The sequence below is a fragment of the Tasmannia lanceolata genome, unplaced genomic scaffold (genome assembly GCF_043159265.1).
Source record: "Tasmannia lanceolata isolate RefF3 unplaced genomic scaffold, GAP_Taslan_0.1 ptg000019l, whole genome shotgun sequence".
Lineage (NCBI taxonomy): Eukaryota > Viridiplantae > Streptophyta > Magnoliopsida > Canellales > Winteraceae > Tasmannia > Tasmannia lanceolata.
Window position 1 is genome coordinate 1971598 of NW_027518696.1, and position 287091 is coordinate 2258688.

The 287091-nt window shown below is 38.1% G+C and overlaps 21 protein-coding genes and 2 pseudogenes across 32 annotated transcripts; 7 read left to right on the top strand and 16 right to left on the bottom strand.

Annotated features, from left to right (window-relative positions):
- Positions 1 to 605: 605 nt before the first annotated feature.
- LOC143852208 (pleiotropic drug resistance protein 3-like) lies at positions 606 to 15213 on the top strand. Of its 3 annotated transcripts, none has more exons than XM_077361587.1 (24): positions 606 to 1023; positions 1619 to 1742; positions 2249 to 2334; positions 3157 to 3241; positions 4413 to 4572; positions 4685 to 4761; positions 5193 to 5246; positions 5432 to 5522; positions 5754 to 6055; positions 6146 to 6427; positions 6539 to 6852; positions 6960 to 7120; positions 7212 to 7318; positions 7434 to 7587; positions 7675 to 7815; positions 10130 to 10203; positions 10307 to 10639; positions 10728 to 10967; positions 11499 to 11582; positions 12169 to 12302; positions 12501 to 12728; positions 13623 to 13794; positions 13916 to 14170; positions 14680 to 15213. In XM_077361587.1, exons 1-24 carry the CDS (start codon positions 638 to 640, stop codon positions 14944 to 14946), a joined length of 4311 nt encoding a protein of 1436 aa, XP_077217702.1. In that variant the 5' UTR covers positions 606 to 637; the 3' UTR covers positions 14947 to 15213. The 3 variants fall into 3 exon arrangements, with proteins under 3 accessions (XP_077217702.1, XP_077217701.1, XP_077217703.1); XM_077361586.1 differs by having other exon boundaries at positions 607 to 1023; positions 10728 to 11018; XM_077361588.1 differs by lacking the exons at positions 606 to 1023; positions 1619 to 1742 and having other exon boundaries at positions 3102 to 3241; positions 10728 to 11018.
- Positions 15214 to 16535: 1322 nt separating this feature from the next.
- On the bottom strand, positions 16536 to 31138 carry LOC143852849 (guanosine deaminase-like). 2 transcript variants are annotated; one of them, XM_077362473.1, is made up of 5 exons: positions 30937 to 31138; positions 27514 to 27573; positions 26941 to 27131; positions 17087 to 17191; positions 16536 to 16944 (listed from the first exon to the last, which is right to left on the bottom strand). In XM_077362473.1, the coding sequence occupies exons 1-5, from the start codon at positions 30950 to 30952 to the stop codon at positions 16756 to 16758; spliced, it is 561 nt and encodes a 186-aa protein (XP_077218588.1). In that variant the 5' UTR covers positions 30953 to 31138; the 3' UTR covers positions 16536 to 16755. The 2 variants fall into 2 exon arrangements, with proteins under 2 accessions (XP_077218588.1, XP_077218587.1); XM_077362472.1 differs by lacking the exon at positions 30937 to 31138 and adding an exon at positions 30228 to 30304.
- Positions 31139 to 36199: 5061 nt separating this feature from the next.
- LOC143853356 (uncharacterized) lies at positions 36200 to 49385 on the top strand. 3 transcript variants are annotated; one of them, XM_077363104.1, is made up of 5 exons: positions 36200 to 36501; positions 43930 to 43980; positions 44067 to 44200; positions 44287 to 44385; positions 49037 to 49385. In XM_077363104.1, exons 1-4 carry the CDS (start codon positions 36226 to 36228, stop codon positions 44372 to 44374), a joined length of 549 nt encoding a protein of 182 aa, XP_077219219.1. In that variant the 5' UTR covers positions 36200 to 36225; the 3' UTR covers positions 44375 to 44385; positions 49037 to 49385. The 3 variants fall into 3 exon arrangements, with proteins under 3 accessions (XP_077219219.1, XP_077219218.1, XP_077219220.1); XM_077363103.1 differs by lacking the exon at positions 49037 to 49385 and adding an exon at positions 47641 to 48115 and having other exon boundaries at positions 44287 to 44386; XM_077363105.1 differs by lacking the exons at positions 43930 to 43980; positions 49037 to 49385 and adding an exon at positions 47641 to 48115 and having other exon boundaries at positions 44287 to 44386.
- A 515-nt stretch (positions 49386 to 49900) lies between these two features.
- DHNAT1 (Thioesterase superfamily protein) lies at positions 49901 to 59102 on the bottom strand. 2 transcript variants are annotated; one of them, XM_077362053.1, is made up of 3 exons: positions 58838 to 59102; positions 58555 to 58746; positions 49901 to 50285 (listed from the first exon to the last, which is right to left on the bottom strand). In XM_077362053.1, exons 1-3 carry the CDS (start codon positions 58958 to 58960, stop codon positions 50274 to 50276), a joined length of 327 nt encoding a protein of 108 aa, XP_077218168.1. In that variant the 5' UTR covers positions 58961 to 59102; the 3' UTR covers positions 49901 to 50273. The 2 variants fall into 2 exon arrangements, with proteins under 2 accessions (XP_077218168.1, XP_077218167.1); XM_077362052.1 differs by lacking the exon at positions 49901 to 50285 and adding an exon at positions 50312 to 50658 and having other exon boundaries at positions 58838 to 59098.
- Positions 59103 to 74783: 15681 nt separating this feature from the next.
- On the top strand, positions 74784 to 75781 carry LOC143853182 (SsrA-binding protein). The gene is made up of 4 exons (XM_077362918.1): positions 74784 to 75094; positions 75175 to 75194; positions 75308 to 75312; positions 75358 to 75781. Exons 1-4 carry the CDS (start codon positions 75007 to 75009, stop codon positions 75500 to 75502), a joined length of 258 nt encoding a protein of 85 aa, XP_077219033.1. The 5' UTR covers positions 74784 to 75006; the 3' UTR covers positions 75503 to 75781.
- A 9758-nt stretch (positions 75782 to 85539) lies between these two features.
- LOC143853183 (agamous-like MADS-box protein AGL80 pseudogene) lies at positions 85540 to 86205 on the bottom strand (annotated as a pseudogene).
- Positions 86206 to 97457: 11252 nt separating this feature from the next.
- LOC143853184 (agamous-like MADS-box protein AGL80) lies at positions 97458 to 98123 on the bottom strand. The gene has a single exon (XM_077362919.1). It carries the CDS (start codon positions 98121 to 98123, stop codon positions 97458 to 97460), a length of 666 nt encoding a protein of 221 aa, XP_077219034.1.
- Positions 98124 to 109499: 11376 nt separating this feature from the next.
- On the bottom strand, positions 109500 to 110165 carry LOC143853185 (agamous-like MADS-box protein AGL80). Its single transcript, XM_077362920.1, has one exon. The coding sequence runs from the start codon at positions 110163 to 110165 to the stop codon at positions 109500 to 109502; it is 666 nt and encodes a 221-aa protein (XP_077219035.1).
- Positions 110166 to 121768: 11603 nt separating this feature from the next.
- LOC143853187 (agamous-like MADS-box protein AGL80 pseudogene) lies at positions 121769 to 122434 on the bottom strand (annotated as a pseudogene).
- An 11191-nt stretch (positions 122435 to 133625) lies between these two features.
- LOC143853188 (agamous-like MADS-box protein AGL80) lies at positions 133626 to 134896 on the bottom strand. The gene is made up of 2 exons (XM_077362921.1): positions 134806 to 134896; positions 133626 to 134356 (listed from the first exon to the last, which is right to left on the bottom strand). The coding sequence occupies exons 1-2, from the start codon at positions 134894 to 134896 to the stop codon at positions 133626 to 133628; spliced, it is 822 nt and encodes a 273-aa protein (XP_077219036.1).
- Positions 134897 to 145375: 10479 nt separating this feature from the next.
- On the bottom strand, positions 145376 to 146301 carry LOC143852534 (agamous-like MADS-box protein AGL80). The gene has a single exon (XM_077361946.1). The coding sequence runs from the start codon at positions 146246 to 146248 to the stop codon at positions 145583 to 145585; it is 666 nt and encodes a 221-aa protein (XP_077218061.1). The 5' UTR covers positions 146249 to 146301; the 3' UTR covers positions 145376 to 145582.
- Positions 146302 to 157007: 10706 nt separating this feature from the next.
- On the bottom strand, positions 157008 to 157364 carry LOC143853189 (uncharacterized). The gene has a single exon (XM_077362922.1). It carries the CDS (start codon positions 157362 to 157364, stop codon positions 157008 to 157010), a length of 357 nt encoding a protein of 118 aa, XP_077219037.1.
- On the bottom strand, positions 157361 to 157705 carry LOC143853191 (agamous-like MADS-box protein AGL80). Its single transcript, XM_077362924.1, has one exon. It carries the CDS (start codon positions 157703 to 157705, stop codon positions 157361 to 157363), a length of 345 nt encoding a protein of 114 aa, XP_077219039.1.
- A 6186-nt stretch (positions 157706 to 163891) lies between these two features.
- On the top strand, positions 163892 to 165815 carry LOC143853131 (chitinase 10-like). The gene is made up of 3 exons (XM_077362861.1): positions 163892 to 164214; positions 164920 to 165076; positions 165262 to 165815. The coding sequence occupies exons 1-3, from the start codon at positions 163902 to 163904 to the stop codon at positions 165626 to 165628; spliced, it is 837 nt and encodes a 278-aa protein (XP_077218976.1). The 5' UTR covers positions 163892 to 163901; the 3' UTR covers positions 165629 to 165815.
- Positions 165816 to 171537: 5722 nt separating this feature from the next.
- Positions 171538 to 183660, bottom strand: LOC143853193 (uncharacterized). Its single transcript, XM_077362928.1, has 2 exons — positions 183031 to 183660; positions 171538 to 172227 (listed from the first exon to the last, which is right to left on the bottom strand). Exons 1-2 carry the CDS (start codon positions 183658 to 183660, stop codon positions 171538 to 171540), a joined length of 1320 nt encoding a protein of 439 aa, XP_077219043.1.
- A 6216-nt stretch (positions 183661 to 189876) lies between these two features.
- Positions 189877 to 191687, top strand: LOC143853140 (chitinase 10-like). The gene is made up of 3 exons (XM_077362874.1): positions 189877 to 190199; positions 190910 to 191066; positions 191252 to 191687. Exons 1-3 carry the CDS (start codon positions 189887 to 189889, stop codon positions 191616 to 191618), a joined length of 837 nt encoding a protein of 278 aa, XP_077218989.1. The 5' UTR covers positions 189877 to 189886; the 3' UTR covers positions 191619 to 191687.
- Positions 191688 to 208298: 16611 nt separating this feature from the next.
- BSH (transcription regulatory protein SNF5, putative (BSH)) lies at positions 208299 to 223722 on the bottom strand. 2 transcript variants are annotated; one of them, XM_077362309.1, is made up of 11 exons: positions 223538 to 223722; positions 223289 to 223377; positions 221990 to 222084; positions 219688 to 219759; positions 219538 to 219585; positions 219305 to 219388; positions 215514 to 215552; positions 214386 to 214468; positions 214135 to 214197; positions 208932 to 209027; positions 208299 to 208696 (listed from the first exon to the last, which is right to left on the bottom strand). In XM_077362309.1, exons 1-11 carry the CDS (start codon positions 223705 to 223707, stop codon positions 208636 to 208638), a joined length of 900 nt encoding a protein of 299 aa, XP_077218424.1. In that variant the 5' UTR covers positions 223708 to 223722; the 3' UTR covers positions 208299 to 208635. The 2 variants fall into 2 exon arrangements, with proteins under 2 accessions (XP_077218424.1, XP_077218425.1); XM_077362310.1 differs by lacking the exon at positions 208299 to 208696 and having other exon boundaries at positions 208717 to 209027.
- Positions 223723 to 227524: 3802 nt separating this feature from the next.
- On the bottom strand, positions 227525 to 229341 carry IAA31 (indole-3-acetic acid inducible 31). Of its 2 annotated transcripts, none has more exons than XM_077362534.1 (4): positions 229119 to 229341; positions 228308 to 228471; positions 227977 to 228070; positions 227525 to 227883 (listed from the first exon to the last, which is right to left on the bottom strand). In XM_077362534.1, the coding sequence occupies exons 1-4, from the start codon at positions 229256 to 229258 to the stop codon at positions 227829 to 227831; spliced, it is 453 nt and encodes a 150-aa protein (XP_077218649.1). In that variant the 5' UTR covers positions 229259 to 229341; the 3' UTR covers positions 227525 to 227828. The 2 variants fall into 2 exon arrangements, with proteins under 2 accessions (XP_077218649.1, XP_077218648.1); XM_077362533.1 differs by having other exon boundaries at positions 228308 to 228513; positions 229119 to 229334.
- Positions 229342 to 241178: 11837 nt separating this feature from the next.
- Positions 241179 to 251256, top strand: ASY3 (asynaptic protein). 2 transcript variants are annotated; one of them, XM_077362450.1, is made up of 12 exons: positions 241179 to 241414; positions 241626 to 241756; positions 242024 to 242109; positions 242387 to 243964; positions 244066 to 244213; positions 247929 to 248036; positions 248139 to 248202; positions 248719 to 248868; positions 248952 to 249010; positions 250010 to 250144; positions 250341 to 250432; positions 250869 to 251256. In XM_077362450.1, exons 3-12 carry the CDS (start codon positions 242077 to 242079, stop codon positions 250923 to 250925), a joined length of 2424 nt encoding a protein of 807 aa, XP_077218565.1. In that variant the 5' UTR covers positions 241179 to 241414; positions 241626 to 241756; positions 242024 to 242076; the 3' UTR covers positions 250926 to 251256. The 2 variants fall into 2 exon arrangements, with proteins under 2 accessions (XP_077218565.1, XP_077218564.1); XM_077362449.1 differs by lacking the exon at positions 241626 to 241756.
- A 5308-nt stretch (positions 251257 to 256564) lies between these two features.
- LOC143853323 (transcription factor PHYTOCHROME INTERACTING FACTOR-LIKE 15-like) lies at positions 256565 to 261098 on the top strand. Of its 2 annotated transcripts, XM_077363049.1 has the most exons (9): positions 256565 to 256614; positions 257542 to 257612; positions 257721 to 258921; positions 259017 to 259115; positions 259206 to 259271; positions 259499 to 259564; positions 259660 to 260178; positions 260381 to 260504; positions 260638 to 261098. In XM_077363049.1, exons 2-9 carry the CDS (start codon positions 257581 to 257583, stop codon positions 260646 to 260648), a joined length of 2118 nt encoding a protein of 705 aa, XP_077219164.1. In that variant the 5' UTR covers positions 256565 to 256614; positions 257542 to 257580; the 3' UTR covers positions 260649 to 261098. The 2 variants fall into 2 exon arrangements, with proteins under 2 accessions (XP_077219164.1, XP_077219163.1); XM_077363048.1 differs by lacking the exon at positions 256565 to 256614 and having other exon boundaries at positions 256688 to 257612.
- Positions 261099 to 261454: 356 nt separating this feature from the next.
- LOC143853196 (putative pentatricopeptide repeat-containing protein At3g23330) lies at positions 261455 to 262147 on the bottom strand. The gene is made up of 2 exons (XM_077362938.1): positions 261860 to 262147; positions 261455 to 261778 (listed from the first exon to the last, which is right to left on the bottom strand). Exons 1-2 carry the CDS (start codon positions 262145 to 262147, stop codon positions 261455 to 261457), a joined length of 612 nt encoding a protein of 203 aa, XP_077219053.1.
- Positions 262148 to 268310: 6163 nt separating this feature from the next.
- On the bottom strand, positions 268311 to 272361 carry LOC143852780 (SNF7 family protein). 2 transcript variants are annotated; one of them, XM_077362380.1, is made up of 9 exons: positions 271958 to 272361; positions 271156 to 271215; positions 270699 to 270869; positions 270381 to 270563; positions 270103 to 270233; positions 269843 to 270011; positions 269552 to 269681; positions 268932 to 269156; positions 268311 to 268555 (listed from the first exon to the last, which is right to left on the bottom strand). In XM_077362380.1, the coding sequence occupies exons 1-8, from the start codon at positions 272144 to 272146 to the stop codon at positions 268954 to 268956; spliced, it is 1236 nt and encodes a 411-aa protein (XP_077218495.1). In that variant the 5' UTR covers positions 272147 to 272361; the 3' UTR covers positions 268311 to 268555; positions 268932 to 268953. The 2 variants fall into 2 exon arrangements, with proteins under 2 accessions (XP_077218495.1, XP_077218494.1); XM_077362379.1 differs by lacking the exon at positions 268311 to 268555 and having other exon boundaries at positions 268588 to 269156.
- A 9542-nt stretch (positions 272362 to 281903) lies between these two features.
- Positions 281904 to 283607, bottom strand: LOC143853197 (zinc finger BED domain-containing protein RICESLEEPER 1-like). The gene has a single exon (XM_077362939.1). The coding sequence runs from the start codon at positions 283605 to 283607 to the stop codon at positions 281904 to 281906; it is 1704 nt and encodes a 567-aa protein (XP_077219054.1).
- Positions 283608 to 287091: the final 3484 nt, after the last annotated feature.

Below are 287091 nucleotides of genomic sequence, written 5' to 3' on the forward strand. Positions count from 1 at the left end.
AGTGATTAATTTTAAAGATTGTACAAAAAAACAAATCTTCACACCAAAAATCTCTAATTTTATGTCATAAGTATAATTTTAGAAGGAAAGTATATTTTCACATCAAAAACATGATACCCTCAATAAAAACAATTATATCAATATATTAGAAAATAATTTGCTATGTTATTCAAGAGATATTTAGCAAAGTCACCGTAAGTTTCGAGTTTCGGGTTTTTTTCCTCTAAACATGACCTTACCTAAGACCCATGATTTCTAAACCCGACCCATGTTATTTTCAGTGCAACCTTAATTTTCAGCACAATATCCCGTAATAGAAGTGCTCTCTCTCTCTCTCTCTCTCCCTCCCACTAAGCAAGTGAATGCACGCACTTTAATGTACTTTAAAATAACTTCAAGTCTACATTGACTTTTGGCTAATATTCATTTTTTTCTCATCTTTCAATAGAATTTTTTATTTCATTATCCATTTAATTTCACTAGAAGCAAGTTCCATCATCATGGAATAAGAGAATCCTTTGTTTTCCAATGACGCAAGGTCTTACCGCATCAATGAAGAAGACCTGAGAACAATTATAAGTTCTCTACATCTCTCTTTAGCTTTCTCACTACTTTGAATCTCTCCAAGCTCTCAACCATGGCTCAGTTGGTAGGTAAAGACGACATTGAGTCGCTAAGGATCGAGTTATCGGAGATTGGGAGAAGCAGGAGGTCATCATTACAACGCCAGAATTCGAGTTTTCGGAGCAGTTCTACTGTGAATTCTATGAGAGAAAATGATGACGACGAAATAGAATTACAATGGGCAGCAATTGAGAGATTGCCCACTTTTGAACGGCTTAGATCATCGTTGTTTGATCATTGTGAAGATGGAGGTGAGGTCCACAATTCCAAGGGGAAGAAAATGATTGATGTTACGAAGCTTGGAGCGATAGAGAGACACATGTTCGTTGAGAAGCTTCTGAAGCACATTGAGAATGATAATCGCCTGTTGTTGCAGAAACTAAGAGAAAGAATAGACAGGTAAGCTATGCTTATGTAATATGTTATATGGGATTTGCTAGTGTTCATCCCAGAAGGCATTTCGCGGATGGTCTGTTGCATGTGAGAGCAGGCCCACTTTTTAGCATATTTTGTCTTATTCATTTAACTCATCTGAGGTGGCTATTCTCTCCCACAAAAGTAAGCCATGAAACGACTTCTGATATTGGCACTACCATGTTTTAATAATTGCATAAACTCAGCTTGTTGTTTCTTTTTTAATTGCCTTTTTAGCACTTTTTGAAAACTGTAATAACCTTTGTCAGTTGTTTAAATAATAAAAGACAAAGATGAGTTAGTGCAATTATCAAAACATGGTAGTGCAATTTCAGTAGCCTATATATATTGTATGTTTAAAGTTTAAACAGTACGAAATGAAAATAAAAAAGATGAATTAGGTTGAATTTTCCCTGATAATTCTGGGTTGTGCATATATCAGTTTTCTGAATTCTGGTGTACATATATTATATGCTTACACAATACAAACTGAAAGAATAAAGAAGAATAAAGGTCTGTTTTTCCTGATAAATGTGTTTACATCTGACATGTTATAGTGGTATATCATTATCTGTTGTAGAGTGGATGTGAAATTGCCTACTGTGGAGGTGAGATACAAGAATCTGTGTGTGAAAGCACAATGTGAAATAGTTCATGGGAAGCCCCTGCCTAGTCTTTGGAACACCACTAAAAGCATATTCTCTGTAAGTGGGTCTGATGCATATTTTTAGTTTCATGTATTTTATGTAATCAATTGGGTTCTTTCATTAATCACATCCATTAACTTTTGGGTTTCTTAAATTAAAGGGTTTATATATTATATCTTAAGTGGATGACATCTCAATGGCTATTACAAAGTTGGTGAAAACAAAATAGTTTTACTTCATTCAGAATAAGGTTCTTAAATTAAACCTAGAAAGTCACAAATAGTTTTTAGTAATTTCTAGGAACCAATAAACAAGGGCGATGATATTTTCACGCCGCCTCCCCCCCCCCCTTTTTTAACGTGATCTGACGTCAAAAAGCGTTAAAGTTGCCCATTGTTCACATTATAAGGGGGCGAATGCGTACTGCAGAGGGGGTGAAAATATCATCTCCCATAAACAATTCCAATATGAAAAGTCAAAGGAGCAATGGACCTTCCAAATGTTACTTGGGGTTTCTTACATAAGGTTCTTAATTTTTTATTAGCAATGGAAATTTATTACAGAATTTTGGAAAATTGCCCTGTTCAAAGTCTCAAGAAGCCAAGATAAGCATCATCAATGATGTCAGTGGAATCATCAAGCCTTCAAGGTAGGGATATGTAGTTCTACAATATCAGGAAATTGAATATCTAATGTTATCAATTTTCTAATGACTTATTTTAATATATCCTAATATTCATAGCCAATCAAGTCTTTTTTATCTTCCTTTCAATCGTTGACAAAGAAATTGGTATTCTAATATTTATTACTTTAAAAATTGTACATGCTATCTTCTATTTTTAAGTTCTGTTCTTTCAAGTACTGTATTTCTTTAAGGACTTTACTAAATAAAGAATATTTTCTTCAATACATATTCTACACCCTAGAATATGTATTATCTAATTTATACATTTCATATGCAGTGCGTGTACAAATTAGCAAACGCATATGAAATTTACAAATGCTATCTAATCTTTCAAATGCTATCTAAACTTAAAGTTAACCAGGTAATGCATATGTGCATATTTTTAGATAGCATTTCAAGATTAGATAGCAAATGCTATCTTCTGTTTTTAAGTCCTCAAAGTAAACCATCTTTCAAATGTTATCTAATCTTTTCTTTCATCTACCAAATAAAGAATATTTTCTAATTTGTACATTTCATATGCAGTGCATGTACATATTTTGCTTGTAACTGAAAACTTACAAAAGAGTTGATTTAATCAATGAATAAATCTCTGGTTGATGGTTGAAATACATTTTTTTCTTAATAAAGTTCTTGGAATTATCTCAATTTCTATTTCTGAATTTGAAAATACGGGATCGTTTTCAATTTGTTTGAGTTTTATAAGGGAAGCAATGGAAAATGAATTTCAGGGTGATGGCTTGTCAGCATTGAGGTTGACAAATAGAGGCTTCTTTATGGGTGCAGGATGACTCTATTGCTTGGCCCTCCAGGGTGTGGAAAAACCACCTTGTTATTGGCACTTGCAGGAAAACTGAACCAATCTCTCGAGGTTTGTTCTTCAGATTCTTTTATCAATATCCTAAGGAAATTCATTTATGAAGAATATTTTAAATATACAGATACAGAGATAAATTTATGTATATAGTAGTGGTAAATATAGATAGAATCATCATGATATAATTTAATGGTTTTTCAAAGCAAGGCTGCTGCAAGCTGCAGAGAAATTTTTTTAGGAGAATAGACCGGATGTTATATTATAACCACTGTTTAAAACTCTTAGTTAGAGAAGATCTCGTCCGATGTAAAATTCAGTCAAATCAGGCGAGCCAATGGCTGACATAACAAATTTTTATTGACTTGGGGGAGTCAAAGGAGTTTTTGATTGACTCAGAAGGGCCAAAACCGATTTGACTCGGGTAGTTTTTGTGCGGACATTAGAATTAAATCAGTAAACAAAGAGGCTGAGACACTGAGGCTGTTTTATATGCACAGGAGTTTTTGATTGACTCAGAAGGGCCAAAACCGATTTGACTCGGGTAGTTTTTGTGCAGACATTAGAATTAAATCAGTAAACAAAGAGGATGAGACACTGAGGCTGTTTTATATACACAGGAGTCCTGGATTCATTTTCAACTAACAAAAAAGGATCTGAACTACAAATTAAAACGCCATGATAGATACATAAAACAAAATTGATCACTCCTGAAATGACATTAAATACTTTAAATGCAGTTTAGATGAATTTCAAGTAAATATTTGATACATACTTAGTATGGTGTATGTGAATTAGTTATAAAGTAGTTATTGCAGGATTTTGCATTTTAAATTTGTGGATGTTAGTTACTTGTTATGTGCCATGTAAGTGGGTGTTGGTTACTCGTTATCGGTTATGTAAGTGGGTTAATGGGGTAGTGATGTGGCACTCGTTCATGCTTGTATTTAAGAAGTGTATTGTAATGAAAATGAAGGGAGAAGAGAATTTTTACAGCAAAGGAAACTTTGTTTTGAGGAGAGTCATGGTTCCTCTCGAATTGAACCTCTAGGAGGTCCGGTTGCCTCGAATCAACCTCTTCCCCCATCATTTCTCTCTTTTTCTTGTTTATTTGTGTTACGGCCAATTAGGCACGTAACAATATTATGGTTTCCTTTAGCAACTGTTTGCCTGCTTGAGTTATATACATTTAATTCCTGATCAAATGTTTGTAATTTGTAAATTTCAGGTTACAGGAGAAATCTCCTACAATGGATATGGACTTGAAGATTTTGTTCCTCAGAAAACATCAGCTTATATAAGCCAATATGACCTTCACATTCCAGAGATTACTGTAAGGGAAACACTTGATTTTTCAGCGTGTTTCCAGGGTGTTGGAAGCAGGGCAGGTAAGCTTCTCTTGTTCCACTAAAAATTGTTTCTTTATATTTTTCGTAATCAGAAGAAGTTCTACTACACTTACATGTGTTATGTTAGCTAATTTGTTATCTGTATGTGAAGAAATTATGATGGAAGTCAGTAGAAGGGAAAAGGAGGCTGGAATTGTCCCTGAACCAGACATAGACACTTACATGAAGGTAATATAACATCTCAAGCTATTCACTTCCTTTCATGTTACTCAAGGTCGGGTTTCCACTAATATGAGTGCGTGGACTTGTTGATTTTGAACAACAATAGGCATTTTATAGAAATATATGCATGGTATGGATGAAAAACTATGCATAACTTGGCATTTATCCCAGCAATTAAATAAAGTTCCTAAATACTTGGACTTAAAGTTGAATGTAATTTCTAAGGACAAGATAATTCACACTTAATAGGAGTAGGAAGAAGGGTTGTGACTGACCAAGTATCCAGGAAATGTCCAGTATGATGCAATGCAAGTTGAAAAACAGTACCCTTGCAAGATAACTTCGCTTTTTTATCATGCTTTCTCCGTTCATTTATGGTAGGGATGCTTTGTTGTATTCCCACATTGAAAATCTGACAGATGGAATTTTTTAACCAGGCAATTTCTGTTGAGGGATTGGAAAGAACCCTTCAAACAGACTACATTTTGAAGGTAATTCTCTTTAACATAGCTAAACTTCAAGCCACCAGTAAAATAGATAAGCTGAAATATATTCTTCTTCTGCATCTAAAGAATTGAGTAGAGACATATTTATGTTCTTTCGTAACAAGAGTCCCTTAATGTTTTTTTCTTTTCTTTATGTTTATGAATCTTCTATCATGTCCTCGGCTGATCAGATCCTTGGATTGGACATTTGTGCTGACATAATGATTGGTGATGCCATGAGAAGGGGCATTTCTGGTGGTGAGAAGAAAAGACTCACTACAGGTAATCTAAAACGCCCAAGCATTGGCATTCTAAATTGGTCTGATGTTTTACTGGAGACTGTTTCTACTTCATTCTAGGGGTGTTTATAAGAATTTTCTCTTAGTTTTCTTAGATTTCTGACAATTTTAATTAATGGGCTCAACTTGAATTGATCCCAACTTTCTGTGCATTATTTTCAATGGATTTTATTGCCTCGAAGTGATTCTTTCATTGAATGATTTTATTTGGTAGGGGAGATGATTGTCGGGCCCACAAAAGCTCTTTTTATGGATGAAATATCAACTGGTTTAGACAGTTCCACTACCTTTCAGATTGTTACCTGTCTTCAACAGTTGGTGCACATAACAGACGTAACTGCATTGATTTCACTTCTTCAGCCTGCACCTGAGACGTACGATCTTTTTGATGACATCATATTGATGGCAGAAGGAAAGATAATATACAATGGTCCACGCAGTCATGTTCTCAATTTTTTTGAAGATTGTGGATTTAGGTGCCCAGAGAGAAAAGGGGCAGCTGACTTCCTCCAAGAAGTAATAATAGCTATGATAATACTTATCACTTTTATTTCTTATTTTGTACTTTGGACTGGTTCTAATTAAACAGTTTCGATTGTTGTTCAGGTTATCTCCAGGAAAGATCAGGCACAATACTGGTATAATACAGAAAAACCTTACAGTTATGTTTCTGTTGATCAATTCTGTAAGAAATTCAAGTCATCTCAGATTGGTCAGAAGTTAGATGAGGAGCTTTCAGAGCCATATGATCAGTCCCAGTGCCATAAAAAGGCATTGTCCTTCAGTGTTTATTCACTGCCTAAATGGGAACTATTTAAGGCTTGCATGACTAGAGAATTACTACTCATGAAGAGGAATTCATTTGTTTACATATTCAAAACAACTCAGGTAGGAATGAATTCCGAAACTATTTCATTAATTGAAACTATTATTATTGTTTTGTTCAGACATCTAAACACTTTATGTTCATCTATGTGCATGCCTTCATTCTTTCTGCAGATTTTCTTCATCGCATTAGTCACAATGACTGTTTTTCTGCGTACAAGGATGCATGTTGATGTGGTTCATGCCAATTACTATATGGGTTCTCTCTTTTACTCAATTATAATACTTATGGTCGATGGATTCCCAGAATTGTCCATGACAATTTCTAGACTTTCAGTTTTCTATAGGCAGAGAGATTTTTACTTCTATCCTGCTTGGACATACGCTATTCCATCCTCTCTTCTAAAGATTCCAATTTCATTGGTAGCGTCTTTCATTTGGACAAGCCTTACGTACTATGTTATCGGATACAGCCCAGAGGTGACAAGGTGAGAATAATCTCAAAAGCCCAAATGGTTAAGTTTTCCTTACATAATATCCTGTAGCCACTTATAGTCTCACCAATTATCTAAGTTATGTATGTTATTTTTCTCAGGTTTTTCCGCCAGTTCCTTCTACTTTTCGTTGTTCACCAAATGTCGATATCGATGTTCCGTTTTATTGCTTCAGTTTTTCAGACTGCGGTGGCTTCTTTAACAGCTGGCACCTTTACTTTACTACTCTCCCTAGTGTTCGGTGGTTTCATTATACCGCGAAGTAAGGCTGTCCATACCTGCTCTTTCGTTCAGTCTTAAAGTGAACTATTCAAAATTTCTTATAGATGTACTTAAGGATGTCATTATTGCAGCCTCTATGCCAGCTTGGTTAGAGTGGGCATTCTGGATTTCACCATTCTCATATTCTGAGATAGGAGTTTCTCTAAATGAATTCCTTGCCCCAAGGTGGCAGCAAAAGGTGAGTTGTGGATTACCCAACTTGTTGGATTCTGTGATTGGATTTTTTTTATTTTTTATTTTTTGGAGCAATTGATTGTATTGCCTAGTAATTTTCAGTTCAATTTCATTTACAGATCTCATCAGTAAACACAACAATAGGAAAGCAAACACTATCAAGCCGTGGGCTGAACTTCAATGGATACTTTTATTGGATATCACTGTTTGCCTTGTTAGGATTCACAGTTCTATTCAATATTGGATACACAGCTGCCTTGACTTTCTTAAAGCGTAATTTCATCCTTTTCAGTTCTTTAGGCTTATTTTAATGAACGGTTTTGTCGTAAGTATATATTTAATTTACCCATATTTTTTCAGCTCCCCAGATGTCCCGTGCCATTATTTCTCGTGAAAAGCTCTCTCAGCTTCAAGGAAGAGAAGACCCTTGCCATGATGAACATTTACAGAAGAAGCCCACTGCTGCTCCACTCAAAACAACCGCAGAACCCCGACAAGCAGGTGAGACTATTTTCCTTACTATCTGTGTTCTGACTTCTGACACAAATAATCAACAAGGTTGGAGGGAAGATAACTATCTTTAAGAGAGAGAAAATTGTTTACTGATGCCAAAAGCTAACTTGCCAGGAGGCTTCAAATTCTTCGATAAACTTGCATTTGAGTGGGTTGAGCCTCTAGCTCAATTGGTTAAGGCTTTGGTTTTCAACATTGAGATCGGAGATTCAATCCCAGCTTATCTATTGAAAAAAATAAAAAATAAAAAAACTTGCATTTGAGGATGATAAATGGGTGCTTTAGATAGCCTAAATCACAAATCCTAGATCAGCTCACAAAACCAAATGTAAAACATAGAAAAACTAAAAGCCTTCTACAATTACAAAGCAAACACAAAAGCTACCAAAAGACACTTAATTTCCCAAGGCTTTCTTTGAATCTTTCAAGGCTTGCTCCAAGTCCAACTAAAGCCTTGATTAGATTTTCAACATAATCACTTAGATTCTCAAGGAATAGTTTAGAATTCCAACAGCCACAATTTACACTAGACCATTACCATGCTGAGTTTCTTCATTTTTTTTTAAGATAACACACTTCAAAGACTTCTGTAAAAACGACTGCTAGTTGATCTTGAGTCTTTCAATACTTTGGCATCAATTACTCCTTGATCAAAGTCATGGATGAAATTGCACCTGATTGAACATGCTTGCTCTTGTTGTGAACAACTGGATTCTTTGTGAGTGCAATAGCTGAAATTTAGTCACTATAATTTTGTGCTTGCAATTTGAGGATTTTTGAGTTCTTCTAAAATCCATCTCAGCCAGTTACCGAGGACAATGAAATATACTCTCAACTGTAGAGAGACCTAGAACTATTTATATCTTTGAAGTCCATTACATAGTGCCCAAACCAATACAGAAAATATAACGGAAGTGCTTTTCCATATTCAATATTTTGTTCCCATCCACCATCACAATAGCCAACCAATCTTGAATTTCAATGCTTCCATAAAACATATGCCATGATCAATGGTTCCACTTACACATCTCAAAATTCTTTTATCGGCTCCCCAATAATTTCTTTTTGGTGATTCCACGAGTTGATCATATACCGCAAACATAAGATCCGATCTTGTGGCTGTCAAGTACATGACATGAGACTACCAACAAGAAGGGTCTCGAAAAAGTACTTGGTTAACTTTAAAAAGGCTGATTTGACATCTATTTGATACACTTTCCATCTTCTTTGGACTGCCAATGCTAAGACCATAAAAAGTCTCAAGGTGAGCAACTGGTGCATTTGCTTCTTGATAATTGATGCCATGTCTTTGCTTATAGCCTTCCACAACTAAACGACTTTTATACTGTTTTTCTAATGGTAAAGAATTAAATTAATAAAGAAACTCTCTCTCTCTCTCTCTCTCTCTCTCTCTCTCTCTCTCTCTCTCTCTCTCTCTCTCTCTCTCTCTCTCTCTCTCTCTCTCTCTCTCTCTCTCTCTCTCTCTCTCTCTCTCTCTCTGGGGGGTCTTGTGTTACTTGTGATATTGTTTCAAATCATGGAGTTGTTTTTTAGTGGGAGTCATTTGATTTTCCGACTCTTCATATCCTGTCTCAACAATATCCCATAGATCTTGAAATTCATATGCACTTTCATTTAAATACTCCTGTAGTAGCAAATTTTTCTTTTGAACTAAGTTGAGGTTGCAACATTTTGTTGGATGCCATGATTATCCTTCAGTAAACATCTGATACCACTTTGATGAAAATAATGCAACTAGTTTGAAGGAAAGAGGACTAACTTCAAGAGAAGAAAATTGTTCTCTTGGTGCCAAACACATCAAAAAATAAAAGCCAACTTGTTCTACTACACAGTATGTTTCAAATTTCATTGTTAAACTTGCATTTGAGGATGATACACAGGTGCTTTATATAGCCAACATCACAACCATGAGATTAGCACACCTAATTGCACTTAAATTTTCTGAGCAACAATCTGCACAAAACCAAATGTAAAAGATTGAGAAACTAAAGGACTTTTACAGTTACAAAGCAAAAGTAGAAGCTACTAAAAGACACGTTTCCAAGGCTTGTGTTGAGTCTTCCAAGGGTTGCTTTGAATCATCCAAGGCATGCTCCAAGTCCAATACACCCACTTACAATTCCAAGGCACGATTAGAATTCCAACAAACTCATTTAGATTCTCAAGGACTTTCTTAGAATTCTAAATGTTCTCGTTAGTAGAAAAAATTATAGAAATTACAAAAAATAGATTTGAAATTCTCATGTGCTTTCTTTTTAAGGTTGACATGGTTGGTTTCCAGGGAGAATGGTTTTACCCTTTCAGCCACTAACAATAGCATTTGAGGGCGTGCAGTATTACGTCGATGCTCCTCTGGTAATCATGTTAAAGTACTCATTCGCATTGAATTCTCAAAAAATCAGTCACCAAGTATCAATCAGATCAATAAATTATCTTTGTTTCATTGTATCTCATCCAGGAAATGAGAGAGCAAGGTTTCATGCAGAAAAAACTCCAACTTCTTCACGATATTACAGGTGCATTCAAGCCCCGTGTTCTTACTGCATTAATGGGTGTGAGTGGAGCAGGGAAAACAACTCTCATGGATGTTCTTTCTGGAAGGAAAACTGGTGGTACCATTGAAGGACACATAACAATTGGAGGATATCCTAAAGTCCAAGAAACATTTGCTAGGATATCAGGTTATTGTGAGCAGACCGACATACATTCTCCACAAATTACTGTAGAAGAATCAGTTATATACTCAGCTTGGTTGCGGTTGCCACCTCAGATTGATTCAAATACTAAATCTGTAAGTAATCCTTCGCACGGTAGTAGAATAACTAAGATTATATTTTACATAAGCTCATGATAAATTTGGTGGATCTTGTGTTTCACAGGAGTTTGTAAATGAAGTCCTCGAAACGATTGAGCTTGACAGAATTAAGGATTCTTTAGTAGGCATTCCTGGTGTCAATGGTCTATCAACTGAGCAACGTAAACGGCTAACAATTGCAGTGGAGCTTGTTTCTAACCCCTCTATTATATTCATGGATGAACCCACATCAGGTTTGGATGCAAGAGCGGCTGCAATTGTCATGCGTGCAGTGAAGAATGTTGTTGATACGGGAAGAACAGTGGTTTGCACTATCCACCAGCCCAGTATAGATATATTTGAGTCATTTGATGAGGTAATATGGCAACCGATGGATTATATGCACGATAAAATATGAGGGTACAGTTATTTTTTCATAAAATAATGAGAATTAAGGGGTTCCGAAATATCTGTATTCCCCAAAAGTTCTATAAATGGTTAAGAATGCCCTAAAGAAAATTCATTGGTGAGGTATTTGAGCAATAATGGAATTTATGATATTCACAGTTAGCAAATTTTTGAATAGGATCTTCTGATAATCTAATTAGTGTGGCTTAGTCTACAAGGAGAGCATCAGCAGGATTTTCTATTAGCAATGCTTGCTGTCGATTAAAAACTAGTGGATAATTTGTATTGCTTTACGTAATATAGTGATATCTGTTCAGATCAGAAAATTAAACATTTGATGTTGCTTTCTAGAAACCATGGTATTTGCTTACATTTCATATTATATCATGCTCGGGATGAGGCACAACGCATGTTTCATTTTCTAATGAAAATTTTACTCTTCTTGCAGCTGATTCTAATGAAAAGGGGAGGACAAATAATCTATTCCGGGCCATTAGGCCAGCATTCAAGAAGTGTTATTGAATATTTTGAGGTAAGATAGCGACTGATGCACTATAACCTTTGGCTATTGTTTTTCCCACTTGAATAAGAACCAGTCATTGAAAATGCTTTCTTGTTAGGATTTCTCTTCATTTTGCTGTTTAGATATGATAGGAGGTGATTTGGATTGGGTTAAGGGATTGGTGATTGTTTCTTATAATCTCATGCGCTTGTTTCTTATTGTGGAAGATGATTTCTCTCCTTTGGATGTAGACAATCTTGTCGAACCACGAAAACACTCATGTTACCTTGTGACATGCTTATTTCCATTGTGTATGCGCTTCCCTTATGCCCTCTCTTATATGGATTAACAATAGTAGTAAACATGCTCTTATAAATCACCTACAAAAATATGAAATTCCCTTGGAAACTGCATATTCTGTATCTCCTTTCTCCATCTCTAACATGTATATGTGTGTGCGCGTGTGTGTGTGTAGATATAGATATATAATAAACCAACATCAACCAGGTTGTGATGTTTAATAATTAAAGTGAGACAATGCTCAATGTATATAGAATAATATTTTGCAAACAACTCATGGTATACCTTCAATTTTCTTCCATCATTTTTTTGGCAGGGCATTTCTGGGGTATCAAAGATCAAAAACAATTATAATCCAGCAACATGGATGTTAGAAGTTACCTCTACATCTGCAGAAACAGAACTTGGTGTTGATTTTGCGAATCTTTACAAGGAGTCCTCTCTGTATAAGTGAGTGATAATTCAACAGTAGCCTATATTCAAATTCTAAGTGATTTTATTAACTTGTGGCCAAACATAGATCAGCTAATCAATTTATGCTACAATAAGATGAAAAATAATGAATACCAGGATGGCTGGGTACTTCAGGCCAGATACTGATAGTTTAACTTTATTTGTGAATTCATTATAGTGTTATTGTGATTGTAGGGACAACAAAGAGATGGTTACCCAGTTGAGTACACCACCTCCAGGTTCAGAGGACTTGCATTTCCCAACTCGCTTTCCACAGAATGGTTGGGAGCAGTTCAAAGCATGCCTTTGGAAACAACACTTGTCATACTGGAGAAGTCCTGAGTACATCTTGGTGCGCTATATGTTTATGATCACCTCATCATTGATCTTTGGAGCGCTGTTTTGGAAGCGTGGGAAGAAAATGTTGGTCATTTAACTCTGCTGGGTTCATATATGCACTACATGCATCTAAGAGCAAATCAAATCTTACAAGATAGGACCAAAATATGAGTGAAAGCAGCAAAATGTTTTATTTAATTTGTTTCTGAAAATAAATACTTAGGTGGGTTTTCTTAATCAGGATATTACACCAAAGACTCAATAAAACCTTTTCATATAATAAGCCAAACAAATAAATATAATATACATATACACATATACTTGTTTTATTCGTCTGCTACAATGTGTAAAGAAAAAGAAACAATATTAAAAACACCATCTGGATTAATTGTTGTTTCAAAAATTTAGGCTCGGATGAGAACTCGGCCAAGGTAAAAGAGAGTCGACTAATAAAACATGAACCTCAATTGGTTACTACTGGTCAGCTTAATGCGGTCATTTTTTCCTTAACTCGGCGAGGCAAAGGAGTTTTGGATGATTTGGTAGGGAAAATTTTGGACGAGGATGAGAACTCAGCTAAGTTAAAGAGAATTGACTAAGGAAGTTATTAAACTATGGAATTAATAATGGAACAGCATTCTGACTTCGATTTTGAGAAACCAAATTAAACTTGTTCATAAAATATATACGATTTTTTTACAACTACAAATTTGATACAGAACTTACACTTACCGCTATTTTACAACCTCTGATCACTATTAATAAACTCATTTATCAAGTGTAAGCGTGGATACTAGTGAGAATCTGAAGTCTAATACAAAAAAAAAAAAAAAAAACACAAAAAAAAGGCATGGTTTGATGACTTTTATCATGATTTAGAATGTACCGATTCAATATGAGACTATTTTATTTTCATTTCTTCATGCAAGAGACTACTTGCCAAAAACATGAACCTCACCATTTTTTCCTGATCTATAGAAATGACCAGCAAGACTTGTTCACAATACTTGGATCGATGTATGCTTCCGTGGTCTTCTTCGGCATAAATTGCTGCTCATCAGTTTTACCATTTATTGCAACCGAGCGCACCGTTTTTTACCGGGAAAATTTTGCTGGCATGTATTCTTCATGGGCCTATTCGTTTGCACAGGTCCAAACATCTTTATAGACTTCGTATTAGCCTTTACAATCGTTCAATATTACTATATAAGTATTGTTTAATTTTAACTTGTACAGATCTGATTGGTTTCTGTGTTTCTGCAATGTTGTAGGTGGCCATTGAACTTCCTTACGTATTCCTCCATACACTTCTTTTTCTGATAATCACATACCCATCAATTGGTTATTACTGGTCAGCTTATAAGATCTTCTGGTACTTCTATGCCATGTTTTGTACACTGCTCTACTACAATTACCTCGGCATGCTACTTGTGTCATTGACCCCAAATGTTCAGGTAGCTTCTATATTGTCATCAGCCTTCTACACAATGCTGACTCTATTCGCAGGCTTCATTGTACCTGAACCAGTAAGTCAGCCATTCACCAAGGTTTTAAATGTCGGTTTCAGTGTTTGTTTTGGCCACCACCGAAACCGAAATATTTCAGTTCCAGTGGAAATTTCGGCCGAAAACATGTAAATTTTTGACAAGAATTTCTGATTTTTAAAAAATTTCACCAAAATTTTTTTTTGGCCATTTTGGTGGAAATTTCGATGGAAATCTTTAATATTTCGGTAGAAATTTTGTAAAAAAGGGTGAAAAATGAATCATGTAAAAATGTGATTCAATGTAATTTGGTTTCAGTCCAAAACAAAACCGAAATATTTTGGTCGAAATTTAAAACTATGCCATTCACCTCCTTTGTCAATTAGTTAGAAAATTTTATTTAGAAACTGTCACAACCTTCACTTCAAATATGACAAAATTTCTACTTCACTTTTTATATGTTCTATACCCGCATGATCTAAGTAGCTTCCATGTCATTGGGTGAATGGCGAAGTCATAAAACTAAACCAATTTATTGTGCTTGCTTGCAGCAAATTCCAAAGTGGTGGGTTTGGTTCTACTGGATGTGCCCCACATCATGGACTCTAAATGGTTTATTTACTTCACAGTATGGAGATATAAAAAAGGAGATAATGGTATTTGGAGAAACCAAAACAGTTGCGTCCTTCCTACATGATTACTTTGGGTACCACCATGATCGTTTAGGTGTTGTGGCCATTGTCCTTACTGCTTTCCCTCTTCTCTTTGCTTCTCTTTTCGCTTATTGTATAGGGAAAATGAATTTCCAAAGGAGGTAGAGAAATACATTAATGTTAATGTTCTTGATGCATAGCAACACCTGTATAATGAGCTAGCTGGGATTTTCATTAAAGAATTACAATCTTTGATGGGTTGTGGGATTGCTAGGGACAAAGCAATGCTTTCAGGTTTGGAGTAAATACAAACACTTGTAGTAATCAGTAACCACTAATCACTATTTATGTTGTTATGAAAAAACCTCTTGAATAGCGATCTGTAGAGAATTAAATGCTGCTAAACTCTTTGGCTTTTACTCTTTTGATAGATGTCTCATTTCTTAATAGTGGGTTTATTTCTGAGGTAGGAAATGCATGTTCGTTTATGTGAGAATGAAAGAAGTACATTTTCTCTTCTTTATCGTACGTTTTTGAAAAATAATGGACAATAAGGCCTTTCATCATATAAAAACCCTTGGGTTTTCTGAGTTTTTATATGATTTAACATCAGGACAAAGCTCACAAGTTCATTTTATGGGTCTGGCTTTGTGTATTAGAGGTCATAAACATATGTGACTTGATAGTTCTAGTACACATGTGCCACAGAGAGAGAGAGAGAGAGAGAGAGAGAGAGAGAGAGAGAGAGAGAGCTGAAAATAGGGGAAAGAAAATGTGTACTCAAAATAGAGTTATTTTGGAGCCACTTCTTATCATCTTCTCACTCATGCCCTCTCAATTCTCGTCCTCTCTCATTCTCCCTACACCTCTCACGCCACTTACACTTGGTAAGCTAATATTCCTGAGAAAAAAAATTCATGCTTGTCAAACACGGCCTAATTGTAATTAATTTTTTTTTCTCTCTAAAGTCACCCATGTATAAAGGAGAGAAATTATATGGTGTAAGGGGTATAAAATCTACCGTATTGTTGTAAGCCCTTGCACCATATAAAATCTCGTATAAAGGAAGCTCTGTCGACTTTTTGTCAGGTTTATAATGTTAATCTTCATTTTCTCTTAAAGTAACCCTGTCGAAATTTTCATATCATTTTATTTAAAGAGATTTAATGGGATCCTTGTAATTCATGTAGCTGATCACCCGTAACCCAAACTTGTCCTTCATGCTACCATCATTAAGAAATTCACTTTGAAGACAACTGACTAAATCCATCAGATTTGCAATATTAGGCCACAAAGTTACGCCTAAAACAGATGAGCACAGATTTCATGCAGAAGTAGACCCACAAAAAGAACTTTGAATTTCTTTGTTTATTAAGATCTCCTTGTTACATGAGTTCAAAGTTTTTTTTTTTCCCCCCATTTCAAGGGACAAAATGACTTTAGAACCTTGCTGAAAGCTATTCAAACTCCTCGTTCAGTGTTTCAGTTTTCTTTTTATCAAGGTTTTCTAACTCCTAATCAAATAAGGGAAGGCAAAGAATATGAAACAAGAAAAGAGAGAGACTTGTGATGATCTACAAGATCAATGGTCTTGATTGCGCATACATGTATGACCCAAAACTTGGCTTTACAGTCAAAAAGCGACTTTCTGCATAGTCGATTTTCGGATGGGTTTCGCACTTAAAAGATTAACCTTAGGTTCCTTCTGAAACCTTCTCATTGAAGGTAAAATTCCAACGAGTAACAAATCAATCGCAACAAAAGTCAGAGCTATTGATAAGCATGATATCCACCTTCCCACTAGAAACTAATGCATGGGTTTTCACTTTACAAAGAAATGCAAAGGTTAGAATAAAAACAACACGAGAGAAGGAAACAATGTATTGAAAATAAAGGAATATGGTAATAGGTACCATAAATGGGAGTCCTTCAAGTCAATCCAAGGAAATATCAATACATCTATCCATGGAGAGATCAATACATTTGAAACTTCTCCTTGGTCTTCTCAAAGACTTGTTCAGCAATGATGGCACCATTACCATCAGCTCTTTTTATCTCCAAATGGGCCTTTTGGTAGAACCCAGTACCCCTTAATGCATCAGCAATAAAATCATCAAACCCAATAGCTATTGCAGCCTCTGCCTTGGCTCCGTATACCAACCTCTGCAACATAAGAGTAGAATATGCAACACCCAGTTACAAAATCACCCCAAAATGATTGGAAAAAAATGTAAATAGTGATGACAAGATTTCTTTTTCTTTGATCAGATGTGAGAAGAGAAAATGAGAAGGGATAGAGTGTTACCTTAATTCGAGAAAGATGAATGGCGCCAAAACACATCGGACAGGGTTCACAGGATGCATATATTTCGCAATCAGAAAGCTCGATTTGATTGAGTTTTTTACATGCCTAAACAAGGAGATGTATTAGGTGATGTTCAAAATCCATAAGGATGACAAGTACTATCATAAAAAGATAAAGGCACTTGTACAAGTACTGTTATTAAAACATAAAGGCATTTTTACAAATGAACTGATGTATTAGGTCATGTTCAAAATCCATAAGGATGACCAGTACTATCATTAAAAGATATAGGCACTTGTACAAGTATTGTTATTAAAACATAAAGGCATTTTTACAAATGAACTGATGTGTTAGATATGAACAACATTCACAGGTAATGTGAAAACATTTCAACAAATACTCTGATCAACAAACTTGCCAGAAGAAACTAAAACATATCACACGTGCCACATAACTTGCCACAACAAACTAACAGATTTTAAACATGTCACAGAACTTGCCACAAGAAACTAACAAATTTCAAACACATCACACATGCCATAAGAAATTAGCATACTTCAAATATGTCACATTCCGCACAAGATGTAGGGTATCTTTGGTTACCGACCGATCAGGGTAAGACCTCATCAATGATGAGGTAGCATAGATTTTTGGAGACACCTAAGATCACCATATGCCTGTGTACTAAGAAAGGAAATTAAGGATCAGCCACTCAATTGTAGGGTGTGGCAGAGCATCACTCATGTAGAATAGTAGATATGATATCTACACTTAACATTGTTTTGTATATATTCCTATACATTACCATTAAAAAAAAGATCCCTAGACATTTATGATAACCATTCTAGCAATAACTCTGCTTTCGCCTACCATTCACTGAAATATAAGGATAAGAAACAGTGGCTGCTATTTTGGTGCACATTGCCAAGTGGCCCAAGTCTGTATGATTCGATTGCGCGCTCTATTTGATTTTGAAAATAGCCAGGAAAAAAACCAAGTAATACATGTGCCCAGGAAATATCATTTTGCACTTCCGCCTAAGGTTCGAAATATTAGTCTCAGTCAGTGTATCCTTCAGAGGCCAAAATGATAAGTATTGTCTGTATCAAGATATGCTAATCTGAGTGATGAGGATTCTCGTGGTCCCAAAAAAGATAGATATGCAAACTTTCGACCATGCTCTTGCTTTTACTTTTATTTTTAATGACTTTTGACATGTTTTCTTCCACCAAAAACCATGATTTGATTATTTTAAAAAGATCTATTAGATATGTTCTTTGAATGCAAGAGTATCAGCCGCACGTCTGCTTGCTTCTCTCAAACTTTGTTTTTTGTTACTACTTGAATTAAAAGTGTCGAAGCAATTATTTAACTAAAGAAGTATCAAATAAACAATCAAGATATCTAAAACACTAACATAACTGAAGTACTAACATGTCTCATAGTTAAAAAAAGTCATAAAATTAGTAAATAAACAAGAACAACCCTACGTGCATAGATCTACATCAAATATTCTAAAATATCGAATATAAAAGAGATTTATTACTAAAAAGTTTTTTTTTTTTTTAAATAAAGAATGACAAAATGCAAAAATAAAAGTACCAAGATTCGATAAAGAAAAACATAAATAAAGACCGATATATGAATGGATTATGCTAATAACATGTGCAACTATAGGTATATACATGGATTATGCTCATAACATGTAGGTCTTTAGCGTATGTTAAATAACATGAAAAAAAATACAAAATAAAAATAAAATAAAGAAAAAACCAAAAGCATGCATAGCTTGATAGATCTAGCCTATAGATGTATAAAACAATTCAAATTATACATGATACATAAAAATCTATCATTAAAAGATGAAATATAACAAAAAATTGAAAAATAAAAGAAGAGAGAAAACTAAAAATCCAAATAAATAACACCCAAACAGAGAAAACAATTCATTGCATGTTTTGAGGTATAAAAACTAATAAATAGTGAGGAAAGTTCTTAGGGCCGGGATGGTATTGGGGGAGTCCTTAGGGATGAGGAAAGAGGGGTAAGAAGGGCTTTTGCAGGTCCAATTGGAGTTGCCGATTCTAGTGAGGCGGTGGTTCGCGCGATTCATCAAGGAATTAAATTATTAGTAAGGGAAGATCTTAACCGAGTGGTGGTGGAAAGCGATTCCCTTAATGTGATTCATCGGTTATCCGGCTCTCATATTTTCCATTGGCGCTTTGCAAACTTCTTTAACAAAATAAAGGACATTGTGGGCAACTCTAGCCAACGGAGAAGCGGAGAAGTTACCTAGGAGAGGAGTTCTATTGGAGTCTACGGAGCAATATGATTTTCTTCCTCCTTGAGTTTTGTTTTGTGCTTTCTCTGTTTGTTTGTATATAGCCTTTTGCTTTTCTCCTTGTATTTCTTGACCATCTCGGTCCTTTTAATGAAATTTTTTACCATTAAAAAAAAAACTAATAAATGAAGGAAAGAGGGAAGAAATAGGGATTATACCTTGAATGAAAAAATCTCAAAATTTTGTGAATCCTACTTTGGTTTGGAGGTTCACTCTTCATTTTATTTTTTTTGAATGGCACAGTTCACTCTTTAAATTTTATTTTTTTTTAGATTATGTTGATTTAGGTCTATAGAAACTTAAATCAAGAAAACCCATTTAAAAAATTTATTTTAAAAAAAATTGAAATTCAGGGTATTCACACGATACAGACCCCATATCGGACCCAAATTACTTGTATGGGCCTCGCATCAGGCATATCAAGGGATCCATATTGTATCGGACCCTGTCGATGCAGATACATATCCGTTGATACACATCCGTATCAGTCAATATTTTGAACCATACTAACACCATAGCCCTGTTTCTTGCCAACAGACTGACATGGTTAATAGAGCAATTGGGATTCTTCGATATTGAGGTTTAGTTATTACTGACAGCAACAAAATAAGCATTTATCCATCACGGAGAGATAAGTAATTAGCTGTAAATCTTTTGTGAATTATTTTATAGACTATTTATATTTAAATATCTTAAGTTTGTTTGCAATAGAATTTTACAAGATAAGTGGATTTGAATGTACTAGTCATAAGGGATTTTACTTCACTCATTCGCTGTGGTCATGCAGTGGAACAGATGCGTAGTTCCCTCGGTAGAGAGAGCATGCAACCCTAAAAGTCATACACCTAAAATTGTATGAAACAAAACTGGTATTTATGATTGAAAAGAGGCAAACTTGAAAATAAATGCATTTGATAGTATTTAATGGAAAAACTGCAATTGTGAAATCATACTAACAGAAATACTACACAGAATATGGTTTTATAAGAATTCAGTTCAGAGAAAAGCATATTAATAGACACTATGAGGCATAGAACTGTAACTATGAAATTATTTTACTCAATATCCGGGAAAGTATGGAGGTTTTGCAAGGTATGGGATTTTAGTCGATCACCAGTGTGCCTACCACTAATCAGGATGAGAACATCTTCTAATATACATTTTGAGGGAAGACCTTAGTTTACACTTCTTACCTACTCTAAATTATTTGCCACTATGAACACCAAAAGCTTGCCACTCCTCTACATGATTTGTCACTTCTCTCCATGATTTTACCTAAGAGTCTCTAGTAGAGGAACTGAGGGATGTAATGCTGATCCATTACCCTTTACCTAGTACAATGTGCAACGCCCTCACTCAGAGCTGGTTTGTAATTAACTGAGCATTTGGTCTAATGATGCCGAGATAAATCTTGGTCGGTCTCTTGGTTAACAGTTTGTTGAACCAAACTTCCATACCTCAGCCTTACAAGAATAAGAAACAATGTCCAAAAAAAGACAACAGGGCAGTAAGGACAAAGGCCCTTGTGCAACAAACCTCTCAACACATCAATTAGCTCAAGAAGCAACTATGGCATATACTTGCTCATGAACTTCACATAATTAAGAGAATCTGAAAGATTAAATTATTTGGACAAAAAATGGGAGACCAAAAGGGGAAAAAGTTCTGCCTAGTCCCTAGATCACATTCAAACTATCCCCATGAATCCAAAATAGAGTTGTTAATATGTGAACAGAAACCATTTTCCAAAAAAAAAAATCTGTCAACAGAAACCCTCCCAAAGTGATGCTAAGGTCAATAAAGAGTTTGTGTCCAGCTCAATAGATCATATTTGAAGATTCTTCTTCGATGAATGAGAGTCGATGTTTGAGCTACAAGCAGCTTGAAGACCCTTGTCACTTAGATCTTCAATTGTACCCTTCTAAGACGTAAGATGTGAACGGGGTGCATAAAGAGTGAATAGTATAAAAAAGTAGGTAACTCTTTTTTTTTTTGGCAGTAGATAACTCATTTTTTATTTTTCAAAAAAAAAAGTATAAAATTTCTTCCCTATAATCCCTTCAAGCAATGGCGTCGAAGTATGGGATGAGTCACAATGGAGTTAATCCGTTCTAGGCAGTGACTACTGCTCCATTTTATTTTGGAAGAAACTTTGGGCTCCAATATGAGCTGACGGGATCTAATTTTCTTTTGTTTTTTCATAGAGCTATACTCATCAGGAAGATGTAGTTCGCAAGAGAATAAGTGTTCCAGCAAAACGAACTGAAATGTCTAGCATATCGGCTGCAAGAAGATTGAAAAACTTAGATCTTTCCAAATTAAGAGGTTACATAGCATCTAGTAGTGGTGCAAGGACGTTGGGGAATAAATATAAAAGTTGTCAAGAAGGGGCTTAGAATGGTTGGCATTTGTTTTAAATGGTACTTCGAATGGTTAACATAAGCTTAAATTTTACCAATCTCTAACATAAGGTGAAATTTTATTCTTTTATTTTGTAAAGGATACAATAACTATTTAAGGAGAGTTCTCAAACCGGGAAAGTATCTTTTTGAGAAAACTTTTATGCGAGTTAAGGTTTCGGGGTTTAGGTGTATGGAGGTTTGCATACGTGAGGGCTGTCGGTGCACACTTATTTTTGAGCGATGGTTATATTAATGAACAGACTGATGACTGAGGTGGTCAAGAGGCAAAGCACAATCCAACCAAAGTCAACCAAAATGCAACACTAAAATATACAACTCAAAAGCCCCCCAAAACACTCCCCTGAAGGCCCCTCGAGTGGCCGAAAATCAAACATCTAGACTAGAGTCTCTCTCTACTGACCCCTCCCTCTGCTAGCGAATCTGCCTCTGAGTTTGCCGAACGGAACACATGTCTGATTTATGTGTTCGTACCTTCCAGCGTGTCCTTAATCTCCTCAATGACATCTGAAACATCAATAAGGAAACGAAGCCCCCTCCCTCACCCACTTGACCACGTTGAGGGAGTCTCCCTCTATAATCCTCTTCAATAGTTTGATTCTTGTCCAATGGGCCCGAGAAGGCCCAAATCACACCACTACGCATTTCTAAGCAGCCACCAACCCCAACAGGATCCGGGTTACCTAACCTCGAGCCAACAAAGTTCTTTTTGCCACTTGGGAGGTAGGGATTTGGTGTATGGAGTTATCCAATGCAAGGTTTTGGGCTTGAAGAATTATGTAAGAGAGAAATAGGGTTTTGGAAAGAGTTTCTTTGAATTTAATATTTTTTAGAGTGACTCACAAATGAAGTAGAAGATGGACCGGAAGTCAGGTTCTCGTGTTGCCAAAAGGCATTTGAGGTTGAGTGTGATGAGTTGTATATGGGCATTAGAGAAATCCTGAGTCAGGAGGGATGCCTAATTACTTTAGCTTGAAGTTGAATGACGTGTGCGCTTGATATTCAACATTATGGAAGAAGATTCAACACCTAAATTATGGGAGAAGCAGATGAAGGATAAATACCAAGGACATCACACTGATGAAATACATAGGGCATCACATCTCAAGGGCTGATCAAGGTATCACACCAAGATCGAAGAGGACATCACATCCATAGTAGCACGAGGGAAAGAAGTTTTTCTTATTCATTCATATCATCATAACATCTCGATGGCCCTGGGGCCTTTATAGTATAGATATAACTTCACCCTTGTGATTTTAGATACTTCTTGTTTACGACTTGGACTTAACACTTGTGGGTCCTCTTGACTAAAACCCCAAACTCTAGAGAGTTGCCCCTTCAAAACCTGTCAAAAAGCGGATTCCCCTCTCAACCTATGAAAGTAAGGCCTCCCTACATAATTCACTTAAGTGGGGCCCTCTCTTTGTTACAAAATTCACTTAAGTGGTTTAAGAAAAAAAAAGACTGGAAGACCTCCCTAACAACTAAAATGACACATTTATAAATCTGACTAAAATAAAAGACACTTTAGTATTAACTATGGGCCCCATCATCCTGTTTAACTCATTTTTTATCTTCATGAAGGGTGGTTCCCATCACATATATAGAACATTTGTGAATAGATAAGGAAGTGCTCCTGGAAATACGTATAAAATGATATATAAACCTTCTTTTTTTTTTTTTGAAATGGCAAGATGATCTCATTAAAGAAGAAAGCGGACCGAGATGGACCACCCCGAAATTACAGATGATAGAATAATAAAACAAAAACAAGAAAACACTCAAGGAGGAAGGAAATCGAACCCCGTAATTACAGAGGACAAAATGCTAGATAAACCTATAAGGAACACTCCAAAAGCATACATGAAGCACTTCTAATCCTTATAGAAAATTCCTCCAAAAATAAGAAAAAAGACACTGATGCATGCACTAATATGCACAATTTATGTAGGCTGTTTATTTATTTTATTTTCGAACAGGTTTTTGTTAATTTTTTATTTAATTACCATATATTCTTTTATTTCCTTTCAAATAGATATCTCCAGGAGTTTTTTTGTGCAAATTTGTGTGCTAGTGCAATGTTTCTCATACTTTTCCTATGTATTTCAGAAACATATCCGATATTTTGCAAATTATTGGAATGTTTCTCATGTGTTTCCCATATGTTTCTCATACGCGTCCCACACGTTTCCCATACATTTCACACACATTTTTTAAAACATTTCCCCAAATTTCTTTCTACGTTTTTGCTTTTGTTTCCGGAACGCATTTCCAAACCTCCTAGGCATTTCCAGAACTATGATTCGATTGGCATAATCATAGGCATGAATTATTAGTTTCAATAATAATTCCAAAGGTTTCTCAATAATAATTGATTCAAATATCCAGAAATCTATTCAATTACCTCTCTATTATGAGCGGAAGCTACTAAAACTCTAAATAAGTCTATCACATTGAAATACATACATGGTAAATGTAAAGCCATAAAGGTAGGTGAAGTTGGATCTGTTCATGATGAGGTTTGATTCGTTTTTTGTCCTTTTCTTCATACTGTTGGTGATTTTACAAAGTATGAGCTCCGGATCTAGAATATGGAACTGCTGTTCTCTGTTGAGAATGTTCACTAATTCTACTTCATCCCTTGGTCCTATGAAAGCAACTGAAATTCTGATTTACTCTAACAACTGATACATTTACACCCTAATATAGAATATAAATGAGGAATGCATCCTTCACCAGCCTATCGTATAAACAAACAAGAAACAATAACCAGCATGTCAACACATTTCTTTTGCTTTTACAAATAATAAACCCAAGAAAAATCTCTAATAAATAGTCGACTTGGTGAGGAAGTAAATATATATTATACCCCCAAATATTTGATTCTAGACACCTAAGAGGGCATATAAAGCCCACATACAACCTTATCCCTGGTCTATGAAGGAGAAGTCGCAACACTGATGAAGAACACTTGCACAAGTTTGCTGATCACGAACAATATGGAAGTTTTCTCCATTCCTCCTCCAAAGAAGGTAGGCTCAAAGACTAATCGTAGGATGTTTTACACCCACATTGCAAACGATTAGCCTTACATAATGTCTCCATCCTTTCTTGTTTCCTCCCGCGTGGTCCAAGCTCTGCACTGGTATTTAGCCTAGACAAAAAGGACAACCATTACTGCATGTTAAGGGTGCAACTCGGGTCGGGTTCAACCCGAATTTGGGTTGGGTCGGGTTAAGCTTTTTCGCAAATCGGGTCGGGTTGGGTTGGGAAAAATCAACCCGAATTGGAAATCGGGTTGGGTCGGGTTGGGGTGTCGGACAACCCGACCCGACCCGAAACCAGAATTTGGGTTCCATCTGAAAAAGTTATGTATGTGTTTTTCTGAGAAATTATATGATGGGTGGCCGTGAAAACACGTGAAGTCTGGAAAGTATGGTACGACCCACTCCATATGATGATCCAAACCGTCCATCTGTTAGGCCAGAGCTTAAATAGGTTGTGCCCCAAAAATCATTTCCATAGGATGATCCTAGCCCTCCGATCTGGATATGTACTGCCCCAAAAATCATTTATGGAATCTTCTACAGATCGGAGGGTTAGGATCATCCTATGGAAATGATTTTTGGGGCACAACCTATTTAAGTTCTGACCTAATAGATGGACGGTTTAGATCATCATATGGAGTGGGCCGTACCATACTTTCCACACTTCACGTGTTTTCACAGCCACCCATCATATAAATTCTCATGTTTTTCTTTGTCAACATTGAAGTAGTCTCCACAGTGCACAATGGACAGTTTGGATAATCCTATGGTGCGGGCCATACCGTACTTTAATAAAGTGAGGAGTGTGATCATCAAAATATAGTAATGTGGATAGCATTTCCCTTTTCAAATCGGGTCAACCCGACCCGACCCGAATTGGAAATCGGGTTGGGTCGGGTCGGGTCGGGTTGAGGAAATTGCAAATCGGGTTGGATCGGGTTGAACCCAGCCGGGTTGGAAATCGGGTTGGGTTGGGTTGGAAAAAAGGGTTCCTCGGGTTGGCCTCAACCCGACCCGAGTTGCACCCCTACTGCATGTACACTTGTTGGACAACACATTTGAAGTCTGTCAAAGATATCCAGAGGAAGCCACTTGTTTATGGGTACAAATATCTTGAAAAGGCGAAGTCCCCGTTAGATGTTTCTTAAAAAAATGAAGTCCCTGTTTTTTCTGGTAGGTGGGTCCCTGTTAGATGTTTGTCTATAAAGGACTAACATAAAGGTGTCATTTTTGTATGTCTTTTCTCTCAATCTGCCACCCAAGCCATCTTATTCACCACTAGGTTGGTCATCACTGTTATTTAAATTGGTCTGACTGAGTATACTGGAGACAAGAAAACGACTTTATGCTCAACAAATTGGATTATACTGCTTGGTTTTTCTGAGATCAAGTTAAGCTGCGATATATGCTTCATTCTAGGGCAATATTCAGCTTCAAGCTATTGTGGTGTTTCTGGTGCAACTTCAAAAGATGTAAATTCGTTGGGACTAGGATAGAACTTGTGGATCTTGAAAGTTCTTGAAGATATTTACCCATAAAAACATGTTTCATTTGGATGTTGAAGCTTAACATATCGTAGTGAAAAAAAGAGTCGTATCATCCTGCTAGAGAATAATAAATAATTATTATTCCTGATAGAGAATAATAATAAATAATTATACCATTCAAAAAATAATAATTATGAGGTTCAAATAAAGGAAGTATTACCGGAAATCCCAAAGCATGAGTGAAGATAGATGGTCAGATAATATGGAGTTACTCAATTCTAGGCTAAATAATAGGAATCAATAGAAACTAGATAGAGAAAGATCCAACAATAGATGATGATTAAAACTTAAACTGCATGCACATCAGACCTAAAGGCTGAAATGAGCAAAGGGATAAAAAGGACTTCAATTAATTAGAAGTTAATTGATTTTCGGTGGCTTGCTAGCCAAAGCTTCCACAGCCCATTCCAAATACCAAATTGTATACCAATAAACAAAGAAAGTGCTTAGAATTTTAAAACAACAGACACATGAAAAGCTGTTTTCCGGGTCTGACCTCTCGTATTGCTGTCACTTCGGCATGAGCAGTCGGATCTGTGTTCTTCAAAACCAAGTTATGACAGCTCACAACTACTTCATCATTACGAACAACGACAGCACCAAAAGGGCCACCATCTCCACAATCAACCCCGTTGTATGCTTCTTCGACAGCCTTCGATAAGAATTTGTGATCTCTATCTTGAACAGCTGTTTCATCCATGACCAAACAATCCAAGAAAATTCATATAAATATCAACAACCATAGGTTTTATTTTCAAATAATTTTAAATAGCATTAGAATTATCAAAGAGGGATCCAATAATATACAAAACAAAGAAATTGACCAAATAAATCAGAATGCCCGTTCCCCTTTTAAACATAAATGAACATTTATTTTTTTTCAATAATTTTAAATGGTATTAGAACTATTAAAGTGGAATCCAATAATCCACAAAACAAAGAAATTGACCAAATAAACCATAATGCCCATGCGTCAATTAAACCATAACTGAACATTTCTTTTTTCAATAAAAGATACCAAACCAAGAATAAATAAGGTAAAGCGAGCTGAAAATGTGGCACATATTACCTTGTTGATGGCCAGAAAATGCAGAAGCTACAGATATGGTTCCATCCTTGGATTCCAACACTGAAAAATGAACAATTCAAAGGGAAAAAAGAAAGAAACATAAAAATCAATCAAACATAATTCAACAAAATAAAACACAGATTTTTAGCATTGCCATTAACATATAAATCTCACTGCCGTCCTACACAAAAACTGGAAAGGGGCAAAAAACAAAAAGCGGCGAGAAAGGGTGATGAAGATCAAACAAATAAAAAGAAAAATAAATCGACCGGTCCAAGAATTCTGATTCCCAACTTTACAAGCAATCATATAGCTTCCATTCACTCATTGCAATTCACATATATTCATTAAAAATATAGCATGTCAGCTTCGGATGAAGGCGGTACAAAATAAATAAACCAAAACATAGGCCACATAAGCAAACAAATATTAAAATTCCATCTCTTAACACCACATTAAAAAAACACGAGTCAAGCATAACCCTGCGTAAATGACCAATCTAAGAATCCACACTTCTAATTTCACATGAAATAGGAACAAGTCTCTTGTTGCAATTGCAATACAATATTTGAATCTTGAACCACATGAGAGCTTCCAATTTCTCTATCCAAATCAATCATATTGTGTGCTTCCTAGTTTAAACTGTGCATGTGGGCCAACCATGACCGATCTAGACCTAGTTTAAACAGTCCATTTGTGATAGGCCTCATATTACATTGATTTTCCTAAATGGGAGAATTACCAGTGTCGGACACCTCGGATTCCAATACTTCATGATTCTCTGAGACCCTTCTAGATATCTTTTATCTTCTTTTTTCTGAATACTATACCACAACTTTACAATTACCACATGTTTTGAGCTTTACCCATCAAAATAGCACGTTTCTTAAATGGAAATACAACATTATATCTACTTAACCAGTTAAACCTTCCAATATATTACTTGTTACAATATGTAAAACTAATAAAATTTGAGAATTGACTAAAATACTTTGGGAAATCCACGGCTCATTCTTTTTTAGGTTTGCATAATCCGACACTTGATACCCATACCCGTGTCGAATTCCGACACTCGATACCCCTGTCAGATTCCGACACTTGTACCCGTATTGATGAAACATTGGGCGTACAGCTTGAAGAACATTGTTTTTGAATGGCCCACGAAGAACATTATGATCAGATGATCTGATCCTAATTGTCTGATCAGATGATCTGTTGAGAAAAGGGTAAGAAATACAATCATGGACCAGTCAAGGTTTAATGGCCAAAAAGTCATTGAGCACAGGATTTGGATGGTTGGTGTTTGGACCACGGGCAATCTAACTAAAACATATGTTTTCATGTCTGATATGTGCATGTTAATATGATGTATGTGGGCAAGGTTAGAATGTAGTTGTTATGTAGTTATGCCTTTGTGTGTTTTAGGATAGTTGGAGTTAGTTGTTGATGATGTGTCTTGTAAGTGGGCAAATGGGTTGACGATGTGTTTTTTTTTTTAAAGGTAACTTTTAATAAAAGTAAAACGAAGTACAGAGAGCGGGAACAAGATGTTCCCGAAAATAAAAAGAAAGAGAAATCATAGGACAATACCCCCTAGGTGGTATGTCAGATTCGGGCAGATAAACAAATCGAATACCCGATAAATGAACCCCCTCTTTAGCTAGAATATCCGCCTCAGAATTTGCAGTCCTTCTACGATGTTGTAAGGGAGGTTGGATATCCCGCACTAGGTCCCGAATCTCGTCAATAATTGCATGTATTCACCATGGACCATCCCCTTTGTTCCTAGCCCAACCCACAACATTTGAGGATGTGTTACTGCCTTTGTTCTTGTATTTAAATAATTGGATTTCAATGGAAATGAAAAAGAAGATAATTTTACAGCAATGGAGACTTTGTTTTCAAGAGAGTCATGGTTCCTCTCGAATTGAACCATTAGGAGGTCGAGTTGCCTCGAATCAACCTCTCTCCTCTCGTTTTCTATCTTTTTCCTGTTTATTTGTATTACGGCCAATTAGGTGCGTAATAGTGTCCAAAGTGACTGACATACATACCGAAATCAACATGTTTCCATTTCCGCGGTAACCGACATGCATACCGAAACCGACATTTAAAACCTTGGTGGAGGATAGAGACGGGAAACATGAGAATATGATATATGGCGGGGATGCATTGAGTTCAAGAGTGCCTCTTGTTGCTAATGCTATCCCATACATATAAGTGGGAAAAATGAACATATAAAAAATAAGACAAAACAAATAAGGGAACACCTATATTACAAAAAAAGAGAGAAAAAAGGGCCATATGAGAATTCCCATTCCCGTTCTACAAACTACAAAATATAAGGTCCATAGAGCAATCGAACACATACACATAAAAGATGAAGAAGAGGGAAACACTTACACTCCCTGAAAAGGGAAAAAAAGAAGAAAATATCTGATCCATGTGAGAATTGTCACTCCTATTTCTTCAAACTATAAAAGTTGATAATTGGGATCTTACACATACTTGTAATGAAAAAGGAGAATGAAGATGAAAAATCCAGTAAGTCAAAATACTTAATAAAAAAAAAGATAAGAACATGACTGATCCAAGTATTCCGGCCCCTCAATTCACAAATTGTAAAAAACAATCATATAATATTAATCAACAAATGCATGCAAATGAGAAGAAATGAAGATGAGAGAGGGAGAGAGAGACACTTGTGATCATACTCCATAAATATAAAGTCACACCCATCCTGCCGTTTCCAGGACGAACTTCCACAAGCTATAAAAATAAAGCTTCTAGCAACAATTCTACAAACACCCATGAAAGAGAAGAAAAGAGAAGAAGATAATAACACCAATGAAATCCTAAAAACAAGCAGAACACTCCATGAAAAATATATTTAGACTAGACATTTATATATGAAGAAAAGACTAATTTACCATTCACAAAAAAATAAAAATAAAAAAATAAAAATAAATGAAGAACAGACTCCTTCGAGATCGCCAAGTTCATATTCCAGAAACTGATGAAGGAGGGGGAAATAATAAAAAAAGAAAAAAATAATAATGGCAGCATAATTCTGCAAAATCCACAAACTATAACAATATAAAACTTAGTTTCAATCTAACCCATACCGATAGGAAATAGAGGAGGAAAAAAAGATCTCAAAATAAAGCAAGGGCAAAACGACCAATCTGAATCCCCACTGCAAGATCTATACCATCCTAGTCATACCCATGCAAGAAAATGAAATCCCAAAAACTCAAATCAAGTAAAACATTCACCAAAAATAAATAAATAAATCAACCCATCTGAGAATTCCCACTTCAATTTCTTACAACACAAGCTCTTTAATCTAAAAAATACAAGAATCTAAGATAATGCAATCCAAAACCCAAAAAAGAAGAAGAAGGAAAAGTTCAATCGTCTTACCCTTAGCCTCTTCCATCCTGTAAAAGGAGTAGGTAAGTTTGTTCTTATTGAAATGGGTACGTTCGAATTGGGGATAGAAGGGAGGAATATAAAGATGAGAACTCAAAATGGTCCACAGAATAAAATCTTGTGAAGACAAAAAGAGGAAAGAAAAAAAAGTGAAGGGTCTAAGTTGGTTTGCTCTTCCGAAAGGTAATTCAGTGACGGGATTCTATATAAAGGGGGGAACAGCGCTTTCCCTAGAAAGGTGAGAGTTTTAGGACCTTGGATTTTGTAGGACCCACAGCAACACCAAAACTCATTCGAAAGATAGTAATCCATCGTGGTGCACCTAGACAACATTCTAGACTCTTCAAAAATCAATAATAATTTTAAGGGTGCAACTCGGATCGGGTCGACTTGGGTCGGGTTGTGGCCAACCCAACCCCAATCCGAGAAACCATTTACTCAACCCGACCTGACTGGAGAAACCATTTACCCAATCCAACCAGAGAAACCATTTACTCAACCTGACCAGACTCGAGTTTTTAAGCTTAGTAAACAAAAAAATGCTTCAAAATGTCGGGTTTAACTCGGATTGGGTTGCCAAAGCCCTCAACCCGAACTCATCCCTGTTAGAATATGTGAGATCTCACAGATAATTCTAGAAATCCTTCCTACTAAGATTAGCTTAAATTAGCAGAAATCCTACCTACTAAGATTAGCCTAATTGCTAATTTAAGCTAGCTACCTAATCTGGCTAGGTTACCCCATTCAACCCACTTGCCTGATCTAGCACCATGGTGATCCAACGGTGTGAATTCAACTAATCTGAATTCAACATAATCTCATAGTTAGATTATGTTGAATTCACACCGTTGGAGCACCATGGTGCTAGATTAGGCAATTGGGCTGAATGGGGTAACCCAGCTAGATTAGGTAGCCAGCTTAAATTAGCAATTAGGTTAATCTTAGTAGGTAGGATTTCTGCTAATTTAAGCTAATCTTAGTAGGTAGGATTTCTAGAATTATCTCTTGCTTTGGTTATGTTTATTTCTTTCCATGTTTATCTTGTATGTGCTCTATATAAGCACACATTGAGATTCATTGTAATTCATTTAGGAATAATAGAAATTCTCTAAAATTCTTCAATCCCATGAAAAAACTCAACCCAAACCTAAACCTTATCTGACTCTTTTCGGGTTGAACCCGACCCGAGTTGCACCCCTATAAAATCTACCACATGCTTGGAAAATACTAAAAATGTCTGCAGCGAAATTTTTCATAGTTTGGCAACTGAGGAAATTTTTTCCTGAAAAAATAATTTCAGAAGTTTTGCAGTTCCTTCTTCTAAAAAGTTTTTAGACTATGTTTAGATGGTCTTGTTAAAAAATGTCATGTAACTTTGTTCCCAGCATCCAACAACCACTTACCTAAATATAAAATTTTATCTTACTAACAAGATCACTGCTTGGACCTAGGGAAAATTTTTCTTGGAAAATATAATTTTTACATTAAAAATAACCCTTTAAAATAGAGATTCCAAGTAAGCTAATGAAAATTTCCCTATTTTCTAGAAAAACAATTTGGGCGATAATACTAGCAAAAGAGGGATGAGCCGTTACACTTTAGAGAAAGAAGTTAATGATTGGGGATGTTAAGAATTCTCGAAGTGAAGGAGACAAGTGATTTTATTAGGAAAACACTTATAAAATGGGATCCGTTGAGAAAGATAAAGACAATGGTGAAAATGACCTTTGATTTGATCATTTCCACTTGATTTTATGCATTTTGTAGGGATGAGAGAGAGAGAGAATTAGATTTTATAATTGTATATAGGGATTCGCTAGGGATTTTATTTGATGTGTATTAAGAGAGATTAGAGAGATAAATTTCTTTAGGATTTAACGAGCACATTTCCACCTGCAAACGGTCTAGAAACCAAGAATGATGCTGATTTTTAATCAGTATGCGGCTAATAATAAGTTTTGGACTTAGAATCATCTCAAAATCCAAAACGAACGGGTACAATGTAACTTTTAGGCCTTGTTTGTTTAAGATTATGACAACCAATTGTGAGTGCCAAACTGATTATTATACTCAAATTTAAGGCCCTGTTTGTTTTAGATTATGACAACCGATTGTGGTGTCCCCATCTGATTATTGGACTGAGAATTGCACTAAATTTGAGTCCAATAATCGGTTGGAAACTTCACAATCGGTTGTCATAATCTAAAACAAATAGGATCTAAACATAATTTTGGGACCATTAATCGGGTCGGCACTCAGAGTCGGTTGTCATAATCTTAAACGAACAGGGCCTTAAAAAGCTGAGCTGAAACAGCCCATCTGACCCCGCCAGTTATTATTACCAATAAAAATTCAAATTAAGATTTTACTACTTATTAAATCAATGCTTTAAAAACTGGACTGGTGATCAAACCAGAAAAAGTTTTGGTTGACCTCGTTTACTAAATATAATTTAAAATAAGGCAATGATATTTCCACCCCCCTCTCCCAGCATTTCCAGCCCCCTCTTGGCTCTTGTTAGTGTTTCCCAAAAATCTGTTTTTCAGGAAAAGACAGACAAAAGGGGCGAGCTTGCAAAAAAAAAGAAAAAGAAAATAGATAAGCATTTAGATAAATTCACTAGATTTTGATTCTATTGACAAAAACAGAGTACTGGGTTCCCCTTCATATGCTCAGTCTTATGAGATGGGTGGAGTTTGGCCACTTAGTCGTATTCAAAAGGAGGATCAATACCCACAAAAATCCAGACTATTGGGTTCCATTTCATTGCTTGGTAAGGAATCCATGAATAAGTCTATGAGTAAAAAAAATATTCAAATTCTATTGGTAGGTGAAAGTTGAAAAATACCAACCAAACAGGAATTAAATTCTCACCTAACAACAGGGATAGAGGGATCATACATAATCATCCACATGGTGGGTTCCAGCTTGGGCACTTAGCTAAGAGCTGACTGATTGAAATGATCTAGCAGAAATAAAAGATTCAAACCCTATCTTAGGCAACATTTGACAAAACCCAAAAGGATTAAGACACTCACCTAAATATCAATAAAAAGAGGAAGATGTATAGTCTTCCACGTGGTGGGTCCCACATTGGGTCCTTTGACTATTTATTTGAGAACATATGAATCAGAATACCATCCCTACAGCTGGTATCAATTTACGCCTAATATTCCCATGTTAGTGTCAAATTTTCTTTCCCATTCCATTTTCTTAAAGATATTACCATCCCCAAAAAGTTCTCAGCACCCAATTAAATAGCTGTAAAACAAGATGATTCGCCCTCTTATTAAAACATGGTCGTGGTGATATCAGTCACCTTGTTCATATTTGGTGACCAAAAAGTCCATTGATTGGTAGGTGCTATATTTACTATATGTGAGTATATGTGATTTGCTAGGCATTTTCACATAAAGCCACTTCGCAGTTCCCTTTTGCAGGAGAGAACAGCAACACATTATCACTTTTTAGCAGATTTTGTCTTTTTCATTTAATTCACGGCAGCTGTTCTCTCTTGCAAAAGTGAGCCGTGAAATGGTTTTCTTCAAAATTGCCTAGCAAATCTCCTTTCCATGATATGAACGTGAATCTTTTTATCTTTTTTTTAAAATGTTGGTATCTATTATGATGCAACTCCCATGATCAAAGCGGTCAATGGAACTAGTTAATCCGTCCACGAATGAATAACGCTTTCCTTTTCTTTTTTGGAAATCGTTATCTGCACAATTCCTTGTATAGGTCTCCTTCCCTTGTCTTTATCTCTTACCACTCTCGCAATCGGTCTCCTCTAGAATCTTGAATTGGCTTGCTTGTTGGACGCAACTTCTACTATAAAAAAGCAATCCGATACATATGTTTGGTCTGCCGTTTGCTTTTCCATTCCTAGAATCAGTCTGTCTCTTCTGTCATCGGTCTGAGGTCTCGCAAACGATCATATCTCCTGTCTCAATCGGTCTGTCCCGTACTCAATCTGTATGAAAGACTTCTCTTCTCTGCCAGCTAATCTATCTTCGTTGGCTCTCTATGTTAGGGTTTAATGGAACTAGGCATACAAAGCAAAATACGGAGTTACAAGGAATCTTTCGTCGATGATTTTTCTTTTTTTTTGAAAAACTATTTTTTTGTGGAAATATTTTTTTTTTCTTGGGTTTTTTTACACCTCATGCATAGCGTTGGGCCCACCAGTTTTTTCGAACTCTTCCTATAAGAAAAGAGATTACTCCAAGCATCATTCCCTTTCTTCCTCTTATCTTCTTCTTCCTCTTCTCTTCCTCCCATGGACTCCATTAAAGTTGGCAAGAGCTAAATTTCTAAAAAGTTTTATCGGCCGATAATCCATGAAATAGCATTCTTTGTAGCTTATTTGCTTAATAAAAGGGCTCTTTAAGTATATCTTTTTGTTTGTATATATGCACACACGATTCAACACTAATTGGATACAAATGATGTGAATCATTCTCCTTGATCTTCATCTTATCATTTTTGTTTCACCTCAGGCTCTCTTTGTTTTGGATTTTGAGAAGTGATTGCGAGTTCAAAACTGATTATTCAATTTAAATTAACGGTTTATTTTAACTCCAATAATAATTTATGGACTCACAATCGGATATCAAAATACCAAACAAACAGGTCCTTAAGAGTGACATCAGTGGACCTTACCATAATTAGCCACAAAGGCACATTTTGAGAAATTTAGGAGTTTTCACTAATTCTTGGATGATTTACAATAATCTTTAGGTGTGCTTATATAGAGCACTTACATGATAAACATGGAATGAAATTAAGATAATTATAGAAGGAAATAATCCTAATCAAATCTACTTTCCTAATCTCTCTTGCTTGCCTCATCTGATATTGGCACTACCATCTTTTGATAAGTGCACAAACTCAGCTTGTCTTTTCTCTTTAAATTTGCTTGTGAGAGCTTTTGGGAACTGTAATAACTTTTGACAGCAGTTTAAATAATAAAAGACAAGCCGATCTTGTGCAATTATCAACACAATGTAATGCCAGTATCAGTAGCTCGAATAATTGATTTTTGTCATTTTTGGTTCATTATCGAATGGCTACGATTATTTGATTACAGATCCTTCTAAATGCCAAGCATTATTTATTTGTGGTGGCCCACCTCCCAATGGCCCCCACTATCAAACAATAACTAACCAATTATTTGGACCTACGTGGCACTCTAAGTATTAAATACTCTTAATCCCTTGTTTAACCCCCTCTCTCTCTCTCTCTCTCTCTCTTTCACACACACACACACACACACACACACACATGTTTCAGTCGATTCTCCTTCCTTTAAAACCCCCAGTTCTAATTCCGGGGATCTCTCGTCGGATTCCGGCGTTCCATCGCCGGAAAACCGAACCGTCCATCGCTTTGGCTCTCAGAATCTGCAATCAGAAGCAGGTTCCCGAATCTCATGGCTCGAATTCCATCCTTCTTGGACAATCTTTGGTGCCTTCTCCAACTACGCATTTGGCTAAAAGTCTAGGGTTTCGTCCCAGCCCAGAGCTAGGGCTTGTTTCCCTCCTTTTCGTTATCTCTGCGGTAATTTAAAAAAAAATCTATCTTCCAAACCCTAGATCTTTGTATTTCTTTTATATCACCTTAATATTAGATTCTCCAAACCCTAGGTCGGTGCATTACTTCTTTCATATATTCATGAATTCTAAGACTTTGTTGTTTTTGATATTTTAGGGTTTTTGTGTTTTTCTTTTTTAATACGAGAAGCCCATGATAAGCCTATCCTGGGTCCCACCTGCTTGACATTCTTGTGATCTGGACCATTTATTTTGTGGGTCACCTCCTGAAGATCATATGACCAGAAAATTTGAACTCATAGGATGATCCCAGCTTCCAATCAATGATTTAAAAGTGGGCAATTAAAAAGAAGAACATTCCACATTCACGTTATATGATTGAATGTTTAGCATTTAGAAATATTCAGAAAAAAAGAAAAAAAAAACTGGAAATGTTAATAGAAGTGTGATTTTTCATTTGAGAGTTGCTAGGAAGACATGCCGGTGTCAGGATGTTCTTGACATCCCTTCTTATTGTGTCATGTGTTTAATTATACATAATGTTCAATTTTTCATGACAAGAAAGCCCTTATATTTTTCCTGAAATGTTAACTACCTCTATCTTTTTACATGTGACAACATTATGATGGATGTTGTTGAACTACCTCGACACAATCATCTCTTTGTATTGTTTTCATTTCTATTTTATGTCATCTAAAAGTCAAGGGCTCTCAGATGGAGAATCTGGTTCATGGTGACAACATGTCAAGCTTCTCATAGTATTACTGCTTTAATCATTTAATTTTATGTTTACGTCCATGTTATGCATTTATTTATTCTAATGTTAACCTACATGCTATGGCTTTTTCCTGGACAACAACAAAATAAAAGCTCGATGATCGGTATGCTTGATTGCCAGAATAACCATTAACATTGTATGCATGCATGCATCATGCTTTTATTTATGTATATGCATTCATGTTACATGCATATATGAGGTCACTTTAAAAAAAAAAAATGCATATATGAGGGTTGGCATCATCTGTACCATTTTTTCCCGTTGGACCCACCTGTAGAAATCCCATATCCACTTTAATATGATTCACCTGGCAGTGGCGGCTTTATCGGAGAATTTCCCATCTAAGTAGCAGCTTTGCAAAGAAATAACTCAGCAGTCGCATTGGTAGCGATGAACTCAGCTTTCCAAAGAACATGGGTCCACACTGGAATGCACTGAAATGCCCACTGAATTCTAGACGGATGAAAAAATGGACTATATAGAGATTAGAGAATCCTTTTTGTTGGAAGGGAACAGAATCTCCAAAAGGAAGGAAAGAGAGCATGGAGGGCGGATTTGTTCTAGTTGGCCGACTTGGTATATATTGCAAACTACAGAGGTTCAGTCGGCACCGTGCCGAATATGCCGAATGTCTCTATCATTTTCTTCTCTTCCACTTTGGCCAATAGGAACAAGGTTTTAAATTTCAGATTCGGTTTTGGTCGCCATAGAAAAAGAAATGTTTTCGGTTGCAAAATTTTAATGGGAATCCTATCAAAACACGGAAACATATGGAAACATATGCAAATGATAGAATTTTATGATGAAACTTTAGGAAATGCTATAATAAGTACAAATACACATTTAGAAACCGTCACATAAGCAAGACAACCATCCACAATGGTTTAATAACATTAAACACCTAGTGACATGCCTAGTGACATCCGATGACGGTTGGAGTTGCCTTGCTGGACTTGGTCCTGCTGATTGGTTCATGGCATAGGTCTATGTCTTGAGCTGCCGGGTCTTATGACTTGGCGGATTGGTGCGTGGCATCATCAGGCCTCGCACATGATGAACTTTGCACTAGGCTTCACTGCTCGATGTTCGATGGACTCATGATGCAGGCTGATCACGAGAGCGGGTTCAAAGTTGGGCACGACAAGTCCAAGTTTAGTAGCTTGATGAAAGGCTTGATGGTCGTGATTCGTGAACAAGGTTTTAAGAGGTTCTTGACAAGATCGAGTTTAGTAGCCCGTTGAACAACTTGGGGATTGTGAGCACAAGTGAAGCATCAAGAGGTTTTGAATGTATAGGGTCTTCAGGGCCTTGCACTGGAGAAGGTTGGCCCCTAGCATATGTGTATGCTAAAGCGCTGCTCGGATTTGTCTGCACGAAAAAGAAAAGGGCCGTGATAGTTGTTATTAGAGCAGAATGGTCCACTTGCATTGCGCTACAGACGGTGCACGAGGCTATAACTATACTCCCTCAGCACTGCGACACGTCTTGTGGGTAGGCCAATCTCTAGGTCTTCCATAACTTCGTGCCGGGGTAGGTAGTTTCGGCTACCCTCGCGAGGTGCAAGTCTTGCGGATCAATCCATAGGGCATACTTGCTTCTTGGATGACCAAGCCTTCGAGTTTGGTGGATCGGAATGTGGCTCAATGTCTCATTCATTGGTGGGCTTCAACTATCCAAATGGTCCCTCGATGCGGTGGTATGAGCGCCTGAGTCTTTGGGCTTGGTAGAGCATAGCGTGGCTGTATCTGGCCTCCCTTCTATGTGATTGGAGTTGCCTTGCAGGACTTCCGTCCTGCAGATTGGTTCATGGCATAGGTCCATGCCTTGAGCTGCCGGGTCGTCAGACTTGGCAGATTAGTGTGTGGCATCATCATGCCTCTCATAGGATGGACTTTGCACTATTCTTCATGTCCCAGTGTTCGATGGACTCGTGATGTGGCTCAGCTATCCAAGCCTTCTTGGATGACCAAGCCTTCGAGTTTGGCGGATCGGAATGTGGCTCAATGACTCATTCCTTGGTGGGCTTCAGCTATCCAAATGGTCCCTCGATGTGGTGGTATGAGCGCCTAAGTCTTTGGGCTTAGCAGAGCATAGCATGGCTAGACCTGGCCTCACTTCTAGATGGTTGGAGTTGCCTTGCGGGACTTCGGTCTTGCGGATTGGTTCATGGCATAGGTCCGTGCCTTGAGCTGCCGGGTCGTCAGACTTGGCGGATTAGTGCATGGCATCATCATGCCTCGCATAGGATGGACTTTGCACTAGGCTTCATGGCCCGGTGTTCGATGGACTCGTGATGCAGGCTGATCATGAGAGTGGGTTCAAAGTTTGGCGGATCGGAATGTGGCTCAGCTATCCAAGCCTTTGAGTTTGGCTGATCGGAATGTGGCTCAATGCCTCATTCCTTGGTGAGCTTCAGCTAACCAAATGGTCCCTCAATGCGGTGGTATGAGCGCCTAAGTCTTTGGGCTTGGCAGAGCATAGCATGGCTGGACCTAGCCTCACTTCTAAATGGTTTGAGTTGCCTTGTGGGACTTTGGTCTTGCCGATGGGTTCATGCATAGGTCCGTGCCTTGAGCTGTCGGGTCGTCAAACTTGACGGATTAGAGCGTGGCATCATCATGCCTCGCATAGGATGGACTTTGCACTAGGCTTCATGGCCCGATTTTCGATGGACTCGTGATGCAAGCTGATCATGAGAGTGAGTTCAAAGTTGAGCATGACAAGCCCAACTTTAGTAGCTTGATGAAAGGCTTGGCGGTTGTGAACAAAGTATCAAGAGGTGCTTGACAAGAACACGCTTAATAGCCTGTTGAACAACTTGGAGATTGTGAGCACAAGTGGAGCATCAGGAGGGGTTGAGTGTGTAGGGCCTTCAAGGCCTTGCACTGGAGCTGGCCCTAGCATATGCGTATGTTGGGGTGCCGCAAGGGTTTATCTGGACAAAAAAGAAAAGGCTCGTGACAACATGTTTGATAATTCAGTTCATACCACATTTCACATGTAATTCATATAAATATCTATACATAATACATACACTACATTCCACATGCAATTCATATAAGTATAATCATGTAATGCGTATTGACAGAGGATACCACTGATATACTTAAGATTTTGGTTTCCGTATGCGTTTCTATTTCAGTATGCATATCTGGGGGGTGGAAACAGAAATATTTCGGTCGTTTTGTTTCTGTTTCGGTGGAAATTTAAAATCATGAATACGCGTTAAACTTGTACTATCAGCTTTACTGGGGAACCATTACAAAAAGCAGCTTTATTGGGGAATTTTCCATGTAAGTAGGAGTTTTCCAAAGAAATAACTTAGTAGCCACATTAGCAGTGACGGGCTAACCCATGGTTACTCACAATCTTTTTTTTTTCTTTGCTTCACCCAATCATAACCACCATCATTGGTTACTCAATAGTCTGGTAACCATTGTTTATTCAACAGTCTTCCGCCAGCGTCTCTTCGTTGGACATCACCCATTTCTCCCCTATCGGGTATGCTTTTAGTGAAAAGCATTCCATGTTTTTTGGGATAAGGAAACCTGCTCAAGGAGTACCTTTTAAAGAAACAATCAAAGTTGAAACCCACAAGTTTGCTAGTTGGATTAGAGTTACAGAAGAAGGGAGGGATTGATGGCTTTGTGTTCACTGAGGGATCTGATAAAGGATGAGAGAAGTACTCCTCTCAATGAAGGTAAGTTGGCGTTGAAGGGAATGTCCAGACAAGCAATAAGTGCTTGGTTATTAGCCTATCAGTTCTGTCAGGCATGCCGTCACTTCCATTCAAACCGACAGATACTGGATTCAAAATGATACAAAGATTTGATGCGTATTCCCCAACCTTAGCATTAATCATTCATAAAAAAAAAAAAAAAAAAACCAAAGATTGGATGAGTCCCATGTACATATTGCACCACTGGTATTCTTATTGCACCAATAGTCGATAAGTTTTGAACCCTGGGAGGTGCTTGGATGCTCCATACCTTGGCTAGTTTGGTGTGCTTATGACTCAAAATGAAAGATCATTCAAAAAAAAAGAGAGACTCAAAATGAATATATGGATTCTCTTATTTAAAATCCGTTGTAGGATTTTGTGGATGGTTTATTCTTGATTACTTTGCCATTGCTTGCTGGTTCTCATTCTTGCTTGTTTGAAGATTTCTTTGCAGCATTTACAAGATTTTCTTACAGTTCTTTCTTTCAACTTTCAAGTTGTATGGGCTTGTAGCTCAACGGTTGAAGTTTTGTTTCTCAACCTTGAGGTCTCAGGTTCGATCCCAGCTTACCGATCAGGGGAAAAAAATCCAAGTTGTATGGGGCCAAAATCACAATTAAGGGAGATTTTCTTTGTTTTCCTTTTTTGTATTTTATTATTTTTTTGATATGGTTAGGATAAAAGATGTGTCAAAGTAGCACCAAAGCATCGAGGATTCCAGGAAGCCTTTTTTTGTTGTATTATCTATTAATGCCACGCTTTAATTCTAGAGTTTTGTCATGAGCCAGCATTTTGAATCTTACCTGTATTTTTGATAAGGGTTCGCTGATATGTCTATTCTTCGGCTGTTTATTTTTGGTTTAATTTTTGTTCATTGACGTTGAGAAGAAAAAACAATACAGATATTGTATGAAGATGGATGCCTAGATTTTTCTGTTTTAATCTGTCCCGACCTGACATGAGTATTTGTGGACTTTAAGGCAGCCCATATTTTCAGAATCTCTGACATGAGTATTTGTGAATTTTAAGGCAGCCCATGTTTTCAGAATCTCTTCATCCTCTCTAGTAGAAATCAACAGCCCACATTCCATAGTTGATAATCTAATTCTAATTGTATACATTTCAAATGTCTAAGTTCCCCGTTCCCTCTTTCCTAATCAAAAGTTTTTGTGTGTTTCTGTTATGAAAATTTTCCATTGATGATTACCATATCCCATAGTGTTCGAAATTGCCTGAACACGTGCATGTGTATTAGACTATTACCGCCTACTTGCTCTTGCATGTATGCTTTTTTTTTTTGAATGGTAGCAATTTCATTGAAGAAAAAGGAAGACCGAGTTTGTCACCCCAAAGAGTATAAACCCAAAGAGTACAACAGGAAAAGAGAAAATGTACAAAAGATGCAAAGGGGGATAAAAGCTATCAGGGAGGAAGAGAATCAAACAACTCTAACCCCTCCCTTCCAACCCCTTCCTGGGCCAATCTGTTGGCTACACTGTTAGCTGATCTTCTGACGTGATTATAGACGATTGATGAATCTCCTATCCGGTCCTGGATTTCATAAAAAAAAGAGCACAAATCGCCACGGTGGAACGACTGCCCCTCTCAGCCAACGGATCACATTCATTGAATCTCCCTCTAAAATCGTCCTATTCATTAAGGCTTGGTCTAAACATTTTATTCCTTGGTATGCTGCTCTTACCTCCATCTCGCTTGCGTCCGTTGTTCCTATTGACCCCGAGAAGGCCCAAATGACGACTCCACTTGAGTCTCTCAAGACTCCACCAATACCCGAGGGACCGGGATTACCCACACTTGGACCATCAAAGTTGATCTTGACCATTCCATCTGATGGAGCCTCCCATTCTTGGACTATCAATGATTGCCTTTCCATGCTAGAACAAACCTCCTTCCAACCCTCCCATAGTTCATAGGCCGAGACAAATTGGAAGGGGGGCAATTACCGAAGCAATACCTTTGACATATAAGAAATAGGGAGTTTTTGCAACCCCCCAAAGATTCTTGCATTCCTCTCCTTCCGTAGGACCCATAGGGTTGCTAGTAAACATAATTCCCAAAACACATTTCTTCTTCCCTGGCACCCCCGCCCAACCTTCCACAAGCTCGGATAATTTGAATGGGAAAACCCACGATACACCAAACCTAGATAAAATGCAACCCCATACTGCTCTAGCTACGTTACAATGCATAAACATATGGTCTATGGTTTCTCTTGCTTCCATGCACAACAAGCAATGGTCTACCAGCCACATCCCCCTAACTCGTCTGAATCCTACCTCTGCATGCCGCCCAGCTGAACATGCACACTCTTGGTGGAGCCTGGATCTTCCACACTTTTACTTCAATGGAGGATATAGATGAAGGCACAAGATGGCTGTAGAAGGATTTGACTGAAAATACCCCACTAGAGTCTCAGATCCATATCCTTTTGTCTACCCCTGTCTGCTTGATGTAGCATGCTTCTAATATCTCCAGGAGCCTTTCCAAGGATTCCAATTCCCTGTCAAAAAATTTCTTCTAAAGCTCGGTTTCCAAAACACACTGTTCCCACTTCTTTTGAAACAGTCCTTCACAAAAACATCCATATGCGCCGCTACTTGAAACAATCCTGGAAACATTTCCTTCAAGGGAATAGCAGAACGCCAAGCCTCTTGCCAAAATATGACCCGATTACCCGAATATACTCTGAATCTCGTGCCCAAGTTGAACCGATAAGATATTTCAAACTCTTGCATGTATGCTATTCCATTTTTTCTTGTAGCTGCTCTATGTGTGTCACCATTTTGTTTACTAGTCTCTCTTTTCACTTAAAAATTTCAGAAAGCAATGTTATAAAACCATTTGCTGAATAACTTCATTGAATGTAGTTGGGTTCCCTAATATTGTCAAACTTTCTAACTCGGATTAGTATGCAGGCTGTTGGGGCATTTTTCTCATTGGCCATTATTTCCCTTCCAGCAATGAATGTAAGGAAATAAATGACTTTTCATTTCTTCTCTTCATTTTTTCTCATGAGAAGGAATCCATTGCCTTGGTTTTGATGCTGTTGCAGGCTTTAAGAAGATTAGCAGTTTCTATGGATAAATTGTCTAAAGTAGTTTCAGAAGAAGTGCCCGGAACCTTGTCTTCTTTAAAACTCTCTGGTCTGGAGATTAATGATTTGACTGACCAACTTAGCAATCTCAGGTAAAACATGCAGATATAGTGGTTGATTCTCTGTGCTCTGAAGTACTAGGAATTACATTGAGGGCATCTTTTTGTGGATTTTGAAGGCAAAGAACATCTGGAATCCAGTACGGGATAAAAGAAAGGGGTAAGCCAAGATCTAGTGGCGGAAGAGGTGACCCTATTATGAACTAATTCCCCATCAAGGTAAACGGTGAAACTGTCATTCTGTAAATGGTTAAGTGATGTGAAATTTTTAATCAGAAAGTTGTTGCCACTTAGATATGTTCAGCAGAGTTCTTAGGAACTATCCATGTACAATTTTAATTACCTGTAGATAATGTCATTTTCTTGGCATCGTTACCATGCTTATCTGACCCTACCACATTTTTGGAGACTGTCATTTGTTTCTTTTGAACTTCTTATTGATTATTTTAGTTCCTCTTTTTTCGAAGTTTCTTGATTAGAGAAAAAAAGAAAAAGAAATGAACACTTTCATTGCATAATATTGATATTCTAATCGCTCTCCAATCTCTACTTGACTTCTCTTAAATTAAGTTATATTAGGTTTTGATTCCATAACATGACTTTACAAGCATAAAACAGCGAGCTATGATATGATGGTGTGAAAAGGAGTAGTAACATAGGCTTTCATTTGGAGACTTAATAGACGTCAATCTGGCTTTCCATTCCACTTATTTGGATGTTTATGTTTGCACTAGATATGTTTGGTTTGGTTTGCATATGGAGATTATGATAGCCTTTTCTTTTCTTCATGTGGCATGAATGCATAATAATTGTTATATTTATGCGTCGAATTTATTCCATGTATATTCCTTTTTTTTTTAATGGCTTTCCATTTATATTCTTATGGCCACTACGATTACAATATGGGCCAGAAAGGCCCTTGTTTGAGGTCAGCCGTGCATGGGGTGGGGTGTGTGTGCTTAACACTTCTTCAGCCACCTCCAAGTAGGGGATTGGGAATAGCGCCTTTGCAGAACAAAATAGTGATATTTTTGTTAGGGATTTGCTAGCGTCCATCGCAGAAGGCATTTCGCGGATGGTCCGTTGCATCTGACACAGCCACAGAGGCTCACTTTTCAGAAGACTTTGTCTTCATTTACAAGGCGGTTGCTGTCAGATGCAACAGAGCATCCATGAAATGCCTTCTGCGATGGACACTAGCAAATCCCTTTTTGTTATGTTAAAATAACATAGTTTCCATGTTTGGGCGGAATTGTTAAATTAGGATTAGGGTTGGGTTGTTATATGATATATTGATTATAGACCATATCTTGTAGTTTTGTAATGTTCACATATTTGGTTATAAATCATGTCTCGCAGTTTTGTAATCTTTCCATATTGGTTGTAGATTGTATCTCGTAGTTTGGTAATCTCGCATATACTGGAGGATCTTGAGATTGCCTTTGCATGTGAATGTAGTCACAGAATGTGACGAACCATGTAAATCTCTTGCTTTCTTGATTGGTGTTTTTCATCTAATTTCTCCATTTATCTGCAATTCCATTGATACCCTAGATTGACGTTTCACAACAAATTGATATCAAATGGTTGGTTGGGTTTTGTGGGGGCTATCGTTGGTTGGGTTTTGTGGGGGCTATAAAAGTTTTGAAAGCGAGGTTTGAGGTGAATAAATTCGACGAGAAAAATAACTTTGACTTATGACAAGTCAAGGTTTGAGATCTGCAGATCGAGCAGGGTCTACACAAGACGTTGAAGAACCTTAGTGATATGTTGGTCTATGATTGGAAAGGTACGATTTAAGGGCTTTGAGTGTGATCTGCTTATGTCTAGTGATGTGCCGTATAATGTCATAAACTGTGTTGCCAGCGAACAAAGTTACAGGTGGGAGCAATTGTGTCATCGACTGATGGATCCTAATTCTGATTTGACACAATTGTGGCATATGTATACAAGCCATACGAGTGATTGCGCTTTGACAAAGATGAGCAAACATGGTTTGCTCTATTGAGATAAGGCTAGGAAGTTGGACTTCTATGAGCATTGCATGTTTGAGAAGCAATGCAGGGTGAAGTTCAGTATGACTGGGCATGACATGAAGGGTATGCTTGAGTTACCGGAAAGTTCCTAATTAGATGGGAAGCTCGCTTCTGAGGCTAAGTTCTCGCTTACCAAATATAAGGGAGCAAACATGGTTTGCTCTATTGAGATAAGGCTAGGAAGCTAGACTTCTATGAGCATTGTATGTTTGAGAAGCAATGCAGGGTGAAGTTCAGTATGACTGGCCATGACATGAATGGTATGCTTGAGTTATCTGAAAATTCCTAATTAGATGGGAAGCTCGCTTCGGAGGTTAAGTTCTCGCTTACTAAATATAGGGGAAGTGCGCTTCCCATATGCTTCCTATAGGGGTGCAACTCGGGTCGGGTTGGGTCGGGTTGAAGCCAACCCGAACCCAACCCAAAACTCTAAATTGTCAACCCGGCCTGGCCCGCCCCGATCCGATCCAACCCGACCCGACCTGACTCTCTACCCGATGAAGGCTAAGCCGACCCAACCCGAAAAATTAATATTTCAACTTGAACCCGACCCGATTTTCCAATTCGGGTCGGGTTGTGTCGGTTGACTCTGTTATGGTGAGTTTTTTTAAAGGGTTTGGTTATGGTGATATCTTTCCCCATTAGGTTTTTATGTTCTAAAAAAACAAAACAGAAAATGGCATTTTTTTTAAAATGTCGGGTTTTGACGCGGATCGGGTCAACCCGAACCCGCCCCGATTCGGGTTTTCCTCAATCTGAACCCGAACCCGAACCCGACCCAACTCAAACACAACCAGACCCGTGATTTTTTTGGGTTGAACCCGGCCCGAGTTGCACCCTTAGCTTGCTACGTGTTTCCTCTTAACTAAGAGTACGCTTCCTATTTGAGTGATTATTTTTTTCCTAAAAGTATATTTTCTCCTTTTGATAATGACGAAAGAGAATATTTAAAATGAGTGCATTTAAAACTTGAAAACTTGCTACAAATGAAAATGTTGTGGATTATTTTCCAAAAAACTTAATATTAAATATACATGGAGAAAACATGTGAAACTGTAAAGTCATAAAACTTGCAATTTTAATTAGTCGTGAAGTCTTCCTTTTGGTTATGATTCTTATCTATATTAATCCTTCCTCCCTAACCTACCACAATCCTATTGTTTCTATTTACTTCTTGCTCGCTTCCAATGACGCTTCTTACATGCTTCATGTTGATTTTCAATGATACTTTCGACACATTTTCTCTTTATTTTATTTAGATCTTAACGCTTCCCACATTTTCTAATTTCTGAACTCCTCGCTTCACTCTTTATATCTCTTCTCGCACTCACTTCACACTCGGGCAACTATGTGCTTCACTACATTCATTTGGATCTATGAGGTGTCCCTCTAGAGTTGTTTTGATAGTGGGATCTTGATATTTTGTGTTGTTTGTAGACGACTTCTCAAGGTCTGAATATATACCTTGCAAAGACAAAGGACAAGGGCTTCGTCACATTCAAGCAGTGGAAAGCTATGGTTGAGAGGCATACTAGGGAGAAACTGAAGCGATTGAGGTCTGAGAATGATATTGAATTTCGTGAAAAGAAATCTGAGAAGTTTTGCAAAGATGAAGGCATTGTTCGACACCTCTAATACCAACCCTCCGCAAGAGAACAATGTTGAAGAATAGGTAAATCAAACTCTCCTTGAAAACGCACGTTGTATGTTTTCAAATATTGGCTTGTCAAAGGATTTTTGGGGAGAAGCAGAGACCACAATCTGTTTCTTGGGAATAGATCTCTTAAAACTATCAGATGCAAGACTCTTGGGGAAGCATGTATGGTAATATTTGTTTATTATACCTTGCTTATGTTCATATTAAAGATGCTAAATTAGATCCTATACTGAATAAGGGGGTGATGTGGTACAATTTTTGGTGTCTTGTCACTCAAGTTTATGATTAGAGGAGATGCAACTTTTCATGAGCTTGCTATACTGCATCCAGAATGGTGAAGAGGAAGATAGTAGTATAGATGATCTAGTGGAGGTACCATTAAAAAAAAAAAAAAAAGATCTAGTGGAGGTGGAGTCTGACACTCCTAGTATGGAGTGAAAGAAGAGTCTTCTAAGTCTTTTTATGATACTGAAGCTGTCTCAATTGAAGAGAAAGTTGAGCATGTGCAACAGCATCAACTACCTGAACACAGTAAACTCATTGGAACAATTAAGATATCTTTTCAGATATGGGTTTGAAGATATGGTAGTCCCCTTCCCTTTTAAAGAAGCAACGAAATGTAAAAACAGTGGTTAGTTGGTGACCACCGTGAGTGAGGAAATGGACTCTCTTTAGAGAAATCAGAGCTGGGAACTTGTTAATTAACAGAAGTATGCAATAGGTTGCAAATGGGTTTAGAAGAAAGAACTGCTAGACCTGGTAAAGATAGTTTTGAGGTTCTATTGGTTGCTAAAACTTGCGTACAGAAGGTGTGTTAAGAACGTGAAGGTGTGTTAAGAACGTATTCTCTCACTGGTAAAATGCACTCCCACTGGTGTGTTAATAGCCATGATTAAGTTGTTTGACCTTGAATTAGAACAACATGATGTCATAATTTTAAATTTCGGCCTCGACCCACTCTGAAAGAACATGGAATCGGTGTCGGTCACGATTTTGGTGAAATTTTGAAATTTCGGTCAAATTTCATTTTTAAAACTTTTTTTACAAAATTCGGTTAAATTTCGTTTTTTAACTTTTTTTTTTTTTTTTCCAAAATTTCCGAAAAACCGAATTTTTTTAACATAATTTTGCCGAAACCAAAAAATTTCACCGAAACTGACATTTCAATCCTTGCATGATGTCAAGGCAAGCTTCTTACACGGTGACTCAGAGGAGAAGATGATCTACATACATCAATTAGAGGGGATTCAAGATTCGAGACAAGGAGGATCATGTCTACAAGAAAAAGATCTCATGTTACGACTTAAAACAGTCTCCTAGGCAATTTGATGCGTTTATGATATGACGTACCTATACTAGAAGTGAGTATGATTAGTGTGTTTATTCTAGAAAACTTGATGATGATACTTTTGTCTACTTTACTTTTTATGTTGCCAAGTGAGCCACCATTGGGATTCCTTCAGCTTTTTGAGGTCTGGGGGTGATGGTTGCCAACGAAATTTAATTTTCTTTGGACCTTATGAAATTTCTTTCATTTTCTTAGAATTGTCTTATCTGAGAGAGTATCCACTGAATTCTCTTCTACACGATGCCCAACCAATAACCTTTACATATTCAAAGCCACTGATTTGAGTGGGTTGTACCTATTGTGAATGGTACCCTTATTTCTGCGGGTGCAACTTGGGTCAGGTCACGTTGAGCTTTTGCTAAAAAATTGAATTGGAATCAACCCAAATCTAACCTGATTTTATGGTAAAAGCTCAACATGAATTCCCAAAATCCGACTTGAGTTTGGGCCGTGGCTCATTTCTCTGCTCCATAGTCCTGACCAAGGGGGTCATTTTCAATATGATTCAGCCTATGCCTACCAAAATGCTTGTAAATGCCACTTTTCCAATGCCGCTTTTGTTGTTCTTGGCTGCGTTCATGAGACTCCAAACCATTAATATATCTGAGAACAAACACTTGCAATACTTTTTCAATTTACTAGAATATGATCAGTTGATTCTTCCCCCTCTTGGCATATTACACCGAATAGAATTTTCTTTCTTTATGTATTCATTTTTCAATTTCCTGCCATACAAACTCCCTTGTGAAACCATTCAAAAAGAAGAAGAAAAAAAAAAAAAAAAACACTCCCGTCTGAATGCTAGCACATTGGTTGGGACGGGGGCATACTGTATCTTTCTCCATGGGACAGGCTCTTTCTTGGGGAACAAGAGCTCCAATGAAGCTTTCCTTTTGGATCACTGGGACTCTTAAATCATCCTTTCCATTCTTCGGTTATGTATGGAAAGATAGAAAGAAAATGACCCAAATTTTGTGTTCACCAGTTAGCCGCTCCCACTTGGCCACCTAGCGTTTACCGTGGACACGATAACTGGTACACCAGAGGTGCATCCTTCTAGAGCCTTTACTCTTTTATCTGTGAAGCATAATATTCTTCAAGGATACAAAATAACTTTATCAAGCTATTAAATTTAGATTCTTTGAAGTTCCCATAATTCGAGCTGTTTCCTTGTAAGAAGAAAAGAGGAGTACATCATTATCAACACCCCATTTGCATGTTGTGTACATACAAAAAAGGGTGCCTTATCATACAAATATGCATGTAGTTAATCTCTATGTCTAAAACATGTAATGTATCATAGCTTAGATAGCTTCTTGAGATTGTCTCCGGCATGCTTTGCGCTTTCCGGCACTGGTAAGTTTGAGAGGAGAGTAACCGTAGCTGAGGATATCAACACTTCCTTCCCTGAACTTAAAGGATCCACTTTCCACAATTTCACCTCCCATAGCTTTTCACATCAAGGCAGATCCTCACATGTTAGTAATATTACATCTCTCATTTTATTCATAGATACATACATATATGGAGTTTTTATACGGTGGTGTTTGCATCCAAGAGCGTAATGGGAGCGCCACCCTTGATATTTGATCAATGATGCATTACGCACTACACATGGATATCATATAATTTCCCACACAGATATAGCAAAATGGGATTTCATTTGTAAAATATAGATGAAACCCTGTTTTTTAATATAATTACCAATGAAGTGGCGGAAACCTTGCCAAAGGTGAAGTTTTCAAGGAATCTTTGGCGCTTTATGATTCTCTCACACCTTAATTTGTTTTGCTCTTGTATCTGTTTTTCGCTTTGTTTTTGTCTCATCTTGTACTGACCATCTCGGTCTTGTTTTTTTTTTTTTTTTAATATAATTGGCTACCGTCATAAAAAAAAGAAAGAAAGAAGATGAAAACCTATGTTGTGACACGTGCACAAGAAGACAAGGAAATGAGCTTGAAATCCCAGGAAATGACAGTGCGGAAGTGACTAACTTCAATTCAAATATGTATGAAGTATTAACATTCTTTTTGAGCTCAGTGTCAACAAACAAAAAAGAAGAGGGAACATAATGTAATTCTTTTATTACCCATTCGAAAGAAAGGCTAAAATTGGTTGAAGCTCTGTGTTGTGGCACATGTGCAAGAAGACCGGGAAATGAGCTCGAATCCCCATGGACAGCTAATAACAGTGTTGAAATGACTAGATCGTCGGTCAATTCCACTCTCTGTATATCTTACGTACGAAATCCCATTTTGAAAGTGTTTTCCTTGTCCCTTCTATGGAGAAATAGCCTTTCATGAATTTTATGAGTAGGCTTTGAGGTAAAGTCAGGGCAAAGTTGTACATTGATTATGTTGCGGTTTAACTTGTATAGTGGTTCTTGTTTTCTTGCACAAAATCCAGGCAGCCGCTGGAATTTTGGTTGGCTTTGGGATGCCATTCCTCATTTGGTTGTCAATTTTGTGCTGAACTTTCTAGAGACTCCTAGGATGTCTCCTAGGTAATTATTGCATGTCTCATAAGTTGAAATTCTTATCCTCTAGTTGTAGCTTTCAACCCAAATTACAAAGAAAGTGAAATTTTGCTTAAAAAAATTGGGAATGGTGCTCTCTCTCTCTCTCTCTCTCTCTCTCTGTGTGTGTAATGACACCCATATTCCGTGAGTCTATGCCAAGCTTCCAAACAGATAAGAAGCCAAGAATCCTACTCGTTTTTGCCCTACTAAACTGGAAGAAGCAGATTAATGAGAATATTCGGAAATGAATCGGAGTCCCTCCAAAGAATCCCATTTTTAAGCTCAGAAAACAGAGGAAAGAGGGTAAAGGTCGGTTCGGGTCAGGGTTAGTTTTCTACTGTCATCATGTAAAAAAGCGGATGAAGTCCTTTTAAGAATGGTTTCTGAAGGGAGACTGGAGGACAAGTCCAACTAAAACTAGAAATACACTTCAAAAAACTTTCCAGATGAGGAAAACAGTGAAATAGAGACCCAGATGAAATTAAGAACTCCTAAACAACTCCAAAATAAAGAAATAAAAAACCACATGAAAAGAATCCAAAGAATCCATCCAACACCGGAATTTTTTTTTTTAAAAAGCCACTTGAAAGAATACCTCTCTCACTCGACCCAACAACCAACGAGACAAAAACACCAAAACATTCAAGAAACCCAAAGTATAAAAAAACCCCTTCTCAATTGACCCATTAACCAAACTGAGAACAAATAGAAAAAAAAATAACAGATGCCCAATAACCCCACATGGCCACATGGGATTCTCTACCACAAAGGAGAACAGAGAAGTGGCTTTCACAAAATAAGTATAAATAGTTTAAATGCGAAAGAGAAATAAATAGGAATTGTTTGGCTAATTTTGCAAAAGTCAATTCCAAATGAAAGAGACCCAAAATGAATTAAATGAGTAGGACAAAATTCGCTAACTTGGTTTGGTGGGTGTTTCAATTTCGTTCCTAATAGAATAAGGAAATTTGGTCAAAAGGGTCCAAAAAAATAGCGGAAATAGTGAAACGGTACCCCTACATTTCAAATTTGTGAAATGGGTCCATTTTACTTTTCCTGACATGTTTTTTTTACCTAAATACATCTCAGGCGGTTTTGTTTATTTTAAAAAATATTCGGTTCTTATCTGTTGGGCCTGGAGGGGTTACCAGGTCAAGGAAAATGGGGGTATCACATATGAAAATGGGGTGACCAAGAGATGAAATGGGGTTATCACGCCTGGAAAATTTTCGGTTCATGTCTGTTGGGCGTGGAAGGGGTTACCAGGTCAAGGCAAATGGGGGTATCACATATGAAAATGAGGTTCTCACATATGAAATTGGGGTTATCACACTTAGAAAAATTTCGGTTCTTATCTGTTGGGCCTGGAAGGGGTTACCAGGTCAAGAAAAATGGGATGACCAAGAAATGAAATGGGGTTATCACAGCTGAAATTTTTTTGGTTCATGTCTGTTGGGCCTGGAAGGGGTTATCAGGTCAAGGAAAATGGGAGTATCACATATGAAAATGGGGTGACCAAGAGATGAAATGGGAGTATCACATGAAAATTTAGAAATTACCAGGGATGGAGGGGACCTCTATTATTACTTGACCATATCAGGCCGAGTTATGCCAAACTGTGGGATCCACTGTAATAACTCAGCAATTGATCCGTTATTGTTTCAAAAATAGGGTGACTTCTACTCCAAAAAAATTATAAGTGTATCAAAAAAAATTCGTAAGAGTATACGAGTACATAAAAAAATCATATACAACTTCTCCTCAAAAAACCCCACACCCTTACGCAAAGAAGGGAGCTTGACAAGGTACACCCAACCTGGTGAGTATTGGTGCAGCTAATAGCAGTTTCGTCGAGGTTCGGTCTGACGACGGGAGGTTCTTTGCAACTTCTTCTATGGTGACCAAGTTGTCAGCATCGGGTGCACTTGTAATGTAATCTACCTTTCAACTCGCGATCCGTTCTTCTCGTACGCGGCCTTCCAGGCGGTCGCTTCGCAAGCGGTGGCAATATTGCCATCAACGGTTCGGGAATTTTATGCCATTGTGTCTGATCTAGTGTTGCGTGCACAACCTTAGCGTATGTATCCCGATATCTCTTTGCATCAAAACATTCGTCGCAGTAATCGTACGGATCGAATTCTGTGATGTTAATGGCTGCGATTACATGTCCGCATGGAAGTCCATATGTTTGGAAGGTACGACAACTACACGTTCGAGTTATCAAATCAACGGAATCTGTAGTTTCAAGGGACTTTACTTCAAATTCATGAGTCTCTACTCAATAAGCTGTATATTGGCAGCTCTCCCTTAGTGATGCCTCCATACGTTCTTCTGCGTAAGGAGTCAACTTTGTGTGCCAACTACAACCTAATTTCTGACGCTTCTGAATGAACTGGGTAGTTTGATGTCGAGTGTGTTTTACCAATGATGCAATATGTAATTTTCTGGCATCCTTCAAGACAGCGTTGAAACACTCCAAGCTATTCGTAGTCTATACATCATACCTATCCCCCTTGAAATAAGAACTAGCCCAGTTTTCTTTCAGAATGTTACTTATCCACTTATGTGGGCGTTCATTCTTTGCCTTAATCTTCTCTATTGTTTCTTTGAAAACAGTCTCCCTCAATGTCCTTGCGGCTCTCCAGAACAATCTCTCAAGTAGAAGATCTTTGAAGTCGGACTGGAAGTTGGCAGCGAGGTGACGCATGCAATAACTATGATAACAATTGAAAAATACTGTAGGTACTGTCTGCAACAACCCCTTCTACCGATCGGAGCATATAGTGAATACATTCATCTGCTCTGGCAATATGTGCCTTTTCAACAACTTCAGAAACCACTTCCAACTATCTTCATTCTCCGTCTTCACCACCCCAAATGCTATTGGATATAAACCGTTGTTACCATAGACACCAATTGCAATAAATAAGATTCCTAGATATTTCCCTCTCAGATGTGTTCCGTCCGGTAACACACCGATTGCTATCAACAAAAATACCTTATGCTGCGTTGATCTCCAACATTTTGTAACTCATTTATACCTCTGGTAACATGGTTAGCATGCAAACCACTTGCCAATGTTTCATTTAAATTAAATCGAAACCTGTATAGTTCGAAAATATATAATCAGCCTCAATCCATGTGATTAATTCATAATTTGAACTATGGAAGTCTTGAAAGATTACCAAAGAACAAAAGTATCTTATGCTGCGTTCTCCTGGACCACCTCCTATACTGGTATGAAGGATCTATTCACTTACAAATTCACTTTCGTAGTCTTTTTGCAAGTCCACTTCAAAACATGGGCAAAGTTTGACATTTTCCGGTTCGCGTGCACGTTCGTGGAGCGAAATCCAAGTAGATGGAATGTTAGGATTAATAGAGGTTCTACTAATACAGACGTTGTTTGGAGGAAGCATTGACGAATTCAATGAATTAATACCATTCTCCCTTATAGTTTTCGTTATGTATATCATCACAGAATTGAACATGTCTTTGTCAAATATCCCCAACATTGTTTGAAGGACATCATTATCATCAATGTCGATTAAAATGATTATATATGGATCAACAACGTATCGACATTTGATCGATAGTAAAACATTCATTTCTGTTATACCAATTCTTCTTTGGATTGCACTTTGAAATTCATCAAAATTAATTCGGCGGGAAACCGATAACAATGTCTTCCTTCTCCCCACATAGTCCCAAGAAACTCATCGTTCAAATGTCCATCATAGTGTAAAAGAAGAGAAACCATTGATTCAGGCATTTTTCTATAATTTTACACAGGGGTTCTAAACTCTCTAACATAAACTTCAAGACTCTAAAATGAGCTATAAAGTTGTAGCTTAATGGAGCTTATCTATGGTGTTTTCAATTGGACAGATTGGAATAAAATAGGGTCATGGACTAAAAGGTGGTCTCCAGTACCTAAATGGGGGTTTTATATGGGATTATCAGAGCAAAAAAATAAGGGATTATTTTTTGGATAATCCCTTCGACAACCCTAACACGACAGTTATGAAATACCTAGCAAGGGTTCAACTCAATGGTAGGGCCATCAAACATTAATAGCACTTATCAACCCTTATAAACCCTTAGACAACCTTAATCAGGACAGTTATGAAATACATAGCAATGGTTCAACTCAATGGTAGGGCCATCAAACATTAATAACACTTATGAACCCTTATAAACGCTTATAAACCCTTAATACACCCTCATACACCATCATAAAAAGACAGAGTTATCAAACACATTAAATGCGATATTAGGGGTTACAAGCACAAACCCTAAGAGGACAAAAATAAAACTCACATTTTTCTCCTTTTTTTGTTCCAGGCGTTAAAGGGGATTGAGAAAGGCAAATGGTTGGTAGAAAAAGAAGGGAACACTTTTTTATCCATTTTTTATGGCTTAACGTGTATTTTGAGGGTGGAAGGGTATTTCGGTCAAAAACCTTGTCAGTAAAAGCAAAATGGAACCCTTTGACAAGTTTGAAATTTAAGGGGTCCATCTCACTATTTCAGATATTTTGAGGTACCGTTTGACCAAATTTCCATAGAATAATATAGATATTCTATGGGTTTCTTTCCAATTACTATTGATAATGGCGCACTAGTCACTTTGTTTTACACTTTTTAATTATCTTCTAACAGCTGTTAGAATACTCATGAAGTCATGATGCTATCAACATCTAATCAGAAAAGTAAAACAAAGTGAGTAGTGCCATTATCAAAATAAGGCAGCGCACATGTGGCTAATGTTCAGGGGCATCAAATATAGCGAACCATTTATCAGACGGCTAGGTCTTAACCAGCAACGGCCGAGATTGTTTTTGACCATGAGGGCATCTGCATTGCACAAAAATACGGGTCACTAATTTTGGACCCGAACCCGGCCCGTACGGGCCCAGTTGACCCGCGGGTCACGTGGGTTTTTTTTTTTTTTTTTTAACGATTTTTTTTTTGCTTTAGTATAAAATTGACCGATTGGAATGTTAGATGTTTCAGATCAATTGAATGTTGGATGACGTCAGCCTACGTGGTGGAAAAAGGAGATGTCTTTTTTCAGTGGGTATTTTAGTCATTTAGTGTTTTCCATCTTATCATTATCAAGAAAGACAGGTGTTGAATTGGAACGGATTCCAATCTATATATAATAAAGAGAAAGTGAGGTTTACTGTTCACTGCTGATGTGCAGCCCTCCCCTTCCTCCCTCATGTCTACATGGAGCAAAGATTCCAATGTGGCATTTCTTTTTATATTTTTCCATTTCAAAATCGACCAACTAAATCTCCCAAAATTACGGAATGACAATTACCTCTCGATATAAATATCTCCCAAAATTACACCACGTCAATTGACATTTGGGCATTGACGTTCTATGATTCAGTTCTCTTTTTTGTTTTGTCATTTTATCTTTGTTTGCTAGGAATGGTTTGGGTTGTGACTTTTATCAATGTTATTACAGGGAAAACAATCGCAATTTTTTTTATATATATAGTAGAGCAGAACTTTTGTTGGGTTTCACAATTTGATTCTGAATTTTGGGTATGCGATTTTACTTTAGGTCTTTTGGGTGGGGTATGTTCGACCCCTGTTACCTACCACAGAGGACGGTATTGTTAAAACACTCCTGGAGAAACATGAATCTGAGTGCTTCCAAGCAAGAACTTGAAAATATCCCTCCATCTACCTCCCTCTTATCACAATATGTCACGACGCAATGGCACTGCAGATTTTTAGCATGGATATAATTTTCCTTTCAAAGAGTTCTTTTCTACCATTTTTTCTCTATTGGATTTGCATTCTTGCCAAATTTTAATTGTATTTCCTTCCAAGAGTTCTTTAATAGGTAAGAGTTCTTTACTTCTCCCCTTCTTCCATTAGGATTATATTATCAAACAACATGGGCTCATATTTCATTAACCTATGATTGTCTTTATATTTTAGGTCAGAGTATTAGCAAGTATTTCCTTCACGGGGTTCGGCCTCTAGCTCAATTGTATAGGGTCACAATTTTGGGCCTAGCTTACTAACAAAAAAGAAGTATTTCCTTCACCATTAGTATTTCTTTGATATCGACACCTTTTGATGAAAACAATCATTTATAGGGAGCTTGAATTTGTTTTTATTATTTGCTCCATTTTCTTTACTGTTCTAGATACTTTTTCTTTGTAGTTGATGATCGCTTGCAACATTTTTCCCTATGTGTTTCAATTTTTTTTATTAACCACCCATTTATAGTGGTTTTGTAATGCAGATGTTAGACAATTTTTAAGCCACCAATTTGACCATGTTTGTTTTCGTTCTAAGTTAACTTTCTTCCCATGTTTTTTTCTTCTTTCTAAATCATTTCTTAAGTGCGATAAAGAAAGACGTGTAGAAGTAGCATTATTTACTTTTAACACAACTCATCATGGGAAAAGTTAAAACATTTAAAAATATTCATTTCCTGTAAAAAGTTAAAACATTAAAAAATATTCGATCTACTTTTTCACGGGCACCCGCGGGTCCACCCGGCCCGGCCCAGTTTTGACGGGCCGGGTGGACCAGCGGGTCACTTTCAAACTTCCTCATTTTGATAGACACACCCACATCTTAAACAACATGGGTCTGCAACCGTGTCATATTTCCCGTCAGTTTGTGGAACCTTATTAAAAAGGCCCTTCAAATGCAAGTAGTAGTTTGTACACCTAAATTAACCCCTAGACTTTTAATGAAATAAAGGAGTGTATCTATCAAAATGAGGGGATAAGAAAATAATTAATTTCCTTTCTAATATACATAAATAAATTAATGAAAACGAAGGTGATGATGTTACCTGAATAGTTTTTCCGACTTTGACAGGTGAAGCTTCAGCCAAGACATGGTCTCCGAGTCGGGCTGAGTTGAGATGGTTTATGCTGAGTTGAACACCAGCAACCCGCTTGAACCCGGAAGCCATGTGGGCTCCGATGCTGGCTAGAGCCTCGGCGACAAGGGCCGACACACCCCCATGTAATACCTTGAAGGGCTGCAACAATATCAGAAATTAGACCTGCTTTGCAAAACATAAATTCCCTCTCTTTCTCTCTTGATAGGTTTGGGAAAACGAGTCAACTTACCTGACAACATATCTGGGTGACCTTGGCTCGGGCCGTGACCTTCTCAGGCGAGAGCTCGCCGATCTCGAACCCCAGAGCATGGAGGGGTGCGTCCACAGACTCCGTCCTCGACCAAGAATCCATTGAAATCTCTCTCTCTCTCTCTCTCTCTCTCTCTTTGCCTTTGGAAATTACACCTAACAAGAAGAAAATCGTTTATATGTTTGGTTAATGGGAGGAGACGACGAGTCACTTTTTTTGTGTTGAAATTGAAGAGTAAGCCTTGGTTTATGCCATAGACAAAATTTAGGATTGAACTGACTAAACTACCCTTGATATATCCAATGAGTTGGGTTCATGGGACCAGTCATTCATTGGACTTCTTTGGAGAACTTTGATTTTCTTATCGATCCGATGAGTTTAGCTAAGGGTGTCAATTTTGGCTCGGGCTTGGAAGCTCGCTCGAGCTCGGCTCGAATCCTTAACGAGCTTAGCCGAGCCGGCTCGTTAAGCTTAACGAGCCGAGCCCGAGTTAGGCCAGGCTCGGCTCAGCTCGGCTCGTTAAGGCTCGTTAAGAATTTAATATATTTAAATATATATATTATATATTAATATATACATTAAAAGGGTTGTGCATGGAGTGAAAGAGGGGGCAAAATATGTCACTTCATTTTTGGAACCCCATTTGTTAATAGGACCACCTCCCATAGTGTAAAAAAAGTAGTCAAAATACACTAGTAGGGCTGTCCAGGGAAGATGAGGGGTGTGAACATAATATAACCTGAGCTCGGCTCGGCTCGCGAGCCTGGTTCGAGCCCGAGCCTGAGCTGAGCCTCACTTGTGAGCTTAACGAGCCGAGCCTGGCCAAGCTCGGCTCGGCAGGCTCGGCTCGGCTCGGCTCGTTTACACCCCTAAGTTTAGCTGTGTTTCTTTCTTTGTATTTGTCTTTTCACGTTTGTACTATTGACCTCCTTGGTTTTCGACTTTCCCCCTCTTATTAAAATGGTTTACACCATTAAAAAAAATTCTTACTCAAGTCCATGTAAACATGTGATACCAAGTCTATCCACCGATAAAATAAATCTGGGCTTCCTGTCCCAATGGTGAATAGGCCCCAATCGGGTTGTGTAATACTTTTGTTATGATGGGAAAAATTGCTAATAACTAGGGGTGCAACTCGGGTCCGACGGGTCGGGTTTTCCAAAACCTACCCTACCCAAGAATTATCTTGGGTCGGGTCGGGTCGGGTCTAATTTTTTTGCAAGAAAACCAGAGAGATTCCTAAACACGACTCTACCCAAGATGGTTTCTCGGATTGGGTCGGTCGGGTCGGGTCGGGTTTTCATTTTTTAGCATAAGATAGTGACTAATTTTAAAGATTGTAGAAAAAGAAAGATAAATCTTCACACCAAAAATTTCTAAATTTATGTCATCAAGTGTATAACTTTAAGAAGGACACAATATTTTCACATAACAAACATGATCCCTCAATCTAAACAATTGTATCAATATATTGGAAAATAATCTTCTATATTATTCAAGCGATATTTAACAAAGTCAAAGTGCACCCTTATGAGTCGGGTCGAGTTTCGGGTTTTTTTTCTTTAAACCAAGCCCTACCCAAGATTGAGTTGGGTTTTCCAATTTACACCCAACCCTACCCAAGACTCATGATTTCTAAACCCGACCCATGTTATTTTCGGATCGGGTCGGGTAAAATCCGACCCAAGTTGCAACCCTACTAATAACTAGAGAAGGGGTATTTCGGTAATTTTCCCCTGTACATTGCTGGAAGGGGGAAACAGAAGAAACAAGTTTGTTTGGAAACATGTGGAGGAGGCGGTTCTTTTCCAAATGACTAAAATACCCTCATTTGGAAGATGTCACCATTTCTATATGTAATACTTCTATTAATTGAGATTGTCTAGGCAATCCGGCAAAAAACCATTTCACGGCAATTTAATTATCTTCAGGGCACCTTTGGCTACCATGATTTTTTTTTTCATGATAAATTGATGTCTCCCAATGGAGATGACGAAGAAGTGGCTAAAAATCAGGAAACAAAAAAACAGGAAACTGGTTTCTCCAATTAATAGAAGTGGCTAAAAATTAGGAAACAAAAAACTCTACCTAAAAATAGTGGAACTACTTTTTCCTCAGGGGTATTTGGGTCATGTTAACTGGAGTATGATTAGAAAAGAAGGTTTCATCATGGGTTTGTTTGACAGTTAGCCAAAAGAAATAAGGGCTTCTAAGTAATTTCAGTATCCATAGTGGTAGGCAGCGTCCTATTAAATCACAATTTCATCTCATGGTCCTCACATGTGGGATCCAAGAAAAGATGGCACACCAAACCTGAAAAAGTAAAAATTGCGACCTCCTTTAAAACTCTCTCTCTCTCACACCCACACACACACAAACATGTGTTTATAGCCTGTTAGAGAGGAAAAGTTCTCGTGAGAATTGCAAGAAGCGAGTACTCTGCATATCGGTTGTCTGCAACTCGGGTCGGGCGGGTCGGGTTTTGGAGAACCCAACCCTACCCGAGAAATATCTCGGGTCGGGTCGGGTTGGGTTTTTTTTCGGAAAACCCACGATTCCCAAACCCGGCCCTACCCATGATAAATCTCGGGTCGGTTCGAGTTGGGTCGGGTTTTTTCACGTTGACGCAAATTTTTAAGGAAAATTCTTGGTTGGCAAGACAACTCAACTCATAGAAGCAGAAATTACACTCACATTACACTTGAATCAAACAATGATGTAATTACACTCACATCACACTTGAATCAAACAATGCTGTAATCAAACAATGTTGTAATTACAATCAAACAATGCTGAATCAAACACTTGAATCAACTCAACTCATAGAAGCAGAAATTACACTCACATACAGCTGGGTGCGTGGGTTTTCACTTTTAACTTTTGGATAATTACATTTACACCCCCTCTAGTTTCTGACACATCCACTTCCACCCCTATAGTTTAAAACGTGACAAATACACCCCTGTAGTTTCAATTTGTTTAAGGTTTGCCTCCTCAGCTGAAGGTTCGTTCATAGATTGAAGGGTTAGGATGATCCGACGGAGCTGATTTTTTGGGCATACCATATCTATGTCAGGACCCATCAAATGAACGCTTTGGATCATCCAAATAATGTGGGCCCCTACTCGAATCCAAACACTACCAAAAAATCATCCAAATAATGTGGGCCCACATTGTTTGGATGATCCAAAGCGTTCATTTGATGGGTCCTGACATAGATAGGGTGTGCCCAAAAAATCAGCTCCATCGGATCATCCTAACCCTTCAATCTATGGACGAACCTTCAGCTGAGGGGCCCTACCTTAAACAAATTGAAACTACAAGGGTGTATTTGTCACGTTTTAAACTATAGGGGTGGAAGTGGATGTGTCAGAAACTAGAGGGGGTGTAAATGTAATTATCCCTTTAACTTTTAACTAACAATAGAAAAAAATGTACATACTATAACTTATGTAACTCGGGTTCGGGTCGGGTCGGGCCCCTTCAAACCCGGCTCGACCCGAGATTCATGCGGGGTTTTTGAATGCTGAACCCGGCTCGACCCGAAACCCATGAAACTTGAACCCGACCCAGGCTATTTTCGGGTCGGGTCGATGCGGGTCGGGTAAAACCCGGCTCGAGTTGCAGCCCTACACACACACAAACATGTGTTTATAGCCTGTTAGAGAGGAAAAGTTCTCGTGAGAATTGCAAGAAGCGAGTACTCTGCATATCGGTTGTACTTTGTATCCCATAGCACAGTCATAAATTTAATTTAATGTTGGTATTCTCTCCAAACTCCAAAGAAGCACTTTTTTTTTGGTAGGTCATTGATTCATTTATGCGGCTAGAAAGTTGCCATCGTAGTTACATTGTATTCCACAAACCCATACACACCCAAGTTGCTTTAGCGGTCCGTCCAAACTTGTTCTTGGTCTGCCCTTAAAGAGGTGGGTCCCAGCTCAAGATTGGGGCGTGTGGGGTGCCTGGTAGGTTTTGGATAGTTCCATTATTTTAATATATAAGTTTAAGCATGATTGAGAATGATATTCCCCCCTCCGAGGGATAAAATCCCCTTTTTAACGTTTCTCGTTAAGTTTTAAAAGCAAAGAAAAACGTTACAGGGGAGAATTTATCTTCAAGCAGTGAACCATTCTCGCAGAAACTGTTGAGAGTTGGGGGTGGGGGGATATCATTTCCCTTATATAAGAATAGTCTGTGTTTGATTCTTCGGGGATCGATTAATTGGATGTGGCCCACCTTGGATCGATGGCCTTGATCTTTCCAAGGGCAAACAAGGATAAGTATCATCATAACATTCCCCCCTTGGCTTACAAAGATATTAAGCGGTATACTTAATGTGGCCAATACTATTCAAGTTAAATTATAACATTCTATTTAGTCAATAGATCAATTGTTCGATTGATGTGGCAAAGTCTTTAGCTATGGAAACTACTAACAAATGTGGGGTACTTATGTATTCTAATGACGCAAGCTGACTCTGAACTCTTTCCCTCACAAAGGTATTTCAAAACAATATGGTTCGACCAATCTAGCGATTGTTGTTCTTGAAAAAGAAGGCACAGTGGAGTCTCAATGACTTATTTATAGAATCAAAAGTAAGCCTGATGGTGATGGAGCATTGGGCTAGCCACGATGCCGTGGCCTAATTAGAATTCAAGATAAGACTAAGTAAGTTTTTGGAACAAAGAGGGATTCCATGACATTTCCAAAGCTTGGGAGTAATTAAAGATGCTCCAATTTTTTTGGGCGGGGTAGTGTCACCCTGGTCATGTGTTGAGCTATGTATTGATCGCTGATTGTGCCGATTGCTTGATCAGGTGGTTGGTGGGGTCCATCCTTGTGCACTATAGTATTTATTTATAATGGAGGCCCAATATGAACGATCCATATGGCTGGATTACCGATTTCAGATTAAGATTGGCCCAATTGATCTTCAAATATGCACACTTGTCAATTTTTTTGTTTTTGGACTGGTGAGAATTTGTTAAATAGAATGGACTCACATGACCAAAGGGGTCATAGAAATCGAGAGCGGGGGGTAAATATCAAGAAAAACAAAGACAAAACTCTTCACGGTGGAAGATAATAAATTTTTTTTTTCTAAATGGGCTCTATCTGCTCCTGTTTGAGCAAGACGATCCGCGTCACCATTTGCCAACCTCCTGACATGAAGATAACAAACTTCATGACCCTCAGCCGGTCTAAGATCTCATCCAAGAACTTGGAGAATCTCTATGGGCGGGGGGATTGACCATCCAACCATCTGATGACATTTAGTCGTTTAGGTTATCCATATCTCTATTTGATAAAAATCTCATAGTGTGGAGAACGGCCCTCACTTCCGCTTCATTAGAATCTGCAGTTCCCATCGGACCTGAAATTTTCAATGTGTCAAATTTTCAATGATTTGAGAGCGCTGATTATTTTAAATGTTCGACTGAGGTGCCTCGGAGCCCAGATGGCTTGATCATGAATGACTCTTAAGTGAGTCAACAATGTGAATAAATCTTGGGGAGTGATTAATGGACCACATATATCTTAAATCGACTCCTCATGTGTCTTTGTCTCTCCTCTGGGTTAGAGAGAGAAAGAGGAGAGAGAGAGACACATCGGTCGATTTAAGATATTTGGGAGTCGATTTATCACTGCCCTCTTTGGTACGGTATATCACTCCAATTTGATGTAATTTTGCAGTAATTATGTTGCCTTGTTGGCCCTTCTAAAGATGGATATGTGGGCCCAAAACCCACAATTTTTCATACTGACATGCCGTTTGTTGTCCTTGGAGATGAATAGCAAGCAGTGCTTTATTTTATCCTTACACTTGCTATCCTCCTTTCATGTTGACTCGGGTGTCAATGGATCCACTTCAGATCGAATCCACCAATGTTTTGGCTACAATCTATTTGGACTCCTTTTATTGGTGGGATCCGGATTCTATGTTCGGAGTCTACTGTCCATTTTGAATCGGACTGTCCTTAGGGTGAGGAAAGGGAATATGTGAAGACACTTGGGAGAAGAGAATCGTCATTCAAGCAAAATAAATGAAACGAAAATGAAATGTTGTTTAGGGCCCATTTGGATGCCGAGAAGATTCTGATTTGGATTTCTCACATTTACAGCCCTTTTTGAGTTGTGATTGGATCCGGATCAAATTCTTGAATTTCCAAAGCAGCTATTTACAGTGAAAAAAATCAGATTTTCAAATATGTTATGGAAATAAGTAATTGGAAATCCACAGATCTGGTAGTTTGCTTCACCCTCTTTGCTCCTCAGCCTCTCCCCTCCAGTAGGAAGTAACTCCCCCCCCCCGCCCAGCTGGCGGATCTATTCATTTTGTATTCAAAACTCAATTTCAAATCCAAATACAAAATTATGAGGTATCCAAACAGGCCCTCACTGTTTTTGAGAAGGGTTTTTAAGTATTACAAAAATAACCCTCATGAATAGATATCAATGAATGAAAATATACAGAGTATTTCATGTACATTCGCGCCCTCCATTCGGACTAGAACACTCAATGATACCTCAGGATAAGGATCCGAAGGACACAGTTTGGATCCAGCTATTGTGCCCAAATACTCATCCATAGGATCCACCGGAGCATCTTGATCCATTGACACCCCTTATTTTGACCTTTTTTTAATGAAAAATTATTAGAACAAATTTGGTGAACAAGGACAAGACAATTTCAGGATAAAAATATGTGAGTAGGATAGCCAATCCCAAGAACAGTTTATCCAAGGATTTCTACGCCCGAAGAGAACAGTCCCAGTAAGGGCTTACGTGTCAAATGACAAGGACTACCAAACTCTCCTAGTCTACATGCACCTTACCGCACTCCACTTTTTTAAGGTGTGAGATTCTCCTCTTAAGAAAAGAAAATTAAATTAATTTTCTTAACACGTGATTACACCCTTTAAACGTCATTGTTTACTGATTGGCAAAGGCATAAGAGCAAAATATCTTTGCACGATTCGAAGTTTGAACAACTAAAGGGAGACAGCTTGCATGCACTGCTGGAGAGTAAGGGGCAAAGGCTTTTGAAAACCCTAACCCTAAGCCTAACCCTAACCCTAACCCTAACCTGTAAGTACATCCACCCATTCAAAGAGAATCCAAAAGCTCTCGTGTATCTCTTCTTTGTTTTTCACCTTTTCATTTGATAATCTTTTAAATTAAGTGCCTTCATTTCTTTGTTAATGAAGATTTATCATGGGTGATGATTTTAAAATTGATTTAAATATTGCCGATAATCCTCAAAAATTAAACCCTAAACCAAAGTATTTTTTAGTATTAATTGTTGAAAAGTATCATGGAAGCTTCTAGTGGTGCTTCAATGAAGCTTCCTTACAAGAGAAGGAATAATACCCACACGAATTAGCAAGGGAATCCCTCCAATAGTGCTTTAAAATGATGGGAATGGTTATTATATACAGACAAGAAGGTGACATGACAGTAGAGTTGGTAAAAGCAGTATTTGGGTCAATTTTCAAAAGGGAAGGCCACAAATCATGGGGTTTTTTGTTACTTTCACTGTGGTATCATTCTTTCTAGACCACCCAAATTGATCTAAATGGTCTAGAATCTGTCTAGGTTCCTCACTTTGTGAAATGCACAAGAGGACTTCTCTTGCTATATAAACCAAAGATCACCCCTTCCCTTGACACATAGAGAGCACCAGATACATAGTCTTTAACGTGGGAGTGCAAAACTAAACTAGAGAGAGACTTACATATACATATAGAGAGAGTCATGTCAGGGATTAGTAGGCGTGGTAGAGAGAGGAACTCAACTTCCTCTATGGGTGAGAAGTCTTTCTTTTCATTGTTCAATATCTTCAAGGCCCGTAAGAGGTCACACCGCAAGGAAGAGGTGGGACAAACTGAGACGGGCAACCGAAGGATTCGTCCTAGTGACGATGACCAGGGCCCCTACTCCGGTGACCAGGATATAGACAAGAAAGCCTCTGATTTTATAACCAAATTCTACGAAACCCGTGTTATGGACCCGGAACGTGTAGTGGTACCATAGTTGTTTAATCTGCCCATTTCGAATTTCCTATCAGCCTTCTGCAACTCCAGTCGATTTTCTATCATTTGCTTCCTTTAGTTGTAATTCTCCATTTGCTTACTGGCTTGTGAATTGTATTAGCATGTTGAAAAATAATAAAATTTGATTGTAATGAATCCTTTTATCGTCTTTTTTTAATTGGTTTGACCCTTCTATGCAATTGCTATGATAGAGCTACACAACAAGATTCCGTCTAGCATATTTGTGCGAGCGGGCATTATTCGTTTTAGTTACATTCCTAGTGAAATTGAAAGAGATATTAGCTTAAATCCGTTTCCTTAGTTCGCAAAATCAGTTCATGTCTTGTGGAGGGTTGTAGCCACTTAATTCATTTTGGTGTTAATTGATCGTTAAAAAGGCTAAGTACACTCTAGTGTAGTTATTTAGATTGCTGAGAAATCACCAATTTCTTCCTATAAAAAGGTCTGTCTTTATGGGATGATACCTAATTAAGGACAGCAGTAATAGTTATTCTTGTGACAATTGCGATGACGATTGTGATAATGGTGAAATTAATTAGAACTAATTGAGGAATATTAGGATGGGCATAATTACAAAGGTCTAATGTGGTGATGATACAATGAGGCAAATGTTCGACAAACTTACCAAATGATTAGTAAGAGGTCAGGAAAAATTCGGATACAAGGATAGTGTTTTCCTATCTACAACACGAATATTTAATATAACAAAAAGCATGGAAGGATGGCTTAGTGCATGCATTTGTTAGATTAATATGTTGTTTACTTTTCACTGCAATGTCTGTTCAATTATGAAGCAATTTTTTTAAAAAATTATGAGAAATTAACGAATTGTTCCTCAAAATCGAACTCAAGCAAGAAAACTTGGTTCGATTGAGATACTTTTCATTTAATTCCAAAATTGCGAGAATTTTTTTTAAATATTCAGGTTCTAGCCCATGATTGAGATTAAGGGAATTGATATTTAAACATATCTTCATACAGCCCATTGGGAATATCATACTGCCAATGGAAAAAGTTTAAAATAGAGATGTGTATATATCAAAACAGGGGTTATGATGTCAGTTCCCCTAAAAGGAAACATTCACTAGAAAATGGAATCACAAAAGTGTACACAGTTTAACGGATGAATTAACATAGAAATGCAATTAACAACTTGTTTATGAGGATTGGGCCTAGTGACCAAAAGATAAAGCTACAATAACTCAATGCTAAATGAATCTTGCTTAGCCTAAATCTGGTGGAATAAAAACCAGTGGTAGATATTTTCCAGAGCCTTCTCAAAGAACCGGCATCTACTTCACTAATAAGCGGTTTTGGCCTTGGAATCTGATAACTTCTTTTCTCTTTTCTAGTACCCTATACTTTTAGTTCCAAGTGAATCATATTGAAAGTGTCCATATTCTTTTCATAAAATAATTGTTTAGTTCCTAATAGTTTTTTACATTGGAAAGTTTCATATATAGTGGTTTAATTCTTAATTGTTATGATTAACATATGTAAAATTTGAACCAGACGTGCCCTTATAACCACAATGTGCTCGAGGAGCCAAAATCTGGACGAGTCCCCATCGGTTGGTCTACAATATAATTAAAGAAGAGAAAAGAAAAGAAAAAGCAATCTACTCCTTTTAGACCTTAGTATGTGGACTGGAACCAGATGCTTATGGTTTCCAACTCATGTAAGGCCCTAAGAAAGCATATAACTTGAGTAAAATATCTTATGGGAAAAAAAGATCCAAGAAAATAATGTTCTAGGGTCTAGCGCACATGGGTAGATACATTCCAAATGAGCATAAAAATTACCAAAGTCTGAAAACGATTTCTGTAGAAAATAAGTTGGAGTATGTTCTTTCTTATTATTTCTCATTGATTCCATTGTTGCCATCTTTTGTACTGAGTTGTTCATATCTTGTTTGGTGACGTAAAATAGTTAAAGTCACCTTTTTACCATAAGTAAAGCTAAAATCTTTTTGAAGGGGCACATGAACATGATCATTGTGCAACTTGAACCCATTGCCATGTGTTCGACGATCGGTCGGTATCAACTATCACAAGCTTAGACAACGTTTGCGTTACTCAAGCTGTCATTCTCGTGTCTACTTCGTCCACACCTACTTACGCATGAACTTTCATCTAAGCGGAACGCTCTCCTACCACACTCCCATACCAATGCATTTTTACATCCCACAACTTTAGCAGATCATTTAGCCCCATTCATCTTAGGCACAAGAGCGCTAGATCAGTGATGGTGTTTCCTTTGTATTTTTCTATCATTTAGCCCCATTCTACTCTTCTAACGATGGGAAAGTCACTTTTTTTTCTTTGTTCTTGCAAGTGTTGGTGTTTCCTTTGTATTTTTCTATCATTTCTTTGTTTTTCCTCCTGCCTAGCGTCATGGGAAAGCAGTTGGAATTATGATCAGGATGTGACCTCGTCTCATTGCCTCTGCAAAAGTACATATGTTGCTAGAAGATGTTAAGGCTTGGAGGTCGTGAGCATAAGAAAAAAAATCAAGAGGTGTTCAGCGTGCGGGCCTTCAAAGCCTTTCATTGGAGACGGCTGACCTTAGCATATATGTTGGGGCACCGCATGGATTTGTCTGCGTGACAAAGTAAAGGCCCATGACACTCGACTTGTTCAGCAGGGTGCTTTTAATAAACATTCACCTGTTCAAAAAAAAAAACATGGAAAACTCACTTTTTCTAACCCTCCCTCTCTCTTACTAACCTCAATGTGTTTAGTTGCAATGAAAAGCATACTTTCTATAGAAAATAAAACAGAACATTACCCAAATTTCAATTTTCAGGAATTTTCAACATGTTTGGTTGCATCACTTGAATCTTCTTGTAAAACATAATTCTCTTTGTTAGCACCTTGTTTTTGGCAAACAATTTCATTAGTTTTACCTTATCAAAGCAGAAAGCTTATAAATATTTCCGTAGGAATTGTAGTCTTGAATTGCCATTCATTTGATAATAATACTCACTTTATGCTCCAAGTTTGATAATGACACCAGCCTAAATATTGCCCTTAGTTTTGATAACAGCACCACGTTAGAAACCCATTTTAATAATAATAGCGACTAGGGGTGCAATTCGTGTCGGGCTTTCCAAAACCTTACCCTCCCTAGAATTATCTCGGGTCGGGTCTAATTTTTTACAGGAAAATCCGAGATTCCTAAACACAACCCTACCCAAGATAGTTTCTCGGGTTGGGTTGGGTCGGGTCGGGTTTTCATTTTTTAGCGTAGTATAGTGACTAATTTTAAAGATTGTAGAAAAAACAAATCTTTACACTAAAATCATGTCATCAAGTGGGGAATTGCCAGCGTCCATCACAGAAGGCATTTCGCAGATGGCCTGTTGCATCTCATAGCAGCCACACCAGCTCACTTTTCAGCAGATTTTGTCTTCATTTGTGATGTGGCTGCTGTGAGATGCAATCGACCCATGTTATTTTTGGGTCGGGTTGATGCGGGCCGGGTAATACCCGACCCAAGTTGCAGCCCTAATAACGACCTTGTTTCCAAAAAACTTTCTCACCGATTTTGACAGCCAAACACTCATTTTTTTCATTCCACTTCATTTTCTATATCCCTTTCGCTAACCAAACACTCATTTTCAGTCCATTTCATGATGGGTCCATCCTACTCCACTTCACATTGTAAGAAAAGCGTTAATCTCTTGTGTCACCTTTCTTACATCTAGGGAATTTAACAACAGTAAGTCTTTTCCTAGTCAAACTAATCTAACTTGTTGAAACAAAACACAACCTAACATAATCTCTTTAAGCCATTGTTTCTTTGGACACCTTAATCTTGGGAATTGAATCTCCACTCTACATGAGTCACCTGGTGATTAATGACCAAATCAACAGTCAGGATCATGCAACAAGTGAGCCATGTGGGGAGTTAATCAGGGCCATTTTTTGTTAAGCCCGACGAGATCCTCTTTCTAGAGAATCTCAAAAGTAAATGTTAGGTTCTGGTCCACCACGTAATTATATTCCTTGCCTTTGTAGATACATCGAAGGCATCTAAAAACTAGGGTTTCTCTTTTTCCTAGATCCCTTTTGAGTACCTATTGGAAGAATTCCTACCATGTGAAAGCCTTAAAAGTCCAACCATTTGAATCTTTCTACCCCAATGAATTTTGATCACTTTGCATTTTATTTGTTTAATGTTATATTTACTTTTAACCCCTGTTTGGATTGCAAGAAAAACATTTCTGATGGAATATTTTTTTTTTCTTGGGAAAATTATTTCTTTCCACATTTTAAAAGGAAATGATATGATTATGGTTAATTTAGAGGGATATCATAAAAATTGAAGGTCCCTCTAAATAAAATTGAATAGGGTTGGTTCAAGTTATCTTTTTGCGTGTTAAAAAAGGAGGAATTTTTGAAAATACTTTTCTTTTCCAAACTTTTCCAAAAAATTCCTGCAATCCAAACAGAATGTTAGGCAATTTCCCCATCTTTTTCAAAAGAGAACTGCCACCTCACAGCTGACTTTAAAGACGACCATTATATCACTGGGGGATTTGCTAAGGTCCATCGCAAAAGGGTCTTCTCGGCTGGTCTGTAGCACCTCAGACCAGCCACCTTGTGAATGGAGACAAAAGCTGTTGTCTCCATTCATGAGGTGTCTGGCCTGACGTGCGACAGACCAGCCGCGGAATGCCTTTTGAGATGGATGCTAGCAATTCCCTATCTCCGGATTCTCCCCTTTTTAAGGTTTGGAGAATGGGAAAAGCCAAAATACGCTAGCAATTTCCGCTTGTTTTATTGGGCAAGAATAAGAAACCTTGCGAACACGTCCTAAGTAATTTCCGCTTGTTTTATTGGGCAAGAATAAGAAACCTTGCGAACACGTCCTAAGTTTTTCATTTAATACGCTCAATCCATTCTCTAGGCTCCGTTCCTTTAAAAATGGACGCATATAGACGGACTGCAAAATTGCTTTTGCTAAATTGCCCAGATGTACTACTACTTCTAATTTCTTTATATTGTGCTTTGTGTTTGGGTGTTTGAAATGATGGGAATTATATTAAACAGAGGGAAAACCTCCAAGACCGAGATGGTCAAAATTTAAAAAAAGTAGAAAGCAATAGGAGAAAACAACAAAATTTCAAGGAGGAAGGTGATCAAATGTCTCCAATCTATCCCTATTGACTTCGTCTCTAGCTAGCCGATCTGCTAACTATTCGCCGAACGATGAACATGTTGAAATTGGACAAAATGACCATCTATACGGTCATGAATCTCATCGATCAATTCTGCGAATCTCCAAGGGTAGGGGTGACTACCATCCATCCATCTAATGACATTTAAAGAGTCACCCTCCACTATTAACTTGTCTAAGATGTTATCCTCAGTCAACGTAATGCCATGAAGGGCCACTCTCTAACTTCTGCCTCATTAGAGTCTTTCACCTCAATTCCCGCCGCCTTCATCTCTAAGGAGGCCTCCCCTTCCTGCCGAACCAAGATTTACAAAATATGACCCATCAAAATTTAACTTGAGCTAACCTATGTCGGGTGGCACCCAAGTAGGTGAGGCGACCTCCACCCTTCATAACCTATTAAGATAGAGGAAGAATAAAATTTGAAGGATGGGAAGACCCTCACCCAAGAGATTATAATGCAAATAATCCTTGGGTAAATGAATAGAGGGGGCCTTTGGTAAGACTTTGAAATAATCTACGTTAGTCAGGTGTAAAGGCATAGCTAACAACTGATTTTGACTCACAATTGGGTTTAAGAGAGTGAGGCGTGAAGGCATAGCTAAGGCCATGTTAGTTTGAGATTATGACAACTGATTTTGACTCACAATTGGGACTACTCGCTTCCCGATTTCAAGGTAAAGTTAAGTCCAACATAGCATTGGGTGGCTATGCTGGATCTCAGCTCGTTTGTGCACATCTAATCATAGAATCAAGGGTTAACAAGATTCATTACTTTTGGGGTAAAGAGGTGATTAACAGACATCAAAAGCATTGATTTTCAACTAAACCCTTTTCCTATTTTAGTGAATGGAGACGATAATCATGTTGATGTTGAAAGCTAAGGCCCAGATTGTTTAAGATTATGACAACCGATTGGGACTGCCAAACCCAATATTGAACTCAAATTGAAACCTAATTTGAGCCCAATAATATATCTCAATATTTTAAAGGAATGAATATTTTAAAAATATGGTTCAACCACATGGGAACACGTGTACGGTGAGATGTTGTTAAGATCTTTAGCAAGGATCCGTGTAGGTTCGTTCTTTTGCACGGGACGAAAGTGGCCTGTAGAGTACTTGGTACGTTGGTAGTACTAAACATTTGAGTGGGGCCCACAGATTCCATCACGTTCCCTTCAATTATTATTGTCCGAAACTGGAATCTGTCAGCTTTTCAGAGCGTCCCATTCTTCCTTCCTCTCACTCTTAAATCCTATTCTTTTCATTGTCATCTTCTTGGGCTAAAATATCATGAGTGGGCCCACCCACACCAAATTATCCACCACATTTTCCATTGAATTCTGGCCCACCCATAAGACATTATTCATCTGAATTGAGCCCACTCACATGGCTTCCCCTTTAGTATGTACTTTGCCGTAGATGGGACCATTAGTTACAAATGTTTGTTATGTGCTCCCCTGCATTACGCGCACGCTCCCCTTATACGTGATTTGGCATAAAAAAGCATTAATTGCCTACTTTTCGCGTTAAACCATGTTATAAGGGGAGCGTGCACGTAATGTAGGGGAGTGAATATATCATCTCCCTAAAATAAATATTTTATGGAAAATAAAATTCTAGAGTCTAGTAGGTTTGCAATTACCCTTTTAAATAAGGGCAGTTTTTTATTTTAAAAAAAAAAATCCATGGAAAATGAGTTACCCAAATGCTCGAACATTCATTTTCTATGTAAAATTTTTTTTTAATAAAAATGCATGATTTTTCTAGATTAGGTTAGGAGTTCAAGTTTTGGGAGTTCAATCCTTTCACCATGAAAAGGAACATTGTCTCATCATATGTAGAAATGTTGGGTAGACAAGCTCATGGAACCTACTTAATGGTAAACTATACATTTACAACACTGTAATGATAATTAGCTCCATTCATTATAATTTATTTTCAATATGGTGTGGCCGTCTCGTTTCCCCATATGAACTTTACCCACTTCTCGACCCAATCACAAGAAAATTACGGTTAATGACGTTATGAGTTTAGGAGTGGATGGATATAGACATGGAAGTACAATCAAGACATTCATACAATCTTAAATTAGGGTTAACGAGGTTCATGAGATTAAGAATGGATGGATATAGACATAGAAGTACAATCAAGGCATTCATATGATATTTTCTTTATATTATCGATGTTATCTGGATGATTAATTTATCTAATATCTCTCTACGGACACAGTTAACGAGATTGCATTATCTTCTTCATAAAATAATCATGGAATCTTTCACATGTGTGAAATCTTCTACCCTACGTCAATGTAACGTATGGTTACATTAACCATTGCTCTCCACTCCTTAATATATCCTAACGATACCTGTTAGCGCGCGGGGAGAGTATTACTCCCTTATTAAAAATATGGAAAATGATATATTCACTCTATTTTTTAACTTGGGACAGCTCCCTTGCGTAAAAGATCAGTCATAAATACACCAGCAGGGGTTGTCCCGAGTAAAAAAGGGGTGAATATATCACTTCCCTAGAAAAAACATACCAAGCTTAATTTGAGAAATGTGATTAGTTATAGTTAATCAAGAAGCTCTCTCATCAATCTTTGAAGAGGGACAAAGTGAACTTTTCTCACTAGAAAAAAGATGGTTTTGGTAGGCATCTCATTTGTAAATCTCAGAAAATTGTAAGCGTATGTATGGTGAGAGTGAGTTTGGATGATGCCCCATGTGCCAATGCAAGTAAGACCTCACAAGAATGGAAGGCCGTACATCCCACAGACCTCATCTCACGGATCTTGTCCCTTCTTTAAGAAACACCTCCGCCTCACCATGTTTTCACATCTTGCCTATATAAGCCTTACAGAACTCAACACCCTCCTTGAGAGTTGAGACTTTCAAATCAAAAAATGGCTTCTTGGGTTCGAACGATCACTTCTCCATTTAGAAAAGCTTGCACCTTCTTCAACCTCCCCAAAGAGAAAAAATCTCAAGCAGGTCTATAACTAAACCCATCAATTTCATATCACGGGAAATGATATTTTCAGCTCTTTTGTTTGTCTTTTCCTGAAATGAAGAAAAAGAAGAACAAAAAGAGGTGGAAATGATGCTTTTCTTTATGAAAAGACAAATAAGAGGAGGTCAACATACTAGAAAAGGGGATGGAAATATAATTTTCCTTTATCATTCATGGGTTTCTTCTCTTGTTAGTGGTTGTTGGATTTAACACCATGGAAGCCATGAATATTGAGCTAACAAAGCTTCCTTTGGTTTGATCTTGCAGGGCATGATCCTCCTGGCATGGATTTGCACGGCGAGGTAATGGCGTGCGGGTATGAGGACGTCCGAGTGATGTGGTCTATTCTAGACAAATCCAAGCCAAGACTATGCGACGTGGGATCATAATCCATCGATAAATCAATTGGCATTGGCAGGTTTTCACTATGTAAATTTTATTGTTTGGGGTGAGATCTTGGTGAAATGGTGATAAGAAAATCAACACCAAGTTATTATTAGAAGAAAGAGAAGATAGAAGGATAGTGAAAATGAAAATTGGGCCCTTTCATCTAATGGTGATGGCCAGATCATGTTGTAATTTTCGATCTTAGGCTATGTGTAGAGGAAATCCCCATGGTTAATGAGAATCATGGCGAGATTTAATGAAAATTTATGGTTTTTCAAGGATGTCAGTTTCTTCCCATGCTCATGAATTTTTCTTAGCAATTTCTCTTCGGTAATCAAATGAGATATAATAATGGCCTAATCGGATCTATATATAATAAAGAGGAAGGGAGGTTTACCGTTCGCCGCTGATGTGGCAGTCCTCTCCTTCTTCCCTCAAATCTACGTGGAATGAGGATTTTCTGTTTTCTTTTTAAATCCCGTTTTACACTCTTTCAATTTAAAGCCTTCTTAAAGACTTTCATTCCATGAGTCTTTTCCGTTTGGAATTCCAAACATTATTGGCATTTCCAAAACGCATTGAAAACTGGCAGACTCCAATTTATTTTAGAGTTACCTAAAACGGCAGACTCCTAAATGGAATGAAAATAAGGAAACGATTAGGTTTCCCATCCTAAAAAAAAGGATAATATCCCTCTTCTCTATCCGTTTTTTATTCAAACCAATCATCTCTCTCTCACCTCTTCATCCCAAAGACGGCTTCCCACCTCCTCCTCAAAACCCTATCTTGCCAAACTCTATGAAAGTAGAAGATAAAGATCTCCCAGGTATTTATCCCCCCCCCTCTCTCTCTCTCTCTCTCTTCTTTTTGATTTCTTTTCCTTATGATTTGTTACGAACCCGAATCAGTTCGTAACGTGATTGATCTTCTTAGAGGGAAGATCAGCCTCTTGATCCACTACGAGGGAAGGATCCGTCTTCCTTTGTGCACAAGACACAATTTCTCAAACTAGTTTTCTTCATTCCTTTTCATTAATGATAACATATGGTTATATAAAGCACTTAATAATAAACATAGAAAGATCTATAAAGATCTTATTATAAGAATAGAAATAGCTAATTAGAGACTATCCTAATCTAACATAACTACTAAATATATCAAGATATGATCTTATTTACTAAAATATCTAACTAATCTATTCCACTAAGTGGGACCCATCTAGGTACGTATCATTCCACCCGCCTTGAAATCAACCTTGTCCTCAAGGTTGAAGATTAAACACTGGTTGGAGAAAAATGAGATCTTACATCCCTTTCTCCCTCCCTTCGTCTTATAATTAGTCATCATTGCACATGTCGTCATCAAGAGTTTACGAAGCTCCACCTTAAAACTAGTCTCATCAGACCGTTCATCAAAGCTCATTCGTTTCGATTTTTTGGAACGGTTTGGCAGTTGGTGCACGGATGGTTGTGGGAGAGGATCTTCACACTGGTGTTGGATGTGTCGAGAGGAATGATGGATTTTCCGGCGACAAACTCGACGACGCTGAAAATCAATGACGACTTTCGTTTGTGGTTTCTTCAGTTTTTTTCGCTCTTCTTTCTTTCATTGTTCTTTTCTCCTCTTTTTCTTTTTCGTCTTTTCTTTTTCATCTTGCAAGAGTTCTGGATCATCATGTCGATTTTGTTCAAGCTTTCCACAAATTGTGGTTGCCATTCCTTCAATTCCAAAACAAGTATTTTGATCTTCTGAAAATCTTCACGCATCGAATCCAAAATCTCTGAAGACGTAACCATGGCGTATGATCGACTGCTTTGATACCAATTGTTACAAACCTGAATCGGCCCGAATCGGTTCGTAACGTGATGGATCTTCTTAGAGGGAAGATCGGCCTCTTGATCCACTTCGAGGGAAGGATCCGTCCTCCTTTGTGCACAAGATACAATTTCTCAAACTAGTTTTCTTCATTCATTTTCATTAATGATAACATATGCTTATAAAATCACTTAATGATAAACATAGAAAGATCTATAAAGATCTTATTATAAGAATAGAAATAGCTAATTAGAGACTATCCTAATCTAACCTAACTACTAAATATATCAAGATATGATCGTATTCACTAAAATATCTAACTAATCTATTCCACTAAGTGGGTTTATTCCACTAAGTGGGACCCATCTAGGTACGTATCATGATTTTTCAATTGCCCTTTTCCTTTTGTTTTTAAATTTATTTTCCCCTAGATCTGTATTTCTTTATCCGCTCTATTTTCCTTCAAATCTACTGCATGTTGATTTTTTTCCCACCAAGGTCAGGGTAAGGATTTCTGCTTCCTTCTCTATATTACTCTTCACGATGATGTGGCAGCCCTCCTTCCTCCTTCAAGTCTACTTGGCACTGGAATTTCAGACGTGCCACTAAGTATTCACAAAGGAAAAAAAAAAACTTGTGTACAATAAAATATTAGCAAATAAGATTTTCAGTTCACCCTCAATTTGGAGCCAATCCATCCCCTCCATTAGTTTTTTTTTTCTTGTGATTTTCTAAAATTAAAAGACACCCTTTAATTTCCATTCCAAAAAAAAAGAACACCTTTTAATTTTCACCTCAGTTCCTCGACCATGTCGAGAGAGTTTTGGAGAAGATCAACATCCATGTAAAAAATGCCCCATCTTCATCTTCTCCACCGCCTCCTTTTTAGAAGCCAAGAGTCATCTTCATGAAAACAGAAGGAAAATGAGGTGGAAAGGCTAAAATGTGGGTGGAAATATTAATCCCCTAATCTAGGTCGGATTGTAAGTCCTTGATTTCCTACCCCCTTGAGATGTAATTTTCTTGTGTCTTTGTTCTTGGTCTTTATATGAACCCGGATTGGTTCGCAATGGATTTGATCTTCTGAGAGGGAAGATCAGCCTCTTGGCCCACTTCGAGGGAAGGGTCGTCCTCCTTTGTGCACAAAACACAATTTCTGTGACAAGTTTCTTCATTGCTCTAAAAAAGCTTCGTACAAGTTATTTATAGAAAAGCCCTAATTTAGATAATCCTTATCTCTAAGACTTCTACACATCCAAAGCAACTACAAAAGCAAAATCTAAACTAATTTATTCCAGCACAATTGGGTCCCATGTAGGCACGTAACATGTGGTATTGCTTTGATCATCTCCATCGCCTATGGTTTCTACTGTTTTCTTTTTATTATTAATATAATTCTTTGCCATTCAAAAAAATTATCAGTCCCTTAAAGATTATTTTTGGTGATTTTTTCGCCAAACACACATATTGCAAATTAAAGAGAACAAATTTTTTGGATAGTGATAAATTCACACCCTATAAAGATGACTCTACCCCTTTTTACTGCCTCTGAAGGAGAAAAATACGGCATGCGAATAGTTTCTTCAACTATCCACAAAAAAGGGGCACATTTGTTCTTATCATCAAAACACGTATGAATCTTGAAAAGGTTGAGGGAAAAAGACCCTATTGGCCTTCCTAACATAATTAGAGCCTAACGTCAATCTTTCTCCTTACGGTCTCAATTTGAATATTTTATTATTTCTTACCGTCTCTTTCGGGTGACATTTAATACACATTGATTCCCTTGCCCTTCAAAGGGAAACCTATTATTAAGAACGGCCATGCTATTAAGAACAACCAATGAACGGTTCCCTTGCCTCCAAAGGAAACTCCATTAGTCGGAGTCCAACAACAAATGTACGGTTAAGATCTTCCAATAATGTGGAGCAAATTGAATTTTTTTGCTGGATGCACATGTAGACAACTATGCATTATATAAGAGATCCAACGGATGACCTATCAAGTGAATGGTTGAGATCAATTAAAATGTAGGTCCCACTATGCTGTAGTGGCCCACCTCTTTGTAGTACAATGCACTTGGGTCCTACGGAAGAATCCTACTAATTTCATGTCCGACAACACTGGCGGATTGAAGAAAATAGTGGAAAAGACGATGCAGGTATGTTAAATAACATTGCCAGTTCTACTATTGTTTCACTCGGGAGCAAATGGTCAATGTTGTTGTTCTACTATTTTTTTCCCCTTCAAATGGGCCTATTTTTTCCCCGCAATCTTTGTTCCGAGCAAGTCTTTGGATTAATCGCCGCAAACAAAGAAATGTTAAAGATGTAGACCTAAACATACTACTAAAAGTAGTTGCTTCTTTCGGTGCTCCAACCAAAGGGAATTTTTTTTACAATCCCAGACAAGTCATACTATCTCATTAGTTTAAATGAACCCAATAAATTGGGTCCCCGTACCCATGAGAAATGAAGAACTCTTGCAAGAACTTTCCGGGTTCTTAGATAAATTCCAGTTTAGAAAAGCAACTTGAGTGCAAGAGCTTTGCTACAATTTCCAGTCTTGCAAGGTTGGATATTTATGGAGTAGGTGAGAAAATTGTGGCTAGCTCTCTAACATTGAAATCCGATGGCATTATACAGGTGCCACAACCGAAGATTCAGATATGGTCTTGGGAATGCTTTCTATCATTTTCTTCAACCAGAATGCATCACAAGTGAGGAAGAGATTATGCAGTCTGATCACGCTCTACCCCTCCTCTATTTTCACACATTAAGGTGATTTTAGACAGCGCCCGTGGACGTAGGCGTTACCGAACTACGTAAACAAGCTCATATGTTTTCCCCTTTCTCTATTTATTTATTGATATAAAAAAAAAACTACTAAAAAGTCCAAGACTTCATATTTTGTTAATTATGAAAATCTCCAACCATCAACTTTTAATACCTTTTTTACCCATTAAACCCTTGATAAATATAGCATTAGCAATCAAAAAAATATATAGCATCAGCGTAATTGAGAATAATATTAAAAACACTTACAAAAGGGAATAAATAAGAATAGATACATCTATCAGCATAATTGTGGTGAAATACATCACAAGATCAAAGATCTACTAGTATTTGCTCAATAAATACATGTTCTAACAGCGTAGTACCTAGCAGGTCTGCCTTGAAAAACCACACCATATACTCTGTTGAAAAGTTGCCTTATTTCATGCCACCGACATATGTACGTGTCGTGTGGTTGGCTGTAGGTTTTGGGAAAACCCTATTGAAAGTGGAAACATCACACGATTGTGATGAGATTAAATTAGTTGGTCTCTTTTCTTGTTTGGAGATACACTACCAAAAAAGAAAAGACACAAGAACAACTCTCAAACCTTGCAAGAGAAGAAAAACAATGTTTTGTGCCTCTTGCAAAGGGAGAGTGGAAATGATTTGTGAAGGAGGTCCTCTTGGTTTCTTCAACCCAAGGAAGAGAAGAACAAAGACGACGACGGCAACGTTTTTTCTCTTGTGTGCACTACATGAGAGGAAGTCAAGAAGGGGTTTTTTAAAGGGGTACAAGGGAAGGATTTAGGGTTCGATCAAGTGTTGGATCGATTGAGGAATCTATTGTTCTCTTTTTTACTTCTTAATTAGTGGAATATTTTCTTTTGGATCGCCCGTGGACGTAGGCGTTACCGAACTACGTAAACATTGTGTTTTCTTTGTGGTTGCCATTGTGTGGTTTGTTTTATCTTATCTTTGATCGTGGGTTTTAATCAGACCATTGTCCGTCGATATTTCTACATACTCCTTTTATTATTCTTTGCCCTCTATAGCTCGTCCACTATTATCTTCTTCAGTTGCCGAGAGTAACTATTGAATATTTTATCCTAATCTCCCCAATTCTCCTCCAATAGCATTTGTCTCTTCCAAAAATAGCAATTAAAACGTAGACACTTTTATCCATCTGTTGCTCTTAGAAAGAGGATCAATGCCAAGCATTCGTCCAAACGAGTAGCTATTGATTGGTCAAATGCATTTTTGCATCTCTCACTCTCTCTCTCTCTCTCATAATGTTTTCCATACGGTTGAAGCTCTCATAAATAATTTTAAATTTAAAATCTCTTATATCTAATGCTCAAGCCAGGAAGTGACATTGTTCCTTATAATCTCTTCTTTCTAATACTAAATAGAAAAATCTTGTAATATAAGATATAAGAGAGTACATTCTTAGAAAATGCTGTTCAAACTACATGTACTTTACAATACAATACAATATGTAGGTGCAACATAGGAGAAGGAGAAAAAGGACATGAGAAAAAACAGGTGGCAAGATCCTCATCACATTTTATGCTACTAACATTATTACAACATATGAGTGTGTGTATATACCGTATGTTTCTTACCAAAAGTCTCAGATGTCCTCCATCAATGGCATTTCATACCACTAACACAACTTTGATCATCACATGTGTCAATAACCTTTTGTACAACATAGTTTTAGAACTTATCTTTCATCAATTACTATAATAGTTCATTTTCATACATGGAACCAAGCATTCATTTACTAAAAGTTGGTGTTCACCCACTTGAAGGTGATATATTGGCCATTTGACTGAGGTTTGAAATGTAAGAAATAGCTTCGGTTTTGCTCATCATTACCTTGTATCCAAGCCTGGGTGAGTACAAATGATCTTCTTTTCAAGCCAAGCCTCCACCATTGTCAAAGACACGAGCCAAGCACTGAGATGACTGTAACTTCTGCTTCCTTATTTGTAGAAAATTTCAGATGATGGAAAATTCCATAACTATTATAGTCAAGAAAACTTAAATCTATCCATCTCTTGGCCTAGATTACTTGGAAAACAGATTAAATACCTTCGCTAGAAACAATCAAAATGAAATATTCATTTATATGTAATAAGAATGGAAACTATGTGTTTTTCGAACAAAAAAAGGATGGTGGTGATAGACATTTTCTAATACTTAATATTTTCTAATATTTTAAATAAAAAGATGCATCCAAACTGAGCTATTAATAAAATGGGATTTGCTGGGCAATTTTGTGGAAAGCTATTTCGTGGTTGAAGTTTGCATGAGACAACTCCTTCAGATGAATTAAATAATAAATAAGAAAAAATCTGCTAAAAAGTGAGCTTATGTGGCTGTTGTCTCCTACAAAACTGAGTCGCGGAATTACCGACCAAATCCATTTTGCTGATATCGGTAAATTTTCTTGATATTATTATTGTTATTATTATTCAGCAGGCAAGACGGGATTTGGAGAGACTTCTATTTATTAATGAATAAAAGGAAATATAAGCATTGCATCAGATTCGTATTAATTACCTGTATGATAATTGAACAAGTTTTGTAGCCATCAAACACCTATACTTGTAGAAATCAGTATGTGGCTGTTGTCTCCTACAAAACCGAACCGCGGAATTACCGACCAAATCCCTAATAAAATTTAGGGGGACTTCAATTTTGCTGATATCGGTAAATTTTATTGATATTATTATTGTTATTTTTATTTCAGCGTGCAAGACGGGGTTTGGAGAGACTCCTATTTATTAATGAATAAAAGAAAATATAAGCATTGCATCAGATTCGTATTAATTACCGGAATGATAATTGAATGCAAGTTTTGTAGCCATCAAACACCTATACTTGTAGAAATCAGTCAGGTGTTGTGAATGTCTTCAACTAAAAAAATATGAATTTTGAATATGTGCAGACGTGTCTATGGTGAAATTACTAACATTAAAACTAGCATTCCTATTATTATTTGTTTGACAAAGAGATATATTATAGAGAAGAAGAAGAAGAAACCCCATGACTGAGAAGGTCATAATAGGTAAGATACGAAAAAGGGAAATACTACCCCCCCCACCCCCCCCACACACACAAAAAACCAACTAGACTTCAAGGGAGAAGATGATACATACCTCTATGGTGTATGCGCTGTAGTTGCAAAGTAGTTATCAAGTAGTTATTTATGTAGGGTTGTGGATGTTAGTTTTATTATGTGTCATGTTAGTGGGTTAATGGGATGTTGATGTGGCATTCTCTTTGTGCATGTATTTAAGTTCTTGTATTTGAATGAAATGAGAAGAAGAGAGTTTTACAGCAAAGGAAACTTTGTAGGAGAGTCATGGTTCCTCTCGAATTGAACCTCCAGGAGGTCCGGTTGCCTTGAATCAACCTCTTTCCCCCGCAGTTCTATTTTCTTTTCGTTTATCTGTGTTACGGCCAATTAGGCACGTAACATGTGGTATCAGAGCCGTCGATCAAGTGCCATGGATACGTCTTCAGAGATTTTAAATTCCATACGTGACGATTTTAGCAAGATCGAAGCGCTTGTTTCGAAATTGTTGGAAGAACAACGACAATTTACTGAAAGGTAGATCAAAATCAGCATTGTGATTGAGGAAATGCACAAAGACGAAGAAAATCTTAATCTTGAAGATGTTGATGTTCCAATAGAGAAAAGTGCAAGAATTGATGGTGACAATGATGGTTCTGTTGAACGCTCTGCGAAGGATTATGCTGACTTTGTTCAGTCATTTGATCCTTTCATCACTTCAATGCAATTCCATGAAGAATCATATTTTTTCCAGCATTGATCATACTGATTTTGAAGGCGGAGTTTGAAAGATCGAGACCGTTGTTTTTGAAGATCTTGAAAGCCTAATGGTAATTGTGTCCAGCAAGATTTGGGACCCAGGTGGCATAGAGTTTTTCTTCAAATAATTTGATCTTGAGGACAAGGTCATTTCAACGGGGAAGGAATGATACGTACCTCTATGGTGTATGTGCTGTAGTTGCAAAGTAATTATCAAGTAGTTATTTATGTAGGGTTGTGAATGCTAGTTTTATTATGTGTCATGTTAGTGGGTTAATGGGCTGTTGATGTGACACTCTCTTTGTGCATGTATTTAAGTTCTTGTATTTGAATGAAATGAGAATAAGAGAATTTTAAAGCAAAGAAAACTTTGTAGGAGAGTTATGGTTCCTCTCGAATTGAACCTCTAGGAGGTCCGGTTGCCTCGAATCAATTAACCTCTTTCCCCCGCATTTCTATTTTCTTTTCATTTATTTGTGTTACGGCCAATTAGGCACGTAACATAAGATAATCATATATCTCCACGACCATCCTCCCAACTCCTCCCCTTGGATCGCATCGTATATGAAATTATGGGTGCATATTGTCCCAGAAGTTTTTTTTTTTTTTTTTGGTAAGTTGGGGTTTAGGCAAGGACCCCTACCAGAGTTTTAAAAGTAAAGAAACAGTTACAATCAAAAGTATCAGACTCTGGATGAGTTGCTGGTTACAATAACAGTAGGGGAGAGAGGTATGGTCTGGTACAAGGGCCGTCCGGATTGGATAACAAGTCTGCAACAATATTTGCTTCTCTCCAAACATAGGAGATGCGCCAGGAAGTTGCCGAGGCAAGAAGGTCTTTGATCTTGGCCATGGTGGTCAGTTTTTTCCACGGGCATTGAGAAAGGCCGTTAATTACATTAACGGCAACTTTTGAATCAGATTCAATCCATATTTGATCACATCCATTGTCTCTCGCAAGAAGAAGCACATTATGACAGAAGCTGGCTCCCATGATTCAGACCAATGGAAACAAGCGAAACAACACTATCTTTCTTCTTCTAAAATGAAGAACAAATAAAACCAGTATTGATGTAAAACTAAAATCTCTCTCCCTCTCTCTCTCTCTCTCTCTCTCTCTCTCTCATGCGCATACATACACACTCAAACGGACACACATGCGTATGTACATTCATTCAATCTTAGAGAATACATGGAAAACCATTCAGAGAGAGAGAGAGAGAGAGAGAGAGAGAGAGAGAGAGAGAGAGAGAGAGAGAGAGAGAGAGAGAGAGAGAGAGAGAGAGAGAGAGAGAGAGAGAGAGAGAGAGAGAGAGAGAGAGAGAGAGCAATGACTGTCGCTAATATTTGGAACCCAAAACTCACTCATCCATAATATTAGAATCCTTGATTACAAAAGATGATGAATACATTCTAGTTTCATATAAGTAAACTAGAATGATTCTCGCTACTCTTTGGAACCCAAGACTCAGTCATCTACCGAAGACGACTACTACTAGACTAGACAAACGAAAGGAACTGCAGTCTGCAGACTTATTTATTGACACAAACTTAGGATAAATGATACTCTCTAGGCCCAAATGTGAAGAAGCAAAGTTACAACCCTTCACATCATTCCCCAAGGGAAAGAGAGATCCATCCATGGGCTATTGTCAACAAAAGGACTCATCATTTCTCCCCCAACATAACCCATAGGTTCATGTGGGTTCATAACTTCCATGAACCATGGTTGCTCTTGTAGAGCCTTCATGGTCGCCTCCAAGGAAGTCTGCTCATTCACACCCTCTTGAGGCGGAACATTCAACACCTTCAGCAATTCAATCCTCTGTTCCACAGACTTCATCTTAACATCAATCAACCACGCCAAGTCATTCAAGTCTTCCATCTTTGCATCATCCAACCCCTTCCCTGCCAGACATTGGTTCATGAGAATCGTCATCTCGGTCTCTCGATTCTCCTTCTCTACCTTCATTGATTTCTCTCTCAATTTGGAAATCCTTTGCCGAATGAAACCTTCTAGGTTCAACCTTTTCTTGGTTTGTTCCATCACAGGCATGCTCTTGAACTTGTGGATGATACGATCCATGTCGGGCTCCGCCCACACCTCCGGTTGTGGGTCGTTGGGGCTGTACACGATCACACCCACCTCAGCATCACATAAGGTACTCAACTCCCTCGCCTTCTTCATCAAACCCTTCCTCCTCCTCCTCAAGGTGGTCTTCCTAGCAGAATCATTAGTAATCCATGCAAGGGTCACCTTCTTACGAGCCATGGCCAAAAGAGAGAAAGAGAGAGAGCTTAGAATGAAGAAATGGCCTGCTTTGTCTTAGACCATGACCTTTATTATATAGGGAAAGGCAAAGGGGTGTGATGCATAGCTGGGGGGGAGGATATCTTGGAAGGGTAAGATTTGGTCAAATGGACATTAGGAGGGAGTGATGTAGTTTTACATTGACCATTACTATTTTTGGGCAAGAAAATCTCATTGTGGAGATTCTGAGATAGGGTTATTAAGATGAAGGTTTTGTTGCAATAGGGGTTTTTAAGTTTGCCAACTATTTATGTTAATTTTGGGCTCTAAGAAGATTTGAAACGGAAGCTATCGCAATGGGTTTGTGTCGAGATGCATTCTCCTTATTTAAGGCTCAACACGCGAATCCGACTCTACAGGAAATTGATAGGGCCCACAAATCCACACTTTTTACATTTCTTTTCTCGGTTAAAGAAATAGCAAATCCCATTATTAGAATAAAAATGGGAAATTAAAAATCAGTTTTAAGTACTTACATTGTATGTTACTGTCCTCGGGTTGAGATCGGATGGTGATTAGAGGTGGGGGCTGATTGATTTCACCACCTCCAAATGGGAAGTGATACATTCGCCCCCTTTCCTTCCCTTGCTACTCCCGTCTAGTGTATTTATGACTACTCTTTTTGTTCTAGAAAAGGGTGTCCCGGGGAACAAAAGGGAGCGAATGTATCATTTTTTCCAAAAAAATCGAAGAAAATGGGGCCTATCGCCTGATGATGATAAAAAGACCCACTGTTAGTGAAAATTTCATTTCGGGTCTGCATGTCATAAAGGCAGGTTCTTCGGAAACGAGATTAATAGGAGGATCGGACCCGGAATCAAGGAATTGAATGTTACTTGATTCATAAAGAATGAATCTGTTGGTTAGAAGTTATACGGACTTTCTCAAAGGCGCTCCGCGTGTCACGAGATATCGGGCATTCTAATTGAATCGAAGCATGCGCAGATATTTAATGTGAGTTCGTTCTATGGAAACTCGTGTTTAGATAGTGTGAAAAGAAAAGAATATAGAAAATCGAAAAACTCCAAGCAGCCTCCCCCCCCACTCACCAATTATGGAAGTAGTTTTTTGGATTTAGAATAATTTATGGATTTAATCTCCATTGCAACTATGCATGTGGGATTGCGGTTGCCCACCACCATAATTAGCATGCAATGCATTTATGAAATGAATGGCGAGCCTCCGGTTTCTACACACTTGTGTTGATAAGTTATCTACACACTAGCTTAAAATATAGTGGGGGGCCACATTGTTTGGGTGATCCAAGCCATTCATTTTAAAGGCCCTCACATAGATCGGGTGTCCACAAAAAATCAGATCCATAGGATCATCCCAACCCTACGATTGGTGGATGTAAAATGGACGTCTTTAAACCTTCACAAATTAGTCCATTTTTTGCCTCCACAGTTCGTAGGGTTGGGATGATCCTATGGATCTAATTTTTTGTGGACACCCGATCTATGTGAGGGCCTTAAAAATGAATGGTTTGGATCACTCAAACAATGTGGGCCCCACTGTATTTTAAGCTAGGGTGTAGATTATTTATCTACACAAGTGTGTAGGAACCATTTCTCTCTCTCTCTCTCTCTCTCTCTCTCTATATATATATATATATATATATATATATATATATATATAGAGAGAGAGAGAGAGAGAGAGAGAGAGAGAGAGAGAGAGAGAGAGAAAGATTGTGCGCTCGAGCGCACCAAGCTTATGGTGCGCTCGAGGGCCCAATCACATGGGTCCCACATTTTTACTGGTGATCCAAAACATTCATTTGCAAGGCCCCATCATCGATAGGGTGTGTAACAAAAATCAGCTCTATCGGATCATCCTAACCCCTCAAAAAGTGGAGGGAAAAAATGGGCATATTTGTGGCAAACGGTATCTGTCGGTGTAGCTACACTTTTCTCATATATATATATATATATATATATATATATATATATATATATATATGAGAAAAGTGTAGCTACACCGACGCCTTAGAATACAGTGAACCCCACATTGTTTCGGTGTTGTAAACCATTCATTTGACGGGCCCTCACATAGATAGGGTGTGCCCAAAAAATCAGCTCCATAGGATCATCCAAACCCTACGATTTGTTGAGGCAAAAATGGACGTGTAAAAACCTTCACAATTCTGTCCATTTTGGCCTCCATGGTTTGAACGGTTGGGATCATCCAATGGAGATGATTTTTTGGGCACACCCTATGAATGTGAGGGCGTATCAAATGAATGGTTTGGATCACCCAAACAATGTGGGCCCACTGTGTTTATATATATATATATATATATGAGAGAAATTTTCCTACACACTGGTGTAGGTAGCGCTGGAAATGCACTAGTTACCAGCCGTCGGATGTGTTTCATCCTAGCCGTCCATTCAAAAGTTAAGGAAATGGGGAGAAAACCCAAAATCGCTGCTCTCTCCCTCTCGCTGGTCTCATATGAGAAAACCCAAAATCGTCGCTGGTCTCTCCCTCCCCCAAGCAGAGCAGATTTTCCGTCGGAGCCATTTTCCCCTCTCGCCGGTCTCTCCCTCTCACAGGTATTTCATCTCTGTCTCCCTCATACTCCCTCCCTCTCTCTCTCTCTCTCTCTCTCTCTCTCTCTCTCTCTCTCTCTCTCTCACCTTCACGCATGTGGTTGCAGAGCCGTCGGATCTAAGCATATTTTCCGTCGGAGCTGCTCTCCCTGCCCCAAGCAGAGCAGATTTTCACTCTTCTTTCTTTCATTGTTCTTTTCTCCTCTTTTTCTTTTTCGTCTTTTCTTTTTCATCTTGCTAGACTTCTGGATCATCATGTCGATTTTGTTCAAGCTTTCCACAAATTGTCGTTGCCATTCCTTTAATTCCAAAACAAGTATTTTGATCTTCTGAAAATCTTCACGCATCGAATCCAAAATCTCTGAAGATGTAACCATGGCGCATGATCGACTGCTTTGATACCAATTGTTACAAACCCAAATTGGCCCGAATCGGTTCGTAACGTGATGGATCTTCTTAGAGGGAAGATCGGCCTCTTGATCCACTTCGAGGGAAGGATCCGTCCTCCTTTGTGCACAAGACACAATTTCTCAAACTAGTTTTCTTCATTCATTTTCATTAATGATAACATATGCTTATATAAAGCACTTAATGATAAACATAGAAAGATCTATAAAGATCTTATTATAAGAATAGAAATAGCTAATTAGAGACTATCCTAATCTAACCTAACTACTAAATATATCAATATATGATCGTATTCACTAAAATATCTAACTAATCTATTCCACTAAGTGGGACCCATCTAGGTACGTATCATGATTTTTCAATTGCCCTTTTCCTTTTGTTTTTAAATTTATTTTCCCCTAGATCTGTATTTCTTTATCCGCTCTATTTTCCTTCAAATCTACTGCATGTTGATTTTTTTTCCACCAAGGTCAGGGTAAGGATTTCTGCTTCCTTCTCTATATTACTCTTCACGATGATGTGGCAGCCCTCCCCTTCCTCCTTCAAGTCTACTTGGCACTGGAATTTCAGACGTGCCGCTAAGTATTCACAAAGGAAAAAAAAACTTGTGTACAATAAAATATTAGCAAATAAGATTTTCAGTTCACCCTCAATTTGGAGCCAATCCATCCCCTCCATTAGTTTTTTTTTTCTTGTGATTTTCTAAAATTATAAGACACCCTTTAATTTCCATTCCAAAAAAAAAGAACACCTTTTAATTTTCACCTCAGTTCCTCGACCATGTCGAGAGAGTTTTGGAGAAGATCAACATCCATGTAAAAAATGCCCCATCTTCATCTTCTTCACCGCCTCCTTTTTAGAAGCCAAGAGTCATCTTCATGAAAACAGAAGGAAAATGAGGTGGAAAGGCTAAAATGTGGGTGGAAATATTAATCCTCTAATCTAGGTCGGATTGTAAGTCGTTGATTTCCTACCCCCTTGAGATGTAATTTTCTTGTGTCTTTGTTCTTGGTCTTTATATGAACCCGGATTGGTTCGCAATGGATTTGATCTTCTGAGAGGGAAGATCAGCCTCTTGGCCCACTTCGAGGGAAGGGTCGTCCTCCTTTGTGCACAAAACACAATTTCTGTGACAAGTTTCTTCATTGCTCTAAAAAAGCTTCGTACAAGTTATTTATAGAAAAGCCCTAATTTAGATAATCCTTATCTCTAAGACTTCTACACATCCAAAGCAACTACAAAAGCAAAATCTAAACTAATTTATTCCAGCACAATTGGGTCCCATGTAGGCACGTAACATGTGGTATTGCTTTGATCATCTCCATCGCCTATGGTTTCTACTGTTTTCTTTTTATTATTAATATAATTCTTTGCCATTCAAAAAATTATCAGTCCCTTAAAGATTATTTTTGGTGAATTTTTCGTCAAACACACATATTGCAAATTAAAGAGAACAAATCTTTTTGGATAGTGATAAATTCACACCCTATAAAGATGACTCTACCCCTTTTTACTGCCTCTGAAGGAGAAAAATACGGCATGCGAATAGTTTTTTCAACTATCCACAAAAAAGGGGCACATTTGTTCTTATCATCAAAACACGTATGAATCTTGAAACGGTTGAGGGAAAAAGACCCTATTGGCATTCCTAACATAATTAGAGCCTAACGTCAATCTTTCTCCTTACGGTCTCAATTTGAATATTTTATTATTTCTTACCGTCTCTTTTGGCTGACATTTAATACACATTGATTCCCTTGGCCTTCAAAGGGAAACCTATTATTATGAACGGCCATGCTATTAAGAACAACCAATGAACGGTTCCCTTGCCTCCAAAGGAAACTCCATTAGTCGGAGTCCAACAACAAATGTACAGTTAAGATCTTCCAATAATGTGGGGCAAATTGAATTTTTTTGCTGGATGCACATGTAGACAACTATGCATTATATAAGAGATCCAACGGATGACCTATCAAGTGAATGGTTGAGATCAATTAAAATGTAGGTCCCACTATGCTGTAGTGGCCCACCTCTTTGTAGTACAATGCACTTGGGTCCTACGGAAGAATCCTACTAATTTCATGTCCGACAACACTGGCTGATTGAAGAAAATAGTGGAAAAGACGATGCAGGTATGTTAAATAACATTGCCGTTCTACTATTGTTTCACTCGGGAGCAAATGGTCAATGTTGTTGTTCTACTATTTTTTCCCCTTCAAATGGGCCTATTTTTTCCCCGCACTCATCACACACAATACACGCCATCTCTGTTCCGAGCAAGTCTTTGGATTAATCGCCGCAAACAAAGAAATGTTAAAGATGTAGACCTAAACATACTACTAAAAGTAGTTGCTTCTTTCGGTGCTCCAACCAAAGGGAATTTTTTTTTACAATCCCAGACAAGTCATACTATCTCATTAGTTTAAATGAACCCAATAAATTGGGTCCCCGTACCCATGAGAAATGAAGAACTCTTGCAAGAACTTTCCGGGTTCTTAGATAAATTCCAGGTTAGAAAAGCAACTAGAGTGCAAGAGCTTTGCTACAATTTCCAGTCTTGCAAGGTTGGATATTTATGGAGTAGGTGAGAAAATTGTGGCTAGCTCTCTAACATTGAAATCCGATGGCATTATACAGGTGCCACAACCAAAGATTCAGATATGGTCTTGGGAATGCTTTCTATCATTTTCTTCAACCAGAATGCATCACAAGTGAGGAAGAGATTATGCAGTCTGATCACGCTCTACCCCTCCTTTATTTTCACACATTAAGGTGATTTTAGACAGCGCCCTCGTAGCAAATGAGCTGGTGGACTTATATGCCAAGACTTGGAGGAAAGGGGTGGTTTGCAAATTGGACATGAAGCAGGCTTATGATAGAGTGGACATCCCTATATATCATCCCTCCCTCTTTAGATGCCCTATATATAAGTGTAATCAAAGGAGTTGAGCAGGAAATATTATTTCAATCCCTGTTTTCAACATTAATTTTATTCTCTTTTGTCTGAGTAGATTTCATCTCTATAGTGACTAAGTATGTCCCCACAAAATGGCCCATTCACTTTCCTGTGAATATCTGAGATTAAAAAAAGGTTTTTCAGTAAGACTAATGTCAGCTATTTACGGGAAAGCTGATTTCTGGCGACGCACTTAGTCGCGACGAAGGGAAACAAGCTCATATGTTTTCCCCTTTCTCTATTCATTTATTGATATAAAAAAAAAACTACTAAAAGGTCCAAGACTTCATATTTTATTAATTATGAAAATCTCCAACCATCAACTTTTAATACCTTTTTTACCCATTAAACCCTTGATAAATATAGCATTAGCAATCAAAAAAATATATGAGAATAATATTAAAAACACTTACAAAAGGGAATAAATAAGAATAGATACATCTATCAGCATAATTGTGGTGAAATACATCACAAGATCAAAGATCTACTAGTATTTGCTCAATAAATACATAATCTAACAGGGTGGTACCTAGCAGGTCTGCCTTGAAAAACCACACCATATGCTCTGTTGGAAAGTTGCCTTATTTCATGCCACCGACATATGTACGTGTCGTGTGGTTGGCTGTAGGTTTTGGGAAAACCCTATTGAAAGTGGAAACATCACACGATTGTGATGAGATTAAATTAGTTGGTCTCTTTTCTTGTTTGGAGATACACTACCAAAAAAGAAAAGACACAAGAACAACTCTCAAACCTTGCAAGAGAAGAAAAACAATGTTTTGTGCCTCTTGCAAAGGGAGAGTGGAAATGATTTGTGAAGGAGGTCCTCTTGGTTTCTTCAACCCAAGGAAGAGAAGAACAAAGACGACGACGGCAACGTTTTTTCTCTTGTGTGCACTACATGAGAGGAAGTCAAGAAGGGGTTTTTTAAAGGGGCACAAGGGAAGGATTTAGGGTTCGATCAAGTGTTGGATCGATTGAGGAATCTATTGTTCTCTTTTTTACTTCTTAATTAGTGAAATATTTTCTTTTGGATCGCCCGTGGACGTAGGCGTTACCGAACTACGTAAACATTGTGTTTTCTTTGTGGTTGCCATTGTGTGGTTTGTTTTATCTTATCTTTGATCGTGGGTTTTAATCAGACCATTGTCCGTCGATATTTCTACATACTCCTTTTATTATTCTTTGCCCTCTATAGCTCGTCCACTATTATCTTCTTCAGTTGCTGAGAGTAACTATTGAATATTTTATCCTAATCTCTCCGATTCTCCTCCAATAGCATTTGTCTCTTCCAAAAATAGCAATTAAAACGTAGACACTTTTATCCATCTGTTGCTCTTAGAAGAGGATCAATGCCAAGCATTCGTCCAAACGAGTAGCTATTGATTAGTCAAATGCATTTTTGCATCTCTCTCTCTCTCTCATAATGTTTTCCATACGGTTGAAGCTCTCATAAATAATTTTAAATTTAAAATCTCTTATATCTAATGCTCAAGCCAGGAAGTGACATTGTTCCTTATAATCTCTTCTTTCTAATACTAAATAGAAAAATCTTGTAATATAAGATATAAGAGAGTACATTCTTAGAAAATGCTGTTCAAACTACATGTACTTTACAATACAATACAATATGTAGGTGCAACATAGGAGAACGAGAAAAAGGACATGAGAAAAAACAGGTGGCAAAATTCACAGATGCTCATCACATTTTATGCTACTAACATTATTACAACATATGAGGGTGTGTATATACCGTATGTTTCTTACCAAAAGTCTCAGATGTCCTCCATCAATGGCATTTCATACCACTAACACAACTTTGATCATCACATGTGTCAATAACCTTTTGTACAACATAGTTTTAGAACTTATCTTTCATCAATTACTATAATAGTTCATTTTCATACATGGAACCAAGCATTCATTTACTAAAAGTTGGTGTTCACCCATTTGAAGGTGATATATTGGCCGTTTGACTGAGGTTTGAAATGTAAGAAATAGCTTCGGCTTTGCTCATCATTACCTTGTATCCAAGCCTGGGTGAGTAGAAATGATCTTCTTTTCAAGCCAAGCCTTCGCCATTGTCAAAGACACGAGCCAAGCACTGAGATGACTGTAACTTCTGCTTCCTTATTTGTAGAAAATTTCAGATGATGAAAAATTCCATAACTATTATAGTCAAGAAAACTTAAATCTATCCATCTCTTGGCCTAGATTACTTGGAAAACAGATTAAATACCTTTGCTAGAAACAATCAAAATGAAATATTCATTTATATGTAATAAGATTGGAAACTATGTGTTTTTCGAACAAAAAAAGGATGGTGCTGATAGACAATTTCTAATACTTAATATTTTCTAATATTTTAAATAAAAAGATGCATCCAAACTGAGCTATTAATAAAATGGGATTTGCTGGGCAATTTTGGGGAAAGCTATTTCGTGGTTGAATTTTGCATGAGACAACTCCTTCAGATGAATTAAATAATAAATAAGAAAAAATCTGCTAAAAAGTGAGCTTATGTGGCTGTTGTCTCCTACAAAACTGAGTCGCGGAATTACCGACCAAATCCATTTTGCTGATATCGGTAAAGTTTCTTGATATTATTATTGTTATTATTATTCAGCAGGCAAGACGGTGTTTGGAGAGACTTCTATTTATTAATGAATAAAAGGAAATATAAGCATTGCATCAGATTCGTATTAATTACCTGAATGATAATCGAACAAGTTTTGTAGCCATCAAACACCTATACTTGTAGAAATCAGTCAGGTGTTGTGAATGTCTTCAACTAAAAAAATATGAATTTTGAATATGTGCAGACGTGTCTATGGTGAAATTACTATGATTAAAACTAGCGTTCCTATTATTATTTGTTTGACAAAGAGATATATTATAGAGAAGAAGAAGAAGAAACCCCATGATTGAGAAGGTCATAATAGGTAAGATACGAAAAAGGGAAATACTACACACACCCCCCCCCCCCCCCCCACACACACACACAAAACCAACTAGACTTCAAGGGAGAAGATGATACGTACCTCTATGGTGTATGCGCTGTAGTTATCAAGTAGTTATTTATGTAGGGTTGTGGATGTTAGTTTTATTATGTGTCATATTAGTGGGTAGAGTTTGTGGGTTAATGGGATGTTGATGTGGCACTCTCTTTGTGCATGTATTTAAGTTCTTGTATTTGAATGAACTGAGAAGAAGAGAGTTTTATAGCAAAGGAAACTTTGTAGGAGAGTCATGGTTCCTCTCGAATTGAACCTCTAGAAGGTCCGGTTGCCTTGAATCAACTTCTTTCCTCCGCATTTCTATTTTCTTTTCGTTTATTTGTGTTACGGCCAATTAGGCATGTAACACGTGGTATCAGAGCCGTCGATCCTGTGCCATGGATACGTCTTCGGAGATTTTAAATTCCATACGTGACGATTTTAGTAAGATCGAAGCGCTTGTTTCGAAATTGTTGGAAGAACAACGATAATTTACTGAAAGCTTGATCAAAATCAGCATTGTGATTGAGGAAATGCACAAAGACGAAGAAAATCTTTAATCTTGAAGATGTTGATGTTCCAATGGAGAAAAGTGCAAGAACTGATGGTGACAATGATGGTTCTGTTGAACGCTCTGTGAAGGATTATGCTGACCTTGTTCAGTCATTTGATCCTTTCATCACTTCAACGCAATTCCATGAAGAATCATATTTTTTCCAGCATTGATCATACTGATTTTGAAGGCGGAGTTTGGAAGATCGAGACCGTTGTTTTTGAAGATCTTGAAAGCCTAATGGTAATTGTGTCCAACAAGATTTGGGACCCAGGTGGCATAGAGTTTTTCTTCAAATAATTTGATCTTGAGGACAAGGTCATTTCAACGGGGAAGGAATGATACGTACCTCTATGGTGTATGTGCTGTAGTTGCAAAGTAATTATCAAGTAGTTATTTATGTAGGGTTGTGAATGTTAGTTTTATTATGTGTCATGTTAGTGGGTTAATGGGCTGTTGATGTGACACTCTCCTTGTGCATGTATTTAAGTTCTTGTATTTGAATAAAATCAGAATAAGAGAATTTTAATGCAAAGAAAACTTTGTAGGAGAGTTATGGTTCCTCTCGAATTGAACCTCTAGGAGGTCCGGTTGCCTCGAATCAACCTCTTTCCCCCGCATTTCTATGTTCTTTTTATTTATTTGTGTTACGGCCAACTAGGCACGTAACAGAAGATAATCATATATCTCCACAACCATCCTCCCAACTCCTCCGCTTGGATCGCATGTATATGAAATTATGGGTGCATATTGTCCCAAAAGTTTTTTTTTTTTTTTTTTTGGTAAGTTGGGGTTTAGGCAAGGACCCCTACCAGAGTTTTAAAAGTAAAGAAACAGTTACAATCAAAAGTAGCAGACTCTGGATGAGTTGCTAGTTACAATATCAGTAGGGGAGAGAGGTATGGTCTGGTACAAGGGCTGTCTGGATTGGATAACAAGTCTGCAACAATATTTGCTTCTCTCCAAACATAGGAGATGTGCCAGGAAGTTGCCGAGGCAAGAAGGTCTTTGATCTTGGCCATGGTGGTCAGTTTTTTGCACGGGCATTGAGAAAGGCCGTTAATTACATTAACGGCAACTTTTGAATCAGATTCAATCCATATTTGATCACATCCATTGTCTCTCGCAAGAAGAAGCACATTATGCCAGAAGCTGGCTCCCATAATTCAGACCAATGGAAACAAGCGAAACAACACTATCTTTCTTCGTCTAAAATGAAGAACAAATAAAACCAGTATTGATTGAAAACTAAAATCTCTCTCTCCCTCTCTCTCTCTCTCTCTCTCTCTCTCTCTCTCTCTCTCATGCGCATACATACACACTCAAACGGACACACATGCGTGTGTACATTCATTCAATCTAAGAGAATACATGGAAAACCATTCAAATAGAGAGAGAGAGAGAGAGAGAGAGAGAGAGAGAGAGAGAGAGAGAGAGAGAGAGAGAGAGAGAGAGAGAGAGAGAGAGAGAGAGCAATGACTGTCGCTAATATTTGGAACCCAAAACTCACTCATCCATAATATTAGAATCCTTGATTACAAAAGATGATGAATACATTCTAGTTTCATATAAGTAAACTACAATGATTTTCGCTACTCTTTGGAACCCAAGACTCAGTCATCTACCGAAGACGACTACTACTAGACTAGACAAACGAAAGGAACTGCAGTCTGCAAACTTATTTATTGACACAAACTTAGGATAAATGATACTCTCTAGGCCGAAATGTGAAGAAGCAAAGTTACAACCCTTCACATCATTCCCCAAGGGAAAGAGAGATCCATCCATGGGCTATTGTCAACAAAAGGACTCATCATTTCTCCCCCAACATAACCCATAGGTTCATGTGGGTTCATGACTTCCATGAACCGTGGTTGCTCTTGTAGAGCCTTCATGGTCGCCTCCAAGGAAGTCTGCTCATTCACTCCCTCTTGAGGCGGAACATTCAACACCTTAAGCAATTCAATCCTCTCTTCCACAGACTTCATCTTAACATCAATCAACCACGCCAAGTCATTCAAGTCTTCCATCTTAGCATCATCCAACCCCTTCCCTGCCAGACATTGGTTCATGAGAATCGTCATCTCGGTCTCTCGATTCTTCTTCTCTACCTTCATTGATTTCTCTCTCAATTTGGAAATCCTTTGCCGAATGAAAGCTTCAAGGTTCAACCTTTTCTTGGTTTGTTCCATCACAGGCATGCTCTTGAACTTGTGGATGATACGATCCATGTCGGGCTCCGCCCACACCTCCGGTTGTGGGTCGTTGGGGCCGTACACGATCACACCCACCTCAGCACCACATAAGGTGCTCAACTCCCTCGCCTTCTTCATCAAACCCTTCCTCCTCTTCCTCAAGGTGGTCTTCCTAGCAGAATCATTAGTAATCCATGCAAGGGTCACCTTCTTACGAGCCATGGCCAAAAGAGAGAAAGAGAGAGGGCTTAGAATGAAGAAATGGCCTGCTTTGTCTTAGACCATGACCTTTATTATATAGGGAAAGGCAAAGGGGTGTGATGCATAGCTGGGGGGGAGGATATCTTGGAAGGGTAAGATTTGGTCAAATGGACATTAGGAGGGAGTGATGTAGTTTTACATTGACCATTACTATTTTTGGGCAAGAAAATCTCGTTGTGGAGATTCTGAGATAGGGTTATTAAGATGAAGGTTTTGTTGCAATAGGGGTTTTTAAGTTTGCCAACTATTTATGTTAATTTTGGGGTCTAAGAAGATTTGAAACGGAAGCTATCGCAATGGGTTTGTGTCGAGATGCATTCTCCTTATTTAAGGCTCAACACGCGAATCCGACTCAACAGGAAATTGATAGGGCCCACAAAACCACACTTTTCACATTTCTTTTCTCGGTTAAAGAAATAGCAAATCCCATTATTAGAATAAAAATGGGAAATTAAAAATCAGTTTTAAGTACTTACATTGTATGTTACTGTCCTCGGGTTGAGATCGGATGGTGATTAGAGGTGGGGGCTGATTGATTTCACCACCTCCTAATGGGAAGTGATACATTTGCCCCCTTTCCTTCCCTTGCTACTCCCGTCTAGTGTATTTATGACTACTCTTTTTGTTCTAGAAAAGGGTGTCCCGGGGAACAAAAGGGAGCGAATGTATCATTTTTTCCAAAAAAATCGAAGAAAATGGGGCCTATCGCCTGATGATGATAAAAAGACCCACTGTTAGTGAAAATTTCATTTCGGGTCTGCATGTCATAAAGGCAGGTTCTTCGGAAACGAGATTAATAGGAGGATCGGACCCGGAATCAAGGAATTGAATGTTACTTGATTCATAAAGAATGAATCTGTTGGTTAGAAGTTATACGGACTTTCTCAAAGGCGCCCCGCGTGTCACGAGATATGGGGCATTCTAATTGAATCGAAGCATGCGCAGATATTTAATGTGAGTTCGTTCTATGGAAACTCGTGTTTAGATAGTGTGAAAAGAAAAGAATATAGAAAATCGAAAACCTCCAAGCAGCCCCCCCCCCCCCCCCCACCCACCAATTATGGAAGTAGTTTTTTGGATTTAGAATAATTTATGGATTTAATCTCCATTGCAACTATGCATGTGGGATTGCGGTTGCCCACCACCATAATTAGCATGCAATGCATTTATGAAATGATTGGCGAGCCTCCGGTTTCTACACACTTGTGTAGATAAGTTATCTACACACTAGCTTAAAATATAGTGGGGGGCCACATTGTTTGGGTGATCCAAGCCATTCATTTTAAAGGCCCTCACATAGATCGGGTGTCCACAAAAAATCAGATCCATAGGATCATCCCAACCCTACGATTGGTGGAGGTAAAATGGACGTCCTTAAACCTTCACAAATTAGTCCATTTTTTGCCTCCACAGTTCGTAGGGTTGGGATGATCCTATGGATCTAATTTTTTGTGGACACCCGATCTATGTGAGGGCCTTAAAAATGAATGGTTTGGATCACTCAAACAATGTGGGCCCCACTGTATTTTAAGCTAGGGTGTAGATTATTTATCTACACAAGTGTGTAGGAACCATTTTTCTCTCTCTCTCTCTCTCTCTATATATATATATATATATATATATATATATATATAGAGAGAGAGAGAGAGAGAGAGAGAGAGAGAGAGAGAAACATTGTGCGCTCGAGCGCACCAAGCTTATGGTGCGCTCGAGGGCCCAATCACATGGGTCCCACATTTTTACTGGTGATCCAAAACATTCATTTGCAAGGCCCCATCATCGATAGGGTGTGTAAAAAAAATCAGCTCTATTGGATCATCCTAATCCCTCAAAAAGTGGAGGGAAAAAATTGGCATATTTGTGGCAAACGGTATCTGTCGGTGTAGCTACACTTTTCTCATATATATATATATATATATGAGAAAAGTGTAGCTACACCGACGCCTTAGAATACAGTGAACCCCACATTATTTCGGTGTTGTAAACCATTCATTTGACGGGCCCTCACATAGATAGGGTGTGCCCAAAAAATCAGCTCCATAGGATCATCCAAACCCTACGATTTGTTGAGGCAAAAATGGACGTGTAAAAACCTTCACAATTCTGTCCATTTTGGCCTCCATGGTTTGAACGGTTGGGATCATCCAATGGAGATGATTTTTTGGGCACACCCTATGAATGTGAGGGCGTATCAAATGAATGGTTTGGATCTCCCAAATAATGTGGGCCCACTGTGTTTTAATATATATATATATATATATATATATATATATATGAGAGAACTTTTCCTACACACTGGTGTAGGTAGCGCTGGAAATGAACTACTTACCAGCCGTCGGATGTGTTTCATCCTAGCCGTCCATTCAAAAGTTAAGGAAATGGGGAGAAAACCCAAAATCGCTGCTCTCTCCCTCTCGCTGGTCTCATATGAGAAAACCCAAAATCGTCGCTGGTCTCTCCCTCCCCCAAGCAGAGCAGATTTTCCGTCGGAGCCATTTTCCCCTCTCGCCGGTCTCTCCCTCTCACAGGTATTTCATCTCTGTCTCCCTCATACTCCTTCTCTCTCTCTCTCTCTCTCTCTCTCTCTCTCTCTCTCTCTCTCTCTCTCTCTCTCTCTCACCTTCACGCATATGGTTGCAGAGCCGTCGGATCTAAGCATATTTTCCGTCGCAGCTGCTCTCCCTGCCCCAAGCAGAGCAGATTTTCACTCTTCTTTCTTTCATTGTTCTTTTCTCCACTTTTTCTTTTTCATCTTTTCTTTTTCATCTTGCAAGACTTCTGGATCATCATGTCGATTTTGTTCAAGCTTTCCACAAATTGTCGTTGCCATTCCTTTAATTCCAAAACAAGTATTTTGATCTTCTGAAAATCTTCACGCATCGAATCCAAAATCTCTGAAGACGTAACCATGGCGCATGATCGACTGCTTTGATACCAATTGTTACAAACCCAAATTGGCCCGAATCGGTTCGTAACGTGATGGATCTTCTTAGAGGGAAGATCGGCCTCTTGATCCACTTCGAGGGAAGGATCCGTCCTCCTTTGGGCACAAGACACAATTTCTCAAACTAGTTTTCTTCATTCATTTTCATTAATGATAACATATGCTTATATAAAGCACTTAATGATAAACATAGAAAGATCTATAAAGATCTTATTATAAGAATAGAAATAGCTAATTAGAGACTATCCTAATCTAACCTAACTACTAAATATATCAATATATGATCGTATTCACTAAAATATCTAACTAATCTATTCCACTAAGTGGGACCCATCTAGGTACGTATCATGATTTTTCAATTGCCCTTTTCCTTTTGTTTTTAAATTTATTTTCCCCTAGATCTGTATTTCTTTATCCGCTCTATTTTCCTTCAAATCTACTGCATGTTGATTTTTTTTCCACCAAGGTCAGGGTAAGGATTTCTGCTTCCTTCTCTATATTACTCTTCACGATGATGTGGCAGCCCTCTTCTTCCTCCTTCAAGTCTACTTGGCACTGGAATTTCAGACGTGCCACTTTGTATTCACAAAGGAAAAAAAAACTTGTGTACAATAAAATATTAGCAAATAAGATTTTCAGTTCACCCTCAATTTGGAGCCAATCCATCTCCTCCATTAGTTTTTTTTTTTCTTGTGATTTTCTAAAATTATAAGACACCCTTTAATTTCCATTCCAAAAAAAAAGAACACCTTTTAATTTTCACCTCAGTTCCTCGACCATGTCGAGAGAGTTTTGGAGAAGATCAACATCCATGTAAAAAATGCCCCATCTTCATCTTCTCCACCGCCTCCTTTTTAGAAGCCAAGAGTCATCTTCATGAAAACAGAAGGAAAATGAGGTGGAAAGGCTAAAATGTGGGTGGAAATATTAATCCCCTAATCTAGGTCGGATTGTAAGTCCTTGATTTCCTACCCCGTTGAGATGTAATTTTCTTGTGTCTTTGTTCTTGGTCTTTATATGAACCCGGATTGGTTCGCAATGGATTTGATCTTCTGAGAGGGAAGATCAGCCTCTTGGCCCACTTCGAGGGAAGGGTCATCCTCCTTTGTGCACAAAACACAATTTCTGTGACAAGTTTCTTCATTGCTCTAAAAAAGCTTCGTACAAGTTATTTATAGAAAAGCCCTAATTTAGATAATCCTTATCTCTAAGACTTCTACACATCCAAAGAACCTACAATAGCAAAATCTAAACTAATTTATTCCAGCACAATTGGGTCCCATGTAGGCACGTAACATGTGGTATTGCTTTGATCAACTCCATCGCCTATGGTTTCTACTGTTTTCTTTTTATTATTAATATAATTCTTTGGCATTCAAAAAAATTATCAGTCCCTTAAAGATTATTTTTGGTGAATTTTTCGCCAAACACACATATTGCAAATTAAAGAGAACAAATCTTTTTGGATAGTGATAAATTCACACCCTATAAAGATGACTCTACCCCTTTTTACTGCCTCTGAAGGAGAAAAATACGGCATGCGAATAGTTTCTTCAACTATCCACAAAAAAGGGGCACATTTGTTCTTATCATCAAAACACGTATGAATCTTGAAAAGGTTGAGGGAAAAAGACCCTATTGGCCTTCCTAACATAATTAGAGCCTAACGTCAATCTTTCTCCTTACGGTCTCAATTTGAATATTTTATTATTTCTTACCGTCTCTTTCGGCTGACATTTAATACACATTGATTCCCTTGCCCTTCAAAGGGAAACCTATTATTAAGAACGGCCATGCTATTAAGAACAACCAATCAACGGTTCCCTTGCCTCCAAAGGAAACTCCATTAGTCGGATTCCAAAAACAAATGTACAGTTAAGATTTTCCAATAATGTGGGGCAAATTGAATTTTTTTGCTGGATGCACATGTATACAACTATGCATTATATAAGAGATCCAACGGATGACCTATCAAGTGAATGGTTGAGATCAATTAAAATGTAGGTCCCACTATGCTGTAGTGGCCCACCTCTTTGTAGTACAATGCACTTGGGTCCTACGGAAGAATCCTACTAATTTCATGTCCGACAACACTGGCAGATTGAAGAAAATAGTGGAAAAGACGATGCAGGTATGTTAAATAACATTGCCGTTCTACTATTGTTCCACTCGGGAGCAAATGGTCAATGTTGTTGTTCTACTATTTTTTCCCCTTCAAATGGGCCTATTTTTTCCCCGCACTCATCACACACAATACACGCAATCTCTGTTCCGAGCAAGTCTTTGGATTAATCGCCGCAAACAAAGAAATGTTAAAGATGTAGACCTAAACATACTACTAAAAGTAGTTGCTTCTTTCGGTGCTCCAACCAAAGGGAATTTTTTTTGACAATCCCAGACAAGTCATACTATCTCATTAGTTTAAATGAACCCAATAAATTGGGTCCCCGTACCCATGAGAAATGAAGAACTCTTGCAAGAACTTTCCAGGTTCTTAGATAAATTCCAGGTTAGAAAAGCAACTAGAGTGCAAGAGCTTTGCTACAATTCCCAGTGTTGCAAGGTTGGATATTTATGGAGTAGGTGAGAAAATTGTGGCTAGCTCTCTAACATTGAAATCCGATGGCATTATACAGGTGCCACAACCGAAGATTCAGATATGGTCTTGGGAATGCTTTCTATCATTTTCTTCAACCAGAATGCATCACAAGTGAGGAAGAGATTATGCAGTCTGATCACGCTCTACCCCTCCTCTATTTTCACACATTAAGGTGATTTTAGACAGCGCCCTCGTAGCAAATGAGCTGGTGGACTTATATGCCAAGACTTGGAGGAAAGGGGTGGTTTGCAAATTGGACATGAAGCAGGCTTATGATAGAGTGGACATCCCTATATATCATCCCTCCCTCTTTAGATGCCCTATATATAAGTGTAATCAAAGGAGTTGAGCAGGAAATATTATTTCAACCCCTGTTTTCAACAGTAATTTTATTCTCTTTTGTCTGAGTAGATTTCATCTCTATAGTGACTAAGTATGTCCCCACAAAATGGCCCATTCACTTTCCTGTGAATATCTGAGATTAAAAAAAGGTTTTTCAGTAAGACTAATGTCAGCTATTTACGGGAAAGATGAATTTCTGGCGACGCACTTAGTCGCGACGGAGGGAAACAAGCTCATATGTTTTCCCCTTTCTCTATTCATTTATTCATATAAAAAAAAAACTACTAAAAAGTCCAAGACTTCATATTTTATTAATTATGAAAATCTCCAACCATCAACTTTTAATACCTTTTTTACCCATTAAACCCTTGATAAATATAGCATTAGCAATCAAAAAAATATATAGCATCAGCGTAATTGGGAATAATATTAAAAACACTTACAAAAGGGAATAAATAAGAATAGATACATCTATCAGCATAATTGTGGTGAAATACATCACAAGATCAAAGATCTACTAGTATTTGCTCAATAAATACATGTTCTAACAGCGTAGTACCTAGCAGGTCTGCCTTGAAAAACCACACCATATACTCTGTTGGAAAGTTGCCTTATTTCATGCCACCGACATATGTACGTGTCGTGTGGTTGGCTGTAGGTTTTGGGAAAACCCTATTGAAAGTGGAAACATCACACGATTGTGATGAGATTAAATTAGTAGGTCTCTTTTCTTGTTTGGAGATACACTACCAAAAAAGAAAAGACACAAGAACAACTCTCAAAACTTGCAAGAGAAGAAAAACAATGTTTTGTGCCTCTTGGAAAGGGAGAGTGGAAATGATTTGTGAAGGAGATCCTCTTGGTTTCTTCAACCCAAGGAAGAGAAGAACAAAGACGACGACGGCAACGTTTTTTCTCTTGTGTGCACTACATGAGAGGAAGTCAAGAAGGGGTTTTTTAAAGGGGTACAAGGGAAGGATTTAGGGTTCGATCAAGTGTTGGATCGATTGAGGAATCTATTGTTCTCTTTTTTACTTCTTAATTAGTGGAATATTTTCTTTTGGATCGCCCGTGGACGTAGGCGTTACCAAACTACGTTAACATTGTGTTTTCTTTGTGGTTGCCATTGTGTGGTTTGTTTTATCTTATCTTTGATCGTGGGTTTTAATCAGACCATTGCCGTCGATATTTCTACATACTCCTTTTATTATTCTTTGCCCTCTATAGCTCGTCCACTATTATCTTCTTCAGTTGCCGAGTGTAACTATTGACTATTTTATCCTAATCTCCCCGATTCTCCTCCAATAGCATTTGTCTCTTCCAAAAATAGCAATTAAAACGTAGACACTTTTATCCATCTGTTGCTCTTAGAAAGAGGATCAATGCCAAGCATTCGTCCAAACGAGTAGCTATTGATTAGTCAAATGCATTTTTGCATCTCTCTCTCTCTCTCATAATGTTTTCCATACGGTTGAAGCTCTCATAAATAATTTTAAATTTAAAATCTCTTATATCTAATGCTCAAGCCAGGAAGTGACATTGTTCCTTATAATCTCTTCTTTCTAATACTAAATAGAAAAATCTTGTAATATAAGATATAAGAGAGTACATTCTTAGAAAATGCTGTTCAAACTACATGTACTTTACAATACAATACAATATGTAGGTGCAACATAGGAGAACGAGAAAAAGGACATGAGAAAAAACAGGTGGCAAAATTCACAGATCCTCATCACATTTTATGCTACTAACATTATTACAACATATGAGGGTGTGTATATACCGTATGTTTCTAACCAAAAGTCTCAGATGTCCTCCATCAATGGCATTTCATACCACTAACACAACTTTGATCATCACATGTGTCAATAACCTTTTGTACAACATAGTTTTAGAACTTATCTTTCATCAATTACTATAATAGTTCATTTTCATACATGGAACCAAGCATTCATTTACTAAAAGTTGGTGTTCACCCACTTGAAGGTGATATATTGGCCATTTGACTGAGGTTTGAAATGTAAGAAATAGCTTCGGTTTTGCTCATCATTACCTTGTATCCAAGCCTGGGTGAGTACAAATGATCTTCTTTTCAAGCCAAGTCTTCGCCATTGTCAAAGACACGAGCCAAGCACTGAGATGACTGTAAATTCTGCTTCCTTATTTGTAGAAAATTTCAGATGATGGAAAATTCCATAACTATTATAGTCAAGAAAACTTAAATCTATCCATCTCTTGGTCTAGATTACTTGGAAAACAGATTAAATACCTGTGCTAGAAACAATCAAAATGAAATAATCATTTATATGTAATAAGAATGGAAACTATGTGTTTTTCGAACAAAAAAAGGACGGTGGTGATAGACATTTTCTAATACTTAATATTTTCTAATATTTTAAATAAAAAGATGCATCCAAACTGAGCTATTAATAAAATGGGATTTGCTGGGCAATTTTGTGGAAAGCTATTTCGTGGTTGAATTTTGCATGAGACAACTCCTTCAGATGAATTAAATAATAAATAAGAAAAAATCTGCTAAAAAGTGAGCTTATGTGGCTGTTGTCTCCTACAAAATTGAGTCGCGGAATTACTGACCAAATGCATTTTGCTGATATCGGTAAATTTTCTTGATATTATTATTGTTATTATTATTCAGCAGGCAAGACGGGGTTTGGAGAGACTTCTATTTATTAATGAATAAAAGGAAATATAAGCATTGCATCACATTCGTATTAATAACCTGAATGATAATTGAACAAGTTTTGTAGCCATCAAACACCTATACTTGTAGAAATCAGTATGTGGCTGTTGTCTCCTACAAAACCGAACCGCGGAATTACCGACCAAATCCCTAATAAAATTTATGGGGACTTCAATTTTGCTGATATCGGTAAATTTTATTGATATTATTATTGTTATTATTATTTCAGCGTGCAAGACGGGGTTTGGAGAGACTCCTATTTATTAATGAATAAAAGAAAATATAATCATTGCATCAGATTCGTATTAATTACTGGAATGATAATTGAACGCAAGTTTTGTAGCCATCAAACACCTATACCTGTAGAAATCAGTCAGGTGTTGTGAATGTCTTCAACTAAAAAAATATGAAATTTGAATATGTGCAGACGTGTCTATGGTGAAATTACTAACATTAAAACTAGCATTCCTATTATTATTTGTTTGACAAAGAGAGAAGATGATACGTACCTCTATGGTGTATTTGCTGTAGTTGCAAAGTAGTTATCAAGTAGTTATTTATGTAGGGTTGTGGATGTTAGTTTTATTATGTGTCATGTTAGTGGGTAGAGTTTGTGGGTTAATGGGATGTTGATGTGGCACTCTCTTTGTGCATGTATTTAAGTTCTTGTATTTGAATGAAGTGAGAAGAAGAGAGTTTTACAGCAAAGTAAACTTTGTAGGAGAGTCATGGTTCCTCTCGAATTGAACCTCTAGGAGGTCCGGTTGCCTTGAATCAACCTCTTTCCCCCGCATTTCTATTTTCTTTTCGTTTATTTGTGTTACGGCCAATTAGGCACGTAACACGTGGTATCAGAGCCGTCGATCCTGTGCCATGGATACGTCTTCGGAGATTTTAAATTCCATATGTGACGATTTTAGTAAGATCGAAGCGCTTGTTTCGAAATTGTTGGAAGAACAACGACAATTTACTGAAAGCTTGATCAAAATCAGCATTGTGGATTGAGGAAATGCACAAAGATGAAGAAAATCTTAATCTTGAAGATGTTGATGTTCCAATGGAGAAAAGTGCAAGAATTGATGGTGACAATGATGGTTCTGTTGAACGCTCTGTGAAGGATTATGCTGACTTTGTTCAGTCATTTGATCCTTTCATCACTTCAATGCAATTCCATGAAGAATCATATTTTTTCCAGCATTGATCATACTGATTTTGAAGGCGGAGTTTGAAAGATCGAGACCGTTAATTTTGAAGATCTTGAAAGCCTAATGGTAATTGTGTCCAACAAGATTTGGGACCCAGGTGGCATAGAGTTTTTGTTCAAATAATTTGATCTTGAGGACAAGGTCATTTCAACGGGGAAGGAATGATACGTACCTCTATGGTGTATGTGCTGTAATTGCAAAGTAATTATCAAGTAGTTATTTATGTAGGGTTGTGAATGTTAGTTTTATTATGTGTCATGTTAGTGGGTTAATGGGCTGTTGATGTGACACTCTCCTTGTGCATGTATTTAAGCTCTTGTATTTTAATAAAATGAGAATAAGAGAATTTTAATGCGAAGAAAACTTTGTAGGAGAGTTATGGTTCCTCTCAAATTGAACCTCTAGGAGGTCCAGTTGCCTCGAATCAACCTCTTTCCCCCGCATTTCTATTTCTTTTCATTTATTTGTGTTACGGCCAATTAGGCACGTAACAGAAGATAATCATATATCTCCACGACCATCCTCTCAACTCCTCTGCTTGGATCGCATGTATATGAAATTATGGGTGCATATTGTCCCAGAAGTTTTTTTTTTTTTTTTTTGGTAAGTTGGGGTTTTGGCAAGGACCCCTACCAGAGTTTTAAAAGTAAAGAAACAGTTACAATCAAAAGTAGCAGACTCTGGATGAGTTGCTAGTTACAATATCAGTAGGGGAGAGAGGTATGGTCTGGTACAAGGGCTGTCTGGATTGGATAACAAGTCTGCAACAATATTTGCTTCTCTCCAAACATAGGAGATGTGCCAGGAAGTTGCCGAGGCAAGAAGGTCTTTGATCTTGGCCATGGTGGTCAGTTTTTTGCACGGGCATTGAGAAAGGCCGTTAATTACATTAACGGCAACTTTTGAATCAGATTCAATCCATATTTGATCACATCCATTGTCTCTCGCAAGAAGAAGCACATTATGCCAGAAGCTGGCTCCCATAATTCAGACCAATGGAAACAAGCGAAACAACACTATCTTTCTTCGTCTAAAATGAAGAACAAATAAAACCAGTATTGATTGAAAACTAAAATCTCTCTCTCTCTCTCTCTCTCTCTCTCTCTCTCATGCGCATACATACACACTCAAACGGACACACATGCGTATGTACATTCATTCAATCTAAGAGAATACATGGAAAACCATTCAAATAAAGAGAGAGAGAGAGAGAGAGAGAGAGAGAGAGAGAGAGAGAGAGAGAGAGAGAGAGAGAGAGAGAGAGAGAGCAATGACTGTCGCTAATATTTGGAACCCAAAACTCACTCATCCATAATATTAGAATCCTTGATTACAAAAGATGATGAATACATTCTAGTTTCATATAAGTAAACTACAATGATTTTCGCTACTCTTTGGAACCCAAGACTCAGTCATCTACCGAAGACGACTACTACTTGACTAGACAAACGAAAGGAACTGCAGTCTGCAAACTTATTTATTGACACAAACTTAGGATAAATGATACTCTCTAGGCCGAAATGTGAAGAAGCAAAGTTACAACCCTTCACATCATTCCCCAAGGGAAAGAGAGATCCATCCATGGGCTATTGTCAACAAAAGGACTCATCATTTCTCCCCCAACATAACCCATAGGTTCATGTGGGTTCATGACTTCCATGAACCATGGTTGCTCTTGTAGAGCCTTCATGGTCGCCTCCAAGGAAGTCTGCTCATTCACTCCCTCTTGAGGCGGAACATTCAACACCTTAAGCAATTCAATCCTCTCTTCCACAGACTTCATCTTAACATCAATCAACAATGCCAAGTCATTCAAGTCTTCCATCTTAGCATCATCCAACCCCTTCCCTGCCAGACATTGGTTCATGAGAATCGTCATCTCGGTCTCTCGATTCTTCTTCTCTACCTTCATTGATTTCTCTCTCAATTTGGAAATCCTTTGCCGAATGAAACCTTCTAGGTTCAACCTTTTCTTGGTTTGTTCCATCACAGGCATGCTCTTGAACTTTTGGATGATACGATCCATGTCGGGCTCCGCCCACACCTCCGGTTGTGGGTCGTTGGGGCCGTACACGATCACACCCACCTCAGCATCACATAAGGTGCTCAACTCCCTCGCCTTCTTCATCAAACCCTTCCTCCTCTTCCTCAAGGTGACCTTCCTAGCAGAATCATTAGTAATCCATGCAAGGGTCACCTTCTTACGAGCCATGGCCAAAAGAGAGAAGAGAGAGGGCTTAGAATGAAGAAATGGATTGCTTTGTCTTAGACCATGACCTTTATTATATAGGGAAAGGCAAAGGGGTGTGATGCATAGCTGGGGGGGAGGATATCTTGGAAGGGTAAGATTTGGTCAAATGGACATTAGGAGGGAGTGATGTAGTTTTACATTGACCATTACTATTTTTGGGCAAGAAAATCTCGTTGTGGAGATTCTGAGATAGGGTTATTAAGATGAAGGTTTTGTTGCAATAGGGGTTTTTAAGTTTGCCAACTATTTATGTTAATTTTGGGGTCTAAGAAGATTTGAAACGGAAGCTATCGCAATGGGTTTGTGTCTAGATGCATTCTCCTTATTTAAGGCTCAACACGCGAATCCGACTCTAAAGGAAATTGATAGGGCCCACAAAACCACACTTTTCACATTTCTTTTCTCGGTTAAAGAAATAGCAAATCCCATTATTAGAATAAAAATGGGAAATTAAAAATCAGTTTTAAGTACTTACATTGTATGTTACTGTCCTCGGGTTGAGATCGGATGGTGATTAGAGGTGGGGGCTGATTGATTTCACCACCTCCTAATGGGAAGTGATACATTCGCCCCCTTTCCTTCCCTTGCTACTCCCGTCTAGTGTATTTATGACTACTCTTTTTGTTCTAGAAAAGGGTGTCCCGGGGAACAAAAGGGAGCGAATGTATCATTTTTTCCAAAAAAATCGAAGAAAATGGGGCCTATCGCCTGATGATGATAAAAAGATCCACTGTTAGTGAAAATTTCATTTCGGGTCTGCATGTCATAAAGGCAGGTTATTCGGAAACGAGATTAATAGGAGGATCGGACCCGGAATCAAGGAATTGAATGTTACTTGATTCGTAAAGAATGAATCTGTTGGTTAGAAGTTATACGGACTTTCTCAAAGGCGCTCCGCGTGTCACGAGATATGGGGCATTCTAATTGAATCGAAGCATGCGCAGATATTTAATATGAGTTCGTTCTATGGAAACTCGTGTTTAGATAGTGTGAAAAGAAAAGAATATAGAAAATTGAAAACCTCCAAGCAGCCCCCCCCCCCCCCCCCCCACGCCCCCCACCAATTATGGAAGTAGTTTTTTGGATTTAGAAGAATTTATGGATTTAATCTCCATTGCAACTATGCATGTGGGATTGCGGTTGCCCACCACCATAATTAGCATGCATTGCATTTATGAAATGAATGGCGAGCCTCCGGTTTCTACACACTTGTGTAGATAAGTTATCTACACACTAGCTTAAAATATAGTGGGGGACCACATTGTTTGGGTGATCCAAGCCATTCATTTTAAAGGCCCTCACATAGATCGGGTGTCCACAAAAAATCAGATCCATAGGATCATCCCAACCCTACGATTGGTGGAGGTAAAATGGACGTCTTTAAACCTTCACAAATTAGTCCAGTTTTTGCCTCCACAGTTCGTAGGGTTGGGATGATCCTATGGATCTAATTTTTTGTGGACACCCTATCTATGTGAGGGCCCTAAAAATGAATGGTTTGGATCACTCAAACAATGTGGGCCCCACTGTATTTTAAGCTAGGGTGTAGATTATTTATCTACACAAGTGTGTAGGAACCATTTCTCTCTCTCTCTCTCTCTCTCTCTATATATATATATATATATATATATATATATATATATAGAGAGAGAGAGAGAGAGAGAGAGAGAGAGGAAAAAGATTGTGCGCTCGACCGCACCAAGCTTATGGTGCGCTCGAGGGCCCAATCACATGGGTCCCACATTTTTACTGGTGATCCAAAACATTCATTTGCAAGGCCCCATCATCGATAGGGTGTGTAACAAAAATCAGCTCTATTGGATCATCCTTACCCCTCAAAAAGTGGAGGGAAAAAATGGGCATATTTGTGGCAAACGGTATATATATATATATATATATATATATATATATATATATATATATATATATATATATATATATATATATATATGAGAAAAGTGTAGCTACACCGACGCCTTAGAATACAGTGAACCCCACATTGTTTTGGTGTTGTAAACCATTCATTTGACGGACCCTCACATAGATAGGGTGTGCCCAAAAAATCAGCTCCATAGGATCATCCCAACGCTACGATTTGTTAAGGCAAAAATGGACGTGTAAAAACCTTCACAATTCTGTCCATTTTGGCCTCCATGGTTTGAACGGTTGGGATCATCCAATGGAGATGATTTTTTGGGCACACCCTATGAATGTGAGGGCGTGTCAAATGAATGGTTTGGATCACCCAAACAATGTGGGCCCACTGTTGTTTAATATATATATATATATATATATATATATATATATATATATATATATATATATATATATATATATGAGAGAACTTTTCCTACACACTGGTGTAGGTAGCGCTGGAAATGCACTACTTACCAGCCGTCGGATGTGTTTCATCCTAGCCGTCCATTCAAAAGTTAAGGAAATGGGGAGAAAACCCAAAATCGCTGCTCGCTCCCTCTCGCTGGTCTCATATGAGAAAACCCAAAATCGTCGCTGGTCTCTAACTCCCCCAAGCAGAGCAGATTTTCCGTCGGAGCCATTTTCCCCTCTCGCCGGTCTCTCCCTCTCACAGGTATTTCATCTCTCTCTCCCTCATACTCCCTCCCTCCCTCTCTCTCTCTCTCTCTCTCTCTCTCTCTCTCTCTCTCTCTCTCTCTCTCTCTCTCTCTCACCTTCACACATATGGTTGCAGAGCCGTCGGATCTAAGCATATTTTCCGTCGGAGCTGCTCTCCCTGCCCCAAGCAGAGCAGATTTTCCCTCTTCTTTCTTTCATTGTTCTTTTCTCCTCTTTTTCTTTTTCGTCTTTTCTTTTTCATGTTGCAAGACTTCTGGATCATCATGTCGATTTTGTTCAAGCTTTCCATAAATTGTCGTTGCCATTCCTTTAATTCCAAAACAAGTATTTTGATCTTCTGAAAATCTTCACGCATCGAATCCAAAATCTCTGAAGACGTAACCATGGCGCATGATCGACTGCTTTGATACCAATTGTTACAAACCCGAATTGGCCCGAATCGGTTCGTAACGTGATGGATCTTCTTAGAGGGAAGATCGGCCTCTTGATCCACTTCGAGGGAAGGATCCGTCCTCCTTTGTGCACAAGACACAATTTCTCAAACTAGTTTTCTTCATTCATTTTCATTAATGATAACATATGCTTATATAAAGCACTTAATGATAAACAAAGAAAGATCTATAAAGATCTTATTATAAGAATAGAAATAGCTAATTAGAGACTATCCTAATCTAACCTAACTACTAAATATATCAAGATATGATCGTATTCACTAAAATATCTAACTAATCTATTCCACTAAGTGGGACCCATCTAGGTACGTATCATGATTTTTCAATTGCCCTTTTCCTTTTGTTTTTAAATTTATTTTCCCCTAGATCTGTATTTCTTTATCCGCTCTATTTTCCTTCAAATCTACTGCATGTTGATTTTTTTTCCACCAAGGTCAGGGTAAGGATTTCTGCTTCCTTCTCTATATTACTCTTCACGATGATGTGGCAGCCCTCCCCTTCCTCCTTCAAGTCTACTTGGCACTGGAATTTCAGACGTGCCACTAAGTATTCACAAAGGAAAAAAAAACTTGTGTACAATAAAATATTAGCAAATAAGATTTTCAGTTCACCCTCAATTTGGAGCCAATCCATCCCCTCCATTAGTTTTTTTTTTCTTGTGATTTTCTAAAATTATAAGACACCCTTTAATTTCCATTCCAAAAAAAAAAACACCTTTTAATTTTCACCTCAGTTCCTCGACCATGTCGAGAGAGTTTTGGAGAAGATCAACATCCATGTAAAAAATGCCCCATCTTCATCTTCTCCACCGCCTCCTTTTTAGAAGCCAAGAGTCATCTTCATGAAAACAGAAGGAAAATGAGGTGGAAAGGCTAAAATGTGGGTGGAAATATTAATCCCCTAATCTAGGTCGGATTGTAAGTCCTTGATTTCCTACCCCGTTGAGATGTAATTTTCTTGTGTCTTTGTTCTTGGTCTTTATATGAACCCAGATTGGTTCGCAATGGATTTGATCTTATGAGAGGGAAGATCAGCCTCTTGGCCCACTTCGAGGGAAGGGTCGTCCTCCTTTGTGCACAAAACACAATTTCTATGACAAGTTTCTTCATTGCTCTAAAAAAGCTTCGTACAAGTTATTTATAGAAAAGCCCTAATTTAGATAATCCTTATCTCTAAGACTTCTACACATCCAAAGCAACTACAAAAGCAAAATCTAAACTAATTTATTCCAGCACAATTGGGTCCCATGTAGGCACGTAACATGTGGTATTGCTTTGATCATCTCCATCACCTATGGTTTCTACTGTTTTCTTTTTATTATTAATATAATTCTTTGGCATTCAAAAAAATTATCAGTCCCTTAAAGATTATTTTTGGTGAATTTTTCGCCAAACACACATATTGCAAATTAAAGAGAACAAATCTTTTTGGATAGTGATAAATTCACACCCTATAAAGATGACTCTACCCCTTTTTACTGCCTCTGAAGGAGAAAAATACGGCATGCGAATAGTTTCTTCAACTATCCACAAAAAAGGGGCACATTTGTTCCTATCATCAAAACACGTATGAATCTTGAAAAGGTTGAGGGAAAAAGATCCTATTGGCCTTCCTAACATAATTAGAGCCTAACATCAATCTTTCTCCTTACGGTCTCAATTTGAATATTTTATTATTTCTTACCGTCTCTTTCGGCTGACATTTAATACACATTGATTCCCTTGCCCTTCAAAGGGAAACCTATTATTAAGAACGGCCATGCTATTAAGAACAACCAATGAACGGTTCCCTTACCTCCAAAGGAAACTTCATTAGTCGGAGTCCAACAACAAATGTACGGTTAAGATTTTCCAATAATGTGGGGCAAATTGAATTTTTTTGCTGGATGCACATGTAGACAACTATACATTATATAAGAGATCCAACGGATGACCTATCAAGTGAATGGTTGAGATCAATTAAAATGTAGGTCCCACTATGCTATAGTGGCCCACCTCTTTGTAGTACAATGCACTTGGGTCCTACGGAAGAATCCTACTAATTTCATGTCCGACAACACTGGCGGATTGAAGAAAATAGTGGAAAAGACGATGCAGGCAATGTTAAATAACATTGCCGTTCTACTATTGTTTCACTAGGGAGCAAATGGTCAATGTTGTTGTTCTACTATTTTTTTTCCCCTTCAAATGGGCCTATTTTTTCCCCTCACTCATCACACACAATACACGCAATCTCTGTTCCGAGCAAGTCTTTGGATTGATAACCGCAAACAAAGAAATGTTAAAGATGTAGACCTAAACATACTACTAAAAGTAGTTGCTTCTTTCGGTGCTCCAACCAAAGGGAATTTTTTTTACAATCCCAGACAAGTCATACTATCTCATTAGTTTAAATGAACCCAATAAATTGGGTCCCCGTACCCATGAGAAATGAAGAACTCTTGCAAGAACTTTCCGGGTTCTTAGATAAATTCCAGGTTAGAAAAGCAACTAGAGTGCAAGAGCTTTGCTACAATTTCTAGTCTTGCAAGGTTGGATATTTATGGAGTAGGTGAGAAAATTGTGGCTAGCTCTCTAACATTGAAATCCGATGGCATTATACAGGTGCCACAACCAAAGATTCAGATATGGTCTTGGGAATGCTTTCTGTCATTTTCTTCAACCAGAATGCATCACAAGTGAGGAAGAGATTATGCAGTCTGATCACGCTCTACCCCTCCTCTATTTTCATACATTCAGGTGATTTTAGACAGCGCCCTCGTAGCAAATGAGCTGGTGGACTTATATGCCAAGACTTGGAGGAAAGGGGTGGTTTGCAAATTGGACATGAAGCAGGCTTATGATAGAGTGGGCATCCCTATATATCATCCCACCCTCTTTAGATGGCCTATATATAAGTGTAATCAAAGGAGTTGAGCAGGAAATATTATTTCAACCCCTGTTTTCAACATTAATTTTATTCTCTTTTGTCTGAGTAGATTTCATCTCTATAGTGACTAAGTATGTCCCCACAAAATGGCCCATTCACTTTCATGTGAATATCTGAGATTAAAAAAAGGTTTTTCAGGAAGACTAATGTCAGCTATTTACGGGAAGCTGATTTCTGGTGACGCACTTAGTCGCGACGGAGGGAAACAAGCTCATATGTTTTCCCCTTTCTCTATTCATTTATTCATATAAAAAAAAAACTACTAAAAGGTCCAAGACTTCATATTTTATTAATTATGAAAATCTCCAACCATCAACTTTTAATACCTTTTTTACCCATTAAACCCTTGATAAATATAGTATTAGCAATCAAAAAAATATATAGCATCAGCGTAATTGAGAATAATATTAAAAACACTTACAAAAGGGAATAAATAAGAATAGATACATCTATCAGCATAATTGTGGTGAAATACATCACAAGATCAAAGATCTACTAGTATTTGCTCAATAAATACATGTTCTAACAGCGTAGTACCTAGCAGGTCTGCCTTGAAAAACCACACCATATACTCTGTTGAAAAGTTGCCTTATTTCATGCCACCGACATATGTACGTGTCGTGTGGTTGGCTGTAGGTTTTGGGAAAACCCTATTGAAAGTGGAAACATCACACGATTGTGATGAGATTAAATTAGTTGGTCTCTTTTCTTGTTTGGAGATACACTACCAAAAAAGAAAAGACACAAGAACAACTCTCAAACCTTGCAAGAGAAGAAAAACAATGTTTTGTGCCTCTTGCAAAGGGAGAGTGGAAATGATTTGTGAAGGAGGTCCTCTTGGTTTCTTCAACCCAAGGAAGAGAAGAACAAAGACGACGACGGCAACGTTTTTTCTCTTGTGTGCACTACATGAGAGGAAGTCAAGAAGGGGTTTTCTAAAGGGGTACAAGGGAAGGATTTAGGGTTCGATCAAGTGTTGGATCGATTGAGGAATCTATTGTTCTCTTTTTTACTTCTTAATTAGTGGAATATTTTCTTTTGGATCGCCCGTGGACGTAGGCGTTACCGAACTACGTAAACATTGTGTTTTCTTTGTGGTTGCCATTGTGTGGTTTGTTTTATCTTATCTTTGATCGTGGGTTTTAATCAGACCATTGTCCGTCGATATTTCTACATACTCCTTTTATTATTCTTTGCCCTCTATAGCTCGTCCACTATTATCTTCTTCAGTTGCCGAGAGTAACTATTGAATATTTTATCCTAATCTCCCCAATTCTCCTCCAATAGCATTTGTCTCTTCCAAAAATAGCAATTAAAACGTAGACACTTTTATCCATCTGTTGCTCTTAGAAAGAGGATCAATGCCAAGCATTCGTCCAAACGAGTAGCTATTGATTGGTCAAATGCATTTTTGCATCTCTCACTCTCTCTCTCTCTCTCTCTCTCTCTCATAATGTTTTCCATACGGTTGAAGCTCTCATAAATAATTTTAAATTTTAAATCTCTTATATCTAATGCTCAAGCCAGGAAGTGACATTGTTCCTTATAATCTCTTCTTTCTAATACTAAATAGAAAAATCTTGTAATATAAGATATAAGAGAGTACATTCTTAGAAAATGCTGTTCAAACTACATGTACTTTACAATACAATGCAATATGTAGGTGCAACATAGGAGAAGGAGAAAAAGGACATGAGAAAAAACAGGTGGCAAGATCCTCATCACATTTTATGCTACTAACATTATTACAACATATGAGTGTGTGTATATACCGTATGTTTCTTACCAAAAGTCTCAGATGTCCTCCATCAATGGCATTTCATACCACTAACACAACTTTGATCGTCACATGTGTCAATAACCTTTTGTACAACATAGTTTTAGAACTTATCTTTCATCAATTACTATAATAGTTCATTTTCATACATGGAACCAAGCATTCATTTACTAAAAGTTGGTGTTCACCCACTTGAAGGTGATATATTGGCCATTTGACTGAGGTTTGAAATGTAAGAAATAGCTTCGGTTTTGCTCATCATTACCTTGTATCCAAGCCTGGGTGAGTACAAATGATCTTCTTTTCAAGCCAAGCCTCCACCATTGTCAAAGACACGAGCCAAGCACTGAGATGACTGTAACTTCTGCTTCCTTATTTGTAGAAAATTTCAGATGATGGAAAATTCCATAACTATTATAGTCAAGAAAACTTAAATCTATCCATCTCTTGGCCTAGATTACTTGGAAAACAGATTAAATACCTTCGCTAGAAACAATCAAAATGAAATATTCATTTATATGTAATAAGAATGGAAACTATGTGTTTTTCGAACAAAAAAAGGATGGTGGTGATAGACATTTTCTAATACTTAATATTTTCTAATATTTTAAATAAAAAGATGCATCCAAACTGAGCTATTAATAAAATGGGATTTGCTGGGCAATTTTGTGGAAAGCTATTTCGTGGTTGAAGTTTGCATGAGACAACTCCTTCAGATGAATTAAATAATAAATAAGAAAAAATCTGCTAAAAAGTGAGCTTATGTGGCTGTTGTCTCCTACAAAACTGAGTCGCGGAATTACCGACCAAATCCATTTTGCTGATATCGGTAAATTTTCTTGATATTATTATTGTTATTATTATTCAGCAGGCAAGACGGGATTTGGAGAGACTTCTATTTATTAATGAATAAAAGGAAATATAAGCATTGCATCAGATTCGTATTAATTACCTGAATGATAATTGAACAAGTTTTGTAGCCATCAAACACCTATACTTGTAGAAATCAGTATGTGGCTGTTGTCTCCTACAAAACCGAACCGCGGAATTACCGACCAAATCCCTAATAAAATTTAGGGGGACTTCAATTTTGCTGATATCGGTAAATTTTATTGATATTATTATTGTTATTATTATTTCAGCGTGCAAGACGGGGTTTGGAGAGACTCCTATTTATTAATGAATAAAAGAAAATATAAGCATTGCATCAGATTCGTATTAATTACCGGAATGATAATTGAATGCAAGTTTTGTAGCCATCAAACACCTATACTTGTAGAAATCAGTCAGGTGTTGTGAATGTCTTCAACTAAAAAAATATGAATTTTGAATATGTGCAGACGTGTCTATGGTGAAATTACTAACATTAAAACTAGCATTCCTATTATTATTTGTTTGACAAAGAGATATATTATAGAGAAGAAGAAGAAGAAACCCCATGACTGAGAAGGTCATAATAGGTAAGATACGAAAAAGGGAAATACTACCCCCCCCACCCCCCCACACACACACAAAAAACCAACTAGACTTCAAGGGAGAAGATGATACATACCTCTATGGTGTATGCGCTGTAGTTGCAAAGTAGTTATCAAGTAGTTATTTATGTAGGGTTGTGGATGTTAGTTTTATTATGTGTCATGTTAGTGGGTTAATGGGATGTTGATGTGGCATTCTCTTTGTGCATGTATTTAAGTTCTTGTATTTGAATGAAATGAGAAGAAGAGAGTTTTACAGCAAAGGAAACTTTGTAGGAGAGTCATGGTTCCTCTCGAATTGAACCTCTAGGAGGTCCGGTTGCCTTGAATCAACCTCTTTCCCCCGCAGTTCTATTTTCTTTTCGTTTATTTGTGTTACGGCCAATTAGGCACGTAACATGTGGTATCAGAGCCGTCGATCAAGTGCCATGGATACGTCTTCGGAGATTTTAAATTCCATACGTGACGATTTTAGCAAGATCGAAGCGCTTGTTTCGAAATTGTTGGAAGAACAACGACAATTTACTGAAAGGTAGATCAAAATCAGCATTGTGATTGAGGAAATGCACAAAGACGAAGAAAATCTTAATCTTGAAGATGTTGATGTTCCAATAGAGAAAAGTGCAAGAATTGATGGTGACAATGATGGTTCTGTTGAACGCTCTGCGAAGGATTATGCTGACTTTGTTCAGTCATTTGATCCTTTCATCACTTCAATGCAATTCCATGAAGAATCATATTTTTTCCAGCATTGATCATACTGATTTTGAAGGCGGAGTTTGAAAGATCGAGACCGTTGTTTTTGAAGATCTTGAAAGCCTAATGGTAATTGTGTCCAGCAAGATTTGGGACCCAGGTGGCATAGAGTTTTTCTTCAAATAATTTGATCTTGAGGACAAGGTCATTTCAACGGGGAAGGAATGATACGTACCTCTATGGTGTATGTGCTGTAGTTGCAAAGTAATTATCAAGTAGTTATTTATGTAGGGTTGTGAATGCTAGTTTTATTATGTGTCATGTTAGTGGGTTAATGGGCTGTTGATGTGACACTCTCTTTGTGCATGTATTTAAGTTCTTGTATTTGAATGAAATGAGAATAAGAGAATTTTAAAGCAAAGAAAACTTTGTAGGAGAGTTATGGTTCCTCTCGAATTGAACCTCTAGGAGGTCCGGTTGCCTCGAATCAATTAACCTCTTTCCCCCGCATTTCTATTTTCTTTTCATTTATTTGTGTTACGGCCAATTAGGCACGTAACAGAAGATAATCATATATCTCCACGACCATCCTCCCAACTCCTCCCCTTGGATCGCATCGTATATGAAATTATGGGTGCATATTGTCCCAGAAGTTTTTTTTTTTTTTTTGGTAAGTTGGGGTTTAGGCAAGGACCCCTACCAGAGTTTTAAAAGTAAAGAAACAGTTACAATCAAAAGTATCAGACTCTGGATGAGTTGCTGGTTACAATAACAGTAGGGGAGAGAGGTATGGTCTGGTACAAGGGCCGTCCGGATTGGATAACAAGTCTGCAACAATATTTGCTTCTCTCCAAACATAGGAGATGCGCCAGGAAGTTGCCGAGGCAAGAAGGTCTTTGATCTTGGCCATGGTGGTCAGTTTTTTCCACGGGCATTGAGAAAGGCCGTTAATTACATTAACGGCAACTTTTGAATCAGATTCAATCCATATTTGATCACATCCATTGTCTCTCGCAAGAAGAAGCACATTATGACAGAAGCTGGCTCCCATAATTCAGACCAATGGAAACAAGCGAAACAACACTATCTTTCTTCTTCTAAAATGAAGAACAAATAAAACCAGTTTTGATGTAAAACTAAAATCTCTCTCCCTCTCTCTCTCTCTCTCTCTCTCATGCGCATACATACACACTCAAACGGACACACATGCGTATGTACATTCATTCAATCTTAGAGAATACATGGAAAACCATTCAGAGAGAGAGAGAGAGAGAGAGAGAGAGAGAGAGAGAGAGAGAGAGAGAGAGAGAGAGAGAGAGAGAGAGAGAGAGAGAGAGAGAGAGAGAGAGAGAGAGAGAGAGAGCAATGACTGTCGCTAATATTTGGAACCCAAAACTCACTCATCCATAATATTAGAATCCTTGATTACAAAAGATGATGAATACATTCTAGTTTCATATAAGTAAACTACAATGATTCTCGCTACTCTTTGGAACCCAAGACTCAGTCATCTACCGAAGACGACTACTACTAGACTAGACAAACGAAAGGAACTGCAGTCTACAGACTTATTTATTGACACAAACTTAGGATAAATGATACTCTCTAGGCCCAAATGTGAAGAAGCAAAGTTACAACCCTTCACATCATTCCCCAAGGGAAAGAGAGATCCATCCATGGGCTATTGTCAACAAAAGGACTCATCATTTCTCCCCCAACATAACCCATAGGTTCATGTGGGTTCATAACTTCCATGAACCATGGTTGCTCTTGTAGAGCCTTCATGGTCGCCTCCAAGGAAGTCTGCTCATTCACACCCTCTTGAGGCGGAACATTCAACACCTTCAGCAATTCAATCCTCTGTTCCACAGACTTCATCTTAACATCAATCAACCACGCCAAGTCATTCAAGTCTTCCATCTTTGCATCATCCAACCCCTTCCCTGCCAGACATTGGTTCATGAGAATCGTCATCTCGGTCTCTCGATTCTCCTTCTCTACCTTCATTGATTTCTCTCTCAATTTGGAAATCCTTTGCCGAATGAAACCTTCTAGGTTCAACCTTTTCTTGGTTTGTTCCATCACAGGCATGCTCTTGAACTTGTGGATGATACGATCCATGTCGGGCTCCGCCCACACCTCCGGTTGTGGGTCGTTGGGGCTGTACACGATCACACCCACCTCAGCATCACATAAGGTACTCAACTCCCTCGCCTTCTTCATCAAACCCTTCCTCCTCCTCCTCAAGGTGGTCTTCCTAGCAGAATCATTAGTAATCCATGCAAGGGTCACCTTCTTACGAGCCATGGCCAAAAGAGAGAAAGAGAGTGAGCTTAGAATGAAGAAATGGCCTGCTTTGTCTTAGACCATGACCTTTATTATATAGGGAAAGGCAAAGGGGTGTGATGCATAGCTGGGGGGGAGGATATCTTGGAAGGGTAAGATTTGGTCAAATGGACATTAGGAGGGAGTGATGTAGTTTTACATTGACCATTACTATTTTTGGGCAAGAAAATCTCATTGTGGAGATTCTGAGATAGGGTTATTAAGATGAAGGTTTTGTTGCAATAGGGGTTTTTAAGTTTGCCAACTATTTATGTTAATTTTGGGCTCTAAGAAGATTTGAAACGGAAGCTATCGCAATGGGTTTGTGTCGAGATGCATTCTCCTTATTTAAGGCTCAACACGCGAATCCGACTCTACAGGAAATTGATAGGGCCCACAAAACCACACTTTTCACATTTCTTTTCTCGGTTAAAGAATAGCAAATCCCATTATTAGAATAAAAATGGGAAATTAAAAATCAGTTTTAAGTACTTACATTGTATGTTACTGTCCTCGGGTTGAGATCGGATGGTGATTAGAGGTGGGGGCTGATTGATTTCACCACCTCCAAATGGTAAGTGATACATTCGCCCCCTTTCCTTCCCTTGCTACTCCCGTCTAGTGTATTTATGACTACTCTTTTTGTTCTAGAAAAGGGTGTCCCGGGGAACAAAAGGGAGCGAATGTATCATTTTTTCCAAAAAAATCGAAGAAAATGGGGCCTATCGCCTGATGATGATAAAAAGACCCACTGTTAGTGAAAATTTCATTTCGGGTCTGCATGTCATAAAGGCAGGTTCTTCGGAAACGAGATTAATAGGAGGATCGGACCCGGAATCAAGGAATTGAATGTTACTTGATTCATAAAGAATGAATCTGTTGGTTAGAAGTTATACGGACTTTCTCAAAGGCGCTCCGCGTGTCACGAGATATCGGGCATTCTAATTGAATCGAAGCATGCGCAGATATTTAATGTGAGTTCGTTCTATGGAAACTCGTGTTTAGATAGTGTGAAAAGAAAAGAATATAGAAAATCGAAAAACTCCAAGCAGCCTCCCCCCCCACTCACCAATTATGGAAGTAGTTTTTTGGATTTAGAATAATTTATGGATTTAATCTCCATTGCAACTATGCATGTGGGATTGCGGTTGCCCACCACCATAATTAGCATGCAATGCATTTATGAAATGAATGGCGAGCCTCCGGTTTCTACACACTTGTGTAGATAAGTTATCTACACACTAGCTTAAAATATAGTGGGGGGCCACATTGTTTGGGTGATCCAAGCCATTCATTTTAAAGGCCCTCACATAGATCGGGTGTCCACAAAAAATCAGATCCATAGGATCATCCCAACCCTACGATTGGTGGAGGTAAAATGGACGTCTTTAAACCTTCACAAATTAGTCCATTTTTTGCCTCCACAGTTCGTAGGGTTGGGATGATCCTATGGATCTAATTTTTTGTGGACACCCGATCTATGTGAGGGCCTTAAAAATGAATGGTTTGGATCACTCAAACAATGTGGGCCCCACTGTATTTTAAGCTAGGGTGTAGATTATTTATCTACACAAGTGTGTAGGAACCATTTCTCTCTCTCTCTCTCTCTCTCTCTCTCTATATATATATATATATATATATATATATATATATATATATAGAGAGAGAGAGAGAGAGAGAGAGAGAAAGATTGTGCGCTCGAGCGCACCAAGCTTATGGTGCGCTCGAGGGCCCAATCACATGGGTCCCACATTTTTACTGGTGATCCAAAACATTCATTTGCAAGGCCCCATCATCGATAGGGTGTGTAACAAAAATCAGCTCTATCGGATCATCCTAACCCCTCAAAAAGTGGAGGGAAAAAATGGGCATATTTGTGGCAAACGGTATCTGTCGGTGTAGCTACACTTTTCTCATATATATATATATATATATATATATATATATATATATATATATATATATATATATATATATATATGAGAAAAGTGTAGCTACACCGACGCCTTAGAATACAGTGAACCCCACATTGTTTCGGTGTTGTAAACCATTCATTTGACGGGCCCTCACATAGATAGGGTGTGCCCAAAAAATCAGCTCCATAGGATCATCCAAACCCTACGATTTGTTGAGGCAAAAATGGACGTGTAAAAACCTTCACAATTCTGTCCATTTTGGCCTCCATGGTTTGAACGGTTGGGATCATCCAATGGAGATGATTTTTTGGGCACACCCTATGAATGTGAGGGCGTATCAAATGAATGGTTTGGATCACCCAAACAATGTGGGCCCACTGTGTTTATATATATATATATATATATATATATATATATATATATGAGAGAAATTTTCCTACACACTGGTGTAGGTAGCGCTGGAAATGCACTAGTTACCAGCCGTCGGATGTGTTTCATCCTAGCCGTCCATTCAAAAGTTAAGGAAATGGGGAGAAAACCCAAAATCGCTGCTCTCTCCCTCTCGCTGGTCTCATATGAGAAAACCCAAAATCGTCGCTGGTCTCTCCCTCCCCCAAGCAGAGCAGATTTTCCGTCGGAGCCATTTTCCCCTCTCGCCGGTCTCTCCCTCTCACAGGTATTTCATCTCTGTCTCCCTCATACTCCCTCCCTCCCTCTCTCTCTCTCTCTCTCTCTCTCTCTCTCTCTCTCTCTCTCTCTCTCTCTCTCTCTCTCTCTCTCACCTTCACGCATATGGTTGCAGAGCCGTCGGATCTAAGCATATTTTCCGTCGGAGCTGCTCTCCCTGCCCCAAGCAGAGCAGATTTTCACTCTTCTTTCTTTCATTGTTCTTTTCTCCTCTTTTTCTTTTTCGTCTTTTCTTTTTCATCTTGCTAGACTTCTGGATCATCATGTCGATTTTGTTCAAGCTTTCCACAAATTGTCGTTGCCATTCCTTTAATTCCAAAACAAGTATTTTGATCTTCTGAAAATCTTCACGCATCGAATCCAGAATCTCTGAAGACGTAACCATGGCGCATGATCGACTGCTTTGATACCAATTGTTACAAACCCAAATTGGCCCGAATCGGTTCGTAACGTGATGGATCTTCTTAGAGGGAAGATCGGCCTCTTGATCCACTTCGAGGGAAGGATCCGTCCTCCTTTGTGCACAAGACACAATTTCTCAAACTAGTTTTCTTCATTCATTTTCATTAATGATAACATATGCTTATATAAAGCACTTAATGATAAACATAGAAAGATCTATAAAGATCTTATTATAAGAATAGAAATAGCTAATTAGAGACTATCCTAATCTAACCTAACTACTAAATATATCAATATATGATCGTATTCACTAAAATATCTAACTAATCTATTCCACTAAGTGGGACCCATCTAGGTACGTATCATGATTTTTCAATTGCCCTTTTCCTTTTGTTTTTAAATTTATTTTCCCCTAGATCTGTATTTCTTTATCCGCTCTATTTTCCTTCAAATCTACTGCATGTTGATTTTTTTTCCACCAAGGTCAGGGTAAGGATTTCTGCTTCCTTCTCTATATTACTCTTCACGATGATGTGGCAGCCCTCCCCTTCCTCCTTCAAGTCTACTTGGCACTGGAATTTCAGACGTGCCACTAAGTATTCACAAAGGAAAAAAAAACTTGTGTACAATAAAATATTAGCAAATAAGATTTTCAGTTCACCCTCAATTTGGAGCCAATCCATCCCCTCCATTAGTTTTTTTTTTCTTGTGATTTTCTAAAATTATAAGACACCCTTTAATTTCCATTCCAAAAAAAAAGAACACCTTTTAATTTTCACCTCAGTTCCTCGACCATGTCGAGAGAGTTTTGGAGAAGATCAACATCCATGTAAAAAATGCCCCATCTTCATCTTCTTCACCGCCTCCTTTTTAGAAGCCAAGAGTCATCTTCATGAAAACAGAAGGAAAATGAGGTGGAAAGGCTAAAATGTGGGTGGAAATATTAATCCTCTAATCTAGGTCGGATTGTAAGTCGTTGATTTCCTACCCCCTTGAGATGTAATTTTCTTGTGTCTTTGTTCTTGGTCTTTATATGAACCCGGATTGGTTCGCAATGGATTTGATCTTCTGAGAGGGAAGATCAGCCTCTTGGCCCACTTCGAGGGAAGGGTCGTCCTCCTTTGTGCACAAAACACAATTTCTGTGACAAGTTTCTTCATTGCTCTAAAAAAGCTTCGTACAAGTTATTTATAGAAAAGCCCTAATTTAGATAATCCTTATCTCTAAGACTTCTACACATCCAAAGCAACTACAAAAGCAAAATCTAAACTAATTTATTCCAGCACAATTGGGTCCCATGTAGGCACGTAACATGTGGTATTGCTTTGATCATCTCCATCGCCTATGGTTTCTACTGTTTTCTTTTTATTATTAATATAATTCTTTGCCATTCAAAAAATTATCAGTCCCTTAAAGATTATTTTTGGTGAATTTTTCGTCAAACACACATATTGCAAATTAAAGAGAACAAATCTTTTTGGATAGTGATAAATTCACACCCTATAAAGATGACTCTACCCCTTTTTACTGCCTCTGAAGGAGAAAAATACGGCATGCGAATAGTTTTTTCAACTATCCACAAAAAAGGGGCACATTTGTTCTTATCATCAAAACACGTATGAATCTTGAAAAGGTTGAGGGAAAAAGACCCTATTGGCCTTCCTAACATAATTAGAGCCTAACGTCAATCTTTCTCCTTACGGTCTCAATTTGAATATTTTATTATTTCTTACCGTCTCTTTCGGCTGACATTTAATACACATTGATTCCCTTGGCCTTCAAAGGGAAACCTATTATTATGAACGGCCATGCTATTAAGAACAACCAATGAACGGTTCCCTTGCCTCCAAAGGAAACTCCATTAGTCGGAGTCCAACAACAAATGTACAGTTAAGATCTTCCAATAATGTGGGGCAAATTGAATTTTTTTGCTGGATGCACATGTAGACAACTATGCATTATATAAGAGATCCAACGGATGACCTATCAAGTGAATGGTTGAGATCAATTAAAATGTAGGTCCCACTATGCTGTAGTGGCCCACCTCTTTGTAGTACAATGCACTTGGGTCCTACGGAAGAATCCTACTAATTTCATGTCCGACAACACTGGCGGATTGAAGAAAATAGTGGAAAAGACGATGCAGGTATGTTAAATAACATTGCCGTTCTACTATTGTTTCACTAGGGAGCAAATGGTCAATGTTGTTGTTCTACTATTTTTTCCCCTTCAAATGGGCCTATTTTTTCCCCGTACTCATCACACACAATACACGCAATCTCTGTTCCGAGCAAGTCTTTGGATTAATCGCCGCAAACAAAGAAATGTTAAAGATGTAGACCTAAACATACTACTAAAAGTAGTTGCTTCTTTCGGTGCTCCAACCAAAGGGAATTTTTTTTTACAATCCCAGACAAGTCATACTATCTCATTAGTTTAAATGAACCCAATAAATTGGGTCCCCGTACCCATGAGAAATGAAGAACTCTTGCAAGAACTTTCCGGGTTCTTAGATAAATTCCAGGTTAGAAAAGCAACTAGAGTGCAAGAGCTTTGCTACAATTTCCAGTCTTGCAAGGTTGGATATTTATGGAGTAGGTGAGAAAATTGTGGCTAGCTCTCTAACATTGAAATCCGATGGCATTATACAGGTGCCACAACCAAAGATTCAGATATGGTCTTGGGAATGCTTTCTATCATTTTCTTCAACCAGAATGCATCACAAGTGAGGAAGAGATTATGCAGTCTGATCACGCTCTACCCCTCCTTTATTTTCACACATTAAGGTGATTTTAGACAGCGCCCTCGTAGCAAATGAGCTGGTGGACTTATATGCCAAGACTTGGAGGAAAGGGGTGGTTTGCAAATTGGACATGAAGCAGGCTTATGATAGAGTGGACATCCCTATATATCATCCCTCCCTCTTTAGATGCCCTATATATAAGTGTAATCAAAGGAGTTGAGCAGGAAATATTATTTCAATCCCTGTTTTCAACATTAATTTTATTCTCTTTTGTCTGAGTAGATTTCATCTCTATAGTGACTAAGTATGTCCCCACAAAATGGCCCATTCACTTTCCTGTGAATATCTGAGATTAAAAAAAGGTTTTTCAGTAAGACTAATGTCAGCTATTTACGGGAAAGCTGATTTCTGGCGACGCACTTAGTCGCGACGAAGGGAAACAAGCTCATATGTTTTCCCCTTTCTCTATTCATTTATTGATATAAAAAAAAAACTACTAAATATAGCATTAGCAATCAAAAAAATATATTGCATCAGCGTAATTGAGAATAATATTAAAAACACTTACAAAAGGGAATAAATAAGAATAGATACATCTATCAGCATAATTGTGGTGAAATACATCAGAAGATCAAAGATCTACTAGTATTTGCTCAATAAATACATGTTCTAACAGGGTAGTACCTAGCAGGTCTGCCTTGAAAAACCACACCATATACTCTGTTGGAAAGTTGCCTTATTTCATGCCACCGACATATGTACGTGTCGTGTGGTTGGCTGTAGGTTTTGGGAAAACCCTATTGAAAGTGGAAACATCACACGATTGTGATGAGATTAAATTAGTAGGTCTCTTTTCTTGTTTGGAGATACACTACCAAAAAAGAAAAGACACAAGAACAACTCTCAAAACTTGCAAGAGAAGAAAAACAATGTTTTGTGCCTCTTGGAAAGGGAGAGTGGAAATGATTTGTGAAGGAGATCCTCTTGGTTTCTTCAACCCAAGGAAGAGAAGAACAAAGACGACGACGGCAACGTTTTTTCTCTTGTGTGCACTACATGAGAGGAAGTCAAGAAGGGGTTTTTTAAAGGGGTACAAGGGAAGGATTTAGGGTTCGATCAAGTGTTGGATCGATTGAGGAATCTATTGTTCTCTTTTTTACTTCTTAATTAGTGGAATATTTTCTTTTGGATCGCTCGTGGACGTAGGCGTTACCAAACTACATTAACATTGTGTTTTCTTTGTGGTTGCCATTGTGTGGTTTGTTTTATCTTATCTTTGATCGTGGGTTTTAATCAGACCATTGTCCGTCGATATTTCTACATACTCCTTTTATTATTCTTTGCCCTCTATAGCTCGTCCACTATTATCTTCTTCAGTTGCCGAGTGTAACTATTGAATATTTTATCCTAATCTCCCCGATTCTCCTCCAATAGCATTTGTCTCTTCCAAAAATAGCAATTAAAACGTAGACACTTTTATCCATCTGTTGCTCTTAGAAAGAGGATCAATGCCAAGCATTCGTCCAAACGAGTAGCTATTGATTAGTCAAATGCATTTTTGCATCTCTCTCTCTCTCTCATAATGTTTTCCATACAGTTGAAGCTCTCATAAATAATTTTAAATTTAAAATCTCTTATATCTAATGCTCAAGCCAGGAAGTGACATTGTTCCTTATAATCTCTTCTTTCTAATACTAAATAGAAAAATCTTGTAATATAAGATATAAGAGAGTACATTCTTAGAAAATGTTGTTCAAACTACATGTACTTTACAATACAATACAATATGTAGGTGCAACATAGGAGAACGAGAAAAAGGACATGAGAAAAAACAGGTGGCAAAATTCACAGATCCTCATCACATTTTATGCTACTAACATTATTACAACATATGAGGGTGTGTATATACCGTATGTTTCTTACCAAAAGTCTCAGATGTCCTCCATCAATGGCATTTCATACCACTAACACAACTTTGATCGTCACATGTGTCAATAACCTTTTGTACAACATAGTTTTAGAACTTATCTTTCATCAATTACTATAATAGTTCATTTTCATACATGGAACCAAGCATTCATTTACTAACAGTTGGTGTTCACCCACTTGAAGGTGATATATTGGCCATTTGACTGAGGTTTGAAATGTTAGAAATAGCTTCGGCTTTGCTCATCATTACCTTGTATCCAAGCCTGGGTGAGTACAAATGATCTTCTTTTCAAGCCAAGTCTTCGCCATTGTCAAAGACACGAGCCAAGCACTGAGATGACTGTAAATTCTGCTTCCTTATTTGTAGAAAATTTCAGATGATGGAAAATTCCATAACTATTATAGTCAAGAAAACTTAAATCTATCCATCTCTTGGTCTAGATTACTTGGAAAACAGATTAAATACCTTTGCTAGAAACAATCAAAATGAAATATTCATTTATATGTAATAAGAATGGAAACTATGTGTTTTTCGAACAAAAAAAGGACGGTGGTGATAGACATTTTCTAATACTTAATATTTTCTAATATTTAAATAAAAAGATGCATCCAAACTGAGCTATTAATAAAATGGGATTTGCTGGGCAATTTTGTGGAAAGCTATTTCGTGGTTGAATTTTGCATGAGACAACTCCTTCAGATGAATTAAATAATAAATAAGAAAAAATCTGCTAAAAAGTGAGCTTATGTGGCTGTTGTCTCCTACAAAACTGAGTCGCGGAATTACTGACCAAATCCATTTTGCTGATATCGGTAAATTTTCTTGATATTATTATTGTTATTATTATTCAGCAGGCAAGACGGGGTTTGGAGAGACTTCCATTTATTAATGAATAAAAGGAAATATAAGCATTGCATCAGATTCGTATTAATTACCTGAATGATAATGGAACAAGTTTTGTAGCCATCAAACACCTATACTTGTAGAAATCAGTATGTGGCTGTTGTCTCCTACAAAACCGAACCGCGGAATTCCCGACCAAATCCCTAATAAAATTTAGGGGGACTTCAATTTTGCTGATATCGGTAAATTTTATTGATATTATTATTGTTATTATTATTTCAGCGTGCAAGACGCGGTTTGGAGAGACTCCTATTTATTAATGAATAAAAGAAAATATAATCATTGCATCAGATTCGTATTAATTACTGGAATCATAATTGAACGCAAGTTTTGTAGCCATCAAGCACCTATACTTGTAGAAATCAGTCAGATGTTGTGAATGTCTTCAACTAAAAAAATATGAATTTTGAATATGTGCAGACGTGTCTATGGTGAAATTACAAACATTAAAACTAGCATTCCTATTATTATTTGTTTGACAAAGAGATATATTATAGAGAAGAAGAAGAAGAAACCCCATGACTGAGAAGGTCATAATAGGTAAGATACGAAAAAGGGAAATACTACCCCCCCCACCCCCCCCACACACACAAAAAACCAACTAGACTTCAAGGGAGAAGATGATACATACCTCTATGGTGTATGCGCTGTAGTTGCAAAGTAGTTATCAAGTAGTTATTTATGTAGGGTTGTGGATGTTAGTTTTATTATGTGTCATGTTAGTGGGTTAATGGGATGTTGATGTGGCATTCTCTTTGTGCATGTATTTAAGTTCTTGTATTTGAATGAAATGAGAAGAAGAGCGTTTAACAGCAAAGGAAACTTTGTAGGAGAGTCATGGTTCCTCTCGAATTGAACCTCTAGGAGGTCCGGTTGCCTTGAATCAACCTCTTTCCCCCGCATTTCTATTTTCTTTTCATTTATTTGTGTTACGGCCAATTAGGCACGTAACATGTGGTATCAGAGCCGTCGATCAAGTGCCATGGATACGTCTTCGGAGATTTTAAATTCCATACGTGACGATTTTAGCAAGATCGAAGCGCTTGTTTTGAAATTGTTGGAAGAACAACGACAATTTACTGAAAGATTGATCAAAATCAGCATTGTGATTGAGGAAATGCACAAAGACGAAGAAAATCTTAATCTTGAAGATGTTGATGTTCCAATAGAGAAAAGTGCAAGAATTGATGGTGACAATAATGGTTCTGTTGAATGCTCTGCGAAGGATTATGCTGACTTTGTTCAGTCATTTGATCCTTTCATCACTTCAATGCAATTCCATGAAGAATCATATTTTTTCCAGCATTGATCATACTGATTTTGAAGGCGGAGTTTGAAAGATCGAGACCGTTGTTTTTGAAGATCTTGAAAGCCTAATGGTAATTGTGTCCAGCAAGATTTGGGACCCAGGTGGCATAGAGTTTTTCTTCAAATAATTTGATCTTGAGGACAAGGTCATTTCAACGGGGGAGGAATGATACGTACCTCTATGGTGTATGTGCTGTAGTTGCAAAGTAATTATCAAGTAGTTATTTATGTAGGGTTGTGAATGTTAGTTTTATTATGTGTCATGTTAGTGGGTTAATGGGCTGTTGATGTGACACTCTCTTTGTGCATGTATTTAAGTTCTTGTATTTGAATGAAATTAGAATAATAGAATTATAAAGCAAAGAAAACTTTGTAGGAGAGTTATGGTTCCTCTGGAATTGAACCTCTAGGAGGTCCGGTTGCCTCGAATCAACCTCTTTCCCCCGCATTTCTATTTTCTTTTCATTTATTTATGTTACGGCCAATTAGGCACGTAACAGTAGGGGAGAGAGGTATGGTCTGGTACAAGGGCCGTCCGGATTGGATAACAAGTCTGCAACAATATTTGCTTCTCTCCAAACATAGGAGATGCGCCAGGAAGTTGCCGAGGCAAGAAGGTCTTTGATCTTGGCCATGGTGGTCAGTTTTTTCCACGGGCATTGAGAAAGGCCGTTAATTACATTAACGGCAACTTTTGAATCAGATTCAATCCATATTTGATCACATCCATTGTCTCTCGCAAGAAGAAGCACATTATGCCAGAAGCTGGCTCCCATAATTCAGACCAATGGAAACAAGCGAAACAACACTATCTTTCTTCTTCTAAAATGAAGAACAAATAAAACCAGTATTGATGTAGAACTAAAATCTCTCTCCCTCTCTCTCTCTCTCTCTCTCTCTCATGCGCATACATACACACTCAAACGGACACACATGCGTATGTACATTCATTCAATCTAAGAGAATACATGGAAAACCATTCAGAGAGAGAGAGAGAGAGAGAGAGCAATGACTGTCGCTAATATTTGGAACCCAAGACTCACTCATCCATAATATTAGAATCCTTGATTACAAAAGATGATGAATACATTCTAGTTTCATATAAGTAAACTACAATGATTCTCGCTACTCTTTGGAACCCAAGACTCAGTCATCTACCGAAGACGACTACTACTAGACTAGACAAACGAAAGGAACTGCAGTCTGCAAACATATTCATTGACACAAACTTAGGATAAATGATACTCTCTAGGCCCAAATGTGAAGAAGCAAAGTTACAACCCTTCACATCATTCCCCAAGGGAAAGAGAGATCCATCCATGGGCTATTGTCAACAAAAGGACTCATCATTTCTCCCCCAACATAACCCATAGGTTCATGTGGGTTCATGACTTCCATGAACCATGGTTGCTCTTGTAGAGCCTTCATGGTCGCCTCCAAGGAAGTCTGCTCATTCACTCCCTCTTGAGGCGGAACATTCAACACCTTAAGCAATTCAATCCTCTCTTCCACAGACTTCATCTTAACATCAATCAACCACGCCAAGTCATTCAAGTCTTCCATCTTAGCATCATCCAACCTCTTACCTGCCAGACATTGGTTCATGAGAATCGTCATCTCGGTCTCTCGATTCTCCTTCTCTACCTTAATTGATTTCTCTCTCAATTTGGAAATCCTTTGCCGAATGAAACCTTCTAGGTTCAACCTTTTCTTGGTTTGTTCCATCACAGGCATGCTCTTGAACTTGTGGATGATACGATCCATGTCGGGCTCCGCCCACACCTCCGGTTGTGGGTCGTTGGGGCCGTACACGATCACACCCACCTCAGCACCACATAAGGTGCTCAACTCCCTTGCCTTCTTCATCAAACCCTTCCTCCTCTTCCTCAAGGTGGCCTTCCTAGCAGAATCATTAGTAATCCATGCAAGGGTCACCTTCTTACGAGCCATGGCCAAAAGAGAGAAGAGAGAGGGCTTAGAATGAAGAAATGGATTGCTTTGTCTTAGACCATGACCTTTATTATATAGGGAAAGGCAAAGGGGTGTGATGCATAGCTGGGGGGGAGGATATCTTGGAAGGGTAAGATTTGGTCAAATGGACATTAGGAGGGAGTGATGTAGTTTTACATTGACCATTACTATTTTTGGGCAAGAAAATCTCGTTGTGGAGATTCTGAGATAGGGTTATTAAGATGAAGGTTTTGTTGCAAAAGGGGTTTTTAAGTTTGCCAACTATTTATGTTAATTTTGGGCACTAAGAAGATTTGAAATGGAAGCTATCGCAATGGGTTTGTGTCGAGATGCATTCTCCTTATTTAAGGCTCAACACGCGAATCCGACTCTAAAGGAAATTGATAGGGCCCACAAAACCACACTTTTCACATTTCTTTTCTCGGTTAAAGAAATAGCAAATCCCATTATTAGAATAAAAATGGGAAATTAAAAATCAGTTTTAAGTACTTACATTGTATGTTACTGTCCTCGGGTTGAGATCGGATGGTGATTAGAGGTGGGAGCTGATTGATTTCACCACTTCCTAATGGGAAGTGATACATTCGCCCCCTTTCCTTCCCTTGCTACTCCCGTCTAGTGTATTTATGACTACTCTTTTTGTTCTAGAAAAGGGTGTCCCGGGGAACAAAAGGGAGCGAATGTATCATTTTTTCCAAAAAAATCGAAGAAAATGGGGCCTATCGCCTGATGATGATAAAAAGATCCACTGTTAGTGAAAGTTTCATTTGGGGTCTGCATGTCATAAAGGCAGGTTCTTCGGAAACGAGATTAATAGGAGGATCGGACCCGGAATCAAGGAATTGAATGTTACTCGATTCATAAAGAATGAATCTGTTGGTTAGAAGTTATACGGACTTTCTCAAAGGCGCTCCGCGTGTCACGAGATATGGGGCATTCTAATTGAATCGAAGCATGCGCAGATATTTAATGTGAGTTCGTTCTATGGAAACTCGTGTTTAGATAGTGTGAAAAGAAAAGAATATAGAAAATCAAAAACCTCCAAGCAGCCCCCCCCCCCCCCCCCCCCCACCAATTATGGAAGTAGTTTTTTGGATTTAGAATAATTTATGGATATAATCTCCATTGCAACTATGCATGTCGGATTGCGGGTGCCCACCACCATAATTAGCATGCATTGCATTTATGAAAAGAATGGCGAGCCTCCGGTTTCTACACACTTGTGTAGATAAGTTATCTACACACTAGCTTAAAATATAGTGGGGGGCCACATTGTTTGGGTGATCCAAGCCATTCATTTTAAAGGCCCTCACATAGATCGGGTGTCCACAAAAAACCAGATCCATAGGATCATCCCAACCCTACTATTGGTGGAGGTAAAATGGACGTCCTTAAACCTTCACAAATTAGTCCATTTTTTGCCTCCACAGTTCGTAGGCTTGGGATGATCCTATGGATCTAATTTTTTGTGGACACCCGATCTATGTGAGGGCCTTAAAAATGAATGGTTTGGATCACTCAAACAATGTGGGCCCCACTGTATTTTAAGCTAGGGTGTAGATTATTTATCTACACAAGTGTGTAGGAACCATTTTTCTCTCTCTCTCTCTCTCTATATATATATATATATATATATATATATATATATATATATATATATATATATATATATAGAGAGAGAGAGAGAGAGAGAGAGAGGAAAAAGATTGTGCGCTCGAGCGCACCAAGCTTATGGTGCGCTCGAGGGCCCAATCACATGGGTCCCACATTTTTACTGGTGATCCAAAACATTCATTTGCAAGGCCCTATCATCGATAGGGTGTGTAACAAAAATCAGCTCTATTGGATCATCCTAACCCCTCAAAAAGTGGAGGGAAAAAATGGGCATATTTGTGGCAAACGGTATCTGTCGGTGTAGCTACACTTTTCTCATATATATATATATGTATGAGAAAAGTGTAGCTACACCGACGCCTTAGAATACAGTGAACCCCATATTGTTTCGGTGTTGTAAACCATTCATTTGACGAGCCCTCACATAGATAGGGAGTGCCCAAAAAATCAGCTCCATAGGATCATCCCAACCCTACGATTTGTTGAGGCAAAAATGGACGTGTAAAAACCTTCACAATTCTGTCCATTTTGGCCTCCATGGTTTGAACGGTTGGGATCATCCAATGGAGATGATTTTTTGGGCACACCCTATGAATGTGAGGGCGTATCAAATGAATGGTTTGGATCACCCAAACAATGTGGGCCCATTGTGTTTTAATATATATATATATATATATATATATATGAGAGAACTTTTCCTACACACTGGTGTAGGTAGTGCTGGAAATGCACTACTTACCAGCCGTCGGATGTGTTTCATCCTAGCCGTCCATTCAAAAGTTAAGGAAATGGGGAGAAAACCCAAAATCGCTGCTCTCTCCCTCTCGCTGGTCTCATATGAGAAAACCCAAAATCGTCGCTAGTCTCTCCCTCCCCCAAGCAGAGCAGATTTTCCGTCGGAGCCATTTTCCGTCGGAGCCATTTTCCCCTCTCGCCGGTCTCTCCCTCTCACAGGTATTTCATCTCTCTCTCCCTCATACTCCCTCCCTCCCTCCCTCCCTCTCTCTCTCTCACTCTCTCTCTTTCACCTTCACGCATATGGTTGCAGAGCCGTCGGATCTAAGCATATTTTCCGTTGGAGCTGCTCTCCCTGCCCCAAGCAGAGCAGATTTTCCCTCTTCTTTCTTTCATTCTTCTTTTCTCCTCTTTTTCTTTTTCGTCTTTTCTTTTTCATCTTGCAAGACTTCTGGATCATCATGTCGATTTTGTTCAAGCTTTCCACAAATTGTCGTTGCCATTCCTTTAATTCCAAAACAAGTATTTTGATCTTCCGAAAATCTTCACGCATCGAATCCAAAATCTCTGAAGACGTAACCATGGCGCATGATCGATTGCTTTGATACCAATTGTTACAAACCCGAATTGGCCCGAATCGGTTCGTAACGTGATGGATCTTCTTAGAGGGAAGATCGGCCTCTTGATCCACTTCGAGGGAAGGATCCGTCCTCCTTTGTGCACAAGACACAATTTCTCAAACTAGTTTTCTTCATTCATTTTCATTAATGATAACATATGCTTATATAAAGCACTTAATGATAAACATAGAAAGATCTAAAAAGATCTTATTATAAGAATAGAAATAGCTAATTAGAGACTATCCTAATCTAACCTAACTACTAAATATATCAAGATATGATCGTATTCACTAAAATATCTAACTAATCTATTCCACTAAGTGGGACCCATCTAGGTACGTATCATGATTTTTCAATTGCCCATTTCCTTTTGTTTTTAAATTTATTTTCCCCTAGATCTGTATTTCTTTATCCGCTCTATTTTCCTTCAAATCTACTGCATGTTGATTTTTTTTCCACCAAGGTCAGGGTAAGGATTTCTGCTTCCTTCTCTATATTACTCTTCACGATGATGTGGCAGCCCTCCCCTTCCTCCTTCAAGTCTACTTGGCACTGGAATTTCAGACGTGCCACTAAGTATTCACAAAGGAAAAAAAAACTTGTGTACAATAAAATATTAGCAAATAAGATTTTCAGTTCACCCTCAATTTGGAGCCAATCCATCCCCTCCATTAGTTTTTTTTTTCTTGTGATTTTCTAAAATTATAAGACACCCTTTAATTTCCATTCCAAAAAAAAAGAACACCTTTTAATTTTCACCTCAGTTCCTCGACCATGTCGAGAGAGTTTTGGAGAAGTTCAACATCCATGTAAAAAATGCCCATCTTCATCTTCTCCACCGCCTCCTTTTTAGAAGCCAAGAGTCATCTTCATGAAAACAGAAGGAAAATGAGGTGGAAAGGCTAAAATGTGGGTGGAAATATTAATCCCCTAATCTAGGTCGGATTGTAAGTCCTTGATTTCCCACCCCCTTGAGATGTAATTTTCTTGTGTCTTTGTTCTTGGTCTTTATTTGAACCCGGATTGGTTCGCAATGGATTTGATCTTCTGAGAGGGAAGATCAGCCTCTTGGCCCACTTCGAGGGAAGGGTCGTCCTCCTTTGTGCACAAAACACAATTTCTGTGACAAGTTTCTTCATTGCTCTAAAAAAGCTTCGTACAAGTTATTTATAGAAAAGCCCTAATTTAGATAATCCTTATCTCTAAGACTTCTACACATCCAAAGCAACTACAAAAGCAAAATCTAAACTAATTTATTCCAGCACAATTGGGTCCCATGTAGGCACGTAACATGTGGTATTGCTTTGATCATCTCCATCGCCTATGGTTTCTACTGTTTTCTTTTTATTATTAATATAATTCTTTGCCATTCAAAAAAATTATCAGTCCCTTAAAGATTATTTTTGGTGAATTTTTCGCCAAACACACATATTGCAAATTAAAGAGAACAAATCTTTTGGGATAGTGATAAATTCACACCCTATAAAGATGACTCTACCCCTTTTTACTGCCTCTGAAGGAGAAAAATACGGCATGCGAATAGTTTCTTCAACTATCCACAAAAACGGGGCACATTTGTTCTTATCATCAAAACACGTATGAATCTTGAAAAGGTTGAGGGAAAAAGACCCTATTGGCCTTCCTAACATAATTAGAGCCTAACGTCAATCTTTCTCCTTACGGTCTCAATTTGAATATTTTATTATTTCTTACCGTCTCTTTCGGCTGACATTTAATACACATTGATTCCCTTGCCCTTCAAAGGGAAACCTATTATTAAGAACGGCCACGCTATTAAGAACAACCAATGAACGGTTCCCTTGCCTCCAAAGGAAACTCCATTAGTCGGAGTCCAACAACAAATGTACGGTTAAGATCTTCCAATAATGTGGGGCAAATTGAATTTTTTTGCTGGATGCACATGTAGACAACTATGCATTATATAAGAGATCCAACGGATGACCTATCAAGTGAATGGTTGAGATCAATTAAAATGTAGGTCCCACTATGCTGTAGTGGCCCACCTCTTTGTAGTACAATGCACTTGGGTCCTACGGAAGAATCCTACTAATTTCATGTCCGACAACACTGGCGGATTGAAGAAAATAGTGGAAAAGACGATGCAGGTATGTTAAATAACATTGCCGTTCTACTATTGTTTCACTAGGGAGCAAATGGTCAATGTTGTTGTTCTACTATTTTTTTCCCCTTCAAATGGGCCTATTTTTTCCCCGCACTCATCACACACAATACACGCAATCTCTGTTCCGAGCAAGTCTTTGGATTGATCGCCGCAAACAAAGAAATGTTAAAGATGTAGACCTAAACATACTACTAAAAATAGTTGCTTCTTTCGGTGCTCCAACCAAAGGGAATTTTTTTTACAATCCCAGACAAGTCATACTATCTCATTAGTTTAAATGAATCCAATAAATTGGGTCCCCGTACCCATGAGAAATGAAGAACTCTTGCAAGAACTTTCCGGGTTCTTACATAAATTCCAGGTTAGGAAAGCAACTAGAGTGCAAGAGCTTTGCTACAATTTCCAGTCTTGCAAGGTTGGATATTTATGGAGTAGGTGAGAAAATTGTGGCTAGCTCTCTAACATTGAAATCCGATGGCATTATACAGGTGCCACAACCAAAGATTCAGATATGGTCTTGGGAATGCTTTCTATCATTTTCTTCAACCAGAATGCATCACAAGTGAGGAAGAGATTATGCAGTCTGATCACGCTCTACCCCTCCTCTATTTTCACACATTAAGGTGATTTTAGACAGCGCACTTGTAGCAAATGAGCTGGTGGACTTATATGCCAAGACTTGGAGGAAAGGGGTGGTTTGCAAATTGGACATGAAGCAGACTTATGATAGAGTGGACATCCCTATATATCATCCCTCCCTCTTTAGATGGCCTATATATAAGTGTAATCAAAGGAGTTGAGCAGGAAATATTATTTCAACCCCTGTTTTCAACATTAATTTTATTCTCTTTTGTCTGTGTAGATTTCATCTCTATAGTGACTAAGTATGTCCCCACAAAATGGCCCATTCACTTAGTCGCGACGGAGGGAAACAAGCTCATATGTTTTCCCCTTTCTCTATTCATTTATTGATATAAAAAAAAACTACTAAAAAGTCCAAGACTTCATATTTTATTAATTATGAAAATCTCCAACCATCAACTTTTAATACCTTTTTTACCCATTAAACCCTTGATAAATATAGCATTAGCAATCAAAAATATATATAGCATTAGCGTAATTGGGAATAATATTAAAAACACTTACAAAAGGGAATAAATAAGAATAGATACATCTATCAGCATAATTGTGGTGAAATACATCAGAAGATCAAAGATCTACTAGTATTTGCTCAATAAATACATGTTCTAACAGCGTAGTACCTAGCAGGTCTGCCTTGAAAAACCACACCATATACTCTGTTGGAAAGTTGCCTTATTTCATGCCACCGACATATGTACGTGTCGTGTGGTTGGCTGTAGGTTTTGGGAAAACCCTATTGAAAGTGGAAACATCACACGATTGTGATGAGATTAAATTAGTTGGTCTCTTTTCTTGTTTGGAGATACACTACCAAAAAAGAAAAGACACAAGAAAAACTCTCAAACCTTGCGAGAGAAGAAAAACAATGTTTTGTGCCTCTTGCAAAGGGAGAGTGGAAATGATTTGTGAAGGAGGTCCTCTTGGTTTCTTCAACCCAAGGAAGAGAAGAACAAAGGCGACGACGTGTGTGCACTACATGAGAGGAAGTCAAGAAGGGTTTTTTTTAAAGGGGTACATGGGAAGGATTTAGGGTTCGATCAAGTGTTGGATCGATTGAGGAATCTATTGTACTCTTTTTTACTTCTTAATTAGTGGAATATTTTCTTATGGATCGCCCGTGGACGTAGGCTTTACCGAACTACGTAAACATTGTGTTTTCTTTGTGGTTGCCATTGTGTGGTTTGTTTTATCTTAGCTTTGATCGTGGGTTTTAATCAGACCATTGTCCGTCGATATTTCTACATACTCCTTTTATTATTCTTTGCCCTCTATAGCTCGTCCACTATTATCTTCTTCAGTAGCCGAGAGTAACTATTGAATATTTTATCCTAATCTCCCCGATTCTCCTCCAATAGCATTTGTCTCTTCCAAAAATAGCAATTAAAACGTAGACACTTTTATCCATCTGTTGCTCTTTGAAAGAGGATCAATGCCAAGCATTCGTCCAAACGAGTAGCTATTGATTAGTCAAATGCATTTTTGCATCTCTCTCTCTCTCTCTCATAATGTTTTCCATACGGTTGAAGCTCTCATAAATAATTTTAAATTTAAAATCTCTTATATCTAATGCTCAAGCCAGGAAGTGACATTGTTCCTTATAATCTCTTCTTTCTAATACTAAATAGAAAAATCTTGTAATATAAGATATAAGAGAGTACATTCTTAGAAAATGCTGTTCAAACTACATGTACTTTACAATACAATACAATATGTAGGTGCAACATAGGAGAACGAGAAAAAGGACATGAGAAAAAACAGGTGGCAAAATTCACAGATCCTCATCACATTTTATGCTACTAACATTATTACAACATATGAGGGTGTGTATATACCGTATGTTTCTTACCAAAAGTCTCAGATGTCCTCCATCAATGGCATTTCATACCACTAACACAACTTTGATCGTCACATGTGTCAATAACCTTTTGTACAACATAGTTTTAGAACTTATCTTTCATCAATTACTATAATAGTTCATTTTCATACATGGAACCAAGCATTCATTTACTAAAAGTTGGTGTTCACCCACTTGAAGGTGATATATTGGCCATTTGACTGAGGTTTGAAATGTTAGAAATAGCTTCGGCTTTGCTCATCATTACCTTGTATCCAAGCCTGGGTGAGTACAAATGATCTTCTTTTCAAGCCAAGTCTTCGCCATTGTCAAAGACACGAGCCAAGCACTGAGATGACTGTAAATTCTGCTTCCTTATTTGTAGAAAATTTCAGATGATGGAAAATTCCATAACTATTATAGTCAAGAAAACTTAAATCTATCCATCTCTTGGTCTAGATTACTTGGAAAACAGATTAAATACCTTTGCTAGAAACAATCAAAATGAAATATTCATTTATATGTAATAAGAATGGAAACTATGTGTTTTTCGAACAAAAAAAGGACGGTGGTGATAGACATTTTCTAATACTTAATATTTTCTAATATTTTAAATAAAAAGATGCATCCAAACTGAGCTATTAATAAAATGGGATTTGCTGGGCAATTTTGTGGAAAGCTATTTCGTGGTTGAATTTTGCATGAGACAACTCCTTCAGATGAATTAAATAATAAATAAGAAAAAATTAATCTGCTAAAAAGTGAGCTTATGTGGCTGTTGTCTCCTACAAAACTGAGTCGCGGAATTACCGACCAAATCCATTTTGCTGATATCGGTAAATTTTCTTGATATTATTATTGTTATTATTATTCAGCAGGCAAGACGGGGTTTGGAGAGACTTCTATTTATTAATGAATAAAAGGAAATATAAGCATTGCATCAGATTCGTATTAATAACCTGAATGATAATTGAACAAGTTTTGTAGCCATCAAACACTATACTTGTAGAAATCAGTATGTGGTTGTTGTCTCCTACAAAACCGAACCGCGGAATTACCGACCAAATCCCTAATAAAATTTAGGGGGACTTCAATTTTGCTGATATCGGTAAATTTTATTGATATTATTATTGTTATTATTATTTCAGCATGCAAGACGGGGTTTGGAGAGACTCCTATTTATTAATGAATAAAAGAAAATATAATCATTGCATCAGATTCGTATTAATTACTGGAATGATAATTGAACGCAAGTTTTGTAGCCATCAAACACCTATACCTGTAGAAATCAGTCAGGTGTTGTGAATGTCTTCAACTAAAAAAATATGAAATTTGAATATGTGCAGACGTGTCTATGGTGAAATTACTAACATTAAAACTAGCATTCCTATTATTATTTGTTTGACAAAGAGAGAAGATGATACGTACCTCTATGGTGTATGCGCTGTAGTTGCAAAATAGTTATCAAGTAGTTATTTATGTAGGGTTGTGGATGTTAGTTTTATTATGTGTCATGTGAGTGGGTAGAGTTTGTGGGTTAATGGGATGTTGATGTGGCACTCTCTTTGTGCATGTATTTAAGTTCTTGTATTTGAATGAAGTGAGAAGAAGAGAGTTTTACAGCAAAGTAAACTTTGTAGGAGAGTCATGGTTCCTCTCGAATTGAACCTCTAGGAGGTCCGGTTGCCTTGAATCAACCTCTTTCCCCCGCATTTCTATTTTCTTTTCGTTTATTTGTGTTACGGCCAATTAGGCACGTAACACGTGGTATCAGAGCCGTCGATCATGTGCCATGGATACGTTTTCAGAGATTTTAAATTCCGTACGTGACGATTTTAGCAAGATCGAAGGGCTTGTTTCGAAATTGTTGGAAGAACAACGACAATTTACTGAAAGCTTGATCAAAATCAGCATTGTGATTGAGGAAATGCACAAAGACGAAGAAAATCTTAATCTTGAAGATGTTGATGTTCCAATGGAGAAAAGTGCAAGAATTGATGGTGACAATGATGGTTCTGTTGAACGCTCTGTGAAGGATTATGCTGACTTTGTTCAGTCATTTGATCCTTTCATCACTTCAATGCAATTCCATGAAGAATCATATTTTTTCCAGCACTGATCATACTGATTTTGAAGGCGGAGTTTGAAAGATCGAGACCGTTGTTTTTGAAGATCTTGAAAGCCTAATGGTAATTGTGTCCAACAAGATTTGGGACCCAGGTGGCATAGAGTTTTTGTTCAAATAATTTGATCTTGAGGACAAGGTCATTTCAACGGGGAAGGAATGATACGTACCTCTATGGTGTATGTGCTGTAGTTGCAAAGTAATTATCAAGTAGTTATTTATGTAGGGTTGTGAATGTTAGTTTTATTATGTGTCATGTTAGTGGGTTAATGGGCTGTTGATGTGACACTCTCCTTGTGCATGTATTTAAGTTCTTGTATTTGAATAAAATGAGAATAAGAGAATTTTAATGCAAAGAAAACTTTGTAGGAGAGTTATGGTTCCTCTCGAATTGAACCTCTAGGAGGTCCGGTTGCCTCGAATCAATCTCTTTCCCCCGCATTTCTATTTTCTTTTCATTTATTTGTGTTACGGCCAATTAGGCACGTAACAGAAGATAATCATATATCTCCACGACCATCCTCCCAACTCCTCCGCTTGGATCGCATGTATATGAAATTATGGGTGCATATTGTCCCAGAAGTTTTTTTTTTTTTTTTGGTAAGTTGGGGTTTAGGCAAGGACCCCTACCAGAGTTTTAAAAGTAAAGAAACTGTTACAATCAAAAGTAGCAGACTCTGGATGAGTTGCTAGTTACAATATCAGTAGGGGAGAGAGGTATGGTCTGGTACAAGGGCTGTCTGGATTGGATAACAAGTCTGCAACAATATTTGCTTCTCTCCAAACATAGGAGATGTGCCAGGAAGTTGCCGAGGCAAGAAGGTCTTTGATCTTGGCCATGGTGGTCAGTTTTTTGCACGGGCATTGAGAAAGGCCGTTAATTACATTAACGGCAACTTTTGAATCAGATTCAATCCATATTTGATCACATACATTGTCTCTCGCAAGAAGAAGCACATTATGCCAGAAGCTGGCTCCCATAATTCAGACCAATGGAAACAAGCGAAACAACACTATCTTTCTTCGTCTAAAATGAAGAACTAATAAAACCAGTATTGATGTAAAACTAAAATCTCTCTCTCTCTCTCTCTCTCTCTCTCTCTCTCTCTCTCTCTCTCTCTCTCTCTCTCTCATGCGCATACATACACACTCAAACGGACACACATGCGTATGTACATTCATTCAATCTAAGAGAATACATGGAAAACCATTCAAATAAAGAGAGAGAGAGAGAGAGAGAGAGAGAGAGAGAGAGAGAGAGAGAGAGAGAGAGAGAGAGCAATGACTGTCGCTAATATTTAGAACCCAAAACTCACTCATCCATAATATTAGAATCCTTGATTACAAAAGATGATGAATACATTCTAGTTTCATATAAGTAAACTACAATGATTTTCGCTACTCTTTGGAACCCAAGACTCAGTCATCTACCGAAGATGACTACTACTAGACTAGACAAACGAAAGGAACTGCAGTCTGCAAACTTATTTATTGACACAAACTTAGGATAAATGATACTCTCTAGGCCCAAATGTGAAGAAGCAAAGTTACAACCCTTCACATCATTCCCCAAGGGAAAGAGAGATCCATCCATGGGCTATTGTCAACAAAAGGACTCATCATTTCTCCCCCAACATAACCCATAGGTTCATGTGGGTTCATGACTTCCATGAACCATGGTTGCTCTTGTAGAGCCTTCATGGTCGCCTCCAAGGAAGTCTGCTCATTCACTCCCTCTTGAGGCGGAACATTCAACACCTTAAGCAATTCAATCCTCTCTTCCACAGACTTCATCTTAACATCAATCAACCACGCCAAGTCATTCAAGTCTTCCATCTTAGCATCATCCAACCCCTTCCCTGCCAGACATTGGTTCATGAGAATCGTCATCTCGGTCTCTCGATTCTTCTTCTCTACCTTCATTGATTTCTCTCTCAATTTGGAAATCCTTTGCCGAATGAAACCTTCTAGGTTCAACCTTTTCTTGGTTTGTTCCATCACAGGCATGCTCTTGAACTTGTGGATGATACGATCCATGTCGGGCTCCGCCCACACCTCCGGTTGTGGGTCGTTGGGGCCGTACACGATCACACCCACCTCAGCATCACATAAGGTGCTCAACTCCCTCGCCTTCTTCATCAAACCCTTCCTCCTCTTCCTCAAGGTGACCTTCCTAGCAGAATCATTAGTAATCCATGCAAGGGTCACCTTCTTACGAGCCATGGCCAAAAGAGAGAAGAGAGAGGGCTTAGAATGAAGAAATGGATTGCTTTGTCTTAGACCATGACCTTTATTATATAGGGAAAGGCAAAGGGGTGTGATGCATAGCTGGGGGGGAGGATATCTTGGAAGGGTAAGATTTGGTCAAATGGACATTAGGAGGGAGTGATGTAGTTTTACATTGACCATTACTATTTTTGGGCAAGAAAATCTCGTTGTGGAGATTCTGAGATAGGGTTATTAAGATGAAGGTTTTGTTGCAATAGGGGTTTTTAAGTTTGCCAACTATTTATGTTAATTTTGGGGTCTAAGAAGATTTGAAACGGAAGCTATCGCAATGGGTTTGTGTCGAGATGCATTCTCCTTATTTAAGGCTCAACACGCGAATCCGACTCTAAAGGAAATTGATAGGGCCCACAAAACCACACTTTTCACATTTCTTTTCTCGGTTAAAGAAATAGCAAATCCCATTATTAGAATAAAAATGGGAAATTAAAAATCAGTTTTAAGTACTTACATTGTATGTTACTGTCCTCGGGTTGAGATCGGATGGTGATTAGAGGTGGGGGCTGATTGATTTCACCACCTCCGAATGGGACATGATACATTCGCCCCCTTTCCTTCCGTTGCTACTCCCGTCTAGTGTATTTATGACTACTCTTTTTGTTTTAGAACAAAAGGGAGCGAATGTATCATTTTTTCCAAGAAAATCGAAGAAAATGAGGCCTATCGCCTGATGATGATAAAAAGATCCACTGTTAGTGAAAATTTCATTTCGGGTCTGCATGTCATAAAGGCAGGTTCTTCGGAAACGAGATTAATAGGAGGATCGGACCCGGAATCAAGGAATTGAATGGTACTTGATTCATAAAGAATGAATTTGTTGGTTAGAAGTTATACGGACTTTCTCAAAGGCGCTCCGCGTGTCACGAGATATGGGGCATTCTAATCGAATCGAAGCATGCGCAGATATTTAATGTGAGTTCGTTCTATGGAAACTAGTGTTTAGATAGTGTGAAAAGAAAAGAATATAGAAAATCGAAAACCTCCAAGCAGCCCCCCCCAATTATGGAAGTAGTTTTTTGGATTTAGAATAATTTATGGATTTAATCTCCATTGCAACTATGCATGTGGGATTGCGGTTGCCCACCACCATAATTAGCATGCATTGCATTTATGACATGAATGGCGAGCCTCCGGTTTCTACACACTTGTGTAGATAAGTTATCTACACACTAGCTTAAAATATAGTGGGGGGCCACATTGTTTGGGTGATCCAAGCCATTCATTTTAAAGGCCCTCACATAGATCGGGTGTCCACAAAAAATCAGATCCATAGGATCATCCCAACCCTACGATTGGTGGAGGTAAAATGGACGTCTTTAAACCTTCACAAATTAGTCCATTTTTTGCCTCCACAGTTCTTAGGGTTGGGATGATCCTATGGATCTAATTTTTTGTGGACACCCGATCTATGTGAGGGCCTTAAAAATGAATGGTTTGGATCACTCAAACTACGTGAGCCCCACTGTATTTTAAGCTAGGGTATAGATTACTTATCTACACAAGTGTGTAGGAACCGTTTCTCTCTCTCTCTCTCTATAAAGAAAATACTAAAATAATGAAAATGAGAATCATGTAAGCACCAACATAAGAGGGCACTATCTTCGTTCTGAGAATGTAATAAGGGTATTAGGGTCTCTTTCCCTTCAGTTTTTGAAGAATCGCCCGTGTTCACAATTTCTCGTAGGAAAATACTTGGCACTCGTGGTCCACAATTTCTCGTAATTAATGCCCTAATTTTGTACTTTCCTTGGGATTCTCTAGTGGGAAAATACTAAAGTAATGAAAATGAGAATCATGTAAGCACCAACATAGGAGGGCTCTATCTTCGTTCCGGAAATGTTAGAAGGCTATTGGGGTCACTTTCCCACCCATTTTTGAAAAATCACCCGTGTTTAATAATTACTTTAATGGGCACTTTGACACGTAATTTTTCGTAATTAATGCTCTCATTCCGTAATTTTTCAGGGTTTTCTCTAGAAAAAATACTAAAATAATGAAAAGGAGAATCATGTAAGCACCAACGTAGGAGGACTCTTCTTCATTCTTATAATGTCGTAAGGTTATTGGGGTCTCTTTCCCACCCGTTTTTTTATGAATCACCCGTTTTTTTATGAATCACCCGTGTTTAATAATTACTTTTATGAGCACCTATGATCCGTAATTTCCCGTAATTAATGCCGTCATTCCGTACTATTTTCAGGATTTTCTCTACAAAGAAAATACTAAATAATGAAAAGGAGAATCATCTAAGTACCAACGTAGGAGGACTCTATCTTCATTCTGATAATGTCGTAAGGTTATTGGGGTTTCTGTCCCACCCGTTTTTTAGAATCACCCGTGTTTAATAATTACTTTTGTGGTACCTGTGATCCGTAATTTTCAATAATTATTGCCTTAATTCCATACTTTTTTCAGAATTTTCTTTACAAAGAAAATACTAAAATAATGAAAAGGAGAATCATATATAAGCACCAGCATAGAAGGACTCTATCTTCGTTCTGATAATGTCGTAAGCTTGTAGGGATCTCTTTCCCACCCTTTTTTAAGAATCACCCGTGTTTAATAATTACTTTCAGGGGCTCCTGTGATCCGTAATTTCAAGTAATCATTGCCCTCATTCCGTACTTCTTTTTCTGAATTTTCTCTACAAAGAAAATACTAAAATAATGAAAAGCAGAATCAAGTAAGCACCAACATAAGAGGACACCATCTTCATTCATATAATTTCATAAGGGTATTGGGGTCTCTTTCCCTCCCGTTTTTGAAGAATCACACATGTTTAATAATTACTTTAATGGGCACCTGTGATCCTTAATTTAATGTAATTAATGCCCTCATTCCGTACTTTTTTGAAATTTTCTCTAGAAATAAAATACTAAAATAATGAAAAGGAGAATAATATAAGCACCAACATAGGAAGACTCTTTCTTCGTTCTGATAATGTTGAAAGGTTATTGGGTCTCTTTCTCACCTGTTTTTTAAGAACCACCTTTGTTTAGTAATTACTTTTATTGGCACCTGTGATCCTTAATTTCCTGTAATTATTGCCCTCATTCCGTACTTTTTTCTGGATTTTCTCTATAAAGAAAATATTAAAATAATGGAAAGGAGAATAATGTAAGCACCAACATAGGAGGACTCTATGTTCATGCTAATAATGTCGTAAGGTTGTAGGGGTCTCTTTCCCACCCCTTTTTAAGAATTACTCTTGTTTAATAATTACTTTTAGGTACACCTGTGATCCGTAATTTTCTGTAAATAATGCCCTATCTTCGTTCCCACACATAAGAGGACTCTATCTTGGTTATGATAATGTCGTAAGCTTATTAGGGTCTCTTTCCCACGCATTTTTTAAGAATCACCAATGTTTAATAATAATTTTACTGGGCACCAGTGATCCTTAATTTCCCGTAATTAATGCCGTAATTCCATACTTTTCTTGGGATTTTCACTACGAAGAAAATACTAAAATAATGAAAAGGAGAATCATGTACGCACCAACATAGGAGGACCCTATCTTCGTTCTGATGATGTCATAAGGGTCTTGGGGTCTCTTTCCCTCCCATTTTTGATGAATCACATGTGTTTAATAATTACTTTAATGGGTACCTGTGATCCGTAATTTTTTGTAATAAATGCCCTCATTCCGTAATTTTTCAGGATTTTCTTTACAAAGAAAATACTAAAGTAATGAAAAGGAGAATCATGGAAGCACCAACGAAGGAGGACTCTATCTTCGTTCTGATAATGTCGTAAGGTTGTAGGGGTCTCTTTCCCACCCATTTTTTAAGAATCACCGTGTTTAATAATTATTTTTAGGTCCCACCCATTTTTTAAGAATCACCGTGTTTAATAATTATTTTTAGGGGCACCTGTGATCCATAATTTCTCATAATTAATGCCCACATTCCGTACTTTTTTCGGATTTTCTCTACAATGAAAATACTAAAATAATGAAAATGAGAATCATGTAACACCAACATAAGAGGACTCTATCTTCGTTCTGGGAATGTCGTAAGGGTATTGGGGTCTCTTTCCCTTCCGTTTTTGAAGAATCTCCCATGTTTAATAATTACTTTAATTGGCACCCATGCTCCGTAATTTCTCGTAATTAATGCCGATGCTTAGAAACGTGCTCGATAAATTATCCAAGTTGAGAGTATCTAGACAGCAAATGTACAGTGTGGCCGCTATTGCCCTACGGTGTCTTCTAATTTATCTCTTATCTTTAGTGTAACTAAATTAAGCTTGTTGTGTTCACCATGAAAAGAAGGAATCCATGACCGTCTTGCATATCATGATATCTGCTGTCACATATTGTAAGATCATAAGCTGTAAAAGATCTAAGCCGTTATTTTAGTAGCCCACCATAAAGATAGGATATAGACAGAAATTGTGCTAATTAGATTGGGGATTTTTGGGGAACATAGAGGTGCGGAACTATCCGATGGTCTAAATTCAACCATTGGAAGTTCTCAATAAAAATGTCAAATAGGTGCAGCTTTCAATGAACGGCTCATAAACAAATCTTAAGGAGATACTTCACATGATGAGATAAGTAGCTTTGAATTCTTTTGAATTTCTAAAGAAAAAGAGCTTCAGAATCAAAGTCGTTTTATTTTAGGTTTTAGTGAACGGGGAAAGAAAAGAAAATACATAAAACACAATAATTTTCCCTTGAAAAAAAAATAAAAATAAAAGATACAGTGAATACATATGAGAAAAGCACGCCTAATTTGGCAACAACTGATGCGAGCATGTCGTGAGAATGCATAAATATATGTACCAACCGATTCCATTTTTTTCTATTTTTGACCAATTTTCACCTATTTTGGTTCTCCTTAGCTAGCATGAGAGAGACAGACAGTAACTCTTCCAAGTTTTTATAGTAATCTTTCATAGTAGTTGGCAAAAGATTTAGATATGGTCTTGCCAATGCTTTCTACCATTTTCTTCAAATGAAATCCATCAAAAGTTGGGGAGGGACTTCGCTGATCACACTCTACCCCAACTCTACTTTCACACATTAAGATGATTATAGACTATGCCCTCATAGCAAATGAGCCGGTGGACTTATATGCCAAGATGGTAGGAAAGGGGTGGTTTGCAAATTGGACATGGAGAAGGCTTATAATAAAGTGGAGTAGTACTGCTTGGATTATCTTCTTGGCAGAATGGGAGTCAAAATCAGATGACGATCTTGGATGATAAAATACCTATCGTTAGCATGGTTTGCTATACTTAATATTGGTTCTCCCAAAGGGTTTTTCAAGTCTTCTTCTTGAGGTCTGAGACAAGGACACCCTCTCTCTTCCTTTTTGTTTTTAGTCATTGTAGAAGCGCTAAGTTAGATAGACAAAGGAAGAAGTAGTGGCCTAATCGAAGGGTTTCATTTAGAAAGCAGGAATTTGAAAGTGCCTCACCTCTAGTTTGCATATGACACTCTAATATTCAGTAAGGAAGATGAGAATAAGATCTTAAAGCTTAAATCCATCCTGTAGTGTTATGAAGTGTTGACAAGTTAAAGATCCAACTTCAGCAAATCAAAATTACTTGGAATCCGTTTGGAAGAATCAGATTAAGTCAGGTTGGCGGGTCTTTGGGGTGCTTGTATGGAGAGTTTCCTACCATGTACTTAGGCCTTCCTCTTAGACCTGGTTGACCCATGAAGAGGGCATGAGATCATATTGTGGAAAGGGTGGATAGAAGACTCTCTACATGGAAACAAAATTGGTATCACTTGTTAGAAGTTTCTATCTTTGAAACCTTCTAACCTTGTTTGTGGCCTTGCATTAGGAAATCCTTTGCATAAAGGATACTAATCAACATATTTGGTAACTTCTTAAAAGGCAAGTTAGCACTAAAGAAACATGCTAATCTTGTGCTAAAGAAGCCAACGAATTTCTAATGTTTTTAGAAGTATTATGGGAGCTTCATAGCCTATAAATCTAAACTCTTGGTCCCTCCTCCTCTCACCATTAAGTGCTCCTTCTTTTTCTGGAGAAAACACATCATATGAGAGGTTTCCCATAAGCCTAGGGATGGGGATGAGGAGGAGAAGATCAAGGGGCGTTTTTGAGTCGTCATTGTGCTCGAAAAAGTACAAAGTCTTCGTCCAATTTCAAGCTTCAAGGCAACGGCCATGGTGAAAGGTACTTCTAACCCATCTCGTTAATTTAAGTTTTTCTTTGATTTTCAATGCCCAAGATCCAAAGCAATCATTAAGTTAATGTTTATAATAACATCACTCGGCATAATTGTGGTGAAATACATGACAAGATCAAAGATCTATTGTGTATTCTCAATAAATTTGCATTCTAACAGGGCAGTACCTAGCAGGTCTACCTTGAAAACTACACCATATACTCCTTTTATCATTCCTTGCCCTTTGTAGCTCCCGAGAGCAATTAGAGAATATTTTATTCTGATCTCCCCGATTCCACTCCAATAGCATTTATCTCTTCTATCAATTTAGGGGGACTTCAATTTTGTTGATATCGGTAAATTTTCTTGATAATATTCGTATAATTATTATTTTAGAAGGTAAGTCGTGGTTTGGAGAGACTCCTATTTATTAATGAATAACAGGAAATATAAGCATTACAAGAATGGTAGTTGAATGCCAAGTTTTGTAGCCATAAACGCCCATTCATGTAGAAATCAGTCAGGTGTTCTGAATGTCTGCAACTAAAAAAATAGGGATTTTGAGTATGTGCAGATGCGTTTGTGGTTGCAATTACTAACATTAAAACTAGCATTCCTCTCACTATTAATATTATTTGATGGACAACGAGATATATTATAGAGAAGAAGAAAAAGAAACCCCGTGACGAGGAAGATAACACCCCCGGCCCCTCCCCCGCTCGCGGAGTTTTTTGATCTCACAATCAATTCTAAAAATCAAATACAAACGGGGCCTAAGGAACTAGAGTTTTCCAATAATCCCCGAAACCTTGGATCACATTGTATATGAGATTAGAGGTGCACATTATGGCATCAGCTGGATCCCATAATTTAATGGAAACAAGCGGACTGAAAGTTGCTTTTAACTTCAAGATTTACCAAAGTGTGGATTCTACAACTAATCATTTCAATTATCATTAGTTAGGAAAAAATGTAAAATCAAAGACCACCGGAGTTTTTTTCTTTGCTTCTTTGGGTGGTAGACTAATTAGGACCTTCTTAACATTACATGGATGAAAGGCCTAAAAAATAATAAGAAATCCTTATTTCTTTAAATCAAGAACAAATAAATCCACTAATGGTGTAAAAACTCTCTCTCTCTCTCTCTCTCTCTCTCAAACAGCTCCCCTCTTCTTGCTAGCTCATGAAAGAAAACTAAGAAGAGACATCTCTCTCATTGTGAAAGAAAACCAGTGGGCGCAGATACATGCATATATCCATTCCTTAGGCTCTAATGCTTTTACACAGATGGAAAGGACTTTTTCAGAATTTGGATGTCATTACACGCAGAGTGTGAACGACTAGCATCAAACACCGATGCGTGCAGAATGCAAACGACTCTCAGGATCGACAGGATATCCAATTAAGCATATAATGAAACAATGCAAACAAACACCAGTGCGAAGGATAAGGAATTAAAGATAAATGCTCACCTGAGAAGATGAATTCATGTCTTTAATTCGACTTGACGAGAGCTACAGCTACAAAAACTAAATGAAAGTGTAGGAAAAGCAATTGATAAAAAATAAATGCTAAGACCTATTTTGTGTTGGTTATGTGACCCCTTCTTCTACGGCACTCGCACTCTTTTATAGCCCTTATTTGTAACTGCCCACTATTGTCCCTCGCTGTCTGAGAGGAAACTCAAAATAATTGTTCACATCAGCTTCCAACCTTCACATGTTCCCAAGTTTCACGCCTCAGAACTAGAGTTTTCCAACGATACTCGAAACCTTGGATCATATTGTATATGAAATTAGAGGTGCACATTATGGTGTCAGCTGGATCCCATAATTTAATGGAAAACAAGAGGACTTAAAATTGCTTTTAGCTAGGGCATTAGGAGGTTTAGGGAGTTTAACCATGCTTTATTGGAGAAATGGTTGTGGAGATTTGGGGAAGACCAGTCCAATTTATGGGCTAAGGTGATTTGTAGCAAGTATGGATGTATTCCGGGTGGGTGGGAATCAAAGGATCAATATAAGAAAAAGGGATTGACTGCGTGGAGAGACATCTTGAAACTAGCTTGCTCCTTCAATCTAAAGGTGAGGTTCAGGGTCTATGGTGGCGATAGAATTAAGTTTTGGAGTGATGTGTGGTGTGAAGAGGAGCAATTAAAGTTTTTGTTCCCTAGGTTGTATAGGGTGGCTGTTAATAAAGAAGCCTTAGTTTGTGAATGTTTTGATCGTAGCGGTGGTAAGTTGATATGATGTCCTTCCTTTAGATGAATCCTTTTTTATTGGGAACGAAAGGATGAATCTCGGCTTCGGCCTCTCCTTAATAAGTGCTATGTAAAAAGTGGGGGTGAGGACAAAAGAATACGGTCAGTGGAATCATCCGGAGTTTTTTCTGTCAAATCCTTCTATAATGGTCTGATGCCCCCTTCTGTTCCTGCATTTTCAGCAAAGGTATGGAAATTTCATTGCCCACCTCGAGTTAGTATCTTCGGTTGGGCCGTTTATCGTCAAAGGATACAAACCATTAACTTCTTGAGAAACCGTGGGATGTGGCTAATTGCCCTCTTTGTCTTGAGAACGGGGAATCTGTGGATCATTTGTTCATGCACTGCTCTTTCACTAGGATCATATGGAGATGTATCTTTCTAAGGTTTGGGATCACTTGGGTCTTCCCTAGAACTATTCAGAATCTATTGCAACTATGGGCGTTTGTGCCGTGGAAAAAGAAAGGGAAATTATTGTGGAATATGTGTTTGCTAGCTACGTGGTGGGTGGTTTGGAAGGAAAGAAACTCTCGGGTATTTGAGGGTATGGCCAAATCACCTTATTATTTGTATATACGGATTATAGCCTTGGTCATATCGTGGGTTAGATGTCTTCCATCCTTTCGCTTTGTATCGGCTTTTGATCTTTGGGAAGGTTGGAGGGAAGTGTGCTCTAGTACTGAGAGGCCGATTAACATAGTCCTAAGATGGGAGCCTCCTATGCTAGGAATGTTGAAAATCAACTTTGATGGTGTTTGTTTTGGAAACCCGGGTCCGGCGGGGGTGGGGGGCCTTTGTCGTGATGAGTTTGGTGAGGTACTATGGGCTTTTTTCTGGCCCTATTGGTGTGTGTAATTCTTCGGAAGCGGAAGTCAAAGCGGCTTATTATAGGATCAAGAAGTTGAGTAGGGAAGTATTGGGCCATATTATTGTTGAAGGGGATTCATTGAATGTGATACGGTGGTTGAAGGGCAGAGCAGTTCCTCGTTGGAGATTTTTGGCGTTATTTGATGAAATTGAGGACTTTGTAGCTGGATCTGCTATTGTCTTTAAACATGTTTAGAGGTCGGCAAACAAAGAGGCGGACGTGTTAGCCAAGCAGGGTGTAGGTGGGGAGAGCATTCTCTGGTTCGATCATCTTCCCCCGTAGTATGATGTTGTAATTTTTGTTGTCTTTTTTCTTCTTTCCCGTCTCTTCTTCTTGTTTTTGTTCTCTGGGCCAGCCCTTCTCGGGTGTTCCCTTTTCGTTTAATACAAATCGCTATTTCAAAAAAAAAAATGCTTTTAACTTCAAGATTTACACAATTGCGGATTCTACAACTTATCATTTTAAGTATCATTAATTAGGAAAAAATGTAAAATTAACCACCACCGGAGTTTGTTTTTTCTTTGCTTCTTGGGTTGGTAGACTAATAGGACCTTCTGAACATTACATGGATAGAAGGACTAAGAAATAATAAGAAATCTTTATTTCTCTAAAATCAAGAACAAAAAAATCCACTTATGGTGTCAAAACTCTCTCTCTCTCTCTCTCTCTCTCTCTCCTTCTTCTTGCCCGTGAAAGAAATAGACATTTCTCTCATTGTGAAAGAAAACCAATTGGAGCACGCACGTGCATATATCCATTCATTTAGGGCACGCTTGGCTGCCAGGAATTTGTTTTCATGATGAAGTGGTCATCTTCAAGTGTAAAGATCCCGAAAATCAGGAAACAAGATCCCAGAAAGGCTATTGCCATGATAAGAAGTTGATAAAAATCGGAAAAAAAAAAAAAAAAAACACTGCTCAAAACCGGATCAATATTTTCCGGATTTTTAGCAACTTCTCATCACGAAGAAAGCCGATTCCGAGATTTGGTTTCCTGATTTTCAGGGACTTCAATGCCCGATTTATCATGAAAACAAATTCGTCGCAGCCAAACGTGCCCTTAATCTAAGAGAATACATGGAAAGAAGAAAAGTTTCTTCTTTCATATAAGCAAACCACAATGATTGTCTCTAATATTTGGAACACAAAACCCAACTGTCCCTAATATTAGCAACCAAAACTCGCTCATCCATAATATTATAATCCATGATTCCAGAAGATGAAGAATACATTCTACTTTCATATAAATATGCTACAATGGCTCTGGAACCCAAGACTCACTCATCTATAATATTATAATGCTAGACTACCGAAGGGCGGAAAAGATAACTAGTAGCCTAGAAAAACGAAAGGAACTACAGACTTATTTATCTACACAAACTTAGGGTAAATGGTACTCTCTAGGCCCAAATGTAAAGAAGCAATTTACATCCTTCCCCAAGGGGAATAGAGATCCATCCATGGGTTATTGTCTACAAAAGGAGTCATCACCTCCCCCCCAACATAACCCATATGTTCATGTGGGTTCATGACTTCCATGAACCATGGTTGCTCTTGTAGAGCCTTCATGGTTGCCTCTAAGGAAGTCTCCTCATTCGCTCCCACTAGATTTGCCCCCTCCATCATTTGAAGCGGAACATTCAATGCCTTGAGCAATTCCATTCTCTCACTCACTGCCTTCATCTTACCATCAATCAACCACGCCACGTCATTCAAGTCTTCCATCTTTGCATCATTTAATCCCTTCGTCCCTGCAAGACATTGGTTCATGAGATCCGTCATATCAGTCTCTCGATTCTCTCTCTCTCTATCCTCCTTAGTTGCTCTGTCAATTTCGCAATCCTTTGCTTAAGGAAAGCTTCTTGGTTCAACTTATTCCTGCTTTGTTGCATCTCAGGCATGCTCTTGAACTTGTGGAGGATTCGCGCCATCTCATCGGGGTTTGACGGCCTCACCTCCGGTTGTGGGTCATTGGGGCCGTACACGATCGCGCACACATCAACGTCACATAAGGTGCTCAACTCACTAGCCTTTTTCATCAAACCCTTCCTCCTCTTCTTGAAGGTGACTTTCCTAGCACAATCATTAGTAATCCTTGCAAGGGTCACCTTCTTACGAGCCATGGCCAATAGAGAGAAAGAGAGAGGGCTTAGAATGAAGAAATGGGCTGCTTTGTCTTTGTGGGTCCTTGACCTTGACCTTTATATAGAGAAAGGCGAAGGGGCATGTTGCATAGTTGGTGGAGGAAATCTTGGAACGATAAGATATGGGTCGAATGGACATTAGAAGGGATTGATGGCGTTTTACATTAAGTATTACTATGTTTAGGTAACAAAATCTCGTTGTGGATAAACTGAGATTTGTCAATTAAGATGGAGGTCGTGTTACAATAGGGGTTTTTAAGTTTGACAGCTCGTTAGTCTCATGGGTGTATGTCTGGATGCGTTCTCTTTCTTTAAGACTTAGCACGCGAATCAGACTCATTGAAAAGGTCGACAAAATCACATTGTTCACGTTTTTTTTTTCTCGGTTAAAGAAATTTAAAATGGCTAATCCATTACATCGAATGTTATTGGGGTCGGGTCGATATCATATGGTGATAAGAAGTGGGGCTTGATTGATTTCACCACCTCCAAATGGGAAGTGATATATTGTGCCTACTTAATTTTCTTCCCCATGCCACCCCCTCTAGTGTATTAACGGTCACTCTTTTTAGACTAGAAGGGTCCGGCCGGTGAATATAAGGGGGGTGATAATTTCATTTCGGGTGTCCATGTCACGTTGTTAATTACTGATTGAATTATCAAGAACTAATGTATTTTTTCTATTATGGAGGTAGTTTTCGGATTCAGATTAACTTTTAATCGTTAAACGTCCATTGCCACTATACATGTATGGTCGCGGTTGCACCCCACCTTAGCATGTATCGCATTTACTGTGGAATGAAACGAACATGGTGCCTCCGTTTTCTTCGGCGCAAAGATTTCATGCTAGTAAATCTCAGAACAATTCATTTATGGTCTTCCCAACATATATGATAAGAACATCGATCAAGATTTGGAAGTGATGATCAGTGCTAGCAGCGTGCATATAAGTTATCAGAGTTGAGAGTATCTTAACAACAAATGCACGGTGTGGCCGCTATTGCCCAATTATGTCTTTTTATTTATCTTTTCTTATTTAAAATAAATGAAGGTTCTAAGTTCATAAGATGTCCAATATCTAGAGAATTTATATGGTGAATGGCCATGTAGATCAGTACTGGCAGTACCACCCTTGATATTTGATTCAATAGCAGTGCACTTTTCAAGGTGCTGCTGTTGGATCAAATATCAAGGGTGGTACTTCTGTCGTACCACCAATACCGATCTACATACGAATTCATCATATAACTTCTTCATTATCTAAGCCGTCATTCTAGTAGGCCCCACCTTAAAGACAGAAACCATGCTAATTAGATGATTTTAGCAATTAGATTGGGGAATTTCGAGGATCGCATAGGTACGGAATTATCCGATGGTCTACATTCAACCATCAAAAGTTCCCAATGAAAATGTCAAATAGGTGCAACTTTTGGCCGATCTATCATGGGACACCTGATGAACGGTTCGTAGAGAAATTTTTAGGAGAAACTTTTCATGATGAGATAAGAATATTTAAATTCTTTTGAATTTCTAAAGAAAAAGAGCCTATGATTTAATCTCACTTTTAGGTTTTAGTGAATGGGAAAGCAAAATAAAAATCCTAAAACACTATAGAAGAAAAGAAAGCTTAAAAAGTAGGAAATTTGGTCAAAAGAGTCCAAAAAATAGCAGAAATAGTGAAACGGTACCCCCACATTTCAAATTTGTGAAATGGGTCCATTTTACTTTTTCTGACATATTCTTTTACCTAAATACCTCTCAGGCGGTTTTGTTTATTTTAAAATTATTACAGGCTTACTACCCTCTTTTACCTGGAAGGGGTTACCAGGTCAAGGAAAATAGAGGTATCACATATGAAAATGGGGTGACCAAGAGATGAAATGGGGTTATCACTCCTGAAAAATTTTATGTTCATGTTTGTTGGGCCTGGAAGGGGTTACCAGGTCAAGGAAAATGGGGTATCACATATGAAAATGGGGTGACCAAGAGATGAAATGGGGTTATCACACCTTGAAAATTTTCGGTTCATGTCTGTTGGGCCTGGAAGGGGTTACCAGGTCAAGGAAAATTGGAGTATCACATATGAAAATGGGGTGACCAAGAGATGAAATGGGAGTATCACACCTGGAAAAAATTCGGTTCTTATCTGTTGGGCCTGGAAGGGGTTGCCAGGTCAAGGAAAATGGGGGTATCACATATGAAAATGGGGTGACCAAGAGATGAAATGGGTTATCACACCTGGAAAATTTCTGATTCATGTCTGTTGGGCCTGGAAGGGGTTGCTAGTTCAAGGAAAATAGGAGTATCACATATGAAAATGGGGTGACCAAGAGATGAAATGAGAGTATCACATATGAAAATTTAGAAATTTCCAGAGATGGAGGGTATTACTTGACCATATCAGGCCGAGTTATGCCAAACTGTGGGACCCACTGTAATAACTCAGCAATCGATCCGTTACCGTTTCAAAAATAAGGTGACTTCTACTTCTAAAAATTTATAACTGTATCTGAATACAGCCACTGTTTACAAAATAACAAAAAAATAAAAGAGACAATGAATACATACGGACAATTTCTCATGAAATAGATGCTGAAAAGCATGCCTAATTTGGCACTAACTCCCACGAGCACGCGTGACAATGCATGAATAGAGGGATATCCAACGGATTCAATTTTTTTCTATTTTTGACCATCCTTGGCTATTTTGGTTCTCTTTTACCCGAGAGATAGAAAGAGAGAAAGAGTCCTAAGCCTTTATAGTAAGAGCAGTTGGCAGAAAGTACAAACAATGACCCCTCATGCTTTTATTCAATATTGGGCCCCATCATGGATAGTCATAGACCTTGACACCTTGTAAACGGGTGGGCCGGGTCGGGCCGGGTAAGAGTGACCCGTAAAATTTACGGGTCACTAATCGTGGACCCAAACCCCACCCGTACGGTCCAGGTCGACCTGCGGGTACCCAGGTTTTTCTTTTTTTGTTTTGCTGGTCTTATTCCCACACTATAATAGCATGATCAAGCCGTCCATCTGATGGACAATAACGTAAATAGGTTGAGCCCAAAAAATCATTTCCATAGGATGATTCTAGCCCTCTAATCTATGTAGGAATCACATATTATTATTTATAGAAACCTAAGGAAATGATTTTTGGGGCACAACCAATTTAAGGGCTTACACCATTTAAAATCTGAAAAATCTAAATCCAGGATAGGATGTGGTCCGTACAGTACAATCTGAAAAATACGGGATTATAAGGGCTTACACCATTTAAAATCTAAATCATTGGAATTTTATGGGCTACAGGTCCACCTGGCCCGGACCAGTTTTGACGTGACCAGTATGGGCGGGGTCAAATTTCAAATAGGTCACTAACTAGTAACCCGGACCCGTAAATTCTGGGCGGGCCGGGTGGACCCCGGGTCCTGGTTACTTTTTGCCAGGTCTAATCATAGATGGACCATCCTGAAAAAATCCCACGTATCTGGAAATCCTAACCTTCTGATAGATGACTGTTTTCCCTATGAACGATTGCAGATTATTGACTCTTTTTCATTAATTTCTTTTTACTTTTCTTCATCCAATGGTACATGGCCCACTGATCAGATGATTAGGATCATCTGGAGGAAGAGAGTCCTCTTGAGGAACAGAGTTTCGGGGCATGACCCATCAATACATTCCTGGTTGCTAAGCTACGGTCCAAATCATGCTAGATCTTGATCATCCTCTGCTAATTATCATTTGATCGCTTCGATTAGTATAATTGATCGGGATCATGTCCGGCCGCGATGAACGACCTTGATCTCAATCTGGAAAAAATTAAGACTTATAATCATGCCTTGTGACAATGCGTATGTGCGAAGTGCACCAAAAAGCACCACATGCACCTCAATCGCCCTATAGCCCAGTTGCAATCACACGCGGGTGTGGTCCATCGCCGGAATGGCACCGGTGTAGCACTGCACCGTTCTATGGCCTATCATACGTGCTTATAAGCTTATAAAGTAAAAGCTGAGTGAGGCTTTACATACTTCACCTTTTCAAACTTTGATGGGCGAATTGGATATACAGATTTTATAATTCAGGTTTGTAATTAAAATCCTAGATTTTACGAGCTAAAACCTGGATTTGTAAGTACAACCGGATTGTACATTTTCAGGATTGTAAAATCTAGATTTTAGCATATAAAATCAACTTTTTAGCTTATGGTTTTCATACGGATTATGGATCGAGGACCTACAATTGTCTGATCAGAGTGTTCTCAACAATATTTGGCCAAACTTATGATTGACGATCGGATTTTATTTGCCAAACCATGGCAAATATAATAGATGAGACCATGATCCCTTGATCGCAGATTGCAGTTGTGAAACAAACAATAATACAAAAGATTAAGCTGTTAGAGTTGATGTTATTTAATCATTTATACTTGAAGACTACCCCTCACGTGTGGGCTCTCTTTTTTCTGGGTTGTCATACATGTCGCCCCTCTTTTGGGTTAGCCTTACACATGGATTTTGAATTTCAAGGAGTTGTTCGGTTTTGGACCAGCGAGAGCTATTATACAATGTGAAACAACCAAAAACCCCCAAACCCTCCATTATGTGGATCATATAAGCTTTTGCATGCAAAATTCATGGCAATTTGGAAGCATGGTCGCAAAACTCACCAAAAAAACGCAAAACAAAAAATTAGCATTACTTCGTCTAGCTTCATGTGAGCTCACATGGTGTTAATTTAATTTCAGTCCAAATCGTTAACAATTTTCATATGGTTGACATTCGTGCATTTAAATACTCACCAAGAAAAACAAATTTCATATGGTTGAGATTCGCGCATTTAAATACTCACCAAGAAAACCAATAGAAAGTGGGTAATAGCCTTCCTTGATAAAATGAAAAATAATAAGCTGTCATTGGCTGGATCAGATACAGCTCTTTACATTTAGTCGTTTATTAGTTCTTCCTATCTTGGAATGTTCTTGTTGTCTTCTCTCTCTATCTCTCATAATATATTAGAGCTTACTATTATTTCCTATCTTAGAGCTTTCTATTATTTCCTAATTTGGCTTCAGTGTTTGTCACCGGGTCACAAGGAAATCTTTCTATTAATTTCTTATTATTCATTTTTTTATGTGCTTTAATATACTTAATTTTGGCTTTTGCGGTTGTTTTCTTTAGAGTAGCTGTTGCTATGAAGCCTTCTTATCAATAGATAAAGATTATGAACTTAAATTAAGCGGGACAGATAATTACTTGATTTGCATCCTGGTTATATAGTGATTAATCTTATTCTTGTACCATAGTGGGTTAGTTGCAAGTGACCCACTATCCCTGTTATTATCATTCTTCCAAAAGTAAGAGGACTTTACTCTCCACCACTATCTTTGTCTTGTTGGGTGCGACCAGTTGAACCGTGTTTAAAACTCTGAAATGTAAAAGGTGGTCCCATGACCTACGTCAACCAAGGCATCCTGCCAAAGTTCTTACCCCTTTAGGCCCGCACAGTCAAATATCATCACTATTACTACTACTAGTACTAGTATTATTATTATTATTATTAGGGTTTTGCTAACGAGTGCCCTAAGGTTTAGGGCTAGGGCACCCGTTAAGGTGAAGTTATTAGAGGAATGGCTGGTGCAAGAGTACAAATTCACCTAAAATAAACAGTCAAATGGAATGCAATTTTGTGTGTTAGATTTCTTCAAAGTGGAAAAATAAGTGTTGAGGGTGTATCTGCAACTGGCATTACACTTATTATATTATCATTATTTATGTATTAATTAATTATTATTACTATTGACAAATTAGAAACGACCTTGTCCATCTAGATATGCTTAATGTCTAAATTCCACTTCTTCCAAACTAGAGAAAGAGAGAGAAGGTCAAACTTCTCATATTGTAGTGGGAAAGAAGAAAGATATCATAAAGAAATATCACACCTTGACTCTCTCTCTCTCTCTCTCTCTCTCTCATCTTTCATAAAGAAAAGGCTCTAGAAGTTGGAAATATCACACCTTGACTCTCTCTCTCTCTCTCAAATGAATTAAGAAAAAGTCCAACGTTTGACTAATTTTTAGATAATTGATATCCCCACTCCTTCCCCTCTGAATATATATAAAAACATAGACAATCACATGTAACATATAATCTCTCCTCTTTAGAGAACGCCCCATGCGTCCAACCATGGCCACCTCTTCTTCTATTCTGAGGTTCTCTTCCCCCTTCTTCTTTCTCTTGTTTTTTCATTCCCTCCTTTCCTTTACACAAGCCCACTTCTCCATTTCATCTCTAGTTTCAGAAGATCTCTTTAATAAAATTTTCCTACATAAAGATGACAATGCTTGCCCTGCTAGAGGCTTCTACACCTACCCTTCTTTTATACAGGCCACACAACGCTTTCCCCGGTTCGGCAACACCGGAAGTCTCACCACTCGCAAGCGGGAGATCTCCGCTTTTCTTGCTCAAATCTCCCATGAGACCACAGGTACATAAACAATCTCCTCCTAATATACTCAAACAGTTATGGGAAAAGATATTCCCACCCCCTTTCTCAACTTTCATTTTACTACAAGGATGCATAAAACACCACAACACGCTTTCTATGTGTGTGTTTATGCAAGCTTGCAAACAGTGTGTTCTCTTAACTTGAGCTGTTTTGTTGATTTGATATCAGTTGTCCAAAAATTCCATACTAAAATTGTACCAACATGTTGTTTCATTGAAGTTAAAAGGAGAATGATTTTAAAAGAAGCTCTGACTGCAAGAATTGTATTAAGAAGCCTCACCCTGGCCCACCCATATTAAGAAGCTTCACCCTAATCTTGTAGATGGCATAATCATAAAATCACTTCAAGCAATGGTTCCTAACCATCCTATCCGTTAACTTCAATCTTGACCATTGTTCATTTCTTTCTTAACCATCCATTTGCAAGCCATGGCCGCGTAGATGAGATTAGCTAATACAGGTACAAATTTTATGCTACATCATCTCTACAATTGGAACCACTAAATGAACAGGTGGATTTTATACCACATCATCAAGCTTCTAGTCATATGATTCCTCTCTAAAAGGGTGAAACCCCAAAAGTCAGGCGAGATTGATTTTGTTCACATACATGAAAAAATATGTGGATTTGATGAAAAAAAAATGAAATGTTTTCAAAGGACTGAGAAGAAATTTGCATTGTAGGAGGATGGGCTACGGCTCCTGATGGTCCTTATGCTTGGGGTTTGTGCTTTAAAGAAGAAGTGAATCCAACTAGCGATTACTGTGACTCCACCAACAAAGAATGGCCTTGTTATCCCGGCAAAACCTACCATGGAAGAGGACCCATCCAACTCTCATGGTAAGACCAACCCTAAAACCATTTATAAGGAGTCTTCACATATAATATAGAATAATATATACTAAAAAAGATAGCCTCTTTTAGGTTCTTTCCCCAAAGTAACTTACTTTTAGGAAGGAGCATAAAAGTGACTTTCTTGGACTAGTGAAAATCTAACATGTAACATCTACGCAAAACTTTTACAGGAATTACAACTACGGTCCAGCAGGAAAGGCCTTGGGATTTGATGGGCTTTTAAACCCGGAAATAGTATCCAACAACTCTGAAATTGCTTTCAAAACTGCGCTATGGTTTTGGATGACCGAGCAGAGTCCGAAACCATCGTGCCACAATGTCATGGTGGGCCGATATTACCCAACGAAAGCCGACTTGGAGGCGAACCGGACGATTGGTTTCGGATTGGTGACCAATATAATCAACGGTGGATTGGAATGCGGCAAAGGAGATGACAGTCGAGTCAACGATAGGATCGGTTATTATCAACGATACGCAAAGCTCTTCAATGTTGATGTGGGGCCCAACTTAAATTGTGCAAATCAAAAGCACTTTTGACATATATTGTTGGTGCATCTTCTTCTATTTTTCTTTTTTTAAGAATTTGGTATCAGATTGGAGTAAATTGTGGAGTATGTTTCATTTGGGCCCACCAAATCGAAATCAGAATGCTCTAGTCAGTTGTTCATCTTGGGAGGTCTATGATGAATAAAATAGCGTTAATGTACTCCAGTTAATTGGACCAGCTAGCCATTTGATGTGTAAAATTTGAAGTTCAAGCTCGACAATCGAATGGTTAGGATTTTGAACTGAGTGATTTTTGGGTCGGGTCGGCTTCTACCAAACCTAACCCAACCCAACCCAAGAAATATGCGTGGAGGAAAAGAAAAATATTTAACAAGTACTTTTCAAAACCCTGAACATATAATGAAGGATTATTTAAAGTATACAATGTCTATTGTTCAATGCTTCGAATAAAATCTGTTCAACAAGAAAAGAATAATTGAAACGTGTGAAAGAAAGAGAGATCTACTCTCTAATCTTGAGGGACTCTTCACAAGGAGATAAATAGATAACTAGAAGTGTAACTACTAGGATTTTGTAAGGGATTCAAACTATGGAAGAAAGTTCTATTTTCAACGAATTATTTTCAAAAATGTTCAGCTTAGCCTAACATGAAACATGCCTTCTTTGTGTTTCCCCTAAAAATAGACTGACTAATGGGAATAATAATATAAAAAGCCCACCCGCATGCCATTGTCATGATCTGGTACCTTGCTTCTCATACTATCTACGTATAAACTAACAGAAGAGAGTAAAGCACGGATCAACTTTGAGTTTTGATTGGTAAGCTATAATGTTGGAGAGATTCAAAATCCCTCATGACGTTACAGTCAAGAAAACAATGAAATCTGAAGGCAGACCAACATGATCATGATCTAACATTGTCCGCAAAACTGACCGTATACGGATAAACAATTATAAACCTGTGAAATTGCGAGTTCGGGAGACCTCTAATCGGAGTAAAGCACCTCTTCTTAACAGACAGGATCTAGACACACTACTAGGATACATGGATATATTTCAGATCCCATTATAGGATCCAAAAAAATTACCAATTGTGTGCAGACAACACTTACAAAAGCCAATAGGACAGTTTAAGCATTTTTTCAAGAGTATTTCAATAAAAATAAGCCATATCCATGTTTATTTCGAGGGCATTTCAGTAAAAATAAGTCACATCCATGTTTTCGAACTACTCCTATTTTCAGGATTTTGTCATTCAACTCGCTCAAGCCTTGAGTCACCTTCTGGCTCGCCCAAGCCCTCGTCGTCTTCTGAGAATTTTAACCGTGTACAATATAAGTAGGACCTACGAGGACACTTCAATGAATGGTCCGATTTGAAATGGAGACCGAGACATGGTAATTAGGATCCAAAGAATACTCCAAATCCGATCCGACCAACATGGGGTTTGAATGGATTGGGACTGAGAAATAGGTAGATCCAATCCTAAGTGGATCCATTGGCCTCCTTACATACAACTTGCCTAGCAAATATTCCATGGAGTGTGTTTTCATGATGGCCACACATGGCCTTAGTAAAACATTCCTTGTATTTTCCCCTGAGAAAGAGTGACGAAGACTAATGGAAATGACATTAAGAGAAGCCTTAATCTGAGAAGCACATGAGAAGCCTAATTTGTGCCCACCCAAATCCCGTAGGCATGATATAGTCCCTTGCTTGTCATAGTATCGACCTACAAACTGCCGTTAAGAAAAAGTACAGACATATAAACTAATGGAAGAAGGTAAAGCATTGATTCAAATTTAAGTGTTGATTGATGAGCTAGAAATTAACTTGAATAGATTTAAAATCCCTTGCGATGTTGTAGTCAAGAAAACAAGTAAACTCTGATGATAGAGTTACATTTTTAAGTTCACCTAAATATGATCATAATCTAACATGGTCCTTAGGGGGTGAAGGCAAGGCGGCAAAACTGACTGCGTAAGGAAAAACACAAATATTTGAAAAAAATTGGTTAGTCGGGAGACCTCTTATCGGTGTAAAGCTCCTCGTCTTAACATTATAGCTCAAAAGTGCCTCCGGTGTCCAGAAGAAAATAGCATCCAGAGCCTCATGACAAGCAAGAATTCTAACCAATGGGCGATGACGAGTCCAATACACTTCCAAACAATAAAAGTCCCTAAAATAAAGCTTCTCGCCGAGGTTAGAGGAGATGTTGGGCAAGTCCTCAATCAAATTGTCGAATTCTACACATTGTTCTGACACCCACTTACCCTTGCTGGGATTGAAGGCGGATGTTTTGTAGTCATTGTCAGTGTAACCATGGCCACAGAAAAGAAGCTGACCTGAAAATGAAACCCAAAGATTTCTCCCAAGCGGCATCTTCAGAACCTCAATTACCCTAGCATCATCATCTTCCATTAAATTACAAACAAGTAGATACCCATCCAAGCAATCCCAGTAAAGAGCTCCTTCGAAGAATGCCTTTGTGTACGCAAAGTTGGGGTGCGAAGGTGGAAGCTTCAAAGATGAATTTTTCCATTCACCCTTTTTGGAGGAAAAAATCACAATATCTGGGGGTACTGAAAAACTCCCTTGGTTCAATTAAACACACTACTCTGCAGTGGTTTGTCAACGATAGATCCGCGATCAAAGCGAATGTCATACGACGTTCGGGAGCCTTACCGAGACATGGAACGGGTACCCATACATCAGTGAAGGGGTTGCACACGCAGAGGTTGTCTCCAACACCTTCAATATCAATTTGTGTGCATAAGAGTAACCCATTACATGAATCAATCACTTCTCTGCCTTCTCTTAAGAATTTTTTACAAAGATTGGTAATGTAGCTTTTCACTGCCCTCCACAGGTATCGGGCTCGGATCTTCATCATCATCACCATCATCATCGCCATCTTTGTCTTTGTCAATGTGCTCATCTTCCTTGTCATTGACAGGTATTGGGTTTTGTTCAACATCCTCGCGGCCGAAGATTGGCATCAGGTTAGTGTCCTCGTGTATTCACCGTCCTCATCGTTGTCACTGTCATCGGCGTTGGGTATTGGGTTCTGTTAATCATTATAACCGCAGTCATAGTAGTTGTAGTTTTCGTTGTGAATTGGAGGCCACAAATAGCCACGAAATCCGCGATAGAAAAACCCATCAACGTGGGGCCTTCCATGGTTGGAACGCAGTTGAGCAAAATTGGGTGCGGTTATCAGGCTTTGAAACATTATTGAAATACACTTAAACTTGAAAAGAGACTTGAGTGGCAAACATGCCAGGATTTCAGATATGAAATCGGGACAGTAATAGGAAGAAGCAATAGTCTCTGGCCTCTCTTCTTCTTTGGAACCCATCATATCTGAAGAAGAAAAATCCATAGTTTCTTCTTCACTTTTGCTTCTCTAGGTTTTGCTAAAAGTTATCAAGTTCCTCTACCACTTAATTTGTATTAAGTACGATAGCTCGGACTTTCAAGGACTGGTGGAAAGATGGCCAACTAAATCTCCAATTGACAATAACAGAACCAGTGTTTCCAAATCGAAACAAAACGTCTCGTAGTTGTTGTAGTGAAATTTCTAAAAAGAGTGACCTAACTAAATTAGGAGTTTCTATTCACAAGGCCTTACAACAAGATTGGGCCCACCAAAACAATGTCAACATGGTCAAGAACATTGAAACACTCCTACTATTTTGATTAAGTTATAAGAGACTGAACGAGGATCTGCACACAAGTCCTCTGATCGAACGGTTGAGATAATTCAATTACAGTGACTTTTTAGGCTACCCAATCTCATCTTCTCTTGATTTGAAGTGACCTTCAGATGTGTCATCTCATCTAACACGATTGGGTCCCTTTTGGGACCTACCGAGGAGGTGTGTCAGTGGACTGATGTAGGAAGTTCTTTAATTCTGGATCTCTTTTGTTGGTTTTCTTCTCTTATTGGGTCTCTTAGCATCAGATTAGAGATAGATTTGAATTAGAGAGAGATTAAAGATAAGGTTTATCCTTAAGAAAGCAACGAGAGTTACAAAGCATTCCAATCAGCTATAATATGTAAGGTAAAGCAAAGATTCTGTCTCTTAGAGAGAGATTAAATTCCGTACGTGACGATTTTAGCAAGATCGAAGGGCTTGTTTCGAAATTGTTGGAAGAACAACGACAATTTACTGAAAGCTTGATCAAAATCAGCATTGTGATTGAGGAAATGCACAAAGACGAAGAAAATCTTAATCTTGAAGATGTTGATGTTCCAATGGAGAAAAGTGCAAGAATTGATGGTGACAATGATGGTTCTGTTGAACGCTCTGTGAAGGATTATGCTGACTTTGTTCAGTCATTTGATCCTTTCATCACTTCAATGCAATTCCATGAAGAATCATATTTTTTCCAGCACTGATCATACTGATTTTGAAGGCGGAGTTTGAAAGATCGAGACCGTTGTTTTTGAAGATCTTGAAAGCCTAATGGTAATTGTGTCCAACAAGATTTGGGACCCAGGTGGCATAGAGTTTTTGTTCAAATAATTTGATCTTGAGGACAAGGTCATTTCAACGGGGAAGGAATGATACGTACCTCTATGGTGTATGTGCTGTAGTTGCAAAGTAATTATCAAGTAGTTATTTATGTAGGGTTGTGAATGTTAGTTTTATTATGTGTCATGTTAGTGGGTTAATGGGCTGTTGATGTGACACTCTCCTTGTGCATGTATTTAAGTTCTTGTATTTGAATAAAATGAGAATAAGAGAATTTCAATGCAAAGAAAACTTTGTAGGAGAGTTATGGTTCCTCTCGAATTGAACCTCTAGGAGGTCCGGTTGCCTCGAATCAACCTCTTTCCCCCGCATTTCTATTTTCTTTTCATTTATTTGTGTTACGGCCAATTAGGCACGTAACAGAAGATAATCATATATCTCCATGACCATCCTCCCAACTCCTCTGCTTGGATCGCATGTATATGAAATTATGGGTGCATATTGTCCCAGAAGTTTTTTTTTTTTTTTTGGTAAGTTGGGGTTTAGGCAAGGACCCCTACCAGAGTTTTAAAAGTAAAGAAACTGTTACAATCAAAAGTAGCAGACTCTGGATGAGTTGCTAGTTACAATATCAGTAGGGGAGAGAGGTATGGTCTGGTACAAGGGCTGTCTGGATTGGATAACAAGTCTGCAACAATATTTGCTTCTCTCCAAACATAGGAGATGTGCCAGGAAGTTGCCGAGGCAAGAAGGTCTTTGATCTTGGCCATGGTGGTTAGTTTTTTGCACGGGCATTGAGAAAGGCCGTTAATTACATTAACGGCAACTTTTGAATCAGATTCAATCCATATTTGATCACATACATTGTCTCTCGCAAGAAGAAGCACATTATGCCAGAAGCTGGCTCCCATAATTCAGACCAATGGAAACAAGCGAAACAACACTATCTTTCTTCGTCTAAAATGAAGAACTAATAAAACCAGTATTGATGTAAAACTAAAATCTCTCTCTCTCTCTCTCTCTCTCTCTCTCTCTCTCTCTCTCTCTCTCTCTCTCATGCGCATACATACACACTCAAACGGACACACATGCGTATGTACATTCATTCAATCTAAGAGAATACATGGAAAACCATTCAAATAGAGAGAGAGAGAGAGAGAGAGAGAGAGAGAGAGAGAGAGAGCAATGACTGTCGCTAATATTTAGAACCCAAAACTCACTCATCCATAATATTAGAATCCTTGATTACAAAAGATGATGAATACATTCTAGTTTCATATAAGTAAACTACAATGATTTTCGCTACTCTTTGGAACCCAAGACTCAGTCATCTACCGAAGACGACTACTACTAGACTAGACAAACGAAAGGAACTGCAGTCTGCAAACTTATTTATTGACACAAACTTAGGATAAATGATACTCTCTAGGCCCAAATGTGAAGAAGCAAAGTTACAACCCTTCACATCATTCCCCAAGGGAAAGAGAGATCCATCCATGGGCTATTGTCAACAAAAGGACTCATCATTTCTCCCCCAACATAACCCATAGGTTCATGTGGGTTCATGACTTCCATGAACCATGGTTGCTCTTGTAGAGCCTTCATGGTCGCCTCCAAGGAAGTCTGCTCATTCACTCCCTCTTGAGGCGGAACATTCAACACCTTAAGCAATTCAATCCTCTCTTCCACAGACTTCATCTTAACATCAATCAACCACGCCAAGTCATTCAAGTCTTCCATCTTAGCATCATCCAACCCCTTCCCTGCCAGACATTGGTTCATGAGAATCGTCATCTCGGTCTCTCGATTCTTCTTCTCTACCTTCATTGATTTCTCTCTCAATTTGGAAATCCTTTGCCGAATGAAACCTTCTAGGTTCAACCTTTTCTTGGTTTGTTCCATCACAGGCATGCTCTTGAACTTGTGGATGATACGATCCATGTCGGGCTCCGCCCACACCTCCGGTTGTGGGTCGTTGGGGCCGTACACGATCACACCCACCTCAGCATCACATAAGGTGCTCAACTCCCTCGCCTTCTTCATCAAACCCTTCCTCCTCTTCCTCAAGGTGGCCTTCCTAGCAGAATCATTAGTAATCCATGCAAGGGTCACCTTATTACGAGCCATGGCCAAAAGAGAGAAGAGGGAGGGCTTAGAATGAAGAAATGGATTGCTTTGTCTTAGACCATGACCTTTATTATATAGGGAAAGGCAAACGGGTGTGATGCATAGCTGGGGGGGAGGATATCTTGGAAGGGTAAGATTTGGTCAAATGGACATTAGGAGGGAGTGATGTAGTTTTACATTGACCATTACTATTTTTGGGCAATAAAATCTCGTTGTGGAGATTCTGAGATAGGGTTATTAAGATGAAGGTTTTGTTGCAATAGGGGTTTTTAAGTTTGCCAACTATTTATGTTAATTTTGGGGTCTAAGAAGATTTGAAACGGAAGCTATCGCAATGGGTTTGTGTCGAGATGCATTCTCCTTATTTAAGGCTCAACACGCGAATCCGACTCTAAAGGAAATTGATAGGGCCCACAAAACCACACTTTTCACATTTCTTTTCTCGGTTAAAGAAATAGCAAATCCCATTATTAGAATAAAAATGGGAAACTAAAAATCAGTTTTAAGTACTTACATTGTATGTTACTGTCCTCGGGTTGAGATCGGATGGTGATTAGAGGTGGGGGCTGATTGATTTCACCACCTCCGAATGGGACATGATACATTCGCCCCCTTTCCTTCCGTTGCTACTCCCGTCTAGTGTATTTATGACTACTCTTTTTGTTTTAGAACAAAAGGGAGCGAATGTATCATTTTTTCCAAGAAAATCGAAGAAAATGAGGCCTATCGCCTGATGATGATAAAAAGATCCACTGTTAGTGAAAATTTCATTTCGGGTCTGCATGTCATAAAGGCAGGTTCTTCGGAAACGAGATTAATAGGAGGATCGGACCCGGAATCAAGGAATTGAATGGTACTTGATTCATAAAGAATGAATTTGTTGGTTAGAAGTTATACGGACTTTCTCAAAGGCGCTCCGCGTGTCACGAGATATGGGGCATTCTAATCGAATCGAAGCATGCGCAGATATTTAATGTGAGTTCGTTCTATGGAAACTAGTGTTTAGATAGTGTGAAAAGAAAAGAATATAGAAAATCGAAAACCTCCAAGCAGCGCCCCCCCCAATTATGGAAGTAGTTTTTTGGATTTAGAATAATTTATGGATTTAATCTCCATTGCAACTATGCATGTGGGATTGCGGTTGCCCACCACCATAATTAGCATGCATTGCATTTATGACATGAATGGCGAGCCTCCGGTTTCTACACACTTGTGTAGATAAGTTATCTACACACTAGCTTAAAATATAGTGGGGGGCCACATTGTTTGGGTGATCCAAGCCATTCATTTTAAAGGCCCTCACATAGATCGGGTGTCCACAAAAAATCAGATCCATAGGATCATCCCAACCCTACGATTGGTGGAGGTAAAATGGACGTCTTTAAACCTTCACAAATTAGTCCATTTTTTGCCTCCACAGTTCTTAGGGTTGGGATGATCCTATGGATCTAATTTTTTGTGGACACCCGATCTATGTGAGGGCCTTAAAAATGAATGGTTTGGATCACTCAAACTATGTGGGCCCCACTGTATTTTAAGCTAGGGTATAGATTACTTATCTACACAAGTGTGTAGGAACCGTTTCTCTCTCTCTCTCTATATAAAGAAAATACTAAAATAATGAAAATGAGAATCATGTAAGCACCAACATAAGAGGGCACTATCTTCGTTCTGAGAATGTAATAAGGGTATTAGGGTCTCTTTCCCTTCAGTTTTTGAAGAATCGCCCGTGTTCACAATTTCTCGTAGGAAAATACTTGGCACTCGTGGTCCACAATTTCTCGTAATTAATGCCCTAATTTTGTACTTTCCTTGGGATTCTCTAGTAGGAAAATACTAAAGTAATGAAAATGAGAATCATGTAAGCACCAACATAGGAGGGCTCTATCTTCGTTCCGGAAATGTTAGAAGGCTATTGGGGTCACTTTCCCACCCATTTTTGAAAAATCACCCGTGTTTAATAATTACTTTAATGGGCACTTTGACACGTAATTTTTCGTAATTAATGCTCTCATTCCGTAATTTTTCAGGGTTTTCTCTAGAAAAAATACTAAAATAATGAAAATGAGAATCATGTAAGCACTAACGTAGGAGGACTCTTTCTTCATTCTTATAATGTCGTAAGGTTATTGGGGTCTCTTTCCCACCCGTTTTTTTATGAATCACCCGTTTTTTTATGAATCACCCGTGTTTAATAATTACTTTTATGAGCACCTATGATCCGTAATTTCCCGTAATTAATGCCGTCATTCCGTACTATTTTCAGGATTTTCTCTACAAAGAAAATACTAAATAATGAAAAGGAGAATCATCTAAGTACCAACGTAGGAGGACTCTATCTTCATTCTGATAATGTCGTAAGGTTATTGGGGTTTCTTTCTCACCCGTTTTTTAGAATCACCCGTGTTTAATAATTACTTTTGTGGTACCTGTGATCCGTAATTTTCAATAATTATTGCCTTAATTCCATACTTTTTTCAGAATTTTCTTTACAAAGAAAATACTAAAATAATAAAAAGGAGAATCATATATAAGCACCAGCATAGGAGGACTCTATCTTCGTTCTAATAATGTCGTAAGCTTGTAGGGGTCTCTTTCCCACCCTTTTTTAAGAATCACCCGTGTTTAATAATTACTTTCAGGGGCTCCTGTGATCCGTAATTTCAAGTAATCATTGCCCTCATTCCGTACTTCTTTTTCTGAATTTTCTCTACAAAGAAAATACTAAAATAATGAAAAGCAGAATCACGTAAGCACCAACATAAGAGGACACCATCTTCATTCATATAATTTCATAAGGGTATTGGGGTCTCTTTCTCTCCCGTTTTTGAAGAATCACACATGTTTAATAATTACTTTAATGGGCACCTGTGATCCTTAATTTAATGTAATTAATGCCCTCATTCCGTACTTTTTTGAAATTTTCTCTAGAAATAAAATACTAAAATAATGAAAAGGAGAATAATATAAGCACCAACATAGGAAGACTCTTTCTTCGTTCTGATAATGTTGAAAGGTTATTGGGTCTCTTTCTCACCTGTTTTTTAAGAACCACCCTTGTTTAGTAATTACTTTTATTGGCACCTGTGATCCTTAATTTCCTGTAATTATTGCCCTCATTCCGTACTTTTTTCTGGATTTTCTCTATAAAGAAAATATTAAAATAATGGAAAGGAGAATAATGTAAGCACCAACATAGGAGGACTCTATGTTCATGCTAATAATGTCGTAAGGTTGTAGGGGTCTCTTTCCCACCCCTTTTTAAGAATTACTCTTGTTTAATAATTACTTTTAGGTACACCTGTGATCCGTAATTTTCTGTAAATAATGCCCTATCTTCGTTCCCACACATAAGAGGACTCTATCTTGGTTATGATAATGTCGTAAGCTTATTAGGGTCTCTTTCCCACGCATTTTTTAAGAATCACCCATGTTTAATAATAATTTTACTGGGCACCAGTGATCCTTAATTTCCCGTAATTAATGCCGTAATTCCATACTTTTCTTGGGATTTTCACTACGAAGAAAATACTAAAATAATGAAAAGGAGAATCATGTACGCACCAATATAGGAGGACCCTATCTTCGTTCTGATAATGTCATAAGGGTCTTGGGGTCTCTTTCCCTCCCATTTTTGATGAATCACATGTGTTTAATAATTACTTTAATGGGTACCTGTGATCCGTAATTTTTTGTAATAAATGCCCTCATTCCGTAATTTTTCAGGATTTTCTTTACAAAGAAAATACTAAAGTAATGAAAAGGAGAATCATGGAAGCACCAACGAAGGAGGACTCTATCTTCGTTCTGATAATGTCGTAAGGTTGTAGGGGTCTCTTTCCCACCCATTTTTTAAGAATCACCGTGTTTAATAATTATTTTTAGGTCCCACCCATTTTTTAAGAATCACCGTGTTTAATAATTATTTTTAGGGGCACCTGTGATCCATAATTTCTCATAATTAATGCCCACATTCCGTACTTTTTTCGGATTTTCTCTACAATGAAAATACTAAAATAATGAAAATGAGAATCATGTAACACCAACATAAGAGGACTCTATCTTCGTTCTGGGAATGTCGTAAGGGTATTGGGGTCTCTTTCCCTTCCGTTTTTGAAGAATCTCCCATGTTTAATAATTACTTTAATTGGCACCCATGCTCCGTAATTTCTCGTAATTAATGCCGATGCTTAGAAACGTGCTCGATAAATTATCCAAGTTGAGAGTATCTAGACAGCAAATGTACAGTGTGGCCGCTATTGCCCTACGGTGTCTTCTAATTTATCTCTTATCTTTAGTGTAACTAAATTAAGCTTGTTGTGTTCACCATGAAAAGAAGGAATCCATGACCGTCTTGCATATCATGATATCTGCTGTCACATATTGTAAGATCATAAGCTGTAAAAGATCTAAGCCGTTATTTTAGTAGCCCACCATAAAGATAGGATATAGACAGAAATTGTGCTAATTAGATTGGGGATTTTTGGGGAACATAGAGGTGCGGAACTATCCGATGGTCTAAATTCAACCATTGGAAGTTCTCAATAAAAATGTCAAATAGGTGCAGCTTTCAATGAACGGCTCATAAACAAATCTTAAGGAGATACTTCACATGATGAGGTAAGTAGCTTTGAATTCTTTTGAATTTCTAAAGAAAAAGAGCTTCAGAATCAAAGTCGTTTTATTTTAGGTTTTAGTGAATGGGGAAAGAAAAGAAAATACATAAAACACAATAATTTTCCCTTGAAAAAAAAATAAAAATAAAAGATACAGTGAATACATATGAGAAAGGCACGCCTAATTTGGCAACAACTGATGCGAGCATGTCGTGAGAATGCATAAATATATGTACCAACCGATTCCATTTTTTTCTATTTTTGACCAATTTTCACCTATTTTGGTTCTCCTGAGCTAGCATGAGAGAGACAGACAGTAACTCTTCCAAGTTTTTATAGTAATCTTTCATAGTAGTTGGCAAAAGATTTAGATATGGTCTTGCCAATGCTTTCTACCATTTTCTTCAAATGAAATCCATCAAAAGTTGGGGAGGGACTTCGCTGATCACACTCTACCCCAACTCTACTTTCACACATTAAGATTAATGATTATAGACTATGCCCTCATAGCAAATGAGCCGGTGGACTTATATGCCAAGATGGTAGGAAAGGGGTGGTTTGCAAATTGGACATGGAGAAGGCTTATGATAAAGTGGAGTAGTACTTCTTGGCAGAATGGGAGTCAAAATCAGATGACGATCTTGGATGATAAAATACCTATCGTTAGCATGGTTTGCTATACTTAATATTGGTTCTCCCAGAGGGTTTTTCAAGTCCTCTTGAGGTCTGAGACAAGGACACCCTCTCTCTTCCTTTTTGTTTTTAGTCATTGTAGAAGCGCTAAGTTAGATAGACAAAGGAAGAAGTAGTGGCCTAATCGAAGGGTTTCATTTAGAAAGCAGGAATTTGAAAGTGCCTCACCTCTAGTTTGCATATGACACTCTAATATTCAGTAAGGAAGATGAGAATAAGATCTTAAAGCTTAAATCCATCCAGCAGTGTTATGAAGTGTTGACAAGTTAAAGATCCAACTTCAGCAAATCGAAATTACTTGGAATCCGTTTGGAAGAATCAGATTAAGTCAGGTTGGCGGATCTTTGGGGTGCTTGTATGGAGAGTTTCCTACCATCTACTTAGGCCTTCCTCTTAGACCTGGTTGACCCATGAAGAGGGCATGAGATCATATTGTGGAAAGGGTGGATAGAAGACTCTCTACATGGAAACAAAATTGGTATCACTTGTTAGAAGTTTCTATCTTTGAAACCTTCTAACCTTGTTTGTGGCCTTGCATTAGGAAATCCTTTGCATAAAGGATACTAATCAACATATTTGGTAACTTCTTAAAAGGCAAGTTAGCACTAAAGAAACATGCTAATCTTGTGCTAAAGAAGCCAAACGAATTTCTACTGTTTTTAGAAGTATTATGGGAGCTTCATAGCCTATAAATCTAAACTCTTGGTCCCTCCTCCTCTCACCATTAAGTGCTCCTTATTTTTCTGGAGAAAACACATCAAATGAGAGGTTTCCCATAAGCCTAGGGATGGGGATGAGGAGGAGAAGATCAAGGGGCGTTTATGAGTCGTCACTGTGCTCGAAAAAGTACAAAGGCTTCGTCCAATTTCAAGCTTCAAGGCAACGGCCATGGTGAAAGGTACTTCTAACCCATCTCGTTAATTTAAGTTTTTCTTTGATTTTCAATGCCCAAGATCCAAAGGAATCATTAAGTTAATGTTTATAATAACATCACTCGGCATAATTGTGGTGAAATACATGACAGGATCAAAGATCTATTGTGTATTCTCAATAAATTTGCATTCTAACAGGGCAGTACCTAGCAGGTCTACCTTGAAAACTACACCATATACTCCTTTTATCATTCCTTGCCCTTTGTAGCTCCCGAGAGCAATTAGAGAATATTTTATTCTGATCTCCCCGATTCCACTCCAATAGCATTTATCTCTTCTATCAATTTAGGGGGACTTCAATTTTGTTGATATCGGTAAATTTTCTTGATAATATTCGTATAATTATTATTTTAGAAGGTAAGTCGTGGTTTGGAGAGACTCCTATTTATTAATGAATAACAGGAAATATAAGCATTACAAGAATGGTAGTTGAATGCCAAGTTTTGTAGCCATAAACGCCCATACATGTAGAAATCAGTCAGGTGTTCTGAATGTCTGCAACTAAAAAAATAGGGATTTTGAGTATGTTCAGATGCGTTTGTGGTTGCAATTACTAACATTAAAACTAGCATTCTCTCACTATTAATATTATTTGATGGACAACGAGATATATTATAGAGAAGAAGAAAAAGAAACCCCGTGACGAGGAAGATAACACCCCCGGCCCCTCCCCCGCTCGCGGAGTTTTTTGATCTCACAATCAATTCTAAAAATCAAATACAAACGGGGCCTAAGGAACTAGAGTTTTCCAATAATCCCCGAAACCTTGGATCACATTGTATATGAGATTAGAGGTGCACATTATGGCATCAGCTGGATCCCATAATTTAATGGAAACAAGCGGACTGAAAGTTGCTTTTAACTTCAAGATTTACCAAAGTGTGGATTCTACAACTAATCATTTCAATTATCATTAGTTAGGAAAAAATGTAAAATCAAAGACCACCGGAGTTTTTTTCTTTGCTTCTTTGGGTGGTAGACTAATTAGGACCTTCTTAACATTACATGGATGAAAGGCCTAAAAAATAATAAGAAATCCTTATTTCTTTAAATCAAGAACAAATAAATCCACTAATGGTGTAAAAACTCTCTCTCTCTCTCTCTCTCTCTCTCTCTCTCTCAAACAGCTCCCCTCTTCTTGCTAGCTCATGAAAGAAAACTAAGAAGAGACATCTCTCTCATTGTGAAAGAAAACCAGTGGGCGCTGATACATGCATATATCCATTCCTTAGGCTCTAATGCCTTTACACAGATGGAAAGGACTTTTTCAGAATTTGGATGTCATTACACGCAGAGTGTGAACGACTAGCATCAAACACCGATGCGTGCAGAATGCAAACGACTCTCAGGATAGACAGGATATCCAATTAAGCATATAATGAAACAATAAGGAATTAAAGATAAATGCTCACCTGAGAAGATGAATTCATGTCTTTAATTCGACTTGACGAGAGCTACAGCTACAAAAACTAAATGAAAGTGTAGGAAAAGCAATTGATAAAAAATAAATGCTAAGACCTATTTTGTGTTGGTTATGTGACCCCTTCTTCTACGGCACTCGCACTCTTTTATAGCCCTTATTCGTAACTGCCCACTATTGTCCCTCGCTGTCTGAGAGGAAACTCAAAATAATTGTTCACATCAGCTTCCAACCTTCACATGTTCCCAAGTTTCACGCCTCAGAACTAGAGTTTTCCAACGATACTCGAAACCTTGGATCATATTGTATATGAAATTAGAGGTGCACATTATGGTGTCAGCTGGATCCCATAATTTAATGGAAAACAAGAGGACTTAAAATTGCTTTTAGCTAGGGCACTAGGAGGTTTAGGGAGTTTAACCATGCTTTATTGGAGAAATGGTTGTGGAGATTTGGGGAAGACCAGTCCAATTTATGGGCTAAGGTGATTTGTAGCAAGTATGGCTTTATTCCGGGTGGGTGGGAATCAAAGGATCAATATAAGAAAAAGGGATTGACTGCGTGGAGAGACATCTTGAAACTAGCTTGCTCCTTCAATCTAAAGGTGAGGTTCAAGGTCTATGGTGGCGATAGAATTAAGTTTTGGAGTGATGTGTGGTGTGAAGAGGAGCAATTAAAGTTTTTGTTCCCTAGGTTGTATAGGGTGGCTGTTAATAAAGAAGCCTTAGTTTGTGAATGTTTTGATCGTAGCGGTGGTAAGTTGATATGATGTCCTTCCTTTAGATGAATCCTTTTTTATTGGGAGCGAGAGGACGAATCTCGGCTTCGGCCTCTCCTTAATAAGTGCTATGTAAAAAGTGGGGGTGAGGACAAAAGAATACGGTCAGTGGAATCATCCGGAGTTTTTTCTGTCAAATCCTTCTATAATGGTCTGATGCCCCCTTCTGTTCCTGCATTTTCAGCAAAGGTATGGAAATTTCATTGCCCACCTCGAGTTAGTATCTTCGGTTGGGCCGTTTATCGTCAAAGGATACAAACCATTAACTTCTTGAGAAACCGTGGGATGTGGCTAATTGCCCTCTTTGTCTTGAGAACGGGGAATCTGTGGATCATTTGTTCATGCACTGCTCTTTCACTAGGATCATATGGAGATGTATCTTTCTAAGGTTTGGGATCACTTGGGTCTTCCCTAGAACTATTCAGAATCTATTGCAACTATGGGCGTTTGTGCCGTGGAAAAAGAAAGGGAAATTATTGTGGAATATGTGTTTGCTAGCTACGTGGTGGGTGGTTTGGAAGGAAAGAAACTCTCGGGTATTTGAGGGTATGGCCAAATCACCTTATTATTTGTATATACGGATTATAGCCTTGGTCATATCGTGGGTTAGATGTCTTCCATCCTTTCGCTTTGTATCGGCTTTTGATCTTTGGGAAGGTTGGAGGGAAGTGTGCTCTAGTACTGAGAGGCCGATTAACATAGTCCTAAGATGGGAGCCTCCTATGCTAGGAATGTTGAAAATCAACTTTGATGGTGTTTGTTTTGGAAACCCGGGTCCGGCGGGGGTGGGGGGCCTTTGTCATGATGAGTTTGGTGAGGTACTATGGGCTTTTTTCTGGCCCTATTAGTGTGTGTGATTCTTCGGAGGCGGAAGTCAAAGCGGCTTATTATAGGATCAAGAAGTTGAGTAGGGAAGTATTGGGCCATATTATTGTTGAAGGGGATTCATTGAATGTGATACGGTGGTTGAAGGGCAGAGCAGTTCCTCGTTGGAGATTTTTGGCGTTATTTGATGAAATTGAGGACTTTGTAGCTGGATCTGCTATTGTCTTTAAACATGTTTAGAGGTCGGCAAACGAAGAGGCGGACGTGTTAGCCAAGCAGGGTGTAGGTGGGGAGAGCATTCTCTGGTTCGATCATCTTCCCCCGTAGTATGATGTTGTAATTTTTGTTGTCTTTTTTCTTCTTTCCCGTCTCTTCTTCTTGTTTTTGTTCTCTGGGCCAGCCCTTCTCGGGTGTTCCCTTTTCGTTTAATACAAATCGCTATTTCAAAAAAAAAAATGCTTTTAACTTCAAGATTTACACAATTGCGGATTCTACAACTTATCATTTTAAGTATCATTAATTAGGAAAAAATGTAAAATTAACCACCACCGGAGTTTGTTTTTTCTTTGCTTCTTGGGTTGGTAGACTAATAGGACCTTCTGAACATTACATGGATAGAAGGACTAAGAAATAATAAGAAATCTTTATTTCTCTAAAATCAAGAACAAAAAAATCCACTTATGGTGTCAAAACTCTCTCTCTCTCTCTCTCTCTCTCTCTCTCTCTCTCTCTCTCTTCTTTTTCTTCTTCTTCTTCTTGCCCGTGAAAGAAATAGACATTTCTCTCATTGTGAAAGAAAACCAATTGGAGCACGCACGTGCATATATCCATTCATTTAGGGCACGCTTGGCTGCCAGGAATTTGTTTTCATGATGAAGTGGTCATCTTCAAGTGTAAAGATCCCGAAAATCAGGAAACAGGATCCCAGAAAGGCTATTGCCATGATAAGAAGTTGATAAAAATCGGAAAAAAAAAAAAAAAAAACACTGCTCAAAACCGGATCAATATTTTCCGGATTTTTAGCAACTTCTTATCACGAAGAAAGCCGATTCCGAGATTTGGTTTCCTGATTTTCAGGAACTTCAATGCCCGATTTATCATGAAAACAAATTCGTCGCAGCCAAACGTGCCCTTAATCTAAGAGAATACATGGAAAGAAGAAAAGTTTCTTCTTTCATATAAGCAAACCACAATGATTGTCTCTAATATTTGGAACACAAAACCCAACTGTCCCTAATATTAGCAACCAAAACTCGCTCATCCATAATATTATAATCCATGATTCCAGAAGATGAAGAATACATTCTACTTTCATATAAATATGCTACAATGGCTCTGGAACCCAAGACTCACTCATCTATAATACTATAATGCTAGACTACCGAAGGGCGGAAAAGATAACTAGTAGCCTAGAAAAACGAAAGGAACTACAGACTTATTTATCTACACAAACTTAGGGTAAATGGTACTCTCTAGGCCCAAATGTAAAGAAGCAATTTACATCCTTCCCCAAGGGGAATAGAGATCCATCCATGGGTTATTGTCTACAAAAGGAGTCATCACCTCCCCCCCAACATAACCCATATGTTCATGTGGGTTCATGACTTCCATGAACCATGGTTGCTCTTGTAGAGCCTTCATGGTTGCCTCTAAGGAAGTCTCCTCATTCGCTCCCACTAGATTTGCCCCCTCCATCATTTGAAGCGGAACATTCAATGCCTTGAGCAATTCCATTCTCTCACTCACTGCCTTCATCTTACCATCAATCAACCACGCCACGTCATTCAAGTCTTCCATCTTTGCATCATTTAATCCCTTCGTCCCTGCAAGACATTGGTTCATGAGATCCGTCATATCAGTCTCTCGATTCTCTCTCTCTATCCTCCTTAGTTGCTCTGTCAATTTCGCAATCCTTTGCTTAAGGAAAGCTTCTAGGTTCAACTTATTCCTGCTTTGTTGCATCTCAGGCATGCTCTTGAACTTGTGGAGGATTCGCGCCATCTCATCGGGGTTTGATGGCCTCACCTCCGGTTGTGGGTCATTGGGGCCGTACACGATCGCGCACACATCAACGTCGCATAAGGTGCTCAACTCACTAGCCTTTTTCATCAAACCCTTCCTCCTCTTCTTGAAGGTGACTTTCCTAGCACAATCATTAGTAATCCTTGCAAGGGTCACCTTCTTACGAGCCATGGCCAATAGAGAGAAAGAGAGAAGGCTTAGAATGAAGAAATGGGCTGCTTTGTCTTTGTGGGTCCTTGACCTTGACCTTTATATAGAGAAAGGCGAAGGGGCATGTTGCATAGTTGGTGGAGGAAATCTTGGAACGATAAGATATGGGTCGAATGGACATTAGAAGGGATTGATGGCGTTTTACATTAAGTATTACTATGTTTAGGTAACAAAATCTCGTTGTGGATAAACTGAGATTTGTCAATTAAGATGGAGGTCGTGTTACAATAGAGGTTTTTAAGTTTGACAGCTCGTTAGTCTCATGGGTGTATGTCTGGATGCGTTCTCTTTCTTTAAGACTTAGCACGCGAATCAGACTCATTGAAAAGGTCGACAAAATCACATTGTTCACGTTTTTTTTTTCTCGGTTAAAGAAATTTAAAATGGCTAATCTATTACATCGAATGTTATTGGGGTCGGGTCGATATCATATGGTGATAAGAAGTGGGTCTTGATTGATTTCACCACCTCCAAATGGGAAGTGATATATTGTGCCTACTTAATTTTCTTCCCCATGCCACCCCCTCTAGTGTATTAACGGTCACTCTTTTTAGACTAGAAGGGTCCGGCCGGTGAATATAAGGGGGGTGATAATTTCATTTCGGGTGTCCATGTCACGTTGTTAATTACTGATTGAATTATCAAGAACTAATGTATTTTTTCTATTATGGAGGTAGTTTTCGGATTCAGATTAACTTTTAATCGTTAAACGTCCATTGCCACTATACATGTATGGTCGCGGTTGCACCCCACCTTAGCATGTATCGCATTTACTGTGGAATGAAACGAACATGGTGCCTCCGTTTTCTTCGGCGCAAAGATTTCATGCTAGTAAATCTCAGAACAATTCATTTATGGTCTTCCCAACATATATGATAAGAACATCGATCAAGATTTGGAAGTGATGATCAGTGCTAGCAGCGTGCATATAAGTTATCAGAGTTGAGAGTATCTTAACAACAAATGCCCGGTGTGGCCGTTATTGCCCAATTATGTCTTTTTATTTATCTTTTCTTATTTAAAATAAATGAAGGTTCTAAGTTCATAAGACGTACAATATCTAGAGAATTTATATGGTGAATGGCCATGTAGATCAGTACTGGCAGTACCACCCTTGATATTTGATTCAATAGCAGTGCACTTTTCAAGGTGCTGCTGCTGGATCAAATATCAAGGGTGGTACTTCTGTCGTACCACCATTACCGATCTACATTCGCATTCATCATATAACTTCTCCATTATCTAAGCCGTCATTCTAGTAGGCCCCACCTTAAAGACATAAACCATGCTAATTAAACGATTTTAGCAATTAGATTGGGGAATTTCAAGGATCGCATAGGTACGGAATTATCCGATGGTCTACATTCAACCATTAAAAGTTCCCAATGAAAATGTCAAATAGGTGCAACTTTTGGCCGATCTATCATGGGTACCTGATGAACCGTTCAGAGAGAAATTTTTAGGAGATACTTCTCATGATGAGATAAGAAGATTTAAATTCTTTTGAATTTCTAAAGAAAAAGAGCGTATGATTTAATCTCACTTTTAGGTTTTAGTGAATAGAAAGCAAAATAAAAATCCTAAAACACTATAGAAGAAAAGAAAGCTTAAAAAATAGGAAATTTGGTCAAAAGGGTCCAAAAAATAGCGGAAATAGTGAAACGGTAATCTCACATTTCAAATTTGTGAAATGGGTCCATTTTACTTTTTCTGACATGTTTTTTTACCTAAATACCCCTCAGGCGGTTTTGTTTATTTTAAAAATATTACAGGCTTACTACCCTCTTTTACCTGGAAGGGGCTACCAGGTCAAGGAAAATAGAGGTATCACATATGAAAATGGGGTGACCAAGAGATGAAATGGGGTTATCACTTCTGAAAAATTTTATGTTCATGTTTGTTGGGCCTGGAAGGGGTTACCAGGTCAAGGAAAATGGGGTATCACATATGAAAATGGGGTGACCAAGAAATGAAATAGGGTTATCACACCTGGAAAATTTCGGTTCATGTCTGTTAAGCCTGGAAGGAGTTACCAGGTCAAGAAAAATGGGGGGTATCACATATGAAAATGGGGTGACCAAGAGATGAAATGGGGTTATCACACCTTGAAATTTTTCGGTTCATGTTTGTTGGGCCTGGAAGGAATTACCAGGTCAAGGAAAATTGGAGTATCATATATGAAAATGGGGTGACCAAGAGATGAAATGGGAGTATCACACCTGGAAAAAATTCAGTTCTTATCTGTTGGGCCTGGAAGGGGTTGCCACGTCAAGAAAAATGGGGGTATCACATATGAAAATTTAGAAATTTCCAGAGATGGAGGGTATTACTTGACCATATCAGGCCGAGTTATGCCAAATTGTGGGACCCACTGTAATAACTCAGCAATCGATCCGTTACCGTTTCAAAAATAAGGTGACTTCTGCTTCAAAAAATTTATAAGTGTATCTGAATACAGCCACTGTTTACAAAATAACAAAAAAATAAAAGAGACAATGAATTCATACGGACAATTTCTCATGAAATAGATGCTGAAAAGCATGCCTAATTTGGCACAAACTCCCACGAGCACGCGTGACAATGCATGAATATAGGTATATCCAACAGATTCAATTATTTTTTACCATCCTTTGCTATTTTGGTTCTCTTTTACCCGAGAGAGAGAGAGAGAGAGAGAGAGAGAGAGAGAGAGAGAGAGAGAGAGTCATAAGCCTTTCTAGTAAGAGCAGTTGGCAGAAAGTACAAACAAGGACCCCTCATGCTTTTATTCAATATTGGGCCCCATCATGGATAGTCATAGACCTTGACACCTTGTAAACGGGTGGGCCGGGTCGGGCCGGGAAAGAGTGACCCGTAAAATTTACAGGTCACTAATCGTGGACCCGAACCCCACCCGTACGGTCCAGGTCGACCTGCGGGTCACCCGGGTTTTTCTTTTTTTGTTCTGTTGGTCTTATTCCCACACTATAATAGGATGATCAAGCCGTCCATCTGATGGACAATAACGTAAATAGGTTGAGCCCAAAAAATCATTTCCATAGGATGATCCTAGCCCTCTAATCTATGTAGGAATCACATATTATTATTTATGGAAACATAAGGAAATGATTTTTGGGGCACAACCAATTTAAGGGCTTACACCATTTAAAATCTGAAAAATCTAAATCGAGGATAGGATGTGGTCCGTACAGTACAATCTGAAAAATACGGGATTATAAGGGCTTACACCATTTAAAATCTAAATCATTTGGAATTTTACGGGCTGCGGGTCCACCCGGCCCGGACCAGTTTTGACGTGACCAGTATGGGCGGGGTCAAATTTCAAATAGGTCACTAACTAGTAACCCGGACCCGTAAATTCTGGGCGGGCCGGGTGGACCCCGGGTCCTGGTTACTTTTTGCCAGGTCTAATCATAGATGGACCATCCTGAAAAAATCCCACGTATCTGGAAATCCTAACCTTCTGATAGATGACTGTTTTCCTTATGAACGATTGCAGATTATTGACTCCTTTTCATTAATTTCTTTTTACTTTTCTTCATCCAATGGTACATGGCCCACTGATCAGATGATTAGGATCATCTGGAGGAAGAGAGTCCTCTTGAGGAACAGAGTTTCGGGGCATGACCCATCAATACATTCCTGGTTGCTAAGCTACGGTCCAAATCATGATAAATCTTGATCATCCTCTGCTAATTATCATTTGATCGCTTCGATTAGTATAATTGATCGGGATCATGTCCGGCCGTGATGAACGACCTTGATCTCAATCTGGAAAAAAATTAAGACTTATAATCATGCCTTGTGACAATGCGTATGTGCGAAGTGCACCAAAAAGCACCACATGCACCTCAATCGCCCTATAGCCCAGTTGCAATCACACGCGGGTGTGGCCCATCGCCGGAATGGCACCGGTGTAGCACTGCACCGTTCTATGGCCTATCATACGTGCTTATAAGCTTATAAAGTAAAAGCTGAGTGAGGCTTTACATACTTCACCTTTTCAAACTTTGATGGGCGAATTGGATATACAGATTTTATAATTCAGGTTTGTAATTAAAATCCTAGATTTTACGAGCTAAAACCTGGATTTGTAAGTACAACCGGATTGTACATTTTCAGGATTGTAAAATCTAGATTTTAGCATATAAAATCAACTTTTTAGCTTATGGTTTTCATACGGATTATGGATCGAGGACCTACAATTGTCTGATCAGAGTGTTCTCAACAATATTTGGCCAAACTTATGATTGACGATCGGATTTTATTTGCCAAACCATGGCAAATATAATAGATGAGACCATGATCCCTTGATCGCAGATTGCAGTTGTGAAACAAACAATAATACAAAAGATTAAGCTGTTAGAGTTGATGTTATTTAATCATTTATACTTGAAGACTACCCCTCACGTGTGGGCTCTCTTTTTTCTGGGTTGTCATACATGTCGCCCCTCTTTTGGGTTAGCCTTACACATGGATTTTGAATTTCAAGGAGTTGTTCGGTTTTGGACCAGCGAGAGCTATTATACAATGTGAAACAACCAAAAACCCCCAAACCCTCCATTATGTGGATCATATAAGCTTTTGCATGCAAGATTCATGGCAATTTGGAAGCATGGTCGCAAAACTCACCAAAAAAACGCAAAACAAAAAATTAGCATTACTTCGTCTAGCTTCATGTGAGCTCACATGGTGTTAATTTATTTTCAGTCCAAATCGTTAACAATTTTCATATGGTTGACATTCGTGCATTTAAATACTCACCAAGAAAAACAAATTTCATATGGTTGAGATTCGTGAATTTAAATACTCACCAAGAAAACCAATAGAAAGTGGGTAATAGCCTTCCTTGATAAAATGAAAAATAATAAGCTGTCATTGGCTGGATCAGATACAGCTCTTTACATTTAGTCGTTTATTAGTTCTTCCTATCTTGGAATGTTCTTGTTGTCTTCTCTCTCTATCTCTCATAATATATTAGAGCTTACTATTATTTCCTATCTTAGAGCTTTCTATTATTTCCTAATTTGGCTTCAGTGTTTGTCACCGGGTCACAAGGAAATCTTTCTATTAATTTCTTATTATTCATTTTTTTATGTGCTTTAATATACTTAATTTTGGCTTTTGCGGTTGTTTTCTTTAGAGTAGCTGTTGCTATGAAGCCTTCTTATCAATAGATAAAGATTATGAACTTAAATTAAGCGGGAGAGATAATTACTTGATTTGCATCCTGGTTATATAGTTATTAATCTTATTCTTGTACCATAGTGGGTTAGTTGCAAGTGACCCACTATCCCTGTTATTATCATTCTTCCAAAAGTAAGAGGACTTTACTCTCCACCACTATCTTGTCTTGTTGGGTGCGACCAGTTGAACCGTGTTTAAAACTCTGAAATGTAAAATGTGGTCCCATGACCTACGTCAACCAAGGCATCCTGCCAAAGTTCTTACCCCTTTAGGCCGGCACAGTCAAATATCATCACTATTACTACTACTAGTACTAGTACAAGTATTATTATTATTATTATTAGGGTTTTGCTAACGAGTGCCCTAAGGTTTAGGGCTAGGGCACCCGTTAAGGTGAAGTTATTAGAGGAATGGCTGGTGCAAGAGTACAAATTCACCTAAAATAAACAGTCAAATGGAATGCAATTTTGTGTGTTAGATTTCTTCAAAGTGGAAAAATAAGTGTTGAGGGTGTATCTGCAACTGGCATTACACTTATTATATTATCATTATGTATGTATTAATTAATTATTATTACTATTGACAAATTAGAAACGACCTTGTCCATCTAGATATGCTTAATGTCTAAATTCCACTTCTTCCAAACTAGAGAAAGAGAGAGAAGGTCAAACTTCTCATATTGTAGTGGGAAAGAAGAAAGATATCATAAAGAAATATCACACATTGACTCTCTCTCTCTCTCTCTCTCTCTCTCATAAAGAAAAGGCTCTAGAAGTTGGAAATATCACACCTTGACTCTCTCTCTCTCTCCATAAAGAAAAGGCTCTAGAAGTTGGAAATATCACACCTTGACTCTCTCTCTCTCAAATGAATTAAGAAAAAGTCCAACGTTTGACTAATTTTTAGATAATTGATATCCCCACTCCTTCCCCTCTGAATATATATAAAAACATAGACAATCACATGTAACATATAATCTCTCATCTTTAGAGAACGCCCCATGCGTCCAACCATGGCCACCTCTTCTTCTATTCTGAGGTTCTCTTCCCCCTTCTTCTTTCTCTTGTTTTTTCATTCCCTCCTTTCCTTTACACAAGCCCACTTCTCCATTTCATCTCTAGTTTCAGAAGATCTCTTTAATAAAATTTTCCTACATAAAGATGACAATGCTTGCCCTGCTAGAGGCTTCTACACCTACCCTTCTTTTATACAGGCCACGCAACGCTTTCCCCGGTTCGGCAACACCGGAAGTCTCACCACTCGCAAGCGGGAGATCGCCGCTTTTCTTGCTCAAATCTCCCATGAGACCACAGGTACATAAACAATCTCCTCCTAATATACTCAAACAGTTATGGGAAAAGATATTCCCACCCCCTTTCTCAACTTTCATTTTACTACAAGGATGCATAAAACACCACAACACGCTTTCTATGTGTGTGTTTATGCAAGCTTGCAAACAGTGTGTTCTCTTAACTTGAGCTGTTTTGTTGATTTGATATCAGTTGTCCAAAAATTCCATACTAAAATTGTACCAACATGTTGTTTCATTGAAGTTAAAAGGAGAATGATTTTAAAAGAGGCTCTGACTGCAAGAATTGTATTAAGAAGCCTCACCCTGGCCCACCCATATTAAGAAGCTTCACCCTAATCTTGTAGATGGCATAATCATAAAATCACTTCAAGCAATGGTTCCTAACCATCCTATCCGTTAACTTCCATCTTGACCATTGTTCATTTCTTTCTTAACCATCCATTTGCAAGCCATGGCCGCGTAGATGAGATTAGCTAATATAGGTACAAATTTTATGCTACATCATCTCTACAATTGGAACCACTAAATGAACAGGTGGATCTTATACTACATCATCAAGCTTCTAGTTATATGATTCCTCTCTAAAAGGGTGAAACCCCAAAAGTCAGGCGAGATTGATTTTGTTCACATACATGAAAAAATATATATGAGGATTTGAGGAAAAAAAAAATGAAATGTTTTCGAAGGACTGAGAAGAAATTTGCATTGTAGGAGGATGGGCTACGGCTCCTGATGGTCCTTATGCTTGGGGTTTGTGCTTTAAAGAAGAAGTGAATCCAACTAGCGATTACTGTGACTCCACCAACAAAGAATGGCCTTGTTATCCCGGCAAAACCTACCATGGAAGAGGACCCATCCAACTCTCATGGTAAGACCAACTCTAAAACCATTTATAAGGAGTCTTCACATATAATATAGAATAATATATACTAAAAAAGATAGCCTCTTTTAGGTTCTTTCCCCAAAGTAACTTACTTTTAGGAAGGAGCATAAAAGTGACTTTCTTGTACTAGTGAAAATCTAACATGTAACATCTACGCAAAACTTTTACAGGAATTACAACTACGGTCCAGCAGGAAAGGCCTTGGGATTTGATGGGCTTTTAAACCCGGAAATAGTATCCAACAACTCTGAAATTGCTTTCAAAACTGCGCTATGGTTTTGGATGACCGAGCAGAGTCCGAAACCATCGTGCCACAATGTCATGGTGGGCCGATATTACCCAACGAAAGCCGACTTGGAGGCGAACCGGACGATTGGTTTCGGATTGGTGACCAATATAATCAACGGTGGATTGGAATGCGGCAAAGGAGATGACAGTCGAGTCAACGATAGGATCGGTTATTATCAACGATACGCAAAGCTCTTCAATGTTGATGTGGGGCCCAACTTAGATTGTGCAAATCAAAAGCACTTTTGACATATATTGTTGGTGCATCTTCTATTTTTCTTTTTTTTAGAATTTGGTATCAGATTGGAGTAAATTGTGGAGTATGTTTCATTTGGGCACACCAAATCGAAATCAGAATGATCTAGTCAGTTGTTCATCTTGGGAGGTCTATGATGAATAAAATATTGTTAATGTACTCCAGTTAATTGGACCAGCTAGCCATTTGATGTGTAAAATTTGACGTTCAAGCTCGACAATCGAATGGTTAGGATTGTTTGAACTGAGTGATTTTTGGGTCGGGTCGACTTCTACCAAACCTAACCCAACCCAACCCAAGAAATATGCGTGGAGGAAAAGAAAAATATTTAACAAGTACTTTTCAAAACCCTGAACATATAATGAAGGATTATTTAAAGTATACAATGTCTATTGTTCAATGATTCTAATAAAATCTGTTCAACAAGAAAAGAATAATTGAAACGTGTGAAAGAAAGAGAGATCTACTCTCTAATCTTGAGGGACTCTTCACAAGGAGATAAATAGATAACTAGAAGTGTAACTACTAGGATTTTGTAAGGGATTCAAACTATGGAAGAAAGTTCTAACGAAGTATTTTCAAAAATGTTCAGCTTAGCCTAACATGAAACATGCCTTCTTTGTGTTTCCCCTAAAAATAGACTGACTAATGGGAATAATAATATGAGAAGCCCACCCGCATGCCATTGTCATGATCTGGTACCTTGCTTCTCATACTATCTACCTATAAACTAACAGAAGAGAGTAAAGCACGGATCAACTTTGAGTTTTGATTGGTAAGCTATAATATTGAAGAGATTCAAAATCCCTCATGACGTTACAGTCAAGAAAACAATGAAATCTGAAGACAGACCAACATGATCATGATCTAACATTGTCCGCAAAACTGACCGTATACGGATAAACAATTATAAACCTGTGAAATTGCGAGTTCGGCAGACCTCTAATCGGAGTAAAGCACCTCTTCTTAACAGACAGGATCTAGACACACTACTAGGATACATGGATATATTTCGGATCCCATTATAGGATCCAAAAAAATTACCAATTGTGCAGACAACTAACAAAAGCCAATAGGACAGTCCTACATCCAAATTTATTATATTATTTTTTTGAGAATACCTTCCATTTTTTAATAACATTAAGCATTTTTTCAAGAGTATTTCAATAAAAATAAGCCATATCCATGTTTATTCCGAGGGCATTTTAGTAAAAATAACACATCCATGTTTTCGAACTACTCCTATTTTCAGGATTTCTATTTTCAGGATTTTGTCATTCAACTCGCTCAAGCCTTGAGTCACCTTCTGGCTCGCCCAAGCCCTCGTCCTCTTCTGAGAATTTTAACCGTGTACAATGTAAGTAGGACCTACAAGGACACTTCAATGAATGGTCCGATTTGAAATGGAGACCGAGACATGGTAATTAGGATCCAAAGAATACTCCAAATCCAATCCGACCAATATGGGGTTTGAATGGATTGTGACTGAGAAATAGGTAGATCCAATCCTAAGTGGATCCATTGGCCTCCTTACACACAACTTGCCCAGCAAATATTCCATGGAGGGTGTTTTCATGATGGCCACACGCATGGCCTTAGTAAAACATCCCTTGTATTTTCCCTTGAGAAAGAGTGACGAAGACTAATGGAAATGACATTAAGAGAAGCCTTAATCTGAGAAGCACATGAGAAGCCTAATTTGTGCCCACCCACATCCCGTAGGCATGATATAGTCCCTTGCTTGTCATAGTATCGACCTACAAACTGCCGTTAAGAAAAAGTAGAGACATATAAACTAATGGAAGAAGGTAAAGCATTGATTCAAATTTAAGTGTTGATTGATGAGCTAGAAATTAACTTGAATAGATTTAAAATCCCTTGCGATGTTGTAGTCAAAAAAACAAGTAAACTCTGATGATAGAGTTACATTTTTAAGTTCACCTAAATATGATCATAATCTAACATGGTCCTTAGGGGGTGAAGGCAAGGCGGCAAAACTGACTGCGTAAGGAAAAACACAAATATTTGAAAAAAATTGGTTAGTCGGGAGACCTCTTATCGGTGTAAAGCTCCTCGTCTTAACATTATAGCTCAAAAGTGCCTCTGGTGTCCAGAAGAAAATAGCATCCAGAGCCTCATGACAAGCAAGAATTCTAACCAATGGGCGATGACGAGTCCAATACACTTCCAAACAATAAAAGTCCCTAAAATAAAGCTTCTCGCCGAGGTTAGAGGAGATGTTGGGCAAGTCCTCAATCAAATTGTCGAATTCTACACATTGTTCTGACACCCACTTACCCTTGCTGGGATTGAAGGCGGATGTTTTGTAGTCATTGTCAGTGTAACCATGGCCACAGAAAAGAAGCTGACCTGAAAATGAAACCCAAAGATTTCTCCCAAGCGGCATCTTCAGAACCTCAATTACCCTAGCATCATCATCTTCCATTAAATTACAAACAAGTAGATACCCATCCAAGCAATCCTAGTAAAGAGCTCCTTCGAAGAATGCCTTTGTGTACGCAAAGTTGGGGTGCGAAGGTGGAAGCTTCAAAGATGAATTTTTCCATTCACCCTTTTTGGAGGAAAAAATCACAATATCTGGGGGTACTGAAAAACTCCCTTGGTTCAATTAAACACACTACTCTGCAGTGGTTTGTCAACGATAGATCCGCGATCAAAGCGAATGTCATACGACATTCGGGAGCCTTACCGAGACATGGAACGGGTACCCATACATCAGTGAAGGGGTTGCACACGCAGAGGTTGTCTCCAACACCTTCAATATCAATTTGTGTGCATAAGAGTAACCCATTACATGAATCAATCACTTCTCTGCCTTCTCTTAAGAATTTTTTACAAAGATTGGTAATGTAGCTTTTCACTGCCCTCCACAGGTATCGGGCTCGGATCTTCATCATCATCACCATCATCATCGCCATCTTTGTCTTTGTCAATGTGCTCATCTTCCTTGTCATTGACAGGTATTGGGTTTTGTTCAACATCCTCGCGGCCGAAGATTGGCATCAGGTCAGTGTCCTCGTGTATTCACCGTCCTCATCGTTGTCACTGTCATCGGCGTTGGGTATTGGGTTCTGTTCATCATTATAACCGCAGTCATAGTAGTTGTAGTTTTCGTTGTGAATTGGAGGCCACAAATAGCCACGAAATCCGCGATAGAAAAACCCATCAACGTGGGGGCCTTCGATGGTTGGAACGCAGTTGAGCAAAATTGGGTGCGGTTATCAGGCTTTGAAACATTATTGAAATACACTTAAACTTGAAAAGAGACTTGAGTGGCAAACATGCCAGGATTTCAGATATGAAATCGGGACAATAATAGGAAGAAGCAATAGTCTCTGGCCTCTCTTCTTCTTTGGAACCCATCATATCTGAAGAAGAAAAATCCATAGTTTCTTCTTCACTTTTGCTTCTCTAGGTTTTGCTAAAAGTTATCAAGTTCCTCTACCACTTAATTTGTATTAAGTACGATATAGCTCGGATTTTCAAGGACTGGTGGAAAGATGGCCAACTAAATCTCCAATTGACAATAACAGAACCAGTGTTTCCAAATCGAAACAAAACGTCTCGTAGTTGTTGTAGTGAAATTTCTAAAAAGAGTGACCTAACTAAATTAGGAGTTTCTATTCACAAGGCCTTACAACAAGATTGGGCCCACCAAAACAATGTCAACATGGTCAAGAACATTGAAACACTCCTACTATTTTGATTAAGTTATAAGAGACTGAACGAGGATCTGCACACAAGTCCTCTGATCGAACGGTTGAGATAATTCAATTACAGTGACTTTTTAGGCTACCCAATCTCATCTTCTCTTGATTTGAAGTGACCTTCAGATGTGTCATCTCATCTAACACGATTGGGTCCCTTTTGGGACCTACCGAGGAGGTGTGTCAGTGGACTGATGTAGGAAGTTCTTAAATTCTGGATCTCTTTTGTTGGTTTTCTTCTCTTGTTGGGTCTCTTAGCATCAGATTAGAGATAGATTTGAATTAGAGAGAGATTAAAGATAAGGTTTATCCTTAAGAAAGCAACGAGAGTTACAAAGCATTCCAATCAGCTATAATATGTAAGGTAAAGCAAAGATTCTGTCTCAAGACATCACAGGCTCAGCTTCCTTCAACAACACAGATTAGTACATTTATACATTTATTCTTGTAGTTCTTGTTTGGCAAGAATTAAGACAAGAGAACACTGCATGCACTGCAATTGCAGAAATCTGGTTCCATTTCTTATGGAATCGGCAATGCAAGTGATGTATAAACTACATAAAAGTGTGGCCCAATGTGTCTCAAAAGAAGATGACCACGAAGGGCATTTTCGTCCATCTAAGTAATCCAAAGGACTCCTTTCTTTTACCAATTACCATAGACCATCAGTCATAAAGCAGGAGATAAAGAAAGCGTTATTTGTTTTTCATTTTAATTCTAAACACACACAAAATACAGAGAGAGAGAGAGAGAGACGTAATCCATGAACAAATATTCTAAAAGAAAAAGACTAAACAAGAGAGAGAAATCCAACACAAACACAGGAAAGTGGACCAAAGAAGAAGAATCAACGATCAAGATCTTCTGCAGAACCGAAGCAAATGAATCGTCGTTTCTTCTCGACCTGTCACAACAAGAAAAAATAAAAATAAAAATAAATAGGGGTCTCAGTGAAACCGATTATTTCCATTTTTACCCTTCTGGTGAGAGAATGGATACCATCATACATCTTTTCATTTGGTGATGGCATAGATGGCGTAGATGATTCCAGGTAAGTATCCAAGCAGAGTCAGCAACAAACACAGCCAAAACTCCACCTTCACAACAACAATAAAAATAAAATAACAATTAGGTAATTAGAAATAGTTAAATAGATTCCGATTCGACTCTTTCGTGACTCGGTCTCCATTCGGCCGATTCAAACACAGAGATAGAAAGAGTCCTCTTAGTTATTATGTCTCGTCCATCGATTCATCTGACAAAAATAATGTCTAGGCCGGATACAGTAAGTTTAAAAGAAAGCAAAGAAAAAGGTTAGAGGGGTGAATTTATCCTCAAGCAGTGAACCATTCTCACAGAATCCGTTAATGGGGGATTTTATCCGTTTAGGAGGATATCATTTCCCGTTTTTTCTTTTAGAAAGATCAAAGCTTGTACTATAGACAGTTTTTTTTTTTTTTTTTGAAAAAATTGAGTTATTTCTAACGGAAAATTGATAGATCCGATTACTAGATTGCAGAAATCCATTCTTTAGGAGAAATTTTCCAACGTAAGAGAGTAGATCTTGGCTCTGTCTTCGCAAGGCTGGTTTAAACTTTAATTTTTTGGAAATTTTGAATCGAATGGCATTGCAAGAGATAATCTTCAGAGGAAAGAATACCTGAAAACTTTTGATTGTGGGGGTAACGAAGGGAATTATTCACTTGTTGACTTACAAGAGAAGATTTGTGCATTATTCTAGTATGAGACGGGTTTCAAATCAAAACAGAATGAAGGTAGTTTTAGAGGCGTATCGTTTTGATTCTGGCCTTACAAAGTTACAAGAGAGGTTTTTTAGAGAGAAAATAAGAGGAAGGCTAAGACTCTAGGGTTTTAAGAACAAAAATGGATGAAATCACAAGCATTCAAAGAATAAATCATAAAAATAAGCACAAAACAAGCGGTCAGAGGCAAAGAAAACGGCGAATCACAAAAGTGGGAGACAGATCTGTAAAAAAGAAAAGCTTACATTGCATCCAAACTTGAGAAAAACTCCAAGAGGTGGGAGAAGGATGGCTATGAGGATATCTACGCAGTCTGCAGTCCCGTCGGCCATTTTCCAAAGGCGCTTTGTAGATGCTTAGAAAGAGAAATCCAAGATAAAATTTTCAGAGCGAGAGAGGGATTTAGATGGAACGGAAATGAAGGGTAACGGTTTTAAAGATGGAGAGAGACACGTGGGGATAGCATGTGCGGTTGCTTCTCCGCGTTTTGCACGCTGTGACAGCTACGACGCTTCATTCGTGCCGATTAACAAATGGCGAGTTACGGAATGATGACTAATTTCTTATTGGGTTTTTTCCAAATGAAGTCTTCTACTTTGCTCTATTTGCAAAGAGAGTCTTTTAGTTTCACAATTTGCAAATAGAGTCACCAGTTTTGGGTGGATTTTGCAAATCAGGTCATGCCATCAACTTATGACTACCAATTTGCCTTATGTTTTTTATGGGGTAGAGCCCATGTATAGGGTAGGGTTCATAATTTTACAGCTTATGTTGTGATAGGGTGGGCTCATTTTGTTTACACTTATGCATAGCATAGGCCTTGAATGCATTGATTGCGTAGGTCCCACGATCTCCACCCGAGCCCATGTATAGAGTAGGGCCTGTAATTTTTGTCTTTTCATGTATAAGAATGCTAGTACATACAGAAGGAATTTTGGCCTTTTCATAAGGTAGTTTGTCTTTTTAAATACAAGGATATTTTGGTCTTTTTATGAGTAAAGAAATCTATTATGGGCATTTTGGTCATAAACAAATGACATGACCTAATTTGTAAAATTCACTCAAACCTTACGACTCTATTTGCAAATTATCGAACAAGAAGACTCTTTTTGCAAATAAAACAAAGTAGAAGACTTCTTTTGTAAAAAACCCTTTCTTATTAATTAATTAATGAATTACTAACCTGCTAATACAAGGATAGATAAAAAGGGAAATGATATATTTATCCCCTTTTCTTCCCCGCACATCCCCTTTTGGGTAAAAATAGAAATAAATATACTAGATGGGGTGACCCGGGGAAGAATATGGGGTGAATATATCACTTCCCCAGATAAAAGGCCCAATGGCCCACACTCTATAGGAGCTACAATATGTCCCCGCAAGATGATAAGTATGCTGGCATCAATCGAGTGAACGTGACCGACACCCTTCTCATTTTTTGGTCCTAAAAATTCATACTAGAATAACAAAAGGCGAAATCCGATAGGGTCACTAAACAAATCATCTAATCAATTTTGAATCTAACCGTCGGATTTGGTTGGGCCTACCAGTTTTCCTTGTCCATAGATTTTCGTTCATTGATGAGATATAACCCCTCAACGAAAACCTATATGGTCACCAGGCTTACTTTTGATAGCTTTTTAGAAGTTGTAGTACCCTATTAGGGGAGGAGGATACAAGCATGGTTTTAAATTTTGATTTCGGTCGTGGCCAAAACCAAAATTTTAGCTCGGCCAGAATTTATCGAAAATTCTGTATAGAAATAAGAAAAGGCATTTTTTTTCGAAAGTTTGATCAAAATTTGGAAATTTTCGCTAATTTCAGTTTCGGTACTTTTCGGTTTCGGACTTAACCGAAATCCAAAATTTATGTCCAAAATTTAAAATCATGCACAAGGTTTTAAATTTCAGTTCGGTACCTATTTCGGACCCCACCAAAATCCAAAATTTCGGCGAAATCCGAAATTTGGTATATATATATATATATATTTTAAATGCCATTTTCTCAAAATTTAGATCCGAAATTTGGTACGTCGCAAAATATCAAATTTCGGAAAATTTTGGTTTCGGTCTGAAATTTAAAACCATGACCATGCATGAATACAAGTGAGCGAGGAGTGGCATTATTAAAATAAGGGGTTACCGTATCTTAATAGCATGCTGCTCATGGAAAATGAGCTTCTGAGTAACTTGACTCCAATGTCCTGAAAATGTGGACAAGATTTTCCATGGGTGTGGAGAAAAAATTCCATGCCGACCACTAAAATGGTCCTGGCATTATGATATAATCATAAAAGTACACACTTCCTCTAATCGATCGGGACCGTTGGACTTTTATTTCTTTTTTATCCTTGGCTATTTTATTTCCTTTTCTTCCGATTCTCTCAACTCCTCGCCTGTCTTGAATCGCCGAGGACACTGCCAGCTGTCCTTTCCAAGTAAAGTCAAAGTGAACTAGAATCAAGTAACTTTAATACTGCCACGTGGCACAGTGGACGGTTGAGATGGAAGTTTCCTGTCTGGGACTGTAACTTATCCGCTAAGGTATGTATGGAAACGTTACCGCCACAGAATTTAATAATGGGGTCTTTAGTTACTTAATTACTTTACAATTTGTCAATTTGTTATAGACTGTCACTGTTAGGCTTTCTGACTTGAGGACAGTTTAAATCATATATGTCACGTGTACATGATCGCATCCATTGATCTTAAGGAGATTCAAGGGTAGTTTCGTCATTTCGATATAGCCAACCCGTGATACGACGCACCACGTTACTTAACGGTGACGACATTGGCTCGCACGTTCTTCTGCTTTTCCTTAATTAACCGACAACGCGGTCCTTTGTCAGCATTTGCCACGTGTTGATTAGCAACGACACCTCGTTTAATGACACGTGTCCAATGTATTGCATTTATGGTTGAGCTGTCGGTGGGTCATCTTTCTCGTTATTCAAGCCGGGTCATAACGGCAGAAGAATCGGAGTAAAGAAACGTGGGTAACCCGCCCGGGTACGACCCACACGGGCACCTAACCCGTGGGTACGGGTAAACATACCCGCGATTCTACTGGTGCTTTTTCATGAACCCAGACTCAACCCGCGCGGGTTGGATAAACCCGCGTGTAACTCAGCAAATTTATATTTATTTTTAAAAAAAAAACTTTTGCGGCAACGACGATTTCATGCATTTCACAGCCTAAATTACTATAAATTGCTGTAAGTTTACCAACCATTCTTTGCAAATTTCAGCACCCAATTAAAGTTACAAGATCTGGGTGGGGTTTGATGGTAGTGGTGGTAACTGTTGAATGGGACGGGGTCCGTAAAAATAGGGTCTGTGAAATTGGGTTAAAAAAGAGAGATGGAAAATGAGTTTGAGAAAGGTGTAGATAATGAAAATGGAGAAATAGAAGTGGGTTTAAAGGGGAAGATGGAGCTTGCAATGAAGGACTTTGTAGTAGGGTTTTAGGAGAAATAGAAGCTAGATGTGATGGAGCTAGTAAGGAACGATGGGGATGGCCGGAAGATGGAGGGTTGTCCGGAATGGGGATTATGGCTGATCGATGTTGGAGTGGGGGAAATGAAGATGGTTTTTGTAGGTTATTTGGGTTGGGAATATCATAATCGATGGTAGATTGTATGGAGGTTTCGGAGATGGATCGAGAGGAGATGGAGGTTTAGCTCGGATTCCGGCCAAATTGCCAAAGATGGGAGGTGGGGTTTTGGGTATACGAGAATAGGTAAGGGAGAGAATGGATCGACTCTTCTTTTTTCCGATCGAAACTCCTCGAGACGAACCAGAGATAAAACGAAACAAAACCCTAGAAAAGAAAAACAAAACTTAGTCGAAAGAAGGGAGAAGAGAGAGCAAAGGTGGTGGGAGAATCGGTAGCCGGTGGTCGGCGATGGGAGAGGGAATGCTATCTCAGGAGGTTGGTTGGGCTAGCGTTTCATGAGTTCCTCTTTAATTCATTATGTTTAGTGTTTAGCAGTTTAGGGAATGAAACTTTGAAAAATGAAAACCGAAGAAAATACCTAACCCTAGTTTTGACGGGTAACCCACGGGCACCAGGGCCCGACCCAAACCCACCAGCTGGTCACGGGTACAGGGCCGGTGCAGGTATTTTTCACGGGTAACAAAATTGGTACTCGTACCCGCAAATCTTGTTACGGGCCGGGTGTACCCGCGGGTACAGGTCCCATTTTGCCAGGTCTAGTGGACCACCCGCTATAGTAAGTGGGTCCTACTTTGATCGATCGTAACCGTCTGTTTGATAGAGGCGACCCTTCCAACATAATACAGGATATGACTTAGGGCATCCCATCCACAGTAAGAAAAGCATGATGGTGCTGGTAACTGTTCCTTAGTATTGGGAGGGGAAGGAGAAAATCAAAGATTGCAAAATAATACCCATTTTGGGTAGCTTTGGACTTTACGTCAAAACATGAAGGAATTTTGAGAAAGTAGAGGAGAAAAGACCATATTGCCCTTTATTACACTATTAGATAGCCTCCTCAGATTTGTTGCACGAGATTACACCTCAACTATAGCTCGCCTCTGTAAAAGGAAGATGTTGTGGTTCATAAATTAGGAAAAACACTGGTTCGACTACCTTAATAAACGATGGTTCGATTGGTGGATATAAAGGTTCTAGTGGGAAAAACGCTGGCAGTATATTAAATATGTAATGACCACTTTTTGACACTTTCTCTCAATTCCTTAAATTTTGAATTTTAGACCATTAGATCGTATATCGAGGATCAAGATCATCAATCCACTTTAGACCAACCCTTGATCCCGAAATAGGATCTCTTATTCATCCTTAATCTACTTAGATCAATCGGTCCAGAGATCAATGGCTCTTGTTAATCTATTCTATATTTGTTTCGGTAGCTTGGGGATTAAGTTTTCCGCAGAATAAGAAATCATTTGAAACATATTAAATAAGAAAGTAAGTCATATTAGGGGAAACCTACCCTCATTAAATGAAAATCCAGTAAAATATAAAGAAAGGAGGAGATAAATAAGATAGGTTGGAGATTTGATCTCCACTTTTGAGGGAGATCTTGCACACCTCTTTTAGTGGGATAGATTGATTCACTTAAAATTCAAATTCCCTAATTAGTAGCAAATTACTTTATGGAAAAGATCTTGTAGTTATAAGATTAGTAGCAAATTACCTTTATGGAAAAGATCAAGAGCTTTACACTTGATTCTCCTTATACCCTAGATCCATCCAAGTAAGTACCCTTATTACTTTCCCTGTCTTATAGTGTTTTCTTGGTCCCAAAACGGACCAAATTTAACAATGCTTGTGTGTGTTCTTCTTGGTCCCAAAATGGGCCAAATTAAGCGTTATTTTGTGTGTTGTTGTCGGTTCCAAAAACGGACCGGATTTATACCATGTTAATGTATGTTCTATAGGTCCCAAAACGGTCCAGATTTGTACCCTGTTGACGTGTTTCCTTGGTCCCAAAACGGACCAGATTTATGTACGGTTGATAAGTGTTGTTACGTATCAAAACGAGACAGATTTAAGATCAGTTATATGCATTTTATTATATATTAAAATTGGACAGATTTAAAGACCGTTATATGTGTATTTCTATGTATCAAAACTGGAAAGATTTAGAGACAGATATATGCATGTTTTTGTGTGTTAAAACTGGACAGGTTACGTCATTCATATGCGTATTTTATATTCTAAAAACGGGACAGCAGTGTTATATGTTTGTGTGCAAGTTTTATGCCCTCAAAACAGGGCAGCAGTCATGTGTTTTTGTGTGCGTGTTTTATGCCCTCAAACAGGGCAGCAATGATGTTTTTCTGTGTGTGAGTTTTATGCCCTCAAAACAGGACAGCAGTCATGTGTTTTTGTGTGCGTGTTTTATCCGCTCAAACAAGGCAGCAATGATGTTTTTCTGTGTGTGAGTTTTATGCCCTCAAAACAGGGCAGCAGTCATGTGTTTTTTTGTGCGTGTTTTATGCCCTCAAACAGAGCAGCAATGATGTTTTCTGTGTGTGAGTTTTATGCCCTCAAACAGGGCAGCAGTCGTGTTTCTGTGTGTGAGTTCATGCCCTCAAACATGGCAGTAGTAGGCTTTTCTGTGCATAAGTTTTACGCCCCAGAACAGGGCAGCAATAGTGTCCTTCATGTGTCTTCTTGCTGGCCGCTAAAAAAAAAACAGGGCAGCAAGAGTCTTCTCCGGGTATATATCCTTCATGTCCAAAGATAAGACAGCAATGATATGTCTATGTGCATGAGTTTCACCTAAGATAGGGCCTCAACGTAATACCTGTACGTATTTTTGAAAACTTAAACATAAGGAAAAAAATTGACACTGTTATGTTCTATCACTTGACTCCAGGACTATCACATTCCACTACCTATCAGAAACCGTCCATTCTTCCCCATTTGTAAGTTAAGGCAGGTAATAGCTAAACCTTGTGTTGTAATGGTTTCAATATAACTTGTTTCATGCAAAGTAATCTTACGTATACTATTTTCTTTGTGATAACTGTATAGGTCATTATACTTGTTTACTTGAAATGAAATAAATAATAAACTGTTTCTAACCTTTATGTGAAAGTATGCAGGAAAAGAAGGCAAAATGTAACGTACCTTAAAATCCCTAATTTCATATCCTACATGGGGGAGAGTGAAGGGGAAATTAAGGGTGTGGTGGTATCATCCTGGGACCTAAGATCCAAAGGCCTACGCGAGAAGCGTGTACAGCCTTTCGTTGGCAAACCATCCAAAGGGATAGTATCCCCGAAACGGCTCGGCATTAAATGCGAGACCGAAATCCGAGTCCATAACGCCACTACCATTGGACAGGGGTAGTGGGTAGTCGTGCGGCAAGGACACCGGCAAAAAAGGAAAAAGTCAGAAAAGAACTGACAGAAAAGTAAACTGGGAAAAAAGCTGGATGTACCTGGGGAAAGTGCTGTCTCATTTTACATATTCGATGCACACATAACATATCATTTATTATTGTCATTCATTCCTGTTTATACTGATATAGATGGCGTAGATTTATTCTCCAGTTATTTATTATTGCTTCTAGATGATTGCTAAAGATCTGAATTATTATTGTATGCCCTTTTATATTGTTCCTTTTACTCCGCTCGGTCTCTGGAGGACCCTGCTCTAACGTTGTTTCCTCCACCACAGGGGTTGAAGCGTTAAATGGCGGAGCGTTTGCAAACGAAGAAACCATGGGATAAGGGATCGTGTGATCGGAGAGTTCGCTTCATGGATTATTGCGCTATGACGTCTTGCGTCATTTTCTATTTTTATTTTGTCGGGACTTTCTTTAGTTTGAACTTTAGTAATTAAAACTTTACCTTTCATTTGGAGTATGAGTATTGAAAGGATCTCTTGTTATGGTAGACTTATTTAATTTGGAATAAGATTTTTGTCGTGGTTGTTGATTATATATATTAAAAAAAAATTTCATGATTTTTGCGTTGTTCTTTTGCTCGTAGCGATTTGACGGAATCGGATCGTTACAAAATAACATTGTCATTTCTGGTTGAGGCTATCGCCACCTTAATCAACAATGGTTCGATTAGTGGATATCACAGTTCGAGTAGTAAAAACGATGGCGGTATATTTAATAGCATTGCTGTTTTTTATTGGGGAGATCAACTACCTCAATCAACGATGGTTCGATCAGTGGATATAAGGGTTCAAGTGGGAAAAACGCTGGCAATATATTTAATAACGTTGTTGTTTCTAATTAGAACGATCAATTAATCAACAATGGTTCGATCAGTGGATATAACAGTTGGAGTGGGAAACTACTAATTTTTTATCTATCAACTGACAATCTATTTTAATCAACTCGCATCAAGTGGAAAAGACGATGCAGATATACTTAATGACGGTGCCATTCTTAGTTTAGGGTTTTCTTTGGTTGACAACGACGGGCCAAGGAATGTTGCCGGTATAACTAATAACGTAGCAGTTCTTAATAGTAGGGTTTCATTACATGATGAGGCCCTAAAGGGAATCGTTGTGTATTAAATGGGCCAGGTTCTTAAGGGAATCAATATGAATTAAATGGGCTAGGTCTTAAGGGAATCAATGTGTAGTAAATGCTAGCCGAAAGAAGCAGTAAGAAATAATAAAATATTCAAAATGGGACTACAGAGAGAATGATTGAGGTTGGGCTTTGAGGGTGTAAGGGCGGGCAAAAGGGTCTTTGTACCTCAACTTTTTCAAGATTTGTGCGTCAAAACTACCTGAAAATAGTATTAGTTTGCAATCTTTATCCACATGCCGTGTTTTTCTTAAGGGGAAGTAATTTCACCCAACGGGGGTGAACTTTTCCAGCAGATACCCTGCTAGTATATCGGCATTGGATAAGGGACTTTATTTATTTCGTAATCAAATAATCTTAGAAATTTGTGATGGAATGCAATAGGGTAATATATCAACAGTTCGCCCCCTAGTATATCGGGCTTTCGATAAGGCACATTATTTCATTATCAAATAATCTTAGAAATTTATGTCCCTATGCCAAAAGCTTAAGCTCCAGAGCGGGTGGAATTCATTAGGGTCATATATTAGGCTGGTTCCCACCTAATCTCATACCTAAGCGGGACACTTTTTAGGACCGTAACATTCTACCAAACTTCCACATCCAGTTTATTAGATATCTTACCGTTAGAATCTTTAATTCATGAGCCAGTTCCTCCACTACTGTGAACCCCAGTTAGATTCAAGCATGGCGAACTTTTTAGTTATTGGGAGAACCCAAATGTTGTAGCTCGAGTTAGTTGTCTTTTTCGATCGGTGTTGAACTTGAGTGCCTCTATTCGTTCGTCCCCTCCGGTAGAGGGCTTGAGCATGCCTTATCGAAGGAGCTTTGTGTTGCCCTGTTTTCTTCCTGCCGAGCATAACGAGCAATGAGCACCTAGGAAAAAAAGGTCATATGCAGATAATGAAGAACCATAAGACTGAATTACCTGAGAGCCTCCTTGCCTTGATTGTCGACTCCTCGCGGATGCAGCCAAGAATGCGGTTGACGCTTTCATAACTCAGGAGAGTCGAATGAGTTTTTATTGGACAAAACGCGGAATGCGGCCAAGAAAAATCCTTGTCGACTCGGGCAAGTTCCTTGTTGTCAACGAGTTTTTAAACACTCTGGAGAGTGTAGGAAGGGCAAACGGGTAGATATCAAGTGTAGTTCCAAAAACTAGCGCTCTCCTTCTAGATAGTCCAAGCCGTAGCTTGCAGCTAGGCGTACATATAGAGAGTAAGGCTAGAGGAGCATAAGGCGGGCATTCCCGAGTCTACGAGGTGACAGAGATCCGGATTGTATGCTAATAGAAAGTCTTCGGTACAACTCTTCTTTCCTCCGTTCATCCCTCTCCTAACGAAGCAAAGCAAGTGCCACTCCTAGCGCTAAGCATAGAAAGCTCTCACGCGTGGACTAGACTCTGTCAAATTAGGAATCTGTTTCGGTTCCCTAACCCAAAGAGGTTAATCGATGCAACTGCACTGTGTCTTGTGTTTCCTTGGTGGTAAGGTTGAGTGAGTTCGCTTAATCTTTGCTTATTGGCTGACATTGTTATTGTTGTATACTAGTGTAGAGTATATCTGTATATTTCATTAATTTACTTATTATATAGGTAATTAATAAGTCAAAAGCTCCAGAGCTGATCGCGCCGGTATGAGTCCTTTAAACCTGACCTATACCAGGCTTGGGTCCCACTTAGTCCCATACCTAGGTAGGCCCTCTCTTAGGGCCGTAACAACCTAAAAGGTGTCCAGACGTATAGAGCAATCAAACTCTTTGAGGAAATGCAAGCGCAGTGGGGATTGAACCTGATTACACAACATTTGTTTGTGTTCTTCCCTCTTGTAGCCATAATGGTCTAATAGAAGAAGGATACAGCTACTTTGATTCTGTCTCAAATTCATGTGATGAGGCTCAGGTCTGAGCATTACGCCACCATGGTTGATATGCACAGTCGAGCTGGTTAGTTGAATGAAGCGAAGAGCTTCATCAAGTCTCTATTTGGGAAGCTTTGCTTGGGGTTTGCAGGAGCTATGTGAATTTGGAGATTGGTAAGTTTTTTGAGTTGGAAATGGAGAAACCGATGAGGCTATAAGAAAGAATGGAGGTTAGGAGACTGGCGGAAGTGAATAGAGTAAGGAAGAGCTGGATCGATATTTAAAAAAGGAGTTATGCGCTTACGGTGTATGTCAAATCACATTCTGAAACTAGTATGTATTAGGCAAGTATACCACCCAACTCATTTTCCACGTGTAAAATGTGTCGGGTGGTATCCTTGCCTAATAATATGATATAACTTGGTAGAGCTTGTGGTATCACAGTGAGAAATTAGCCTTAGCATTTGGGTTAATAGGCTTTCCAATGGGAGCCTCAATTAGGGTAAATTAGAATCTAAGAACTTGCAGTGATTGTCATACTGTTAAGAAGCTTGTTTCAGAGATTTTTGCATGAGAGATCATTGTTAGAGACATCAACCGGTTTTACCACTTCAGCAGAGTTACATGTTCTTGTGGAGAAAGCTGGTAATCAACTGGGTAAGTCACTGTTGCTTCAGATAACATAGTTTCAAGCTTGCTGATCATTGAGGCTGATGTAGTTCATAAGATGGAATAAACCATAAACCAAATCTTGGATGTTACATCCATTGGAGATTTAGTCATGGGAACATTGTCTGTCCAACAGGGCCACGAGAGCTACGGTGGGTCACAATAAAGTCGAGTATAAAAATTATGGGATTTAAAGCATAGAACAATGGAATCCAGCAGAAGGTCTGAATCACATGTAAACAGTGGCACATTAAAGCTTGAATCTCTGCAGTCCTAGATAATTTGATGTAATCCTTAGCAAAGTTGAGCATGACAGAACTCAGTTCTATGCATGTATTCAGGCTAACCTGGACATATTTCTTTCATTCGTATGTGAGAACTTGAATTCCGCGGCTACCAACTTCTTTCTATGATCGTGTTCTCTCAATGAAAATGGTCTGCATCTAGAAACTGAACCTTTATGTTGTATTAGATCATATCTGAAATCCATTCTATATTTAACTCAAACTACCAGTTTCTCAACCATTCATGGTAGCTTATACTGATTAACTTCATCATCTGTACAGAAAATCTCATTGAATAGGGACAAGTACCAAGTAACTCATTTGGGTAAGGAGAAAACTTGTTATTTAAATTACGCGCCTGAAGAAATGTAAACTGTTAAGTTAAATGTGCACAAGTAGCTCGAAACAGAGTCAAGACCAAGCATAGTAGCCCTAAACAGAGTTAAATTACGCGCCTGAAGAAATGTTAAACTTTGTAATGCGCAGCCCAACCCAATTGGGCAGCGGAAAACCATACATTATACTTACTGTTATTTTCAACTGAATCTACTACTGCTAAACAGATGAGCAGGTCAAAAAATTTCTGAATGATAGTTCCAATGCTGATCTTTCTTGGCTTCCAATCTAGAATCCATGTATGATTGAAATTCTCATGTGTAAACTTCAGCTGCGTGTAAATCTTGCTAGATAGCCATCATCTCTGTCGTCGAGCTTTCTCTTCATGCTACACATATGTAATATAAATGACAACATAAAAACAATAAACTAGTTTTGATTTAATGTACAACAGAAACCTCAACCAAGGGACCTTCGCCTCAGGATCTTCTTCCTAAGGTTTTCTTTGTATGATACAATGAAATCAGCACGCTAATGTAACTGACGGTGAAAGGGATTTGTCCTAAATCTCAACATAAAGGCTTTGTTGTGGGTAATGTAAGTCACATCAGTACATCACTCACCGTGCATTTCGCTCTTCTCTTGATTCAAGAGTCTCCACTTCCTCTGTTGACAGTATATCAATGATGGGCTCATATACATCCCACTCCTTCCTTTTCCTGAACCATAGGAACAGGAAAATTGTCAACTCTAACGCTTCGATTTACCAAAATTTATTCAAACATACATCCTACAGTACAACTTGCAAGTACACGAGATAAAAGTAACAGGTGCACTAAGCCAAAGGGTACACAGTTTCAGTGAAATAATGCTTTTCTGTTGCTGAAATTCCATATCACAAGGGTTTTTAAATGAACCATTCATAAGTGTCCTCAACTATCAAGACATTAGAAGACCCTTGTTTGAAAGGTCCAATTAAACTAGAAAAGGAGACCAGGAAGTGCTCAAAACTAGGCACATGTTACCTGTAATGTAGTTGCAAAATTTTTCTGTGGTATCATTTTCAGTCACCTTGCTCCCTTTACCTTTTTGTAGATTTCTCCCATCTTTTTCAGGAAAAAAAAGGAAAATCCAAGAAAAGGGGCTATACAATATTGGGTTTTTATAGCATGAAGAGAATACAGGCCAAGGTTCAAGCTTCCACATATATTGAATCAGCTTGAATACGCTGGGGCTCGGATCATATAAAATAGTGCTGTTTACTCCGCTTGTTTATTTGGATTCTTTATGACAAGCAATCCTTTTTTTCTTGAACCAGTAAACTATCCTGTTTTTTGGACTCAAACATAAATTAATATTGTAATGATAGTGTCCAGCAAAAAGAATTTCAGAATTTTCCTCACTTGTACAAAGCGATATTGATGTTCATTAACGTTTATGTGCTGTGCATCAAATTCCGGAAAGTCCCTTAAGTTGAACAAACAAAACCCCTAACACTTTTAACAGTAAAAAGGAAAAACACACGGGATAAAAAACCACATGCATACCCAACCTTCAACAGAAAAATATAGAAGCAGTGTCTTATCATCTACAAACTTGAAAACCATCATGCCCAAGTCTAAATTCTAAAAAGGGAAATGCTAAAAAGATGGTGGATGTTATCCTCGTTCCTAAACAGACTCTATGGGCCCACTGTGACATGTCTATCTGATCAGAGATCCATTGGTCCGGCTGGTGACCACAAGTTCAGCAAAATGCCATTGAGAACACCTTCATCGGGTGATCCTAGATCCTTGATCTATCAATCCTCTTTAGGATTCCTCCAACAAAACCTAAACCGTTGTTTTTTGTACTTCTTTATCTTACGCAGGGTTTCAAGATGGGGATCCTTATAAAAAAAAGGCAAAAGCAAAGCGTCGACTTGGCACGGCGCTACGGAGTACTCAGTTGATGCGGTCTAGCACTCGATTGACGCGGTCATAACTTGAGAGAGTCAAATGAGTTTTGATTTATGATGTAGGGTAAAATGCGAACTCAGCCAAGGTAAACGGTAGTCGACTTAGGCGAGTCGACGATAATGCAAAGGAGTTTCGAAATAGTGATCTTACGCATAGGATGTCTGTTCGGCATGAGAGAGCGAGGGAGGGAGGGAGGCAGAGATAAAACCGTTAAGGGTGAGTGGCCATGAGTTGCACATTCATATAAAAAACATTAAAAATGGGTGTTGGTTCATGAGAGAGGAGAGACATATTAAGTGAGAGAGAAATAGGTCCCACATGTTAATCAATAAACAATTATGGAGAAAATTTGACAAAAAATGATAGAAAAAACTAAAAAAGAATGACGTGTCAAAGAAAGGGGTTGGGTGCAAAATCTGACCCCTTTATCTTTGTGTGTGTGTGTGTGTGTATAATTTGTCTATTTGTCTATTTTTCTCATATATTTGATTTTTATATCTCACTTCCTTTTTCTTTTTGTGTGTGCATCGGAGATATTTCAATGTTTTTTTAATTTCGGTTATATGAAAAATTTTGGAAAAATATAATAGGATGGTGCTATGAAATTGATTTTGAGAGCTGTCACCCACCTTAATCATAGGTGTATTACAAAATTCCGAATTACCTCTTATGTGCTTAAGGAAGAAGGACAGCTCTAAATGTTACAAATTAAATATTTACATAAAGCCTTCAACTTAACTTGCTAGTGTGCAGATCTAAGATTAGAACTCAATGTAATGTTTGGGCTTGATAGGATATAGAAAGTCGTTTTTTTGGTTTTTTGAAGAGTCGTAAAAGATTTCTTAAAAGAAAAGGAGAAGGTACAAACCAAAGTTGATCATACAAAGAGCATAAAGCAATTAAAGAGTTGGACTGTGTCTTGGTATAGTGAGGGCATCCTCTTCTTAGTGGAACCATAAGAAATTATTTTATTTTATTTTATTTTTTGAAAATTGACGTTTATTAGAGTAGCAAAAGCAGGCAGGGAACAATATGTCCCCTAGTCCCCCTGTTTACAATAGCCGAAAGCTAACATTCAAAAAATCCAGATTACAAGTGAAGATCCCGCAATTCTGGGTCCGTATATAGCGGCATCTCTTGTAGGGTAACCCCATCTTTGGCTTGCAGACCTCCTTCTATGTTCCATAGTTGGTCTGATTTGAGTCACTAGATCTTTAATTTCCGAAATCAAATCACGGATCCGCCATGGCCCGTTCGAGGAGGTTGTAGCCCACGTAATTGCGTTAAGTTGAATCGCCTTCAACAATGAGAGGTCCAAGATTGTTCCGCGAGAACCATTTTAACCCAAAAAGAAGAGCCATCACTTCCGCCTCATTTGCATCACATGTGCCCCCCGGACCAGAATACGACATCCGTATCCTTTCCGTGGAATCTCGAATAACCCCCCTTATTCCGGCCTTTCCTGGATTACCAATAGCACTCCCATCAACATTGAGTTTGTACCATCCCGCCGGCTGTGGTCTCCAGTTTTGGCATGTTTGTACCAATAGCACTCCCATAAGAAATAAATTTCAACTATCTTCATATGTTTTCCTCCAACCTGTTTTGGCATGTTTGTGGAGACGGCATTGGATGTGGTCCCATTAACATTCCAATAAAACGAATTTCATCGTTACTCACATTTTGGGGGAAATAATAAATATTCCTACTCTGTCTCTTCTGGTGGGACGAGCAATCATTTTTCGTCAAGGAAAACAATAATGTACATCATGGAGTCACTATCACATGGACGGTGATTCTGTCCATTAATATTGTTGGTCATCTCAAATCCGGCCCATTTTCCTTGGTCCCGCCGTCATCAAAGGATTAAAAAAGATGTCCTAAGGATGTGTTTAAACCATTGGTTTTTGCAAGCATCAATCTTGCAATTGAGATCTCCGCTCCGCACGTGAGCTGGACCCACTATGCCTCCTAATGATTTTATAGATACTCTCAGGAAACAAATGAATTGAAGGTGAAGAAAAAAAATGAAACACTTTCAGTGGTCATTTGATGGTGTGATGATAGTAGTAAACCCCACTGATCCTAGAAGTCCTATTAGGTAAGGACATAAGGGGGATATTTGTAATCTCTTCCAACTCTTCCTTTGCTTATTGATCTATTTTTCATTTTCTATTCTAGGAACCGGAGCTTTCAAGAGGCAAAAGATCGTGATCGGAATAAGTAGCCCCCTATTAGCAAGAACTTTAATTTTTGAAAATAAAACCCTTCCTGTGCTTGGATGCCATCTCAGGTAGAAGTCCTTACAAATACATATATCTATGCCAAGGAAATCCCAGAGTCTGAAATAATATTATGTTTTATGTACAAATAAGTAAGGATCCACATTCAAAATGTCGCTCAAAAGTAGACTGTAGCCAGCGAAACAACCTTGAAGTGGAGTCCAAAGATTAGAAAAGAATCCACTCAACACGCGCGCGCGCGCAGGCACGCGCACACAGAGGAATTTAGAATGATAGCCCAATTTCCACCAAGCTTAATAACAAAGGAAAGAGTGGGTCCTTTCAGAGATGTGGGAAGGGTTCTATGGAAACTAGTACCATATGCAGTTATTTCGGGAACTTCGCAAGAGAGAAACTCACAAATCTTCAAGGAAAGGAGTAACTCAAATTGGAGAAGTAATCTCACCTACTTCGAACCGATTGGAAAGCCCAACTCAGATTAAGCCAAAGTGTGATCCCTCCTCACTCGCCTCCGAATCTTTAAGGAGTCGCTGCCCAATAACTCAATAATCAAAGGAGACTCTAAAATGCAGTCTCAAGGGCCCAATGGAGTTCCCCGGGCCCATGAAACTAGCTCCCATAATTCTCAAAGTTATAGACTTGAGTTGAATGGTTGAACTAAGGCTCAAGCACAAATCAGGATCCTCAAATGAGCTAGCTAACGTGTTGGCAAAAGAAGGAATTGACAGACTGGAGCTAACGATAGGAAGGGCGTTTCCACAAGAGTGATACTTTGTAAGAGAGCGTTGTAATAAATGTGTTTATTCTATTATTGTAGCCAGGACATCTCGTTCATGCTTTCTCAATGGTGCAATTTCTATCTTTTGCAATATGAATGAAGTGACATTTCCATGGGCTTCCATAAACTTCCACTTCCGTGAGGACCGAAGCTTAGACCAAAACCGATGTTTGAATCCTTGGTTTTTTAAGCACATTTTATTTATAAAAAGAAAATTGAACACCCCACGACCAGATGGTCGGAGAAACAATAAGGAAACAGGAAGCCAAAAATAAGAAGAAAAAGAAACGAGGGATCAGGGAGGGAGATTGTCAAAAATCTCCCACAAATGTTTGAGTCCTTGTTTATAGGCAACTTCAGCTTGTTTGATCATCATCCCCATGGGCAAGAAGCATTTGTGGGAGATTTTTTTTTTAAAGGGATACCCCCTCATACATTTGTGTGAGATTTATGGGTAGATTCTATGTTGGACGCTAAATAACAGTTTGTTGATCTCTGTATGACAAGCAGGATATTAGATGGCCGCCCAGACCAATGAGACAAGCAAAAACACAGAGATAAGAGACAATTATAGCATTTAGTTATAACTAGTTTATGATGTCCGCATGTGTTGGTTTGAACTTTGAATATTTTCCTATGATTCCAAGGTGGAAATTGTGCAATCCACCGAAAAAGATATAAAATGAAGCAAAACCCACTCAAAGGACTGAAAAATCTAGTGGAAACATCTTTACCTACCTGCTAGTGATCTACTACTGCAGATATTTAGGCCAGAAATTTACGCCAGTCATAAACTAATAATGCCAGACCACCAAGAACAATAGAGCAGTTACAAGGATGAACTTACCGAATAACACTTGCTTTGTTACCAAATAACTTCATCAAGTCCAAGGCGGAGCCTCCGGGCTTACTGAAAAGACATAAGAGTTTCTTTTAAGAATGGTCCAATTGGATAGTAAAAAGTGGTTAAAGATGGCCCAAAGGCTTGTTTTAGCACAAGCCACTTCTCACATGAAACAAAGTATTTAGATGATTACATATATCCCTTGATTCTAAGTAGGATGAGGCAATAGTAAGCTAAAGACAATGAAAACAAACCTAGTTGTGACATATTCTGTCCCTCGGCGACCCTTTTTGCCTATTCTGGTTTCCCTTGCAGAGGCAACATTTTGGATTGCTAACTGCAATACGAAATAATATCAGAACAATCAGAACATAGCATGAAATTGTCGTGTAAAAAGCAGATCATTTATGACAAACATATGGACATCATACATGTGCGCTCATGTAAGAGAGTATGCCAGCATGATCAGAATATTTAGAAAGGACCACAAAACACAAAATTTCTGAAGATTTTCATTGATTAATTTATCATGATCACAACCAAGGTTTAAAATTTCGGTTTCAGTGTTGGTTTCAGCCGTGGCCGAGACCGAAATTTGGGCCAAAATTCTGTTATTAAAAAGAATTCTGCCCTCTTCCAAAATTTTGTAACAACTCCAAAATTTTGGAAAAAAAAAAATAGAAATGGCCGATGACAGCCCTGGCGGAAATCCAAAATTTCAGATTTCGGCCAATTTCTTTTTTTTTTTTTTGAAATGGTGGATTTTGGCTGAAATTTTAAACCATGATCCCAACAAGTTGTATTGTCACACTGGTTGAACACGAGTTTTCCTACCATGAAGGGCCTACGCATCTCCTGCTACATTCTAGTCATCTCTGATCATGAGAATATCAAGACCTGGGCATGTAAATGGTTCATTCACCTCATGTACTTCATGACAGTATACTGATCATGGTTTCATCGAGAGAAACCAGTAAATTCTTATTAACTACAGAAAATTAATCTTTATCACCAACCAAAAAATGCATTATGGAAATATTTCTACTGAATGGCCTTTTTTTCAGATGGATTTTTTTTTCAGAGTAAAACCAACAATGACTTAATGAAAGTTGTAGGAACTCAAAGTTTTCACTATAATGCATGATTTCTCATGTATGAAACATATATCATGTACGAAATGTAATTATATGACTAACAGTGTTTTAGAAGCATGGAAATGTCTCTTCGAAGTCACAAATATTCGAACAAACATATTCCTCTATGGGCAATGACAAGGAAGCTTCATACTCAGCATATTCAAACAAAGGGGACAACACATTTCCATGATGCAGCACAAAACTATGCAGTATACATTCTTCAATGCAAAAGGCCAGAAAAATAACCTCGTAAAGCTGCTCCCTGATTGCAACTGCAATTGCGGGCTGCAAAATACAAACTTAACAAGTTAATCAGTATCTAAAAGAAAAGAAAGAGGGGAAAACAAAACATACAGTTAAAGTGAAATTTATAAGATATGTCTTTGCCTTCCCAAGGATAGTTTAAGAACTATTTATACTGTATGGGATCTGACGTTTTCACCCCCTTTTTTGGTATCATTTATCCCCTTCCATCCATTTAAACTCCTTTGTTCACACATATCATTGAAAATCATTAGCATTCGATCAGAAGATCTAAAATAAATAACGGGGTGGAAATATCAGCCCCATACTGGAAATGACCCATGAGTCCTAATTGTTCAGTATCTATATACTCAACCATGCAACTAAATATCTTCCTCAGATATTTCAAAAATAAGATCTTCCTCGGGTATAAGAGAACATTATCTGCTAAGGCATGTATTATTATGCTTCATATTTCCACATGGGGCACTTGCACAGGTCATATAAATAAAACTATGAATGATAACATGTTATTTACACTAGTAGGCAAAAACCATAAAAAAAGAGAGAGAGAGATGCTAGAAGAGGAAAATCATTCCAGCATGTCGTTGATTGGCCTGATACAGTGAGCCCCATCTACATGATGACACTTGTTTTGTTTGATGATGGGTGGGCCTAGGCAAATCATGACATGCTGGAAAGGTTTCTATTTATTTGAAGGCGGAAGTGACAAAAAACCATTAAAAAAAGAGAGATGCTAGAAGAGGAAAATCATTCCAGCATGTCCTTGATTGGCCTGATACAGTGGGTCCCATCTACATTATGACACTTGTTTTGTTTAATGATGGTGGGCCTAGGCAAATCATGACATGCTGGAAAGGTTTCTATTTATTTGAAGGCGGAAGTGACAAAAGCCATCAACAAGGAGTCAGTATGCCACAATTATTTTTTTAAGGGGAGCAACAAGGAGGGACCTGTCGGAATGAAAAAACCGTTGCAGCAAGTCAGTGATTACAGTGGGTTGAGTTCCCTCTATATGACATCAACCGTTTTGTTTGATTCTGGGTGGGCCCCGTTATACAAGGAAAATCATGATGTGATGAAAGGTTTTCCCATCCATGTCTCTGTGCATCATTCATAGTTTAGCTTTGACAATTAACAATCTTAAATTTGTTAACAACATTTTGCAGCAACACCCAAACCTCGTAAGAGTGAAGAACTAGAGGTATGACACCTGTGGTCACAATAAAAGGCTAAGGACACATCAAAAGCATGTATTTGTATTCAAACCTTAATTATCAAAATTGGTGACTTGTATCAAAATAAGCCATTTTATGATCTGAAGCCTCAAATAATCACAAGATTCCAAATTTCTGTCTGCACTCTCCATGATGCATTTTATGCCAATTTGAACTGAAAGAGGGATCAAATTGTGTAGTTCAGTTTTTGGTAGCTTGGAGGATTACAAGCATGACTATTGCTTTTCAATTGGCTCTTTTTGCATTAATTGCTACTTCATCAATCTTACTGATTAGTGTACCTGTTGTATTTGCATCTTCCGATGGTTGGTCAAGTAATTCAGACCTCGCGACCGGACTCTAAAAAAATGAGAGATATTTCATAAACTACTTCACTGTCGAGAAACGAAAGAAGACTTCCATCTCCAAGATCCAAGCTTAGCCCTATTAGTTTAGAGTTTAGTAAGGGCGTAGCTCGCTTCTTTTTGGTTGTGAAGCAGTGACAAAACGATATTTATATGACAGGTGGGTCTTTTTATCGGATAACTACGTCCTCGAGCCAGAGGTTTTAACTTTTTAACGATAGTACCCCCATTGACTTCGGCTTGACTAATGACTAAATCAGCTTCGTTGAAACCCTTATTGTGACTAGCATTTGCTGCTGCAGAATAAACCAATTTTAAAATGGGATAAGATGCTCGATAAGAGTTTCTTTATGATCCAATCAAATAAGGAAAAAATGATCTTTTTTTTCATTTTCGTACTCTTTCATAACATAAATATCGGAAAGAGGCTTCTGGTGTGAAAGCAAAAAAAGAAGATTTGTGACGCTGAAATGGACCCCCGATATGGTAACGTTGGTGAATTAGGTGAAAGTATGAAGAGAGAGGGAATTGAACCCTCGGTAAACAAAGAAAATGCGGATATGGTCAAATGGTAAAAAAAATTTAAGGGAAATATCTAATTACCATGTATTATTCTTTTCAATAATCCATGTCATCGCACGGAAGTCAGAGGTTAGTTTCCTACTTCCAGCCGGGGGCCCCGTTAGCAGCGGTTTAGTCGTTCCGTGGGTCCTCACTTTACTTCACTCATTGACTAGAGGCAACCCACCCAATCAAAAAAAAAAAAACTTTTTTGCTTGAATGAATGGAGAAATGTGATATCATCCCATATCGAATCACAACCCGAATCCAAAGGAATGGAGAAATGGAAATATCTCCGGATTTATCATTTACTCCAAAGTCTGAAAGATCTTTTGAAGAACTGAAAAAAAAAAAAAAAAAAAAAAACCATTCCTAAACTGTAAGAAGCTTCTTCCAAAGCATACGGCTTTCTGGATGTATATGATGATATCTAGACAGATGGATCTTCTATGAATCGAATGATGAAGTAACACATGAGTGGATATATAGGAATCCAAATCTGATGAATCACTCATGAATACACATTCCAGTTGACTGAGCCTAATTCGAATTGTTTTGTTCCGAAGCAAAGATATCCACGAGGGCCGGTTCGTCCTATTCAAATATTCCTGACCAAGAGGTACTGGATTCTCTTTCGGATAGGCCCTGAAAGGAGAAGGAAGGCTGAAATGCCAGCAGACGTCTATTATCTAATTCACCCGACCCGAAAGTACCCATTTTGGGAACGTCCAGTGCCAAAGTCACTGAATGTTATGGGGCTGGGATAAATGGATCCATTTATCCGCAATCAAATTATATTTGATTGATACAACATTGTCAATAGACCCTCGATGTCAGCAGGGTCCGGATTGCCGAGACTTGATTTGTTGAATTTCCGCTTTGGGGTTCCAATAGGAGCGTCTCACTTAAGATGAGGACACTCCTTGCTACATCTGCTCAACCGAGTCCCCTCCCAAAGCTTGTGGAAGGATGACACCGAGATACTTCTAAAAATAGCAAGGTTTATTTCCGAATGGACTACCAAATAGAAGATACGCCTATGGATACTGCACACACCTCTAATAGCGCCTTTGAAAACTTTTGTTTCTTTCCTTCCAAAGCGGCCAACGAGAGGTAGCAAAGAAAATGCTATACAGAGCTCTACCTTGCACACACAATCTCCAATGTTATTTTCTAATAAAGATCAGTTTCTCAACCTAAGGTTAGAAATTCCAAGACCTCAACTCTTTTAGATTTACACACCTTTTCCCTATTGAAAGTTGTCTTTGGCTCTCAACTTTCTATTTGTCCCAAAGCAAATCTTTTTGCTACCTCTCCAATTTATCATCCACCCAACCCAGAATTTTGAATAAGGATCCTAACGATGGAAATACTCTATTAGTAAAATAAATTTCACAATATGGTGGTACTTTGTAAGTAAAATAAGTTTCATGACCTAAAGTGTATTAATTTATATAAGTACACAGATCACGTGTTTAATAATTATAAATCTAAACTAGCATAATAGACATGTGCCTCAATCAAGCAGAAAATAACACAAAATATTTAAATACACAGCATCTACCCATCAAAAGAAATATCTACTTTATCATGTCCAACTTTGAGTTGTAAGCATTACTCCAGTACTTACACCAACTTCAGGATCTCCAATATCCAAATCCCTGCAAAAGGTCCTTGCAAACTCTTCAGGATCGCTCTCAAAATTGTTTAAGTCCTGCAATGCATAGTTAACATTTTATTTCTGAATGAATAGGTGCACAGAAATAACCAACAATAGAGATTATCTTAAGAAATGAAACCTTCCAATTGAAATAACTTTATCCAATCTTATGATGCAAAATTCATTTACCAAAGTAACCTTACCCACAAAAACTGATCCCTTATAACAGTCCTATTTACCCGAAGGTCAAGCTGCAAAAAGGGCAAGACTATCATTACCCATGAGGTTACAATAGAAGTTTATAAAAACTAAGGAAAAGATACAATTCCAAAGTTCAAACTTAATAAACAAACCTTGAGAGGCACAAGCTTCTCCCCGGTATACATTTCTTGTCCTTCATATGATCGAAATTCAGTCAGCTGGTTCTGCGAAAAAGAAAAGAGCACAAAAGAAATTATGGAGCATCAGACACAATGATAATGTAGGCATGAGAAAAAAATACTTCTACCAGATTACTGATTTCATATATTCAGAGTTAAATATCCTGTTTAGTGTATCTCAAGATCTGGAATTCAGTGATCAGATACAATACTAGGTACGAAAGTTTGCCAGAAAGATAAAAAAAAAAATTACTGCAACTCCATGGTAGACAAAACAAATAATGGCATAATGAGGCAAAGTATTGTTATAGAAAACATAAAAAGGAACTGCAAGGGCAGCCATGTAATATGTATCTCCTAATCAATAAAATGAGCTCAAAGTATAAATGAACTGATAAAGCATAGATTACTATGAAGATAAATTTCCACTGTCCTGGAGCAAACTCCAGAAATGACAGGAAACTATTTATTTTTTAATAAGTACAAATATTAATGGAGAAAGAAATGACAGGAAACTACAACACAGTATATTTGAGCAAGAAAAGAAGTGGCTTAAAGATGCCTATAACAATGATAAGTAGCTATAGTAATATGTATGTTAATGATATTGAGCATCAAGCCTTAAGTAAGATCCTTCCACCCAGTGATATGCTGGGATCCTATTAAATCTACCGTGAATAAGCAGAAAAGTAAACCTGAAGCCTATCTAAAGTTCTTCAGTGTAGTGGAAAACCAGACATAAAGATTGACATTAAAGAAATTCCTTTAAACCATACCAGTGAGGGGAAAGTAAGAGAAATGTAAACATGTAAAGTTCAAGCTCGGACATGAATCAAAAGAAAATGAGCAGCAAGCACAAACTGTCTCCTTAGATTACAGAACCAACGTCTGAAAATAATATAACATATTAACATGTTGATGCCTCTGCCAAGGAATACAAACCCTTATCTGGAAAGAATCTAAACAAGCAGAGAACTTCAGTGAAGAACCTAAATCTCTTGTCATCGTTTGAGAATGGTAAAGCATTCGGTAAAGCGCGGCAGAACTTCATTGCCAGTCCATCTTGCAAAGGCTAGCTCTTCAGCAGGCAGTAACCTGAAGCAACGAATCAAGCATTGGCCTTGTATTTAAGGGCACTTTCCCCACATTTGTCCAAACCTACCACACTAACATGAACGCACACACCCACTAGACAGACCCCTCCACCCTAACACTCACATGGACGAACACTTCCACTAGAAAGCTTAGAAAAACTCATTGAGAATCCATGATATAACAGATAGATCTTCATCAAGCAGCAGGAAAAAAATGATGTGGCTATGGTCCTCTCATTTGAAGTCCATATTTCCCTTGCATGCATACAAGCATGCAAATTGACCTGATGTGACAGTTGCTTTCTTCCATTCACAAATAACATAATATTCTTCATTTTAATGTAGTTGTTTCCATAACTTCTCATTAATTCTAGGAATCAATCCACAAAGAGGCACATGTGCTGGAACGCCTCCTATCTGTACAAAGGAGCTTTGACCCTATTGTTTATCATCTCAAAATCAGTCAAGATGAAGTGTATAGTGCCATAGGAGCTCTAATATTGTAGAGTGACGGGGCACTTGGTTAATAGGGAGTATTTGCAATGTTTTTCTCTGTCCCTTATTTCTCAAAAGTTTGCACAAATTCTCTATATTTACCATGAAATTTAAAATGGGGAATTGATATTTCAAAACCCTTGTTTTGCAACCTTCCACACACACACTTTATTTCAAACACTTCCTTCAGCTGTTAAAATTCCCAATGAGTTGTATGAACCAATGAAAGTGTTAAAGTATAAAAGATAAATAACGCCTTTCTCCAACAGCTTAAGCTTTTGGAGAAGTTGCTAAGTTAACAAGGTATCTGAGCAAAAGTCTCGAGTTCAAACCTCCCAGATAGCAAAAATCCACATGCGATGGTCGGCCCAAAGTGGGACCACATGTGCCACGTGTTTGCCAAGTGGGCCACGCGTGCGGGGGAGTGTTAAAGTATAAAAGATAAATAACGCCTTTCTCCAAGTTGGTAAGTTAACAGAAAGAAATTAAAAAGAATGAAGGAGATGGAAGGTAAGATAACAATGGGGTGGCAACGTCAGCTCCCTTAAAAGATAACAATGGGATGCAACATCAGTTCCCTTGACATAATACAAAACAAGAGATTTATAACTTCTTCAGAATTCAAAAACACAACACACTAGCAAGCATGGTAACACTCAAGTTACAGATCACGGGATGTCACTTACTTGAATAGATTGGGCAATCTGAATCGTAAATGCATGAGGGAGTTTCAAATCCTTCACTGTCCTTTTTGCAAATGCCACCACTTCAGTATCGGGGTCTTTTTAAAGGCAAAATTACAAGTTCATCAGAAAATTACACTTCAGAGAAGAATTTTATGCAAACAAGAAGAAAGTAATGCCTCTAATATTGTGCTACGTCATTGACCAAAGCACTGAATTATTCAAAAAATATTATTGAAAGTTGTTCCAGGAATATATACAAGGCCTATCATTACCTACCAAAAAAGGATCTATCATGACCAATGTACCAAAAAGCTGAAAAAAGTAAAGGCAAATGATCTAGCGTTGAAAATCATAAACAGTACTAAAATAATTACTGCAAAATGTATGAGGGTAATTGCATAATTGAAAAACGTATCGATTTCAGTAATGATTATCTTTGTGAATTGGGTTTGTGTGGAGTAGCCTGACATGAACATGTTCCAGGGTTTTACACAAGGTTGGGATTGTTTTGGTATGGAGCTACAAAACAAGCGACCTCCATATCAACTTAGACGGGTCTCGATTTCCCAATTGAAACCATCTTCAATTATGAATCTAGAGAGCTTGATCCCGTGTCAACAACCAAAGAGATTCAGTAAATTATTGTTGGATTAGTGATAGAAAATCACATTTCTTAAGTTTGGTATTAACTTCTTTATGAAGGGGCATTCTTGGAATGTGTTTTATAATTCCACAAAAGAGGGATTTTATCCTTAGTAGGGGGCTTGATTCTAAAAGCATGAATTAATGCTCTTTCTCTATAAGAAAAAAGTGTTTCTCTCTCCAAGGGATTTCTTCTTCTTCTCTTGCAAAAGCTTAGATCCAAGTTTATTGAGTTACTTTTATTGTGTTTTCCAGGTTGTGAAGACAGTGTGAAGAGAGAGTTGCGTTTTTTATTGGGTTGCAAGAAGAGGGCGTTGGTGGTTTTTTACCATTGTTGGAGAAGTAAAGATTTTCACCCTTACTTGTAATTTCCCATTCTTATTGCCTGTGGATGTAGGCTTGTATCTCTTGATTTCTTGGTGTCTTTCTTCATTTCACTACACACTTGAATTGTTGCACATACTTTTTTGGGCCAATTCCGCGGGTTAACAACCGCTATTTGTGATTGTTTGCTTTGAGTAGTTATCTGTAACCGGATTTCTAGCTGATAGTTCTTGACCCAACAATTACTATCGAATTCAATTAAACCCAGAAAGAAGAAAGGTGTAAAGAATTAGACCCAATATGTTTATAATCTTTCATGAATAAATAGCATACCAGAAGGGTTCCATGTAAACGCATCTTTGAAACGTTGCCCGTCGATTTCGATATCCAAACGAATAGGAACCAGATTTTCAGCAGTTGGGCTGTATTATACACTCTCCATTAAAACCCAGCACAAAATTTTAAAAACAAATTGATGGGATAAATTGAAAGAATAAAAAGGACAAAACATAGAAATAATCGGAACCCTAACAGACCCACATGAAAAATCCGCATAAAAAAACAAAGATTTCAGGAACTTACATCCTAAATTTGATTGGAAGCTTTGAAACTGTTGGTGGGAACGATCTCATGCTCTCTCTTGTTTCGAATTTTCGCTTTGCGTTTGTTCCCGTTTTGCCCCTGAGGCCTAACACAAGTTTGGAACGGTACTGAGACGAAATAAGTCGTGGAGGTTTGGGAAGACTGTTCATACTTTCTGGCTAATATATTCGCTTAATTGACCAAAAAACCCTTGGTAGAATCATTTAATGCCCTTGATACTTTTGATACTTAACCGATGTTTAAGAACCGGACCGAATCCGGTTCGGTTGGAATGGGCCAGTTTTCGATCCGGTTTCCATAATCTAATCTAATCTAACTACTATCGAACTCTAACTACTATATATAGAGGCAAAATGATGGGCTAAGTTCTTCCACCCTTTTGTGTTAATTCCAATTGAATCTCATTCATTTTCTACCTATCATTTTTACAAGAGTATATGAAATTATGTATTTCCATTTGGGTAATTTTGGCATTTCCTGCTCCTTTCAAAAATAAAAAAGGATTCATTGCTCCCTTTTGCAACGATTTGCTAGCCACAACCGACAAAGGAATTTTGCCCTATGTATGTCACATGTGAGACCAGCCACATAAGCTCACTTTTCAGTAGCTTTTGTCACGTTTCGTTGGATAAGTTTTTTCATTTCGGGAAAAGCTATTGCTTCGGATGAAGGGCGATAACGAGTGGGACAAGCGGAATTCCTGTGAGGTGTGTGAGGTGTCGAGACGAGATGCTTGTATCGGATTGAAACTTTCCGAGAACGCAAGCGATTAGAGTGGTTGGGAACAAATCTTTCCAGTAAACGAGTGTCACGTGGCAATGTTCCGTATCATTTGGTGCAACTTGTCCGGATTGTGTTTGAACTGGTCTTTCTTTCTATGAGGCCCGCTTGACTCTCTCACGATGGCTTGGCAATTCTATACTCGAGATGCTAGGAAGAAGCGCGCGTGGCCACTTGTTCAGGCATTACTATCAATTGATGGGTCCCACAACAGGACATGGGTATTTAATAGAAACCGTCGATCTTGCAGATCATCATTAAGTGGTCCATATTCGCGTCATGAAATGTAGAACGGACATCCCATTTTGAGGTAAATACTTACCATTTAACTTTTCTTGGTGGAATTACCCCAAAGCAAGTGGTATAAATGAAGGAGTCACAATACGCGATCAAATTACTTGTGACTGCGGGTCAAATCAACGGATCAGAACATGTCCACGTGGCATTGAACCATCTAAAGTGATCGCCGGTCTTAGTGCTCTTATACAATCTTACTTGGATAGTTAGGATCACCCAATTATTTCGCTTTTTTTTCTCTTTGTATTGAATTATCCGAAGTGAGGCTTTCCAAGAATAGCCTAGATCAGACATGGTTTGATTGATGATTGGTCATGAGGGCATGTTTGAGGTCATTAGGAGCGTCATCCCTGAGCCTTTTGTATCCCTCGTCGCAGAAATATTTGCTTGCATAGTTTGTCAAAAAAGCATACAAACCCAAGTACTATTGAGATCATTAAGAGCGCCATGTCTGGGCCTTCTCCATCCCTTCTGCCATTTGCTTATGTACAAAAAACATACAAATCAAAGTACTACATGCTGTTTTCTTCTATCTTGTTTCTTTATTGATAGATGAATAAATCTTAACAATCAAGTATTTCAAAATGACCTGTTTATTTTTTTCTAATTTTTGAATGAATGAATGTTCTGTACTGTATATAAGATTCCAAAATCTTATAAATATGTAATTCTCAATTCGGTTTGATCATGCCATTGAAAATGTATATATTTGCTATCCAACCAATAAGTATCAACATGCATTTTTAAACAACTTTAATGTCTGAAACTAACATATTTATCATTTAATCAAATATGGCTTTTACAATTTAATGCGCTAAAATATAAAATACTTCACATGCATTTTTACTAGTTTTTAAAAAAACCAATTGAACCGCTTCATGATTCAACAAAGCAGATCCAACTACATTAAGTTGGAACCTAGACATGCAACAAGGTCCATCATATTCAAAATCAAGTCCAATCGAAAACTAGACTAAGCGGCTGTTTGGATACACGTATTTTAGGCTGTGGCCCATCTAATGGACGGTTTGGATCATCCTATGGTGCGGGCCACACGGTACTTTTAATAAAGTGAGGAGTGCCTCATCAAAATACAGTAGTGCTAATAACATTTCCCCTTTTTTAATAGCTGTTGAAAGCTTTTTGGGAATTACAACAACCCTTATCAGCTAATTAAGAAGTATAAAATGCAACGAGGAGTGCCATTGTTAAGAAAAGTGCAGATATCAATTCCTTTCTTTCTGTTGTGATATTTATGTTATCACAATGATGCAGCTGTTAAATGTGTTTTTTTATCGGTAAGATGGGATTAGGCGGATCCCTACCAGAAGAAATGATTAAGTGTTAGAATAAGAAATGATTCTAGGAAGGATTATTCATCTTCCTAATCTTACGCACAAGAAAAAGGAATTCTCCATTTGGTATTGTGATACTTTCTATTCCACTAGTGCAAAATATAAATACTATTACGGTGGCATTTTTATGTAGGGAAGTGATATATCCGCCCTTTTTTATTACTTGGGACACCCAGCAGCAGTGTATCAAAGACTGCACAGGGGCTGATGTACTTCACATCATAAGGATTAAATGGGGCTGATTGCCATGTACACTTCTGCCGGGTGTCCCAAGTAATCAAAAGGGGCGGATATATCACTTCCCTTTTACTCAACTGAGATCCTATCCTATTTTAAGACTGCTCTCTTAGTTTCGGCGATTCTCATTCCTTCTTTATTTTCGCCACGGGATTCCATTTTAGAAGCATTTTCCAAACATTATATTCTGCATATGGTCAACAAGGGATTTGCTAGCGACTTTCGCAGATAGGCATTTTGCGGCAGGTTGTTGCCTGAGAGAGCAACACCTCACATGAATTAAATGAATAAAACAAAATCTGCTGAAAAGTGAGCAGAAGTGGCTGTTCTCTCATACAACAGCCAGCCTCAAAATGCCTTCCTGCGATGGTCTCTAGCAAATCACGGTCAACAAAATATGCATAGTGAAAAGATATAACAAAATTTTATGGGAAATGTTATCAACACAACCTTATCTTGATATTTGCACAAACCCAATTGCTTTTCTTCTTTAATTGCCTAGCAAGAGTTTTTGGGAAATGTAATAACCTTTTGACAGCTCTTTAAACACTGTGAAACTACCGGTAACTCCAAAAGCTGAAGCTGTTGGAGAAGGTGTTCTTTATTCTTTTATACTTTAACACTCCCCCTCACGTGTGACCCCTCTTTTTAGGTTTGGCCTACACGTGGCACATGTGACCCCTCTTTTGAGTTTGGCCCTTTGATGGATTTTTGCTATCAAGGAGGTTTGAACTCAAGGCCTTTTGATTTGATACCATGTGAAACTACCAGTTACTCCAAAAGCTTAAGCAGTTGGCGAAGGCGTTATTTATTATTTTATACTTTAACAAACACTAAGGCCATCTATGGCAGCCAAGAAATTTTTTTCATGGTGAGAGAGGGGTAGGGTGGGTGGGTGGGTGGGAGGAGAGATTTGAGAGGGCATGAAGGAGTTGAGGGATGAGAAGTGGCTAAAAAAACAGGAAAAATTCGAACATCAAACTGCAGATCAGAACCCAAACTAAGCAAAGTGATGAAACAGGTAACATAGAACAAACCAGATCCTAAAGTTAAATCACCACACCAAAGTTTACTCTCTAACAATCTTCATCAACCCTCAAAAAGGAAATTGAGAGTCACTGCAAGAGTGAATCATATAGTAGTTTTGTGCCAATGCGACAACATCTTCACATGTTTTCAAGTTATTTTTCTAAATTGGGTCCCAATCAATTAGCAAGAAGATCAAGGCCTCATTCATGTCAGGACATGGTTGGAGGAGAAACACAACCACCCAAAAAGCAAAAGAACAAAGAAAAAAGAAGCGAAAAAGTTCATCCCCACCTTCATGAAAAAACTTCAACACCTTTACACCATACTTTTTCTATTCTGCGGGTTCAATGGAAGATATCCCCTTTCTTAGTGCTCAAGTATTACTGAACAGTATATATAGCAAAGGAAGAAAGCTGTATCTGTATCATTTTGTATGGCTGTACATCTATAATCCATCAAGTTCCATACAATATATGTTGTTTGGTTTCTTTTCAAACTTACCCAAGAAAAGCAAAATTGATATATGTGTAGAGATATGTAGAGAGAGATAGAGAGAGTATGGAGAATAAACATTAGCATCTGTCAGCTCTAGTGATCTTCAACCTCTTCACAGTAGTCAAAAACATCCTGCCAAAGGAAAACATAAGCAATTTAAGAGAAGAAAAATGAGAAGAAATTTTTTTTAAAAAAAAGGTTACAATGGTGTCTAATTGAGCTTACTCCCAAGGAACATCCCCCACCATCATCCAATCTCCTTCCTTGTCCTCATAAGTTAACACATGGGTATTGGAAGACAGTTGAGCAAAATCAGGACCTATATTAATTGATTGAAATGAAAATGGAAAAAAGGGCTCTTTATTAGTTTTCACCAAAAGAATTGATTCAAATATTCAAATGAAATTATTATCGATGCCTTTGATTTGCCGAAAAATCATAACCAACATCAGATGATAGTATGATACATATATGACAAGAACCCATAAAAAAAAAAAAATTAGAGTGCACAATAGCAAGAATTGTTAAGATTGCCTCTTAATTTCTCTTGACTTACAGAGAATGGTGGTTCTAAACATAAGTTGAAGGGTCCTTATTAAGCCCGCATAACCATCATGCGCGAATAGATCCAATTTTCTGCCAATTGGAACACCTTCCATGTAAACCTTTACAAAAAAGTTTTCCTGATGCCTTTGATTTCCATTCTCTTCAAGCGTGCTCCTGAGGAGTGGTTTGATCGGTGGCCAGTCAGAGTTTTGTTCCCTAAAAAAATTTGAATGATTGATGTGATAATGATGGAAAAAAAAAACTTGATATAGAGAACTGAGATGTGGGTATGGGTAGAAATCCTATCACCAGGGAAAAGAAAGAGAGAAAAATCAAATAACCTTGATTCTGAGTGCACTAATACGTGTATAAAAGGGTAGAAATAAGGGGAAAATGGAAATGGGGATGGTTGGTAACGGTTGTTGAATACTGATTGGAGTGGAAATTGAGATATGGGTATGGTTTAAGATGTAAAACAAGGAGAATAGCAAAGAGAAAAACAAATGTTTATAGCTATTAGTTTGCTAGGCTCCTGAATGGAAAATAGAGAAAAGGGTATAATTCCAAGTTTGCTGGCACATGATAAAGGGGAGAAAGGAAAACTTAAAAAGAGTCTGGTTGATTAGATGTAGGAAATGGGGGTAGAGAATTTTGAGAAATGTGTATGGTTGAAATTTCTTTCCCAGTAAAAAAAAAAGAAAAAAAAAAGAGAGAAATCAAATGGGTGTGATCATAAATATGACAAAACATGGTAAAAAAGAAATGAATGAAGAAAAGAGAGAGAAATGGAAAATGGGTATGGTTGGTTTAGTTGTATCTACCTTGATTTTGAGGAGTTTTCAGGGTGAGAGTTTGAAATGCTAAGCCCCAGCCTTAGATCTGTGCTCAAATCTCTGTGTGAGGTAGAGACAGATGATTCAGAAGAGTCAATGGAAGAAGACAAATTGCTAGGCCTTCCCATTAGAAAACACAGAGAGAGAGAGAGAGAGAGGCGCCACCTTTGGCTATATAATAGGGAGGAGGAGATGAAAGGAATTATAAAGGGAAGTAGGCAGAGAGCTTTAACAGACTTGTTGGTTTGAATTGTCGTACAAGTGGGAGACATGGACACGTGGCAGATGTGATTTGGCTCCTCTTAACCGACTTAGCTAATAGATGGTGGCTTTGTAGGTTTGCAACCCTTTTTATGTTCTTATATACAGTCAAAAAGAGGTGTTCAATCACATTAATCCATATGGATTATTTTTCCCATGCGTTTGGATGATCCATTCCACACCATCCCATAAGATTTTAAGGGCTCTTCCAAATATTCTGCAATATTCCCAAGTATTCTTCATTGGACAGCTTAGGGATTTGTACATCTTCTATAACTAAGGGTAATATAATGAAACTAAAATGGGTACAAAAATAAAATTAAAAGTTATTTAAGGAACAAAACTGTGCTACTTGTAATTTGTAATTAAGAAAATTTAATTTTGGTGATTATGATTGTAGATAGGTTTTGATGTAGGGGGTTTCTAGTAGTTTTCCATGAAATCCATAGTTGCTCGACCACGCACGGATGGGTCGGGACATAATCGATTGGATAACCCTAGTGGCCCAACTAATGGACATTTTGCATTGAACACAAACCATCGGTAATTTTCGTCGCTAACCATCAATTTAAAAGTTATCTAGCCAACCATTGAGATCCTTTGATTGATACGATCTATGTGTCATGGGACATTTGCAGAAGGGTTATACCATAAGTGCGCAATTAACCAACATGGCTTTGTGTGACTGGCCTAGTACTACCTGTTCTTTGGCTTGATTAAGGGATGAATTAATATATAGTAGAAATTATATATTGTGAAATTGTTCATCGGGGTTAGAGGGAAACACAAATAAATTAAAAACTTAAATGAATGAAATCAAACGAACAACATAAGAGATTTACATAGTTCGTTACATTCTGTGATTATGTCCATGGAGTAAAGTACAACATAAGAGCTTCCACTACATGTGAAGATTACAAAGTACAATATACCCGAGAGGTTTATGAACAAAACCTTATATATAATCTCAGCCCCAATTCAAGTACATTTGTTTAACCCAAGCACGGAAATTATACAGTTTTTCTTTTATGAAATTATCCCTATTTTTGTGTTTTGCCCCAATCCCCCCCCCCCCCCCCCCCCCCCGGGTGGTTTCAAGGGCCCTGCGCGTCCGCATTGTAACGTTAACGTGACCATAGGGGATATACATGGGTAGAATTGAGATACAAATATAAGACATATATAAGACATTTAATAAGATTGGTGATATAACTTCGGGATCTTTTATCGGATATCAACATGTAAGAAGATCGGCAAATGATAAGGCGGATGCGCTTGCCAAGCGTGGTGTATCTAGTGGTCCTATTAGGTGGTTTGACCACCTTCCTCCTTGAGGAGTGGTGTGCCGTTTATTGTATATTTCATCTCTTTTGTCTTCTCGTTTTATATTATAAATGTGGGAGTTCCATCTCGGTCTCCTGTTTTGTTTTGTTTTTCCATCATTTATAATATTACCATTTCAAAAAAAAAAAACATTTAATAACATTATTGTTATTCAGGTTACATAAGAATGAGCATCTTTACAATATACATTGGCCATCATTGTAGCTCAAGACTTGTTATAGTAAAACAAATTTGCCATACTTTGAGCATTATCTCTAGTCAATATACTGACCTTTCATGCACATCATATGATCTATTTTTCCCTTTCCTTTTTGGTATGACAAGGTTGGGACCATGAACCGAAAAACTCATGGTTACAGATACACTAGGTTATGTCACTTGGCGACCTTTTAAGATTCTTCTTCTATGCCTTGCCAGCCCCGGCATGCAGTTGAAGCCGATAATGACACGCATTTCCGATTAAATCAGCCTCTCAACGACTCCAATTTTGGTTTTATTGTTGTGGGATTCTATTATTCTATACTAGCTAGGAAAACGATGTTTCACACTAATGTAAACCTGATTATACTCATTTTTTTTTGTATTTATCAAAACTTGTGGTTGTCTACTAATTTTATTAGATAGAAGAAATAATTAGGTCCACCAACTATATATTTATCAACATGTATTTCGTTTTAGGTGAAGTAATGTGATTAGTAGTATGCCCTCTCTATATCTATCTATCTATCGGCTAAGAAACTCGACTCGGACAAGAACTCGGCCAAGGTGGAAAGGGCAATTTTTCATTAACGTAAGCTGATTAACAAAGTTTTTACTGATTTGGTAGGGCAAACCTTTTTTTTTTGGATGAAAGATAACTATATTGAGAGTACAAATACGATATTACAGATTCAAACCAATGGGGAGAGTTACCCCGAGTAAAAAGAGTCCCTCAATGCTCAAATTGGTAGGGCAAACTCGGACTCAAACGCGCCAACTTGTCCAAAGTAGAGTCGAGTCGACTCGGGGTTGTTAATTATTGACTTGAGGTTTTTTTACTAATTTTATTAGACAGAAGAAATAATTAGGTCCACCAACTAAATTTTTTTTTTTTTTTTGGAATGGCAAATTTTATAAAAGAATCAGAAGGGACACCCGAAAGGGAATACGCAAAGTTACAGAACAAAAAATAAAAAAGGTCCACCAACAAAATATTTACCGACATGTATTTCGTTTTAGGTGGAGTAATGTGATTAGTAGTATGCCCTCTCTCTATATCTATCTATCTATGGGCTAAGAAACTCGACTCAGACAAGAACTCGGCCAAGGTAGAAAGGGCAATTTTTCATGAAAGCAAGCTGATTAACAGAGTTTTTACTGACTTGGTAGGGCAAACCTTTTTTTTTTTTTTTGGATGAAAGATAACTATATTGAGTGTACAAATACGATATTACAGATTCAAACCAATGGGGAGAGTTACCCCGAGTAAAAAGAGTCCCTCAATGCTCAAATTGGTAGGGCAAACTCGGACTCAAACGCGCCAACTTGTCCAAAGTAAAGTCGAGTCGACTCGGGGTTGTTAATTATTGACTTGAGGTTTTTTTACTAATTTTATTAGACAGAAGAAATAATTAGGTCCACCAACTAAATTTTTTTTTTTTTTTTGGAATGGCAAATTTTATAAAAGAATCAGAAGGGACACCCGAAAGGGAATACGCAAAGTTACAGAACAAAAAATAAAAAAGGTCCACCAACTAAATATTTACCGACATGTATTTCGTTTTAGGTGGAGTAATGTGATTAGTAGTATGCCCTCTCTCTATATCTATCTATCTATGGGCTAAGAAACTCGACTCAGACAAGAACTCGGCCAAGGTAGAAAGGGCAATTTTTCATGAAAGCAAGCTGATTAACAGAGTTTTTACTGACTTGGTAGGGCAAACCTTTTTTTTTTTTTTTGGATGAAAGATAACTATATTGAGTGTACAAATACGATATTACAGATTCAAACCAATGGGGAGAGTTACCCCGAGTAAAAAGAGTCCCTCAATGCTCAAATTGGTAGGGCAAACTCGGACTCAAACGCGCCAACTTGTCCAAAGTAAAGTCGAGTCGACTCGGGGTTGTTAATTATTGACTTGAGTTTTTTAAATAGTACTCTTTATCTCTCTCTATACAAGAAAAGAAGCAAAATAGAGCAGCCAAATGATTCTTGTATCAAAGATGCTCTCTATTTAAGGGTTACACAGACAGACCCTGACACAGAATTTGAACTCATAAATGGGTCAAAAGTCTCGATACAGTAATTCCTCTCCCTCTAAACATGTGATGACTTGAAGTGACAAAAAATGGTGCTAAACCCCATCAGAGAACCTGTTTAAGTCCATGAAAATTGATGTCTTGCAGGCCCAAAAAGGCCACAGATGACTTCAATACAGTTACTGTTCACCAACTCTTTTAATCTCCAGCCTGAAACAAGTTCAGTGGGGACCTCAGAAAGTCTCACCCACTACCTAATCTCCTTCCCAATTTAAGAGATATTCTTCGCTATCTTGATGGGTAGTAGTAATATGGAAGAGCAGGTACTCCATTTCGCCATTTCCACATTAGCTACAACAACTCAACATTAAGGAAATTAAATGCTTTTCAACAAAAAAGTAAAGGTATAGTAAGGTGTGTAAGCAATTCAATTGCATTCCATTATTAGCACGCAAGAAAATTATGCCTGTCTCTATCTCCTTCTATCAAGAGGGTAGACAATGTACCCCTCTTTCTTTCTAAGGTTCATCTCTTTTACTTTTGTCAACCACAAGCAAATCCAGAAAAAGGACTCATCTAATTAATTTGTGCTTTTACTTAAAAGAACCAACCAAATAAAGCCACCAATTAATTAATTTATTATCATAATCCCTCCATATGATCCTCAAACCGACCGAGAGCCAACGCCGAGCAGACATGTCGAGCGGTGTGGCCCATCAGTGAAAACTGACCCTGTCTTTTGACGATCATCAGCATCATTAATTCCTCCGATATAATATATACTATAGTAATAATAATATTAACAAGGATATAATTATATGCTATGTGTAAAGAGGGGGTTTGTCTTTCCACCACCCCCAAACAAAATTGAACACCCATAACAAACATAAGTCCTATAGAATATTCTCAATCACTTGTGCATCTACTGATACTGTTAGGTTAATTAAATCGCTTTAATTAGTTACTAAGATGGATCTTGAGTGGCTACCCAATTGAAACTGTGGGTTTCTAGGGTTCCCTAATCTTTCCGCAATGCCATTGGTATATGAGTTAGGCCCCGCAAGTATAGTACAATATGGCCTATATAGTTACATATTCGCGGAGCTTGCTCTGTACCGTATGGGTGGGTAAGTGCTGTAGGGATGGTATTTTGAGATGATTTTATACCAATGTAAGAGAAAGAAAAAAGAAGAAGGAAGAAACAATAGGAAATGATAAAGTGCATTTGGTTAGTTTCAAGAAGTACTGTATAGATTTGTAGAAAGAAAGGGGGTTGTTCTAGATTAGTAGTGTGATAATAATATTATTAATATAGATTTTTTTTTTAATAGAGGAGACAAGATGGGCATGTGGTTTGAAACTTTGGAGTTAGAAACGTGAGTCATGGCACGTTGGATTTGATGGGAGTGTTTAGGTCTTAAACTAATCAAAGACAGCCTCTCAAAAGAGAAGACATGAGAGTGACTCAAGGAGACATGCAATCAACTCAATCCCGGTCAAAGAGGAAAAAGCAACCCCGAACAACCAACAAATCTCTCTCTCTCTCTCTCTCTCTCTCTCTCTCTCTCTCTCACTCACACACACACACACAGTTATTTTTCTTATTAATTTGTATCAATGAAAGAGGAGAGCTAACTTGCTCCCAAAGAAAAGCCAATGGGGAGGATTGAGTTGTACAATGGCGAATAGGAAAGGATAAAAAGAAAGGGGTGGGTTGTTCCCCCAATGTCGCTTCTCCCTTAGCCATCTTTCTCTTTCTCCAATGACTTTTGATACATTGCACTTTGTGTGCAACTCAAGCATATACTTTGTATTAAAACCTCAAAGATGAAACCGAACAAGAAGACATGGTGAGAGTTGGGTGATGTTGGTTTTAAAGCGGAACCTTGTTTGATGAGTTCCATGTCTAAGCCCCAATGGGACCACCTTCCCAACATCTCATTACACTGCCCCCATTTAGCCAAACATGGATTTTCCTTTGCAAGCCCAATAAAGCCATTTACAAAGCCTTATTCTCTCCCTTTCTTCTCTTTCCAACGTCTAGATTCCATTCATTCTCATCATGTCTAATCCTTCCTTTGTGCTTTGATTTTCTTCAGTCAAACTTACTATCACATTTGATTTTCACATGTAACCTTGTCCCATGATGGGTTCCAAGTAAGGGGCATGATCCCATTTCCTGCCTTGCTTTATGGACCTCTTCCTATTTCCCCCAATGGGTGGGGTGTTTTGGCCAAATTTAGTCTAATAAAGTTTATTTATCGACTTAAACAAGGTAACTTAAATAACCAAACGAAATAAATACTTGAGATCATACAGTAAGAAGCATTTTAATGACAGGTGCATGAGAAGCCTTATCCTTTATCCATGGTCAATCCGCAGGTAAAAACAACTGGTGGAAAAAAAAAAGTTAATATTTTACCGGGTTTATTTTATCACTGCCAAAAATTAATTTATATCAGCAGTGTTATGTGACTGCCACTATATTTATGTCTTTTTCCTGCTTGTCATAGAAAATCACAAGTAAAAATATAATATATCAGGGGCTTTGTGTGACTTCTGGTATATGTACACCAGTAAAACCCAATTTCGTTGTAGCACGACTTAAGTCATAAATATCATTCTCAGGAATTTCTCGGCAAGGGAAAATCAAAAGATATATTAATTTTTTAATTTATATTGGAAAATGATAAAAGTAAAATTATTGAAATAAATATATAAAAACATATAATTTAAGAAAAAATTATAAATTAAACATATCGTAAAAATATCATGATATTATCAAGATGTTTTCATTGTAAATGATAAATATTAAAATATCGCACACTCTTTAAAATCAAAGGATTATTTCGGAATTTTGTCGTTTTACCGAAATGCTAGCATAAAATTGCAATATTTTGAAAATATCGGAGATATTTGTGACATGGAATGTGGCGTTGGCACCATCCGAACCCTTCACTCATCTCATCGTGGAGATGACATAAGCAGAAAATCCCACATATTAGGTGAACCCAATTGTTCGATTGGCGCGGTGAAGAAATAAATAGCAATGTTTCACATTCAAGTTCTATGATCAAATGATTATAATTGTTCTAGGAAAGATATTTTCATGTTATGTCATCTACAAGTCGGCAAGTCAGGTCAGAATTCTCATGCTCTTTAATCATAAAACAAAAATCTTACTTTCAAAACAGATAATAATAAGTCACCAATGGGAACAAGAAGACCACCAAAATTAGCCGGCTTAAACACATTGGTGACTTGTTCCCATTTTCATTTTCCACTCAACCCATCTAGAAGGATATATGCGGATTTGACGATAAGACAAGTTATGGCCCTACTTAGTCTCTCCCAGGGACTTCTTTTCTTCCCTTGCAAAAAATATGTCTATATTTTACTGATGGGAAAGACATTGGACAGAATGACAGCTGATACTAGGATGTTGTATACTTGTTTATATCAATCTAGGGCCATTTACAACTTTCGAAAAAGAATATGATATCGACACCCTACGTTTTGATAACAACACTCCTCTCTTTGTGTCTAAGCACTTTGGGCCTGTCTGATTGCAGGATAATTTTTTGGGGAAGAACTTATTCTTGAATAAGTGCTTATTCAGCATTTGTTGACCAATTGGCCTAGACAGAAACAATCATAGAATTTTGTTACCACGAGGTCCACGAGATAAAAATTAAAAAGTAGAAAAAAAGGGAAAAAGGGAAAAAAAAAAATCTAGAATACCCTTATTTTGTAAAATGACTAAAATACCCTTATTATTTTATAGAAAATAACTAAAATACCTATATTTCATAACAAAAAACTAAAACACCATTATTTTATAAAAGGGAAATGATTTCAGCGCTCCAATATCTTGATAAAGATGCGCGAAGCATCTTGTCGTGTAGTATTTAAAGCGTGGAATACTATGGTTCTCAAAAAGCTCTTACAATCGCTTCAAACACTACGCGTCAAGATGCTTCGTGTATCTTTATCAAACATTGGAGTGCTGAAATCGTTTCCCTTATAAAATGATCAAAATATCTCCTATCTTTACAAAATTATCAAACTACTCATGTCTCATAGAAAATGACTAAAACACCCTTATCTCATTAGAAATTAACTAAAAAACACCCTTATCTATGTTGGACAAATCTATATCGTTTTACAACTTTAATGGAAGTTTTTCCCTCCCCAACAGTCACATTCGTGGGTCTACATAAAGGGGAAGGAACATCATTGCTAACATATAATTCTATACATAGAAAAGTGATCTAGACAGACGTTTTGGGGTGACTTTTGCTAATAGAAAAATAAAGAGATTTACACAGAAAAAGGGTTATGTTTTCTGGTTTTGCTTCATTCTTTCATTCTGTTCCTTCCGTGTCTGAGCACAGTTCTAAGGTGGTTCTGGGTGGACCAGTCAACGAGTGCATGTGGACTGGAGTCATATTTGGCTGTTTTATCTTGGAGCGTCGATTCGCGGATCCCGGTTGCACCGGTAGGGGGCGGATACAATTCTTAATGAGAGTAACCATGTGGCACGATTCAGCCTTCTCTCTTCAAATCTGATTTTTCCAAACGGTTTTCATCAAAAGAGATAAGTGCAGTCTGCTTTTTCATGTTTTATTTCAATTATGGTTTCATTTACAGTATATGGATTTTTTGGCTTCGAGTTGCACTATTTTGAGGTTGAGTAACATGTTTTCGGTTCGAGTAACCTGTTTTAGGTTCGAAAAACTTGTTTTGACTTCGACTTTCTATTTTTTGGTTCAATTAAGCATTAGATCGTTTTTTCATCATTTGTTTATAAGATATGTAGAAATCTGATCTGTTCATTTTGTCCAACAATCTTCAGAATCATAATATTTGGGCTTCTTAAGATATGAATTTTTCCAACAATCTATCTCACTGGGAAACTCAAAGTTGGTCCACCCTGCTGACCCAACCTTGATTGAATAATCCTAACACTTGATCTAGTATGCCTCATTTAGGGTTTTGCCAAACACAGCTTGATTTTCTAGGCCTTTAACTCGTCGTGGTATCAGGGCCATGTGGCTTGCTTCACAATGTAATTTTGCCATATTGTTCCTTCAAGCATGGTTTTAAATTTCGTCCAAAATCCGAAATTTCAAATTTCAGTGGGGACCGAAACCGAAATTTGCCGAAATTTCAAATTTTCGATAATTTTAGTTTGAAATTTCGAGAAAATGTCATTTAAAAAAAAAATGTTTCAGAATTTCGTCTGAAATTCCGAGAAGAAGGCCGAAATTTCCGATTTCGCCGAAATTTTGGATTTCGGTGGGGTTCAAAATCAATACCGAAACCAAAATTTAAAACCTTGCTTTCTAGAAACACGTGCAAAATGCCATATAGTTTGATATTAAAAGGTAATTAAATGGGTCGGGCCACCCTGAAAGCCCCCAAGTGAACCACCTTGAGCCCGTGATTGAACTGATTTACTCGGACTGGGCTTGGGTCAAATCAAAGCCCATTTTAAAATATTGTATAAATTTAACATATAAAATAGGGAAAATTACATTTACACCCCCTCTAGTTTCTGACACATTCAATACTAACCCTGACTTTCAAAGCGTGACAAGTACACCCCCTGAGGTTTCAAAACATGACAAGTACACCCCCTTCGTCAACGGCCCATCAGTTTAACCTAACGGAAAGATTGAAACTAACCATGGTTAATATTTTGAGGACAGAAATACCCTCATTTGCAGAGGGATTAAGGTTACGCCATTTCCCACCGCCGTTGTCGCACCTCCGGCCACCGCCGCCGTCGCCACCTTCGGCTACCACCGTCGTCACCATCTCCAACCACCGTTATCACCACAGACAATGAAACCCCACCCCATGGCTACATCAAACCCACATTTCAAGAAAAAAACATTGATAAAAATAAAAAAAAGCCCTGAAATATTAGGGTTTATGTGCAAATCATTATAATGGTGTGAATGAAGACAAATAAAACTCCTAAATCGAGGGTTTATGTTGATAAATAAACAAGGATTTGAATCAAACCCTAATTTTCAGTTTTCAAGTCTGAAAACCCTTATTTTCTGTTGGGGGATGAGGGCATTTTGGTGGTCATTTCCGCCTCGCCGTCTACTTCGTCACGTTAAAAAACTTCAGGGGGTGTACTTGTCACGTTTTGAAAGTCAGGGTTAGACTTGAATGTGTCAGAAACTAGAGGGGGTGTATCTGTATTTTTCCCTATAAAATATTGTGTACAAGACAGGTTTGTAATAAGTGATAATCCCTCTAATGTATGTTAGAGCCTTGTAAGTTACAACATATTAATATTAAATTTGTTCTCTTCTAACATTAAAATATGAGGAATGCTAGACTCAAGGGAGCCATTGCAGAAATGAGATGAAAGGGCTCCCCATTGGGTGCATGTCACTCTAAAATGTAAAAGTCAACTAATGTTAAATGCACATTGGTGATGTGCAGCCAATGAGAGAGCCATTTCATCTCATTTTTGCATGGGCTCCCTTCAGTCCAGCATTCAATATCGATGCCATTAGTTGATACCCCTCCCTCCTTTCTGCAAAACAGCAGGAGAGTGCTTTGTTAGAGCATGAATTGTTTATCTGATGATGCTCAGTTTTGTCAGAGGGATCGGATGGTTGAGAGAGAGGGTCGCGCCTGCCAGTTCAACCTGTAACCAGCAACCTCAAACGTACACCAAGTTAGTGGCCATCCGGAGTTTTGCCTCTGAGGAATCCTCCGACGCTCAAGTTAGTGTTGAGATCAACAGAATGAGAACTTGGCACCAAGAGTGTTAGAAGTCACCCTCAGTGTTGTCTTGTTGGTCTTGCTGGGAGCCAATCCACTTGAATGGAGAGGAGGGTTCCTAGTTGTAGGAGATGATGCGATGACGTTATGGCGTCATTTACTGAAGCAATGAGATTTCCGGGATGTGGCGCATCCCTTATGGTCAAGAGATGGCCAAATCCCTCTGATAGTTGTGATCTTGAGGTTTGATTCCGGGGAGATCTTGTTGCAGGAAGCGAACAGATTTTCCTGATTACTTCCGACATATGACTGTGCCACGTGTTGTGGCCAAGGGGGCTGTTTTTCTCTATCGCTCTGTGTGTTAATGGTCGGATCTCATGCCACATGTTACATCCAGGTTTTACCCATAACATGTAAGTTTTTAATGACATTTTTTTTACGTGAAAGAACTTCTACCTAAAAATTGGTTTACCAAACCTCAAAACTTATAGTCCCACTACGGGTGCAACTTGGCACGGGTCAGGTTGAGGCCAACCATAATGCATTACGTCAACCTGACCCAACTTTAACCTCGAGCTAAGGACGGTCAACCCTAATCCAACCCGCATTTAAATTTCTAAACCCTAACCCAACATCTCTAACCCGATATTTCAAGTCGGGTCAGACTGGATTCGGTTTGACCCAGAGCAAAGAGAGAAAAAAAAAATGCAAAAAAATGGATATTAGGTTCCTAGTCAGGGTTTGGTTGCCCAAGACCTCAACCCTAAGCCCAATCCCCAATCAAATCAAATTTGAAATCGGGTTCATAGTCGGTTGGGTTGCGCAAGACCTCAACCCCAGCCCAATCCGGAATCAAATTGAGTTTGGTTTGTACCACTAAGACTAAGGCCCATTTACAATCGCCATTAGACTCAATCATAATGATTAGTTTAAGAATCTGTCATAAGCCCATGTGCATGTAACCGAGACTGATGATGTAGAAAATCATCATTGATGCCTACAAAACTCTAAAATCAACGGTTCAGATTTTCATGGCTTGAGCCTAAATGAGACTTGATGGATCAGTGAGCTATGATCATCAGATCAAGGAATCAATGTAACCAATCACGTCAACGTACCACAGGCGTGCCCAAAAAGTGGCCCTAACAGCTACAGGCCTGCAGTCTTTTTTCGCATTTCCTTTAGCAATGATAAATTCGCACCCTGGTCACGTTAAAAAACGTTATAGTTTGCCACATATCCTCCTCTAGAGGGGAGTGAATTATCCTACAGTGGGTGCGAATATATCATTGCCCTTGGTTAAATGGAAAAAAAAGATACCGGAATTATCGTGGGACACAGTGCCAGCATGGCGTGCGCGTCATCACCCAAGCGTAAGTTAGAAATGCGTAAGTTAGAAATTCCCTGTTTTTTTAACTCATACTTACAAAAAGCCTTTCCCGCCTCTTATATCCTCTCTCTCTCTCTCTCCTTTTCTCTCTGCATTCTCACAAACCCTAGATTTTGATCGGTGGCATTTCTTGAAGCTTTCATCATCGAATTCGCTAAGAATCTCAGAAATGTAGCTCAACGATCGGCCACGAAGAACAAACAGCAACGAATTCTGATAATCCTTACTTAGTTCTCTCCGATTTCCGATTTTTCACAAAAATCGCAGTAATGGAGTTCGAGGATCATCCAAAACAAAACAAAGTGTACGTAGTTCCTCTAATCTTTAGCTGATTTCACAATTCACTACAAACTGGTTTTAATCCGGGGTTTTCACGTTTCAGATCTTTTTTCTGTTTTATTCCGTTTTATTTTACTGTCGTTAGATACTTTTCAATAAGAAATTCCGATAAATTGTGACTGCTATTGTCGATTTTCGATTTATTCAAGAGAATTTCAGATCTATGTTGCTCACAGGTGAAAATCGCTAGAATTATTTAAAAACGGTGCATGATAAGAACAGATCTGAAGAATTTCATAAATTCAAGTGGTTTAGGAGAAAATAAAAACGAAAGTTCGTGTACGAGAACATGAGATCTGGAGAAATTGTAGGTATTTTCTTATTATCTTTGTTGTTTTGATCTGTTAATGAAATTGAGGCGTCTCTCTAACATATATGGCTTTTCTTTGCCGATTTTTGTATGATTTTGAGCAGTTTTTGGCTTTTGAATCTCTATTTTATCAAAAATTCGAATGTTTGCAATCAATTAAACTCATGGAGATATGATTTCATCTGTCCTCTATCTTTCCATAGTTTTTAATTATTATTTTTTCATCTGTGACATTAAGCCGTTATGTTTGTTTTGTTTTTGCAGCTAAGTGTCGGTTGTTCTATTGAATTTCAATCAACTTTACTCAAATCACGAGAATGGAGCTCGTTGCACGGAGAAATATAGGATATGTAAGTGATTCTAACACAATATTTAAGTTCTCATCGTAAATGTCATTCTCATGTTCCCATGTTCTGATCTGATTTTGGTTAGTATACTAATTTCTTTAGCTGTCTCTGCATTTTCTCGTTAGTTTGGGTATTTCTGTGTTTAATTCACAGATGACTCCTTTACTTGACTGTTATCTGCTTTGGATTATTCTGTATGCTTTTGAGTTAATGAACATTTCAGTTTGAAAAGAATATGTGGAAAATTTATTAATTAATGGATTGTAATAAAATATTATAGGATCAACCAGCCGATTGCCAGAGTTTTGGTAGTGATTATTTTCCCAGTGGCCAATCCCGTAAGATCTCTATTGGAGTAACTGTTGAACCATCTGCAAAAACAAGGCCTGCAGATAGAAAGGGAGATGAAGCAAAGAAAGTTGCTTCTTGCGAAGGAAAATTCACAGAAGAAAATGGTGAACTAGGAAAAAAAGTGGCCTTTACAGGAAAAAAAGCAGAGGCTGCAAATCAGGGGACTACCAGATGGCTCTCTACTAGATCCTTACATCAAGAAACTGCTACGACAAAAACTATTCAGTTTTATGCGAACCAGACATCAATTTTACATGGTGATGATGGAATCCAAAAGAAATTTGATAGTATAACCTATGGAAAGAAGAGGGAGAAGGATGGGAACACCGAAAGAGTGGAAGAGTTTGCTTTTGCTACGAAACAGCAAATGCATGTGTTAAATGGTACAGATGGAGAGAAACCAGAGAAAAAGACAAAGGAAAGCAGTGAAGCTTTGAGAATTAAGCTTTGGGAGATACTAGGAACTGGTCCTTCTCAGAATGCAGACTTGCAGGATCAGCAGACCGATACAAAGAATTCGAAGCCTGAGAGAAACATGGCTGAAAAGGGTAAAACCATTAAGCATAAGCAGAATTCAGATACCATTGAAACTGATTCTGAAATTCCATACCAGACCATTAGTAGACCAGTTACTCGTTCTCGGACTCGAAAGGCAGCTCCAGCTTCTCGAACTCAAAAGAAAGCTCCAGCTAAAATGCAAAAAAGGTTGAAAACTGATATTAATAATGGCGGGAGGTTTCTACCTTCCAGAAGCTCTTCTTTAGAACTTAAATGCCAAGAGGATAATGTCTTTGCTTTTGATGAAGCAGAAGGGAAAGCAGGAACCTTACACTGGCCTGTCAATGGCCGTAACTCTATGTGTAAGAGGAAGAAAAGGAGTACTAAAATTGAGCCCCGGAAGATTTCCTTTCCTAGAAAAGGAACTTCAGAGAAGAGTTTGAAAGCCACTGAAAGGGAGAAAACACCTCCAACCCCTGAGAAAACATCATCACAAAGTACTAGAATAGAAAGCTTTCACAATCCCCCATACCAGAGTAACAAAAATCCCTTACAACCAAAAGCTGCATTTATAGAAGAAAAATCACGTCATTTTCCAGTAAAGCAGAAGAATGACCCTCTAGAAGACTTAAACAGTCCACCTTCACCAAAGAATGCAGACCCGCAAGAATATTTTGACAATCCACAATTACAGAAGAACACTGAGCCACAAGAAGATTTTGCCTCTACACCTTCACCAAAGAATGCAGGCCTGCAAGAAAGTGGCGGTTCACCATTGCCAGAAAATGCAAGCCAACAAGATGATTTTCATAGTCCAACATTTGCAGCATATACAACTACTAAAAATGATTCTCCTAGCACACCATTACCGCAAGACACTCCTGTGGAAGAATTTCGGATTCCAGCACCATCTGAGAAAAGATTCATGGTAGAAAAGTTTAGTGGCTTGAGGGATTTGCGAACTTCGAGACTGGGTTCTTCTGGATCAGATACCCATACAGAATCTTCTGTATCCTTATTCCTTCATAAGTTTAAAAACCTAGATATATTTGAGATTTTTTGCTGGTTCCTGGATGTTATGTTCTTTTCTTTCCCTTAATGATATATCAGGATGATACCAGAGAGTTGAAAGACTCACCCACACTTGGATCATCTCCTGTTATGGAAGAAAAAGATGCAGACAAGCAGTTGTCTTTGTCATCAATGGAAGAAGAACAGGATTGTGACAGCATGGATGGGAACAAGCTCATTGACGAAGGTTATACCTAGCCCCAGATATTATATGTTGCACGTATTCATGCAAGGATGCACATATGCTTACATACATACATGCATACATACATACATACATACATGGTTATGCACATTCATACCATCAATTGCTCGATTCATGAAACTTATAAGGTGTCTTAAATTAGAATATACAGGATTCATGTCTCTACAAGGTACCTATAATAAGAATTCTGTTAATGTTAAAGCTTAAATTCTTGGATTACATTTAACAGCGTGATTAGACATGTGGTTAGGGAGATATCAGAAATCCTAGTCATACTGGTTAAAAGCCCATTCTCACTTGTTCCAAATTGAAGGCTCAAAGTAAATCATAGAAACTGCCTTTCAACTTCAGATGAGATTCATATATGGAATGATGGAACATAGGCTAGAGCAAATTCGGTATCCATAGTCCAAAAATAATAGCTGAATGGTGTATTTCCAATCGAACCAACTGCTGTATTGTTATTTCTAGACAAAGGATTTGATTCTTGATAAGTTTATCTTCTGTTACATGTAATGTGCATTATTTATTATGTCATATTTGGTTTTCTTCCCTGTAATGGTGGGTTATAATTGGATTCGCATCCCTCAATAAACTCTCAATCTCTTGCCAATAATAAAGGATTGACCACGGGATATTGTCCTTCCCCTTAGTGACATTGATCAATACTGACTATCCGATTCAACCCAACCACTTTGGATTTCCATAGATTTACAATATCTAAGGCCATTCAACAATGCTCTACATTCAGCTTGCATATTAGAAACCTTTCCATAGCAGTGACTAGTGAGAGAATGCTAGAATTGCCTTAGCTTTATTGTCACAAATGATGCCATCACGTCCAGACTCAGCCAGGTTTCCTTTAGATGCGCTATCAAATATCAATGTTTAACTTAAGGGAGTTGTTATGAGGTCTAATCCATGTTACCCGAACACCTTTTGAAGGAGCTGCTTTGATTTGATCAATGCCCAATTGTGATAAGTCCAAAGATTCTATAAAGGTGCATTCTTTTTTAGGATTGATACTGCCTACAATGGACTTGATCTAGTCCTGAATAGATCTGATCATTATAGCAGGGGATTTGGTACCTTCCATTCGCCTACTGCACCTCTCTTTCCTTCCATATATCCCATGATATAGTAGAAAGAACGATTCTAATCAAGTTGCCAAATTGCGTTTGGCTCTTTCTGCTAGATATTTTATACCAGTAAATCAACCTGCCTTGCACACTATGATCTTGGATCATAGGGATGTCAAGTTTTGTAGAGAGAAGTAATTCCAAACTGTATTTGCTATACTACTATCAATGAAAAGGTAGTCCAGGTTTTCCTCTTGCCCATTTTCACAACAATTGTACTTCGACGCTATATGAATAAATCTCTTCTGAATGCAAACTACGAATATGTATAGCATAATTAAATAACCACCACAAGAAGCAACAAATCTTGGTTGGCATATCCTTCCAGACGAATCTCACCCAGGCTTTTTCGACACTTTGGGCTCTACCTCTTTTTTTTTGAACGAATGGGTTCTAACTATTTTCCAAGCTGAGCTAGTTAAAAAGCAACTAGATTTGTTTGGAACCCAAATCAACTTATCTTCTCGGTTGGATAGAGTAAGATTTGAGTTCATAATATTGTTCACAGTATCAAAAGGAAGATGATTAGCAAATTTATTCACGTCCCATTCACCCTGCTTTCTAACATCATCTCTAATATACATCCACTTTCACAACCGGACTGTTATCCACATGACCTAAAAGAGGCACATCGGTTATCCACCTATCCGTCCAGAAATTAATGTACCCTTTACCAATGATCCACTTGGTTTTAGATTGCGATTAACCAGCTGGAATTTCTTACTCCTTAAGTACCGGGTAGTAATGAATTCACTCCATAAAAAGTGGTCTCCATGGAGCCTATGGATTGCTTTCGGTCTAAAAGCCATACCAACATCTTTCACCACTTTAATATCCATTGCACCTTCCTTTTTTTTTCCTGTAAAGCTTGTCCCACGCCTGCCAGCAATGCTTGTTTCCATGCTCTGCAGTTCCCAGTTAGCCAGGATGCTTTCCCTTATCTTAATAATTGTCATCGGCATATCCATTACTTAAAGAATATATATCGGCATTGACGATAGAACATGCTTCATTAAAACCAATTTCCTTCCCTGAGATAGGAGCTTTCCTTTCCACCACTCAAACCCATACTTTTAAACACCCCCGGGTCATTACAGACTCCCCTGATTCAACTCCCTTTTACCTTGGCCGCATTCTGCGTTTTGCCCTACGGAGTCAATAAAAATTCCTTTGCCCCTGAATTGCCACCTCATCATCTGAGGACTCAGTTGCGTCACCTTAGTACTCGACCGCATCGTGCCAGTCGACTAGGATTTTCTCCGGCCATGTTTTGTCCCGCATCCGCATTTTGAAACATTGCTCAAACCTGCTTCTTATTTTATTGATAAGCTTCTAAAAACAAATCAACTCTTAACCTACCTTTAAAGAGAGGAACTCCAAGATAGCTGTCTCATTTGATTGAACCCCGTTACTGATTTGATAATATTTTTCCTCGTAATAGAAAGCTTATCCCTACATGCATACGCTTTTGTTCTTGTTGATCAGTTAACAGAAGCATTTTCATGCTTCTTTAGAAACTTCATGATATTATATAGAGAGCTTCTAGTTCCATTAGAGAATATAATAGTGCCGTCTGCAAAAAGCCCGGGATATCGGCTTCAAGCCCTTCCGCAGATGATAGAAGTTAGCTTTTCCACTGTTAATCAATATAACCCTCTGCTTAACACTTCTTCAGCAATAATGAAACGATACGGTTTTTTCACTTATCATTTCATATAAGTTTCATGCTCGCTTGTCATATTGATTAGTTAAATTTCAAATAACTTAAAGTCGCCCAACAAAGGCCCTTATAGAAGTCCTTGTACTACCTGAATTGATAGTCTGGCACAATCGCCACTATACCCATGGTACATTTGTGGTGATTGGGGCTGGTGATTCACTGGGACCCGATGTAGATGCACCATAGTCCAAGTATCTCAACAGCCAGACAACCCTATCTGTCCAAAATTACTTTCTGAACAGAAAGTAGAAATAGAAATGGCCAACATTTCAAATTTCAAAGATCAAACCTCCACTGATCCAACAATTGTGATCAGTTAATCAATGTGATAATTTGGCTGATTAATCCAATGATTCAAAAATTGGGATCATCTGATCTATGCAATACTGTAGTGACTTTTCCACGGACCCAACAACTAGGACCATTTTGAAGCTGCCATTCTTAGGCAGTGGCCATCTACAGTGGGTTCAACTTGATAAATTGTTTGTTCCAATCATCATACATGTTCCACAAGACCAGCTGTGATTTGGGCAGATAACCAATTGACCCAATTCAGGTGGTCCAAATGTTACCTTCCTCTTCCTCAAAGCTATGTCAGACAGCCCATATCGATATCAGGTATAGTCATGATAATTCCAACCTAGGTATTGTATAGTTTCTGCATTTTTTTTATAGAGCCAATGTATTCTTGGCAGAATCTGTGTCATATGAACAACTTATTTCTGAATCATCACTGTTTATGAAAAACCATGGGCAGAGGTTTAAAGCAAATTAAATGGGTTCTCTACAAAATTTAGCAAGGTTAGATTCTCAATTTAATATATTATATCCTGCGCAGGTTTCAGAACAAAAGCAAAATGGTCTTCACTTACTGCTAGCCCTGATAAACCTCCATTCATGCTCCGTCGCAGTAACAGGCTCCACACCCCTTCACCATCCCCAAAAGGCACTTCCATTAGTTTATCAAAACCATATGTTTACTGTTTCTGCACTGTATTTTCTTTTAGTTTCCCAATCTGATATTTCCTTTTATCCACATAATTGTCAGGAACTGAAGAAAGTAATGGGTCTCAAGGAGCTTCAGCACAAACCCAAGAAAATAGCCTGTCAAGGTTGTTCCTTTTCCTCAGTAAATGATTCCAGTAATTGGGTAATAACAACCTATTTAATGACTCTTATCTCAATAAAGACATTCAGATAAGTTATATTATATCTTAAGAAGTGCCATCCCCATCCTGAAATGGTTAATGCAGACTCGTCTTGACATGTCAAGGTATCATGTATGGCCCCACTATCTGCACCAAACCATGACAGCTCGTAGACACGTTTGTTGTCTCGGGATAGTATTTCTCTCATATCTTAATAACAATATTATCTAAGTCAAAAGGCAGAGAAGGCTGCAGTTTGTTTATAAATTTATCCTTTTGTTTTCTGGAACTTTGGCTTTTTCCTCTCCATATCATGTTTGGTTTATTCATTGTCTCACCTATGACAAGTAAATGTATATACATTGAATCTCTGAAACTCCTTTGGATTGATTTTGATTCGGCATGTCACTGTCTCACCTAGCAAGTAAATGGTATATACATTGAATCTTCCATTGGGTTGATTTTGATTTGGCATGTCAGGGCCATTACGCAGTTTGCTTTGGTTTTAGAAAGATTTAAAACCAAGATGAACTCGCAGACAAGCAAGAGAAGCGCTGAAATCCTGGCAGCTGTTGCTGACAAAATACGTTTGCAGCTTCAGGGCGTCGAGTCTCAGATACAGACAGACGTGTAAGGATTCCATACGCTCAAGTTTAATAAATATTTTCCTTATGTAATCTGAACAGTTATTTAACAACTTCTCTTTCTTGCAGAGCCAAGTTCACGAGCAATGGCAAATCTAAGAGAAAACGTTTAGAATCGAAATTCCAAGGTACGGAAAAGTATAGGATTTATATTGTGTCTGGCCCTTTTTCTTTGGAGAAAATTGAGGGCAGGCAAAAGTATAATAGGGGATCACTTTTTTAATGATCCAAACCATTCATTTGCTGATAATCTTTTGAGGGGATGATCCTTACCCTTGAATTATGGCCTGGAAAATGGACGGTTCAGATACAAACCAGTTCAAAAGTCTGTAGAGATAGGATTGTCTGATACAGAAGATTTCATGTGTATGCCTCATCCACTGTAGGGCCCAACAGACGAATATGATTTGGATGACCAAACTGGGGATCCCACCTGTCTCTTGGGCCATGTTGGCAACCATGAAAAATTATTCCATGTAATATTCGTGGGCCCAATTGTAAGAGAGGCGTGGAGGAGGGAGAGGGAGAGGAAGAGGGAGAGTGGGCGGGAATTGGAGATAGCATAAAAAATCCGTAAAATCTATTTAAAATTGATTTTTTGTTTTCCTGGTTTTAGGAGCTTTACATGCTTCCCTCACTCCCACATTCTCAAGTCTCTCCCTCTTATGCCCATCTCTTACAATTGGCCCCACAAATGTTTCATGGAATATTTTTTTCATGATAGCCAAACCGGAACCCATCTCTTACAATTGGCCCCACAAATATTTCATGGAATATTTTTTTATGGTGGCCTAACATGGCCTTAGTGTCACTATAATTTCAGGAAAAAATATGTGGGGCCACCAATCTTACTCCTCCCTTGAACGGCTTATGGAGAACCAGTTCTTCAAATTGACCACATTACTCTTGTAACTGAACATAAAGACCATCTTCAAACACCTACCCAATTCAATAAACTATGAAAAAGCCCATTGTAAGGGTTGATAGGTTGTATCTTTAGCATCCATTTATTGGCTAGATGCATATCAGCTGTTTTGAGGGCATTATGGTCAGTTGCTGTAATTTGATCAGTCTAGAGGTCTTTCGGCAATTTTTCTATGAAAGTTTGACCGGGTGAACTGATGTAGAGCAACAAGAGCGGCTGAAACTCCTACATGACAAGTTCAAAGAAGAGTTAAATCAGAGTCTCCAAGACTGCAGGAGTGTGCTTGAAGAGGTGGAGGCATACCATATAGAACTAAAAGGAACTTCAGAAAGGCAAAGTACGGTGATTTTCCTTCTTGTATATGTATTACCATGCTATCCTTTTGACTTTCAATGTTCCTTTCGGTGTTTCCATGTTTCCTAGTTATTATGATATTATTGCAAGAATATAACTGATAGAACTGATGAATATTTCATATGCTGATTGATGTGCCATGTCCTGATTTGCTTTTATTGATACTCTTATACTTTCAGAGGCATCACACAGGAAACTTCTTTTGCAAGTGGAAGAGGGAATACAGACACAGTTAGGTGATGCCGAAAGAAGCATCACAGCTATCCACAAGGCAAGTTGTCTTTTCACTGATAATACACATAGTCCCATGATGGTACTCTCAAACAACCAATTACTCTGTTAGAGTTGGTGTTATTTAATCATTTATACTTCAACACTCCCCCTCACATGTGGCCCCTCTTTTGGGTTGGCTGTAAACATGGATTTTTAATACCAAGGAGTTGTTGGGTTTGAACCCAAGATCTGCCGCGAGGCAATAGCTCTGATACCATCTAAAACAACCAATTACTCCAAAAGCTTAAGTTGTTAGAGTTTGTGTTATTTAATCATTTATACTTTAACAGGTACCTTGCTTTTGTGCTGGCACATAAACTATCCACTAGTTCTTGGGACCATCATCAACTTAATGTGATGTGTCTTAGTAGGAAATTCATTACTTGGCACCATCCAAGAACTCACATTACTGTATGTTCTTTTGTTCCTTGCAGGCGGCAACGAAAAGGATGCAAGGATTGAAACATGTACTTAGGGAATGCTTAAGCTGAGGGCAGTTTTAGTTGATGACACTGTTTACCATAGTTCAAGTACTCAATCATGTTAATTCCAATTGCGGCCTTTGCTCGAAGTGTATATGCTTAGAAAACTCCATTAGGTCGAAGCTCATCTTCAACATGTTAGCTAACTTCACGTTTTATCTGTTATGGCACTGATTCCCGCTCCCCATTTTCAGAGCTACTTGGGTTTCATTGTTCCAAACTCTTTGATTTGTGTCATGTTCACTAAAATATAGATACCAATCTACCACGGGGAAGCTATCACAATATGAACAAGAGAAGCCCCATTCGCTCTTGCTCGTGATGACACTTTTGCAGATTGGCTTGGTTTTGAGTTCGAGTTTACTGATTAATTAGGAGGTTCACCTATAGATGAAGAATAAGAAGTGCCGAATTTTATTTTTTTTGGGACTCAAATTGAGATCACAATGGCGCTGTTCACCATGGGAATAGCAACCTGCAGTTTATTTTATCCTTGGATAGACTTGTTATCCTCTTTTCTACATTTACTATTATTCAACTCAACTCAATTCAACCTTTGTCCCAAACTAGTTGGGGTCGGCTAATAATCCTTAAAAAATTTCATGAAGAAGGTGAAAGAACTTACCCGGCTCAAATTGACTAGGTTTAATCCTGACACTAATTGGGTTCGTCTACATGGATCATTTTTTTCCCATTCTCTCCTATCCAAGGTCATGTTCTCTGTTAACCATCAAGTCTTTCCTCGCTGTTTCTACCCAAATTTTTTTCGGTCTGCCCCTACCCCTTTTTACTCTATCAACTTGGCATGGGTCACTTCTTCTCATTGGAGCATCCAAAGGCCTACGTTGGATATGCCCAAACAACTTGAGCGATGCTCTCTACAGTTACTTTTATTCTTGGATAAAATATTATCTTAACAAAAGGGGTTTGGTGAAGAGCGGACAGGTTTATTTTTCAAGGTAAACTTTTGACACAAGATAGCCGGCCCCAAGAACAGTGTATCCAAGGATTTCTATCCCCGTCCTGAACAGCCCCAATTCAATAATATGTTGTACTCGTGTGTTTTCTTGTGTGTTTTCTTGTCATGTTCCTTGGTTTTGGACCGGCCAAATGGTGAACAGAACTTGGCTCCAGACTAGGGGTGGCAACGGGGCGGGTCGGGGCCGGATGTGGGGGTCCCCTTCCCCTTCCCCTCTGCGGGGAATTTTCCCCCTCCCCTTCCCCTTCCCCTCCCCGCATCCTTCGGGGACAAAATCCCCGCCCCGCCCCTTCTTTGGAACCCAACCAAACCAGCAAACAGAGCTTCTTTCTTCTACGTCCATTACAGACAATATTGCGATGAATGCTATGATTCTATTCATGTGATCAACAAACAGATGGACAAAATCAGAAATGCATGGATGAGACAACAAACATAAATAACAACAGGACCTCATCTTTCAGCAATTTTCTGCATAAATTATGGAATGATAAATAGGAAATGAGCACCAGGATTACCTTCATTAACAGGCAGCCAATGTGCAAAAAGTAACTATTTCAGTAGTCACAATGAACTTTAAAAGTCCATAAGTGGGCGCTCACACACGCAAAATAATGTTCATTAGTTCATTCTGTATAGCATGTTAACCCCCAGATGAGCATGAGAAATGAGAATGGAGAAGAGAACAAAAATCAACAAATGACTTATTTCTTTAACTGCAATTCAGTCTAGTGCTGACATGAAACAAATTTCTAGTAGCTAAATTTTTCTTGTTGAAAATTAAAACCTGCAATCCAACCCTAAAATTCTGTTGGCACTACGATTTTTTGATAATTGCATACACTCAGCGTCTCAGGCTCTCAGCTTGTCTTTATTATTTCAACATCTGTGAAAAGGTTATTATAGTTCCCAAAATGCTCTCAGAAGCTAATTAAAAGGAAAAGACAAGCTAAGTTTATGTTTGGGGGAATCTTGTAGCCGATCCACAGAGTTTCTAGTAGTTTTCCTTTAAAAAAAACACTTAAAAATTTACAAAAAAATGGCATTGATTAGCGGGGCGGGGCGGGGACAACTCCATCCCCTTCCCCTTCCCCTCCCCGCACCGGGGAATTTTTATATTCCCCTTCCCCTTCCCCTTCCCCTTTCAAATCGGGGAATCCCCTCCCCAAACGGGGCGGGGCGGGGCGGATCCCCGCCTTTTCGGGTGAAATTGCCGGCCCTACTCCAGACTGGTCTGAAGGAAGTTCCTTCAGCCCCTCTAATAGTAGGAGGTGTGGAAATGTCAAATCCACACCGACTTCAGGTTTTTACACTATTATCAAAGGGTTTGGAGCCAAGTTTTTTTTTTTTTTTTTATCAGCAAGCTTGGGCTAGGCAGGACCCCTACCAGAATTTATTGATAAAAACGAAATTTACACAGCTAGGGGGGCTCAAACGCCTACAAAAAGGGAACACACTCCCAACATGACAAAACCCATAAAAGATACAACAATACCGTAGTCCAGAGATGAGCTAAACTATGGGAGCAATGACTAAAGCAAGATGCTTTTCGGGTACGATCCATAGAGGGGAAGCCAACAATATGATTTACATTTGCACTCCCCAATAAAGGGGATTTCAACTTTAAAACTTCAACCAAAGAGATTGAAAGATCCCAACCAAGAACCAATCGCTCAGCCTCGAATGAGATATTTATCAACATCAGATTACAATCTCTGGTATTCCTTGCCTTCTACGTCATTTTTCAATATTTCATAGAAAGGAACTAACGAGCCAAGTTGGCAACACACGTGACGACACGTGCCTGGTGACTACTCTCTTATTATACTTCATTGTGTATAAACATAGGTAATTAACTTGTCTAGAATTAGATTGGCAAAAGGTGAGCATGCTCCTCAATGTAATGGTTAGGGTCTATTTAATCCATGGATAGACTTGCTATCCTTTGTTCGCATTGACGTTTGTTCTAGGTTAAAATATTATCGGAAAAAATTTGGTCGGCAGTGAACAAGATAATTTCGAGATAACCTTATGCAAGAAAGGTAGCCAATCCCAAGAACAGCTTATCCAAGGATTTCTATCCCTGGTGAGTAACCCCTTGCCCTAATGTGTTATCCTGTGTTTTCTTGTCATGTCAATTTCGTACCGACACACGTGATTAGCCTGGTGATTATTCTCTTATTATACTTATTATGTATAAAATAGGTAATCACAAGGTTATTGCAGAATTATAATGAAAAAATCGTAAGGCGAGGGATGCTCCTGATCTGCGATCTCACCATAATACAATGTCGCCTCTTTTGGTTGATCTGGACCGTCTAACTTGTAAGACTCAATCTCCAATTACCCAACATTCCTGCCGATTAATTGGATAATCCAAATTATCCACTTAAATATATTTGTTTGCCGGGAAAGGAACCCTGTTATTATTTGTAGGTTTCTTCAATATAGGACCATTTTCTCAGTCACTCCAGCTCATGGCCGATACCTTGAAATTTGATATCTCGGGATTTATCAGCAGATAAGTTTCTTCCCTTGTTTTAAAGAATACTTTGGGAGGAAAATATGCTCAAATGAATAAGAAAAATCATTCCATATATTGAAAACAATCACCCTATAACCATCATCGCCAATAATTTCCAATGTTTGCCAGTGATTACTACAAATAATATGTACCTTCAAACTTCTATGGGCTTATACCCCCGATAAATTTGTCATATATCAGTAGACACCTACAGTTTATGTTAGGTTTATGGCACGCATTAACCGGTAAAATTTTAACAGGAAAAAATCATGCATACGAAGATATAGGCCAAGATAAAACAGTGTTTGTGGGTTCTCCTGCAACTCTTAGTTGGACGTGTTTCCCTTGGCTTTTAATCACGAGCAATTAATGTACATATGAAGGGAAGATTTTCATGTGGACCACTCGTGTCAATGCAACACATACATCACAACTCTCTCTCTCTGTCTCTCGTACACATCCAGACACCAAACACACGTGAACGACACGTGGTAGCTACTGGTTTTGCAAATACTGTCTCTTATCATGCATTGAAGATGGGCCACGAGTTTTCGCTATCAGACACATCCAAGTCATCACAACGTACATAAACTAATGGCCCCACACTAAATCACTAATGTGGGCCATAGTTCTTAAGTCTAATGTCTTGGCCTCTACTTGTCAACATCTCTGAGAAAGTCTCTTTTTCTCTCTAGACCTCAAATTAAGTGGACCCATCTCCTTTCATTTCCACCCAAACTGAAATTACTTTAATGGAGGTCAATTAGTCAATCTTTGGGCCTGCAAATCTAATCCCAATTCCAATCATATCTTACTGACTTGTTTTATGTCCATTCTATTCTCCTGAAGGGCTCCACCTCGTACCATCAATAAACAAATAAATGCATACGCCACTAATAACATAAAAATCATCTCTTACAATCTAGTCTCAGTCTATAAAGATACTAACAAAACCCATCGGAACTATATAATATACATCAGGGACTGATATCAGCACGTTCATATTTTGATAATGGTACCTCTCATTTTTTTTTTACACTTTAATTAGATTTTCAATGTTGTTACCGGCCATCAAATCCAATCTTAAAGAAAAAAAGGTACATAAATAGGGAATAATACTTTAACTCCTTTTTGTTTGCCTTTACTTTGAAATGTATACAATGAACAGATATCTCTGCAACCATGTTTTGATAATGGGAGAAACTCATAAGATTTTATATGTATTATCTCACTGGCAAAGGCTATTACAATTCCCAAAAAGCTCTCGAAAACTGGTCAAACATGTGAAACAAGGTGACTTAGTCCCATTATCAAAATATGGTCGCGCACTGATATAAGCTATTGATATTTGCACTACTAAGTTTTGATAATGAGTCAAACTGACCTTGTCCTTCTTTTTTAATTGGTAGCCGAGAGCTTTTGGGGAATTGTAATCACTATTGACAGCTGATTAAATAATAAAATACAAGCTGAGTTCTGCCCATTATCAAAACATGATCGTGCCAATATATCAGTGGCCCATATATATAAAAAATTATATTTTCAATCTTCCTTTTTTCTAAAAACAAAGCCATTTTCATGAAAGGACAAACAAAAGGGGGTGAAATTGATTAAAAAAGGGGTTTGAAATATCAATTTCCTATTAATATGACATGACATGATAAGATATGTTATAAAAACCACACAAGGGAAATGATATCCGCGCCGAGGTGTTTCAATAAACAAGCGCTCCACTTGTTTGTGGCATAGTATTTAAAGGCATTTCAGAGGATATTACGGTTCTCAAAAAGCTCTTTAAACCCTTTAAATACTACACGACAAACGAGTGGAGCACAGTTTATTGAAACACTTGGGGCAGATATCATTTCCCCACACACAATTGTGAAATAAAAACCATTTGGTTGAATAAAAAATTATTATAAAACCCAAAACCCACCGCAGTTATCTTTTTATTATTTTATTCTAGAAGCTTGGACTCACAAACCATTGGATAAGAACCATGGTTGGATCCTCAACTCAATCATTTCTAACCTTGGAGTACAATGGGTGAGAGATGAAAGGCAAAAAATCAAAGCACACTTAACCATGGTTAACTTACAGTTGTATATCTCCCTTTTATAAGGCCTTATGCCACACTTTTGTGGCCTTCCACGAGCAGTTGGATCCACGCCCTCTAAAAAACTTCAGTTCCCAAACAGCTATGTATACTTAATTTAAAAACTTCCAACTTCTCAGAATTTTCGGATTTTATTGTATTGTGTGTAAGCAAGTGTATTTTAGAAATTTCAGGGTTGGTGGGGAGTAGTTTTTTGAATTTACGTTTAGTAGAAAGTAAAGGATTTTGGGTCTTTGAAAGTAATTCTGTGATGGGTTTTGTTTGGTTTTTGTTTTCATGAGTACAATGTGCAAATGGGGGGATTTTATTTATTCAAATGTGAGGCTGTTTCTTATTTGGGATCTAACAATGTCATTAAAAACATGGATTTTTCTATGGTTCTCATTCAAATGACTGCTATGTAGGAGAAACCCACTATTCTTTAACCCTAATGTAAAATATTTAATTATTAGTTTTTCTTTTTTTACTGTAGTTGGGTAGAATCCCTCAATGCTAGTAGTTGGGTTTTAACCCCAATGTAAAAGAGATAATTGTTAGTTTTTTTCTTTTTTTACTCTAGTTGGGTAGGATCCTTCAATGCTAGTAGTTTGATTTCCAAAGCTGTGAAAGTGTGAATGGTTGTTTATTTCACTAGTTAGATTGTGGACAGAGTGTGGAATTATTCCGAACAACCCAAATGCAAAAAGTGCTTTATTTTTTACTGAGGTTGTTGGGGATAAGACAGTGCTTTTAGCTGGTTTATTTCACTATTTAGATTGTTGACAGAGTGGGAAATTATTCTGAACAACCCAAATGCAAAAAAGAGCTTCTTTTTTTTAACTGAGGTTGTTGGGGATATGACAGTGCTATTAGTTTGGCTTCTTTAAGCTGTGATTGTTTTGGAGAGTGGGTTTTAGAAATCAGGGTATGGAGAGTTCCAATCATGGACACTTTTTTAATTTTGGGCCCTGACTGAGAAACAGTGTTCTTGCTCCCATCCATCATGCCTTTCTCTGAAATTCTTCATCAGATTGCAACGGGGAAGGTAGAATCAACCCAATCAAAGATGACTAACTGCTCAACTGATTTCTCATTTGTGTGAGTTTGATCTTCTCTATTTTATACTCTACCATTTTATTGTTTAAATCCTATTTTAATTTTTCATTCCATTGATTTTTTTTCTATTATCTTCTTTGTCGGACACAGGCCTGATCACGAATTTGTCGAACTATTGTGGGAAAATGGTCAGATTGTGATGCAGGGTCAGTCTAGTAAAACTAGAAAGAACACCTTGTCAAATGGTTTTTCCTCTCATACATCAAAGGGTCAAGAAAAGGATTATGGAGATGCTGTTATTCCGAAGATCGGAAAATATGGTACCATGGATTCTATTTTGAATGATTTCTCATCATCGGTACTTTCAGGGTTGGGTCAAGATGATGACATGGTTCCTTGGTTGAGCTACCCAATTGACAATTCTTTACAAAGCGATTATTGTTCGGAATTCTTTTCTGAATTATCAGGGGCCAATCTGAATTCAGTTCCAGCACAAAATAATACTGTACCTGTTGATAAAACCGGCAGTTATGGACGGATAGATAGGGACTCACACATGGTTTCTATACACAACAGCACAAATTTAGAACACTCAAATGCATCTAAAGTTTTTGGTGGTGGTTCTGAGACTGCTAGAATTAGGGGCAGCCAGTTATTTTCTTCACAACAGTGTCAAACTCCAGCTCCGAAACTGAGATCAAAAGTTTCAAATTCCATTATCAATAATAACAGTACCCACCAAGATCCAACAACTATGCCCAGTGTGAAGAGGCAGAAGGAAGACGCACCAAGTCCATGCCCATCACAGCCAATTAACACAACGGGTTTGATGAACTTCTCTCACTTCTCTAGACCCGCCGCTCTCGTTAAAGCCAATCTCGAGAGTATCGGTGCTTGCACTACAGGTTTCTCAGGCTTAGATAGGTTGAGAAGTAATGAGAAGTTGTCTGTTACTAGTAGTCACCACATTGAACCTATACACATTGAATCGAATAGTGGTTCTAAAACTGTACCTGGAGTTATAAACCAACCAGTTTCGGTGCCGGCCAAGGTGGAATCAAGATCATCTGGTAAGCCTCCACAGGAGCCTGTCTCTGTTGAGAAGTTGGAGGCAGTTTGTCAGGACGATGCCTCTAGGAATAATAAATCATCGGATCACATTATTTGTCAGAGTTCAAGTTTTGGAGCAAGTGTGGCTTTAGGAAGGCCAGAGAAAAAAAAGGATTCCGAGCCCGTGGTAGCATCTTCTTCTGTATGTTCAGGCAACATTGCTGGGGGAGTGTCTAATGATGCCAGAAATGGGATGAAAAGGAAGGCTCAGGAAATCGAGGAATCTGAATACCAGAGTGATGTAAGTAAAATCCACCATATGGACTGTATTTTCTCCACTTCATGATTTCCTATCTTATTAATTAATCTGACGTTCAACAGATTTAATTTTGACAGGATGTTGAAGACGAATCTGTGGATGCGAAGAAACCAACTAATGGGAGGGGAAGCACCAAGCGAAGCCGAGCTGCAGAAGTGCATAATTTATCCGAAAGAGTGAGTGCGATAAACTAGCACTGCTAGACCCGAAATTGTTTTCTTTGTTTAGATTGTGGAGTTTAATAATCTGCTCAAATCTATGAACAGAGGCGAAGGGATAGGATCAACGAGAAGATGCGTGCACTACAGGAGCTAATACCCAACTGTAATAAGGTTGGCATTTGTCACTCTAATTATCTTGAGTTTTTGTTTTGTTTTCTTTCTTTTCTTCTTCCTTTCTTTTCTGCATTCCAACGTCACATTCTATGGGTTTCTTAATCTAAAACTGCCAAGTTAGGTTGGTCTGTTTTCCTGTATAGATTCATATGGCAAGTGGATGCCCATAGTAATGCAAAATTTTACTTATGGTTTGTGCTAACTTGGAATTTGTGCCTGTGAAGGTGGACAAAGCTTCGATGCTCGATGAGGCAATTGAGTATCTGAAAACTCTTCAGTTGCAACTTCAGGTAAATTTGTCTCAGTAGTGAATTAACTATTTAGGTTCTCAAAACAATTCTGATCACCTCATCTCATGCATTTAAATTTTTATTCCTCAACACAGATTATGTCAATGGGAACCGGGTTGTGTATGCCACCAATGATTTTACCTGCAGGGATGCAACCCATGCATCCATCTCACATGACTCATTTCTCACCCATGGGTGTCGGATTGGGGATGGGCATGGGTGTGGGATTGGGAATGGGAATGGGAATGGGAATGCTTGACATGAGAGGTTCTTCTGGTTGCCCTTTGATTCCAGTGCCTCCCATGCATGGAGCACAGTTCCCTTGCTCAGCTATACCTACATCCACAAGTCTTCACAGTATGCCTGGGTCTAGCTTTCCGATGTTTGGGATGCCGGGACAAGGACATCATATATCTATGCCTCGTGCACCCTTTATTCCTTTGTCAGGGTTTACTGCAAGGACGGTTTCGGTACCTGATGTGTCAGGCGTAGCTACTCCAGCCATTGCAGATTTAGCCTCACCTCCAAGTTCGAAGGATCCGACAGAAAATATGGGTCTGCAAACAATGCACAAAACTAGCACTGATTGCCCACAGATTTATACATCAACACAGGTTTATGCTCTTTCCTTCGTCAATGCCTCTATTGGATGGATATGTTTTAGTCCTGTGTCATCTGTGTGGAATGATCCACTCAAGAATTACACAGCTTTTGAATAATACTACCAATATGAACTGTTAAGTCAGTATCTATTTTTGTGAACTTATTAGCGGTTGTGGCTTACATTCATTAAACCTGTGTCATTCATACTCTCAGACAACAAAAGAATGCTTTGAACAATCTGACCTGGTGCGAAGAAATAATCAAACATCGCTTGCTGGTGGCAGTGGAGTTGTCAATTCTGTCAGCGGAAACGGGATTGCACCCTGTGGAACGACTAGTGAGTGGAAATGGCAATCAAATTCTACATTTAGATTCATTTATTTATTTTCTATCTATTTAGTGATTGTTTGTTATTGGGGTAGATTTTAATCAAGTTGTCTAGCCTGAAGTGACTTCCCTTTTTTTTGCAGGATACAATTGATGGCAATCTTTTCTTGAATCTCATGATGAGAGGAGAATTTAATGTGGGGGGGATTAGATGAGTGCTTCTTATTCAATTTATTCATTTACACTTGGTCAGAATGAATCTATCATCTGGAAGGGTTCTTTAGTGACGATATGAGCCGGGAACCTTTACAATAACCATCTGCTTTCTGTTAGCAGGTGGTACTAACTGATCATAGTTTTAGCAGTTGAAGAGAAGTGGCTTTATTTGCCTTTGTACATTCAACACAGGATCCATGCAATAAGTTATTTTCAAAAGGGTGTACTTGAGGTGTTGTTTACACCTCTGTAAGCATTTCTTTGGACCAATGGAATGATCTTTCTTTTTTCTTTTTTTCGACTAATATATTTATATGGTGGGCATATGTATTCACTTTTGTATGATTTTGGGTCACAGATTTTGTAAGTTATTACTGCTGAACTTCTATATTTTTCGTCAAACTTTACCAGTTGTAGAAGCTCCAATGGAGCTGGAAACTTAGGAGGATGTTAAAAGGTAGAAACGAGAGGATATTAGGGCATATACAGAAAATTTCAAAAAGAACAGAAACATTGAAGCATCTACGCAGAATGGAGTTGGAATTTGACCAGTTCCAAAAAAAATAAAATTCCATATTTAATAACTTGGCTGAATTTCTGTAACAAAGGTATGTGTTTGTTAGCAACTTTAATTCCTAGGAATAACTGCCTCCTAGGTCTTTCACACAACCTCGAATTATTGACAGAAAATTTTAGGTATAACAATCCGTCCTCTTTCATATATGTTCTTTACTAATGCACAAGTCATGGGCCATGACCTGGTGACTGGTTGGGAACACAAATGGTGGTGAAGAGAAACACGACCTGTTGCTCTTCTGTCTCCATGCACGAATAATGTTCCATCTCTGAAAGTATACCATATTCATCAATCATGAAATTATAAAATAACCAGCCACTGTCAACTATACTCGCATGACTACAAGCTGATAAAGAATGCGATAAAGGTTTATCAGGCTTAATTATTTCTTTCTCCATGTGACTAAAGATGGAAAAAGCCTGAATTGGATGTCCATGCATCCCAACTGCAGCAATGGTTGTGTTGTATGTCACAATATCCTCATCAACCCTCTGTTCAAAAAGCTACATTTCATGTGCTAGGTACCCTCATTTTCAGTACATTCCGAAGGGTAAGTTCTCAACAGAAACTACAGAGCCAAGACCATTTCTGAATGTGTAACTGTGGATTTCCTTCCCTGTCTTAGGCTCAAGCGAATACACAGTGTAAGGATACGTTGTAGAATCTGGTCGAAATTTTGATTTGTGGTATCTCTGCAATATCTTGAAGGCTGAATCAATATCTCCAATCAGAGCATACCCTACTATCACTGACTTCCACATTATGACGTCGCTATCAATAGTTATCTCCAAGACGAATTCTGCTTCTCTCGGGGACCACATTTTGGCATGTACATCTACTAATGCACTTGCAGCGTCCATCGCAAAGTTGACAGGGATTTGCTAGCGTCCATCGCAAAAGGCATTTCGCGAATGGCCTGTTGCATGTGAGAGCTGCCACACCGGATCACTTTTCAGCAGATTTTGTCTTCATTCACGAGGTGGCTACTCTCACATGCAACTTTGATGGATATAATGAACCGAAAGATTCCATTCCTCAAAGATATTCGCTATAGAGTTTACAATGGAGATAGAATTCAATTCTTGAGAGACCTTTGGTTTAAAGAGGTGGCGGGAAAGGATGTGTTCTCTTATATATAATATATTTGTGGTGGTAACCAACAAAGAGGCAAGTATCCAGGACTCTTTTGATTTGATAGACAATAAGATATCCTGGAAGGTTCTATTCCAACAGAATCTTTTTGACAGGGAAATCGAAAGGATCGCTTTGTTCATGAATATCATGGAATCTACTTTTACTAAAGAAGAGGGGAAGTATTAGAGGGTCTGGATCTGGAATTCAAATGGGATACTCACTATCCAATCTTTCTATCATCTAAGTTATTCCTTCTTCGCTAGCCAACAAAATCTGGGGGATCCCTGCCTTGCCTAGATTTTGTGCCTTCGGATGGATGATGATTCTTTATAAGATTTTGATAGTGGATCATCCCTGGAACCAAAACATCATTAAGTATCGATCATTGTTCTCTATGCCTAGAGGCAGGAGAAACAATGGACCACATCTTTATCCATTTCAGGGTCGCCAAAGAGAATTGGAACCGGCTACTAAATCAATTTGGTATCCCTTGGGTCTTCCCTCCCATATCGATGAGATTTTTGAAGGCTGAAACTTCTCCCTTTGGGCTTTGAATGGCAAATCCGTGAGAGGTTGGCTTTCTTGGCTACGCTCTAGATGGTTTACAAAGAAAGAGACAGTCATATTTTCAAAGACAAACCCAGAAAGATCCAGTCCATCTATCAGCTAGCAATTTTGACGACTATCCAATGGGACTCCAATCATGCTTTGAGGTTTTTCTGGGGCGAGGTTTGTAATAGTCAAGAGAATTCTTCCACCCCTACTCATTGGTTTCCTCCTAAAATTGGTAAGCTGAAGCTTATTTTCGATGGCTGTAGCTTAAGAAACCCGAGCCCAGCTAGAGTAGGGAGGATTCTTAGAGATAATTTAGAGGCTAGAAAATGGGCATTCTCTGGTCCTATTGAAATTAAGGAATCCAATAAGACTGAAATAAATGCTGAGGTCCGAACTTTCATTGTACTCAGTTCTGTGAACGACCAGCAATCAAGCTACTCCAAGTTACTACATCCTTAACTTCCATACCACGAAACAGACGCAGGCTTCATGGGTATTTCCACATTTACAGTACTTATCAATCAAAACATTTTTAACATACAGATCACTCTCAACTCCACTCCTTACAGAAAAACCCTGCAAGCTCCCAGTTGCAGAGCTCCCAATCCCTGGTACAGACCTCCCAATCCAGCACAAGATGGAAGAACGGTTGCTACAATTACTGAATCAGGACTGAAGTCATCTAATCTTATCCTTGTAAACAGACTCATAGCTTCATACCAGTCTCCATCTTGCATAGTGTCGCGCACCATATTCTGCTTACTAGAAGTGGTGTTTAGATAGGCGACAGTGTATTCTGCTTACTTGGATACTGGTTATTGTTGATATTTGTTTTGAAGGCAAGCTTGTAAATTTGTGGGACATCTTGTCCCTTCCTTTGTATATGGGTGCTGTTTTTTATCAATAAAAGTAACCTTTCAGAAAAAAAATAAAAATAGTGCGGCATACGATTGCACCCCATGACACCAAATACTTGCCGTGCTTCGTTCAAGCTGCTACATCTGGTAATCATGGCGCATTCCACAAAAAAATATTGGATTTTATTTTGTGGTGGGTTTCATTGGATTAGATAAACTCCTGGATCTGTTTGCCTTGTTGAAGTGTACATAATCCAGAACAAGCCTTTAGAACCGGCGGGTAAAGCAAAATTATCAGGTATTAGATCTTCTTTCAGCATTTCAAGTTATAGAACTTAATTTTTTTTTTTAGAATTGACCCACATTGATCAAACCTTCAAGAATTGAATTCCAAGCAAACCAATCCTTTTGGGCAGTTTGTTGTACACATACAGAGCTTCTTGGAGACTGTCAAAGCTAACATTAATGTACAAAAGCAGTGATCCCAACTCCAAAATACTTTTTGCTTGGAGAAAACCACTAACCAGCAAAAGTCCATACATTTTTTCTAACTTCATGTGGACTACTGGAAGATCTGTGGAGAAGGAAAAAGTGGTTCTGAAAGTGGAATCCAGTGAAGATTTGCAGGGATTTTGGTTGGTGGTTGGTTTGAATTGGAGAGCCCACATGGGAATCTTTGTGTGTGGTGTAATAATAGATGGTCTGGTTTCTTCTTTTTTTTCCTACATTCGGAAAGTGGGTTTGTTAGGATTGTCAAAGTGGGTTTGAATTTTTTTCGTTGGCTGGGTTTGGTATGTTTTGTTCTTTCAGAAAGTCTAGCTAAGGAAAGCACGTTCTGATGTTTGGTTTCATGGCAAGAGCTTGAAGCATAACAAAAGCTTTTGAAAGGTCAATTTTACTGTTTAGAAAAGGGAAATGTTATCAGCACTACTGAATTTTGATGATCACACTCCTCACTTTATTAAAAGTGAGGTATGGCCCGCACCATAGGATGATCCAAACCGTCCATTAGATGGGCCTCAGCCCAATTAGGTTGTGCCCCAAAAAATATTTCCATAGGTTGATCCTAACCCTCTATAGATCGGAGGGTTAGGATCAACCTATGGAAATATTTTTTGGGGCACAATCTATTTAGGCTGTGGCGCATCTAATGGACGGTTTGAATCATCTTATGGTGCGAGCTATACCGTACTTTTAATAAAGTGAGGAGTGCGATCATCAAAATACAGTAGTGTAAAAACACTGCCTTATTCAATCATCGACTTGCCCGAGTTGACTCTTTTTCACTGAGTTCTTAGTCCGCTCTTTAATTTTCTCCACCTAAATCAACTAGAACTCTCTTACACTAGTTGCAACATCTCGGTCCCTTGTGGGAAATTACAGCACACTTCCTTTTCTGCAGCATGTGGATCCCTGGTCTAAATATCAAAAGGAGTGCTTATCATGGCATTGAAAAGCATATCAAATTAAAAGACCATAGGTTCTTAGAAGGGCCTACTATTAGTGCATGTGTGTGAGATCTTTCAGAGGGATACAACTGCATGTGTGGGACGTCTTGCCCCCCTATTTGCCTTAATGAGGTTACTGTTTTAATAAAATTTGTTACAGTTCTTAAAAAAATAAAGACCTACAAATGTGATGACAAAATTACATATAAGCAAATGGTCTACATTAGGTCAGATATTCCCATGATTGGATTGTTAGGATCGTCTGATCAACTTGATTTTTGAGTATTTGGAGATCTAGGATGGGCCCACAAGTAGATAGTCCAAATCCTACGGCCCATAGTTGGCGTGCCTCATTGGATTGCAATGACGTATCTTGAAATTTAATTATCTAGTAACAAGCATTTAGACGATCTGAACCATCCGATCAATAGGTTTTTGTTGCCCATTGAATAAGGACAACTGACCTTTTGGGTTTTTAACTGTCAAATTGAAACTTTAGGGTCATCGGGTCCATCGATTTTTGGGCAACCAAGCTGTTGATCATCACCTTGATTAAAATGCATCTTTTTCGAATATTTAGAATATGCTTTTCTTAACCAAAGGGTTAATCAACGGTTAGGATCATCCGGCCATGGTGGATTGAAGGCCCCTAAATTAAGTGTCAACACTGGTCTTTTCAAAGCTACCTAAAATTTGATCAGTGGTTGTGATTAATATAGATAGCTATAAGAATAGCTAACCAATGATTCTTACCAAGTACAGCAACATCAACCATCTTTTGGAAGATCTTGAATCTCATGAGAGCCTTACAATCCCATTGTGACGCATAAGAGAGTGACATGTGGTGTGTAGAGCACTCACCCTAGATAAAAATAGTAAATACTGAACTAAGCATCATCTCCTCACACACATAGTGGTAGACAAGATGAATAGAGCAACTAATGACAGGGCAAAAAGATAGTTTCAGCAAATAGTCTTTCAATTTGGAGACCGAGAGCACCGCACCTGCAATGAGAATGTGACATGTGTACACAAAAAAGCCTGCTTTTGTTGATTTTCCTAAATTTAAGGGCTGGCACAAGTGACTTGTGATATTGTGGCGAGAACCCATTTGTTAGGTCCCCTTTTCTGTGGTACTCTCGGTTTCCCTAGCATTACTCGCAACTAACTTGCTTTGAGATGCTAAAGTAACCATCACAATGTTCGTATGTTAAGATGGAGGAACTAAATCCCATCTGTCATTCAGATGGAGAGTAGAAATTTCTTCTTTCATTGCAGGTATCCAGCCAAAGGTTTCATTGCAGATTTTACTGCTTTGGGAATAAATTTTTTTTTTTTTTTTTTTTATGAAAAAGAACCTCTTCTATGTCATTGTTCTCCAGACTGATGTGCTTCAACAAACTGTTGGGCACATCCTTGACAATATGTCATTTCACAGGGAAACAGCCATTCCATTTGTCCTGTTACCAGTGCTCAAAATTCTTGTTAAAATCAACAGGACCCACAATCTCTCCCAGACCAACAAATTGCCCACTGGTGTTGACAGAAAAAAACAAAAACCCACTCTTTTGGTTTTTTAGGAGGTCACCAGAGAATCTTATTGATAAAACCAAAGATAATTACTAAGACAAGTGACAAGGTGTCCCCTACTATATAACATATGAACAAGCATCCAAGCGCAGAAGTGACGCAGCCCTATTAGAGTCTTAAGAACCACAACTCTTGCCTCGCTTTGGCCTCTGCCTCATATCACAAATCCGTGCGGGACCCGAGCAAGATTGGATAATATTCCCCTTAAACACCACCTATTCCGGTCTTTCTGGGTTTTCCTTTCGAGCTCCCATCAAAGTTGAACTTTATCATACCCAATGGCGGTAGAGACCATGTAGGCGCAACCATGATCTTCATCGTCTTCTCGAAGACATTCATCTTCCAATTACGAAAGATATCCCCCATACTGTAGAATGTGAGCAAATTTTGATGTCTTATCCATTGTATAAGGTCCACTTTGATTTCTATTATAGTCCTTTCTAATATAATCCTTCCCGTGAGCTTTTCTGTCTTCAAATAAGTGCTTATTTCATTCCTTCCAAACATGCCAGATGATTACAATAGGTAGAAGCCTCCATAAGGCACGACCCACCTCCCCGAATGGGCCACAACTCCAGTTTAATAGCGTGCGCTTGATCCAAAGATCGAATGCATACCAAAGCTCTTAAGAAAAGCGTGCCAAACTGAAGATGCAAAAGGACACTGCAGAAAAAAACGGTCTAGGGATTCTTCCTCTCCCTGTCTTAATGTCACTGTTCTTTACCAAAAACACTTCTTGAAAGTAACAAGGATATTCTCATCTTGATCGCTTGACGGAAAAGAGATTATTTTTTATGCCAAGAATTACTAGCACATTGTTTTACTGTTATATTTTGCCAAGGAAACCACACAATATGGCTGTTCAAGAGGGACATTGCTACAAGGGCCTGATGTATGTCCCCATGTTATTAAGTTGGGAATTGCTAGTGTCCATCGCAAAAGGCATTTCGCAGCTGGTATGTCGCATGCCTTCTGCGATGGACCCTAGCAAATCCCTATTAAGTTTGATTGAATTCCTGCTAATAAAGAACGACAGTGTGGTTGACCTTGTCGCATATTTGACAGGTGGCCTCTTTTTATTTTTCTGATCAGGGCTTCCGGTCGTTTGGGCTTCGCTGTTATTCAATCCAAGTTGGCTGTTGTAGGTTCTATTTGTATCTTGGTTCCTTTAGCAGCTTGCATGAGTCAATCCACGCCTTTTGGAAGAAGAAGAAGGATCCCTGATCGTTGCCTTGGTATGGCTTTGTTGCCATGTGAACGTTTGAAAACAGGAATGAGAAATGCATGGAAGAACTCAACAACTCAAGGAGAGTTGTGTGTGTCAAGCATGCATAAATTTATCATTGAAAATACAACTGTAATGGGGTTTGATTTCTTATCAGTTAGTGAAACCACCCCTAAAGATAGAAAGACTTGACGATAGAGAAAAAGATTTCATGATAGATAGATAGCTACAAGATTAACTTATCAAGGATTTTTACAGGATATAAATGAGCAGTTAATAAGTAAAGCAATCTTTTGGCAGTCCACAAGTATATCAACAACAATTTGGAGAATCTTGAACCTCAAGGAGTCTTATAAGTGACATGTGGTGGGTAGAGGAGTCACATTTTTATTGAGGGTTAGGATCATCCCATTACACACACCGGTAGCAGTGGAGTACACTAGCATTTGCTGATCAACACTGCTACAACAATGGCAACCAGCTAGTTAGCATTATTGATAAATATCTTCTTATTAAAATTATTGTTCACTTACAAAATACAATAAATCGCATGAAAAAATATCAGACAGATGAATTTATGATGAATGAGAAAATATCTCATAAAAATTGCTCTCTTGAACACAATTATAGTTCTACGTGGATGCGATTAAAAAAAAATTCATAGTAAATTTTTTTTTATTCTACATCCAAATAGATCTAATCATATATTTCTCCATAAACAACCATTGCTTCAAGCTCTGTAAGAGACTTATCTCTATATACAGATACCTGTCCTGTTAATTTTCTGTTCATTTGAAGTTATAATAGCTACAGATTATCAGATTTCTCAGTTAACCATGCAGTGGAGTTCGAAGGAACTAAGCAGCCTCGAGCTTGAGATTTGATAAGGTCTGGCATAAGGACTCTGCTGATTCCTGAACCTTCGCTTTGGTTGCTGCGCTTTCCAAAATGGTCCCGGTGATTTGAACTTGTGGCTTTTCATTTTCAAGTTCCATTTCCAGCTTCTTAAATTCCTCTTCAACATCATCTTCGATATCTGTAGAATGAAGTGGCATCGATTCTGCAAGAAGCACAGCCATCAGAAAAAATAGACCAAGACAAATCAAAATACCAATTAAAAGAACAATTTACACGAAGGTATTATCGATTTACAATAAAAGACATCTCAACTCCTGTCTTGGCCAACACTTTAAGTTGTACATATATGAGTGTTGCTGATGAATTCAACGCTGATAAGGGGTCATGTTAAGTATTCTGAGCACGAGTAATGCACCTTGCAAGACCCATGTTGGGGCATTCTTGTCCAACCTTATTTCTGAACAGAAAATCTTTTGCCAATAATTTCAAGGAAAGAGACACGACTCATTTTCGGTCCTCTTGAGATTTGATTAAGTTATGGAGTTCAGAGGAATAAGAGAAATAGAAGCTTAGTCGAGAGACAGAGTAACCAATTACCTAACGTTTCTTCCACTTGTCTCTGTGATGCAACACTCTCATCAAGCTCTTGGAGATGAAAATGAACTTCTTCTATACTAATACCATTTTCCTTGATTGCTCGGGCTCCAATTTGGATGGCTTCAGAGACCTGGTATGGCATAAACCATAGCAAATGCAAGCAGAAAACCAGCATAAATGGACACATCCTAACATCTTTGCAACTTGTATAGGGTTCTATATGGTAGGGTCAAAACTTACACAGCCACATCAAAGGAATCTGAAACAAACTAAAATGAAGTGTTATTTTACCTTCTTTGTCGATTCAGCATTTGCAATGACACCGATGACTTCCTCCACCCGGTTCAAAAGTGCCGTGCATTTCTCTCTACTATTAGAAGTCAACTTTAATTGTCGAATGTGTCTGTGAGCAGCTTGTTTGTTTCCAGACTTCAAGGAATCTAGTGCTGACTTTCTTGACCTGCGGAAAGAGTCAATATATTTTATCCATGTCAAGCTCCGACAGGAAACTAGAAACAAAAGGTACAACCACAGTGTAAACAAAGGATTACTTCTCATAACGCCGATCAATCACATCAAGTTGTTGCTGAAGTTTTTCAGTAGTCCAAATCAAGTGCAAAGCATCATAATCAAGACTTGAGATACTGGGAACAGCTGCCGGCACAAGAGACACTTTCACACCCTGCAAACAACTAGGTACATATCTCAAAAGTAACTATGATAATATACACGAACAGTTAGTAACTCAGCTAATTACTTGTCTGGAAAAAGAGACCTGTTCTGATTAAGATACAAATCATTCAAAGATGAGTAGATCCATACGTCATACCTCAATGAAATCCTTTTTGTTGATTGAGAGATATCGCGCTTTTACACATCCAGACAAGTAGCTAAGGATGGCAGACGCTTCATCAGAACCCTTACAGATGCTCTGGAACTTTTCCATGGTAACGACACAACTGGAAGTCCAATGGCTTTCAGACAAAAGTTTGACAACTTCATCAGCTCTTTCCTACAAATAAAATGTGAATTTAATAGAATTTTTGGAGATATGATTGAGTTGAAATTTTAAAATTTCCAAAGAATGATAGAGAACAAAAATAAGCTCTGAAAGTGAAGATAAATAATGGAAGCGTATATTACATGCCTGCAGTAGTGCCTTTAGGATGAGGCGATCTTCAAAAATTCCGTTGGTGGTAGATGGATTGGATATGCCTATCACATGGCTTACTCTTATAAACATCTGGTAGAGACGCCCGCTCCTTGGATCCATGAGATCCCCACTTCGCACAATGTCACCGGCTTTGTACATTTCAAGCTGACACAAGTAGATGAGAAATAAAAATAACAATTAACTTGGATTAGTAAGGGGCATTAATGTCATGCACGGATCTAGGACGTTGATGTGGACACTAGCAACAACATAATTTAAATGAGCCATCTAGGTCCAAACATGGGTCACCTGACATATTTCCAGTGCAGATACTCCAAGAATATTCAACACTGATAACTGAAACTGAATTTTTCATACAAGGATACTCTAAACTAAGAAATGGATTAATCAAATTAACTGACACTGAATCCAACATGTACAAGAAGCTCACCAAAACATTGTCAATACACAATGGTGTCAAGCCTCCTCGAATGAACCAATTATTTTTTACCTACATAACACATGAGCTAATGAATTTTCATTTACAGACATAATACATAAGAACTAAATGCAAAAAATTTATGGAATAGATTGAAACTGTGATCGTTCCCATCCCTAGAGCATACATGGCATTCCAATACCCAAATATATTTCAAATTCAAAGACAAACTAGAAAATGCATGAAGAACAAACTATGAACGATGTAGGTTTTAAGCCATTTTTGCTTCTTCGCACAACAAGTCCTCCCATCCTAAAACCAAAACCAAATTCAAAATGCGAAGAAATTCTTGGATATAACTTATATCTCATTTTCTCCAACTAATACTATCCATGGCTTCTTAAAGTCCATTACAGACCCACTACTCAATGGAAAGAGTTTCAGAGAAAAAAGAAATATGATCACATTTCGTGATCAATCTTAAGCTAAAAGGAATTAATGAGAACGATCCCACAACACTAACACGCACTTCTCCAAAATCCAACCCTAGACACTAGAGAGCACCACCACTAGAGGGCAAAGGCTAAGCTTCATTTAATTCACTAACTTCGAAAGCCAAAAAAAAAAAAAAACACCAGATGGGTATCACAGTGCTAAGAATTTCCGAATAAGAAACTATAGTTTTTTAGGTTAAATTTTATCTAACAGCAAAACCCTAGCAAGAAAAAAGACGCAAACTCATTTCAACGTATTATATTTCCCCACCCCAAAACATATAAAATAGAACAAGGAAATGGGGAAAAAAATTACAGACCTCGGGAGCCAGGATAAAGAAAACACCGAGATGGCGAGCTAACTTGAGAATCAAATCCCTCCAGAAGAGGAATTTGGGTTCCCAATCCCATCTCTGTCCGCTAAATGCCTTAAATCGGGCTACGGATATCACTTCATCGTCCCAATCGGGTACTTCTCGCCTTATAAAATCAACCACAGAAGAATTCATTCCAACTATAGAGATAGCCTTTATAAAAGCTCGCTGAAATCGGGAGATAAGAAGAGAATTCGAATTCAAATTTCACCGAAAGGATCTAACGGTCGTAAAATGGGCATTTGCAGAGGGTGTGAAGGGCACAGACAAAACCCTAGAAATATGAACATCTACGAGGGCATTTCCGTAGTTTTGGACTATTTGTAGTTTGAGCAAACGTTGGCAAGAAGCCAAAAACGGTACTACGACTACGAGGATGAGATTGCACTAATATATGAGTTTGATTCAGATGCGAGTGATGGGGCCCACCAAAATCGAACTACTATGAGGAAAGTGATATTTTTCGCCCCCTTTTCTGTACTTAGGACAGCTGCCTCTCATGTATTTATGAATTATGACTACACTTTTACACTAGATAGTGCTGTCCCAAGTAAAAACAATAGGGGAATAAGTAGTTTTCCCAACTAGACGGTCATCAAGTGGGCCCGGCCAAGATCATTTAGATCATAGAAGCCCAACTATGGCCCTGTTTGGATTGTATGAAAAACATTTCTGATGAAATTTTATTCTATCCATGATTTTTTATTTTTATTTTTTTTCTGAAATGGCAGGATGAATTCATTAAAAAAGGAAGATGGCCGAGATGGACCACAACCAAAATTACAAGAAAACAAAACAAAAAAACAAAAAACAATACAATTCTCAATAAAAATTATTGAGAATTATATGCTTATGGTTAATTTAGACGGAGATCATTATAAATTAATTAAATGTCATTCTAAATAAAAATTAGATAGGGTTGGCTCAAATATTATGTTTCTATGTTGGTGCCCACTAAATGAAAAGCCGGAATTCACTAGATTCCATGTAAGTGGATCTGATTCTTCCTTATTATTATTATTTTTTGAATTAATTTTTATTTTTTAATTTTGTTTTGGAAACAGAATCGGAATAAGTGCTGATTCCAATTCCTGTCAATTCAAACCCATAATTATTACATTCCTGTAAGCAGGGAGAAATTTTAAATAAACAGTAAGCCCCACAAACATTCATTGATTGGTTTCCCATATGTAACATCTCTCAAAGAAACTGGATAGGAAAGTTCCCATCAACTGTTAGAGGTAATTAGGTCAAGCAAGGTTGCTTGAAGCATTACACCCAAGGTATTTAGTTTGGAATACCAAGTTTGTTGCCTCCAGCCCCTATATATAGATACACTAAGGTTATAAGAGGTTAATGGGCTCCAGCCCATATGGGCCCACTACACCTGATCCATCCTATTGGGCTTATATTAGAAAATATACTAGGGTTATACCATACACATGTATACTCAACAATCTTCTCCTTATGTTCTACATATAGCACAATCCAATAGATAGATAGTATAATGTTCAAACAAAATATTGAATCATCCACATCACCATATCATAAAAAGTCTGTAATCCAACTGAAAACACGAATACTTTTATGATTAACCAAAAGTTTGAGATACAATCTAAACTCAACCAAAGGTAGTTTCACTTATAAGTGAACCCCACTGTTCTTAGAGGAATTCATTCATGGGGTATGATTCTCATCGAGATCCAAAATAAAGTTTCACAAACAAGTGAACTCTATACATATTGAAATGAAAGCATAGTCTCCATGACTTTTAAAGATTTACTCATCAAGTAAGTCATCCTCATCAAAGTCCAAATCAAGACAAGCTCCTCATTTTTCTCCAATCCCTGTGAATTACCAAATATGGATTTCATAAAAATGAATCCAACCAATTGTGAAAACATGAAAGTATCTAGTTTTACCTGAAGAAGAACTTAGTACAATTTTAAAATGGCTGAAAAAATATCAGTATCACTCTCACCATAAGCATCATTGTCAAGTTTCAATAAAGAACAAGACCTAAACAGCTTCTTTTGCAAAGAACCATTCATTATTTTCAAATTTCAATAAAGAACAAGGCCAAACTAGTTTCTTTTGCAAAGAACCATTTCATGTTTCCATTTGAAATGTCACAGTCATCTTATCCAAATTTGAGTTAAACTGAATCATCTATGTATGGAATGTCCAACCCTTCCCAAAAAGGATAACCAAATTTGAGTTAAGTTGTATCATCTATGTATGGAATGTACAACCTTTCCCAAAAAACAGCATGTCATCTATGTATGGAATGACACACAACAACCACAAACAAAAAACATATCAAGTGCCTATCTTGGCCAGAAGGGAGATTTAAAAATTCAAAATAGCATGAATGTAGGTTAAGTCCTGTCTATACAGACTTTAACCTCATATGCCCCACAGTTTTGAATATTTGATCTTTGTTCAATCCATTTGCAAGAGCATCGGCCATATTATCCTTCGATCTCACATCAATGAAAGTGATAATCCCGTGTTCAATGAGATAATTCAACATGGCTTGTTTCAGCCTAAGATGTCTCCTCTTACCATTAAAGAGTGAGTTCTTCACAGTCGTAATTGTAGCTTAATTATCACAGAACACACTTAAGGAATTAATCATTAACCGAGTTAGTGGAATGTCCATAATCAGATTCTTTATCCACTCTGCTTCATCTCCTGCAGAAGCTAGATCATAAAGGTCTGATTCCATAGATGACAGAGCAATGCAAGTCTGTCTCTTCGACTTCCACACAATAGCAGCTCCACCCAGGGTAAACACATAACCACTGGTAGACTTACTGTCTTTTAATTCTGAGCCCCATGATGCATCAGAATATCCTTCCATTACAGAAGGATGGCCACCATAACAAAGAGCATAATATTGAGTACTCTTAAGGTATCTTATCAGCCTCATAAGGGCATCCCAGTGCTCATGGCCAGGATTACTAGTGAAACGACTCAGCATGCCAACTTTAAAGGCTATGTCTAACCTAGTGCAACTCATAGCATACATGAGACTACCAATCAGTTGAGAATAAGCTAACTGATTCACATTGTCTCCTTCATTAGAGATCAACTTTTTGGTATAATCAAATGGTGTCTCAATCGGTTTGCACTCGCTGTATCCCCACATAGAAAGTAATTTTTCAATATAATGGGCTTGGCTAAGGGAAATCCATTGCCTGTCAAAACTTACTTTCATACTAAGAATGGTGTCAACAACACCCAGGTCTTTCATGTCGAATTCTTTACCCAAGGTTAGTTCCACGTCACTCACTACAAAGAGATCGGAACCACAAATCAACATGTCATCTACATACAAGCAAATAATTGTGACCTTATTCGACACAGAACGATAATAAAGGCATTTATCCGAGTAACTCGTCAGAAACCCAAAGCTCTTTACTACTTTGTTAAATTTATGATGCCACAATTTAGGTGCTTGTTTAAGACCATATAAAGATTTGTTTAATTTACAAACCTTGTTCTCAAAACCTTTCACGATAAACCCTTCAGGTTGATTCATGTAGATTTTCTCTAACAGTTCTCCCTTGAGAAAAACTGTCTTTACATCCATTTGATACACAACAAAATGCTCAATAGATGCCAAAGCAAGAGGAATTTTTATCGTGGCCAATTGACAGACCGGTGAGTAGACATCAAAGTAGTCTATCCCACTCACTTGAGTATAGCCCTTAGCTACTAAACGTGCTTTATACTGAGCTATGGATCCGTCAGAATTAAGTTGCTTCTTCAACATCCACCTACAGCCCAGAGTCTTAGCCCCTTTTGGCAAATCGACTACCGCCAACTTAGATTTTACAACAGAGAGCTCATTTCATCATCAATGGCTTATGCCCACAACAAAGAGTCACAAGATCTTATCGCTTCCTTATAGGATGATGGATCATTCTCTAAATGGTAGGTCACAAAGTCCTCACCAAAATTTTTAAGTACTCTATCTCTTGTAGAAACTCTTACAGGAACTGATTCAGAAATCAGATTGGGACAAGTGTCAAAAGTAACTGGTTAAAACTCAACCGGCAATTCTGTAACCATCTATGTATCGCCTGGTATAGTCAAACCCTGATCTCTGAGAAATTTATTCTCAAAGAAAACTGCATCTTAATATTCTATAACCATATTGGTTGACAGATCCAAAAATCGAGCAGCAGCACTATTTTCTGCACCTCCTAAATAAACACAAGTGTTTGTTCTAGTTCCCACTTTAGGTATCCTAGCGTCTGGTATCCTTACATAAGCAATATAGCCCCAAGTCTTAAGAGTGTCATATCTACAAGGATGCTTATGACATAACTCATACATACGGAGTAGAGGTCAACTTAGAGTGTGAAACTCTATTCAGGATGTGATTTGTAGTTAAAATTGCTTCTCCCCAATAGCTAGTAGGCATGTCAGCTGTCAATAACATAGAGTTTAACATTTCAGTTAACGTCATATTCTTACGTTCAACTATGCCATTAGATTGAGGTAAGTAAGGAGCAGTAGTTTCAAGTATTATGCCATGAGAGGCACAGAATTTCTTGAACTCTGTCAGAGTCTATTCTCCTCCTCTATCACTCCTAAATCTCCTAATTTTTAAGTTCAATTGATTTTTAACACGATTCTTGAAATTTTTAAATTTATCAAAGCTTCAATTTTCGATTTTATGAGATAAATATGACAATATCTAGAAAAACCGTCTATAAAAGTGATTAAATACTTCCGACCACCTGTAGTAGTGAAACTTTTAAAGTCACAGAGGGCAGAATGTATTAACTTAAGAAGTTGTGTGCTTCTAGAAACCGAACGAAAAGCTTTTCTAGTGATCTTGGTTTGTGCATAGCCTTGCCCACCATCATCTGAGTTTCTTTCTGTGGTGTGTCAGATTTAGACTTTTTAGGTAGCCTACAATTTGCCGCAAAGTGACCAAATTTTCCACAGTTTGGGCACTTGCCTTTCTTTTTCTAAAAGGCAATCTTTTTGGCCTCCAACTTGAGATTGTCACTTTTAGGTGACTTGGATTTCTTAGAAAATTTATTGGGATTTGATACCGCATTAGCAGCAGATTGTTGTTGTCTAACCATTTCCAAGTTATTCCTGGCTCGATTCTCATCTTCAATTCGAATGAATAGTCATCCAGTCCCGCTTGCACATTTTTCCTATACACTTCAGTTTGAAAATAATGCTATTGAAATTCATCAACTTCGTCATTCGAGTCAGCAAAGGTAATCAAAATGGTGTAAAAATAATTCATATATTTTAGAACGAATTGAGTCTTTCGCTTCCATGAATTAAACTCAGATCCACCAAATGATTGAGGTTTGACCATCTCAATCGGAATAGAATTCTTTCCATTGTATTATTTAGATGAAATAAAAGTTGGAAAGAGTGCACCTGATCGGCGAATCACAGCACCAGATCTAAGAACTGAATCCAAGAATCAAAAGCAAGGACTGAATCCAAGAAATAAGTTTTAGCTTCGGTTGCACCAAAGCGAATTCAAGAATCAAGTGTCAACTCTGGTTTCACCAAGAACCGAATCCAAGAATTGAACCCCAAAATCGATTGTCTGCAAAATATCAACCCAAGAGAAAATTTGCCACCAAAGGATGTCCAAAAGACAAGAGAAAATTCGCCACCAAAGGATGTCCAAAAGACCAAGATGGGTAGGTTTGAAATTCTCTGTTTTGAGAATCCACCCAAAAAATCCACAAACAAAAAATTCAACCGGCGTATTTGTAATAACCGGTAATATATATATATATATATATATATATATATATATATATATATATATATATATATATACAAATAAATAAAAATGGCCTCATAGGTGGTTAATCATCGGCCATTACTCATTTTTCCCCCGAGTTAATTGGGCATGAGGACATCTGGCATAATGGGGCGTACGCGATTTGAACCCAACGCTGAGCGAGGATTGAACGGCTTCCTACCACTAAACCACCGTCCCAGATGTCAACTAAAAATGAGTAGATACTTACACATATTAAAAATTACCAATAGTCACTATTAGGGGTGGTTATTCGGTTTAAACCGAACCGAACCGACCGAAATTGTGAAACCGAAAATATTTCGGTTTCCATTTTTTTCAACCGAAACCGAAACCGATGGGGTTAGCCACCGAACCGAACCGAAACCGAAAACCGAAATCTGTTTTTCGGTTAAAACCGAAAACCGAAGTCACTAAAAATCAGCATAATTCGGTTTTTCGGTTTCGGTTCGGTTCGGTTTTTATGACTCTGTCTGATGATTATGGAAGCCACCATCTCCTTTTGCAAGGTTTTCAATATTTTACTTTGGAAAGCACTTCTCCAAATTTTTGAAAATAAAAACCCCACAATGCTGGGTGTCCCAACTCCCAAGTGAAGAAAAAGGGCGCATTTATCATTTCCCATGTTTAAGCATAATCTTATTTTGCATAGAAAGACTACAGCGGGCCAGTGGCTTTAAAATTATATCATATTAGTCCATAGAAAACGTCCCTAACATTTATCACAACTTTTGTACCACCCCACTTTATCAATAAGTATGTATTTTTAGTAAGTCACACCTCACTTTCTCTTAAATTATTAATGTAACATCTCACTAAATTTCCAACGAGTTCATCACTTAGTTGATCGTCCGTAAGCACCTAATCTGAATAATTCTCGCATATCATTAGAATGGAGGCTTTGACTCAACTCACTTTCCTACCACCAATCTCATTCTTCTAGTGAAGAGAAAAGTGAACTGATAATGGCTTGGTGCCTCTTCTGGGTTTAGCAACATCAACCTTGGTTTTAGTTGCTTGGTGGAGTAAGCATTCTGTTGCTGGTTCACATCTCTCTGTTGTGGGTCTAGAGAAGATCTACAAACTACAAGAGACTAAGCCCTGAACAAACCCATAGAAAACAGAAGTTGCTCTGCTACAATTTCATCATCTTCTTCACATTGCCGTGACTTCCAAGGCAATCAAGAGATTATTTTAACCAACATACGTCATCTCGAAGTTAAAAGCAGACAATAAGGCATCAAGTCAAACCACCCATGTGGCCCTTATAAGTTATATCTCTGATTCCTAATTTTCAACCTTGAAAACTTAGGCTTCAGATGAACTTCTAACAGAGAAACTAGCTTACAGGATTTCCGTTCAGATGCAGAAATAGTTCAACACATGCGGCATGCCCACCCAGTTGGAAATGGCCCATCAAGGAAAGACTTGACTTCCAAATACACCATATAGCTCCATCAGATCCAAGCCCCAATTACCAATATAGTCAAAGAAAGATAGCCACAAAGAGAGGCCATAAGTAGAACATCCAAATCGGCAGCTCTTCAATTCTAAAGAAATCCCAAGAAGATTACCAAATGCTCCCCCATCAAGAACATGCAGTGTCCATGCCAGCTCATAAAGCGATTCATCATGCTAAATTCTACAAAGTTAGGCATAAACCATTCAATTTGGGCAAACCATTTAAAGTTTAATCCATTCAATTAGGCATAAACCATACAAAGTTAGGCACAGACCATTCAATTTGGGCAAAAATAAAATATGAGCAGATTTTTCAACCTGCATATTTTTCAACCTGCAAAAATACAATATGAGCAGATTTTTCAACCTGCATATTTTTCAACCTGCAAAAATACAATAGACCATTCAATTTTTCTAAGAATCAATTTATCTTCTATTCTTCTTCCTTTCAGAGAAGATTTTCAAATGCCATAAAACATAGTTGCAAGCTAACAACTCAACAAGCAAGTCCAAAACGCCAACATAGTTGCAAGCTAACAACTCAACAAGCAAGTCCAAAATGCCAACAGGCAACAACCATAGAATAGCAATTGTTATTGTCTGTTGCAAAACGCAAACAACCATAGAATAAGAGACTGCTATCTGTGTTCGTAGTTGATATATAAGAGAGAGAGAGAGAGAGAGAGATGGGCTTTAGGAAGATTCAAACCCTTTATCACTTACCCAAAAAGCCCACAACAAAAAGCCTGAAATACAACAGTCCATGTCATCGTGGGACGATTCTTCCTGCAACCAAAACAAGAATAAATGAAAACCCTCATCTCTCTAGAATTTTAATGGGTGAAAAAAATGAATTCTACATAAAACAATATGGAAAGCCAAGAATAAAGAAAGATCCAAAGATAGAGATCCCTAAGTAGGCTGATTATAATTTCTTTTAACAGGTACCCAAGAACCCTAATTTCAAATAACATAAATAGATGGTGCATTCTTAAATCAGTAAATCTTCCTAATTTCATCAAAATTAACCAATAACACTACAAGATAAAATCTGCATGCAAAAACATGAAGTGGCAAGAGAGGGACCCAAACAAAAACAAAAAAACAAAATCCTCTACAAAGAGAAGAGAAAGAATACAAGTAGCCAAATAAAATCAACATTCTTTCTAGAATTCGTCAAGGATATATTAATACCTTTCCACAAAAAAGGCAAGGGGACCCAAGAAAGCAGTCCCAAATATAGATCTATAAGCAACCACCCTTGATATTTAATCCAACAGCAGACCACTTTTTAAGAGGCTGCTGTTGGATCAAATATCAGGGGTCTTACTAGTACCTCTGACATTTGATCGAGAGCAAATGTCCACCTTTCATATGAAACAAGATAAGTCTGCACCTCATACCAAATGTCCACCTTTCATATGAAACAAGATACCCCCCTATGTGAATCAACAGAGCAGGTTTCCACTATATACCAATGCTTCTAAGTGTTTTGCATAAACCGGAATCTTAATGGCAGCAGATCTCTTATACGGACAACTTCATGAAGCTACATTGCCAATCTCTTGAAACTTAATTAGTAAAAATAACTCATCCCCGCGACCTTGACATTTTGACAATATAGTATTTGTAAATGAGAGTTTTTATATGATGCCCGACCGTGAAGTACCGTCGAAGTGGTACCACCCTTGATATTTAATCCAACAGCAGACCACTTTTTAAGAGGCTGCTGTTGGATCAAATATCAGGCTGCTGACGTATCACCTTGACGAGTTGACGGTACTTCACAATCGGGCATCATACAATTTCTCTATAAATGAAGAGATTGTAAATGAATTGTAACAGAATCCAAGTTGTAAATGAATTGTAAGTTTGTAACAGAACAGGTTGTAAATGAATTGTAAATGAAAAATAACTGAATAGGTGGTAAATGAATTGCAAAATGGCTTTCTATCTCTAACAACAAATTTGTAAGTAATTAAAAAATTCCAGTATTACAAAGCAAAGATGGGTCACAAGATATGAAGATAACTAGTAACTACACAATTACAAACCTGAAACCATTTTCCACTCTTCCATTCTTCAACACTCAAAATTTGAAGAAACATCAAACATCCCCAACATTTGAAAATTCTGAAAATAAGAATACAAATAGTTAAATATAACAAACATCGAGTTCCAAGTCAAAAGCAATATATAGAAAATTAGAAACACAATGAAAAAATACAAAATAAAGTAAATACAAATTTACCATTCTCAAACTTTTCAAGGTCCTCTAATGCTTCTTCGACAGTAACTGGCATTGGCGATGATCGAAGCCAATCTTGAGCACATATAAGAGCTTGTGCTATCTTAGGAGTCAAAGAGCTCCTAAATGCATCAAGAACACGCCCCCCCCCCCCCCCCCCCCCCGTGCTAAATGCCGACTCCGAAGCAACGGTGGAAATGGGAACCGCCAACACATTCCGAGCCATTTCTGACAAGACAGGGAATCTAGGATTGTTAACTTTCCACCACATTAAAATATCAAATTCATCGGGACCTTCTTCGGTGTCTTCACTTAAATATCTTTCCAACTCCGATTTGTTATCCCCACCTCCGGAGTCAATCTTATGCTTCTTAAACTTTTCCTTCATCATCTTCCTCTTGTCTCGGTTCTTCAGAAAGCTCTCTTGAAGTTAATTGCCCCAAGTTAACTTGATTCTCTTGAGGTGTGTTGACTGTGCTCTTATAGTTGAACTCGTTAAACAATTCAACTGTGGCATGGAACACGTTTTCTGCCAAGTCGTTGCCTTTTCCCTCTCCATACATAGAAATAAGAGCAAACTTCACAAAAGCTAGTTTGTGACGAGGGTCAAGAATAACCGCGATATAAATTAATTTATTCACTTTTTCAATGTTGCCCCAATACTTGTCGTACTTATCTTTCATTCTCTTCGCCATCATTACCAAGTGAAAGTCGTCACTCTCAAGCCACTCTTGCAAAAGGCACTCAACCTCAACAATTTCAGGAAATAAAGTATTGGATGTAACATATAATGATCCTGAAACCCGTACAGTGAGCTCATAAAAGTTTTGAAGTAAGGTCGCCATCCTCCTAACCTTTTCCCAATCTTCATGATCCGGCTTCCTAATCCCATCCACATCACCTGAATCAAGTTCACTACTATAAAAAGGATCTTCAACTTCAAACTTATCAAATGCTTTTTCAAATTTTTCAGCCGCCTTTAACATTAAGTATGTCGAGTTCCATCTAGTAGATACATCTAGGCATAACAAACTCTTGCTCTGAATCCTTTCATTCTCAATACACTCTTTGAAGAGCTTCAACCTAGCTGGAGAACTCCTCACATATCTGACCGCCGTTCGAACACGATCAACTGCAATTTCTACTTCTTTTAATCCCTCACACACTACTAGATTAATTATGTGTGCCACACACCTCACATGTAAAAAATTTCCTTGTAAAATGCTAGACCCCCAGTTGACAAGTCTTCTTTTCAAGTATCCAACCGCAACATCGTTTGAACTAGCATTGTCCACAGTAACAGTGAACACCTTATCAATCCCCCAATCAAGAAGGCACTTCTCAACGGCCTTACCAAGAGCCTCACCTTTATGACTAGAAATTGGGCAAAAGTTAAGTATCTTCTTGTGCAATTTCCAATCACTATCTACGTAATGAGCCGTGAGACACATGTAGTTAACTCTTTGTAGAGAGGACCATGTGTCTGTAGTCAGACAGATTCTTTGACATGAGTTTTTAAACAACTTTTTCAACTTCGACCTCTCTTCCTGGAAGAATTGATAGCAATCCTTCGAAACCGTCGAACGTGACGGAATATGAAACCGAGGGCATGCAATTGATACGAAATGTCTAAACCCTTCCTTCTCCACGGACTTAAATGGAAGCTCATCAACAATTACCATACGGGTTAAGGCATTTCTAATGGCCTCTTGGTCAAACTTCCAAATAGAAAGGGTGCCACTACCATCTCCCTCTTGACCCTTGATCGGCTGGTAATTCAACTGTGACTGCGATGTGTTCATATTGCCAGGGAACTTTTTGCATGCAGTGGTGTGATTCTTAAGTGAGGAAGTTCCATTTTTCTTCGGATCACAACAAAACTCCCTCTCACAATACATACAACTAGCCTTATGTTCACCCACCTCATTAACAAATTTTGTAAAATGGTCCCACACATTTGACCTTGACTTCATCGTCTTTCTCTTCTGTACGGTCCCAAATGTTTGGTTTGTGTTTGTGGGGTTTGATGATTGCTCGCTAGAAATAACATTAGGAGCTTCTCCTTCTTGCGACATCTATGGAAAAAATAGAATTATAGAAATAAGATAATAAGAGTATAAGACTAGGGGTGAGAAAATAAGATACGCAGCAAAAGCAAGATACCCAACACAAATATCACTATCCTAAGAATTAAGAATGAGATGAGTCATAAGTGATTAAGTGTTACCTTTGTACCCAATAACAAAGAGCCAAAAAAGATAGAATGATGCTAACTAACTGCCCTTTGACTCCTTCAGTGGTGGCTCGAGGTCGCGGTAAATGAATCTATGGTGGAACAATCAAGAAAATCAATAAAGAAGTAAGAACCCTATATTGAAACTTAAAAATCAAAGAAATCTTCACATCGAAGAACAACAATAAATAATTAAATAGGAGTGCAACTTGGGTCAGGTTGGGTTGAGCTTTTGCTAAAAAAGAATAGGAATCAATCTGAAATTCTGAACCAGTGAACCCTACTGGATTTTAAGGTAAAAGCTCAACCCGAATTCCCCAAAAATGGCATGCTTTGCATAATTCAATATTTGTAACTGTAACACAAGAAAACACATTATACAATTGTTGCCTGTTAGAAGAAAATGTAGATTCAAAGAATCACAATTCACAACAGTCAACACCATATTTGTCTTCATATCAGCATGATAGGTAATCTAATGGAAATTAAAAATCCTAGAAAGCTAAATATACAAAATAATAAACCTTGGAAAGCAATATGTGACTACAAAGGATGAGAACAACTGAACAAGCACCGAATGAGAAGCAGATGTATTACCTCAGAATCTCAGATAGAGAGAAGCAGAGAGACCCAAACTAGAAGTACAAATTTCTCTTGAAAGTTGAAACTCAATACCACCAACAGAAACCCTAACCCTTCCCTTCGACCCTCAAATCCACCTTAAGAAACACCAACAGCAACCAAAGCTACCCATCAATCCTCACAAAAACAAAAGCAGTAAAGCAGAAAGCTTTCCAACACAAGATTATCAAGAAAACACCTAAATCGTAAAAAAGAAACGAGAAATAAAACCTAAAATCCTGTGAAGAGAGAAAAACAGATCTATAATGTTTTTTCAGAATTTTCCTAAGCTATGCATAAAAAACGCATAAAAAGCTATTCATAAAAACCCTAACTCATCCAAGCTATGCATAAAAAACGCATTCAAATCAGCTAAAAAATCCAGATTTACAATTTTCCAAAAGCATTTTCTCAAAAACTCCATAGAAAAACCCTAATCTAGAGCCTATGTTACCAATACCTAACCTAATATGCAGAAAACAAGGAATCCGGCAAGATCTAGCCTTACAAATCAACGAAACACGTTTCTAGGTCCCTGAGACTCTGAGAATCTGAGACAAAGAAAACAACACATTTTCTTGAAACTGAAACTCTAGAGAAAAGAAAAAGGTAAAAAAAAAAAGGAGAAAAAAAGAGAGAAGGGAGAAAAACATATCAATTCCTAGTTTCCTACAGAAATCAGAGAGAGAGAGAGAACCTTGAAGAGTAGAAACTTACCTCGGAATATTTTTCAGGGTTTCAACTTTCAATGGCCGTGAATCTGCCGATCCGGAGTCGAATGGAGGAATGGTGGCTCGATCCGAGGTCACCGGTGAGGGGGGTTGCCACTCGCCGGAGTCGGAGTCTCGAAGAGGCGGCTGATCTAGGGTAGAAACTAGAAAGTAGAGAAGAAGAAAAAAACCCTAGCTTTGGTTGCTTACTTGCTTAGGTTAGAAGGAAAAAAATGAAAATGGATTGGGTTTTAGACTTTTAGACTTCTGTTGTTTTTTTTTTTTTTTTTCATATGGGACAACCTCTTGAGTCTAGTGGGGGCTGTACCAAGTGAAAAGGGGGGGTTGGAATGTTGGATCGTAAGTTCGGTTTGTAAAACCGAAACCGAAACCGACACCGAAAACCGATATTAAAACCAATAAATGACATTTCGGTTTTCGGTTAAACCGAATGTTTTTTCCTTGCAAACCGAAACCGAAACCGAAAACCGAAATTTCATTTATTTAAAACTGAATCCGAACCGAATTACCTCAGAACCGAACCGAATTGACCGATCGAATTCGGTTCGGTCGGTTAATTCGGTTCTAACCGATTAATGCTCACCCCTAGTCACTATTCATAATTACTATTCACAATAGTCACTATGCAAGATTACTTTGCAGAAATACTACGTAAGATTACTATGCAGAAGTACTATGCAAGTTCACTATTGAGATAAACTATTCAAAATTACTATTTACAGTAGGACCCACCGAGTACTATTCACAAGCGGGTCCCACCAACAGTGGGTCCCACATCAGCGGGCCCCACACAAGCAGGTCCCACATCAGTGGGCCCCACACAAGCGGGTCCTACCACCAGTGGGACCCACAACAAGCAAGACTCACAATTAGCGGGACCCAACGCCAGCGGGACCCATCACTGGTGGGAACCACTACCAGAAGGACACACCGCAATCACTTTCATTAACGCATTGGTTAAGCGGGTCACTCCACAACCACTATCATTAATGAGTAGTTGCGCGACGAAAATAATATTAATCATCCTGTTACTATTCAAGCAGCCTTTACTATTCATTTATTTATACCTTTACTATTCCTATATTTTAAAAAGCATTTAAGAGAAGCATTTAAGAGGGCAGTTGTGAATTTAATAATGTAGTATCTATAAATAGCGGCTCTCATTTTGTTATTTCGACAAACCCTAATAGAGTTAAAAATTCAGAGAAGAAAGAGTAAGAGAGAGAGGGAAAAAGAGAGAGAGGAGAAGGAAAAGGAAATCCACTTCATCACTACCAAGGTAAGTCTTTTATATAGATAGTTAAAGTATTTATTATGGGTAATATGGTTGGTTCTACCACCTATGTAAATATTAGGATAAAACATGCATAAGAGGTGATAACTCGCTATAGATTATGCAAGTTTTATCATCTTATTTGAACGGTGAAATGCTTGTATAGTAACCGTAAAGTAAACTTTAATCAAAGAAAGGCGAACTGCTGAGCATAGTAGCCTATCTTATTTGAACGGTGAAATGCTAGCATAGTAACCGTAAATTAAACTTTAATCAAAGAAAGGCGAACTGCTGAGCATAGTAGCCTATCTTATTTGAACGGTGAAATGCTAGCATAATAACCGTAAATTAAACTTTAATCAAAGAAAGGCGAACTGCTGAGCATAGTAGCCAAGAAATAAACTAAACCAAAGAATGGTGAACTGCTGAGAATAGTAACATGTGGGGTCCACATAAATAGTAACATGTGGAGTCCACATGAATAGTAACATATGGGGTCCACATGAGTAGTAACATGTGGGGTCCACATGAATAGTAATATGTGGGGTCCATATGAATAGTGCATGCTGGGCCCCATGATTTTAAAATTTTAATAGAAAGAACACTGAACACAGGGAACATTATTTTGGACATAGATGGACATTACCTGGACAGAAAGGACACTGCCTTAAAACATGAATTTGATAAACTTAGAATATATT

What these genes read in the sequence shown, in the direction of transcription:
- LOC143853356 (XM_077363104.1), top strand. Translation starts at nt 36,226, where the DNA reads ATGTTTCAGTCGATTCTCCTTCCTTTAAAACCCCCAGTTCTAATTCCG. An exon ending in TCCTTTTCGTTATCTCTGCG is followed by an intron (nt 36,502 to 43,929) that starts GTAATTTAAAAA and finishes ATTAGTATGCAG; the next exon opens with GCTGTTGGGGCATTTTTCTC. An exon ending in TTTCCCTTCCAGCAATGAAT is followed by an intron (nt 43,981 to 44,066) that starts GTAAGGAAATAA and finishes ATGCTGTTGCAG; the next exon opens with GCTTTAAGAAGATTAGCAGT.
- LOC143852849 (XM_077362472.1), bottom strand. Translation starts at nt 30,252, where the DNA reads ATGGGTGTGACTTTATATTTATGGA. An exon ending in TGTGACTTTATATTTATGGA is followed by an intron (nt 27,574 to 30,227) that starts GTATGATCACAA and finishes TTCATTTTTCAG; the next exon opens with TGTTGGAATCCAAGGATGGA. An exon ending in AAGTGACAGCAATACGAGAG is followed by an intron (nt 17,192 to 26,940) that starts GTCAGACCCGGA and finishes CTCCTTGTTTAG; the next exon opens with GCATGTAAAAAACTCAATCA.
- LOC143852534 (XM_077361946.1), bottom strand. Translation starts at nt 146,248, where the DNA reads ATGGCTCGTAAGAAGGTGACCCTTGCATGGATTACTAATGATTCTGCT.
- LOC143853197 (XM_077362939.1), bottom strand. Translation starts at nt 283,607, where the DNA reads ATGTCGCAAGAAGGAGAAGCTCCTAATGTTATTTCTAGCGAGCAATCA.
- DHNAT1 (XM_077362052.1), bottom strand. Translation starts at nt 58,960, where the DNA reads ATGGATTCTTGGTCGAGGACGGAGTCTGTGGACGCACCCCTCCATGCT. An exon ending in TCACCCAGATATGTTGTCAG is followed by an intron (nt 58,747 to 58,837) that starts GTAAGTTGACTC and finishes ATATTGTTGCAG; the next exon opens with CCCTTCAAGGTATTACATGG. An exon ending in AAGTCGGAAAAACTATTCAG is followed by an intron (nt 50,659 to 58,554) that starts GTAACATCATCA and finishes TGATGTGAAAAG; the next exon opens with CTATGGGAGGTGAAATTGTG.
- ASY3 (XM_077362450.1), top strand. Translation starts at nt 242,077, where the DNA reads ATGGAGCTCGTTGCACGGAGAAATATAGGATAT. An exon ending in CACGGAGAAATATAGGATAT is followed by an intron (nt 242,110 to 242,386) that starts GTAAGTGATTCT and finishes AAAATATTATAG; the next exon opens with GATCAACCAGCCGATTGCCA. An exon ending in TCTCAGATACAGACAGACGT is followed by an intron (nt 248,869 to 248,951) that starts GTAAGGATTCCA and finishes TCTTTCTTGCAG; the next exon opens with AGCCAAGTTCACGAGCAATG.
- LOC143853191 (XM_077362924.1), bottom strand. Translation starts at nt 157,705, where the DNA reads ATGGCTCGTAAGAAGGTGACCCTTGCAAGGATTACTAATGATTGTGCT.
- LOC143853185 (XM_077362920.1), bottom strand. Translation starts at nt 110,165, where the DNA reads ATGGCTCGTAAGAAGGTGACCCTTGCATGGATTACTAATGATTCTGCT.
- LOC143853188 (XM_077362921.1), bottom strand. Translation starts at nt 134,896, where the DNA reads ATGTATCACTTCCCATTAGGAAGTGGTGAAATCAATCAGCTCCCACCT. An exon ending in CGAGGACAGTAACATACAAT is followed by an intron (nt 134,357 to 134,805) that starts GTAAGTACTTAA and finishes TATATAATAAAG; the next exon opens with GTCATGGTCTAAGACAAAGC.
- LOC143853189 (XM_077362922.1), bottom strand. Translation starts at nt 157,364, where the DNA reads ATGACGGATCTCATGAACCAATGTCTTGCAGGGACGAAGGGATTAAAT.
- LOC143853196 (XM_077362938.1), bottom strand. Translation starts at nt 262,147, where the DNA reads ATGGACGCTGCAAGTGCATTAGTAGATGTACATGCCAAAATGTGGTCC. An exon ending in TCAGAAATGGTCTTGGCTCT is followed by an intron (nt 261,779 to 261,859) that starts GTAGTTTCTGTT and finishes CTTTTTGAACAG; the next exon opens with AGGGTTGATGAGGATATTGT.
- LOC143852780 (XM_077362380.1), bottom strand. Translation starts at nt 272,146, where the DNA reads ATGAATTCTTCTGTGGTTGATTTTATAAGGCGAGAAGTACCCGATTGG. An exon ending in TGTGTATTGACAATGTTTTG is followed by an intron (nt 270,870 to 271,155) that starts GTGAGCTTCTTG and finishes TACTTGTGTCAG; the next exon opens with CTTGAAATGTACAAAGCCGG. An exon ending in TCCTAAAGGCACTACTGCAG is followed by an intron (nt 270,564 to 270,698) that starts GCATGTAATATA and finishes TTTTATTTGTAG; the next exon opens with GAAAGAGCTGATGAAGTTGT.
- BSH (XM_077362309.1), bottom strand. Translation starts at nt 223,707, where the DNA reads ATGAACAGTCTTCCCAAACCTCCACGACTTATTTCGTCTCAGTACCGT. An exon ending in ACAGAATATGTCACAACTAG is followed by an intron (nt 214,198 to 214,385) that starts GTTTGTTTTCAT and finishes ATGTCTTTTCAG; the next exon opens with TAAGCCCGGAGGCTCCGCCT. An exon ending in AGAGAAGAGCGAAATGCACG is followed by an intron (nt 208,697 to 208,931) that starts GTGAGTGATGTA and finishes ACATATGTGTAG; the next exon opens with CATGAAGAGAAAGCTCGACG.
- LOC143853140 (XM_077362874.1), top strand. Translation starts at nt 189,887, where the DNA reads ATGCGTCCAACCATGGCCACCTCTTCTTCTATTCTGAGGTTCTCTTCC. An exon ending in AATCTCCCATGAGACCACAG is followed by an intron (nt 190,200 to 190,909) that starts GTACATAAACAA and finishes TTTGCATTGTAG; the next exon opens with GAGGATGGGCTACGGCTCCT. An exon ending in GGACCCATCCAACTCTCATG is followed by an intron (nt 191,067 to 191,251) that starts GTAAGACCAACT and finishes AAACTTTTACAG; the next exon opens with GAATTACAACTACGGTCCAG.
- LOC143853182 (XM_077362918.1), top strand. Translation starts at nt 75,007, where the DNA reads ATGGCTTCTTGGGTTCGAACGATCACTTCTCCATTTAGAAAAGCTTGC. An exon ending in AGAGAAAAAATCTCAAGCAG is followed by an intron (nt 75,095 to 75,174) that starts GTCTATAACTAA and finishes CCTGAAATGAAG; the next exon opens with AAAAAGAAGAACAAAAAGAG.
- LOC143853131 (XM_077362861.1), top strand. Translation starts at nt 163,902, where the DNA reads ATGCGTCCAACCATGGCCACCTCTTCTTCTATTCTGAGGTTCTCTTCC. An exon ending in AATCTCCCATGAGACCACAG is followed by an intron (nt 164,215 to 164,919) that starts GTACATAAACAA and finishes TTTGCATTGTAG; the next exon opens with GAGGATGGGCTACGGCTCCT. An exon ending in GGACCCATCCAACTCTCATG is followed by an intron (nt 165,077 to 165,261) that starts GTAAGACCAACC and finishes AAACTTTTACAG; the next exon opens with GAATTACAACTACGGTCCAG.
- LOC143852208 (XM_077361586.1), top strand. Translation starts at nt 638, where the DNA reads ATGGCTCAGTTGGTAGGTAAAGACGACATTGAGTCGCTAAGGATCGAG. An exon ending in ACATAGACACTTACATGAAG is followed by an intron (nt 4,762 to 5,192) that starts GTAATATAACAT and finishes TTTTTTAACCAG; the next exon opens with GCAATTTCTGTTGAGGGATT. An exon ending in TTGATTCAAATACTAAATCT is followed by an intron (nt 10,640 to 10,727) that starts GTAAGTAATCCT and finishes TGTGTTTCACAG; the next exon opens with GAGTTTGTAAATGAAGTCCT.
- LOC143853193 (XM_077362928.1), bottom strand. Translation starts at nt 183,660, where the DNA reads ATGGCTCGTAAGAAGGTGACCCTTGCAAGGATTACTAATGATTGTGCT. An exon ending in TGGGTTATGTTGGGGGGGAG is followed by an intron (nt 172,228 to 183,030) that starts GTGATGACTCCT and finishes CTTCATTCTAAG; the next exon opens with CCCTCCCTCTTCTCTCTTTT.
- LOC143853184 (XM_077362919.1), bottom strand. Translation starts at nt 98,123, where the DNA reads ATGGCTCGTAAGAAGGTGACCCTTGCATGGATTACTAATGATTCTGCT.
- IAA31 (XM_077362533.1), bottom strand. Translation starts at nt 229,258, where the DNA reads ATGGGAAGGCCTAGCAATTTGTCTTCTTCCATTGACTCTTCTGAATCA. An exon ending in GAAAACTCCTCAAAATCAAG is followed by an intron (nt 228,514 to 229,118) that starts GTAGATACAACT and finishes AAATTTTTTTAG; the next exon opens with GGAACAAAACTCTGACTGGC. An exon ending in GTGGGGGATGTTCCTTGGGA is followed by an intron (nt 227,884 to 227,976) that starts GTAAGCTCAATT and finishes TTCCTTTGGCAG; the next exon opens with GATGTTTTTGACTACTGTGA.
- LOC143853323 (XM_077363048.1), top strand. Translation starts at nt 257,518, where the DNA reads ATGCCTTTCTCTGAAATTCTTCATCAGATTGCAACGGGGAAGGTAGAA. An exon ending in TCAACTGATTTCTCATTTGT is followed by an intron (nt 257,613 to 257,720) that starts GTGAGTTTGATC and finishes TGTCGGACACAG; the next exon opens with GCCTGATCACGAATTTGTCG. An exon ending in AGATTTATACATCAACACAG is followed by an intron (nt 260,179 to 260,380) that starts GTTTATGCTCTT and finishes TCATACTCTCAG; the next exon opens with ACAACAAAAGAATGCTTTGA.